Genomic DNA, 236342 nt, shown 5'->3' with positions numbered 1-236342 from the left:
CCTCTTTTTTATCATTGTCGTGATATGCCGCCTCTCCAACGCCCGTTGTATCCATTTTTGGCCTCGCACTTTCGGAAACTTACTACCTGTTATAAAATATTTTCTTTCGGCAATACTGATGATGTGTCAGTTATACTAGTCTCAGTTTTTAAATTTATTTTTTCATTTTCCGGGACGATGTTTGACACGTGCGCTGCAATTTATTGCCATTGTTACAAAGCGATAATAATAATTTACATAAAGTTATGTTGACGGGTTGCTCTTCATTTGTTCCTGTACCTAGCCGCACCGAATCCAATGTTTTTATTGTCTCTTGTAAGCCTGCAGTGAAAACTAGCTTCGAATTCAGCTCCACGTCTGAAACCATTTGGCCTATATTCTATCAGACCCCATGCTGAACGCTGTTGCGACTGTTATCTTAGTGTACATACCTAGTAACATATGCAGTGAACACCTTAAAAGTAATGCATTGTAATCTCATAACTCTCTAATACTCAAGCTTTAGATATAATTTATTATGCAATATTATTTTAGCATACCTGCATTCGTGAGCCATCCTTCGAAGATACATACACACATCAGACTATCCTCCCGCTATCATCCTTTTAATTTTATTTACATAACAATTTTTATTCCCAGGCCGACTTTTATACTTCCATAACCGCCCACGGTTATTGGGGTATTAGCATCGACACTATCAGCCTAACAACTTTCACTAAAGGACAAAGAAACCTTCCATATCAGTCCAATTTATCCTGTCATGTGTCAGTACCGGCCGTCTTATCGCTGCAAATTTTCCGATCTTGTCCCTTCACCTCATCCTCTGCCACACCCTGCTATGCTTGGGTTGCCACGGGTTTGGTGGACGTTCTTTGAAAATCGTGTGTGTGTGTGTGTGTGTGTGTGTGTGTGTGTGTGTGTGTGTGCGTGTGTGTGTGTGTGTGTGTGTGTGTGTGTGTGTGTGTGTGTGTGTGTGTGTGTGTGTGTGTGTGTGTGTGTGTGTGTGTGTGTGTGTGTGTGTGTGTGTGTGTGTGTGTGTGTGTGTGTGTGTGTGTGTGTGTGTGTGTGTGTGTGTGTGTGTGTGTGTGTGTGTGTGTGTGTGTGTGTGTGTGTGTGTGTGTGTGTGTGTGCGAGAGAGAGAGAGAGTTCGTGAGTGTGCTTGAGTTCACCATTCACACTTCTTTTTCTCTTTTCCTCTTTTTTAACCATCCTCTTCTACAATATCTTCTTTCACCCTGATCACCTCGAGTACCATGCCAAGTCAACAACGAGGCAGACCTGTCCTGTTTCATTAAAATACCTCTCCTACTCCTCTGCATGCACTGCGGCATTATATGCGGGCTATTTCTCCCATCCATAGATACTTATTCACTGCAGTTATATATATATATATATATATATATATATATATATATATATATATATATATATATATATATATATATATATATATATATATATATATATATATATATATATATATATATATATATATAGCTGTTAAAACATGAGGTACTTGACTGCTTAAAATAATATACATCGAAGTATACGCTTCATTTAAGGAAACATTTTTATTTGACTCGAGGTTTCGATCGGAGGACCGATCTTTTTCAAGAGTGACCATACAGTGCATGGGCGCGTGTTCTTATAGCATGGGACTTGACACACAGAAGGCTCAAAAAGAAAAGAAATAAAGAAAAGTAAAGGAAAGAAAAAAGGGGGAGGGAGCGGCCGGGAGAACGGAACACAACTGACACCGATGGCATATTAGGGAAGCAAAGGTGCCGCGTCGCGTACCCGTGAACTCACTGTGCACACACACTAGGGAGCCTACATGTCGCGCCCCCTCCCGGCTTAGGGTGGTGACTTCCTTTGACACAGCACATGCCGCCTCCCGCTAAGACCCATGTTGCCAGCGCGTGTGTTGTCATGGTTACGGGAAGACGCCGCGCCATCTTGTTCCCCGCCGTGCATAGGCGCGCATTAGCTGCTGCAGCAGTTGCGTCTTCATCGCCGTTCATCGTTGAGTGGGACAGTCATATGTTGTCGGTGGTTGCACTAAGTGCGCCAGGAAGCTTACGCAGCAGCAATGCCCGGGTGTTGCGTTCCGCAGTGCTCGAGCCACTGCAGGAAGGGCACACGGATGTTTCGTTTCCCGGCTGACTCCAACCGAAGAAAACGTTGGCTGGCACAAGTAAAGCGAGACTGCTGGGAACCCACTGCTGCTTCTCGCATATGTTCTGTGAGTACCGTACCTTTTTCTCTTTTGTTACCTGCTCGCTTGTTATGTTTGGTGTACTGTGCTTCACGTTTACGATAATTAAACCACGGCCGCCTCGAACGGCGTGCGCGGCGTGGGTTTGATAACAGGCTACGCATTGCGGGCGTGGGTGCAATCTTCTCGTTAGTTTTTAGATGCGCTGGCGGCGTGTCTCGAGCACCAAGGGCGAGAAGCAACGGTTCGCATTCGCCCTCGCTGACTGTAATTCTCACGCGAGTGCACTCACGATATATTGGCGCCCGCTTCCTTGTTTGCGCTGTAATACATGCCCCAAGACTCATGTCAGAGAACATGACTGAGGTAGTGAAAATAAATTTCTACATCTCTCTGACATTGTACGCGTTCGCTGTTTCGTGAGCGCTGTGGTCGGAGGAACTTATTTTCAGTCAGGTCTGGTTATCTAGGCACCGTTCTGCTGTACGACGCTATTCGGTAGAAAAAGATTATAAACCCAAGATCAGACTAAAAGAACACATTTTGTATATGCCCGGTTACTGGCATGCATATGAAGCCTTTAGGAAGCCCTTATCCAGTTTTTTTAGCTTGGCACTATAGCCTGGTAAAAGACAGCATGTGAAAACATTACAGCAGGTAGAAACAGCTCTGTAGTTGTAACGCTAGTCATGTTCCGGTTTGCAGCATTTGTCACAGTTATGTGCAGGTATGAATATACTTCTTGATGCTTATGAAGTACTTGCTGCCATTCATTTCAGGCACATTTTGAAGAAACAAGTTTCGAGCAAAACAGACAGGATGGCTTAAAGAAGCTAAGGCTAGATGCGGTTCCCACACTTTTTACTTATCGAGGTAAGCTTCTAATTTTGATCCATCTCTTAAATACAACTCTGCCTCATTCATATGAAATGTTTGCAAAGAAATTTGTCTACACGTATACGGTAGTGCTGTGGTTGCTTTGTGCAAGCTCAAAAATGTGCGCTCATCTGCTTTTAGAAGGCTGCAAAGAAAGGTTCATCACCATTAGCATTTCAAGGTCCATAGCAGGACGAAGCCTATCCTACTGACTTCCCTTTAACCGGTTCCTGTGCCATCTGTGGCCACATTATCCACACAAACTTCTTGGTCTATTGATATGGCTTTTATATCCAAGCATTCCTACAGCGCATGTTTGCATCAGCATCTAGATCCCTAGCTAGAAATTTGTTGGGATCCATGCAATTCATTTCTTGTAAAACTAAATCGCGGGCATAAAAAAATATGTATATTGCACGTTATTGTAGGATCATGCATTCGAACAGCACCTTCAAACATAAAATCACCTTAAGCCGTGTTTTAACGGCTTCTGCATTACCTCTGGCTCATTTTTCACTGTAGATTGAAAAAAAAATGAATGAATGACAATTGAAATCTTCCGTGTAAGCCATAAAGGTATAAAGTATGGCACTAAACAAAACTTTTGCCACCTAACTCTCTGCCTACCCCTACTATATTTGCTTTTCTTGAACACCCACTGCTTCCCTAAGGGACTACTGTTTATCTTTTCTACACATTGAATGCACTCATATATATGATACTAAGATCCAAAACGTAACACACAGATATAGCCTTGTATTCAAAGAGCACAAGGCCACCTATAGTGTGTTTATACTTTGTATAGCATCGTTTTTTCTTTATAATTCACCCGACGCCTACGAGAAAGGGGGCGTCTAGAATCAAACAAATATCCTAAAGCAGACTGCATACTGTGCTGTCTCATTTGTTCTATGTCACCTGGCACAGAAGCTAAAATGGCAAAATTCAGGACGATTAGTAATTCTAGTTGCATCAATGGTACCTCAGCTGCTAACACAACCTGCTGTTGAGCACAATTTTGCACGACTGAATCATTGCCAGATGTAGCATGCTTTCCGACGCTGTTAAATATGCACTGGCGGTAAGGAATCTAAAGCCCCCCAGTACAGCTTTGGGATCTTAAAACCCAACTGATATTACTACTCCTGAAGTTTATTTGGAAGTTTTATGCAGGTACTAGGTTACTCTTCTATGAATGCAGAATTTCTGCAGTTCTTGAGTGTAGTGCTACCCTATTGACTGAATGTTTTATTTCAGCCATCCCGAAACACCGGAAGCCTCCGAAGAAGCGGTCTTGCTTTCGTCCGGCCACGCCAACGCAAAGCCCAGTACTTGACCCCACCGGAAATGAACCATGTGGTAGTGCTGCTCTAGAGCCTGTCTTCGCATCAACAGCCGAACAAACACAAGACTCGGCTGTGAGTGACAGCATGAGTTCCCAGGACACTGTCAGTCCACTACAATGTGCTCAGGTACCAGGGTATGATCTACCTTTAACAACCACCTTGCTGCCGCCCAAAGCTGTCGACACTGTTATCTATGCAGACAGCGTTGCCCATTCCTTTCTGAGAACAGATAAAGCCAGTGGGGAAGATTCCACTGATGCAAGTCGACTTCCTCTGCCCGCAGCTTCACCCATGGAGGCCGAATCCTTAAGCGCTGAAAGGTCACAGCATAGTAATGAGCGATCAAGTAAAGAAATACCTCAAGCTGCATTCACACTTGGTTCAAGTACGGCTTCAACTGACTTGTCTCTTCAAAGACAGAATGCTGAGCTGAGAAAGAGAAATAAGGACTTGGCCCAAAAGTACAGAAACCTACAGAGGCTTCACGAGCAAACAAAGAGAAAACTGCGCAGTCTTGTAAAGAAGTCACAGTCGCCACAACAAAAAATGATAACCTTGGAACAATTACCGTTCCTCAAACACGACCAGAGAAGGGCTTTGACGGTGAAAACTACGAAGGGCCTTAAGTGGTCTGAGAAGACTATTCGAGAGGCCCTTCAAATAAAGCACGCATGTGGAACAGCAGGCTATGAATTATTAAGATCATTATCATATCCACTGCCATGCAATAGGACATTAATACGAAGGCTTCAAAATATTAAATTTTTGCCTGGAGTTCTTCATGAAGTTTTTAATGTCCTGAAATCCAAAGTCGCCACAATGCAAGACATAGAAAAAGACTGTGTGCTCTTCATGGATGAGATGGAAATCTCCCAAGGATTTGACCACGATCGCTCGCTTGATTGCTTTTTTGGGAGCACTACATTGCCGGAGTCCGCTACAGATGTTGCCAACCATGCTCTTGTGTTCATGGTTGGTGGCGTGAACACGAGATGGAAACAGGTTATCGCCTATCACTTCACTGGAAGGTCGATAGATGGCTCTATTTTGAAGGACATTGTGTTCCACTTGATTGAGCTTTGTTTTCAAATCTCGCTTAGAGTGCTTGTTGTCACAAGTGACATGGGAGCTGCCAACCGTGCAGTTTGGCGCCTGCTTGGCTTGTCCAACCACAGAAACTCACAGACTGTCTGCTGTATTCCGCACCCGCACCTCCGTGGCAGGCAACTATTCTTTATGGCTGACCCCGCCCACGTCTTGAAGAACATCCGTGCCCAACTACTCCGAGTGGGAGAATTCACTCTGGGTGAAGAAACTGTTAAGGAACAAAGTCTTCCTTCTGGCACTGTCAAGGTGGAGCATGTTGAAGCAGTGTTGAAGTACGACTGTCAAAGTGAGCTGAAGATTGCAAATAGGCTGTCGGAAATCCACATCAGCAGTGGACATTTCACTACCATGAAAGTGAACATTGCTGTGCAATTGTTCCGTGAGGCTCCTGCTGCTATCCGATATTTAATCCAACAAAAAATTTTGCCCCCCGAAGCAGAGGCTACAGCGTGGTTTTTTAACCTCGTGAGCAGGTGGTACACCCTTATGTCGGCCAGACATCCGGTTGTTGCTCTGAGCGATATAGATCCTTCAAAGCATAAAGAGGCCACTGCGCTTTTGGAACTGACGTGCAGCACTTTCCGTCAAATGAAAATGGGAGCAACGGCACATTGGAAGCCTTCACAAGCTGGCCTTCTGGCATCGACCACTGTTGCTCTCAGCCTGTCGCAAGACCTCTTGGACAACCAAAGCTACAAGTATGTGCTTCTTGGCCGGCTCGTACAAGATTGTCTCGAAAACATATTCTCTGTGTTGAGACTCAAGAAGCCGGTCCCTAGTGCATACGACGTTAAGTGTGCACTGAAGCTGATTTGTGTTGGACAGTTCATGCACACACCTACAAATTCTAGCTACGAGGTTGATGACAGCTTGCATCTAGCTGACCTCCTTGACCCAACTATCCAGAGACATGAAGGACAAAACCAAGAGCCTGAAGAGCTAGAAAACCTGTTTGTGTGTGCTCTCACAGAAGCAGAATGTGACATTCTTGCTTATCTAGGAGGATTCCTGGTCAAGTCTGTCATGAAGTCCATTGGTAACTGTAGTGACTGCAAAAATGCCCTTGTTGGAGATGCTACAAATCAGTATAGCAATCTTATTAAGCTTAAAGAGTACGTGAAAAATTCTGAGAACCTCATTTATCCAACGCAAGCAGTGATTAATGTCCTTATAGAATGTGAGGAGCAGTTTAAGACTTTTGCAGATATGAAGGAAATCATGGTGCTCAAAACCCCATTTGCTAGCATTCTGAATGCCCTGTGCAAGGCTGTCAAGTTGAACTTAGGTTGCTGTGAAACACATCATGCTCAGGCAGGGAAGGTCCTCCTGACAAAATATGTGAGGACAAGACTGAGGATCCATCTACGACAGCAGCATGCACAGAGGGTGGATGGAATGTCTAGCTAAACATGTGCCGCAACAAACCTGGTCTGAACTCTGAGAAGGATGGTAACATCATATGCTTAGATGCTTGCAGTTAGCTAGTTAATGATTTGGCCTTGCTTTCGTTGTTTTTCTATAGTTTGACACAACTCAAGAAAATAGGGGAGATGTCCTTAAAGAATTCTATCCAGCCAATGGCGCCAACCGATTTTCATGACACCATGTTTAATGCTGGGAAGTTGCATCGCTGGGAGTGGCAGATGAACGGCAGTTAACCGTGGCTTAATCGGATTGACCGCGTTGTCATGAAAATCGGTCACCGCTATTGGCTGGAGGGAAACGGTCGGGGGGCATCTGCCACTACTTCCTTGGGTTGTACCCGAATATAGCACTCTGACACTTTCACTGTGTATGTCGTGTGTACTTTGCTCGCCTGTAAATTGTTCATGTCTTTCAGCATATTTTTATGTCACCTCTCTGTAGCAAGCTGTTGCTTGCAGATTGTGTGCACTAACCAATGAAGCTGCTTTGCTTCAGTCAGCATTTGGAAATAGCAAACTGATTTACAGTGCGTGCCACTAGTGTGTTCATCAAAGGTGAAGTTTTTAGGAGCAAGTGTTGGAACTAGATGCAAATGTGTAAACCACTGTTTCAAGTCTTTTGTGAAGTGCGTAACAGTCTTATTTTTGTGGCTGGAGCATCACTACCATGCCTTGCATTATTTAGGGGCTGTAAAACATACGCTCCCACAGAGTTGCCGTGGTGTTTCTCATTATCATTTGAGTTGTTTGCATTACTAGTCCTGCTAATTTAGCCCATTTATTGTGTCCTCTGTACTGCACTCATGCAATTTGTTCATGGCTATCAGTATATTTTGTTTTATGTAGAAGTGTTCATTGAGCAACGAAGCTGCTTTACTTCGGTCAATGTTTAAAAATAATAAGCCTGTTTGCAATTACACCATCAGTGTGCGCACCAGATATGTTTTACAGGAGTGACTGATATGTGTACAAAAATTTCACTGGTTTCACAGATGCTGATAATGGAAGAATGTAATTTCATATGCACTTTAGCTGGCTGCGGATGCTTATATATTCTGTCAGTTTGCTTGAGAAAGAATATGAGCACCTCCCCTTTAATTGACAGTTGCCAGAAGTGTGTCGGCAATAAAAGAAGCTTCTTGAATGTTTACACGAAGGCGTCTGAAAATGTCATTTGGTTTCTTGATTTTAGGTTTTCTCACTTGTCCCATTGTTTGTATTGCTCCTCTTTCTCTGATTCCATTCCAGCAAGTTTCATGTTACACTCTGAACATTTGAGCCTCCTACTGAACACCCTGTGTAAGTTAGTTTCTCAGCACACGTGGAAAAATGGTAGGCAATGTGAAATGAAGCACTGCTTTAATGTTAACTCAATGGCAATCTGTACAAAACTAAGACGCTTACAACACTCGATCTTAATTTGTTAACATCAGCCTCAAGATTCCCTAAATTTTTTTAAGTATGTTTATACCTTTTGCTGAAGCTACAGTGTGCTAGTATGGGGTTGCATAGCTCATTGCGTAGAGCATGTGTAATTGCTCACAGAAGAGCAAAATGCACAAACTAATGGTACATTGCACACGCAAATGCCATTGTGATGTCGGTAATAGAACTACTGGGGCACTTAAGTCTCTTCCCGTGCTGTGAATGCATAAGCATTAGGTGCTACTGTTTTGCTTCTGTTGCGTGGTTTTATTTTGAACCTACATAGACCAGCGTTAGCTCGGTTTACCGTTACATTTTCGATTCTACTCATCGAGACCTTTCAACGATATATGACGATGCTATAGCATTAGGTTCAATTTTAAATCAAATAAATAATTAATGGTAATTAAGACCTGCGATTACTCCGGTGGAATTATACTCGACATAAGCTATCCAACGATATATAGCTTGATGATGGAGCATAACGATTGATTTTTAATCACGGTTATCTAATTAATGGTCGGTAAGACAAGATTAGTTCAGTGCAATTGTACTCAACATAAGCTATCCAGCGACTTAGTGATGTAGCGTAAATTTCAATTACATTACAATTAACTAATTACCGGTAATTAATTGAGACCTACAATTAGTCCGGTGCAATTATACTCGACATAAGCTATCCAACGATAGAACACTTGCGGCGATTATGCCCGACATAAGCTACACAGCCACTACGGCCACATTCTGTACAGGCCGCGCATGAACCAAGTAATTGATAAGCATTAAAAAGTGGGCCTGCGTAATCTTTTGATTACCGTCATAACATTAAATTCTGAACGCCCAACAACTAAGCTCGGTTAGTGCTCATCGTGAGGAGGAACCCTTTTTACGTAATTGATAAGCGCTGCCTTTTGGCGTGATGACGCGCGCAGAGGAAAGACCCGTTCGGAGTGTAATGCACCGTCGCTGAGAACTGCTCTATGTCGTCGGAACGGCGTCATCTGTTGGTACTAACTTCGAAAGAAACGCCGATAAACTAGAATATAAACTAATGTTGTAGATCGCCCCAGCGACCACGCCACTGAAAGCCGGGGATGCTCTCTTCAAGGGGAACAACATGGCTGCCCGTCATGTTTAGCGGCCGTTTTCGGCAACACTGGGAGAGATGTCACCACCCTAAGCCAGGCGGCAGGCGGCATGTATGTAGGCTCCCTAACACACACACACACGAAGCGAAAGACGGAGGCCGAGCTGGGTGCGCACGCGGCTACTGCGACAAGAAGAAAGAAAAAAAGGAAAAGAGAGAGAGAGGAGCAAAAGCAGAGACAAAGGGGAAAGCAAAGAAGAAACGTGGTGGGGCTTAAAAGAAGGGATGCGTCCGCCAATTGTGGGTTTCGGTATGCCTCTGTCCGCGTATGTGCGGCCCCGAGCGGCTCCGAAAGATGGCCCGGACGAGGCGGAAAAGGTTGAGACCGCCCAAAGTGGCTCCACATGGTGACACGCGAGCCGCTAAAACCAGATGAGCTTCACATAGGAGGACCAGATGGAAAGGCTTGTTGACAGGAATGCAAAAGAACAAGAGATATAGCACAGAGAAATTTCAAAAAATAAAAATATATAAAAATATATAATGACAAAAAAAGGAGAAAGAGAAGGGGACATATGGCCCTCGCGGGACCAAAGAATGAGTTGAACGGCAGATGGAAACAAGCCGAAACTGACGTGCAACGGGGGTATGACCTCAGACGACTCGGTCAGTGGTGGTACTTTGCCTATTAGGGTTGAAATTTTCTTTGGTGTCTGCCATCGAAAGAGACGATAGGGTGTCATGGTTTTCGTTGATGCCCTTTTGCACTGTGTTAAATTTGAAAATAAAGTATGATTCGCGTTGTTCGCCCTCCCGGGTGTTTTTAAAGCCGCTCTGCAATATCGTTACTTTAAGTTTGTCAAACTCGTGGCCTTTCTCGCGGAGGTGTCTCGATAGTGGGAGGCCAGGGAGAGATTGAGCATGTGAGCGGTGGTTATTAAATCTTAATCGGAAGGAATTGTCTGTTTGGCCAATGTACTGCATCTGACATTCGCCACACTCGTGCATGTAAACAACATTACTGGAATCGCAGTTTAAGTCCTCTCGGATAGCATGTTTGAAATCTGAATGGGTACCTTTAGTCAGTGCTGTGGTTTGCATGTGTTTGCAAACTTGGCATCTGCTCTTTCCGCAAGGTGTGCAACCCACCGGCCTCGGTTTATTAACCGTTGAGTGCACAAGGTGATTTTGTAAATTTTTTGGCCTTCTATATGTTACCCGGAGGACCAATGGAAAAATTTTTGAGAGCCGCTCACTTTGTTCTATGATATTGAAGTGTTTTTGAAAGATTTTGTTAATATTCGGTAGGTTGTCTGTGAATGTCAGTACTAGATTAGAGTGATGCGGCATTGGCGGGGATTCCGCAGGGATGTGATTACGGTTAGTAACTTTCGCCCTTTTAATTGCATCGTCGATGATTGAAGGCGGGTAGCGCTGTTTCTTTAGAATTTCGCCCATGTGTTTAGCATTTTTTTGAAAATCTTCTGCTCGAGAGCAAATGCGTTTGAATCGGATAGCCTGTGAGTACGGAATTGAAGTTTTGCAATGGCGTGGGTGGAAACTGTTGAAATGAAGATGCTGTTGTCTGTCTGTGGGTTTTTTATAAACGCTAGTGATTAATGAACCCCTGTCAACGCGAACAAGCACATCAAGGAAGTTAATGCTATTAGTTGAGTACGTGTGTGTGAAAGAGATATTTGGATGTATGTTGCTGAATGAGGTGATAAACTGAATTAATTTTTCCTCTGTCTCTGCCCAAATTATGAATATGTCATCAAGAAGAAGTGTGTAAAAAGCCGGTTGGGTCGGATATGAGGAAAGGAAGTCTGATTCAATTTTGTTCATAAATATGTTGGCGTAATTTGGTGCCATTTTTGTGCCCATAGCCGTACCACTCGTTTGAAGATAATATGAGTTATTGAATTCGAAAGTGTTAAGTTTAAGGACAAAATTTGCAAGCGTTTCGATGGCATTTGGACTGAAAGAGACTAGGATTCTGTGTTCTTTATAGGCTCCGACCATGGCCTGTATTCCGTCGTCATGGGGGATATTAGTGTAAAGTGACACCACGTCCATGGTAACTAGGAAAGCGCCATGAGGGAAGGTGACGTCGGATAATTCTCTCAGGAAGTGGCTAGTATCTCGTATGTAAGATGGATGTTTCGGAGGTATATGTTTGATGTGGGAATCGATGTAATCGGAGATCGGTTCTGTCAGTGTGCCGACACCGGAAACAATAGGTCGCCCCGGATGGTTCTCTTTGTTTATTTTCGGAAGCATATAAAAGCGCCCCGTGGAGGCATTTTTTGGCGTCAGCGCCTTACTTATTCGCAATGGTAATTCACCTTCATCAGTTAGTTTATTCACAGTTTTTGCTATGATCCTCTGGTGTTCAGAGGTGGGGTCTGATGACAGTTTCTTATAGAATTTTGAGTCGTTGAGTTGGCGGTTGGCCTCCTGAATATAATCATCTTTGTCCAAAATAACTACACCTCCACCCTTGTCGGCGGGCCTAATGACGATGTCGGTTCGTTTCCAGAGTGAGTCGAAAGCGTTACGTTGTTTTTTGTGAGGTTGGGTGGGCCAGATTATCGTGTCCCGAAGGCCTGCATTATGTCCTTCTGCACCGCTTTAATATATAGGTCTAGATATTTATCTCTGCCAATTTTGGTTGTGCACTGTTCCTGAGAGTTCGGGCACCAAGCATTATTTCGGCTTGGTTTGTCGAAAAAGTATTCCCGTAGTCTCAGTGTTCGGGAAAAGTCATCCAGATCCTTGAGTAATTGGTATTCATTATACTGCCCATTATTCGGACAGAATTTTAGGCCGCGTGATAAAAGGGACTTTTCATCGGGAGTGAGTTGTGAGGTTGACAGGTTCATTATATTTTCCGGAAGGTGTGGCTCTCCAGGTGTTCGTTCTAATGTAATTATATGTTCGTTTATCGTTTCGTTGTTATTGTCGGGTGGATATATGTGCGTTGCCAGTTGCAATACCACTCCGCGCTCCATACCTGCCTCAACAACAATGCCATCACGAGAGAAGTTAAGTTTCTTCGTCCAAATTTGCTTAATTTTGCTCAACTGAAAGACCTCGAGTTCATCTGTCTCGGATGCTGAGAGTATCATGCTGTGACGCGCCCGCCTCTCCTCGAGTATTATTGATGCTAACATCTGTCCAAAGTGCTCAGTTGTTATTTTCAGGAGGTTTAAAGAAGCCTTAAGTAGTTCTTTGCTCCATGCTTCTCGATGGAATTCTGAAAGGTTACTCATGGATGGCGATAGGGATACGAGAAGTCCCTTCGGTACAGTTTCTGATTTAAGATATATTTGAAAAGATTTTATGTGGAGCTCGTGCCTGATTAGCTGGTCAGTAATTTTTCTTAATTTTAAAGAATTCCTAGAGCGTGTGACATTAGCAGAAGTAGAAATGGTGGGCGCGTGAGCCTGGTCGGCCTGTCAGTTTTGCTTTAACTTCAGCCGTTGGGCTGAGCCACAGCGTCGTCTGAGGTCATACCTTTGAGGCTATCCGATTCAAACGCATTTGCTCTCGAGCAGAAGATTTTCAAAAAAATGCTAAACACATGGGCGAAATTCTAAAGAAACAGCGCTACCCGCCTTCAATCATCGACGATGCAATTAAAAGGGCGAAAGTTACTAACCGTAATCACATCCCTGCGGAATCCCCGCCAATGCCGCATCACTCTAATCTAGTACTGACATTCACAGACAACCTACCGAATATTAACAAAATCTTTCAAAAACACTTCAATATCATAGAACAAAGTGAGCGGCTCTCAAAAATTTTTCCATTGGTCCTCCGGGTAACATATAGAAGGCCAAAAAATTTACAAAATCACCTTGTGCACTCAACGGTTAATAAACCGAGGCCGGTGGGTTGCACACCTTGCGGAAAGAGCAGATGCCAAGTTTGCAAACACATGCAAACCACAGCACTGACTAAAGGTACCCATTCAGATTTCAAACATGTTATCCGAGAGGACTTAAACTGCGATTCCAGTAATGTTGTTTACATGCACGAGTGTGGCGAATGTCAGATGCAGTACATTGGCCAAACAGACAATTCCTTCCGATTAAGATTTAATAACCACCGCTCACATGCTCAATCTCTCCCTGGCCTCCCACTATCGAGACACCTCCGCGAGAAATGCCACGAGTTTGACAAACTTAAAGTAACGATATTGCAGAGCGGCTTTAAAAACACCCGGGAGGGCGAACAACGCGAATCATACTTTATTTTCAAATTTAACACAGTGCAAAAGGGCATCAACGAAAACCATGACACCCTATCGTCTCTTTCGATGGCAGACACCAAAGAAAATTTCAACCCTAATAGGCAAAGTACCACCACGGACCGAGTCGTCTGAGGTCATACCCCCGTTGCACGTCAGTTTCGGCTTGTTTCCATCTGCCGTTCAACTCATTCTTTGGTCCCGCGAGGGCCATATGTCCCCTTCTCTTTCTCCTTTTTTTGTCATTATATATTTTTTTTTGAAATTTCTCTGTGCTATATCTCTTGTTCTTTTGCATTCCTGTCAACAAGCCTTTCCATCTGGTCCTCCTATGTGAAGCTCATCTGGTTTTAGCGGCTCGCGTGTCACCATGTGGAGCCACTTTGGGCGGTCTCAACCTTTTCCGCCTCGTCCGGGCCATCATTCGGAGCCGCTCGGGGCCGCACATACGCGGACAGAGGCATACCGAAACCCACAATTGGCGGACGCATCCCTTCTTTTAAGCCCCACCACGTTTCTTCTTTGCTTTCCCCTTTGTCTCTGCTTTTGCTCCTCTCTCTCTCTTTTCCTTTTTTTCTTTCTTCTTGTCGCAGTAGCCGCGTGCGCACCCAGCTCGGCCTCCGTCTTTCGCTTCGTGTGTGTGTGTGTGCACAGTGAGTTCACGGGTACGCGACGCGGCACCTTTGCTTCCCTAATATGCCATCGGTGTCAGTTGTGTTCCATTCTCCCGGCCGCTCCCTCCCCCTTTTTTCTTTTCTTTACTTTTCTTTATTTCTTTTCTTTTTGAGCCTTCTGTGTGTCAAGTCCCATGCTATAAGAACACGCGCCCATGCACTGTATGGTCACTCTTGAAAAAGATCGGTCCTCCGATCGAAACCTCGAGTCAAATAAAAATGTTTCCTTAAATGAAATGTATACTTCGATATATATATATATATATATATATATATATATATATATATATATATATATATATATATATATATATATATATATATATATAGGTTGCGTTGGCTCCGCAGAATAAAGATTTAAGAGAAGTGGGCACTTCTACAAAGACACTTTTAGTTATCAACGTTTCGACCGCGGTGCGGTCTTCTTCAGGACTGTAGTGGTCACGCGTCAGATGGACGTTTTAAGTTTGTGAGCTCAAGAGGAGGGAGAAAGGAGTGTAACACGCAAATAGCAACAACGGTTCAAAAAAGTGAAAAAAAAATAATGATGGGGGTGCGGGGAGCAGACAGGGACAATATTGGGGGAGGAAGCAAAAAAATAGAAATAAAATAAAAAAGGGGGAAAACTAGTATAGTAAGGAAGGGTGGGCTACAAAAGGAGATGGCGAAACGAGAGAAAGGGAGAGGAAGACGGTGCGGGGGACATGGGCAGCACGGCGTACGAAAGCAAAACGTGCAAACAAAACACACAAACAAAATGCACAAACACAAAGGGCGCCGCTGCAGATGCGTGGCCAAAGAGGAGCCGCTGCGCAAATGACACTGGCAGTGACGAACAGGCCAAACCAGACGCCTTTTGGGGCGTCACACTAATTTCCGGTGAGCCGAGGGCTAGAACGTTAAGGAAGTAGTGGACTACGTTAACGAGCACATGTCTAAGAACTTACTCACGGGGTCTGGGTTTCACTGAACGGTGCACCCCTCTCCGTGGGTGGGTCGTTGAACCGACCTCGCCGGGAATACTTGTTTGTAGGGGAGGAGGGCTGGGCTAGCTGTGTGCAAAGATTTCAAATTGTCAGAAAATGTAAGGAAAGAACGTCAAAAGCTTATCAATACTGCACGAGGCAGGATAGTGTAAGTAAGGAGGGTTATGATTGCCTGGGATATACACTAGGAGTTATAAAAGGTATATCTGAGTTAGCCAAGTAACGAGAAATGTAGTATTATTTTGTTTTGAGGTCGTGAATAAAAGAAAGGGTACCAGGCTTTTCGTTAAGACCTTCTTGAATAGTATTAAACTTGTGGATAAAATAGGATTCACGCTGTTCACGTTCTCGCCTGTTTTTGAAGCCCACTTGAATAATTGTTACTTTTAGTAACGCGAGCCGTCCTATCTAGAGGGCTGACTTTTTGCCCCCGCACAGGCAAATTCAATGAATTCCAACTCCTGAAAGATCTTGACGACTTCGCCAGAAAACTTCGCCTGAGAGAATACTTCTTTGATAAGCCCGAAAACCCCCACCAAAACACGGACTTCCACCCAGCAAACCAAAACTGGACTCCCAACATCGGGCGGGAAAAACACTTGGATATCTATATTAAGGCAGTTCAAAATGACATTGTTGAAAATTTTAAGAACCGCAGGTTAGGACCAGACAATCTTCCTAAAAGAGAACGTACTGCTCTCGAGGCGCTCAGCAGCCGTACCGACATCGTCATAAAGCCATCTGATAAGGGCGGAGGCATTGTTATCTTGAACAGGGATGACTATATAGCAGAAGGCATCCGACAGCTTTCTGACAACCATTTTTATAAACAACTGCATGGCGACCCCACCGACGAGCACTCAAAAGCTATATCTGACATTCTCCTCGACCTCACAAAACGCAATGAAATCTCCCCGAAACTATGCAAGGCACTCACGGCTACCCATCCTTCTCCTGGGCGTTTCTACATGCTCCCTAAATTACATAAAGCCGGTATTCCTGGACGGCCAATAATTTCAGGAATCGGCACTCTCACAGAACCAATATCAAAGTACATTGACACACTAATTAGCCACATTCCAGCCACACATCCATCCTACATCAAAGATACAAACCACTTTCTCCGCCAGATAGACAATATAACATTACCAGAAGGAGCCTTTCTTGTGACCATGGATGTAACATCTTTATACACAAACATTCCCCATGCCCACGGCATTGCAGCCCTTTTAGAATCTTATGAACAGCAGAAACCTCATGAATCTCCAAGCCCAAACGTGTTAGGAACACTAGCCAAAATTGTGTTAGAATATAATAGCTTTGAATTTGATCTTCAATATTATCTGCAAGTAAGTGGCACTGCTATGGGGACAAGAATGGCCCCAAATTATGCCAATATCTTCATGCATCATATAGAGTCAAAATTTCTTTCTTCTTGTCCAATTCAGCCGTACTTTTACAAGCGCTATTTGGATGATATTTTTATAATATGGACCAACACACAACAACAACTTATCCATTTCATTGACAGTTTCAACTCCGTGCACCCAAACATAAAGTTTACGCACACCTACTCAGCCAGTCAAATCAATTTTCTTGATGTTGACATTCTGGTGGACAAGGGGTCAGTTAGTACAACCGTTTATAGAAAACCAACCGACTCACAAAAATATCTACATTTTCAAAGCGCCCATCCCCGTCACTGCAAAACCAGCATCCCTTATTCGCAGGCCCATCGTTTTCGAAGAATCTGCTCTAACGACCTAGACTTTCATGAAAACTCCGAACACATGCGCAACGTGCTCTTAGCACAGCGCTATCCACGTTCCCTTATTGATGACGCCATAAGCAGAGCTTCAAATCTTGACCGTAGTCAAATACTCCAGGGGCACCAAATAGATAACCGAAATGATTACACTACAAACCTTATCCTCACATTTAACAGTAACGCACCGAACATAAACAGAATTCTTAATAAGCACTTTAACATTCTCCAGCAAAGTCAACGACTATCGAAAATATTTACATGCGCACCCCGCGTGATTTACAGGCGCGCCAAAAACATTCAGAACTACCTAGTACACTCCAAGGAACACAAAACCCCAAAATATGGATGCCAGCCCTGTGGTAAGGGTCGCTGCAAAGTTTGCAGGCACATGCAGACTACGTGTTCCGCAACTAGTACGAGGTCAGTTTTCCAGCATTCAATCAACGGTAACTTTGACTGCGACTCATCAAACATTATTTACCTTCTTGAATGCACTTTGTGTAACCAGCAATACATAGGACAGACAAGCACTGCATTCCGCATTCGATTTAACAATCACCGGGCACACGCCAAGTCTCTTCCAAACCTTCCCCTATCCAAGCATGTAAACGCAGGACACCCATTTGACCAACTAAAAGTAACAATTATTCAAGGGGGCTTCAAAAACAGGCGAGAACGTGAACAGCGTGAATCCTATTTTATCCACAAGTTTAATACTATTCAAGAAGGTCTTAACGAAAAGTCTGGTACCCTTTCTTTTATTCACGACCTCAAAACAAAATAATACATTTCTCGTTACTTGGCTAACTCAGATATACCTTTTATAACTCCTAGTGTATATCCCAGGCAATCATAACCCTCCTTACTTACACTCTCCTGCCTCGTGCAGTATTGATAAGCTTTTGACGTTCTTTCCTTACATTTTCTGACAATTTGAAATCTTTGCACACAGCTAGCCCAGCCATCCTCCCCTACAAACAAGTATTCCCGGCGAGGTCGGTTCAACGACCCACCCACGGAGAGGGGTGCACCGTTCATTGAAACCCAGACCCCGTGAGTAAGTTCTTAGACATGTGCTCGTTAACGTAGTCCACTACTTCCTTAACGTTCTAGCCCTCGGCTCACCGGAAATTAGTGTGACGCCCCAAAAGGCGTCTGGTTTGGCCTGTTCGTCACTGCCAGTGTCATTTGCGCAGCGGCTCCTCTTTGGCCACGCATCTGCAGCGGCGCCCTTTGTGTTTGTGCATTTTGTTTGTGTGTTTTGTTTGCACGTTTTGCTTTCGTACGCCGTGCTGCCCATGTCCCCCGCACCGTCTTCCTCTCCCTTTCTCTCGTTTCGCCATCTCCTTTTGTAGCCCACCCTTCCTTACTATACTAGTTTTCCCCCCTTTTTTTCTTTTATTTCTATTTTTTTGCTTCCTCCCCCAATATTGTCCCTGTCTGCTCCCCGCACCCCCATCATTATTTTTTATTTTTTTTTTCAATTTTTTGAACGGTTGTTGCTATTTGCGTGTTACACTCCTTTCTCCCTCCTCTTGAGCTCACAAACTTAAAACGTCCATCTGACGCGTGACCACTACAGTCCTGAAGAAGACCGCACCGCGGTCGAAACGTTGATAACTAAAAGTGTCTTTGTAGAAGTGTCACTTCTCTTAAATCTATATATATATATATATATATATATATATATATATATATATATATATATATATATATATATATATATATATATATATATATATATATATATATATATATATAGTATAGAAAGATAAACGTATTTGGTTGCTAGAGGCAAAAATTCAAAGTTGAAAACGCTTCGTTTAGCCATAGATTTATTTTGAGTCGACGTTTCGGACAGAGCCTGTCCTTTCTCAAGTCTTGAGAAAGGACAGGCTCTGTCCGAAACGTCGACTCAAAATAAATCTATGGCTAAATGAAGCGTTTTCAACTTTATATATATAGTAAACCGCTGATTATTCTCAAATGGAAATGTCCTCTTTGTTTCTATGTGCATTTTGCTTCTCCAGGTCTCTAATTTTCTCTATTGTAACGGAGTCTGCATGATTAATGATTGTTAATTCATTTTACAGTTCCTTATACAGGTTTACCCTATCGAGAAATCTCATATGGATGCCTATGTGTCTCGTATGAATTTGTCTATCTAGTATGTGGTCATAAGAGATGATATGTGTCCAATATGTCTCGCATAAGGCAATGTGTGTCTGTTATGGGCTATGTGTCCCTCATATCCCTCGTATGGGCTGATATGTGTCCCTCGTATCCCTCATTTGGCTGACATGTGTCCTTCGTTCACAGACGGCGACATATTACTAGCGTTAATAAACACAAAGGACAGAGAGCAGAAACACACAGGACAGATGCTAGACTTCAACTGCCGTTTATTTCACACGCATGAGAAGATATACTATGCGCTTCTGCGCATGGTGGAGACACAAGACAAATCTGATTGACAAAAATGCTGGCTATCGCTGACATAGAGTACTAAAAAAGAGAGAGAGAAAAAAAAACAATGTAAATTCACAATAGATTGAATCGCGTGCTTTTTGCCATGTATGAAATTTCTTTACTCGTGAGGGCTATTGAAGGGGTGCTCACGCATTTATCTCCTGCCTTATCAATACAAAAGGCCTCAAATATTTCCCTATCAACCTGCTTGTTGAACCGCATCAGCACGCGAGTGCTGCGAAAAAGAGGGGTGCACTCTTCCTCCTCTATTTCGCCGTGTTTCTTTGTCTTGCACTTGCGGCAATGGGTCGCCAAATGGCCACCACAAGGGAACCCATAGCCTGTGGAACCAAGCACGCCACGCAGTTTGTTAACTGCATCATTGGGGTAGTCTGCATGATACCACTGTCTTGTGGCAAGTGCTACATAGGCCAGACGGGCCAGTGCCTCAACGAAAGATTGCGGAAGCATAGAACAACTGTCGCAGCGCTAATGGGAGGTGGCCATTTGGCGACCCATTGCCGCAAGTGCAAGACAATGAAACACGGCGAAATAGAGGAGGAAGAGTGCACCCCTCTTTTTCGCAGCACTCGCGTGCTGATGCGGTTCGACAAGCAGGTTGATAGGGAAATATTTGAGGTCTTTTGTATTGATAAGGCAGGAGATAAATGCGTGAGCACACCTTCAATAGCCCTCACGAGTAAAGAAATTGCATACCTGACAAAAAGCACGCGATTCAATCTATTGTGAATTTACATTGTTTTTTTCTCTCTCTCTTTTTTTAGTACTCTATGTCAGCGATAGCCAGCATTCTTGTCAATCAGATTTGTCTTGTATCTCGACCATGCGCAGAAGCGCATAGTATATCTTCTCATGCGTGTGTAATAAACGGTAGTTGAAGTCTAGCGTCTGTCCTGTGTGTTTCTGCTCTCTGTCCTTTGTGTTTATTAACGCTAGTAATATGTCGCCGTCTGTGAATCAAAAGCACCAACTAGCCCAACTTAATTCTTTAATAGTGTCCTTCGTATCCCTCGTATGCACAATACGTGTCTTTCATATCCCTCGTATAGGCTGATAAGAGTCTCTCGTATCAGTTGTTTGAGATTGAATATGGCTCTCGCATCACTAGAATGGGCCAATATGTGTCTTTTTTATCACTCATTAGTGCCAATATGCAGCTCTCGTATCACTCATATGGGTGAACTGCGTCTCTCAGTCAGCTCATATGTGTGCCTTTTATATGGCTCAAATGAAATTAAATGGATATGGATTACATTTCGACTTGTCTTTCACGCTGTGCGCTTGAGCTCATAATTAAAGAACACAGCTGGTCAAAATAGGTCCCTATAACGTGGAGGGATGTTAAATCCCAAGTAAAGTACCATTCCACGTTGTATCAGCTTAGCACATGTGTGAAGAAGCATATGTCATTCCAATGACATATGCTACATCTCAGCTGAAGCACACCCATTAGAAAAGTTTTCGAAAACTATCAGAAAATTAAGTATAATTAAGCCAAGGACACCATCTAAGACATAATAGATAATGAGGCCACAAAACATTGGTCCATGGGATAAATGGCTCAAGTAGCCTTCAATTAAGGAAGTGACAATACAGATGCAAAAATTTGCGAAACATATATCCTAAGCTTGAGAGGTGTGTTGAATAATTTGCCTCCTTGTCTAGAAAGTGCTAGCTACTGAAATTGATAGATATTAATGTAAAAATAAAGCTTCAGACGTCTTTTTTGAAAGATGTAATTCATTTTTATTATAGAGTCCCCCACTGACACTGATGGCCTTGCGTCATCGATGTACTTGCACGATTGCTTACATGGCCTACGAGAAGAATGATGGCCCCAACTGGGCACTAAAGGTCTTCAAAAGTTTCTTCAGCCACGAAATAGCCAGCAGTTACAAGGCACTAGGTCAGAACTATGGGTGGGTGAGGCAGAACATCCCGAAACTGCAGCTTATTCAACACGACAGTTTTGTCACCTAACCTGTCATGCCAATCGTTGTCACGTTAAATGATGGATTCTTTTAGGACAAACTTTAAGCGAAAGTGCGCGGTGCTTGAGCATCCTCAAGTTCAAACATGCCCTCAATAACCGTCTACTTAATGTGACAATCATCACAAATAAATTGATCCACATGTGCCACGAGCTCAGGTGTGAGATGTAGACAGTGGGCATCTACTGCGCTCCTCGTCTTTCAAACACAACACAGCAGGATCTTGCATGTGTACAGTTCACACCGACGTTCTGACAGGAAACAAAAAATACACATTGGCATAAATAGACTCATTCGACGGTGGATATTGATAACGAGAACACTTTCTGCCATAGAAAATTTGGTTTCAAAGAACTGTTCTAACTGTGCATTGATGTATACCAAAATTTTCCTTGTGACTACTTCAATATCTGTGGTGCGATGTGCCAAAAGAAAACATCATGAAAAGTGAGAACATCAAAGTTTCTTTTCATTGTAACGTCTTTCCCTTTCATGAGAAATAAATGTTTTACAGGCAAGGAGGTAAAAATATACTGAACAACCCTAGTACAAACAGAATCCACCAATACCATCTGTTATATGAAACAACCCTACATAATACACAGAAACACTACATAATATAGCATGGCACAAGAGTAAGAGTTTTGTACACAGACCACACCAAGAACAAAGCAGCAAGTTACATGCAGTAATAGTTACATTTCTCCATATTTACTATACTCGAATACAACTTAAGAATCAAGTGGCAAATGCCTCTCCGAGGACCAGGCGTTGAAATGAGCATGAAGGAGGACACAACCAGCAGTGTTCATGCGAGTTTTGATGATGACTATGAGATGTGAGCCCGTTAACGGGCCAGTGTGATCCATTAAACGTCTGCGTATACAAGCCGAGCACATCGAGCTCTGCCACAATGAGATTAGAAAAAATGAGAATGACAATGTCCCTGATGAGCTATTGCAGACGTCTTGGTGGAGGGCTCCAGATTAATTTCAACCGCATATGCGCTGACAACGCACAGCAATTAAAGAGCCGTGTTTTCTTCTTTACCTCTTTCGAAATGTGACGGCCGTCGAGTGGATTTTCCTCAGCATATTTGGGCATAGACCACAATGTAGTGAACAAATATACATACAAACAACAGGACGTGACAACTAAAGAACTGAATAGAGAGAGGTAATGACAGAAAAGTGGGCCAGATATGCCCTCTTCACTGTGGGAAAATCTCCACCTATCTGAAAACAAAACAAAAAGAAAACTAAAAAGACGTCAAATGTCAGCTGCTGAAGAAATAAACAGCCTAAACACTGGTACTCCTTCATTTAGAAAAATAGAGCTACCTCTCACAAGGCAATGGGTGTGGCAGACACGCAGTAACCCAATGATATAGTGTGCGCCATTCTGATTGGCTCAAGTTGTAGTACCTTCCATGCAAACAACTTGTGAGATGAATTATAGAGAAGCATTTGCCACTTCATTCTTGAGTTGCATTCGGCTATAGTTTACGCAACACACAAAAGAAAATACGTACTGTTGCTCAAAGGGACACTAAGAACGTGTCCATGCAATTTTTGTTCTCAGTAAAAATATGTAGTACGGCCCTTTCTAGCCTTCTTTTACTCTTCAGCAGCAAAGTATATATATTTATTGTTGAAAAAACTGGATCTAAAAATGAGCTATTTTTTCTCGCTACTTCATTCAAATCCGTATCTATACTGAGAAATACTCTGTCATCCATGCTAGAAAGTGAATGGTGGGAAACCAGCCTAGCCACCACCACAATTTCCTTGAGAAAAGGGCTGCTGGTGGTGATACCTGTACTCAATTCTTTACCTTTACCATCTTAAACGTTTTTCAATGAAAGTAGCCACTTCGTTATTGGAATGCAGAAATCTGTTGATACATAGCAACTGGACTTTGGTGTTCACACACTGACAAAAAACTAAGTCACTTATGAGCTGTCATGAACTGAACTGGTTGGTCAAGTAAAACACAGGTTGCAGAAACAATTTACACCAAAAATGCCTTGGTTAAGGGTAAGAACAGTTTTAAGATATCTTTTAATGAAACACATACATTTTATTTCAAGTTTGTGAGGGTTGTTTAATGCCATTTCAGTCAGCTGTGGGTTACAACAAATACATTGACCTGTGTAAAATTAAGGTTTCTATATTACAGTCCCATCAAAATGATATCAGTACAGCAAAATTATAGCCTGAACTGTGCAGCACAAAATGCGCAGAAGAGAGGAAGAGGCCTATGCACACATGTTACATATTGGCATGTTTTTTAACTTCATGCTAACATAATGATCATTGTTCAACATATATATCAGCTCAGTACCTTCAAGTGTCACAGGCATAAATCGTGATAACATGGAGAGCTAGATGAGTTGGTTGTTTCATTCTAAAAAGAAACAGCACGAAACAATAATGAACTTGCCTTTAAAGCCCAGTGCAATATTTCTGTTGAGGGCAAATTTGCAGCTTCTCACCTTTCATTTGTATTTTGCATGCCACCATTGTTGCACGGGTATCGAAACTGTAAATACAAAAAGCCAGTATCTGTCAGTGTCTCATGTATTGCGAAAAAGATCTTTCCTATCTATAAAAAGATTGCCTTGCAAACTGCGTTGGAAGCTTTCATAACAGGATTTTGGAGTATGTCAGCGACTACCTGTTTTTTTGTGGACAGAAACAATAGGAAACATGGGCTGCAACAAGTTCAACATGCTGTGGAGAGTATGCTGACAACTATCCTGGGGATTAGTAATCCGTACAGAGTGGGCCTCGACAAGCTCACCCTGACTGCCGGCATTGCAAATAACCACAAAAGGGTAGCCATAACTACCACAACTACTCAGTGCCACCAGAAGGCAGGGAACGACGAGCAGATGCCAATACAAATTCCCGCCATCTCCCGTCTCTCATTTATTTCTTTAGGTTTGCACAGTACCCCAGTAGTACCTCTCATTGAATGTTTCGGTTTGGTTTATGGGGGTTTAACGTGCCAAAGCGACTCAGGGTATGTGGGACGCCGTAGTGAAGGGCTCCGGAAATTTCGACCACCTGAGGTTCTTTAACGTGCACTGACATCGCACAGTACACAGGCCTGTAGAATTTCGTCTTCATCGAAATTCAACTGCCGCAGCCGGGATCGAACCCGCGTCTTTCGGGTCTGCAGTCGGGCGCCATAACTACTGAGCCACCGCGGCGGCTAATTGAAGGTTTCAGGGTGGCTATTTGCATCTGCTGGCCTGTTTCACATCGGAGTGGCTTATCCGCAACCAAGCTATCAACTACAAGTTCTAAGTAACTTGCTGTGATATGCAGTAAAAGTAGCTCTAAACTTGGCTTAGGGACACAATGCTACCAGCATGAGCGTTACTCTACAAGTGGAAGCATCAGATTTGTTTGGTCAATTAATCGCTGAAGAGAAGCACAAAAGCTGGACCTGCGACATGCACTGTGCTGGAATATGGATGCCCTGAGGAGCACGAAGCATCACATGCTGATCACAGAGCACCGGTGCTAAGTTAAGAATATCGTAGTTCTCAACCTTGCAGGCAGTTCGCAATGAAGAGAGGGCTCTATCCCTGGACACAATGGGAAGAGATTGCCCCTTTCGTCTGCCACTCCCTGCTTTGTCACATCAGCAGAGTCATGAGAATAATCCGACGCCACTGGCTGGAAGGGGTTCTCTGACATGGAAAAGCCGCCGTGTTCTTAAATTGTACCCGAGAATAGCAGTTGTTCATAAATGCGTGAATGTTTGCGGTCTGTCCCTCTGCATAAGGGTAAATATGCTGGCATGACAAAATCACTTCACCTTTGACCATACTTCGCGCTCCTGTTGATTTCCTGAATATGCACCAATAAGCCTAGCTACAAGTACTCCTTAGAAAACGCATTATGTTAGGTGCGCTTTTTGAAGGAGCAACAAAGCGGTGTTCAGCAGAAAATTCTTTGTCCGTGAGAAGGCAAAGCTGTTCAATGAGGTTCATTATCACAAAAAACAGCCTCTTCAAAATGCACACATCGGGTTGTGTTTTGCACACTTTGCAAGCTAGCGTCTAACTGTCTTTGCTGGCCTGAAGGGGAGACATGCACACTTCGAACTAAAAATAGCTTTGAATGAAGCTTGCACATTTCGGCGCTCACAGATTTCTGAAGAGGTAATCTGAGTGCGGCAGGCCCGACCGGTACCCGAACAATGCATCAAGCGCTGCCGAAATCAGCCCGTTAGCGACAACAAAGGCCATTATCAGAACAATTGCCTCAGCCAATGTCGTCGACGAGCTAGCCAGTGTTTTTGGCGTCATAAGTCCTTTACGCTTTGAGCAAGAAGCACTGCACCGTTAAACTATGGCACAACAACACTGTGCGGTCCACCGGCACCGTTATCTTGGTCGTCGTCCGGGTCACAGCACTCATCACTGTTGCTGCAGCAGTCACCTTCGCCTGTGGCATCTATTTGCGGCTCCACGTAGTCCGTGTGCGACAGAAACCATGGTGGGCCCCACTGGTGTCGTCTTCTCTGATGTCGTCCAAGTGACAGCATTCTTCACTGCTGCCAGCTTCGCCTGTGGCGTCCGCCGACGGCACAGCCCCAAAGTGGGATTAACTGCTAGGCTCAGCGGCACTTGAGCTACATGAAACGCGAGCGGAGCAGGAGACAAGTTGGGTTCCAGTTACCAGACGTCGAAGGCGGTGTTTCAGCACTTCCGCTCGACGCGAGTGACCGCTGCGCTGTTTTCGTTAGCCAAGTACACTTTGCGACGCTTTGGAATCGTAGGATGGCTGTTATTGCTCATGGCGACGTGATGCCAAGGGCTTTCAGACCACTGCTGACCTACTGTCTGTAGAAAACACGCCATACACGCTTTGCAAAGCTGGATTGTCTGGATGCATGACTGGATGAATGGATAAATAGATGCATGGATGAACAACGCTGAAGCCTTGAAATTGCACGGCACCTCACGCCACCTAGCCCGCGTCTACCGCAAGGCAGCGCTTTGAGATGAACCGCTAGCAGACGACACACAATGTTTTTGTGACTGCCATTGTAACAAAAAGTAGCCCTCGCTGAGAGTTTTTTTTTGTTTATTTCCTTGATTTGTTTCGCGAAAGCCTGTTATCAGTGACGGATCGAGTAGCATGCTTGTAACGATGCAGAAATGTACAGCTGCAACGTTGCAAATCTTTACTTCAAGTCCTAGCAACAAGAAACCGCGGTCGTTATTACATTCAGGTTATCCCTGTCGGCTAAAGCTATAGGGAAAGCGGTTTAAGGTTTTTGCCGCCAAAAGAACAACTATAAAAGCCTTGCATGCGTCCGCGAAGTTTGTCGTATCATGTTCAAAAACCGGAAGCACATTCAGAAGCCTCTGGACGCATATTGCTGCTGCACATGCGTGAATACCATTCCCGCTTACCTGTCCAGACCTGTGAATACAAGGATAGAGGCGATTGTAAATCACTCTAGCTGTTAATTTGCTAACTTTCTGAAAGCACTGTAAAGAATCCACGCCGAAAGAAATGAATGCAGACGTAAATTCAATATATACAAGAAACGCAGCTTTCCGTGAAAATTCGTAGAGCTGCAGTGAGAGACGATTTCCGCAGGCAGCATCGAATTTGCGCATGCCGTTTTTCTTCGAAACAGTACCCGTACGGGTCTGTTCCTTCTAGCCCAAGCATTATATTACCATGTCGCATGTAACTATCACCTCATGGTTGCTGCGCCCGTCCAACGATCGTACTTCGCAATTTCTCAATTACCTTAATTATTTGTCTGCTTAGATTAAAAGGAGACATTCATGAACCTCGTTCACTGTGTGTGTGTGTGTGTGTTTTCTTGAAGAATTGAAGGCTTTATTTGAGATATGTAAGTAAAAGAAGTCAGAAAAGTTCCTAGTTCAACGAAAGCTTTATATTAGGAAAAAATCAGTCCGACACACTGCGAACTGCCTTCAAAGATCTTTCCCGACGGAATGCTTCGTCGGATCGAACATCTCCCAGAACACCTTGGACGTTTTAAACTTGTATACCAGTAGACATCGGCTTTGCGATGAATATCAGATACACAATATGCGAGATACCCACTCCAGCGGGCCGATCACGTATCTATAGGGCCGCCTACCCGAGTTCAGGTGGGCTATACTCAGGAGCCCCGGAACAGGGGCGGGGGGCAAAGGGGACCATCGCCCCCCCCCCCCCAACATTTTTCCAAAGGGGGAAGCGCCCCCCCCACCCGAGTCTCCAATTGCTTCTACTTGGATCAGATTTCTGAAAATTGAAGCACATTAGTTCTAGGCCTCTTTTAATTCAAAGCACAGTTGGGCTGAGCTGCTTGGCTTAGTAGCCAGTTGTAAAGCATTTCGTTTATGAGTAACCTAAACCAGTCATATACCTACAGAATTCGATCGACTGTCCACCTGACCGTGTATATAATCATGATTAGGAGAATTTAAACAAACTATGCACAGACTTTTTTAATGGAATTGATCACTCCTCGTGCGTACAGCTTCCCACCTATAAAGCTCCTGATTTCAATTAATCTTATATTGCCACGAATCTTTGCTCCGTTTGTTCGTTCGCACTCACGACCGCCGGCACGCGGCTTTATCATTCTGTTGTCTAATGCGACATGCGACCAGACTTATATCCATTGATCGTGGCCACGTGCAAATGATTCCACATTTTTCCAGATTCTTGTTGCATTTGGCTCTTAATCTCGAAGGTTGATTGTCAGCTTTAAATTCAGCTCGACCAAGAACTGCATGACATTCAGTTCGATGAGCGCCGAGCACGCTTAATTGAGCCTATCGCCTCCGGCGAGTAATTCAGTTCTTAGTGGGAGTGAGTCAGCCCCTTAAACAGTTAATTTTGGAAGCCTTTTCTTTCTCTTCCTGACTGCTGGTGTGTCGTCACTGCAACGTGACACTTTGAATGATGTTCTGAACATTAAAAAATTAATAAATATAAAGGTTATTATGTACATGAGCAATAAATATATAAAATTTGTTATTTAAAGGTCGAAGTCCTGCCCTCCCACCAAAAAGAAAGGTTCCGGAGTCCCTGGCTGTACTAAATGTCTAGAGCATAGCCCAAACCTTCACCCGCTGCCATTATGACCCGGACACGGCAGCGGTGTGCCAGAGAACACTGCGAAACTATACTTATAGAACTCAACGAAGCACCTCGATCCAGTGCGCGGTTGTGCAGCCCAGTTCCGTGTTCTAGCGCACACTAGCAGTTTATTTTTGAGAGCCTCTTCCTCCTCGTACCTTGCACTCTTCTGTTTTCTTAACATATATTCTTTCAGTGCATCAGTTTACCTATTCAGCAATCTATATTTCCCGCTCTGCTGTTCCTAAGTTGCTGATTTTAGGTCAGTGGCAATATAGTACTTATGACACACCACGCACCATGCCAGAAAATACTTATTTTGCAGGAATTACACACTTTTCAAGCACTTGCTGCATTTAGGGGCGTTCTAAAAGAAGTGTTTATTTTATCGTAGATAACACAGAAGTTGCTGTTTACAGCGCAGAGAAAAGGGGAGGGCCCTGCGTTATGATCAAGAGCCGCGCAACATGAGCTTTAATATTTCGAAACACGATCTGAAAATATTTAGCGTCGTGTGACGGCTAGGCCCAGACTTTATAGGTGCGTCCTGTTTGTCGTAAGCCAAACAAAACTTTCTGCTTAAAGCACCAAGTAAAAAGCGCAATGCACAATAAGGCACCGTGCGCCAGTAGCTTCTAGCTATGGAACTGAAACCGAAGGTGATTTGTCATATAGCGACTACTTTGTGTAATGCAGTGGCAATCAAAAACCGCAGAACATTTCAGAGATCTAGGTTACAGCAGTAGTATAAAGCTCATACATGATAAAGCCCGTAGAGTTACACTAAGCCACCCTATTCACACTATATGGCTGTCACAGGTGCAAGAGTGACTTGCGGGCTAGTTGGTTCTGCAGTTGGTTCTGCTTGTGTTGGACGAACGCTCTGTGGCACGGCTTAGCACGGCGCCCATAACTATTTCTCCTGCAAAGTAGTATTTGTAACTTTTCAAATTTTATAAGTATTTCATGGTGCGTAGGGCTCCGCATTGTCTGCTTCTATATGCGGTCAGCCAGCAGTCAACTGGATGACCGGATGCGCCGCACGAGGAGGCTGCGACATGGAGCGGGACAGAGATCATGGTCGGAGACGAAAGTTCTGCCGCAGGAAATAAACAGACGAAACTGAACGAATAAAACTTTTATTATTCTGGTTTGCAACGAAGAGGCCGTCATTATAATCGTATGCAGCGCTTGTGCGGTCCGCGTCGCCATGACAACCAAAGTTTGTGGTTGTTTGCGTCCAACGTTGTGTCATCACTCAGCACTGTGTCGGTTTGTGTAGGGTTGTTACCATTATTACATTGTGTGTTTTGCAGCCACATGTGACACTTCCACTATGAGTTCGTCAGCTGCGCCGAGCTATGCGTACGTAAAATACTTCGAGCGACGGCGCAAAAGCTACCATAAACGTCTCTATGTCGTCCTTGTTTGGTTTGCGCTACACCTCTCCATGATGCCTCACCGACTGGCGTTAGCGACCTGGCGAAAAACAAGACGTCTACTGGCGCGGCGGAAAAGATGAAGGCATTCTATTCCGCCCAAGTAATGGGGCTTGGACATGAGTTTTGCAGTTACTTCGCTACGTGATCAGACTTCAGAAGTGTGCCAAACGTGTGATGCGTGTACAGTCTAGCCTAACGCTTTTAGCAAAGCTTGGTGGCGTTTGACATAAAGTCGACGCATGTGCTTTTTTTATTGTTGCGAGCGCTCGCAGAACGCTTACTATACCACTTCCTCTGTGCTTGCAATCCGTGCACACAGCAGCCCAGCGCACGCTTCCCAAAGAAGAGAAAAACTGCGTGGTCACGTTGTAGCAGGTCTCGACGTAAGCGTCATTCTGAGCGGGAGAATATTTCAAGATTTTTTCATGAATTCAAGTAATTACATAAGACAGGGAGAAACCGGCTGTTTACGGATCTAATTTTTCGCATCATATGATTTTTGGAAAGCAATGAACACGACACACTAACAGTCCCGTTTTCGTAGCTTGCCCTGTGTTTGCTGTCGCTTCCATTATTTTATCTTCCATTTCTTTGTTCCAGTAACAAAGGCGGAGCTTATCCAGATGTCAAAGAAAAAAATCACTGCAATGGGCTTTGAAAAGTCTGAGCCAGCAACAACAGCTCCACAGATACATTTATGTACTCAGCGAAGTTTTAATCGGGACGCTTCTGCTAGTGCCACTCACACGCTTACCAGTCGCAATATGTACATTACATACCATCATACTTCAGAGCCAGACCGGGGCCTTTCTCTGTGTGTGTCTAAAATAGTTATGGTAGCGGGAAACAGCCAGGCTCTCCTCATCAACACAGAGCCTTGTAGCGGATCTTTGAATTGTAGTTTAGAGATATTGCTTAAACGCTACCATTGTGAAAGATTGCGTAGGACACTAAAGGACCGCATCTGAAATGGAAGCATCCTGCTGTTTTTTGTTCTCTCATATATTGTGTGCTTGATGTCAGTTCAAAGTTTCATTTTCGTGTTGCCTCCTCACGCTGTTGTCTAAAATAATGTCACGGCTTGCTTGACGTACAGGCTAGCGGCGAGCGCAGCTGGTGATAGCCGGAACACAAGGACACACAAACCAGAACACAGGTCCGCCATCAGCAGCGTCGTCTTCGGCACGCGGCAATCGCACTTCAACTTTCTCTTCGTTACAATACCTCCCCCTATAAAGAAGCGTCGTCCCGATGCTAACCCGAGAGCAAAAATCACGTGGCGGAAAACCACACAGGGGCCCAGAAATTTGTCTGGCCGATGTAGGAGGCAGTGGAAAATGCCGGCGATTATCACGTGTAATACGGCTTAAGCCGGACAACGTGTACAATTTCTGGGCGGGAGGAACGTCGAGACGACGGTTGCAGTTCTTCGGGCAGCACCTCGTAGTTCCGCTCACCGATGCGGCGAAGAACCGTATACGGGCCGAAGTAGCGCTTCACGAGTTTCTCGGAGAGACCTCGACGCCGTACCGGCGTCCACACCCATACCTTGTCACCAGGGTAAAAATGGACATCACGTCGACGGAGATTGTACCAACGAGCGTCTGTATGCTGTTGGTGCTGGAGGCGGAGTCGAGCGAGATGCCGAGCTTCCTCCGCGCGCTCGCAGACAAGACGGGCATCATCGACTACGTCGACAGACGGCTCGTGTGGCAACATAGCGGCAAGCATTATGGTGACCTGTCTGCCATGCACCAGCTGGAAAGGAGACATACCTGTCGTCTCCTGGACTGCGGTATTATACGCGAAGGTAACGTAGGGTAGTACCTCGTCCCAACTGCGATGGGCGACGTCCACATACTAGGCGATCATGTCAGCCATCGTATTGTTCAGCCTCTCCGTCAGCCCATTGGTTTATGGGTGGTACGCCGTAGTGCGGCGGCGCCTGGTGCAGCTGAGACGGAAGTTCTCCTGTGTGAGCTGTGCCAGAAACGCGGCACCCCGGTCAGTGATCAAAACGGCAGGGGCACCATGAAGGAGCACAATGCACTCAATAAAAAACTGGGCGGTCTCAGCAGAAGGAAGTGCTCGGGACTCAGCGTATCAGTTTAGGTAGTCGGTGGCTATGATAATGTACTTGTTACCCGACTTCGACGTTGGAAATGGGCCGAGAAAATCCATTCCGATTGTGTGGAACAGGGCATGCGGTGGGTTGAGCGGCTGGAGAAGTCCAGCTGGTCGTGTAGAACATGTCTTCCGCCTTTGGCACTCTCGACAAGTTTTTACGTAGTGACGGACGTACTTAGGAAGTTGCGGCCAATAATACTTTTCTCGAATATGTGCAAGTGTTCGGCTGTAGCCAAGGTGACCAACAGTAGGATCATCGTGACAAGCTTCAGACACCTCGTCGCGCAAGTCTTCTGGCACAAGGAGCCATGACCTCGGGCTGCTGTCGAAGTTCTGCTTGTACAATACGCCGTGCAGAATCCGGAACGTCGGCAGGAAACGCAGGAAAACGCGGAGCACCACGTCTTCGTGGCCTTCCAGGTGTGCAATCAGATGACGAATCTGAGCATCATTGCCCTGCCGAGCAGCCATACCTGCCGTGTTCAATGCCCCAAGGAAGCCGTCCTCGTCGTCATTATCGCCCCCTGGCGTCGGATTCACGGGGGCTCGAGACAGTCAGCATCATGATGTTTGCGACCGGATTTGTAGATGATGGTGACGTCGTATTCCTGTAGCCGCAGGCTCCACCGAGCAAGGCGGCCTGCGGGATTCTTGAGATTGGCGAGCCAGCACAGGGAACGGTGGTCGGTAACTACGCGAAAAGGACGATCGTACAGGTAGGGCCGGAATTTGCTGATCGTCCAGATGACAGCGAGACACTCTTTTTCAGTTGTCGAGTAATTGCCCTCCGCCTTCGAAAGAGCTCGGCTGGCATAGGCAATAACCCGCTCGGCGCCGTCCTGGATTTGCACAAGCACTGCCCCTAGTCCTTTGTTTCTGGCGTCCGTGTGGAGTTCAGTGTCGCCATCTTGATCGAAGTGGCGTAGTATAGGAGGCGCTGCAAGGGCGTGCTTTAATTGGCGGAATGCTGATTGCTGCTCCTCGGTCCACTCAAAGGCGACGCTATCCTTTGTAAAACGGTAAAGTGGCGCTGCGATCTGGGCGAAGTTGCGAACGAAACGTCTTAAGTACGCGCAGAGGACGAGAAAGCTGCGGACAGTCTTCTTGTCGGATGGTGGCGGGAAGGATTCTACGGCAGCCGTTTTCTCTGGATCTGGCTTCACACCCATTTGGCTGAGGACATGGCCTAGGAACTTCAGCTCACTGTATGCGAAGCGGCACTTCGAAGGCTTGAGCGTGAGTCCGGCGGTTTGGAGAGCTTGAAGAACAGCTTCAAGGCGCACAACATGGTCAGCGAAAGTGCTGGAGAAGATGACAACGTCATCCATATACACGAGACACGTCTGCCACTTCAGTTCGGCGAGCACAGTATCCATGACTCGTTGAAACGTCGCGGGCGCTGTACACAAGCGAAACGGCATGACCTTGTACTCGTAGAGTCCATCCGGTGTAATAAATGCGGTCTTCTAGAGGTTGCGGTCATCCACTTCAATCTGCCAGTATCCACTCTTCAAGTCGATGGACGAAAAATAGCGGGCATGACGGAGACGGTCGAGAGTGTCGTCGATGCGAGGTAGTGGATACACGTCCTTCTTGGTCACCTTATTGAGCCGCCAGTAGTCGACGCAAATTCGAAGGGTCCCGTCTTTTTTCTTCACCAGTACTACAGGGGCGGCCCACGGACTGTTGGATGGCTGGATGACGTCGTCGTTAATCATTTCGCGCACTTGCTCTTGTATGGTTTCCCTGTCCTTCAAGGAAACGCGGCATGGCGTTTGGCGAATCGGGGGCGTCGCGGTATCGACAATAATTCTATACTTGGCGACGGGCGTCTGCCGACCTCCGGATGTCGTACCGAAACAGTTGTGGTATCAATGCAAAAGCGAGAGCAGTTCGCGTCTGTGGGAACGCTCAAGCATGGGATCGATGTCCAGAGGCAACGTTGGAATGTCACATGACCCGGGCGGGGCCTCCTCCTCAGGCAGCGCAGCAGCTTCGCAAACGTCGCTATGTTCGTCCAGTTGGGCTATAACTACCCCTTTCGTCAGGTGCTGCGGCTCGTTCCTGAATTTCGTCACTAAAATGTTGGCACGCCCACGTTGAACATTGGCGATCCCTCGCGCTACCCCAATGCCCCGCGAAAGTAGCATCTGGACACTTCCTTCGAGAACTCCTTCGCCACATGCGGTGGTATCGGCTCGGACCGGCAGGGAAATGGTCGACAACGGCGGCAAGTGAACATGGTCTGCATCAACTTTCATGGCAGCGCGGGTGGGGGGCTCGAGGAGGTATTGATGACGAAGAACGTGCGCGGAGGGTCAACTTGTTCCGCCCTACGTCGATTACAGCGCCATACTCACGGAGAAAGTTCATGCCAAGAATAACGTCTTTGGAGCGATTCTCCAGGATCATGAATGTGGCTGGGCACGTCTCACCTTGAATCTCAACGCGGGCAGTGCACTTGCCAACAGGGTTTACGAGGTGACCTCCCGCGGTACCTATGGGCGGGCCGTCCAACTGGGTGGTGACCTTGCGAAGACGGCGAGAGAAGTTGCCGCTGAAGACCGAGTAATCTGCACCCGTGTCGACAAGCGCCGTTACTTCAAGACCGTCGATTAAAACGTTTACATTGCTAGAGGCCACAGAACAGTCTTCGCTTCCAAGGGTGCCATTAGTCGAGCGGGGAAATTCCAACGTAGGCGGAGGTTCTTTACAGCGTGCAACTCCGGCAACGCCACCTCCAGGCGTCGCCGTACTTAGTTTTCCCGACGTGGCGAAAGGCTCTCAAGGCGAGATCCGCGAGAAGGCGATGATGATCGGCGAGGGGGCGGCGACCGGGAGGTGCGAGATGAAGCGATTGGGAGCGCCGAAGGTAGTCCTGTATACCGCGGGGATGTTCACCGTGGCGGGGGCGCGGACCAGCCCGGTTGAAACCTTGAAGGCCGAGTTCACGGTACGGGCAGTAGCGGTATAAGTGGTCAGGTTCACCACAGTGGAAACACAGCGGCCTCCGGTCTGCAGTCCTCCAGATGTCGGTTTTTCTGCGGCCCAGTGGTTCCAGGTCCCGGCGTGCGTCAGACGGGGGCACGAACTCGTGGCGTCGAGAGCCGGAATCGGCAGCGGCCTGGTACTGACGATGTTCAGGAGGTGGACGACGGACGGCGGCGGCGTAGCTCAGAGATGGTTGGTCGGCTGCAGCTACAATGGGTACGTCTTCGGAAGCCAGCGCGTGTCGCAGTTCGTCCCGAACAGCCGTCGCGATGGAGACAGATGCAGGCTGGTCAGGAGCTGGGAACAGCCTTTTCAGCTCCTCTCGGACGACGTCGCGGATAATTTCGCGAACATCGGCCAGATAACCACCGCTAAGGCCGGAAGAAGCAAGACTTGAGACAACGCGAAGGGCGCTTAGTCGCCGAAAGTGACTGGTTCTTGTCGTCAATGCGTGCTCGATGTTGGTAGCTTCAGCGACAAATTCGGATACTGTGGTAGGAGGATTGCGGACGAGGCCTCCAAAGATGTTATTCCGGATACCCCTAATCAAGGCCCGCACATTCTTCTCTTCAGTAGCCCGAAGGTCAGCGCGGGCACTCAGACGCAGTACGTCTTCGACGAAACTTCTCACGATCTTGGTGGGAGCCTGGACACGAGCGTGGAGCATTATCTTCAGCATGCTGTTGCCGGTGCTGGTTTGCAAAAGTGCTTACCAGTTCGCTCTTGCATATCTCCCATGACGTTAGCGACGCCTCGTGGTTCTCGAACCAATATTTCGCTGTGTTGTCTAAGGAGAAATACCGGTTCTGCAGATATTGGTGGGGTTTCCACCCATTATGTCGAGCTACCGGACCCTGTCTTCAACATCATCGAGTCTATCGCCACAAAACAGAGTGACTGATCTTGGGGGGTGACAGGCACGTAGACGATCCTCGGCGCAATCGCGGGGTCGGTTTGTTGTAACTGGGACGGCATGGTGGCGTTGGTCGTCCTAGATGTCCTCGATCCCGCGGGCAAGAGTCCGAATTCCGCCGCTTGGCCTTGCTGCCGTCGGCTAGCGCGAGTCGCTGTTTCTCCCGAGGGCTCCAGGAAAACCCGACGGCCGGGACTTAGTACCGGGCTCGAATTGCGAGGCGGGGTGTGTGGCATGAGATGCGTACCCAGCAGCTCCACCAAATGTCACGGCTTGCTTGACGTACAGGCTAGCGGCGAGCGCAGCTAGTGATAGCCGGAGCACAAGAACACACGAACCAGAACGCAGGTCTGCCAGCAGCAGCGTTGTCTTCGGCACGCGGCAATCGCTCTTAAACTTTCTCTTCGCTACAATATTTATGGTTTTGGGGAGCAGCCAGACTGCCTTCAGCAATAGAGAGCATTGTAGCGAGCCCATCAATAAGGCGTTATGGGATAGCACACTTGTCTCAATGCAGCGCGTTGTCTTAGCTTCGGCTTACAACTCGGTGGCCTGTTTTCTCAGTGCCACAATGCCGGTTTACCGCCCTTATCACTCCGTCGTCGCACTTTCAGCTTATCCTTATTTTATAAATTCTCCAATAGCCCCATGCGCACCGCTCCTTATATTCTCCCTCCCCCAGCACGCATTTCACTCCGCACCAGTCATCATTTGCATGCGGCCCGTCCACTCTCCCGCATTGACGCCTTCGCCAATTCCTTTTTTCCCCGCATAGCTGCAGACTAGAACGGCCTTCCAGGCGACATTGGCACCATCACCTGTTCATCCAAGCTCATTGAAAATGTAAAAAAATTATGTACAATTGTAAGAATGCTTTTTTATTATTAGTTCCCACCCTTTTTGTAATACCCCAGTCATGGGGCCTTTAAGAAAATGAAATGAAATGAAATGAAATTTATAAGCCCTGCTATTGTTCGATTATGCGGCTTACCAAAGCGAATCGGGCCACGTGATACGCGGATAGGGCCTCTGATAATTATTATTCACGAGGGGTCTTTAACGTGCACGCACATTGCACAGCCCTTAGGCATACTTGCATTTCATCATCCATTGAAATGCGGTACCCACGCGCCGATCCGCAACCTCAGTTTTGGTGACTGTGGCTTCGCTCTTTTATATTATCGGGGATTAAAGCGTATCCAGAAAATGCGACCAACGTGGCAGGCAATTACAACGCACTACAAATAGGGTCCTCTGAATGATCGCTTGAGTTTCCAAATACATTGTCGCACAGCCTGCTTAATGCTGGAATCAATGACATCTGTAAAACAAAACTTTCGTGATGAGTGATGAGTTGAACGTATTCTGATTTCTTTCAAGCTAATTACAACTGTTGTTGATGTTTATCAGTTCTTTAATACAATTCGATGTCGCGCGGTGCAGTCTGTGAACACTTTCGCGCGAGACTTATTATGAGAGAACTGTGGCTAAGAAGAATGAAAATGATTTCATCGGTCTGCACAGACTGCAAAGTATCTCATCCGCCTCGCACAGCACGCACATAAAATGAAGCTCTCCGCTATCCACGTCACTTGCATAGTGCGGTAAAGTGCTGAGGAGGCCTTGCCGCGCTGGATCAATGAAGACCGCCCGACTACAGTGTCGGGGCACCCGAAATCGATCTCAGCTACGGAGAGCCCGTTTGAGTGGAACTCAAACGCGAAGCAGCTGTTTAATGCGCGATGTCCGTGCAAGTTACCCCCTCCCTATAGTTGTCATCGCCCGGGGCCCTATTGGCGTCCTGAGAAGCCCGATTCGCTTTGGTAGGCTGCATGACCGAACAATAGCAGGCCATATAAATTTTCAGCAATACATATATTTAACTGGTATCGTGGCACTGAGAAAACAGGCCACTGAGTTGCAAGCCGATGCAAAGACAACGCGCTGCAATGAGAGAAGTGCGCTTTCCAGAAACACCATATCGGTGGGATTGGACGCTATCGGCACACACTCTTGTGCACTTCACTGCAATGCAAGCACAGTGCCTGTGCACTTCTGCACTGTAGCAGACGACACGAATCACCACCTCCGGGCCCCTGTGCGCCTGCGCCGCTTAATTTCGATGCGCGCCCGCGCCGGATGCGCTCCGCAGAGCGCGGCCACGCTGAGGCTTGTTCGCACATATTCTGAACGACCCTATACACTGCTTCGGGCTCATTCATCTCGCACTTACTGCGCTTTTACTGTTCCTCTCAGCGCAGTTGACAGAAAAACAAACACAGAAAAAACAAACACGCAGAAGACATGCACGCATGTGTAAGTTGGCTTTCCAAGAAATGCTGGAGGGTTCTCGGGTCACTGCCTCGGATATCCATTGAATTCAGACAGTAGGCAACAGGGCCTGTTATGGGTCGAGTAGCAGCATCGAACCGCTGCCACCACTTGTTACGATGCAGGGTAGCATGGTTTGACCGGAGAGGGGATGAGGAAAGATGTAAGCTTTGCATCTGGGAAAAACACAAACAATCGGGTTTACTGGCACTTTGAAGAAACTTATTTAAATAATTTAGAAAGGAGCAAACAGTCAAAAATTAAAGGTTCATAGCGCTGAGCCAACCGGCCGAGCCTTGTCGCCAGCGCCCAGAGCGTTCGTTGTCATTCAGTTCACTTGTTTAATACCCTATAGCTCTACCCCTTCACCAGGTGTGGGCCAATACAATACGTGGCACATTTCTTCACGATAAGAAAAGTTGCACATAACACTTAGCAAGCGGAGGCACTCGTGGGAATGGGTGAGGAGGATCCGCAGGTCCACTGCTCTATCGCACCGTGGGCAACCGTACTGCAACCAGCACGTATCTATCGAAAACACCGGTGCCGCGCTGTGGGCTACAACTGCGGTGGGCTCTCTCCGGTCGGGCCGGCTCTTGTCAGACACGATTAATTACTGGAAGGCACCGTTCCCCTCTTCCCTTCGTCTGTCCATCGTCAGTCGCTTCTTGCAGGGAGCGAGTCAAAGGGGGAAGTTCATTCGCATCGAGCCGAGTGTGGGAAGAATCCCACAGGCTCTTTCCCAGCCAGTCATCGTTTTTTTCTTTTTGTTGCAGTCGTCGGCCACCTGACGCTGTCGTTATTGCCTCTGCTGTTGCTTCGCCACCGTGGTCATCCCTGTTGATGGGATCTGCACTTTAATCCTCTTCTGCTGGTGCGCATTTCGTTCATAACAGGCCCAACGCGCACGCCACCGAAAGCTCCCCACTTGACGTTCAAACAAAAGGGGTACTGTCTACTCTTGTGAACGGAAGGGTAGCCACACAGAACAAGCAGGGATGGAGGACAAAGGCTAGTAGACCAAGCGGAAGGAAGAAAAACCTCTGAGAGGGAATGAGAGGGGAGGAGCATGGTGAAGTAGCTTGTTTGGCATATATGTAACCTCACTATAATGAGTCTTTCATTAAAGAATTGTTTGCGGTTGTGTGTACCGGGGACGGTGCCTCACAACCACCTTGATAGAGGACATTTTCAGCTAGAGGGTGGTCTGGGCCCTTTAAGTAGTGGCTGCCGGCTAGCATGTATGTGTGCTCTGCCAAATGTGTTGTTCAAAATTTCTATTCTCTACGGAGGTCATTTTCATTTGACAGCTGAAGATTAAGCTTAACCTTGTGTGTGCCGTTTCGGTCGTTGCCATAAAGCTTGGTGCTCGGGCCTTCTGCACAAGTGCTTAGAATACCTGAGAAATATCGTATGCATACTTCACCTTGCATTTCACTCATCATAAAGAAAAATTTCCCAGTGTGGATCATCATGCATGCAGCCACTGTGCGGCGCTGGCATGCAAGGCCAGATTGTAATGTCTTTCATTCGAGTGCTAGCTCTGCGGCAAAGCGATAGCATACAGACACGACGTGAAGCTAAATTTGTACAGTACACGCACTTCAGAAAAATTTTCAGCCAGCTGATATGTACGCTTGTCGAAATTATGCGTGCATTAATTGCTGCAGCAATATTAATAGCTGGAGAGCAGCAGACTATAGTTGAGCGGAACATATTATGATTGTTTTCTGCTTACAGCCCACAGGAATTAGTTCACAAACAGAAATTGCAACTACCACAGGAGAGTCAGTATAGGGAGGGTCGATCATTGGCGCCCATGTAATTAGTCTGCAGTTAACAAATATGCAATAATCTTAGACTACAGCACGTTGTTTGAGCAGTGCACGCGCAGTTTTTCCCTCCTCCTCCTCATCATCATCAGCCTCACTGCGCCCACTGCAGGGGATAAGCCTCTCTAATGTTTCTCCAATTAACCCTGTCCAATTAACCCTCCAATGTGGTGTCAAATGCAAGTCTTTAGAGTGCGACTGCCCATCACATATGCTTTGGAGGATATCTCGAAGCTTACACGCAGACTTCACGACAGCATAAAACGCACCGAAGGACATAAACTTGTGTTGTCGCCGCCGAGGTATGCGTCTCAGCGCAAGAGTCGGCGGCTGCCCTCAATAACTAACTTCCTCTCTTTTGCTCCCAAGGGTCCAATTTCTACCGTACGAATGCGAGCAATGGGACGCAATAGCACGCGAAGCAACAGAGGGCACTCGCCTTCCGTGATCCATGGACGGCCTTGCCGCCATGGTTGCCAGCGGGCTGGTTCTGGCGGCGACCAGTTCATGTGAGCAGGATGCATCTTCCTGCCAGGAGTGTATTTTCTGGCAGCGAACAGGCTCTCCGAACACGGAAGTTTGAAGAAACCCAATGATAATTTAAAGATGTATAGACACCTAATTTTGGCGGCATGTTTTCTTCTCTACAATGATGTTGAAGACAGTACTATGCATGAATTATCATGTGGTGTTTGCCTGCTAGCTATAAATAATTTATAATCGAATTTTTCTGCAATGCTGTCTCGGTTTCAACAGCCGAGCGAAGACTGTGCCATTAAAGAGGTTATATGTAGCGTGTAGTATGAAAAAATTGTGAAATAATTCCTTCTTGATCGTTTCAATTCAGTACAGTGTTGAAGCCAGTCTTCCTCAATAGTCGGAATGACAAATGTAGTAGAACCGATTATATTGGAGTTTTTCATGCCTTGCGTGACCTATAAGCTTACTTTGACGTCATAGTCCCCGTTCGGCTCTTGAAACTGAAACAGCGCGAGAAATTTGATTATAAATTATTTAGCAGCCATAGGAGAATCATCATCATCATCATCATCAGCCTGATTACACCCACTGCAGGGAGAAGGCCTCTCCCATGTCTCTCCAATTAACCTAGTCTTTTGCCAGCTGCGCCCACCTTATGCCTGCAAAAATCTTAATTTCGTACGCCCACCTAACCTTGTGCCGTCCCCTGCTATGATTTCCTTCTCTTAGAATCCCCTCCGTTAGCTTTAAGGACCAGCAGTTATCTTACCTTAGCATTACATGCCCTGGTCAAGCCAATTTCTACCTCTTGATTTTTTACTAGGATGTCATTAGCCCGCGTTTGTCCCCTAAATCACTCTTCCAGCTTCTGGTCTCTTAAAGGAGTATAGATACCTAATTTAGATGGCATGTTTTCTTTTCTTCAACGATGCGGAAGACTCTACTATGCATAAATCACCATGTGATGTTTGCCTATCACTGCTAAGTAATTTATAATTGTTTGTTTCCTGTCACGCTGTTTAAGTTTCGGTTTCAACCGCCGAACGATGGCTGTGACGTCAAAGAGGGATTTTCCTTCACGTGAGCCATAGAAAAATGTCCTTATAATCGCTGCTTCATTGTTCTAATTTACTGCAGTGCTGAAATGATCCTTCCTCAATTGTCGGAATAACAACGAGTGTGAAAGAAGCGATTATATTGCTGTGTTTTCATGTCTCAGGTGACTTGTAAGCACACGTGGACGTTACTGTCCTCGTTCGAGTGTTGAAGCTGAAACTGGGGAGAAAAACGCGATTATAAATTATTATGCTGCCGTAGCAGAATACTAGCTGGTACCCCATGTGTAATAATGCTTTACACATCATTACAAACAAGAAAACACCCACCCAAAAGGTAGGTGTTATACTCCTTTAAAGTTACGCCTATCCTTTTTTTTTCATGGCTCACGCGTTGTCCTCCACTTAAGCTAAACCGTTTTCCTTAGCCTCCACGTTTCTGCCCCATGGGTTCGTACTGGTAAGATACAGCTGTTGTACACTTTTCTCTTGAGGGATATTGGTAAACTGCCATATTCATGACCTGAGAGACCCTGCCATATGCGCTCCATGGCACTCTTATCCTTCTTGTTATTCCCTCGTGATCCTGATCAGTTGTCACTATAGATATCTGTCTTAAATAGACGAATTCTTTTACCACTTCCCTTACCTCGCCACCAATTGTGAACTGCTGTTCCCTAGCTAGATGTTTGAGAATAGGAGAATGCCACAAGGTAATCTATGTATAATAATGCCTTGTGCCTGAATAGAAAGCAAAAAACACACGCCCAAAACATGGGTGCCTATACTCCTTTGACACTAGTTGGTGCATTACAGAATGTGAGAGCCAGCAGTCACCAGTGTTACCAATAAACCCTTCAACATCATCATTTTATCCATTCATTCAAATCAAGATTTTTGTGTTCTAGTTAATGGTGCTTTATTATTTTTTTGCTCCTTATTTTAAAAAATTATTTCTTTGGACTCTGACCAGGCTCAAGAAGTGTAATGTGATAGTCAACTCAAAATGTTTGAAAATCCCCTGCAATTGCCTATTTTTAGCTTGTACATTAGTCTTTTGTAGCAAATGCGAACACTTTTCATACTTTGCAGTTTTCCACTAGCATAGCTCCTGCTGCACTACAGAACCCGGGTATCCTGCTGAGGTCAGCAGCCAGGTATGATGGTGTAGCATATTTAGAATGTAAAAAAGACAATTGGGCTTTGATGCCCCATCGGCCAGTGCTGAAGAAGTAGCAAGACACAAACGGAAGGCTGACAAAGTTCAGTTTGGCGCACATGAACGCTTGGCTAGCGGGGTGCGCCGCGCTAACAAAGACTGTGGCCGTCCACACTTCTTGTTTGATTTACGTCTTTACACTTGGTGGAGGGGCAGGGTGCGCCGTGCTAACAAGAAGTTCCGACGGCCACAATATTTGCTAGCAGAGCGCTCGTCAGTAGCCAGGCGTTCGTGAGCGCCAAACTGAACTTTGTCATCCTCGTTTCCGTCTGTGTTTTGCTCCTTCTTCAGCACTGGCCACTGGGGCATCAAATCTCAGTTGTCTGCCTTACAAGAATGATTTTGTAAGCTTGAAATGCTTTTAGCTCTCATCCTTGATAAATGGAGGCAAACAGTCTAGTAACTGGAAAAATGGAGATGAGCATGACTGCACACCTGTTGGAAATGGGAAGTTTTCCGTCCGATTGATATGAAGCAGAAAAACATCGCCTGCAGAGCAACCCCAGGCGCAATTTGCGCATATTATTCATAGAATTCATTTCGTTTACTACTCACCACTTGCCTTCCTAATACTTCCCTAGCTTCGCTTTGAAGTCTTTCATTGGAACAACGTACAGTATTCTGCATTTTTCGCCGCCTCGGTAGCTGCTTCCTAAACTATACAGGCATTTTGCTTAGCACTCTCATCAATTTCCAAAGTTTTTGTTAAGCTTACCTGCGGTGGATCCAACCTTTCGGCTAACACTTTACGAACGGCTGATGTACAAGCTACATATTTATCTAACAAATATTCTGCACCACGTTTTTCTTTTGTTTTGAAGGCCTTCGTTATAAGATTCATGAACATTCTCTAACACTCTTTATATGTCATCGCTAATTTAACCCTGCTGAGCCACGTGAACACTACACATCATTTATTGCATCGCCTAGGTGACTATATTGCAGCCAATGGAGACGAAGGGCCATGCATTTAAAAGATGTGTAGAGAAAAAGGCGCAGAGGCGGAGTCGCAGGCAACTCTATTAGCGTTAGTGACCCCATGTGGACAACGTATTCCTGTAATCCTTCAGACAAAAATTCAGGGAGCAATGCAGCTGCTTCACAGAAAACTTGATTCCTCTCCCAACTCGCTTAGGTCCGTCCTTGAATTCGTGGCCACGTGTTAGAGTAGTTTGGATAAATCCTATTGTCAGGAGCGCGTTTTTGGTCGCTACGTGAGCCTTTCTACTGTGATTAACTGTTAATCAGTATGCGGATTCTGGTCCATTTAGTTCACCTTGCTCAGGCAGCACCCCTCGTTCAGCTTCAACACAAGACATGCTCAATTATATTGCTGGCTGCAATGTGTTTAAAACTTTAAGGGGATCCGACCCCAATAACTCTCTCACACTCGGCAGACCCTATTATCACCTCTATTGTAACAACGTGTTTGTAGAGAACTCGCTCCAAGGTTGAGAGAAATGTGATTGAAAGGAGAAATGACATGTGGGAAAACTTGACAAATGTTTCTTCTTGGGTTTTTCTAAAGTATCTGCTGGGGTGAAGATAATCCGCTATTGTCCAAACCTTCCTGTGGGTATTGTTATCTGGCCGTCATCTGGCATTTATACGCAGTGGGGTGGCAGTCCGGCAGTCAGGTATAGAGGGAAAAAGATTGAAGGACGCTTAACCCTCGCTTTTAAGAGTGCAATGCGACAGCGGGTCGCAGCGCTTCCAGGGAATCCACGGAACACCATCGCCTTGCCCGTTGGACAAATCGCTAGGAATCTCTAGGAGGCCTCTGAAAACAACGCATACACTGCTCCACACTAGCACTCGTAGACGGCTGCGGATTCATCGCACCTGCAAGGCATAGAGGGTGTTTCACTGGGTACCACATTATGGCCCTACGGCAGGACGCCAAGCAGGGCGAAAATTTACCGGAAACGCATGGCACTCGCTTAATTTCGATACCTGTTTTGATATCCCAAAATAACTTACGTACGCCTCAGTACAAATCTCGAAGATATGTTTCTAAGAATCCCGTGCATTCACTACACGCGCCTTTATTCATGTTCAAACGCCGAGTTGCAGAAAATTCAAAAACTGTCCACGCGTACACAGAAATGGTCGGGAAAGGAGCTGTCTATATTCGCGCGCGCAAACATTTTTAGCGTATGCCTGGTTTCAAAAGCGTGCTATTTGTTGCAGGTCCTTTTGTGCTCTCGACTTAAGATTCAAAAGTTTCATCGTCTCTTTGCCGTTTCTGTTTGCCAGTTCTCATGGGAGAGGACAAAACGTGATAATTTATTTCAGCGTTTGAGAAAAGGAGGTCTTTGCCACACTTGCACCTGAGGCAGGTGGTGTCAAGATTTATGTTTCTTCGAGATGAACGCGGACTTTCCTGCGGACTTTTATTCACGTGAGGCTATCTTCGGCTTTGCCAAACTATGTCATTTCCAGTGTAGACGGGATGCGATAGAGTGCAAGTAGATTTTCGAAAGAAGTGGTCTTTGCTTTCCGGTTTCTAAGTGGTCGGTTCAGTTTGGAGCACCTTTCAAATGTCACGCGTAAGAAACTGCTAAAATATTTGCTTGACTGTGTCTTCCCTGAGCCAATATATCGATATATGTATAGTGGAAGCCAAGGAGGAAATGTTTGAAGAAGAGTAAGGAAAATGGTGGTGCCGGCGTATGTGAAGACGTTTTTCTTCAAGTTGCACATTTTTACGTTGCCGGTTAAGACATGGATGGATGAGAAGGGATTATTTTTATTGTGGTGTGCTGACTGCTTGTTATGCCACAAACCAGAGTCAATAGAACACGTCTTTATTGATTGCTGGAACCCGCTGCTCTTTTGGGACGTGCTCCAGCGTACAGTAAAGAAAGACTTACCCTTGACGGCGTACGGGATACGATTCCTGGGCGTTGAGCCGGATCTTTATATATACGATGTAATTTTCCTTCCTGGCCTGCACAGAATTTGGCGAAGCAGGATGGCTGCACGACACTGCGATGAAGATGCGCGATCTGTCCGAAATTAGTTCAAAGAAAACATATTTAAGCTGCGCGAAGTGTACAAGGAGCTATGTTTTGGAGAAGTAATCGAGTTGACGGGAGAGCTGTGTTCCTTGAAACAGTTGTGATTTTCCCACGTGAGTGAAACGCATGTCCGCTCTTGATGTCTGAGAATGTAGCGCAGAACATGTTTGTGATCTGTTGTAAACTGTAGAAACAGGCAATAAAGACAAAAAAAAGAGCCGCAAGTGGCGGTGTGGGAGCGTCCCTGTCTCGAACACCAAAAGCCCTGGTTCGTTTGCCGGTCTAGATACCGTTTTTTTTTTAATTGAATGTGCGCGCCTTCTCATTTTTACGCTGCTCCAGAATATTTCCGACGCGCGGTGGCGACAATAACTACTACTACCACTGCGACACCGACGGCTTTTCGACCGAACGACCTTTATACACGGTCGCGAGAAAGCTTCCCAAAACAGTCTTTTAATTGCGCTCAATCGTGCTCACTAAGAACAGAATGACTCGACAGTGGCGATAGCAACAAGCGTGCTCGGCGGTTGTCGGAGCAGAATCTCTGCCGCTCTCGGCCATGCTCAATTTAAAGCTGACAACGAACTTCGGAGATGTGGCGCACAAAGTAACCACAGCATTCTTCAACAACGTAATGAATGAATGAAAAACTTTATTGGTTCCTTTAGGAAGTAGTAGCGGTAGAGGACGAAGTCTTCGTCTTGAAGCTTGGGTCCTCCTTGGCCGTGGGTGGGCTCCACTGAGTCGGGACACCTCGCTTGAGTGTGCTGTGAGGGTCCTTGGACCCCTAGCTCGCAGCTGGTGAGCCGGCTCTGCCATTGCTCCGCACTTGGTGTTTTGTGTTTGTGGAATGCTTGATTTCTTCCGCACTCCCATGTGACATGATATAGTGTTGGTTTTGCTCCGCACCACGGACAGTTGGCGCTATACTGTGTGGGGAACATCTTGTTTAATATGTATAAGTTTGGGAAAGAGCCTGTTTGCAGTCTTCGCCATCCTGTGGCTTCCTCCTTGGATAGTGCTTTATGTGGTGGGGGGTATTGGAATCTTAGCCCCTTATATAGGTTTAATAATTCCGAACAGCTGCCCCCGCAATTATTCTGGGGCCCCTCCGGGGTTAATGACGTTCCTGCTCGGCTGGTCATTCCTCGAGCTAGGTTGTCTGCCCCTTCGTTGCCCCTGATCCTTTCGTGACTCGGTATCCAGATTATGTTGTGTATTGCTCGTCCCTCAGGGAGCAGAGCTCTACTGAGGATCTTGAGTGCCGTGCTGCTAATTCTGCCTCTAGTATAGTTCCGGCACGTCTCTTGTGAATCCGTTAAGATGTTAAGGGATCTCCCTGTCCTATATCCTTCATTCGCTGCCAGGGCGACAGCAATCTCCTCTGCCTCCGTTATGTTAGATACTTGGGCTGTGAGGCTTGTGATGTGTTCTCCGTGGTAATTTACAACTACTGCTACCGCGCTATTTTTGTGTGTTTGGGGGTATAGGGAGGCATCAGTGTAGACTGTGTTGTCCCGATGCCCCATGTTCCTCTCATAAAATTCTGTACTAACCTGTCTCCTGTTAGCATGGAGGTTTGGATCCATGTTTCGGGGGATAGGTTGTATGCATAGCTTCTTTCTTAGCGGGTCTGGTATTGCGGCCCTGCTATTTTGCGTCTTTTCTATTTCCAGACCTAGCTTTGTCAGGAGCGCCCTTCCAGTCGTTGTGTTGCTAAGTCTTCGTATTTGTGCCTTGAGCTGGCATTCTCTTAATTCCTCGAAGGTGTTGCTGATTCCCAGTTGTATGAGCTTGTCGTTGGATGTATTTCTTGGGAGATGAAGAGCTGTTTTCTATGCCTTCCGGAGTATTGTCTCCGCTTGCTCCTTCTCTGCTTTGATAGTCACATGGTACGGTAATTAATATGTTACCCGGCTGACCACTAGGCTGTTCACTAGCCTGAGTGTGTCCTCCTCCTTCATGCCATACCTCTTGTGCGCTACTCTGCTGATCATCCGGCCTACTTGTCCTGCCGCTTTGCTTAGCAGGCTGAGTGTATGACTGCACTTCCGGCTTCCTTGCAGCCACATGCCGAGGATTCTGATCATCTTTTGTTCCGGGATGTTCTGGCCCTCTAGTTTTATTTCGAGTGGAGCATCCGTAGGGTGCCTACCCACTCTGAGCAGCTCAGATTTTTCCGTGGAACATTCAAGTCCTCTTTGTTTTGTGTATTCTTCAATGCAGGTGGCAGCCTCTTGTAGCGCCTCCTGCTTCTCCCCCAGTGAGCCTTGGGTGGTCCAGATGGTGATATCGTCTGCGTACATTGCATGACTAATCCCCTGGACTTGGCTGAGTTTCTTGGCGAGGTTGACCATCGCTACGTTAAAGAGTATTGGCGAGATTACTGAGCCTTGCAAAGTGCCCTTGCATGGGGTTTGAAAGGCGTCACTCCGCAGGTCTCCTAGGCCTACCGTCGCTGTTCTGTCCGTGAGGAAGCTTCTAACGTAGTCATGGACATTCTTCCCGCTGTCGGTGGTGGTAAGTCCTTCCATAACGGCGGCATGGGATACGTTGTCAAAGGCCCCTTTAATATCGATGGCCATGACAACGTTCTCCCCGTTTTTGGCATTGTTTCGAGTATCTCTTCGTTTAGTTGCAGCAAGATGTCTTGGGTTGATAAATTTGCCCTGAATCCGAACATGGTGTTGGGGTACCATTCTCCGTCTTCTAGATGCGTTTGTATTCGTCGGGTAACTATTCTCTCGTACAGCTTGCCTAGGCATGATGTTAGCGAGATCGGTCTGAGGTTTTCAATTTGGAGTTTCTTTCCGGGCTTGGGGATCATGACGACTACGGCGTGTTTCCACTCCGCTGGGACCGTCCCTTCTTCCCATTGTTCGTTTAGGTATAGGGTGAGTTGGCTGATTGCTTCGTCGCTTAAATTTCGGATTAACGAGTTATGAATCTTGTCCGCCGCTGCTCCCGTATTTTTCGTTGTTGCCCTTATGGCCTCGACGACCTCTTCTCTTGTGATGGGTCTGTCCGTGGTTGGGTTTTCTTCGCCCTGGTAGTCGCCTTGGTAGCCGTCTACCTGGTCCTTCCCGTAGCATTCCTCTCGTACTGCCTGGAGCAGCTGTTCTTCTGTACCTTCGTACTGATAAATTAGGCTTTGGATAGATTTGGTGCTTTCCGCCTTGCTTTTGCTCGGATCCATGAGTGTTCTGAGGATCTACCACGTTCTAGCCGTGCTGAGGGTGCCATTCAGCGAGGTACTAAACTGCTGCCACCCTTGACTTGCCAGCTGCGTTGCATATTCCTCTGCTTGCCTGGTGATTTCGGCAATCTTCTTCTTTAGCTTTCTGTTTAGCTTTTGGCGCTTCCACCGCTTGGTCAGGCCTCGTCTTGCCTCCCAGAGCCTGAGGAGTCGCTTGTCCACTTCTGGTGCTTGTTCTGTTTGATCCACTTCTTTAGTGTAGAGATCCCTGATTTGTCTAAGCTGTTGGCTCCAATCGTCTGTCGAAGTTATGTCGTCCTTAAGTTGTTTGCAGTGGGTGCGGAAGGCATCCCAATCAGTTAGATGTGCCTTGCCGATCTTTCTTTTGATGCTTTCTGCCTCTGTGCTGACCCTAATGATGTAGTGATCAACAACGTAAAATCGCTTCCGCCTGATCGCGATCACTCGAGATAAATCTGGTCACGTCTTGCATCACAAAAATCTATAAAGCCGCGTTTAGGCAGCTTTGAGGAATTAACAATGAATCATTTCAACGCTTTGCGTCAATATAAAACTGCTGAGATGAATTTTGAGCTGCTTCTACATCCTATTGTAAGCACATACCGATGGTGCGTTTTCAGGCAGCTGAAAACCGGAGCCTACGTCTTGAAGGACTGAGCAAAGGGCTTGGAGATGAACTCATTGATAAACGGGTAAGCAGACACTAAGTTTTGCAACATGACCTTGAAATAAGGGTACTCTTCATTTTTCCGGGTACCACACACAGACCAGTGAGTAACCTTTTTGGATGAAATTCTTGATTCCTGCTGAAAAACAAATCGACCTCATATATCCAGAATTGTTCGCAGAGAATATTCTTCATCTTCATTGGCGGGCTCGACTGTGAAACTTGGCGGCTGCCAACATTTAATAGGAAGACTGGGGGCATTTATTTACAAAACAGTGTTGAGCTTGATGCGGAACCTTAAGTACGAGTGCTAGAAGTGAAGATGTCTTGTGGACAAAAGAAAAACGCAAGAGAGCTCGTCAGTCAGTCAGTCAGTCAGTCAGTCGGTCGGTCGGTCGGTCGGTCGGTCGGTCGGTCGGTCGGTCGGTCGGTCGGTCGGTCGGTCGGTCGGCCGGTCGGTCGGTCGGTCGGTCGGTCGGTCGGTCGGTCGGTCGGTCGGTCGGTCGGTCGGTCGGTCGGTCGGTCGGTCGGTCGGTCGGTCGGTCGGTCGGTCGGTCGGTCGGTCGGCCGGTCGGTCAGTCAGTCAGTCAGTCAGTCAGTTTTTATTTGCAGGAAAATCACATCTTCCTGCGGTTGGCAGAGACTAAAGGCATAGATGCCTGACCAGGTCTCTGCCCTTGTAACAAAAGGAGCAACCTACAGCAGTATAGCAGAGAGCTAGTACAAAAAAAGAGAAGCATCGTTACAGATAGTACACGCATACATCCTATACAACATAACTGTACTTAAGCACTATGGACAGTTTTTTTTTAAATTCACATTCAAGATTCGTTCAAATATCACGAAAACACGTAAAAAAAGTCAACAATTGAAAACAAAATTTACATTTATCATTGTTACTTAGCAATCTGCACGGAAAACAAAATTGCCCGCAGTCCACGTTTGAACCTTTTTCTGGCTAGCCAAAAGTCTAAAATAGAAGCACAGTTAATTAAGATATCTTTTACATGGTATTCCAGATTTTTTATTCCATAATTTGTTCTGACTTTTTTTATTTCTGAGTTTGGGGTTACGGATACCATATTGAGCCAAAACAGGTGTGTAAACACTGTGCAGTGTCTTTTTATATATTCGCTGTCCCAGTATCTATAGACTTTACTTACAGCTAAAACATCAAATCTGGGAAAAAGTGGTTGCGTCGACAACAATCTGATATAGCTGGTGTGGTTCACATAAATTCGGAGGACACGTTTTTGTAGCAGTTTTCGCCTATTATAGTTCCCACTCGTCGTTGTTCCCCAGACCAGAAAGCCATACAAAAGTTTAGAATAGAACAGGGAGCAATATAGTGATTGCTTTAGCCAAAGAGGTAGAAGAGAAGCTATTTTTCTAATACATCCAACAGACTTCGCGAGTTAGGAGAGCAGATGATTAACACGAGGGGTCCAAGACAAATCTTCACTAAACCATACCCCAAGGAACTTTTGCACACTTACTTGTTCTAAGATGTGTCCTCTGTACTGTAAGTTTATTTTTTTGTGCTTATCTATTGGCTTAAATATAATTTACTTCGTTTTTACTGCATTCAACTGAAGTTTGTTGTGTTGCAACCATGTGGATAAATCATTTAAATACAGATTGGCCGATTGTTCAATGTCATGTAGTGTTCTACCTGAAAAGAATAAACTAGTGTCATCTGCAAACATGCTTATTGTGGGTGTTCTTTGTAGCTCCGTAATGTCATTCACATACAAAAGGAAAAGTAACGGGCCTAATATCGAATCTTGCGGGACACCTAGTTAAATGTCAAGTTGTTTTGAAGAAGTACAGTCTATTTTACCAAACTGACGCTGAAACGATAAGTAGCTCTTGATAAGTTCCAGTTTGATGCCTTGAATCGTATAGCAATCTAATTTTATAGCTAATATTTCGTAGTCAACGGAAACAAAAGCTTTGCATAGATCAAGAAATATTCCTACGGTGAAGATCTGATATTTGCAATTTCTGTTATTTCCTGCTTGACGGCAAGAGAGTCCTGATTTGTCTTAATATTCTGAAAACCATACTGTGAGGGTGATATATGATACTTGGTTAGATATTTTGACAGCCGGATATTGACTGAGAATTCGTAAATCTTTGAAAACACCGGTAGCACTGAGATTGTTAGGTAATTCGTAGTATCGTCAGTTCTACCTCCTTTGTGTATTGGAATAACTTTGGCCAGTGCTAGTTTATCCGGGAAGACTCCAGTAGAAATCGTGATACTAATGAGATAGGCTAGGACAGGGCTCTTTATTAATGACACTCGCTTTACAGGTTCCACTTTAATTTCATCATACCCATTTGCGACATTATTTTTTAAGTGTATTATAAGACCATTGATTTCTCTTTCGGTAACGGCTTCCAAAACGAATGAATTCACTCGACGAGAAGGCCAGCAGTTCCCACTTTGTTGAACAGACGGCTGAGGTACGGCAGCATTAATGAAATACTCGTTAATTTCATCTGCTAGTGTCTTGTCTACTATGGAGTCATTGAATGCAATTTGGTCAGCCTTAACCGGTGATGGGTTTCTGCCAGTAAGGTAATTGACCTGCCTCCAGATCTTTGCCGGATGCGTTCTTATCCTGGCAAACATTGTTTCATAATATGCAAGTTTGGCTTTCTTGATATTAGCGTTTAATTTATTGTGATATTTTTAAAATTATTTGAATATGTCGACGTCTTTGCATTTTATAAATGTGTGGAACATACTATTTTCTTTTCTAGATACGTTTTAGTAAAGTGAGTGGAGTCAATCCAGGGCTTTTTGGTTTTCCGATTGCATTTTTTATACTCTCTCAGCGGAAATGCTTCTTTGTAGCAAATAAGAAAGACGCGAAGAAAAACCTCGTACGCAGAATTTTCATCCTGCTATAGGTACACATTTCAACAGTCAGCCCGCTCAATTAAAGAATGAAAATAGCTTAAGGAGCAGTCATTTACCACCCTATTTTCAAGCCTGCTGCGTTTATAGTTCGTGGTTAGAGTGTGTTGTGCGCCAAATAATATGGGCAGATGGTCACTGATGTCGCATGATAATGCCGCTTCTTTATAATCTGATGCATTCAGATTTGAAACACATATATCTATAGAAGTAGAACTTTGTGACGTAATTCGGGTTCACATAGTTATAACATTTTCGCACGCATAAGAGGATAAGAGATTCATCAATTCGCGCGCAGAAGAGTCGTTAGCCAACTTGTCGATGTTTACATCTCCCAAGAGAAAGAAGTGCTTATTAATATTGCTACATTAGATTATTACATTTTCGAAATGCTCTACGAAATGTCGCTTGTATCCAGTCGGTGGTCTGTAATGGTCAGCAACTAAAAACGTGCTGGTTTCCACCGTTAGGCTCTCTATATCCATAACTACTGTGCACTCATCAACAATATGATATGCGTACTTTCGTTGTAGATAATAATCAGGCCACGACTACTACAAGTTCTGTCTAATCGTATTGGCATGTAATCAGTAAAAATAGGGGAATGCTCATCTTTGCTTAACCATGTTTTTGTGAACATGAATGCATCAAAATTGACTTGCAGGGACTTTAGCCAAATGTCCACATCATCTTGTTTGTTCCTCACACTACGGACATTAAAGTGTAATAAGGAAAAGATGGGTGTAAATAACGAAGATTTGATATTAGTTTGGATAATTCAGTAATGAAAGAGGCTAAGTAGAGCATCATACTGATTAAATGAAAAGCCCGGGCAAACATAATGACATCTAAGATTATTTGATGCGGGCGATATCATCTTTGTTTGCAATTCGAATAGCATCGGTCTGTTTTTCTTTCCGTGCCAAAATTTTACCCCAGATGATTCTGCCGTATTTCCATCAAACCTTCTTTTCCGCCAGGGCAGCACCAAGAAGTTGCTTGTTCTGTCGTGTAAAGTGCTCATTCACGTAAATGGTAGTGGTGCCTGTGGCCTCAAATCCCACATCTTCTAATGAGAGGTTCTTTTTTTTTGACTTGGCAATGAACGTGTTGCGCTTGGTTCGCGATATGAACCGTACAATGATGTTCTTATCCTCTCCGCGGGCCGTGGGCACCCGATGGTATATGTCGATATCAGTATCAGTTACCAATTCATCCACAAGTTCAGCGATCTTTTTTATCACTGTGGTCGAGTCGAGCTCCTCTGGCACAACCCTAATTTCCAGTTTAATACTTCGCTAATATTGTTCGAGCTCGTCGACTTTCTTTTCAAGTCTCTCGTTTTCTGTTTTGAGATGTTGATTTTGAGCTGTTAACGCTTTTATTTCTTCACGTAACGTCTTGATGTCGCCAGCAATCGCCTTAACTTCAACACAGGTGTCGCTACAGAAGCGGAGACTATCTGTGATTTCCCTCATTTCAGCCCGCATTTTCTCGCGGTAGTCAGAAAACACACTTGCGATTTCCTTTTCCTCTTTCTTTGTCACCGTGTGCCCACGTAATAAAGTAGTAAAAAAACACAAAAAATATATACTTTTTCGCTTGTTCTCAATATTCGTAATAAAATATAACACTTTAAACAATTCTAATTTATTTTTTTTCACAGACTGGGGCCTTAAACGAGTCTACGGAAATTGAGAAACACTTAAATATTTGCGAGAACGGCACTAATATTAGGAGATTTCGGTTATTGTCGTGAACGATGGCACAGACGACGTATCTGCCTTCATCGCACTCAATTCGCGTTGTGCTCATGGAAAGAAGAAATTTTAATTTGCTCTGGCTGAACTGCCACTTTTAATATAAACCAGATTTGTTGCCTCAGGGCATCAATGGGCGAAGGAGTGGTTAGCTCACGTGAAGTGGCCATCGATGTGTTGCTCTGCGCACGTCAGTAACGGCCGAAGTTAGTGATTTGAGTTTGGGTTCCTTTAATCTACCAGAGTCAAACTTATATACAATAGAAACATATGACAAAAACGCTGTACAGCCAACTTTTATAAAAAAGGCGAGAAAAAAGCCCAGGTGTTGTTATTTTTTTTTTCATTTATTTCGGACAACAATACATGGTGTCCGCGGGGAGAGGCTAAAGGAGACCAGGATGTCTCCTGACGAGGCCTAACACCCGCATTACACGTCGGTGCAGATGGTGCGGAGTAACATATGAGAACAGTGGTACAAGAAACACGGCGAGACGGGAATTCAAAATAAGCAATTACACAAGCACTGGTCAGGTAGAAAATAATACTGAAGAGGTTATCAACAATGAGCAATAGTAAGTGGCGTAGAAAAGAAAAACACATACACACAGTATAGTAGGAATAACAATAAAATGCAGCAGGTATGCATAATAAAATTTCACACGGGGGTGTTCAAAAGATGCCCCATTTTCTTCTTGAATTAATGAATGTTGACACTCTCTTGGGCACAAGCAATTAATGTTGGATATGTGTTGCATAAAACTGTTATTTGGTGATCTGTAGTCCGGGGGCCGTAATTAGTACGAGGCCTAGAACCAATAAAAGAAAGTGTGCGCAAGTTATGTGTGATTGCTCTATTCAAATAAGAACGGGAAAAAGATTCAAAGTCATGTTTTATTTTTTGGTAGATTAGGAGTGCTAAGGAGTGTTTGTAGCATAGAAAAACCGGTAACACCTTACAAGAGGTAAACATATCATTAGTACTAACAGTATATCTACGCAAAGTGCGCAAGGCTCTTTTTTGTACAGAGAACAACCTATCCGAGTCAGTTTTATTACATATTACCCACACTAAGAGACTATACACAATATGAGAATGAATAAGAAAAAAATATAACTGTTTTTTTACATGGAATGGAAGAAGATAACGAAGTCGTTGAATTAACCCAATTGATCTCTATATTCGTATCCGCAGACTATTGACGTGATCGGTCCAGCCCAAGTCACTGCGAAAATGGACTCCTAGAAACTTATGAGAATTCACTTGCTCAATTTGCGTGTTATTAAAATATAGTCGGACATTAAGATCAAGGGGCTTATTTTTGGCGCGAAAAAGCACATATTTAGTTTTTTTTATGTTTAGTTCAAGAATATTGGCATCAAGCCATGTTCGCAGTTCAATGAGCCAGGTATTGGATCGATATTCAAGCAAGCTAAGGTTGGGACCGGAAAAGAAGCCATTGATGTCATCAGCGTAGAGGACTATATTTGAAGGGGAGAGTATATTTACTATATCATTAATATATAAAATGAAAAGTAGAGGGCCGAGGATAGAGCCTTGTGGTACACTGAATTTTATTAAACCTGTGTCGGATTTAAGCTCCTGTAGCCATATAGACTGCCTCCGTCCTGTAAGATAGTTTTCCAACAATTTGTTTGCAATACCGCGAATTCCATATTTTTCTAGCTTTAGTCGACTGCCCTCAAGGCATACAAGGCTCTCTTTGCCTACTTGAGAGCGACTGGATTGAGTAACAAATTGTGCCAGCGTTGTGCATGTGTGTGTTATGCCTTTTCTCCTTCTCTCTTCCTCCTTTTAGTCCCCTAATCCCTCTTCCCCAGTGCAGGGTAGCCAACCGGAACCCCTTTCAGGTTAACATCCCTGCCTTTCCCTCCTCCTCTTTATCTATCTATCCGTCCATCCATCCATCTATCCGTCCATCTATCCATCATCCATCCGTCCATCCATCCATCATCCATCCGTCCATCCATCCATCATCCATCCGTCCATCCATCCATCCATCCGTCCATCCATCCATCCATCCTTCCGTCCATCCATCCATCCATCCATCCGTCCGTCCGTCCATCCATCCATCCATCCATCCATCCATCCATCCATCCATCCATCCATCCATCCATCTATCTATCTATCCATCCATCCATCCATCTATCTATCTATCTATCTATCTATCTATCTATCTATCTATCTATCTATCTATCTATCTATCTATCTAACTATCTATCCATCCATCCATCCATCTATCTATCCATTTATCCATCCATCTATCCATATATATATCTATCTATCTATCTATCTATCTATCTATCTATCTATCTATCTATCTATCTATCTATCTATCTATCTATCTATCTATCTATCTATCTATCTATCTATCTATCTATCTATCTATCTATCTATCTATCTATCTATCTATCTATCTATCTATCTATCTATCTATCTATCTATCTATCTATCTATCTATCTATCTATCTATCTATCTATCTATCTATCTATCTATCTATCTATCTATCTATCTATCTATCTATCTATCTATCTATCTATCTATCTATCTATCTATCTATCTATCTATCTATCTATCTATCTATCTATCTATCTATCTATCTATCTATCTATCTATCTATCTATCTATCTATCTATCTATCTATCTATCTATCTATCTATCTATCTATCTATCTATCTATCTATCTATCTATCTATCTATCTATCTATCTATCTATCTATCTATCTATCTATCTATCTATCTATCTATCTATCTATCTATCTATCTATCTATCTATCTATCTATCTATCTATCTATCTATCTATCTATCTATCTATCTATCTATCTATCTATCTATCTATCTATCTATCTATCTATCTATCTATCTATCTATCTATCTATCTATCTATCTATCTATCTATCTATCTATCTATCTATCTATCTATCTATCTATCTATCTATCTATCTATCTATCTATCTATCTATCTATCTATCTATCTATCTATCTATCTATCTATCCATCCATCCATCCATCCATCCATCCATCCATCCATCCATCCATCCATCCATCAATCCATCCATCCATCCACCCACCCACCCACCCACCACGTCATCCACGTTTACGTTGCTTAGTTGCTTGGCAAGATAAGCCGAAAGAAGCACCTGCCAAGTGTGTGCTTCTGACAGAATCGCCCTGAAAGGGATCCCAACTTTGTGCGTTTTGGCACTGAAAAAATCAAGAACTCTGAAGAGCTAATCTCTTAGATAAAGAGTAACAACTGGAACATCTCTTATGGATTTTCACTCGACATTGAAGATATGTACTATTCCATCCCACATGATGAATTGATGAGTGTTCTACGAGACACTATAGAAAAGCAGGGAGCTGTGTCGTTTCAAAACGCCGCTGGAGTTTCAGTGGACTCCTTCCTGGAGCTGTTGGGAGCCTACCTTATGTCTACCATCGCTTCCCATGAAGACACCCTGTACATTCAGAAGAGTGGAGTGTGCATCGGGTCCAGAGTCGCTCCAGCCCTGAGTGATCTATACCTCGCGGCCTGCGACAAAAGAATTCAGGAAGCAACCAAGGACAGACGCATCGTGGGGATCGTCCGGTACGTCGACGACTACTTGGTGCTATGCGAGCAGAAAAAAGAGGACACGGACACCCTAAAAGACAACACACTGGCCACCTTTCAGAATAGCTGTCCAGGGCTCAAGTTCACATGGGAGCTTCCTGAGCACGGCGTCCTACGCTTCTTAGACATACGCCTTGAGTTCTCGCCGGGGCACCTATGTTGGACATACCAGCCTCGAGCAAAAAAGCAGTTTCTTCCTTTCAGCTCTAACCACTCTAAGACGGTCAAAAGAGGAATTGTGAGGGCAGCTTTGCAATCTGCTCTAAAGAAGTCGTGTCCACACCAGATGAGCCAGGGCCTTCAGAGGCAAGTTGCTAGGCTTCAGGAAGCCGGATATCCTTTGGCGTTGCTCTGCAGCATAGCAGAAGACCTCGTGCTGCCGAAGAAGCTTGGCAGGGAAAAGGAAAGTGCCCCTGAAGCATCGACTCAAAGAAAGAAGTTTTCCGTTATTCCCTACGTTCATGGGCTGACCCACAATCTCAAAAAGATCGGGAAGAAGCACAACATCAAGATCATTCCCACGGCGCCAAACAAGGCGAAAAGCATGTGCGCGCGAGTGAATGGGCAGAAAAACAATTCCGATTGCCAAATCGGACCCAGAACGAGGTATTCTCAGTGCTTTCAGGGCATCGTTTATCGTATCCCTCTATTCTGCGGGAAGCATTACATAGGCCAAACCGGGAGATGCGTCAACGACAGAGCAAGAGAGCACGCAACAGCCATAGCAGGCAAGTCTGGCACCAACCTTGCGATACACTGCAGAGATTGCGAAACTTGCAAAAAACAAACAAGCCCTGCTGACCTTCACCACGTGCAGGTAGTGAAAAATGAGCAAGGACAAGCTGACAAGACAAATCCTGGAAGCCTGGGCCATCCGTGAATCCGGAGAGCAATGCGTCAGCTCGCCATCGGTTGGTCTATCGAAAAAAGAAGTGAGATATCTGTGCCGGGATGCAAGCAGGAATTAATAAGATATCATTCGAAGCACTGGCTGGTCTCTAAATGTAAATATGCGGCCTTTCCAATAAACGTTCAGTTGTCAGTGCAGCATCGTCCTCGTCTGTGTGTTTCTTCGATGTCTTCGTTTACTTTCCGCTGCCATTTATTCGATCATGCACCAACTAGCTCAACAATCCACCTTATAAGTAAACTGATCATCAAGAAGGATGCAATATTTTTTCTTTGCAAAATCGAGCCATATTCTGTACAAAAGTATTGAATTTTAGCGCGTTCGTTTTCAATAGATAACAATTTGCGATTTAAGAGGGTATAAATAAATAAAAAAAATCATAAATTCCTTCAATTAACTTTATTACCTGACTAAAATTTAGCTACAGCTCAATGAATAGCGCTTTAGTGATTGCAATTGTTTATCCCTTTGGACAATGTAAAACTTGTGGCAGGGAAGAAAAGGGGCTCAGATAATATAGGGGCCCCTATTCGTACTAAGGGTAGATAGCTGGGCTAGTTGGTGGTTTGCTTTATTATGGAACATGGTACCAGCGCAAGAGACAAGGACAAAGAGAGAAGATAACACGAACGCCGGTATTTTTGGCTGTAAGAATGGTCCGTCAGTTTTCCAGCTCTCTTGAGCATCCTATCGTCGTATACTTCTTCGCTTCGTTATGAAGAAGGCACAAAAGAATGGAGCTTCTGTAGCACATATGACTCGCGCTGCCAACTGCAGCTTGCCTGCTTGCGATGCTGAGGCCATTGTTCGATTTTATGACTGCGGTGTTGAGAATCCGACATCAATGCTTTTCGCGAGCAACTCACCTTTTCTCTCACAGCTTCGCTTAGCACAGACACATTAAATAGGTTGGGATCTCAATGCAATAATAAAGCCCTGGGATCAATTCGCAGCGTTGCTTGCTGCGGCCATGTCTAGAAGTCTGCCACCATCGAAGTGTTAGGCTAAGCGGTGAGTCGTTCTTAAAATGTTCCACATCATACGAAAGCGAGTATTCCAACTTATGGAATATTTTGTGCGATGGATGCCAACGTGTAACGTCACTAAAGATCTAGCATGAGCTGTAAATTATGTAACAGCCACTGCAATCAATAAAAGATACGGAAATATTTAAGTGTTTAATTACCGCTCCTGGCGGTGTGGTGCAGTGGTTAAGCGATGCGCCACTGCCCGGCGATGACAGGTGTTGCCACTTGTGGGAGTTGTACCACCCAGGTTGCTCGGACGCGACGAATCGTTACCGGACACCTGCCACAGTGCGCAGTTTGCTCACAATCCGGTGCCCAGGTTGTGAGGACGCCAAAAGGTCAGGTAACCTAGGGGCCCCCATCTGCCTCCTATGTTGGTTCTCTGGGGATTTTTAGTGAAAACTTGTCTGAACACATCACGAAATTAGTGGCAGAGACATCCAAACACTTGGTCTAATTAAGCGTTACTCTCTTTCTCCCCCAGTTCCGTAAGAAAACTCGCCTACGAAGTGTACGTTAGACCAAAACATGAATATGCCAGCGCAATATGGAGTCCTCAACCGCAATATCTAATTGAACCACTTGAAAGCATCCAGAATCGGGCAGCTCTCTTCATCTGTTCCGAATATGATGGACGGGTTAGCGTTAGTGCCGCTAAATAATCCATTAACCTTGTATCATTAGCGCATCGAAGGCAGATTTCACGGCTGTGCCTATTTCAATGTATATCATAATCGCCCTGACCTTAGAACCTTCCTTTTAGTACTACCTGTACGAACATCACGTCGTCTTTTCAGTTCAATGAGCGTGAACGCATAACTGGTTCAACAACCGCATTTAATAAGTCTTCCTTACCCTTGGCCATTGAGGAATGGAACTCGATTCCTGAACCAATAGCTCATGAACGTGACAACTCGAAATTCAGGCAGCTAATATCAGCTCACTTTTCCAAATAATGTTCTTATCGGCAAACATTTCCAGGTTTACTGATATATCAAACGCGAATTTTGCTTTGTAGCTGTTCCCTACGCCCATGTATCTGTCATATTTTCTGCTTTGTCTTGAATGTTTCTTTTTCTGTGCTTGTAAAAATTGTGCATGTAAGCCTTTGTACTGATTTTTAAACATATGCGGAAATGAATAGCATGGGTGTTCTTTTAGTGTTTTTTTTTCGTTTTTCCCTTTAAATAACCATGGTTTCATAAGAATGTATAATGTTACTAGCCTCTCTGCTTTTTATTTCGCTTTATATTTATATGACTACGTGAATACTGTACTTCTTACCCCCCCTCCCTTATGTAATGCCCAACCCAGGGCCCTTAAGAGAAAATGAATGATGATGATGAACATGATGAATTTCCGCTCAATAGCCTGAGTTGACACTCCACTAGATTAGTATTCTCGGAAATCTCGGAAAAGATCTCTGCATACGTGTCAAGTAAACTCCGAATCTCCTGCGGTTGGTCGTCATCGAGCTTGGTGGAGAGCTGCACGGCTTCAATTCCTTTACCGTGGTCCGTGCTAATGGTAGGCAGTTGTTCTTGTGAGTCACATTCTTCGATTACGACGAAAGATGACGCCTGCACTGTCTCTTGGGCCGCACGCTCTTCGTAACTTTTCAGCATATTGATGTTGAATAGCTTCTTAGTGTGGCTCAAGTCGATCCAATAATTCACGTCGTTCTTTGTGTCAGAAACCACATATAGAACTTTTTACTGCATTAGCAGTTTATTGTGGCTGCTCGGCAAAATAATGAGGGCACGATCTCCGCTCTTTAAATGCCACTTCTTGCTGTTCTTTTTATGGTATTTATTTTGAGACCATTGGGCACGAGCAAATTTTGATGTGCCACTCTCCCAGTTTGCTCGAGACGTTATCTTAGTTCGCGAACGTAACCATAGGTCGTCTTCTTGTCTTCTCCTAGCTCTTCCATTGTCTAGAGCTCTGAAAACTCCGAGCGGTCCTTCCACGTGACCGCCAAATATCAAATCAAATGGAGAAAACCCCAGAATCCCCTGCGGTACCTCTCTGTATACGAACAGAAGCGGAGCGATATAACGATGTCATGTTTTGGGCTGCTCCTGACTGAGCTTCCGCAGCATCTGCTTGAGTATGCCGTTAAATTTCTCTACCATCCCATTGCACATTGGATGGTAAGGTGTCGTGCTTAGATGTTTCACCCCCAAGAGATCACTGAGCTCTCTCATGACTTGGAAGTGAAACAGGAGCTCTGGTCACAAAGGATCTCTCTCGGAAAACTAATTCGTGAAAACTTCTAAACGAAATCTTCCGCCGTGGTTGCTGAATCTATCTATGCCAGAATCACGGCGTCGGGATACCGCGTAGCAAAATCGACGAGTGTGGGAATATATCTATTCGCTTACACCGATGTGGGCGATAATGGACCGAAAAGATCGACAGCGACCCGATCAAATGGAGTGTCGATAAGAGGCATGCGTCCCAACAGAACCCTCTCTACTTTCACTTTTGGGCACGTCTTTTGGCAAGTGCCGCGCGACCTGACACCTGCACTCCCTGCCAGTAGATTTCTTCCAGAACTCGATCTGTAGTTTTTTAATGCCCTGATGTTCCGCCAACGGGCTATCGTGGGCAAGGCTTAACACCTGTGGTCTACAAGACTTTGGAAGTACTACCTGTTGAACCACTATGCCGGAAGCGAGGTGATAAAGGCGGTACAGCAAACCCTTTTCAACAGAATACGAGTACGAAATGCCGTGCTTGCCATGAAACACCTTTCCTACTTTCACCCAACACGCCTTCAATGACTCATCGTCTCTTTGCTCTGCTTCTATCATTTGCTTGGTGAACCTCATTGGACCAACGCTTAAAGCAGTACTTCCCCTCCTTCATCCAGAAATGTCCCTTCCAGCCAACGCCACTTTTGGGCCCTCGCCCTTACTATTTTCACTGTCGACCTTGTCATTGAATGTGTCAGGACATAATTTAGCAACGCTCTCCAATTTCTTTCAATTAATATCTGGATTTGACGGCTCACGGGCCTCTGGTATATTTCCAATTATGACATCGTACAATCGTGTCTCCATGCGCTTTATTATGGCCGTGCCACTGATATAAGAGGAAGCGATATAGTCTTCTGCCTCGGGAACTTGAAAATATCTGCCATTAACCAGGAACACTGTAGATATCGAACCGATGAGAGCTGAGTCAGAAACCTGGGCTCTCCGCCCCACCACTGTATTGCTCCCAGTGTCCGGCAAAACACGTACGGGTAGGCCTCGGAGCTCTACATCTAGTGCAGGCATGTGTTGGGCGTCGGCAGGCTTTTTCCGGAGAAGTCCGAACACCAACTTATCCTCAGATGGTTCAAGCCTATCTGCAGTTCTGGACGCAGTTTCAGGCGCAACACTCTCTGGCTGAACACAACAAGGCGACTGCTTCTGGTTTTTGTGCTTTCTTGAGCAGGAGCTTAAATCATGCCCTGTGTTTGACAATAAACGCAATAAAGCTGTTTTGGCTTAGAGCGACAGTCGGTAGCCTTATGTCCAGGTCTATTACAAATAAGACACCTTCCTGTCTACTTGATGGAACATCCTTCTCTCTCGGAATGCCCACCTCTAACGATTATTTGAACGAAGATAAGTTTCTTTGTCGCTAGGTGCTCTTGAAATTTGTGTGCTGCCTCAGCCATTTTGTCTAGCGTCCTGCACTCTCTTTCTCGAAGGAAAATCGCAAGACGACTATGACAGTTCCTAATGAACTCTTCAGCCAGCCCCAAGTCACGCAAATCATTGTGCGTTGTGGCCGTTCCCGGCATCTCGACTTGTCGACCGAAAAGACTGAACAAAGGCGCTGCGTATTGTTTGCATGCTTCTTTATCAAGCGGCTTACATTCACGAAACGTTTCGCGATAACCTTTTGCCGTAAACCGAAAATGTTGGAAAAGGGCTAGCTACGCCTTATGGTAATCCACTGAATCAGTTTGAGGCAGTCAACCGAACACACGGAGAGCTTCCCCAGTCAAAGATATACTGAGTGCTGTAGACCATTTTTCCTTGGGTCAGCTGTGCCCTTCAGCGATACGCTCAAAATATTTCAGGTATGCATCAACGTCGTCCCTGCGATCGTCGAAAGTAGGAATCAGCTTGTGTGTGCCTCCAACTTCAGTGTCAAAACCGCATGCCTGTCCTCGTGATGGTTGAAGTACACGGGATCAACAGACTTCAGCGGTGTGACCGCACGTCAGCGCCATCTGTGAGGACGGTGCCGTACAGCATGAGGCTCAATCAAGGGAAGATTTAGCACTGGATGTGCCATATGCTTCCACGCACAGCGTGGATATGAGGTTCTGACCAAGAGCGTGTGTTTCGGCAAAGCAAGGAGTTGCTGGTGTCTGTGCTGGTTTAGCACACTATGACAATGTGAAGACTTGGTGCTGGTTTACGATGCATCACCGTATGGAGTAGGCGCTGTGCTGGCTCACCGTGAGGACACGGGTGCTGGGCGTCCGATTCCTTTCGCCTCAAGAAGTCTTGCGCGAGCTGATGAGGGCTCCGGTGCGGGTTCTCGATTACCTCCGCCAGCTTCTGCGGACCTTACTTGGAGCTGGAATCTGCACTCTTCAGCTTCTGCTAGCGGAATTGCATGTTCCCGTACGGCTTGTACTTTGCGCTCCTCAGCATCTGCTAGCGCCTTTTCATGCTCGCTTTGAGCTTCGCGTTCGGCTGCATGTGCTGCGCGTTCTTTTTCTTGCTCAGCAGCCACCCGCGTGTGCACTTCGGCGTCTTTCAACCGCAACTCTTTCTCTAACTCAATTAACTCCTTTAGCGTGCGCACGGTTTCCTTATTCTTAAAAAAAATACCTCTCAGGATAACTTTAATGGCTTCGTCCTGTCGCGGGCGCCAATTGTCGCGATAATTGGTCGCGCGTCCCCGACTTTCCGAAGGGGAACGCTATCGCATGCAAGTTCGAACAAGAGAACAAAGGGATCAAACAAAACAAAACGAAGCGGTATTTATAATTTAAAAGAAAGGGGTCAATAAGAAACGCACATGCGAACAAGAAGAACACACAATCAAGAAGCGTACAACACTACAGAATAAACGGAAAGAGTTCACCAGGTACTGAGCGTCCCAGGTGAAGCGGGGATGCCTTGCAGACAGGGCGGACGCGGGTGGTTGTAGCGCGACGCTTCGCTGGCGGTGCATCCAAGAAAGTGGCGGAAGGGAACCAGATAGTGGTAGGAGTGGAGAGGAATACAGGGAGACGTCGGTGAACTTTCGTCAGCAGCCCGAAGAACTTGGCAGCAGCAGAAATAACAAGCGTATCCAGGCCCCGTCGACAGCGTCACAAAATGCCAGAGGCTTAAAGCAGGCTATCCAAGAGTGCCTTACGGCAGCACGGACCTTCAGTCCATCGGCTGCCACCTCCACGCTTGCAAGGAACTGCGGACGCTTCTGTAGATGATCCAAGGCAACGGATGCCACCCCCACGCTTGAATGACCTGATCTCCGCTGCGTTGTCTTCCTTCACACCTCGGTTTCTGACACATCAGCTCTCCGCCCCTCGTGTTCGCAACGCTCTCTGTCGCCGTCGCCTCGCACACACCCTTCGCATGCGCAACGCTGGGCTAGCACGCGCAGTGCTCCGCTATACAATGCACCACTGTCGACGCGCCGCGTTCACAAATCCTCCGAGGATCTTTTGTGCACCTCACAACGTATAACCAAACTGAGTGCAAGACGGATGAAAGGTGCAGAGGGAGCACTCAAGATAAGTATAAAATGTGGGCTTGTGACGTTTTGTCCCCGCGTGAATAAGAGAGAACGCAAGCGTGCAACCCACACGCCGACTCCGGAGACAACTCTGTTTATTTTAGTTCGCGCGCTCAGGAACTGCGCCGCTAGCTAAAAGATGGGGTGGTGTCGCCATCTGTAGATAACCTGCGAAAAACGGAAACACAGCGGCCATGCACGACACCCTCCCCACTTGCACAGGGAAGGCATGATTCACAGGACTCACGGCGAATACCGCACACAGGTTCGTCTAGCGATTGCACTTGTCTGCACTGGCAGTGTTTGCGGCTGAGAAATGGGGAGCTTGGAAGCATATGGCACATCCAGTGTTAAATCCTCCCTTGATTGAGCCTCATGCTGTACGGCACCGTCCTCACAGATGGCGCTGACGTGAGGTCGCACCGCTGAAGTCTGTTGATCCTGTGTACTTCAACCATCACGAGGACAGACATGCGGTTTTGACACTGAAGTTGGAGGCACTTCAGGTGCGGCGAAATTGGGGCGCTGGTGCTCCTTGTGCTCCTTGACACACATGGCATTGGCGCACCGTATTAGCGATGTCTTCATTTAGGGTCGAGCACTACAGATGGCTTTGAGCCACTGTTTTCATTTTGAAATTTCAAGGGTGGCCTTCGTGGAGTAGGTGCAGGACTTTTGGTTGCAAAGTACTAAAGATAACAACTCGTGAGCCCAGCGGGACGCAGTTTTTTTGCACGCTCAGTTGCGTAGTGCGATTGGGATATGGTTTCAACTTAGTGTCACGCAGCTCTGTTCCCGCCTACAGTGCCTGACTAGCCTTTCGTAGCACAGGATCTTTGGAGGTAGCTTCAGCCACTACAGACGGCACCATGACCTTGAGGTAAGCAGCTTCTAGCATGAATACCTCCGCTGGCTTCTCGACGGAGTGTGCTGAAACAGGCAGCGGCAGCCGGCTCAAAGAGTCAGCGTTTGCGATGCTAGCTCCGGGTCAGTACTTAAGCTTGTAGTTGTAGGCGCCCAGCATCAATGCACAGCGCAGCACTAGCGTAGAGCACGTCTCCGGCACTTGTTTGTCAGCGGCGAGCAGGCCCAGTAAACGCTTGTGGTCGGTCTTCGCCTCGAACTGTCGTCCCCATACGTACTGGCGAAACTTGGCCGCTCCAAACACGAGAGCCAGTCCTTCTTTGTTCAAATGACTGTAGCTGTGCTCAGATGGCGCAAGACTTCTTGAGGCAAAAGGAATCGGATGCCCAGCACCCGTGTCCTCACGGTGAGTCAGCACAGCGCCCAATTCATACGGTGATGTATCCCAAATCAGCACCAAGGCTTCACATGGTCATAGTGTGCTAAACCAGCGCAGACACCAGCAACGCCTTGCTCTGCCGAAACACACGCTCTTGGTCATAACCCTATATCCACGCTGTCTTGACTCCATGCAGCTGATTTAGCGGATAAAGTTCTGTGGACAGACTTAGCAGAAATCTCCAATTGAAATTTACGTATCCAAAACCACTTTTTACTGATTTCACAAAACTCAACTTCGGGGCCTTCAGCGCGGCCTCAGTCTTCTCTGAATTAGGATGGAAACGCGCCGACGTGAAAACCTGAACCAGTATTCCACCTTCGGTTCCATGAAGCTACATTTTTCAAGCTTGAGCTTCAGTCCGGCTTCCTTCAAGCGATGCAGTACTCGGGTAAAGTTCTCAAGGTGATCCTTAACATTGCGCCTGGCCACTAGGACGTCATCAAAGTACACGACCACGTGCCGTAGCCCTTGCATTATGTCGTCCATTTCCCTCTGGAAAATCGACGGTGCTGATGCAACGCCGAAAGGCAGGCGAGTGTATTAGTACGGCCCCCTTTGCGCATTGATGGTCAGTAGCATCGTGGTTGCTTCGTCCAGTTTCACTTTCAAGTAGGCATCTTTGAGGTGGAGCTTGGTGAACTTTTCACCTCCACTGAATCTGGCGAAGAGATCGTCTACACGCGATATCTGAAACTTTTCGGGCACAGTCGCAGGGTTTACTGTGATCTTCAAGTCACCGCAGACTCGAATCTGTCTGTTGCGCTTGAGAATAGGCACAATGAGTGCAGCCCACTGCGATCTTTTTACCGGTTGCAGCACTCCAAAACGTTCTATACACCGCAGTTCCCCGTTCACACTATCATCCCGAACGGCACAGGTCTAGATTTGAAAAACTTCGGCTTAGCCTTGTCTTGAATGGGGATTTTTTCAGCGACACCTTTGAAGGTTCCAAGTTTATCGGAAAAAGAAACACTGAAGTACTCAGCCAGTACATCCTGAAGCGAAGAAACTGCATTCAACTCACTTAAATCGCACAATTTCTTTCTAAGCCAAGGCCCTTCATCCTACCGCGCCCAATGAGGGACGGGCAACCACTAGAAACAACGTACAGCACCTTATCGCACTTACGGCTTCCAAGCTGCAAAGTCACAAGCAGACTTCCTAGCACAGGAGACAGCTTACCATAGTTGCTCTTTAGCATTAAAGCTAATGCCTTCAGACGCACCAAGGAAACTTCAGGTGAAATGTATCCTCAGACACGACGGATGCGCTTGCTCCCGTGTCAATCTCCAATAGCAGCGAAGTTCTATTCACAGCGACTTCCACTCGGTATGGCTGAGTCACTTCTGTACTTCCTTGCACAGTCCACATTTCGTATACTTGGGGCGCATCCAGCTGTTTTATAGTTTCGTCATACCCGGTATCGTTTACGGAATGCACAGAGTTTTTCGTCACAAACCGCGGGGCCGATCCTCTGGTGCTTGTCACTTTTTTTTCTTGCACACACGAGAAGATGGCCCTTCAAATTAGAGCTGTGGCACACACTATTTAGGTGTCGGCACTGTGTTGCCAGATGCTCGCCACCGCTGCGCAAAAACAAAATGGCCGTTTCTTCCCACCTGGGCTTCCTTGGTTCACGTGGCACAGCATTGGTGGCCTGACAAACGGCGCGGGCGCCATCGAAGGCGCTTGCGAATCTTTGCTAGCCGCCTCCATCGCGATTATGACGTTCTTCGCCATGTCTAGCGTGAAGTGTAGCTGCTTCAACTGTCGTCGGTGCACAGCCTCATCGTTAATGCCCACAACGATGCGATCACGCACCATTCGCTCGCCAAAAGCGGCAAACCCGCAGCCCTCAGCTAGTTTGTTCAGGGATGCAAAGAAGTCGGCCACAGCTTCACCTGCCTGACGTGTTCTAGAGGACAACTTGAATGTGGCAACAATTTCCGACGGTTTTGGCGAGGCGAGAAATGCTTCGCGAGAATATTAAAAATGATGGTCAAACTTGCCTCGCACGGCTTCACGGGCACCAGCAGGTTCCGAAGCAGAGTGTATGTGGCCGGGCCACAACACGTGAGCAGGGAAGATCGTTAAGAAGTGTCTACGGCTCTCTCGGTATTCTTCCCAGCTCGTTTGCGCGTCGGACAGCTCCAGCATGCCGACGCCTGGCATTTCAGAAGTGCAGCAGCGCAGACCAAGGCAGCAACGGCGTTAGAATTAGCGTTTAGCAGGGTGAGCAGATAAACGCGTCTACCTCGTCCCCACTGTGACGTTTTGTTCCCGCGTGGAACAAGGAGAACGCAAGCGAGCAATCAGCCACGCCGACTCCGGAGACAACTGTTTATTTCACCTCGCGCGCTCCGCAACTGAGCCGGTAGCCAAGGGACGGGGCAGTGTCGCCATCTATAGATAGCATGTGTAAAACACAGAAACAAGGTGTCCAACCACGACAGGGCTCATTTTTTAAATTTCAATATTTCAGTGAAAACATTGGCATAAATAAACTGACCATTTCAGTATTTCCGCCGCTTAATGGCATGCCACGTGATGGAATTGCACTTAATTAGCCAGCCCTTGGGGCAGGCTAATTCCGGATGTAACGTGTGTAAATGTAAGTATATTATTGACTGCTCTTTCAGTACTTTGCCGAGTATGAAGAATTTGTCCAAATGAGCACCTTAGAAATTAGCGGTGTCGTCAGTGAATTTCGGGATTTTTATATGAAGTGAAAAAAATAAGACGTCATGCTCTTCAAGGGCAAGCTTTGAATGTGCTCGTCGCTTGTCGTGACTTACATGTCCCTAACAAAACTATCCGTTGTGGCTCATACTCGAAGTGCGTGAAGTTTCAGAGCGGCAAGTGTGCGGCCGTATAAGAGATCTATCGCCGCAACACACCTCCCTCAAAGCACGCTCGTTCGAAGATCGAATCCTGCGCCATTGGCGCGTTAAGAAAAGATGCTGGGAAAGAAGCCGGTGCTCATAGATTCCTCGTTTACAAGCATTTGCTGCCAACTTTAACTTCGCCGCTCGAGCTCTAAGTGCGCTGTTATATGGGGCTATCGCAGCAGCTCTTTTTTGTGTGCGGACGTTGCGATGACAAAGGCGAGTACGAGAAGCAGAGCATATTAGGATATTCTCCTTTAGCTATTGTCCTTAAGAGTTCTCAATCCAATTATGGAACACAACTGCAATCGTCTCACCATGGCGTTGTTTCTTTTTCAGCCACTCCAAAGAACAGCATGGACATGCTGCTGGTGTCATTTGTGGTACTATTTGCTAGCGCAAGAGGCGGTAAGCCAGACTTCCTTCCAGAGATAGTTTCCAGAAATCGCACAATTTTTTAATTCAAAATTGCTTTGTGTAAGTCTGCAGGCATTGTGTCTAAGCTAGATTGAGCAAACACGTTTGTGCTGTAGATAGCAGGCATAAGTGTTAGCTTGATAATCTGCGCTCACATGATAGCGTGAAAGCGCTTTCTCACATCTGCTGTTTATTTACACAGAACAACGGTGAACAGGCCTGAAATGCTTCTTGATTGCCCCCTGCTCGTAAAGTCATGCATCACAATCGCACCTCGAGCGTGACAGTAACAATAGAGACTTGAACGACACAGAATAAAAAGCCTCCTGACAAGATATATATACACTGCTGTGGTCGCAACGTACGCGAGCTCTTTTCTGAGGAAATTGAAGGCTGGGGAGCAGCTTTTCAAGTACGCTGAGGTGCAAGTTGGTGCTTATCTGCTAGAATATGAAGTGCAGTAAATGGCACCATACAGGTGAGGCAAAAGGATTGGATATGCGCTACTTCCAGCTCTTTATTTGTATTAGACGAGGGTGGTCGTATGGCCATGACGATACGAGAACAAGTGCGTGGGCACGCGCATGAGGTTCGCGATGTTGAAAGGAAAGCACACATGAGCCTCTCTTCGCATAACGCGTGCGGGAAGGCTATATTGGCTGAATAGGTAGCTGTGTGAATGACCGCCTACAAGAACACCAACCATTACGGCTGAAAGAAACAAAAGAAAGAGCTGCGAAAGAAAGAAAAATAGAAACCCTCACCCTTAGGTTGTAAGTCCGACACGATAACGCCAGCCTACACAGGCACGTTCGTACGGCTTGGTTGAAGCGGTGCTGTATACATACGTCGTGCAAGCTAAGGAACCGCTGACGAGACCTATTAATGCTTTTGCGTCATACCCTTACAGCCGAGGCTCAAGTGTCTCCCGAATTTTTCAGTGAAGATTATCCCCAAGTGTTTCACTTCTCTTACGCATCACAGCAGATTCTGAGGGCTGAAAAATAAACTAAATGAACGCGCTCTTCCTGGTTATTCTGGCTGATGAGGTTTAGAGATATTTATTTTCGTACCTCAAGTGTCGCATGAGGAGGAAATGTGCTTCAATTTTAAGATCAGATTAGGTTAATGAATTTGTGAACGAATTGTCGTGTGCACAACGTAGTTGTCGGAAGACAGTCCTAATATATTATTTGAAGCACAGAAAAGGAAACCGTAGCAAATGTCCAAGGTTTTAGCTCTCAAGCACTCACACATTCACAAACAGCGATCATTAATCGTGTCCTAATGTTTCTTGTGCCGTTGCCTAGCTACACCGAAGCCTTGTTAACTTTTCAAAAAATCAAATAAATATTCGCGTCCGGTAGTCGAACCCACGGCGGCGCTTACAGATCAGCCTCGCATGCCGCCGCGCGAGAGCACCAGGCTATCGCCGCAGTTTTTTTCTTTATTGCATGGAAGCACACACCCTGACAGGCTTCAAGCCCGAACTAACCAGGTCGCTTCCCACAACCCGTCATAAACAGTCACACCAGTATCCTGCTCTCACTTTGCTCGACGTCAAAATTCCGAGACACTCACACGTGCGGCGAGTAAAGGCAGCCAGGCAGGCGGTTGATCCTGCGCAGCATATATCCCCCGCACCATAGCACACTGCTCTCTGAACAGACTTCGATAAACATGGCGGCTCGGCGTGGCGGTCTGTCATGGGACTCTTTCACCGGCTAAACAGTTCCATGAGCACTAAAAGATCGCATAGAACCTTAGGAGCTTCCATTGCAGGTAAAATTTGCGCAATATAGGACTTAATCTCAATTTTCCTTTTGAGGGTCCGTTCAAGAATGTCCCCAAAAAGCACGGAATCGCAACGGGGCACAAAACTATGATCACTAGTTTCTGGCTGTTCACAAGCGACAGGTCTTAGACAATGGCATAAAATCGCTTTTTTCATGTAAGGTTCACGCGTGAAGTTTAAAGAATGAAGTCTTTGCGCCGTTTGATCACTCTTTCGTTGCATTTGCTTTAATACTCTGTTGTATAGAAAGGGTAGCTGAGGCTGCCAATACTTCGGTAGAAGAAATAACGTCTCAATGATAACTTTTGTCATCTGCCTTCTGGATAGACACTAGAGGTATTCTAAGGGAAACTGGACAGTGAGGAAATTGAATGTGTCGGCGACTTATTTAAGAAAACCCCACATCGGCATTTAACTCCTATGGCCAGTCGGCACAAACTAAATAGGCAGATGGTCACTTAATCTTCGGTTAAACACAGTCAGGACCAAGGTATTGTTCGCTGTTTTAGAAATCGAAACTTTGAAACAAGCTGATGACCAAACAAATGCTGAAAACAACCTCCACCAACCTCCAGAGGGAGAAACAATTAGTGTCGATGCATAGGCTCCCATTGGGAGCGCCACACTAACGCGGTAAAAATCTTATTAATTTACTACGCTTTTCTTCTTTGCACAAACCAACACGGGCATGACATACAACACCTTCGAAACCAAGAAGATATGGCGAACTTGTGCTCGAGTAAATAAAGACAGCTTCCTACCCATCCAAGCCTGTGTTCGCCACCAAACCGACGATATTTTAGAATCCCAGTGAAGCCTGCTATTACGATGTTGCGGCAAGGGAACCCCCAGTTGCCACAGCCGAACATGCCTCGTGCTATAAAGCAACACACAAGTGGGCTGTGTGTTGCACGTCGTCGTCTTCGTCAACTTCCATCTGCGGCGCGATAAGATTGTATAGGCTTAACCGCGATCACAGCTTAACCTGCCAGACGTGCCCACGACCGATAAAAGGACAATCATGAGCCAACCAGGCTAAACACATGCTTTCGCATGTCTAATCGGTTTAAATACGTTAAAAGCATAGAAATTATTTTTGAGTTGCCATTTTTGCTTTGAAAGTATTGAGACCACTCCGACTAGTAAGCTTCGATCCATGAAACTACTTCCCATTCAGTTCCACGGGATTGCACTTCTCAGTTAACTTCCACAGCGGGACAGAATCAAGCGTTTTTGCAAAGTCAATAAAAACTGCATTTGCCTGCACACCCGTGTTAATGGCAGCACCGAAGTTATGCGGGATTTCAAGTAGCTTTGTAACTTTTGATAAACTCTTCCTAAAGCCGTGTTGCTTTATATAGGACCGTTTCTTCTTTTCTGAGTAGGTCATGACTGCTTTAAAAATAGCATGCTTAATTAATTTCCAGCACATGGTGTGTAATAATATGGGCCTATATTTGTTTATTAAAAAACTACGCTTACTTTTTTCTAGAACCGGCACCACTTTCGCACAAATCCTGTCGGCAGCAGTGACTTGTTGGCAAGCGAGGACACTGTTTTATTGGTTAGATGACAATTTTTGAAAGAGCAGAGACACTTGTTATGCATATCGCTTTTGAAAAACGCTTCAAGAACCGTCGGGCCCAGGCGATTTTGTTTTGTCAAGCTGAAAGAGCAAGTTAATAACGCCACACTTCTTTAAAACATCGTCAGGCATGCGGAAATAATGTTCCATTTGAGTGAATTCTGTGGCACAAGCACAGGTGAACACAAACTGCAACGATTAATTGGAGCTTTTTGCACACAGTTGCTTTGTCTCTAACAACTGCGTGTATTTCCATTTGGCCGATTGAGACCCCCGGATCTGCCAGGTAACGCTAGAGCCTGTTTCGCCGATATGTTATAAATCGGCCGTTACATTCAACATACGGCATAGTTCTTTGTGGGCAGCTTGTGCTGTACAGATACCGTTCTCTTTCATTGGTTCCTTTGTTGTGTGGACGGGCCTTTGCCTGAACGTGCGTTTTAAACAGCAAGCAAATCGACTCTCATACTCAGTGTTCGCTGACTTTTAAAACTTATTTATGAACTTATATGGGCATATAACTCGCTTAATTTTTTTATTGCGACACTGTGCCTGCTGGCATAAAGTATTATTTACAAAAGTAGGTGCACACTTGACTCTCGAAGAAAGTTCAGTAACATCCAGTGGAGCTGCCAAAAAATTCATTTTTCTACACTTGGTGGACGGCCTGGAGTTGGTCCACACCGGAGCAGGTGCTTCTGCTGAATAGCATACAATGAAGGGCAGGTCCAAAGCAAGTTTTCTGTGTCCGCCTCGCAGACAGGAGCGGGACTGAAGGGGCAGGAGTTACCGAAAGGGGCATAGTAATGTGCCGGGCACGACCAGGTTACCACTGGGCTAACGGCGAAACGGAAGCGTAACCTTCAAAGCAACGCCTCTTGCCAGTGTGCAAGACCGCCAGGGAGGTCGGTGCCACAAGGTGGGAGAAGTGCTAGCGTGTCGCGCCGGAAGTTTTCATTTTATTGAAGTAGTATTGTCACCAGAGAGGGGACTGATTGAAGTGGACGTCGAAGTGCTGCATCACGGTGGTGATATGGTGGTGACTTGCTCCATCCATCAAAGCTTGTGTGGGGTGGACATCTCGAAGTATCTATGCTACACATTATCTTAAGGGCGAATTTTTCATTTGTGTCTTGAGTTAGATGTGCCATTCAGCTGGTGTTCAGAATAAGCTGTAGATTACGCATGGGGTCTGAAGAGTCTATGAGGATGTCGAATTGGCTTCTAGATGGCAACAGTGGACAGAGGATACTTAATGCATTCCTAATGGCCAACAGGTCTGTCTGTGCCAAGCAGGGGAGCAAGCAGTCCAAGCAGGGGAGCAAGTGTATGAGAATGTTGCAATTTGCGGTAATAATGCAGGGAAGAGAATAGCTGGGAACACGTGATCTTCACTCATACTAACGTCGACATACGCAACGCGTCGCCGTAGTGAAGTTTCAATCATAGACGAGATGTCATCCATCTCCACACTAGACTCACTCAATGTGGCCAACAGATCGTGAGTGTATGCGAGTCATAGGACGATTGTCTGCAACTTGCTGGTAAAGCCACGCTGGTCATAACGGGCAGAAAAAAATGGGCAACACAGAGCCATCTTTCATATATTCGAGGTAGTGCCGCGGCTTAGGGATATTGCGGCATTTTGTGCACCGTGCCTGGCGACGCTTGTGGACCTGTTCGTCAAGCGTGTTTATCTGCGCCTCGGCCTGGAGGACGTGAATTGGGGTAATTTGTGGGAGGCCGGTATTAACACGCATTGCTGCTCGATTGACCGATTCCAAGCAATCCCACTCTGCGGGTGACATGTGCTGAAATTGGGCTTGGTAATTCAATGTTGGCTGTTACACAGAACGCATGAGGAGGCGGGTGATAGCGGACGTGACACCAACTGATTTCTGTGAAATACGGCGGATGAGGTGCAGCATTTGGGATCCCTTCTGGCGTGCTGTGTGAAGCCTCACTTTCTGGAGCTCCTATATTAGATGTTCTGAGCTACAACGGTGGCACGATATGTGCGACAAATTACCGAGAAATGGTGCCTCGAAACAAGTGGTAAGAACTGCATCTGAGAACTTTAAATGTATTTTACAAAAAAAATCTGCCGTACTTTGCCACAGTGGTCCAGTAGTCTATCTTATCTCAAGGCATTTTATTCTGTTTAATTTTTAAAGCTCTTAGTCATTTTTTCGTTGTTCTAGCTTTGGGAATGTCCCTCACGAAGTCTAGAGTCTGGAATCATCATGGCTGTGGAGACAGTTTTTGTACTAGAGATGTTTAATCCGTGAGGGTGTAAAAGAGGTGTGTATGAATGACAAAAGGGCTAATTAGTTAGTGCTTTTTAATAAGGCAGAAATGAAAAGCGCTCGCGTCTCCTAGTATTGCTTTACTAAGTATCTGTTTACGCTTCAAGCTAATAACATCATCATCCCATCTTGACAAATTCAACCTGCTCGTACACTGGAATGAAAAACGGCCGCAAAGATAACCCGACGTATTGTAATGCGTTTAGTGGTAACATGTGCTCAGAATTTATTTTAGGTATTAGGTTGTGTTCGGTTCCAGTCTTAAATACCGTTTTCTCACTTAGGTTATTCGGCGAAAGACCCTTTGCCTGCGAACAAAATTTTCATCTTACTGAACACAAAGATGAAGTCATACAGCAATGACTACCCTCTGGAAGACTGCGCATGGTCGATGCCTGTATCAACACTTGGGAGGCCAAACGTCAATGTTACAATGTCGGACGGCCACATTTTAAATCTTATTAGGCCGGGACTTAAACCAAGGTAAGATGGCTAACCGCTTTCACTTGGTATCGATTCTCAGAACACTCTGAATAACGAGAACTGTGATACCGGTCGCCACGCTATCTTCACTTCCTCCAATATAAAAGCGGAGTTAAAAGTTTGCTATTTGGGGAGAGCTTGCCGAACTGTATCGCCGTGACTGCCTTGAGAATGGACGCGCTCTGTCCATAATGTCGACTCAAAATAAATCTATGGCTTAATGAAGCGTTTCTCAACTTTGCTTTTATATATATATATATATATATATATATATATATATATATTGTTACAAGTGGACGAATCATGAACGAAGAAGTGGCGGTGCGCTGAACGACGACGACGTTGACAGTTGGTAGCTGGGCGCTCGGTTCTGAGCTGAGTGCTGGCCATCTCAGAGCAGCCGCCAATATAGACTTACCGCCGTAACATCCCCGTAACATCTTTTGGTGGAGGTCGCGGGTTCGAGCCGACATGCCGACGACCCAACGAGCCGACGAGACGACGGGCCGAACCGGCGAGATGACTACCGACCCGGCCCCTCCGTCTGCGCCTGCCACGCCAACTGTCGTCGTAGCCCACCCTCGTGACCCGGGCACATTCTGCGGTACAGATGGCGTGGACGTCGAGGACTGGCTCTCGCTTTATGAGCATGTTAGCCAGCACAACAGGTGGGACGCCACGCTGATGCTGGCCAATGTAATATTTTATCTCGCCGGCACCGCACGCGTCTGGTTCGAAACCCACGAAGAAGAGATTGCCACGTGCGATGCCTGCAAGCAAAAGCTCCGCGGCCTGTTTGGGAAACCAGTTGGCCGTCAGCTTGCTGCCAAAAAATAACTTGCCGCTCGCGCCCAAACGACCACTGAATCATATATTACATACATTCAAGACGTCGTGGCACTGTGCCGAAAGGTCGATCCCAACATGACCGAAGACGATAAGGTAGGCCACATTCTTAAAGGCATTGCCGACGATGCCTTCCACCTTCTTCTATGCCGGGACTACTCTACGGTTGACTCCGTTCTGCAGGTGTGTCGACGCTTCGAGCAGGCCAAGCACCGGCGCATTGCACACCGCTTCGACCGCCTGCCTAACACAGCTGCCAGTTCCACGTGCGAGGATCTGCCGACACTAAGGCAGCCTTCCAACCCCGACAACGTGACTCGCATCGTGCGCAGTGAACTGGAGGCGCTGGCTCCTGTTACGCCCAACGCGCCCTTGTCGGACAACATCCTGGCCACAATATCCCTTATTCAAGCTGTCATCCGCCAGGAGGTCGCCAACTTGGGCATGCCCTCCAGCCATCGTCCCGTCGAACCTCGGAGTGCGAGCCCCATCTCTCCCGTGGTCGCTACTGCTACGGCCCGCAACACCTTCGTCCCAAGTTACACAAGGTATCGCATTCCGGATGAGTGGCGTACCCCTGACGACCGGCCGATCTGCTTTACGTGCTCGCGCGTAGGCCACATCTCCCGCCACTGCCGCAGCCGTTGGTCCGCACCTCCCCGACCTTTGCCCTACGTCGACCGCCGTTATGACTATGGACCCTGTCGCTTCACGCCACGGAATGACCCACCCAGCGCCGAGTCCACACCGCCTCCTCGTAGAACCATCCGCTCTCCCTCCCCGACAGCCCACCGTTCCCGCTCACCTCTTCCGCACCGCAATTACTCACCGTCCTCTGCAGGCCGCTTCGCGGGAAACTAGCCAGTGCAGCTCCCGGAGGTGATGCTGCATTGGTGCCCCGACCTGAAAATCCTCTACTGACCCAGCCTTCGCCCTGTAATCTGCTCGACGTTTTTGTGGACGGTGTTCCTGTTTCTGCCCTCATTGACACTGGTGCCCAAGTCTCGGTTCTTAGCTCATCCTTTTGCCGTCGCCTCAAAAAAGTTCAGACCCCTGCCGCTTCGCCCACCGTTCGCGTTGCCGATGGCAGCTCTGCTGCCGTCACTGGCCTGTGCACTGCCCGCGTCACTCTTGCCGATCGTCACATCCCAGTTTTGTTCACCGTCCTCGAACACTGCCCTCACAATGTGATCCTTGGTCTAGACTTTCTAACCGCTCACTCTGCCCTTATCGACTGCTCCAGCGGCCTTCTACGATTGGACCTGCCTCTCAGCTCAGCCGACACACCCTCAAGCTCCACGCCCCGCCTTCGCTCCACCGAGTACGCTCGCCTGCCCCTCGACTCTGCCGTTTATCTGCCTATGTCCCCATTTCCTGCGGTTCCTGATGGGGATTATCTTGCCTGTCCACTCGCCGATGTCGTTCTCTCCCGCAATGTTGTTCTTCCGCACCTCATCGTGACCGTCACCAAGAATAGCACCTCCCTTCCTGTCCTCAACTTCAGCTTGTCACCACAAGTTCTTCCTGCAGGCATATCGCTTGCTACTTTGTCTTCTCTCACCGACTGTACCGTCACTGCTCTCTCACCTGGACCGCCTTCTACTGTCTCTCAAGCGGCCGACATCCCGTCCAACGTTCCGCAATCCATTTCTGCGATGATTGCTTCTGACCTGAGCCCCGAGCATGCACAGGATCTTCACAACCTTTTGGTGTCCTACTCCGACATTTTTGACTTCGCTTCTGCTCCTCTGGGTCAAACATCGGTAGTGACTCACCGCATTGACACCGGCGATGCCAGACATATACACCGGAGGCCTTATCGTGTGTCGCTACCAGAGCGCCAGATCATCCAGCGGGAGGTGGACAAGATGTTGGCCAACGATATCATCGAGCCTTCAAGCAGCCCTTGGGCATCTCCTGTCGTGCTCGTGAAAAAGAAAGACCAAACTTGGCGGTTTTGCGTCGACTATCGTCATCTCAACAAGGTCACGAAGAAAGACGTCTATCCCCTTCCGCGCATAGATGATGCCCTGGACTGTTTACATGGCGCCCGCTACTTTTCTTCCATCCACCTTCGTAGCGGGTATTGGCAAATCTCTGTTGACGCAAGAGACCGCGAGAAAACAGCTTTCGTCACCCCTGATGGCCTTTACCATTTTAAGGTCATGCCCTTCGGCCTTTGTAACGCCCCTGCCACATTTGAACGGATGATGGACTCGTTACTCCGGGGCTTCAAGTGGACGACCTGCCTTTGTTACTTAGATGATGTAATTGTTTTCTCGCCCTATTTTGAAACCCACCTGCTTCGCCTTTCGTCCATCTTGGCACCTTTCCGCCGCGCAGGTCTTCAACTCAACTCAAAAAAATGTACTTTCAGCCGCCGCGAACTCAAAGTCCTCGGCCATTTGGTGAATGCGAGTGGCATACAACCTGACCCTGATAAAGATCGTGAAGTCAGTGCTTTTCCCTGTCCCCGCTCGCCCAGTGATGTCCGCAGCTTCATCTGTCTCTGTTACTACTTTCGCCGGTTCGTCCCGAACTTCGCAGCCGTCGCTCGCCCTCTCACCAATCTGTTACAGAAAGGCGTTCCTTTTTCCTGGGGCCCAGAGCAGGCTACTGCATTCTCCAGCCTTATCGCCGTCCTCACCAACCCTCCTGTATTGGCCCATTTCAACCCGCCTGCCCCGACTGAACTTCGCACCGATGCCAGTGGTCACGGAATTGGCGCCATCCTTGCTCAGCGACAACGCGGCCAGCACTGCGTGATTGCGTACGCCAGCCGTCTTCTTTCTTCTGCCGAGAAGAATTACTCCATCACAGAACGCGAGTGCCTGGCTCATGTTTGGGCCATTGGAAAATTCCGCACATACTTGTTCGGCCGCCCATTCACTGTTATAACCGACCACCACGCCCTGTGTTGGCTCTCATCTCTCAAGGACCCTACTGGCCGTCTTGGCCGGTGGGCATTGCGATTGCAAGAATACACCTTTTCCGTGGTTTACAAGTCCGGTCGCCTCCATCAAGATGCAGACTGCCTGTCCCGCTATCCCGTCGATCCTCCTTCTACAGACTGTGAGTCGGATGCCTCTGTCCTCTCCATCTCCGACCTCTCCCACATTGCCGACGAACAGCGCTTGGATCCCACCCTCACCTCTCTCATCGACCACCTCAGCACCGACCGCCGTGACACTTCTAAGGCCCGGGTTTTGCTGGACGGGAACACGCTGTACCGCCGCAACATGCGACCTGATGGCGCTGAGCACTTGCTCGTTGTTCCCCGCCACCTACGGTCCACTATCCTCGAACAATTGCATGACGCACCTACGGCTGGTCATCTTGGTGCCTCCCGTACGTACGACCGCGTGCGCCGGCGTTTCTTCTGGCCTGGTCTGTACCGCTCCGTCCAACGCTACGTCGCCGCTTGCGACGTCTGTTAGCGCCGAAAGAAGCCCGCTGTCCTGCCGTCTGGACACCTGCAGCCGATCCCCATCCCGACCGACCCGTTTTCTCGTGTTGGGCTAGATTTACTTGGGCCCTTCCCGGAGTCCTCCACGGGGAACAAGTGGATTGCCGTCGCCACCGATCATGCCACGCGGTACGTGATCACTCGCGCCATTCCAACCAGCTGCGCCACTGACGTCGCTGACTTCCTTCTGCACGACGTCATATTACACCATGGCGCTCCCCGTCAACTCCTTACCGACCGTGGCCGCTGCTTCCTTTCCCGAGTTGTTGACGAAATCCTTCGTTCGTGCTCCGTTCGTCACAAGTTCACCACTACTTATCATCCTCAGACGAACGGCCTTATGGAGCGTCTCAACCGCACGCTGACAGACATGCTCGCCATGTACGTATCCAACGACCACCGGGACTGGGACATAAGCTTGCCTTTTGTCACCTTCGCCTACAACCCTTCGCGCCATGATACCGCTGGTTACTCGCCCTTCTATCTTCTCTTTGGACGAGACCCCTTACTGCCCTTCGACACTCTGCTGCCCACAGCTGACCCTGTCACTACATATGCACGTGACGCTATCGCCCGAGCTGACGCCGCCCGCCAGGTTGCTCGACACAAGCTCTCCGCCTCCCAAGAGGCTCAAAAGCACCGCTACGATGGCCTGCACCGTGATGTGCGATACCCTGCCGGATCTCTCGTCTTGCTGTGGCTCCCATCCCGTCGTTTGGGGTTATGTGAAAAACTTCTGCCGCGCTACACAGGTCCTTATCGTGTATTACGGGCAGTGACCGACGTAACGTATGAAATCACGCCGCTGCACCCTAAGTCGATGTCCGCACCACTGAAGTCCGAAGTCGTTCATGTAGCTCGCCTCGAGCCCTATCACCCACCATCGACATCGCACGCCTAACACGCACCGCGACGTTGCCTTCAGCCGAGGGGGATAGTGTTACAAGTGGACGAATCATGAACGAAGAAGTGGCGGTGCGCTGAACGACGACGACGTTGACAGTTGGTAGCTGGGCGCTCGGTTCTGAGCTGAGTGCTGGCCATCTCAGAGCAGCCGCCAATATAGACTTACCGCCGTAACATCCCCGTAACAATATATATATATATATATATATATATATATATATATATATATATATATATATATATATATATATATATATATATATATATATATATATATATGCGCGACTTGTGTTTCCCACACTTGACGAAGTCTTTCTCCGTTATTGCACTACTTTGTTGTTTGCTGTTTGACTAATTAGTATCGTTAAGTTGTGTGGTACCATGTAATGTTTCGGCACTGTTTTATTGATGTAATGCCCACCTGGGCCTTCAGTGTAATTGCATAAAATGCAATGATATGCACATCTTTCTCCTGACAGAATAGTGACCTTGAAGTGTTTCCGCAACGTCATTTTGGGCGTGGACTTTTTGAGTGAACATCTAGCGTTCATCGGCCTTCGATCAAAGCTCATCACGCTTTCGACGGACAAAATCTTGCCATCGCGACAACACTGGCGCACAACGTTGTTCTGAATGTCCTCGATGATGTGGTGTGCATCTCACCGCGATCAATAGTCATCATTCCTGTGGGTACCGGTGCTATCGCGGAAGGCGTGGTCGGGTTGACACCCAGTTGTTCCAGGACCGAGGACGCCATCGCAAGAGGCATCGCCGGGTTCCGGAATGGAGAAGATCAGGTGCTGGTGAAGAGACTTCAACGAACAATAATGACGTATCCACAAAAGCACGAAGACTGCTTTTCTGGATGAACCAGCAGATATTCGAGATATCATCGCTCTCCCTGACCAATCCGCAGAATACTCGCCTGTCAAAGATCATAAACTCACCTTTGCTGTTAACCGAGCAATACCCCGAAACAGACAGGACCAGATCCGCATTCATCTTCAAGCTGACAGCAACGGCGTAAAAACATCGTTAGGCGTTGGTACTGGCCGTTCATCATGGCGGAGGGCGCGCACAGATAATACTGCCGCTCTATTACATGCACCAAATGCAGCGGCGCAGTTGTCAGCGGGGGGGAGGGGGGGGGGGGGGGGCTTTGGGTGGAGTTTCAAGGTGTGTTTGTTTTTTTCTGCCAGAGTGCACCACAAAGTGCGAACGTTAGGTTCTCTGCTTCTACGTTGTGGTGGGCTGCTGGCATTTGCAAGGTTTGCTAGAACTAACCTTTTGCGTTGCGCAAGTTTATGTGGTCGCGCAGGCCCACCCCTTCCACAGTCGTCCCGGCCGATGTGCCTGGTGCCTGAGATGTGATTTCTTGCTGCAGTCCAGCTCAAAGTCCAGCCGTGTCAATGAGCCGACTCGATGCCATCATGTGTAAGAAGACCTACCTTTGTACCCGACTGCTGATTGGGCTGTGTAGACTTGTCCGGATCAACTGCCACTTTTTAAAGCTCTGTCGGAGATAGTTTTCCAAGAACTTTGGCGCCGGGTAACCAGCAGAGCAGATAAGACATTGCAACCGAGCACCGCGGTGTCGACCATCCGTTGTATATGCGGATGACTCGACTTTTTGTAGCACCTACACAAACACACTAGATGCGAGGTGCAATTGTCACGGACTAAATCTCATTTCGTTCGGTAATCTCGTTGCCTCCACCGGCTTGGATCTGCTGTTGATTTTAGTGTCACAAAAACAAGTTGTATAAAAGGCTGAAGATACACCTGCAACGTTAGTATATATATATATATATATATATATATATATATATATATATATATATATATATATATATATATATATATATATATATTGTCACGGAGTTCTCACGGAGAGACGCTTCAACAGCTGGAGTCGGCAAGAGGAGACGGTAATGGCGGCCGATCCACGATAGCACGATCGCAACCTCATCGTCTTCGCGGACAGCTTGCGCCACCTGGCAACACTAGGTGGCATTATTCCCCCCTCCGAAAAAGAAGGGCATCGCAGTGGGGCCGCCAGCAGCGTAGGCGCGCTAAGGTTCGAGGAAAACGGAGCACACACAGAGTCACAACGGAGGGCCGCTAAGCCGTTATCGGGCATAGTACGGCTTAAGCCGCACAACGTGCACAATGTCAGAGCTGTTGGGCTGTCGACGTCTCGGTTGCGCGGCACCGTCGGGAACCACTTCATAGGTAACATCACTGATACGCCGTAGCACTTTATAGGGGCCAAAGTACCGGCAGAGTAGTTTCTCGGACAAGCCCTGGCGGCGGACAGGTGTCCACACCCAAACTTGTTCACCGGGATTGTAGTCGACCTGTCGGTGTCGAAGGTTGTAACGGCGCGCATCAGTGCCCTGCTGCTGGCCGATGTGTACGCGGGCAAGCTGACGGGCTTCTTCAGCGCGTTGGGCAATTTCATGAACATCGGGTGCGAGTTGGTCGTCATCGAGGCATGGTAGCATCGCGTCAAGCATGCTCTGGACTTCACGTCCATATACAAGACGAAAGGGAGTAAAGCGTGTAGTCTCCTGGAGGGCCGTGTTGTACGCAAATGTGACGTACGGTAGCACCTCATCCCAAGTTTTGTGCTGAACGTCTACGTACATTGACAGCATGTCCGCAATGGTCTTGTTTAAGCGTTCGGTTAGCCCATTGCTCTGCGGATGATAAGCTGTGGTCTTGCGATGGCTAGTGCAGCTCAACGTAAATATATGGTCGATTAGCTGCGCTGTAAACGCTGTGCCTCTGTCGGTAATAACGCACGAAGGGGCTCCGTGCCGCAAGACGATGTCTTGCATGAAAAAGTCGGCGACCTCTGAAGCTGTGGCACAGGGTATCGCCTTGGTCTCGGCGTAGCGAGTCAAATAGTCAGTAGCGACTATGATCCACTTGTTTCCTGAGAGCGACAACGGAAAAGGACCGAGAAGGACCATGCCTATTTGATCGAACGGAGAGCGGGGTGTAGTAACGGGCTTGAGAAAACCCGCCGGTTTAAGCGGTGGCGTCTTCCGGCGCTGGCATTCACGGCAGCTTTTTACGTACCTTTGGACATCGTCCGAGAGTCCGGGCCAGTAGTACATGTTGCGTATCCTGGCGAGCGTCCGGGAAAAACCCAGATGGCCTGAAGTGGGCTCGTCGTGGCATGCCAATAAAATGTCGGCGCGAAGATCGGCCGGAAGTACCAGAAGGTAAGCTCTTTCTTGGCCTCTCGAGTTCTTCTTGTATAAGATACCTTCGCGCAAACAGAAAGAGCCGAGACGTCGAGCGAAGTGTCGTGGTAGAGGCATGGCGTGACCTTCAAGGTTGTCAATCAGCGGTCGGAGGTCCGTGTCAGCCCGCTGCCGGGCTATTATGTCCGATGCATTAAGTATACCGAGGAAACCGCTGTCGTCGTCGATTTCGGGACCGGAAGAGTCGAGTGGTGCACGCGACAGCGTGTCGGCGTCTTCGTGTTTACGGCCCGACTTATATACGATGGTAATGTCGAATTCTTGGAGCCGTAAACTCCAGCGGGCCAATCGTCCAGACGGGTCTCGCAAATTAGCCAGCCAGCATAGGCAGTGGTGGTCGGTTACGACTTTGAATGCGCGGCCGTAAAGGTAAGGGCGAAATTTCATGGTGGCCCATACGACAGCAAGGCATTCCTTCTCTGACGTAGAGTAATTGCGTTCGGCGCGGGAGAGAGTACGGCTAGCATAGGCTATAACTCTCTCAATGCCCTCTTGGTGTTGGACAAGGACAGCTCCAAGACCGATATTGCTGGCGTCGGTGTGGATCTCGGTGTCGGCCTCTTCGTCGAAGTGTGCAAGAACGGGAGATGTCTGAAGGCGTTGGCGGAGCGAAGAGAAAGCCGTCTCTTGGTCTATTGTCCAAACGAAGGAGGTGTTGCTCCTGGTGAGGCGCGTCAACGGCTCTGCAATCTTTGCGAAGTCCGCAATAAACCGTCGGTAATATGCACAGAGACCCAGAAAACGCTGGACAGCTTTCTTGTCAGTCGGAGTAGGAAAATTGGCGACGGCGGCTGTCTTGTCGGGGTCGGGTCGAACTCCGTCGGCGCTCACAACGTGACCGAGGAACCTGAGCTCTGTGTAACCGAAGTGGCACTTCTGGGGCTTCAGCGTAAGGTCAGCGGAATGGAGGGCTCTGAGGACAGTTCGCAGGCGCACGAGATGCTGTTCAAAAGTTTCTGAAAAAACGACAACGTCGTCCAGGTATACAAGACAACTTTGCCACTTGAGGCCGGTGAGGACAGTGTCCATCATCCGTTGAAACGTCGCTGGCGCAGAGCACAAGCCAAAAGGCAGCACTTTGAATTCATAGAGGCCATCTGGTGTAACGAAGGCAGTTTTTTCGCGGTCCCGTTCGTCCACTTCAATTTGCCAATAACCGCTCTTCAGGTCAATGGATGAAAAGTACTTAGCACGCCGTAATCTGTCCAGGGAGTCATCAATGCGGGGCAACGGGTAGACGTCCTTTTTAGTCACATTGTTTAATTTACGGTAGTCCACGCAGAATCGAAGTGTTCCATCCTTCTTTTTAACAAGGACAACAGGCGAAGACCACGGGCTTTGGGAAGGTTGAACTACACCGTCGTCAATCATCTCCTGAACTTGCTTTTGGATTACTTCCCGTTCTTTGGCGGAAACACGATAAGGCTGCTGGCGGATAGGGCGAGCGTCGTCATACGTAATGATCCGGTGTTGCGTTAGGGGCGTTTGACGAACTTTCGACGAAGAAGCGAAACACTGTTTATACTCCAATAGCAAGCGCTCTAAGGCCAGGCGCTTTCCTTCGGGGAGGTTGCAGTTGATGTCGACATTCGGAACAGATTGGTCGTCAGTAGCGCGCGATGATTGGTCGTCAGGGGCCGCTGCCGCGAACGCAAAGCAGACCGGAACATCCACAACCGCTTCAGCGGTAGCGATCGCAGTTCCAGAGAAAAGGTGCCGGTGCTCTGGAGAAAAATTTGTAACAAGGATCGCAGACCGGCCAGCGCGAATTGTTAGTAAGCTTCGAGCGGCGCAGATGCCTTGAGTCAGGAGGAGCGAATGATTAGCCTCGGCGACTGCTTCAGCGTCGTGCAACTCAGCACAGGCGACTTCAATCAAAACACTGCTACGGGGCGGAAGTGTGACGCTGTCGGCGAAAACGCGAAGTGCGGCACTGCGTTGGCAGGAGTTGTCGAGTTCGGCGGCTTGCTCTGTGGAAAACATGACGATTCGGTTGCGCAGATCGATAATTGCTCCATACTCCCGCAGAAAGTCGATGCCGAGGATTAGGTCCCGAGAACACTCGCCCAGGACGATGCAGCTGACGACGAACGTGGACTTGCTGATCTGAACGCGAGCAGTGCACATACCCTTGGGCGTAACCAGATGACCGCCGGCAGTTCGAAGGTGCGCGCCAGGCCAAGGGGTAATCACTTTTTTCAGAATGGTCGCCAGTTGTCCACTTAAGATCGAATAATCGGCCCCGGTATCAACTAATGCGCTTACTCTGCGACCATCGATAAGAACGGGTATTTCTAAAGAAACGCGGTTTTTTAACTCTGGTGATGGCGTCGGCGGGTTTTTGTCGGATTGTAGCGGCGACGACGGGAGGTCTTCAGCACAGCGCCCCCCAGCGACCTCGCCCCCGAAGGTCGCGGGTTTCAGTTTTCCCGACGAGGACTTGGCGATCGGCCCGGTGCCGCTCGCGAGAAGCCGGGAGGTGTCGGGGAAGAGCGCCTCGGTGAGGGTGAGCGCGACTGCCGCTGCACTCGGGATGGATTTCGCTGGTCCGCAAGGAATTCTTCAATTTCAGGGGGTCGTTCACCTTGACGGGGTCTCGGTGAGTCGGTGCGGAAGCCTTGGATGCCGATGCGTCGGTAATAACAATTTCGATAAAGATGACCTGGCTCTCCGCAGTGAAAACAGAGCGGTCGTCGGTTAGGTGTACGCCAAACGTCGGCCTTTCGGAGGGGTGCTCGACGATCCTCGAAGTACTGCACCGGTTGCACAGAGGGCCGCGGGGCTTGAGGCGTGGCGTGAATTGGTGGCGGCGAAGCGGGAGCCGGACGCCTTGCAACTTCGGCGTACGTCGGACGGTGGTAGTCCCCAGGCAGAGGTGGTACGTCGACCACAGGAACAGGGCCCCGGAACGCAGGAACAGGGCCCCGGAACGCCTGTTGCACCTCCTCTCGTACAAGAGCGGAGATGGAACCGAGCGCAGGCTGCGACGGGCTACAAAATTTGTGAAGCTCCTCACGCACGATTGTGCGAATAAGTTCCCGCAAATCATCAGGATGCTGTCCGATGGTGGCAAACGATGATGTGACTGCAGCAGCATGCAGGGGCCGGTCGTAACTGGCGCAACGCTGTTGCAGGACCTTCTCCATCGTTGTGGCTTCCGAAAGAAATGCAGCAACTGTAGATGGTGGGCTGCGCACGAGGCCTGCGAACAGCTGCTCTTTGACGCCTCTCATTAAGTGCCGAAGTTTCTTCTCTTCAGGCATGGCAGGATCAGCTCTCCTGAAGAGCCGCGTCATGTCCTCGACGTACATTTGTACGCTTTCGTTCGGTAGCTGGACGCGGGACTGGATTGCCCGCTCCGCTCTTTCGCGGCGATCCGCGCTGGTGTAGGCCTCCAGCAGGTGACGGCGAAACTCTCGCCAGGAAGTTAGAACTTCCTCACGGTTCTCAAACCACGTGCGGGCGCCATCCTCTAGGCTAAAGTAGACGTTTCTTAGTTTCGCGGCGTCGTCCCACTGGTTATAAGCAGCCACACGCTCGAAGTGAAGGAACCAGTCCTCCACGTCTTCGAAAAGGTCCCCGTGGAAGGCCTTGGGAACCCGCGGGGTCTGCAAGGTATAGTGGGCAGGTGTAGCACCGGCAGCTTGCGTGAGAATACCGGTGGCTGGCATCATGACTGTCGCGAGTGGTCCAAGCTCCGGTGAAAGTCCCTGCAGCCTCCGGCTGAAGCGGTGTACCGGGGTGTCAATCGGCGCAGGGCTGGCGGCACGGCTCCCTGGAGGGGTTTCTTGCATGGGATACTCGTACCCAGCAGGCTCCACCAAATTGTCACGGAGTTCTCACGGAGAGACGCTTCAACAGCTGGAGTCGGCAAGAGGAGACGGTAATGGCGGCCGATCCACGATAGCACGATCGCAACCTCATCGTCTTCGCGGACAGCTTGCGCCACCTGGCAACACTAGGTGGCAATATATTGTAAGGCTAAAGAAGAAGATGCGTCTGATGATTTGAAAAGACGAAGACGAGGTGACAGTGTTCTCGAGAGTTTTTGCCAGCGCTACTCTTGTGTGTCTTTTGCCGATCTGATCCCAGACTGCTGCTGTTGCCGTTCCCGTCGCCCCAGTACCTCGTAACAAACCCCCCGTTACATTTGGTGGAGGTGCTGGGTAAAAACATCGGCCCTGGAGCTCCGTAGTCGTGCTCTCCCGGCGCGCACGATGCCTGAGGACGTCCAACACCAGGCCGTACAAGTGGGCCAGGCTGTCATCTGTGCCGGCTCTCTTCGTCAACGGGACCCGACCATTTTCAGCGGGACTGACGAGAACGATGTGGAAGATTGGCTCACATCGTACGAGCGGGTGAGCGTATACAACAAATGGGACGATGTGACGAAGCTAAACAACGTCATCTTTTATCTCGCCGGTGTGGCTAACCTCTGGTATCGCAACCATGAGGCAGATATTCAAACCTGGTCCATTTTTAAGACTAAATTTGCAGACGTATTTGGTCGACCGGCTGTCAGGCAACTCCGAGCCGAACAGCGATTGCGTGAACGATCTCAGCAGGCTAGTGAAAGCTTCACTAGCTACATTGAAGATGTCGTCGACTTGTGCAAGCGGGTCAACGCTCGTATGTCGGAAGCCGACAAGATCCAACACATCTTGAAAGGCATCGATGACGACGCTTTTCAGATGCTTCTAGCGCGCGACTTGCGTACCGTTGCTGAAGTCGTCACGCTGTGTCAAAGCTTTGAGCAGTTGCGCAAGCAGCGGATTCTGACACGCCAGCGGCCACAGCAGGTTGAGTCGCTCGCTGGGCTCACGCCTGCTCCTGACCCCTCGCTGCTACAGCAGATTAAAGACTTCGTGCGGGAAGAAGTGGCACGTCAACTTTCCTTTCTGCCGAGCGCTCACGACCGACCATCATATCTGACTCCAGCGCTCCGACATACAATTCAAGAGCAAGTTGCTGAGGCTCTTCCACCGGCTCATCCGTCACCACCTGTCACGGTTCCGCTGACATACGCTGACGTTGTCGCCAGACCACAACCTGTGGCGGCTCCGCTCACATATGCCGAAGCCGTCGCGAGACCGCCTCCTGTCGCGGCTCCAGTGACATATGCCGATGTCGTAGCAAGACCGCAGCCGCCAATCTATAGTGCGCCTCCGGCGCATTTGCGAGGGCCAGTGGCTTACCGACGACCTACTCCAAGGGTCAGCGATTCCTGGCGCACAACGGACAATCGGCCGATTTGCTTCTTTTGTGGTCTCCCAGGTCATGTAGCTCGGCATTGCCGCCGTCGTCTCCCGGACGCGGAAATTCCTCCCCAAGCTCCTGGGTACTGGCCCCCACCGAGTCAGTACTCTGTACCAGCTGCGCCGCCGCAAAGTCGTCCTTCCTCGCCGGACCGTTCTACCCTCTCCAGCCGCCGGCCCTCTTCTCCACGACGCCGGTCTATTTCGCCTATGCGACGTCGCCCCTCCGCTAACCAGGAGGAAAACTAGGCGCCGCAGTTCCTGAGGCGAGAACTGCATCCACAACGAACTTCGAAAGGCCTCATCCGTCAGCCGCTAACCTCATTGAAATTTCCGTCGACGGCGTTTCTGTCATGGCGCTTGTCGACACTGGTGCTGCCGTTTCCGTCATGGACGCAAAGCTGTGTAGTTCTTTAAGAAAAGTAAGGACGCCAATTGCTGGACTCTCACTGCGCACCGCCAGCGCTCAGAACATCCAGCCGTCAGCAGCGTGTACTGCTCGCGTTGTAATCCAGGGGACCATTTATGCCGTCGAATTCGTCGTACTGCCCTGCTGTTCTCATGCTGTTATCCTGGGCTGGGATTTCCTATCGCGCCATGCTGCTATCATCGATTGTGCTCGAGCTGAAGTCGAGTTCTCTCACCTGCCCGAAGCTGTCTTGGACACTGCCCCTCCTGGTGCCTGTGTTAAGGCCCTAGTTGCCGAAGACATTGACCTGCCTCCCTGCTCTTCAGTCCTCGTACCCCTCTCTTGCGGCCCTCTTCGCGACGACACTGTCCTCTTCACTCCGTCCCCTATCTTTCTGCACCGCAAGTGTCTGCCTCTGCCATACGCTGTACTGACTATCTCCGCTGGCCTCTCCGTACTGTTCGTGTCTAACCCATTCTCGTTCCCCAACGCCTTGCGCCTAGGTGAATGTCTCGGCACGGTACAACCATTCGCGTCTCTGCTCACCCGCGAAGAGACGGACGACGCGCCGCACCTCTCCATAGCCGGACTCAGCCCACCTACTGCTGCGCCCGATCCCTCCTCAACCGAAGCATTCCTTCGCTCCATCGACGACAACCTTCCAGCGCCGCAAAGGGCACAGCTTCTCACTTTACTTAATCAGTTTCGCTCATCATTTGACTCACATCAAAGTTCCTTGGGCCAAACTTCCACTGTCACCCATGCCATCGACACAGGTGACCACGCACCGCTGCGACAACGTCCCTATCGTGTGTCTGTCGCCGAGCGCCAAGTTATTGAAGACCAAGTCGACAATATGCTCCAGAGCGGCGTCATTCAACCCTCAAGCAGCCCATGGGCGTCGCCTGTGGTGCTCGTCAAAAAGAAGGATGGCTCCATACGCTTCTGTGTAGATTACCGCCGCCTCAATAAGATTACGCGCAAAGATGTCTATCCCCTCCCGCGCATAGACGACGCTCCGGACTCTTTGCAAGGGGCCGAACTCTTTTCATCTCTTGATTTGCGTTCCGGGTACTGGCAAGTTCCTATGAAAGAAGCCGATCGCCCCAAAACCGCCTTTGTGACACCGGATGGCTTGTATGAATTTACGGTGATGCCCTTCGGGCTTTGTAACGCCCCCGCGACTTTTGAGAGGATGATGGACACCATTTTGCGCGGACTTAAGTGGAAGACATGCCTTTGCTACCTCGACGACATTGTGGTCTTTTCCCCGGACTTTGACACCCACCTCTCCCGTTTGAAGCACGTCTTGACCTGCCTCTCTGACGCCGGCCTGCAGCTGAACTTAAAAAATGCCGTTTTGCCGCTCGTCAATTAACCATCTTAGGTCATGTTGTCTCTAAGCAGGGCGTCAGTCCCGACCCAGCGAAACTTCGTGCTGTGGTTGACTTTCCCAAACCTACCTCCATCAAAGACCTGCGCAGCTTCCTGGGTTTGTGCTCATATTTCCGCCGGTTTATTCGCAACTTTGCGTCCATTGCTGCGCCTTTGACTCAACTGCTGTCTGGAAGTGCGGATTTATCACTGTGGTCTCCAGCGTGCGACGACGCATACACCACCTTGCGCCGTCTCCTCACGGCGCCGCCCATTCTGCGCCATTTCGACTCGGCCGCTCCTACCGAAGTTCACACGGACGCCAGCGGTGTTGGCCTCGGCGCTGTCCTCGCCCCACGAAAACCTGGCTTTGACGAATACGTCGTTGCTTATGCCAGCCGCACACTCACACCAGCAGAACGCAACTACTCCGTAACTGAAAAAGAGTGTTTGGAGATTGTATGGGCCCTCGCGAAGTTTCGACCGTACATTTATGGGCGCCCTTTTGACGTTGTGACCGACCACCATGCGCTCTGTTGGCTTTGCAACCTGAAAGACCCCTCCGGCCGCCTCGCTAGGGGGGCCCTTCGCTTGCAAGAATATGATATCCGCGTCGTGTATCGCACCGGCCGCAAGCATCAAGACGCCGATGCACTGTCACGCTGCCCCCTTTTAGCCGAGATCGCCAGCCTTTCCACCTCCGACGCTTCTCTGCCCTTGCTTCGCCTCAGCGACATGCCTTCAGCGCAACGCATGGATCCCTGGATCGCTTCCCTTCTCGACTTTCTCGCCAACCCGACGGCTGCTTCACCGTCACGTGCGCTCCGCCGCCAAGCTGCCCATTTTGCGATCCGTGACACCCTACTTTATCGCCGTAACTACAACTCCGAAGGTTGCAAGTGGCTGCTCGTTATTCCACGTCACTTACGCTCGGAGATATGCGCCTACTTCCATGCTGCCCCCCACAGCGGTCACGAGGGCGTTTTCAAGACCTACACCCGCATACGGCTGCGCTACTACTGGCGCGGAATGTACACATTTATCATGAAGTACGTGCGCGCATGCATTCCCTGCCAACGTCGCAAGACACCTCCCCATCGTTCTGCTGCTGAGCTGCAGCCGTTACCATGCCCTCCACGCCCGTTCGACCGCGTTGGCATTGATTTATACAGTCCGCTTCCATACACTGCAGACGGCAACCGTTGGGCTATAGTAGCGGTGGATCACCTTACACGATATGCCGAAACTGCTGCCCTTCCGGCTGCCACAGCGACGGACGTCGCCTCCTTCATTTTGCACCGATTCATCCTTCGCCACGGTGCACCTCGTGAACTGCTCAGTGACCGAGGCCGCGTGTTCTTATCTGAGGTGGTGAAGGCGCTTCTCAAAGCGTGCAACACGATTCACCGAACTACCACCGCCTATCATCCGCAGACCAATGGCCTCACTGAGCGATTTAACCGCACACTCGGAGACATGCTCTCCAAGTACGTCGCTTCTGACCACACGAATTGGGATCTCGTCCTTCCGTACGTTACTTATGCGTACAATACCGCTACGCAGTCTACCACCGGATTCTCTCCTTTCTTCCTACTTTACGGCCGCCAACCCTCTGCTACTATCGACACTATCCTCCCTTACCGCCCTGATGAATCCGAATATCGGCCTGTTTCCGACGCCGCGCAACACGCCGAAGCCTGCCGCCAAATTGCCCGGTCACTCACCACTGACACCCAGCATCGCCAGCGCTCCCGCCTCGACCAAGACCAAACCCCACCGAACTACACTTCTGGTGCACTTGTGTGGCTCTGGATCCCTTCAGGAACTCCCGGTCTCTCCTCAAAATTTCTTGCGAAGTACCATGGTCCCTACCGTGTGCTGGAGCGCACCTCTCCGGTTAATTATATCGTGGAACCCCTCACACCGTCTCCTGATCTCCGCCGCCGAGGACGGGAGACCGTTCATGTCCAGCGCCTCAAGCCCTACTACGACCCCGCCGTCTTGCCATCATCCTAAGTCGCCAGGATGGCTCCTCTTGTCCCCGGGGTGATTGTAAGGCTAAAGAAGAAGATGCGTCTGATGATTTGAAAAGACGAAGACGAGGTGACAGTGTTCTCGAGAGGGTATGTGCCATATTACTTGAGGAGAAGAAGAAGAAGAAGTTCTCGAGAGTTTTTGCCAGCGCTACGCTTGTGTGTCTTTTGCCGATCTGATCCCAGACTGCTGCCGTTGCCGTTCCCGTCGCCCCAGTACCTCGTAACAAACCCCCGTTACAATATATATATATATATATATATATATATATATATATATATATATATATATATATATATATATATATATATATATATATATATATATTGCACAACTTTCCAATTCTCGGTAGATAGTGTGCTGTTCAGCATCATCGGTGTTTGCGTAAACCATGTGCATGGCAGGAGGACCATCTGTGCCAATTTCGTAATCGTTATCGAGTTGCTTAGATAAACATGCACTCATTTGCCACTAAAACGCCAGATATACACTTTTGGCTCTTTCGTTCTCGGCGATCGCGCATGCCGTCGAGACTTTGTGCTACCGAGCAAGAGAGTGTGTCCAATTCACGGCTTCGGAATCAGTATTTGTGATTCAGGAGAAATGCGGGAACACCCTTGAGATTTCTGTGCACTTAAAAACCGAGACCACAGAAGTTAGCCACGTTCTCTACAAGGCAGGCTTCATGTCGTTACAACGTCTGCTCATTACACTGCATGCTCTGGCAAGGTAGCAATGTACGCATGGTGTCTTTGGCCTAAAATAGGAAGCGCACGCTTTGAGCCCCACCAAGGGACGGAATAACCATGCGCTCAGCAGTCGTGGCGGTGAACGGAAAACCTTGCGGTGAATGTATTTCGATAAAAACTCTGAAGAACCACCGGTCCCTGTCCTCGTTGCGATTCTGCCCGTTGAGCCTACATCGCATTGCGCCATCTGTCCGCGTTCAAAAGAAGCACTAGGAGTGGCGAACAAGCTTTGGTCGCTCCGTCGGGAGGAGCATGCACACCTACAAATATATTCTTACTTCGTGGTTACAGGTAGTGCCCACAAACGACAATCGCCAAGCACAGCATAGCAACTGACGAACACGCCCGACCTGTCCACCAAAGCGCCTACCGTGTGTCGCCCCGAGAACGCCAAACCATCCAGGATTAATGGGAATAAATGCTTCGCGACGACGTCATCCATCCATCGAAGAGCTCCTGGACGGCGCAAGTTCTTCTGGTGAGAAAGAAGGACGGTGCATTCCGTATTACCGCCGCTTGAACAGCATGAAAAAAAGAGCCTGCCCCTCTCTCGCATCGACGAAACACTCTTTACAACCCAGAGGTCTTCTCTTCGATGAACCTCAAGAGAGACAACTGGCAAATCGAAGTCGATGAAGGAGGCCTACGCAAGGCCGCATTTAAAACCCCAGATAGCCTGTTCGAGTTCAAGGCTATTACATTGGGACACTACCGTAACAGCGATGTTCGAACGGGTAATATGTACAGTAGTGGCTGGTTTGAAGCGGCTGAGTAGTCTAGTGTACTTCGAAAACGGCATTGTCTTCCCCTGCAACATTGAAGACCATTTGAAAAAGTTTCAAACAGTGATACAACAGTGCCACTTCGCTCATGAGGAGCTGCTGTTCTGTGGGCCACATCGTAAGCAAGAGTTGAATACGCCCAGAGCCCCAAAAAACAGCTGGTAACAGTTTCCCCCGCCGGACGACTACAAAAGCTGTGCGCAGATTCTACGGACAGTGTGCATACTAACGAAACTATGTGAAGAATTTTTCGCGCAGTGCCGTAACTCTGAAAACAGTAATAAAGACAGACGTGGCCTTTAAATGGGAAGCGTCACAAGCGAAAGCCTTCGAACTTCAGCGTCGTTTACATTTACCCCCGATCGTCGGGAATTTTGACGAAAACGCCGTGCAGTGGGCCCAGGCACCCTCCTCTTTCCGAAAAGCGACGAAATGGAGAAATCGATTGCGTAGGCTAGCTGTTCTCTGTTGAAGGCTTAGACTAACTATTCGACGACGGAGCAGATAGGAAAAGGGAATAGAGGGGCTCGTTGCGACATATATGACGGATGCGAACAGTGACAACACCAAAGAGCGCTGGGGATGTTTCCTGAAAAAAGCAGTGGATTAATAGGTTAACTATTTAAACATAAATGTTTAGAAATCACCAGAAAAACAACCACGTGCCACCAGTGGAATCCGAACCTACGACATCCGAAATTCAGGCCTGGTTCGGATCCCATAGGCGGCATGTGGTTGTTTTGCTCCTGCTCTTTAAACAATTTCCCCTATTAATCCACAATTTAAAAAAGAAACATCCCCTATGCTCTCAGGTATCGGTGACTGTTGGGTTCCGTCATTTATGTCATAACGGGCCTCTCTCGTCCCTTTCTTTTCTACTAATTGCTAAGGAGGGTTTCGATTCTGGAAGTCCTGATGCCTTAGGCGGTATAAGTGGGCTATCGCTCAGCTTCCGCTCTTACCATTCAACCACGTTCCACGTGGCACTCGCGGTAATACAGGGCGTACTCCGTCCGCCTGTATAGACGACAGTGGCGCTGGTGAACACTCTCAAGGTAAGGGTTCACTGTACATAAATACCCCCCAAAACAGACGATTTGACAGCTGTCGTCATAGCACACTTGGTAGAGCACCAGATACGAAATTCGGAGGTCGTGGATTTTCGGGCCCCACCGGCGGCATGAGGTTCTTTTCTCTTCTTTCTAATAATTATGGTTAACAACTACCCTAGTGTTACACAATTAAAAACAAACAAACATCCCCTATGCTCCTTGGTGTCGGCCACTGCTGGCTTCCGGCATGTATTCGACGGTCAAGGAGTGCCTCGCCATCAATGGGCTGCGTTAAAATTGCGCCCCTACCACTACAGAGGACAATTCAACGTGGTCAGCGATCATCATGCACTTTGCAGGCTTGCCATTGTGACGCACTCATTTTGTGTCTGGTGCCTCACTCGATTAAGTTTACGACTCCCGGAGGTTGACGTCACCGTCGTCTACAGATCTGGACTAGACCACACCGACGCGGACTGTCTATCTCGAGCCCCTGTTGACCAGCAGCCGGAAGAGGACGATGAGGAGGTCTTTTTTGGACCGATAAGCACCAGTTACTTCCCGCAACAGCAACGCTCCAACCTCTACCTACAGCGTTTCGTCCAGTATCTGGAAGGAAACGCTTCTATAGCCGCTGCACCGTTGAAGCAGTGTTTGTCCTCCTTTTTTTCTGCGAAATGGCATCCTCGTGTAGAAGATTTTCGTCGCAATACGACTGCTTACCTCTTCGCCGTTCCCAATAGCTTATGAGGAGAAATTCAGCATGTTTCGCAAGACGAAGACATAGGTTTTTCCCGCACCGTACTCCGCATTAAAGCTGAATACTGCTTACCACGATTGTCTACCGGCTTTGCATGGTACGTCAAAAAAAGCAGTTAGTATCAACGCCGAAAGGGCCATCGATCAGGCCCGCTGGTCTATCGAAGCCCATACCACCACCTAGCAAGCCGTTTTAAATGTTTCGAATGGTTCGGCTCGGCACCTTCCCAACGTCAACGTCGGACAAGAAAGCAGTGGATCATCATGGCGACCGATTACTTGACGCCCGGCGCCGTAGCAGAAGCCCTGCCGAGTGGTGCTGCGGCGGAATTCAAAAAATTTTTAAGCAGATTCTCTATCACCACCGCGCCCTAGAAGTTCTTATAACGGATATGGTAACAGCATTTACTGCCTAGCTTACCCAAGCCATTTGGAACTACCGCCGCACAATCCACGGCAGATCCACATGATACTGCAACGGATAGAAGAAGAGATAAATGAAGACTCTTGGAGGCGCGCGTGCTCTGGGATTCGGTGCTCTGTGCCTGGTGCTCTGTGCGGGCCGCCTTGTGCTCTTGACCTGTGTGCGGTGCCCGGGCGTTCTCGCGTCGTTCCCGCCTGGACCACGTAACATCTTTGGTGGAGGTGCTGGCGCACACTGATGGTGCGCACAGACGCCAGCGGCTATGGCATCGGCGCTATTCTCTCTCAGAGGCAATCCGAACAGCACCGTGTCATCGCCTACGCCAGCCGCCTCCTCTCCGCCCCGGAGCGCAATTACTCAATTACCGAACGTGAGTGCTTAGCCCTTGTCTGGGCGGTTGGGAAATTCCGCCCATATTTGTACGGCCGCCCTTTTACGGTTGTCACCGACCACCATGCGCTCTGCTGGCTCTCATCACTGAAAGATCCTACTGGTCGCCTAGGTCGCTGGGCTTTACACCTCCAAGACTACGACTATACCGTGGTCTATAAGTCCGGTAGGCTACACACTGATGCTGACTGCCTCTCCCGATATCCCGTTGACTCGTCTGATAATTCTGGCAGTGACACCGCCGCTGACCTCTTCTCGCTCTCTGCTCTTACTCACTTTGGCGATGAGCAGCGTCGAGATATCGAGCTCCGCTCTATTATTTCCCGCCTCAGAACCTCTCCATCTGACCCTGCCCTGCGCCGGTTTGTACTTCATCAAGACACACTCTACCGCAGAAGCCTGAACCCGGCCGGCCCAGACCTACTGCTCGTTGTCCCGAAGCATCTGCGCAACGACGTCCTCCACGAGCTCCATGACCTCCCCACTGCTGGACATCTGGGTGTCTCGCGTACTTACGCCCGCGTGCGTCGTCGCTTCTTTTGGCCCCGTCTCTACCAGTCCGTCCGCCGCTATGTTCGTGCCTGCGACCAGTGCCAGCGCCGGAAACGTCCCGCCACGCTCTCCGCGGGTTTGCTCCAGCCTGTTGATGTGCCCCCTGAACCATTCTATCGTGTTGGCTTGGATCGTTTGGGCCCGTTTCCGGAGTCCACCTCTGGAAACAAATGGATTGCCGTTGCGACAGATTATGCTACTCGCTATGCCATCACGCGGGCCCTCCCCACCAGTACTGCTACCGACGTGGCCGATTTTCTCCTCTACGACCTCATCCTCCGTCATGGTGCACCCCGCCAACTTCTCACCGACCGCGGCCGTTGCTTTCTCTCTAAAGTTGTCGACGACATTCTCCGTTCCTGCTCAACAAAACATAAGCTGACCACCGCCTATCATCCCCAAACCAACGGTCTTACAGAGCGCCTCAACCGCACTCTCACGGATATGCTCGCCATGTACGTTTCCCCGGACCATCGGGACTGGGACATTGCCCTTCCATACGTGACCTTCGCTTACAATTCTTCTCGCCATGACACTGCCGGTTACTCCCCGTTCTATCTGTTGTACGGTCGTGAACCCCAATTACCTTTGGACACGCTGCTTCCGACATCTCCTTCCCCGCCTTCTGAATATGCCCACGACGCTATTGCCCGCGCCGACCACGCCCGCCAGCTGGCTCGCTCCCGCCTACAAGCCTCGCAGGTTTCACAGCAGGACTACTACGACCGCCGCCACCGCATGGTAACTTTTTCCCCTGGAGCCCTCGTCTTGCTTTGGTCGCCCACACGCCGTGTCGGGCTTTGCGAAAAACTAATGTCCCGCTATGTTGGCCCATACCGTGTGCTCCGCCAGGTCACCGCCGTCACCTACGAGATTGCCCCGGCCTTTCCGGAGACCACCTCCGGTGCATCTCAGAGTGACGTTGTCCACGTCTCTCGCCTCAAGCCCTACGTGTCGCGATCCCTTGCCCCACCCTAATTTCCACCGAGACGGTGTTTTTTTTGCGACCGGGGGCCATGCAACGGATAGAAGAAGAGATAAATGAAGACTCTTGGAGGCGCGCGTGCTCTGGGATTCGGTGCTCTGTGCCTGGTGCTCTGTGCGGGCCGCCTTGTGCTCTTGACCTGTGTGCGGTGCCCGGGCGTTCTCGCGTCGTTCCCGCCTGGAACACTTAACAATACCATCTGCAGACCAAGTGACTTACCGCGCGTGTGAAAAAAACTAACACTGACATGTTCGCCGTTTGTGAGGACGCCCAACACTACACCGGGGTGTCTCCTTCTTACGTCGGCTATGCGTGCACCTAAGCGCGGGAGACCACCCGGATTACATCTTTCAGGGTCGTCCACGGCAGGGAGACAACCAGCACGCTCGGCACTATGCTCCAAAACGTCACCGATGAAGACAGCATAGACCTCGGCGCCTACCTTCTGCGAGCGTAAAAATGTGGACGACTTTCCCGGCTACGCATCAAGGGCCAACGGTGCACCGACGCCGAGTGTACAATCTACGCCGACGCCACACTGAACTCAATCCCCGTAAGCCTGTATGGTGTGGGCGACCCTGAGCCGCCGCGGACTCGGTGAAAAGCTTTTGCGCCGCTACATCGTTCCCTACAGAACCTTTCATCGATTCGGAGAACTTTGACTACAAGTTCGTCCCCAATGGAGTTGCATGATCTCAATGGTGCCAGTTACGCCAAAACTTTCGGCATGTTGTAGGCCTAAATCCTCATTATGAACGCTAATAGATACTTTGTGTTTCCATCCCCAGTGTTTTTCTCTTTTCGCAGTGTTCATACATGCAAACGTTTCCTTTTCTTGTCAAGCACACGGTCAATGCTTGTTTAAAAGGTGACAAATGCCGCGAAGGATTTTACTTTTGTTTGTTCATGCTGAAAGCCGCCGGCAGACAGCTTTATCACTTTGTGACGCAAGATGAAGACATATTTATCTCTAATTATTGCAGCCACACACAACAGCATGCACCTTGTTCTAGATCTTGTAGCTGCTTTCGGTGCCTTATCTCGTGGGAGCTTAGCCAGCATTTAATTCGACGCGGCCAAGAGCGGCGATTCTCTTCGACGGCCGCCTAGCAGATTTGTTGCTATCCCCGCCTGAGATTCAATCAGATCGTTGTGGCCGAAAGCCAGTCCAGTTTACAGTCTTTTTTGGAAATTTTTCGCTGTATTCGTGACTGTCGGACTCCGTCACCATTACTTGACAGGATAGCGTGCGCAGTTTAACGCTCTCGGTTATAGTATTATCTTTGTTAAAAGAAAGTATTGTAATGTAAGAACATATTGTCACCGACAAACGTAGGGCGACACAAAAGGGGGATTTTAATCCGAAGGCCAAGAAGACCAGCAGCGCGCGTCCGAGCGGAAACTTCGTCTTCTTCGCTTCCACACGAGCCCAGCCATGCCCTTCGGCTGCATGGCGGCGCTCGCAGAATCTGGGCAGTGTGGCATTGCCCCCCTCCTTTCAAGAGGAATCGCCTCGATGCCTCCGGAAAGGGGAAAAACAGAATTGAGGCACCGAAAGTACGAAGGTGCGCGTGGCGGCGGCACTGAATGGAACTCCGACAATGGCTAACGGGCGTAATACGGCTTCATGCGGGACACCTGGACGACTTCAGACTTGAGCGGTCGAGAAGAGCGGACGACTCCTTGCGGGAACACTTCATAGTTCACCTCGCTGAGTTCACGTAGCACCTCGTAGGAGCCGAAGTAGCGGCGCAGAAGCTTTTCAGAGCGCCCGCGCAAACGTATAGGGCTCCATACCCAGACGTGCTCGCCGGGTTGGTAAATCACCTCCCTGTGGCGGAACTTGTATCACCGGCCGTCAGTTTTCTGCTGGTGTCGAATCCGTTGTCTAGCAAGGTGGCGAGCGGCTTCTGCATCACGAATGAATTGGTCAGCGCCGGTGACAGACGAAGGGGCACAATCTGGGAGCAGCATGGCGTCCAGCGTTGTCAGGGCGTCCCGGACATTCACCAAACGGAAGCGAGTGAAGCGCGTCGTTTCTTGGAGGGCGGTGTTGTACGCAAACGTGACGTAAGGAAGTATTTCGTCCCAGTTGCGATGGTCAGCGTCGACATACATAGACATCATATCTGCAATGGTCTTGTTCAGCTTCTCACTCAGACCATTCGTTTGAGGATGGTAATCAGTCGTTTATCTATGACTGGTGTCAGGTGTAAGAGCCGAGGTAAACGCGGTTCCCCGGTCAGTTAATACAACCGCTAGGGCGCCGTGGCGAAGTACAATGTGACGAACAAAGAACTGTGCAATTTCAGACGCGGTGCCACGAGAAAGAGCCTTGGTTTCACTGTAGCGGCTGAGGTAGTCCGTGGCAAAAATATATCGGTTACCCATGGAGGACACTGGGAATGGGCCCAGTAAGTCCATGCCGACTTGCTGAAATGGAATTTGCGGTGGATCAATTGGCTTCAGAAGGCCGGTCGGTTTTGTCGGCGGTATATTCCGTCGTTGACACTTACGACAGGTTCTAACGTAGCGTTGGACGACCGCAGCAAGCCGAGGCCAGTAGTACCTGTGGCGGAGGCGTCCCAATGTTCTGGAAAAACCAAGGTGGCCAGAAGAAAGGTCGTCGTGGCATGCAGCGAGAACTCCATTGCGCGGTTGGGACAACGAGGAGATACGCAGTTTCGGTCGGGTCGTAGTTTTTCTTGCAGAGGACTATATCTATTAATCAAAATGATGAAAGTCCGCGAGAGAAGAGTCTGGGCGGAGACGGAGCGGTTCCTTCGAGGTACTCGATTAGAGGCAGCAGTTCGCAGTCGGCCCTCTGATGGCGGGCAAGGTCGGATGTGGTGACAGCGCCGAGGAAAGCAGAATCGGCGTCGGGCTCATCTGGTGGGCACGGAAAAGGAGCTCGGGAGAGACAGTCTGCATCGATATGTTGCCGACCGGACTTATACACGATAGTGACGTCGAACTCTTGCAACCGAAGGTTCCACCATGCAAGGCACCCCGATGAATCTTTGAGGCTCGCAAGCCAACACAAGGAGTGATTATCGCTGACGACTCGAAACGGGCGGCCGTACAGGTAGGGACGAAATTTGGTGATTGCCCACACAACAGCGAGACACTCGTTTTCCGTGGTGGAATAATTCATTTCGGCACGGGACAAAGTGCGACTCGCATACGCGAGCACGCGTTCCACACCGTCTTTCCACTGCACAAGCACCGCATCGAGGCCAACATTGCTGGCATCTGTGTACAGTTCCGTGGCGGCTTTCTCGTCGAAGTGGCCAAGGATAGGCGTAGATTGGAGGCGGGCCTTAGGTTCTGTGGAAGCTGTTTCCTGATCCTGGCCCCAGATGAAGGGTTCGGAGTCTTTTGTCAGGCGAGTCAGCGGCTCTGAGAGCTTGGAGGAGTTTTCAACGAACCTCCGATAATAGGCGCAAAGCCCCCCCCCCCCCCCCCCCCCAAAAAAAAAACGCCGGAAGCTTCATTTATCTGTTGGCTGGGGAAAGGCAGCAACGGCGGCCGTCTTTTCTGGGTCAGGGCTGACGCCCTGAGCGCTCACAATATTGCCAAGAAACTTGAGCTCCCTAAATGCGAAGTGGCACTTTTCAGGCTTCAGAGACAGACCTGCGGAACGAATGGCCCTGAAAACAGCACGCAAACGTTTCAGGTGCTCCTCGAACGTGTCTGAGAAAATCACGACGTCGACGAGATACACAAGGCAGGACTGCCACTTCAGGTCAGTTAGTATGGTGTCCATCATAGGTTGGAACGTTGCAGGGGCTGAACACAAGCCAAAAGGAAGCACCTTAAATTCGTACATTCCGTCAGGAGTAACGAAGGCGGTCTTTTCTAGGTCACGTTCATCGACCTCGATTTGCTAATAACCGCTACGCAGGTCGTGACGAAAATTAGGTAGCATGGCGGAGGCGATCTAATGAGTCATCAATGCGCGGCAGTGGATATACATCCTTTTTGGTAACGTTGTTGAGACGTCGGTAATCCACGCAGAACCGTAGGCAGCAATCTTTCTTTGCGACGAGAACAACAGGTGATGCCCAGGGACTCGTCGATGGTTGTATGACGTCGTCGCGGAGCATTTCAGCAACTTGGCGGCGGATGGCATCACGTTCCTTCGACGGAACACGATAAGGACGCTGACATAGTGGTCTCGGGTCACTATCGACAATAATGCGATGCTTTATTATTGGCGTCTGAAGAACCTTAGAGGTTGACGCAAAACAGTAGCGGAAAAAGTCAATAAGGCTTTCCACGCGGCGTTTCTGATCGGTCAGAAGGACAGGGTTTACGTCGATCGTAATGGCTGGTGCCGTGTCCTGTTCCGCTGTTACGGGGTCCGTTGTGGATAAGGCACATTGGACGGCATGCTCGCCAAGTTCTTCAAAATGGGCAATCATTATGTTTTTCGCCAAATGTTGGGGTTCGCTACTAAAGTTGGTCACTAAGAGCTCGGTACGAGCGTGAACAAGGTCGACAAGGCGCGAGCAACTCAAACTTGCCGAGACAGTAGCAGCGACATGTTCACTTCGGCAATGTCCCGAGTACCGAAGCTGGCATCACACTTGACTGTGACAAACTTGCTTGCTCTCGGCGGTATCGTTGTGTGGTCGTCAGGGATGCGTAGTGCTGCTCTGTGCGGCTCGGGGTCTGTAGCAACAGCTCGCTGTGTAGAAAACGATGCAATTGCTCATGCGGGTTGACGACCGCACCATACTCTTTAAGGAAGTCCACTCTCGTAGCACGGCGAAGGAGCCAATGAAAGTTGCACCTCGGATCTTTATACGGCAGGTGCAGACCCCAACCGGCGTCACCACATGGCAGCCAGCTGTGCGTATCTGCGGCCCATGCCAAGGTGTTAGAACCTTTCTGAGGGTCGTGGCTAGGTGGCTGCTCATGACCGAAAAGACGGCTCCGGTATCCACGAGTGCTGACACGTCAGAGCCATCGACGGCAATAAGAATGTCGGCGGTGGAAACAATTCTTTGACAACTCGTCGTGAGGTGTTTGGTACCGTCGTCGGTGGGGTCGTCGGTGAGGTCATCGGTGTGGTCGTCGACGCGGTCGTCGGTGGGGTCGGCGGTGCGGTCGGCGGTGGCATCGTCGTTGCGGTCGGCGGTGAGATCATCTTTGAGGTCGGTGGCTGGGGTCGTCGGCGTTCGGGTCGTCGCATACAACCGTCGGATGGAGGCTGTTCACTCTCTGCGGCACCGGCGGTCCTACCCCCGGAGGCCGCCGGCTTCAGTTTTCTCGGCGGGGGGACGTGCGTCTGAATTGGCCAGCGGATGATGCGTGACTGGGAACCCGTCTTGGAGATGGTGACCTAGACTGACGTCGTCGAGGCGGTGAGGGCAGCACATGATCGGCCAGGTACTGCTCAATGTCTCACGGTCTCTCACCATAGCGTGGCCGAGGTGCGCTCTGTGGAAATCCTCTTAATCCCATCCGCCGGTATGGGCAGTTGCGGACGACATGACTACGCTCCCCACAGTGGTAGCATAGTGACCGGTTGTTGGGTGTGCGCCACACGTCCGCTTTTCTAACCGGGCGCGGGTCGCACAGCTCAACGGGGGGAAGGTATTCCTGTGTTGGTTCGGCAGCAGGGCGGAATGCCTGTGGCACTGGCGCAGGTCTCCGCAGGGCTTCATTGTAGCTCGCGATGTACGGCTCCGGCTACGGTGTCAGTAGGGATTCGCTGTAGCTCATGATATACGGCTCCGGCTGCAGCGCCGGTGGTGGCTGGACCACTCGCCGAATTCCGTCACGGACGGCATCGGCTCCGGCTGCAACACTGGCAGGTGGATCATCTAAGCGGAGGTTGCGCAGTTCTTCTCGAACCACACTCGGCACAAGCTCTCGAAGCGCCTCGTCTCTGGCGACTGGCAGTGACGCACAATAGTTGATGGCCGCAACACTGACCAGACGACCGTACTGCGGACTGCGTTCCTGCAAGGAACGTTCCATGGCCGTGGCTTCTTTGGCAAAGTCAGCGACGGTTCTTGGAGGGTCGCGTATGAGGCCAGCGTATGAGGCCAGCACCTTCGTAGCCTGGGGCATGGTAGGGTCCGCCCGACTGAAAAGACGCGCCATATCTTCGATAAGCATGGTCACGCTTTCCTTCGACTGCTGTGACCTGGAGCGAAGAGCGATTTCGGCGTTTTCCTTGTGTGTGTTGGTGCTGAAGGTAGCGAACAACTCACGACGGAACGCTTCCCAGCTGGTAAAGGATGCCTCATGGATCTCGAGCCATGTCTTCGCCGAGTCTTGGAACGCGAAATACACGTTTCGTAGTTTTCGGTCGTCGTCCCACTGGTTAAAAGTGGCCACACGGTCAAAGCCGGACAACCAGTCCTCGACATCCTCACACCGATCGCCGTGGAAGGTTGGCGGCGAGCGAGGTGTGAGGACTACAACCGGTGGGACAGTGCCGGAAGGCTGACCTGTCTGACTGCCAGTAGTAGACGTCATGGTACGCACCGACCTCGTCAGTGGCTTACACTCAGGTTACAGGCCTCGCAGGCGGCGGCTTGCTTTGTGGACGGGTGTTGTGTCCAAGCGGCGCTGATGATCGTCACGATTGTCCTCTGGGTCAGCGTTCATGGGACGATACCCAGCGGCTCCACCAAAATGTCACCGACAAACGTAGGGCGACACAGAAGGGGGCTTTTAATTCGAAGGCCAAGAAGACCAGCAGCGCGCGTCCGAGCAGGCACGTCGTCTTCGCTTCTACACGAGCCCAGCCATGCCGTTCGGCCGCATGGCGGCGCTCGCAGAATGTCAGCAGTGCGGCAATATTATTGCCACTCTCATGCTTTGAAAAAAATTACGGGGATATTCCAGACGATTGCAGATGCAAGAGTTGCCTTATCTCGACAGTTTGCTTTTGTGTTTAAACTGCGCTGACCGGACAGATCAGTGGTTTTTGCCTTTGCTGACCATGGAGAACCCCTGCAACTGTTGTCGCTGCATGGATGAGTTTGTCCTGAGGGCGCAAGACCTCCCAAAGTAGCAGATATGTCTTTAAAGAAATCATGCAATCTCTTAGTGCCAATGTTGCCACCTCGACATGCTGGTAAGTCGAGTGATTGGTATTTTTTTAACTAGTAGTTCAAAGGGTGTTTATTGTAGCGACCCGGAGATGCACCCGGTCAACCTTTCGGCGGTTTCTTTTCCCCTTGTGTCCCTGAGTACTTAAAGCTGCCTACTTACACCTAAAGCAAACATATGCAGGATTACAGCAAATTAGAAACTTTCCACAAGAAAATGAAGTTCCTCGTCATTGATGTCTAGCGATTACTGTCAATTCTAGCGTTTACTTTCTTGGCATGCATGCAGCCAAAGTTATATATTCTTGGTGTGGTGCGCAAGTGCTCTCGAAATCTTCCACAAACACTAGCAAAAGAACGAATACATTATTCGCAAAATTTATGCTCAGCAGAGGTCCGGCAGTTATAGACACGTTTTAGTTGTACCGACACAAAGTTACAGGGCAGACAAGATGAGGTAAAGGTCGATGCTTAATTAACGTTCTTCAGTGCAAATTTTCAGCGCTTTGATGTAATCTGGAAAGATATTAAACATTTTACTACACTGTTGCCTAAGGCCGATTGTAGCTGAATGTTTACCAGATGAGGGACAAGCATTTCATTGCAAATCGCTCATACATGCATTTATGACATCGTGATTCTTTACCTTATTACCTCATTAGCAGTCCTTATCGACTGCTCTAGTCATTTCAAATCCTTATGTGATAGCAGTGTTTTCCAAGAGCGAGGAGTATTTGCCGGCAAAAGATATTGCATAGCCCATATTCCTCTTTCGCACTGATTTCGAAGAGCTCTACACTTCAAAGCGAAAGAAAACAGCATGTGGAACGAGGAGACGGGAAAAAAAGGTGCCTTGCTCCTAGCGCTGTTATCTTTTGGTGTGCAGTAGAAACCAGCGCGGCACCTTCTTATTGTAATCTGCACTTCAATAACAACATTAAAGAGAGCAACCCTGAATACGCAGATAGAACTTAGGTTAACGCATTGAATTACGCCTTCGGCATATTATGATCTGTCATTACACATCCGTGTAATTTATTTATGTCCACAAGAACATTTCGGAATGAGATGCAAACCACTCGCGCCATACTCATATTTAAACTCGGGTAAAGAGACAGTCATAAAACTGCCCCTCCATATTGATTCTCATTATATTTTCGAAAAGCTATTAAAAACTAATACACTCTATAAGTTCGTGTTTTTTCATGCAGCATGAATTCCTCTTTATTTTTAGCACCGAGTTAGAACTTTTCTCAGTGCTGGTTGGTAAATAGCTAAGTTACAGAAACTAACGCTTTCGCGCTGTGGTTTTTAGGCAGAAGAAAAGTGGTCACGGTGAATATACAGATATCTGTAAACGATTCAATCCCCATAGTCATAAATTTCTGCCCTTCAATTCGCAGAATTCAGACGTCCGTGGAACAGCCTTGGAGCTGCGTAATTCTATCTGCAAGGTGGAAAACCTTAAGTTAATATTGATGACACTAGATCTTCGAAATAAGCCGGCGTCGCCGCATCCTCAGACCACGCTTCTTCCTCAGCAATTTAAAAGATAACATATATAGGTACAAGGCGTGCAGATTATGTTGTACACTGACGCCTTATTTTTATAACCAAAGCAGTGATTGTGTAATTAAAGGAAAAAGCAAATTTAGCCCTCGGGTTTTTGCCTGCTGTCTTGAATGCCAAATGTTTAGGAAGAAATTGAAATAAATCACAGGAATTGTCTAATATCCAGACAGGATAGCGAAACTCGGGAGACATTGGCATGCATTTGGAAAAGGAGTGCCTCAAATAGCTGACTGTTTAAAGGTCCACGGTATAGTACTATAAAATTAGCTTAGAATGAATGTGCAGAGTAGTACAATTTTAAACTATTGTCAGCTGATGGCACATCATTTGTAATGACACGCGTATTATCGGTAAAACGGAAAATTTTACGTTATTATTCAGTGACGTTTGTGCTCCCCCAATCCAATTTTGTAAAATAGAGTACCACAAGCGTCAGAAATAAGTCCAAGCTGCATCTACTACAAAAGAAGACAATTTGATGTATAGCTAACGTAACTAACAGCCGTCCGACTAGTGTTTATTTTGTAGGTGTGATATTTTCGCACCGGTCTTTTTTCTGTAATCGTACAATACAGAGAAGTTTAGAAACCAACACGAGTGTCATATGCTTTAGTGGAAGACTGCAAAATAAAAAAAACTACCAGTTCGACTGGTACGACCGATAAGAAATTACATCGATGCACACCAGGCGCATTGCAGTACATTGCCTACTCGCTACAAAGCCTGTTCTTTATCAATCTACTGTATGTTACACTTTAGTTATATTGTTAAAACATTTTCCGTAAAATATTTTAACCTCTCTAAACAATCTAAGAAGTGTAATTATGAAATCTGCAGTGACAATTTATTACTGCACCTAATGCTGTAACTTGGTGCTGCTTTTCAGTGATACGCAGCATGTAAGTTTCTCCTCGCAAGAAAGTTAAACTGAAACTGATTTCAGTTGATGATGCCGTAGGTTTAAAGCATGATTAAAAATTGTAATGTTCATGATGAACTCAACTGTGCTGTGCACGAATAGCTTAATCAGGATAATGTGCAGGCTTCTAGTGCACACTGACACCGCTCATTATATCTGAAGTAATCACTTTCCCTGCCGCTCTCTTTCCACAGGGGCTGGTGCTCGGCGCCAGGATGGCTCGGTAATGAGCTGACAGTGGGCTGCTATTCGTTCTTCGAGAATGTGATTGTGGCGTTTGACATCCGTCTTGTGCAGGGACTTATACACGACCACACCGTGCAGATCTACGCTAAAGCACCTGAGATTGACGTCCTTATCGAGCTTGCTTCAGAGCTAGGTACCGTGCCTTCATGTTTGCTCCGCAGGCGATTACCTGGTATTCTTTTATTTGATTCAGATACGCATGCTCTGCATGTAGCAAGCGGAGATGACAACATGCTTTATGTGCTGCCTTACGAACATGCTCGCAAGACTCAGTGGAAACAGATAAACAAAGAGAAAAAAAAACTCAGAGCATGGCTTGGTTTTTATTGCAGCTGCTGGTGTCTTTCAGACAATTTCTTTTGTACATTTTCGTTGTGTTTCAGAAAAAGTGCACTGGCAGGCCAAAGAAATGCTGTAAGCGGTGGTCGATGCAAGAAAACATGCACATAGTATGCCGAATTCCCGATACTAAATTAAAATTGAGAAGCCAACCAAAGAAATTCGGTATAAATTCTCTCCATAGGGAGTCGGTGTACATTCCTTTAAAGTGCAAAAGTGGTTTCAACAGCCATAGTTAAAGAAGAATATTTCTTTCGAGTAGAGCTGCATCGACCAAAAGAGGAAAAGAAAAATGCGAGATTTATTATGCTCACAAACTTCGGGGCTATACAAGCCATTTTATGATATGCTTTACATGTTATAGAAATAACTTGGTCGATATTCGTATGTAAACTTTTCATCTGTTGCCCTTTAACGTGAAACAGCCCATTCGACCCAAAGGTTTCTCCAAAACACTTTGCTTTTAATTTTTAGAGCAGTATTTCTGGCTGTGTTTATGAGAGTACTGCTTAGAAAAGAGTGTTCTATAAATTCTGGAGAAAACGAAGGAAAAGTTTTATTGCGTGCAATCAGGACCCTGCTGTGCTTCACAAATACAAACAAATAAATTATAAAACTAGCGAGAAGTGTCAGAACGCCGTCCAACTTAAACCGAAAGAAATCTCTTTTCTGGAAGGCCGCTTGCAAACCGTTTCTCAGGCTTTAACGGCTGGTTTTCGCGTTTCTTCTCTGTAACCGTTTTCGGTCGTGGTTTTAATCATTTACCATGTTTTTAACTTTTGCCCATACACGTGCTTTTTGCTGCTACGCTCGTACCAATCTTGACTGATATGATTTTCGCATGTCTTATAATGTTTGATACGTTCACCATCGACTACTCTAGTTGATTGTTCTCTGTTGCGCCATCTAGGTAGCCACGTCCCGTCTTATTCCCTCACCGTTCGCCTTTGATTATGTTCTTTGTTAATTTATACATTGCCGTTTTCGTACCCGTGTTACTGCGTTGTTTTTTTTTTTTACATGAAGCGTTAAGTGGCGTGACCCCTTGTTTAAGCTGTTGATTCATCCGGCCTTCAGAAATGTTATCCGGTTGTGTTGTAAAGTTTCATGCCCTTATGTAATTCCTTGTTATGTTTTGCGAAAGCGGTGTGTGCATGACTATAAGTACATATGTGACGCCCAAAGGTGGTAGCGTGTGTGGATTCGCACGTTATATAGCCTGCCCTAGTGAAAAAGCTGTATGATGCAATAACCTAATGCAGGTTTTTTATGGAAATGTGGTAAAAATTCAGTAGGGTGAGACTGCGGACTAGTTGGTGCTCCATGATGTAAGCATACCAGGGCCGCACAGCAAAAGACACAATAACACTCAGCGCTTGCTTGTACTCTTGTGTGTCCTCTTCTCTTCATCGTGTCTTTTGCTGTGCTGCACTGGTACACGTATATCATGTGATACAAATACTCCGAAAATGTCGAACAAATGTTATGCATTCTTACAACATTAAACAACTGTCACGGAAGTGTAAAAAATATTGTTACGAAGATAAAGGTGCAATGTTATTGCCTCTTACAGCTTTTTTTCCACAGTGTGTGCTCTCGTTAGCATGACAAATAGCTGGCACTGCGCACGTATGTTGTATTCGCTTCTTTTCATAGTGGCCTCCTCTTAATCGCGCAGTCTTAACTTTCTCTATTGTAATCATATTATTCAAGATTCAGGCCATCCGTCGATCTCTTTATGTCCTTCTTAGTCGATGAGGAAGCAGCGCTGCATATAGAATAAACAAAAACACGCTTGAAACAGTCTGGGCTATGAGGCTCAAGCTGGCTAAGAAGGCTCTGAGGAGTGCAGTAAAGTCATTTTCATTCGTATGTCATCAAGAATTGGCCGATTTTTTATTTTAAGAAAGAGTTTGCGTGCTGTATTTTTTTACGAGTTAAAGTTTTCTTTTCATTCTCACATTTTTTTAATAAGATATATATGTAAGTGTGGTTGCCAATACAGCATAATTTCACTTAAATTTCTGAACTGGGCTCATTACGAAAGAAATATTCAAAAGTCTGCAGTCCACATAGTCCCTTATGAGCAGTGTAGTGGGTCACTCTAGCACCTTTAAGACGAAAGGATGTTGAATTATGAGGACTGGGGTAGATCGCACCTTTTTGAATATTAGTGTTTTACGGGTGATATAAATCTTCTACTCAACTGCAAGAAATCAAATCACGGAGCCTGAAGGCGCATATCGCCTAACCTATACACGGTGCCGTGTATAAAAGCTGCACGTTTCTTGTTGCTATCAAGACTAGCAAAATATTTTAAGCAGAAGCAAGAGAACCCCCATTCAGATTAAGTAGGAGGGCTTTTGTCCTAAAATATACGTCACTACGATGACGGTGACGATGCTCGTAAGCGCAGCGATGCGGCTAAATGCTACACATCTTTGTTAAGCGCAACTTTGAACTCAACAAAGCTTACAGTTGTTTATGGTACTTAATAACACAACTCCAATATCTTTTCGTCGTCGTCAATCGTATCCTACGCCTAACTACATCCTTTCTGGCTTTATGATACCCCATGCATCTTCTTATAAATATTTAGGAATCAACCTAACACAGTATTTCACCTAGGCCATCCACATAAAAAAAACATAACCAACGAAGATAGCCATGTTCTTTCTTATCTAAAACGTAACTTGCGTTTACCACCTGCTTCAATAAATTTTTCCGCCTATTTAGCTCCTTTCCATCCTAAAATTGAGTATTCACGCTGAATCTGATACCACCAAGAAATTAACCTTGACAATACCCTTGAGTCCGTTCGAAATAGTGCGATAAGATTCATAAATTCCGATCTTCATATCGTACAAGCTTAACTGCATTGAAAACAAAAGCGAACCTCCCCAGCCTTGAAACCCGTTGGAAAATAACCAAGCTGTCTTTTCCACACGTCTTATCATTCCCCTTTGAGTCATTCCGTTATCACCCCTGCACACCAGCTCTCACTTCGCATCAGCTAACCGAAAGCTCTTCATACACCTTGAACATCCACTTCTGCACATTTCAAATCATTCTTCGCCCATACCGGAAGAGACTGGAACAAGCTGCCCAATGAAGCTTTTATTCTTCCTGGCCTGGAATCCTTCCAAATCATTCATCACTGATCTATTTAAATGATATGTTAGCCCACCCCTCATTTCATGCCCCAAGTGAACCTTTGAGGTACTAATAAATAGATAAAATCCCCTCACCTCAGAGAACTGTGGAAATTTTCTTGATCAGGGTAGTGTAAACCCAAACAAAACACAGCGCTGGATGGCGTAGCACTTTCAGGGGTCTGCCTGATTTGAAGTGACATCTGTGTACTAAAAATGCCAGTGCTCGTTGACAGTCCTGTTAGTGTCGAAAATTCCGCCCCCCCCCCCCCCCCCCACCTGCACTGCTACTGCTTCATATTTGTCTCCTGATATCTCCTGCTTCTTTGAAAATTTGTTTTAGAGGAAAACAAATTGCACAGTAATTTCCTCACGTATCTCGTGGACACCTGAACCGCGCCTTAAGGGAAAGGAGGAAGGTGGGAGTTCAAGAATAAAGAAAGAGGTGCCGGATTAGAGGGCTCCGGAATAATTTCAATCACCTGGGAATCTTCAACGTGCACTGACATCGCACAGTACACGGGCGTCTTTTGCGTTTCGCCCGTTTGAAACGTAGCCGCCGCGGTCGGGCTCGAACCCGGGTACTCCGGCTCAGTAGCCGAGCGCCCTAACCGGTGAGTCACCGCTGCGGGTCCTTACTTGTTTCCTTCCCTCATTGCACCTTTCATGCGTCAAGTGGGAGGTTGACATTCCGCTCCCCCTCCCCTTTTTTGTTCATAGCCCAAATTTTCCCAATGTTTGGAATGCTGTCGATCAGGTCGCTGAGCTGCTTGGGGCGCCTTTGCCTACTTCCCTTCCTCGAGCTTCGAAAAGCGAAAAGCGACCCTCGTTGCTTGAAACGCCGCAGCCCTCGCACGCGTTTTGAATGCTTTGTGACACGTTCGACCGCTTTGATACCCTTCTCACCTTCCTGCAGGCGCACATCAAGCCTCAGTTGCTAGCATACAGAAGCTCTGCCTACGCCAGTAGTGTTAGCTACACAGAAAGCGCTTCCTTGCTATCGATTCACATGATCTCATTGCGTTGCTTGCCGTTCCATTGCTGCCAAGCCCGTCGAAGCGCGGACTGGATCTACCGAATATGTAGGGTTTATGCTGGCGAGCTCGATGGCGACTTGCCCCCTATCATCTATGCAGTGGAACGAACATACTCGACGTTAAGCATAAACTCTCAAATGAGAAAACTGCGCTGCAATGCTGGGCGGGGGAAGGTGAGGGCAAATGCAAGCTATCAAGAAGAGCGTAACTGAATGACAAAAACTTGCCCGAGATCAAAAAGCATGTACACTTTATGCAACAGAGCACGAAAAAAGCAATAAGGACACACCCGCACTGAGAAAACTTAACCCTTAATCAAAACCAGAAAGAGAAGAAACAACAACACACTACCTAATCACGACATAGTGAACACTGGAGAGGAAAGCCGCAGTAGTGCCTGCCGACATTTCGACGAGAGGACCTGTCTTCGTCTGGGCAAAGCGTTCATCATTGGCGGGCTTAAATAGGGCCTTCACTCTGAGTAGGAGGGTTCGTTGAGGGTCAGGAGGGTGTAAAGAGGGAAAGCTGTTAGGATGGGGAGGGTGAATCTTGTCCAGGCATGATTTCTGCCAAAGAAGATTAACCGGTTGACCTTCAAAACTAAAAAGAAAAAGGCAGCTCAATAGAAGGGGATCCGGAGGTGCGGAGCGTGGAGAGATAGCGAGCATGGGCTTGAAAGGCTGTGTGCCCAGCTGCGACAGGTTGCTTGGGATGACTGGCTGTGCTTACCTGAAAAACTGAGATGAAGGAATTAGGCAACATGGCCGAACAAAATGCAGGAAAAAAGGATGAAACGATAAAATTGCGGGTGAATTCACAGAATGCGTGAAAGGAACTTACATTTGCAAAAACCAGCACTTGATGGACACGGACAGAAAGGGAGACACACAGCCTGCGCTCAAAATGCAGGATTCTTTTCATGTGTTAACTTTTCTGGCGGCACACACAGGGAAAAGTTTGAAATTGTGTTCTTTCGACTTAAAAGGCTTGTTTTATTCTCTAATGCATCAGAGATTGCTTGTATGCCATTGATCAGTTTGGCAAAAATCCGTTTCGAAATGCTGCATGGATGTCTACGAGTTTCGGTGAATTGCTCACTGTTTATCTTACTTCCACGTGTGGCACTTGGAATGACCACGTTTACCGTCAGAAACAGGGAATATACATGAGTCATGCATTGTGCCAGTTTTAAGTGATATTCTTCTCGCCCACTGTGAGCGTTTGCTAGCTAACCGATTGCAGAACCACGACAAGGTAGAAAGAGTAAAGGTGTCTCCGATTCGTAGATTTTTCTTGTGCTTTTTAGCACTCATGAGGGCAGCTATGACTCTACAGTTCAAGAGGTACTTGCTGTTTTCAGTGATTACCTCACCCATTCATCATCACATATGAAATAATGATAGCGCCATTCGTTTCTTGGGCACAATGCTTCTGCTCTCTGAAGATTATGCACGCTGTATATATCAACCTCTAGGCAATAAAGGCCTCTTACCATTCACTTCGGCGCAATCTAAGCTGGTGAAGTGGGCGATTGTGAAATAGTGCTTTCGTTGGGCACTGGAAAGATCATGTCCGCATATTGGTCAAGAAAGTACTAGGCAGCAATTGGAAATTTTGAAAATTCGGAGTATATTCCCTTTCGATGCTTTGGTTACGGTGGTAAAATATACGCTTCAAGATGTTCATGACAGGCAAACAACCATCAGAGACTCAGCCAGAGGAAAGCAGAGGATGATGGTTATCCGACACATCCATAGATAATCCACAATTTTAAGAGAATTTCCCCTAGAGTAAAAACAAAGGCTATTTTTCAGCACATAAAAATTGTAAAAAATTTGTAAAATGACAACGCTTCGCTGGGAAGCTCCCAAAGGCTGCAAAAATAAATATCAGATCTGCATGGCACTTTGCGTCGAAGTTGTAGCGCACTGCATTCCGCTGACGTGCGGGAAAACTTATTTGGGTCAAACAGGCAGTTGTTTGAATCATCGGCTCATTGAGCACAAAAGGAACGTAAGAAATCAAAAGGATGGGAACTTCGTCAACCATTGCCTGGACTGTAAGTGTGAACCTTGTTATCAAAATACAGTGATAATTGATCGAAACCTAGACGAGACAACACGATAAATCATCGAGGACAAACAGCCTTTGAGTGTAAAGACACTTGCGTGAGCAGCACGTCCCTTTTTGGACGTGGACGTGGAAAGCGCATTTTTGGACGGGGAAGTTGAGAGTACAAAGCAACATGAGACAGGACTTATTGTCAGCGTTTTTATCTGCCCTGTATACATTTAGCATCGCTTCATGAATTAAATTATGCTGTTAGTAAAATCCGCGCAGTATGAGCGTGTCTCCATTTCTGTCCATGTCCTTCAAGAGGTGGTTTTTATAAATGCATAACCAACTAGCTCCACAAGCCACTTCATGAAAAGAAGGAGGGGAAGGATTGAGGAAACTGCGGGCTTTTTTAGAAATGCAAGCAAGAGATGCAGGGCATAAGCCAATGATAGCTTGAACGAAGAGAGAAGGAAAAAAAGTGGGCGAAAAAACGTCATTGATGGGGGAAAAACGTTCTGGACAGAAGGGTGTGGCGAAAGAAATGATGAAGCGACTTCATGAAGTGCAGGGAAATGCTCTCACCATGTGCGAGACCTGTTTAAAGAACTACGCTTGTGCCGGAATGTACCTGAGAGATGCTAAGTTTCCTCTGGATATGTTGATCCCTGTTAGTTGTAAGATTTTAAAGTTGTGTATTAGCAATGCCTCTCTGTATTTTTTGTCCCTTGAAGATTTGAAGCCTGACTTAAAAATGAACAGTCTAAGTTCATCGAAGATGTGCGCTGTTGATTAAAACCTTCCGACCCAGCATTTTGTACTTTGCTTGCTGTGTCAGCTCGGTGCCCGTTTAGTGTGGCGCTCATTGATTGCCAGGTTTCTGACAAGAGGAGCATTGAAGCATGTAGATAACAGACGACGCGTAATTTAAGCTAGTCATTATATAGAAGCTGAATTCACTTGCCAATATTCTAACAGGAGTGTCGTTTTGTAAATGCTTGCATTTCTTGCATGTAGGTCGAGAACATTGGCTAGCTTACTGTCGGTGGGTGTTTTTTTTCAAGCCTAGCGTGTTCTAGGATGAATTTCAGGTTTGTGTTGCTCCTGCATGTTTCCTTTGCTGCATCGGAGAAGAAAAAAAGTTTATTCAGACGATCGTTACCAATTAAAATAGGGTGGTATTTCAGCAGAATATCGTTTATATGCAGATGGGTGTTCGAGTATTTCGTTAAAAGTGCAGGAGGCCGCTTACTGTTAGTTTTTGTTCGTTTTTTAAGTACCTTACCTGCTTTTAGAGTGGTTGCTCGTTGCAAAGCATTACGAGCAACTACTAAAACGAGGCCAGGTACCTAAGAAACGACCAAAAGCTAACCATAAATGGCCTTCTGTACTTAAAACGAAATATTCGATCACCGTTCTGAACCTTAAAGATATTCAGTGGAAATATTACCCTATTTTACTTGACAACGATCATCCCAGGATAATATTTTCCCACCCTGTAAGCGTTAGATACAGCCGCAACACAAGCCTGAAAGACGTTCTAGTACAGGCTAGGCTGGAGAAGCAGCCCCGCCGATAGTAAACTCATTCTCTCGACCTACATGCAAGATATGCAAGCATTGACAAGCCGACACTGCAGTTAAAATCACGGGAAGCAAATTCAGCTTCGATATAAAGACTGTCTTAGAGTGCGCGTCGTCTTGTATCTACATACTTCAAAGCTTCTCTTGCCAGAAACGATATGTCGGAGAAACCAGGCAATGAATAAACGCCAAACTAAACGGTCATCGAGCTGACACAGCAAGGAACGTACAAAAGTTAGTGTCGGAACATTTTAATCCACGGGGCACAACATCGATGAACTTAAACTGTTCATTCTTCACTCAGGCTTCAAATCTACTGGGGACAGAAAGTACAGAGAGGCATTGCTAATACATAACTTTAAAAGCTTACAACCAGCAGGTACCAACATATACAGAGGAAATTTACCATATCTCATGAACATTCCAGCACAAGCCTGGATAGATAGATAAAGAGGAGGAGGGAAAGACCGGGATGTTAACTAGAAAGGGGTTCCGGTTGGCTACCCTGCACTGGGGAAGAGGGATTAGGGGGCTAAAAGGAGGAAGAGAGAAAGGGGAAAAAGGCACAACACACACACACGCACAACGCTTTCACAATTTGTCACTCAATCCAGTCGCTCTCAAGTAGGCAAAGAGTGCCTTGTATGCCTTGAGGGCAGTCGACTGCTGTGGCCACGCACCGAGGATCTTGTGCTCTGTTAATGGGCAAGGATCGAGGCGGTCCAGGGCACAACACAGTGCATGTCTTGCACTCTCAAATGCAGGGCACTCACAGAGAAGATGAGCGATGGTCTCCTCACAACCGCAGCTTTCACAGGCAGGACTGTCGGCCATGCCCATCCGGAAAGCATAGTGGTTGGTAAAAGCAACGCCGATCCATAAACGGCATAATAATGTTGCGTCGCGACGTGCTAAGTTACGTGGAAGACGATGGCGCAGTCCAGGGTCCAGTGCCTTGAGGCGGAGGTTGCAAAACTCTCCCGTGTTCCACGCTAAAAGTGTGAGCTCCGGTGCCAAAGGGCGAACCACAAGCCTAATTCTATGAGCAGGTCTTTCACACGGTGAGAGCATTTGGAAAAGACGGCAGCGGGAAAGAAAAAAGACAGAGAGAGAGAGTGCAACGTCGTTGTCGTCTCTTGTCTGTCCCTGTCTTTATTTTTGAGCTGCTGTTTTTGTAATTATGTACCGACACGCCCATTTAGCTGAATTAACCAAGAGCATTTCCTAGTACTTCACTACACCACTTTATCGTTTCTTTCACCCTACCCATGGACCCCGACCGGTCCTTGGCCCCCGAAATGACATTTTTTGCTTTATTTGTCCTCTCTTTCTATTTGTTCAATTTATCCTTAGCTTACGTCCTGTATCTCTTGCTATCATTTCTCAGGAACTCTTTGATACCACATTTGTTGCTCCCTTTCTTTCACTCTTTCACTGAATCCGCACTGATTATCTCTGTTTTTCTTCATTTTTTCCGGTATTTGGTTCTGCCATGCTGCCTACTTTCTTTACCTGAGTTCTTCAGGTCAACGCAGCTAGTCATACCAAGCCACCTGTCGCAGCTGGACACAAAGACTTTCAAGCCTACGCTAGCTATCTCTCCACGCTTACACACCCCGGGATTCCTTTCTGCTTAGTTGGCTTTTTTTTTTCTTTTCACTGTTTTGCACGTCAAGTGGTTAATCAACATGGAAACACGGCGCATGCAGACGAGGACATAGAGAGGACACACAACTCTTCTCTGTGTCTTCGTCTCGAAGCGCTGAAATTCCATGATGTCTGACTAGAACCAACTAGTCCAACAACATTTCCTGCGGTTAATCAACCTTAAGAGCCATCGTGCCTGGACAATATTCACCCTCCCAATCCCAGCACCCTTCCCGCTTCACACACTCTCTCTCCACTCTCACTGGGACCTTCCTCTCCGGAGTGATGAACGCTTTGCCCACACGAAGACAAGTCCTGTTGTCGAAACGGTAGCAAGCAAATTTGAGGTTTCCCCCTCCTTTGGTCACTTTGTGATTATCAAGAACAATATGCACAAACTCTCTCTACCATAGACTTCTTACCGACGTAATCTATGCGTGTTGAACGATCACCCTTTGTTCTTTATGTTTGCCGGGTATATGCACAGGACCTGCCATGCTGGCAGAGAGGCTTTTGTGCTCGTCGGCTGATCCCAAGATCGCAAGTTCGATCCGCGCCAGGGCTGCCCTATTTCAATAGAAGGGAAATATAAAAACGTCCGTGTTCTGTCCTAAGTCAGCGTGCGGTAAAAGATTCAGGTGACATAAAGTAATCTGGAGCCCCCTGCTTTAGACTTCCTCATAGCCCACGTGTCGTTTCGAGATTTTAAACCTTCCAAGCGACTCCAGGTTGCAAAAGTAACTGTTATATACAAAACTGACGCTAAAAACAATTTTTCAAATATATAGGCAATATCGGTGCTCCCCGGCTTTTTTAAAGGTATAGAAAAGATAATTAAATCAAGAATTACCTCATTTTGTGAAACAGTTCGTTATGACCGACGCACAGTATGGTTTTCGCCGTTGAAGATCAACAGCCCATGCATTGCTTCAGCAAAAGGAAATAATACTACATGGTTTCGAGGCTAAAATATTAACACTTGGGATCTACACCGACTTCTTCAAGGCGATCGATAGGATCAACCATGCGACATTGTTAACAAAACTAGAGCGATACGGTATCCGAGGAACCAACCTCAACCCAGTAAAAAGTTATCTTAAATACCGCCTCCAATCCGTAGCAATAAACAATGCAAAATCAACATTCTTTCCAATAAAGGCCGGTTCTCCGCAAGGCAGCATACTTTGGCCGCTACATATAACCTATACATCAACGACATTGCCTTGATAAACCAAGACACGAAATTTGTCAGATACGCCGATGACACTGCCGTCTTTGTCACTGCATTCACTGCTCACCAGCTGTCCGAAGATGGCCACTTCATATTAAAAAAGTTGCACGAATGGAGCATAAATAACTCATTATTGATAAATGCAGAGAAGAAAAAAAAAATTCTGTTTAGAACTAAAACTAAGGCTGTACAGTCTATACCAGAAATGTTTCTAGGTAACATAAACATACCCTACGTAAAAGATATCAAATTTCTCGAAGTAACCTTAAATGAATGCCTTTCCTGGGACACTCATATCCATAAACTAAAGGTCAAGCTCTCTAAAGCATGCGGAGTTCTAAACAAGTTAGACACGTCTTGCCTCAGAATATAAAACTAAGAATATAAAACTCAATTTTAACTAGTCATGTAACCTACGATCATTTGGCATGGGAAAAACAACAGATGCGGATGTCAATAAGATACAAATGCTGCAAAAGAAAGTCCTTCGAATTATAACTAACCTTTCATATGACTCGCATGCTACACATCTATTCGCTGAACTCAAAATTGTGCCAGCGAAACGGATGTATGATTACATGCTCGTGCTTCAGCACATAAAAGAAAGACACACACCACAATACTACAAGACATTGCAAACCTGAGATCTAATGCAAAAACAAGACTACTTCGAAACATCCCGCCATGGTACATTCCGCCCAGCCGTATACGAATTATGGACAGCAAAGGATCGAACATTACTTACCGTATATTCTGAACAAAATGCTCTCATTAAACATCCATTCCCATTCCCTTACAGCAAAACAATGAAAACTGGAACACCCCGCACAAATTCCACTTTTTAGTGTCAAATTTCTTTCATGCATTGGCTTGTGTGTTTTTTAACTCTTCTATTTTTTTTACCACAGTTTTTCTTGCAGTTTTTCCTTCTGATGTCAGTTCACATCAATTTTGCCCCGTTAGAAAGCGAGTGATTAAAGGTAATTATCTACATTCTTTGTATAGCTACATGATAAAAACTCCTTGTTCGATCATTCTGTGTCCTTACCTGTTTTTTTTTTCTCGCAGCAGTGGGTTTCTGTTCAGTGTAAAAAATTGCGGCACCGCTGCCGCCGCCATTTTCTGTAACGGGGGCGCGATTAATAATAATATTATTAATAATAATAATTAATTTTGGGGGAAAGGAAATGGCGCAGTATCTGTCTCATATATCGCTGGACACCTGAACCGCGCCATAAAGGAAGAGATAAAGGAGGAAGTGAAAGAAGAAAGGAAGAAAGAGGTGCCGTAGTGGAGGCCTCCGGAATAATTTCGGCCACCTGGGGATCTTTAATGTGCACTAACATCGCACAGCACACGGGCGCGTTAGCCTTTTTCCTCCATAAAAACACAGCCGCCGCGGTCGGCGTCGAACCCGGGAACTCCGGATCAGTAGCCGAGCGCCCTAACCACTGTCACCACGGCGGGTGGCGCAGTTCCCGTCAAGCCATTGATTTTTGTTGGCTTTTTGCCGCGCTCCTAGCACTATGATGTGGTGCTGAAAATAAATTGAATTGAATATAAGAATTTTGTAGCGAGAGCTACACTACGCCTGCTCTTCGAGCCTTCAGCGTGGCACCCGTTGAGCTCCATGGTGGGGCCGGTTTGCCACATAGTGCCGGTTGGTCATGTGGTGCGGAGTAGCTGCTGCTGCCAGCGGCGGTGGGCCGGCGAAACCAAGCTGCAACAGCGGTGCGCATGCGCTATGTTGAGTGCGGGGGGGGGGGGGGGGGAGCGGAGAGGGGGAGAGGTGTCACAGCTGTATAAGTAGGCGGCTCGGCGGAGAACACGAGCTGAGCTCGGCGGCTCTGAAAGAAGCCAGGGCTCGGCGTTGGAACGAAACCAAGAGGAGGCGGCGAGGCGATAAGCGGCGCATCGGACGCGGATGGTAAGGCGCGCCTAGCAGCCGATAGTGAGACGACGTCCATGGACGAAGATGAAGAAGGAACGACCAGCTATCGCGTCACTCCAGGTTTACCCAGAGCTATACCAAAGCCATTTTTTTATTCGCGAGAACACTTATAAGAAAGTGGGAATCTCTCCTTAATGCAATTTTCCAGCATATGCCAGGTGCATCCGCTACCTGATGACAGCAAGAATTGAATTCGAAGATACCGCAGTGTGGCGCAAATGATCATTTTGGTACCGTTGATTTTAAACAGCATGAAGTTCTCGACATCTCAAGATCTTATTCGCAAATCTAGTCTGGAGGCGACGGACTGTAACACACCTAACAACGCATACATCTCCTTTATCTTCTACAGGACTAGTTACAGCCCAGATACCTGAACTATATGCAGGCCGGGGTCACAACAACCTCAAGGCCAACTTGTCCAGAAATATTTACTTCACTTCTGCTAAACCTCGTAAGGGTAATGAACGATATTTTGTACTTCCTGTCTGCCTAAGGTCTGGAGCGCTCGTTCAGTTTTTTTGCGGTTAAAATGAGAGAGAACCGGGCAAGGAGGAGGAAAAAAATGATGGTCGATTTGAGTAGCTAGACAGATGCAAATTTGGTGCGCAATGAGATCGGTTTTCGCTTCGGTTACGGTGTTCCGATCCAGTTTTCACGGAGGCAGTTGTTTGTATAACGATAATAGGTAATGTCTGTACATGCCATTTCCTTCATTCGTAGATTCTAGGGTTCGTACAGGGTTGCAGCGGTCAAGCGATACGCTACTGCCCTTCTTTGGCAGGTTCCGCCATCGGTGGGACTTGGGTTCGTTTGCGATCCAGATTGCTCTTCCCGAGCAACCTCTCGCGAACAATTGAGCTGTCACCTGAAAAAGTGGGCAGGCTGTTCACCTGCCCACCTAGTAGTGGCCAGTTAGCTGCACGTCAAAAAACAGGATTCCGACAAGCAGACAGACAAGCACACAATGGCTAAATGTGGGGAATGGCCGCTAAAAGAACTAGCGCACTAAAACTGTACGGGAATTCAAGTCACGTTAATTGTGGAATGCGACAGCATTAGTTTTAACATTTACCGGAGGTTCTGTTGCAAATTCTACATGTGCTTGCTCCAGTTTCATTGCAATTGTCACTTCTTTAACCTCCATATTGGAACTGCTAGCTGCAGCAGGTATAAGCTATGGTGGTAGGGTGCCAATATTTGCACACACACACACGCACACACACACACACACACACACACACACACACACACACACACACACACACACACACACACACACACACACACACACACACACACACACACACACACACACACACACACACACACACACACACACACACACACACACACACACGCGCGCGCACGCACGCACACGCACACACGCACGCACGCGCACGCACGCACACACACACACACACACACACAAACACATACACACACACACACACATTTATATATATATGTGTACACACACACACACACACACACACACACACACACACACACACACACACACACACACACACACACACAAACAAACACATACACACACACACACACACATTTATATATATATGTGTGTGTGTGTGCGTGCGTGCGCGTGCGTGCGTGTGTGCGTGTGCGTGCGTGCGCGTGTGTGTGTGTGTGTGTGTGTGTGTGTGTGTGTGTGTGTGTGTGTGTGTGTGTGTGTGTGTGTGTGTGTGTGTGTGTGTGTGTGTGTGTGTGTGTGTGTGTGTGTGTGTGTGTGTGTGTGTGTGTGTGTGTGTGTGTGTGTGTGTGTGTGTGTGTGTGTGTGTGTGTGTGTGTGTGTGTGTGTGTGTGTGTGTGTGTGTGTGTGTGTGTGTGTGTGTGTGCAGTATTACTTCAAAAGCGACAGTTAGTTTTAGAGGTTTATTGTGCCGACAGATTCGGGAATGGTATTCCCTTCGTCAGGGCAGGCTTACAATGAAACAGTTGTGTCAATATAAGGACACAGAGCGAACGAAATATAATCTCTGCCCTCAAAGCAAACTTGAGAGTGAGGGCAAGAGGCCGTATAATGTACCGCGCAGCAGCTCTCACAGGGGCACCGGCTGAATAAAACACAAAAAAACGCAGAGAAAAATGGGGAGGTGGATATAGTAAAGGAGTAAAAAAGACAACAAATTTGAACAGCGATGGGAAAGAGAAGGAGTGTTAAACACGGCTCTCGGCGCACCGGGAGGCCGCACTCCCCCCTCCCCCCCCCCCCCCCTTTTCTACGTCACTCCCGCAAGACGCCGCCTGGTCCGCGCGGGCGTCCCCTATCAGGTATCCTCAGACGCTTACTGGGGACGCGCACCAGAGACACTGTTGCGCGCCGCAACGGCAACCTGTAACCGTGTCGTATGCTTATCTTTGCTTCTTTTCTTCGTTAGGCTCTTCTGTCGCACTTTTCTACCAGACATCCTAGTGCCCTTCTTCCTAAAAATATACTAGCCAGTTTCAACCCGTGTCCGGCAGTGCGCTTCCCGTGAAAAAGCGGCAACCGTGGGGAGAAAAAAAAAGGAAAATATTAAGCGATGTCCGAGCGCGTAATGAGAAGGCAGTTAGAAATTTAGGAGAGAAAACGAACCGGAGAAAGAGCAGAAAAAATTATTAGCACAGAGAACTTTGAAAGAGGAACATATTAACACACAAAAAAATATTGGAATGTGGCGCGAAACAAATACGAAATTTTTAATGAGAATGAATAAGGCGCGGAACACATAACACAGAATACAAAAAATTATCAAACAAAAAGTAAAAAGGAAAATAATAATAGACGTGTGCGGAAACAGCAAAAGGTCAGCGGCCCGCGGGCCTGCCGCGTGGTCCCAGTGGGCTAGGTGATAGAGTTAGAATATAGGTGTCTATTCCAGACAGAACAAGGATGCTGGCTGGAACAAAGGAGATTACTGAGAACATAAACAGCTAAATTACATGCCATTTCAGAGCGTGGTTGAGGTTGTCAAGAACAACATTCGGTGAATATTGATTTATAATGCTGTCCAAAGCCTATGACGGGTGAAATTTCCTACGTTGTCTCCTTCAAGCAGGAGAGCCTCCCAGGAGTAGCGTTCATGCCATGGGAGAACGTGCCAAACTTGTGAATGGGGTATGACTCCCTTTGTTCCCTGTAATAGGTGATAGGGAAACCGGACTGGAAAAGGATGACGCGGATTTTTTCAAAACTGTGGAGTGGCAAACGTAGGTGCTTGGAAAGGGGTATTCTGGGTAAGGATGACATGTGGGCTTTGTGGTTGTTAAAGCGGAAGCGAAATGATGTCGTGGCCTGACCAATATATTCTTGCCAACGCACCTCACAATAAAGTTTGTAAATAACATTGCTTGAGTCTCAGACGAGCTTTTCGCTTATGTGAAACACCGAGTTGTCGAACTTGGATTTTGCCTGTCTGTTGTCTAAATTGTGCGGGCCGACTTTGCACCGAGGTTTTCCCGCACGGGTGGCATCCACCCTGGGTAGAGTTCCTCTTTATTTTCGTATTGACAAGCAACTCTCTCAAGTTCTTGCCCCGGCGGTACACCACTTCGGGCGGTTCCTTGAATATTAGTGACAACCTATTACTCTGTCTGCTAATATTAAAATAACGGCTTAGTATGTTACTTACTCTGGGAGCCGTTGAGGAGAAGGTAAGGATTAAGTTTGTTTTGCTGTCGTCTTTCCCCTTGTGTTCTGCTAGGATGGATATGCGGTTTAGGTTGCCAGCGCGTTCAATGGCGTCATCGACTATTTATTTCCCCGGGGTATTTCTGTCGTGACAGAGAAGCTTTGGGAGTTCTTGTATGCTGGTCAAATTCCTCAATTGTAGAACATATTCTTCTGTATCTGTGCGCCTGAGAGTATGGGATGCTTGTTTTTGCAGTGTTTCGGTTGCTACTCTGGAAATGAAGATATTGCTGCCTATTCATGGGCTTTTTGTTGAGTGTAGTCGAAAAACAGTTACCGTCTACCGATATCTGAACGTCTAGAAAATTATTTTCGAGTCGTTGATACTGTGGCTGAATCTGATTGAGAGGTGCGGGGCATTAGCCTGAGCGATGAAATCCAACAGGCTTGCTTCATAATGTTCCCACACAAGAAATATGTCATCTAGGAAACGCTACTAGAAAAGCGGTTGTTTTTTGGCTGTTTATGACGGAAGGAAATTATTAGAGACGCCATAAAGATTCCGCCGCAGTTTTATGTCATTTTTGTGCCCATTGCAGTACCGCTTATCTGGAGGTAGTACTCACCATGAAACTCAAAATTGTTCGAATTCAGGACCAGTTCAAAAAGGATGGAAGTAGTTTTATTGTCCAAATCTACCGACGAATTTGAGCTTTCGAAGGCTGCCAGCGTTGCTGCTATCCCGTCGGCGTCCGGGATGTTTGTATACAGGGAGCAAACATCCATAGTCGCTAGAAGGCCTCCAGTGTTGATGATCAATTTGGTAATCTCCCGAAGGAAATGACTTGTGTCCTTGATGTAAGAAGGAAACCTGGGAGGGATGTCGTTGATGAAAAAGTTGATAAAAATAGATATGTTCTCCGTCATAGCCCCATTGCTGGACACGATTGGACGACCAGGATGGATGGCCTTATGTGTTTTAGGGAGGAGATAAAACCGGCCGGGAGCTAGAGTGCTAGGCAACATTGATTTGAACATTGCCGCACTTATGTTACCATCTTTTGCGGGTCCAGCAAGAGTGTACTCTACCTCTATCATTAGATGAGGTGTGGGGTCGTTCGGAAGTTTCCTGTAGAACTGAGTGTTGTTAATCTAGTGGTGGCCTTATTTTAAATATTCTGATTTGTCCAGGATTGCAATAGCTCCACCCATGTCAGCCGGTTTTATTATGATGTTTTCATCTTTACGCAACGTTTCAAAACCCTGTCGTTCCTCGTTCTAAAGATTGCTGCGAACCTGACGTTGTTTTCCTTAGGCCTTGATGATACCCTTCTGCATGATAAAATCAATGTTGCCGAGTAATCCAGCTCCCGGCCGGTTTTATCTCCTCCCTAAAATACATAAGGCCAACCATCCTGGCCGTCCAATCGTGTCCAGCAATGAGGCTGGGACGGAGAACATATCTAACTTTATCAAATTTGTCATCAAGGACATCCCTCCCAGTTTCCCTTTTTACATCAAGGATACAAGCCATTCCCTTCGGGAGATTTCCGACTTGACCATCCCCACAGGAGTCCTTCTAGCGAATATGGATGTTTGGCCCCGTGTACAAACATGCTGCACGCCGACGGCATAGCAGCAACGCTGGCAGCCTTCGAAAGCTCAAATTCTTCGACCGATTTGGACAACGAAACTATTTCTATCCTTCTTGAACTGGTTCTGAATTCGAACAATTTTGAGTTTCATGGTGAGCACTACTTCCATGTAAGCGGTACTATGATGGGCAAATAAAAATCGCTCCGAACTACGCCGGAATCTTCAAGGCGTCACTAGAAATTCTCTTCCTTGAGAAACAGCAAAAAAAAAAAACACTATTCAGCAAGCGTTTCCAGGGTGACATATTTATTGTATGGGAACATGACGAAGCAAGCCGGTTGGAATTCATAGCTCAGTTCAATGCCCTGCACCCCTCAATCAGGTTCACCCACAGTATCTCCCACTCGAGAAATTATTTTCTCGACGTGGAGATGTCGGTAGACGGTAACTGCCTTTCGACGACACTATACATAAAGCCCACGAATAGACAGCATTATCTTCATTTCTTAAGCAGCCATCCAAAACTCTGCAAAACAAGCATTCCATACTCTCAGGCGCACAGATACATACGAAGAATATGTTCTACAACAGAAGAATTTCACCAACATACAAGGACTCTCAAAGCCGCTCTGTCACGACAGAAATTCGGCTTCACGGTACGCCGGGAGTCGTGTTTAAGGCTCCTTTGCTATTTCTATCGCTGTTCAAATTCAGTCTTTTCTACTCCTTTACTTTTTCTACCTCCCTCTTTTGTGTCTGCGTTTTTCTGTTTTTGAAGAGAACCGTATTTAACGCTCCTTTCCTATTTCTATTGCTGTTCAAATTTGTTGTCTTATCTACTCTTTTACTATTTCCACCTCCCCGTTTTTCTCTGCGTTTTTCTGTGTTTTATTCAGCAGCTGCCCTGTGAGAGCTGCTGCGCGATTCATTATACGGCCCATTGCCATCACTCCCAAGTTTACTTTGAGGGCGGAGTTTATTCTTCCTCGCTCGATCTGTGTCCTTAATTTGACACAACTGTTTCATTGTAAGCCTGCCCTGACAAACGGAATACCATTCATAGTCGCGTTTGTCGTAATACTGCACTTACACTTCTAAACTGGCGCATTGGAGACCCCACTGAATATATATATATATATATATATATATATATATATATATATATATATATATATATATATATATATATATATACAACACAAATGGAATAGAAGTGACACACGGTGGAAAAAGCAGAGGTCTTTATTTTATTCTAACGTTTCGACCAAGGTCTTGCCTTTGTCAGAGTGGTCACCCAGACGAAGGCCAGACCCAGATCGTTACTTTTTGCACCGTGTTTCAACTCTATTTCGTTCATATATATATATATATATATATATATATATATATATATATATATATATATATATATATATATATATATATATATATATATATATATATATATATATATGCAGTCACCGACGCCAAGGTGCAAAGGGGAAAGTTTTATTTCTTTTTTTTTAATTTTTACTGCGGATCAATGGGAGAATAGTACTTGTGTTAATCTGTCGTTGAAAGAGAATTGCTTACGATGCAGCAAAAGAACAACCATGCCTCCGGTGGGATCCGAAACCACGACTTCCGAAGATCGCGTCCGGTGCTCTACAAACTGCTACTGCAACGGCTGTCCGATATGCTGCTCTCGTGGGTATTTACGTTTCGTGTGTAAGCGAACCTTTTGAGAGTTCACCAGAGTTCAGAGAGTTTTATTTTGGTTCTCTATCTGGGCTCACGGCCCGCTAAGAAGCGTTGTGGCGACACCACAGTCAGGTGATTCCTCCATAAGCGGATTTTGTCTCGGGTTTTTGTGTCACAACAACTGTAATGCTATCAAATTAAAACATATAAGTTATATTGTCACAGGCCAGACGGAGAACACTCGTAGACGTAGAGGGGGGACCGCAGAACGGCCGAGGTTTTTAATCGCCCAGAACAGAGCCAGCTCGAGCGCGCCTCACGCGAACGCGACCACTTCGTCCTCGTCACGGCTTAGCGCGCAGGTAGCTCGAGCCAGGTCCGTGGCATTAGTCCCCCGAAAAAGAAGAGCATCGTCCCGATGCGAGGGTATGTACAAAGCAGAAAACGAACAGGAAAAGCAGGAAGACAATGTTTAAAAAGAAACGAACAAAAAGAAACAAATTAAAACGCAGAACCCGAACACAGTTTAAAGTGGAGCGTCATCGCTCTCACGCGAGAAGTATGGCTTAAGTCGCATTACATGCACAATGTCAGTCCGTGGTTGCCAACGACCGGTAGCCACAGTTCCACGTGGAACAACCTCATAATCCACGTTTCCAACACGACGGAGCACCTCATAAGGTCCGAAATATCGGTGCAGCAGTTTTTCGGACAATCCCTTTTCGCGGACAGGGGTCCACACCCGCACACGGTCACCGATGTTGTAGGTAACCTCCCTGTGGCGCCGGTTGTATTGTCTGGAGTCCGTGTCTTGTTGAGCTGTGATGTGCAAACGAGCAAGCTGGCGAGCTTGCTCGGCTTGTTCGACAAAGGAGCCCGCATCTGGTGTCAAGTCATCATCCACGCACGGGAGCATGGCGTCCAGCATCATCCGCACTTCTCTGCCGTAGACTCGACGGAATGGTGTAAAGCGGGTTATTTCTTGAGTCGCAGTGTTGTACGCGAATAGGGGAGTATTTGGTCCCAGGTTCTGTGCTCCACATCGACGTACATGGAAATCATGTCGGCCAGTGTTTTATTCAGGCGTTCTGTGAGCCCATTTGTTTGGGGATGGTATGCTGTCGTTGTTCGATGGCTGGTGTGACTCAGCTCAAAGATGTCGTGGACAAGCTGAGCTGTAAATGCCTTCCCTCGGTCTGTGATGACGACGGACGGAGCGCCGTGTCGAAGCACTATTGCACGCATAAAGAAGTGCGCAACTTCGAACGCTGTGCCTTGAGGGAGAGCCTGCGTTTCGGCGTAACGCGTCAGGTAATCGGTTGCAACAGCTATCCATCTGTTTCCTCCCGACGACAAGGGAAATGGTCCGAGGAGGTCCATGCCGACTTGTTCAAAGGGTATGTTAGGAGGCATGATAGGTTGCAACATGCCAGGCGGTTTCAGAGGCAGCGTCTTCCTACGCTGGCACTCACGGCAGGTCCGAATATATCGCTTCACACATGAGGCAAGGGTGGGCCAATAGTAGTTCTTCCGCACTCTGGCAAGTGTGCGCGTGAATCCAAGGTGCCCAGAGGTCGGCTCGTCATGGCAGGCGACGAGGATCTCGTGGCGGAGGGCGGCTGGTATAACCAGAAGGTAACTCTTACCACTGGAGGCGGAGTTTTTCTTATACAACACTCCGCCTCGAAAACATAGGGATGGCAGCCTACGAGCCAGGTGGGAGGGTATCGAGGGATGGTGACCTTCTAGATGCTCCATGAGCAGCTTCAACTCGTCGTCCGCACGTTGTTGTGCGATGATGTCGGACGACGTGACTGCACCAAGGAATGCTTCGTCTTCTGCGTTACCTTCGTAAGATTGCACGGGTGAACGCGACAAGCTGTCAGCGTCGGTGTGCTTGCGACCAGACTTGTAGATGATCGTGAAGTCAAATTCCTGTAAGCGTAATGCCCAACGTGCTAGGCGGCCACATGGGTCCTTCAACTTTGTCAACCAGCACAATGAGCGGTGGTCAGTAATAACCTTGAACTGCCTGCCATACAGATAGGGGCGGAACTTTGTGATGGCCCATACTACGGCCAAACATTCCTTCTCAGTTGTAGAGTAGTTACACTCTGCACGGGAAAGTGCACGGCTAGCATAAGCGATTACTTTTTCGACACCGTTCGGACGCTGGACGAGAACCGCTCCAAGACCGACGTTGCTGGCGTCCGTGTGAATTTCAGTGGCGGCATTATCGTCAAAATGGGCTAGTACTGGTGGTGATTGTAGCCGACGTCGTAGATCGTCAAAAGCAGTTTGCTGCTCGGCACCCCACAAAAATGGCTCTTCATCTCGTGTCAAGCGCGTCAGAGGACTGGCCAGATAGCAAAGTTTTTTATGAAACGTCGGTAGTACGAACAAAGGCCTAGAAATCGTCGGACGGCTTTTTTATCAGTGGGAACCGGGAAGTCCGCGACGGCAGAAATTTTGTCAGGGTCTGGCCGGATGCCCTCGGAGCTGACGACATGCCCGAGAAACTTCAATTCAGTAAATCCAAAATGGCATTTTTGCGGCTTTAGAGTAAGATGAGCTGATCGGACGGCTTCTAACACCACTCTGAGTCGCTGCAAATGTTTCGAAAACGTTGTTGAAAAAATGATTACATCATCCAGGTATACTAGACATGTTTGCCATTTAAGGCCGGTGAGCACGGTATCCATCATTCGCTGGAACGTTGCTGGAGCACAGCAGATTCCGAAGGGGAGCACACGAAATTCATAGAGGCCGTCCGGGGTGACAAAGGCGGTTTTCTCCCGGTCCCTCTCATCAACTTCTATTTGCCAATATCCGCTGCGCAGATCTACCGAAGAAAAGTATTTTGCTTGGCGCAGTCTGTCGAGGGAATCATCTATACGAGGTAGCGGATAGACATCTTTTTTTGTTACGCTGTTAAGTTTTCTGCAATCCACACAGAAGCGCAGCGTGCCATCCTTCTTTTTTACGAGAACGACAGGAGACGACCACGGACTATTCGATGGCTGGATTATGTCATCATTGAGCATCTCCTTCACTTGCGTTTGGATGGCCTCCCGCTCTCGGGGAGATACGCGATAAGGCTGTTGATGTATTGGGCGCGCGCCATCGTGCGTGACTATCCGATGCTTAGTGATGGGCGTCTGACGTACCTTAGACGACGAGGTAAAGCAGTCCTTAAACTGCAGCAACAATTCTTGCAATTGCTGCCTTTCTGCGGGCGGGAGGCCCTCGTTTATGTGAACGGCGCGTACTGCATCTTCGTCAACTTCACCAGGTGTGTCTTCTAGGCATGCGAAACACTCAGCCATCCCTTGGGCGGGGTCGACGTGGGCGATGGCTGTGCCACCAAATAAATGGCGGTGTTCATTACTGAAATTGGTCACGAGGACTTCAGTGCGACCGTCAGATAGAAAGGCGAGCCCTCTTGCTACGCAAACACCTATGGTGAGCAAAAGAGAGACATTTGGCTCAACAACACGTTGTCCGCAATGTGGCGCGTCGCAAGTGACCCTAGCCAGAATACTCGCCCGTGGAGGCACCGTTACGGCATCGTCGGATATACGCAGTGCGGCTCTGCAATTCTCGGGGGCGGGTTTGGTGGCAGCGAGTTCAGTTGAAAATGTAACCAATCGATTTCGAAGGTCTATAGTCGCACCATTTTCTCGAAGAAAGTCGAGACCGAGAATGACGTCTCGTGAGCATTCAGGCAAAATGAGGAACGTTGCCACGAACGTGCATCCGCGCACCGTAATTCTTGCCGTACACATTCCGAGCGGCGTAACCACGTGGCCACCAGCCGTACGTATCTGTGACCCTGCCCACGGCATCATAATTTTCTTCAGCACCTTCGCCATCCTACCGCTCATTATCGAGTAGTCCGCACCCGTATCCACTAGTGCGCTAACCTCCTTAGAGTCAATCAGCACGGGTATGTCAAGGGAGACCTTGGTCTTACCAGACCCAGTCGTCGGCGCCGTCTTCGTCGTCGTCGTCGTCGTCATCGGTATCGTGGTCGTCGATTCGGGAAGGGTCAGTCGGCGCGTCGGTGGAAGCTTTTCGGCAATACGACGTTCGGCGGCCTCGCCTCCAAAGGTCGCCTGTACTAGTTTTCCCGGTGCGGGCTCGAGGACCCACGCTGTGCACCAGGTCCATAACCGGACTAATGAGGCGACGGATGGCGAGGTGAGGGCGATCGGGACGTTCGGCGCGGAGGAGGTGGTGAACCACGCCGGCGGGTGACGTATTCGTCAAACTCCTGAGGCTGTTCGGCATGCCGCGGACGGGGACTACCTGCAGACAAGCCTCGCAATTCCAGAGGCCGATATGGACACCGCCGGAAGATGTGACCGGCCTCGCCACAATGGTAACACAGGGGACGTCGGTCTGGCGCACGCCAAATATCGGTCTTCCTCGGCGCCTGTCCTCGAGCTTGCCAGTAGGGAACCGGCTGCTCGGCGTGTACTGCGACTACCGAAGGGGCATACGGTGGCGCGCAGGTAACCGGCGCAGGACGGCGCAGCACGTCCGCATACGTCGCTGGCGGCCAAGCAGCTGGCTGTGGTGGCGGCTCTACTGGAGCGACGGGCGATCTGAGCGCCTGCTGAACTTCCTCCCGAATGGCGCTAGTCAGAGAGTCCACAGGAAAAATCCCTTGAAGTTTCTGCAGCTCCTCACGGACCACAGAACGCACGATGTCCCGAAGGGAGCTTGTATTGGCCCCCGAAGCAGCATCCAGGGGGTGTAGAGCCGAGATAGGGTTTAGCTGCCGGTCGTAGAAATTGTACCGTTGCTGGAGCGCCCTCTCCATGAGCACAGCCTCGGAGAGGAACTCGGCGACTGTTCTGGGCGGGCTTCGCACAAGACCGCAGAACAATTGCTCTTTCACGCCTCTCATCAGGTGTCTGAGCTTTTTCTCTTCCGTCATGGTCGGGTCCGCTCGGTTGCAGAGGCGCGTCGCTTCCTCCACGTACATCGCTACGTTCTCGTTTGGTAGCTGAATGCGAGCGGTCAATTCACGCTCGGCCTGTTCACGGCGATCGCTGCTGGTGTAAGTCTCCAACAGCTGGCGACGAAAGTCCTGCCACGTCGTTAGACTCGTCTCGCGGTTTTCGTACCAGATCCGAGCGGCGTCTTCTAAGCTGAAGTAAACGTTCCGGATCTTAGCACTGTCGTCCCAGCCGTTGAAACGCGCAACGCGCTCGAACTGATCAAGCCAGTCTTGGGCGTCCTCCGAGTATCCGCCGTGAAAGGGCTTCGGGATCCGGGGATTTTGCAGGCTCACAAAAGAAGCAGGTATCGCTGTCTGACCTTGCTGCCGTGGTCGTAGCCATGGGTGCGCTCTCTTGAGGCTGGAGTCCGAATTCTGGAGACAAGCCGCGGAGCCTGCGGCTGACACGACGGACGGGGGTTCACACAAAAGGCACCGGGCTTGTGCTTCGGCTCTCCGAGGAAGGATGGAGCATCAGCCGAGAATACCCAAGCGACCTCCACCAGATGTCACAGGCCAGACGGAGAACAGTCGTAGACGTAGAGGGGGGACCGCAGAACGGCCGAGGTTTTTAATCGCCCAGAACAGAGCCAGCTCGAGCGCGCCTCACGCGAACGCGACCACTTCGTCCTCGTCACGGCTTAGCGCGCAGGTAGCTCGAGCCAGGTCCGTGGCAATATAAAAGGAATGCCCAGAAATTGGGCTCATGGTAAAATAAATGACTTTGCCCAGGCGGGGCCCGCAGTCCAGGGCTCTGTTGGCGGCTATGATCCGAAAGAAACGTTCTACCAGTCGTCGCTCGTCAGCCGGGTTAGTGCCGCAGAGGTAAGCTTCCCAAGAGGAGGAGAAGTAGGACATTCGTTCTGAAGTGCACCTTTGGAAAACCTATTCGGACCGGGTAGGTTGGTGTGGGCGCCGGGCGCCCGTGAGGGTCGGCTCGGATCCCTTCGCGGAGGGTTTGTGAGGGCTGTTGGTAGGTGCATGTGAGGGCAAGTGCTATGGCAGCCTGCTCCGCCCTGCCGCCTGAGCTCATGGGAACACGGAGCCCTATACAGCGGTTTAACCACTCACATTTATAACGGCTAGCTCCATGGCTGTGAATGCCTAAAGGGCGGAATGCTTCGTGGACAAAGAAGGCACGCCGGTAATTGCCGCAGTGACGCTGGATTGGCTGGGCTCATGCCCACTTGTCGTTCGTGCACCTCGGCGTACATACTTGTGGAGAGCGGCTGCACTTAGATTCTCACCCGAACTCTGGGGCTATAGTGGCGGGCTTCAGAGTGAGGGCGTTGTCTTGTTCGTGATAGTCGAGATAGTGGAGAAATGTGTGGCCCCTTCGAGCCCCTCGCCGGCTTGTGCGTATCGATCAGCTCCTCGACAGCGCTATGTGTCCAGCTGAAATGTTGGAGAGGTGGCTGCGTGAGAGGCGACACCCAGGCACAATTTGACGGCCGATCGGATGTGCCGATTGGGGCGGTTGAATTCGGTGTGACGCAGACGGCTCTAACGTGCGTGTAGGCGGCGCGACTAATCAGGAATGCTTGGAATGATATTCAGAAATTCGCATAAGATCAGTTCTTATAAATTCACATTAGGCCGATTTGGATAACAATTTACATAAGAGCGGAGCCCACAGGAGCAGCCCAGTGGACGGGCTTGGTTGAGACCGGAGAGAAAAATGGCATGGTCGAGGAAAGAGTGAGTGAAGGGAAAACGGGTGCAGGAGCGGCAACGTAGGCCGCTTTGATTCTGTCAGTACGCATGACATCTTAACAAAGTCTGACTTGAAAGTTGGTCAAATGTTTTAGAAGAATCCACCAAGGTGGAGATATCTGTTTAACTACGAGGTTTCTGAGAAAGGTCTATAGCTTTCCTTTGTAGCCGTAAGGCTGTGCATGAGTGGATGGCGATGAGTTATTACTCCTTTTTCTAACGTGAACGTCTTGTTCATACATTGGAGGAAGCGGAACGGTAAATTGAAGGCCTTTATTAGAGGTTGACGGACGGTGTCTCTCCTCACGAAAACATGGCGGCTGGAGTACTTATCCCGGTGGATAAATACGGGCCGTGGCTGCCGGTCCTCAGTCATGACAGGAGTAAGGATTTGAAATGTTCTGCGCAGACTCAGGATGTAAATGTAAGCGTGATGGACAGACAGCAGTGATGGGCCAAGAAGAATCCTCCAGGCAGGCGCAAAGTAGCGACGTTGAATAAATGTCAGTAGAGTAGAACAGGTCGACCTTATGTGCATAGCGGATTCCCGGAAGGACCACGCTAAGATTGCCGGGTGAGCGGTCCCGTGGCTGATATGTGGTGAGGAATTGTCGGTGGAGCCGTTCAATATGCCCGTCGCCGAAGGGCGGTAGACGATTTCATGGCTGTGTATGACGCGCAGGATATTGGCAAGAGCGGTGAACAGGGCCAAATGAAACTGGCGGCCGCGATCGATGGGGATAACGAAGGACCGGCCGAAATGAGACACGCAGCCCGTCATTAGGGCTGCAGCAAATATCTCTGCCGTAGTGCCAGCAATCGGCAACTCCTGGCGCCAATGTTTGAAGCGATCCACTCAAGTATGCAATCCTCGGCCCTCGGTCCCCAGTGGCTGCGGAGCAATTCGCCATGGCGGCGGTCAGACCTGTGACGCAGTGGAGGGTGCTAAGAATATCTGATCCCGGATAGGCAGCCAATGAAAACTGAACCTATCAACGTTTAGCGCTAGAAACTTACCTAGCGACGTTAGTCTCACAGGGCTGTTAGCGGAACTAGAGGGTATTAATTGGGATGTCATAGGGCTTCGTGAGGTTAGTAGGAAACATTAAGCATATAGTGTTACAGGGCTGGCACGTAAAGTGATATCGTAAATTAGCGGACAGACGAGAATTAGGTGTGGGATTCGTCACCAGTCATGATTTAGCTGGCAATATAGAGGAATTCTATATTATTATTCGAGAGGGTGGCAGTTACCGTAATTAGCCTTAATAAAAGGTACAAAGTGAGGGTGGTACAGGCCTACGCGCCTACATCTAGCTATGACGAAGAGATCGCAGAAAGCTTCAATGAGGATACACTGTAGTGGTTCGCGACTTCAATGCCAAGATTGGGAAGAATCAGGCTGCAGACAAGGTAGTAGGTGACTGCGGCACAGGCTCTAGGAAGAGCAAGGGGGAGTTCTTAGTAGAGATCACAGAATGAAATATGATAAATGATGTATGAATGAAGTATGAATGAATGAAGTATGATAAATGCCTTCTTCGAAAAACGACAAAACAGGAAATGGACTTTAAAGAGCCTCAATGCAGAGAAGAAAAAAAACAGACCTCTTACTGTGCGCTCAACCTGGCGTCGTGCAGAATGTGGAGGTCCTCGGAAAGGTGCGTTGTAGCGACCACAGGATGTAAAGGTCTGAAATTATTCTGAACTTGAAGAGGGAGTGGAAGAAAGTTGTGATGCGGAAGCCCAATAAAGAGTTAACGGATAGCAAGAAAGTAGAGGAATTCAGGATATCGTTGCAGACTAGATATTCTGCTTTAACTACGGACGACCAGCTTGATGTTCAAGCAGTGAACTATAATAACACAGCTATTTTTACAGAATACAAATTAGACATAGGTGGTAAGTTGGTTCGAGAGGATAGTGGCAAACTTTCACAGGACACGAAAGATCTGAATAAGAAACGCCAAAGCACGAAGGTGTCTAACCTCACCGAGAGAACGGAACTGGCAGAGCTATCAAAGTAAATCAATAACCGCAAGGCTGCCGACATCAGGAAGATTAATATAGAGCGAATCAAACATTGCCTAAATAACGAAGGGAGTTTAAAAGCATTGAAGGAACTAGGCATAGCTAGAAACCAGATGAATTCGTTAAGAGAAAAAAAAAGGGCTAAAATGGATAGCAATATGGATAAGATAGTTGGAGTAGCTGAACAGTGCTGCACAAGTCCGTGCTGTAGCCAATGTAATCAGTGCGGTAATGAGAGAGGCAATAGCGCACAGCGATGGGACATCCAGCCAGTAAAAGAAGAGGAAGTAAAAAAAGATTCAGGATGAGTGAAAACAGGGAGAGTACTGGCGAAGATCAGGTAACAGCCGATCTTTTGATAAAGAGAGGGGAGATTGTGATAGAAAAACTAGCCACCCTGTATGCGCAATGTCATATGGCCTAGAGCGTACCAGAAACTTGGAAGAACGCTTACACCCTTTTAAGCTATATAAACGCAGATGTCAAAGAGTTGAAAAATCACAGAACGATCAGCCTACGAATGGTTGCCTATGTGGTATCTATCAAGGGAATGAAAGCTGAGTGAGGACAGCATCAGAAGTCTATCAACCAAATTACCACGCAGGCTTTCCTAAAGTTTATCAAGACATCGCGGCCGTCTGTACAAATTCAGACGACTCAACTTGCGGGTGCCCCAAACAACCTGGACAGCATCACTGCCTCTCTCACAAAGCGATCCAAAACCACCTGCGAAATCACTAAAGTGTAGTCGACACACATCATATTGCCACGCTGCTGACTTTCTGCCGGCGCCACCTGGAGGTCGAACTGTGTTCCCGAGCGCGTGGCCGAACGTCTTCTTTGTCCAGAACGAGCGCAGTGGGGTTGGCAAACCTCGCCCGAGTGAACAGCTTTGTTCTCTGTATTTTCGCCGGTGACATTTTTTTGGTGGAGCCGTGCTGGGTATCATCCCATGTACGCTGACCGGGACGATAGCCCTGACGCTTCTCCCCGACGAGCAGACGCCACACCTGTCCACAAAGCGAGCAGTCGCCTGCGAGGCCTGCAACCCGAATTTGAGCCACTCACGATTCCTGCTCGGGCCATGACTTCCGCCACTGGCAGCCAGACAGGTCAGTCCTTCGGCAGTGCCCCGCCGTTCGTTTTTCTTGCACCTCGGTCGCCACCATCCTTCCAGGGCGACCGGTTCGAGGATGTAGAAGATTGGTTGGCCGGTTTTGACCGTGTGGCCGCGTTCAACCAATGGGACGACGAGCGAAAGCTGCTGAACGTGTACTTCGCACTGCAAGACTCGGCGAAAACGTAGTTCGAGAACCACGAGGCGTCCTTCTCTAACTGGGCAGCTTTTCGCCGCGAGGTGCTCGCCACGTTCAGTTCGAGCGAGCGAAAGGAGAATGCCGAACTTGCCCTTCGCTCCAGGTCACAGCAGTCCAACGAGAGCGTGGCCATGTTTATTGAGGACATGACCCGCCTCTTCAATCGGGCCGACCCAGCCATGCCCGAAGCTACAAAGGTGAGGCACCTTATGCGTGGGGTAAAGGACCTGGCCTCATGCGCGACCCTCCGAGAACTGTCGCCGCCTTTGCCAAGGAAGCGACGAACATAGAACGTTCCTTGCAGGAACGGAGTGCCCAATACGGCCGTCAGGCAAATGTAGCGGCCGCTCAGTACTGCACGTCCTTGCCAGGCCCCGGGGATGAGGCGCTGCGAGCGCTTGTGCGGAGCATTGTCCGCGAAGAACTGCGACACCTCCACTTGAGTGCTCCGTCAGAAAGCGTACCTTCGACAGGCGATGTTCTCCGTGACGAAATCCGGCGAGCGGTGCAGCCACCCCCAGCACCTCTTTCGGAGCCGCACGTAATGTCCTACAGCGATGCCCTGCGCCGACCTGCCTCGGCGCCGCAAGCGTTTCGCCCCGTTGCCGAACAACCACCACCCCATCGTTACGTGCGTCCCATCGAGCAGCAGCAGGACCCGTGCCCTCCATTCCGCAAAGCGTACGTGTGGCGAACGTCCAACGATCGTCCGCTCTCCTACCACTGCGGGGAGCCCGGCCATGTTCTGCGGAATTGCCCGTACCGGCGGATGGGTCTGAGAGGATTCCCACCGGACGCGCCTCGACCGCGCTATGGTGAAAGACCGCGGGACATAGAGGAGTACCTGAACTCTCAAGTGCCGCCCCCGACCTCACAGCGGCGACAGTCGCGATCGCCATCCCCGAGGCGCTTTGCTACGCCCAGTCGGCCCTCAACCTCCGGTCAGTTCGGAGGCACGTCCCCTCGGCGGGAAAACTGAAGACGGCGTCCTCCGGGGGTAGGGCCGCCGCCGCTGCACGAAGTCAACAGCCTCCACCCGACGATTGGACGCGACGGCCCGAGCGTCAACGACGCGATCCGAAGACCTCGCCGACGTGCTGCGAACGATTAGTTTCCGCTGAAATTTTAGTAACCGTCGACAGTTATGAACTGACCGCACTCGTCGATACCGGCGCTGATTTTTCTGTGATGAGCAGGGAGCTAGCCATGACACTCCGTAAGGTTCTGACGCCTTGGTGTGGACCCGTGATCCGCACTGCCGGTGGCCATGTCGTGACACCAATCGGCGTCTGCACTTGCCACATCCAAATCCGTGGTCTTACTTTCACCGGCTCCTTTGCCGTGTTAGCTGACTGTTCAAAGGACCTCATACTGGGCATGGATTTCCTTCACGGGTATGGTGCGATCATAAACCTTCAGGAACTCATGGTATCTTTTTCCGCCCAGCGAGCCGTTAACACAACCACCGAGCCCTGTAAAGTAATGTTGCGCATGTGTGACGACCACATAACAATCCCTCCGCGAGCCAGCAAGTTCGTCACAGTCGAGTGTACTGACAGCACCAGCGCTCTTGGCATTGCTGAAGCGAACATGTCCCTGCTACTCGCTCGGCAAGTTTGTGTCGCCCGAGGCCTAGTAGACCTTGCCAATGGTCGTACCGAAATCTTAGTCACGAACTTTACTCGTGAACCGCAACATTTGACGAAGTCAGAAGTCGTCGCTTATTTTGACTAGCTTGGAGAGTGTACGAGGCAGTGCTCTTTATCAACCACGTCAGACCTCGCCGACGCGACGGCTACAGCCATTCCGACTGACGTGAACCCGCACCTCTCGGCCAGTCAGAAAAACTGCGTGCAAAGCCTAATCTATTCCTTCCGCGACTGTTTTGCGGAAACTTCCAAGGTCCGACAGACGCCGCTTACCAAGCATCGAATTGTCGTTGCTGACGACCAAAGACCAATTTGCCAGCGCCCTTATCGCGTGTCTTCCAAAGAACGCGATGCCATCCGCCGCCAAGTTACACAGATGCTCCAGGACGACGTCATCCAACCTTCCACGAGCCCCTGGGCATCGCCTGTTGTTCTCGTCACGAAGAAAGATGGCACCCTCAGGTTCTGCGTCGATTACAGGCGCCTGAATACCGTCACGAAAAAAGATGTGTACCCTCTGCCCCGCATTGATGATTCCCTAGACCGCCTGCGCCATGCCACCTTCTTTTCATCCCTTGACCTCCGCAGTGGGCATTGGCAAATAGAGGTCGACGAACGTGACCGAGAGAAGACCGCCTTTATTACGCCTGACGGTTTATACGAGTTTAAGGTACTCCCTTTTGGCTTGTGCTCGGCCCCTGCCACGTTCCAACGAATGATGGACACCGTGCTGTCCGGTCTGAAGTGGCAGACATGCCTCGTATATCTTGACGATGTCGTGGTCTTCTCTGACACGTTTGATGAGCACCTGAAACGCTTGCGCGCTGTTTTCGAGGCCATACGTTCGCTGGTCTCTCTCTCAAGCCAGAGAAATGTCACTTTGCATTTCGAGAGCTGAAGTTTCTTGGTCACATTGTCAGCACACGAGGTGTTAGTCCAGATCCCGAAAAGACGGCCGCCGTAGCTGCCTTCCCTAAGCCAACAGACAAACGGAGCCTGCGTCGTTTCTTGGGCCTCTGCGCGTACTATCGCCGGTTTGTTCCCAATTTCTCCCGGCTAGCAGAGCCTTTGACCCGCCTGACGAAGGATTCTGAACCCTTCATCTGGGGCCAAGACCAGGACAGCGCCTTCACAGAACTCAAGTCCCGTCTGCAGTGTACGCCTGTGCTTGGCCACTTCGACGAAGAGGCCGACACTGAACTGCACACTGATGCTAGTAACGTTGGCCTCGGCGCGGTCCTTGTTCAGCGGCAGGATGGTCTAGAACGCGTGATTGCTTACGCCAGTCGCACTTTGTCCCGTTCAGAAGTCAATTATTCCACAACGGAAAAGGAATGTCTAGCTGTGCTGTGGGCCGTTACGAAATTTCGTCCGTACTTGTATGGCCGCCCGTTTCGGGTCGTGAGCGACCACCATTCACTCTGTTGGTTGGCGAACCTGAAGGATCCCTCGGGGCGGCATGCTCGATGGAGTCTTCGGTTACAAGAATTTGATGTCACCATCGTGCACAAGTCTGGCCAGAAACACAGCGATGCTGACTGTCTATCCCGCGCCCCAATCCTGTGCCCCACTGACGAGTCCGACGACGATTCCGCTTTTCTTGGTGCTCTCACCACGTCCACCCTTGCACAACAACAAAGGGCCGATTCTGACCTGCTGCCCTTCATAGAATACCTTGAAGGAATCGCCCCATCTCCACCTCGGCTCTTCAAGCGCGGACTGTCATTGTTTTGCTTGCGCGATGGGGTACTCTACAAAAAGAACTACGGCCCAACGGACACTGTCTATCTGCTTGCAGTGCCAGCTGCGCTTCGTGACGAAGTTCTGCGCGCGTGCCACGACGACCTTTCTTCGGGCCATCTCGGGTTTTCCCGCACGTTGGCGCGCATACGCACCAAGTACTACTGGCCCAAGCTTGCTGCGGTTGTCCGCCGTTACGTCCGAACCTGCCGAGAATGTCAGCGCCGGAAGACGCCACCGACTAAACCAGCCGGGCTCCTGCAGCCTATCGATCCCCCGCGCCTCCCATTTCAACAGGTCGGCATGGACTTACTCGGTCCATTTGCGGAGTCTTCCATGGGTAACCGTTATATTGTTGTTGCCACTGGCAATCTCAGCCGCTACTGTGAGACCAAGGCCCTTCCCCGTGGTACCGCCGCCGAAGTCGCAAGTTTTTTAATTCATAACATTGTGCTTCGTCACGGAGCTCCAACGGTCGTATTAACTGACAGGGGAACCCCGTTTACGTCGGCACTTAAGAACGAGGTACTTCGACTCAGTGGCCCCAGTCATCGAAAGACAACGGCTTACCATCCGCAAACCAACGGACTGACTGAGCGGCTTAACAAGACAATTGCCGATATGCTTTCTATGTATGTCGACGATGACCACGCGAACTGGGACCGGATACTTCCTTACATAACGTTCGCGTACAACACTGCGCTTCACGAAACGACGCGCTTCACTCCTTTCCATTTGGTGCACGGTCGCGAAGCCTTGACCATGCTGGACGCCATGCTTCTTCCGGATCCTACTCCCTCTTCTGTCGTGGATGCCGACCAATTTGTCCGTGACGCCGAAGTTGCTCGCCAAGTTGCTCGACAGCGAATCCGGTGCCAACAACAACGCGACGCCGAGCGTTACAACTTCCGCCGCAGGGAGGTGATTTACACACCCGGTGACCAAGTCTGGGTGTGGAGCCCAATTCGTTTGCGAGGGCGCTCCGAGAAGCTTCTTCGCCGTTACTTTGGTCCGTACCAGGTGTTACGCCGCCTCAGCGCGGTGACCTACGAGGTGCTCCCTCAAGGAACTGTCCGGTCCTCTCGACACCCGACGTCCGAGGTCGTCCACGTGGCGCGAATGAAGCCGTTTTATTCCCGTTAGCCCCGGACCCAACCCCGCCATTAACTTTTCGCCTTATTTTTTTTCTTCCCCTCGCGTGCGGCATCGAGTCGATGGCTCTTAGATGGGAGGGGCAATGCCACGCTGCTGACTTTCTGCCGGCGCCACCTGGAGGTCGAACTGTGTTCCCGAGCGCGTGGCCGAACGTCTTCTTTGTCCAGAACGAGCGCGGCGGGGTTGGCAAACCTCGCCCGAGTGAACAGCTTTGTTCTCTGTATTTTCGCCGGTGACAATATTCACACTATCAAAAACGTGGTACAGGGATCGCGCAGAGTATAACGAACCCATATATAGCCTTTATAGTCTACGACAAAGCGGGAAGACGAAGACGAAGTTGTTCTGTATCATAACGCTGCCTTCACGTCTGTGCAGTTTTTTGGTAATTTGTGCTATAATCAGGGAGGCGCCGCTTCCTTTTTGCCAGGGCGATGGACGTGGAGGCTACTGTGCCTCTATTGGAACCCGGTGGGTCGGCAGCAGCCGCCCAGAGGAAGCGCCTGCACCGCCATAGTGACTCGAGCAGCCAGGGCACTGTTGTGTACTTTGTGCCAAGTGAAGACTCCTCGTCCTCGGCTGACGACGGTTTCATACCGGTTATTGGCAAGAAGGCCATGCGCAGACTGCGTCGACAAGCCGAATCGTCCTCATCGAGCACGTCAACGGTGTCCTCATCAAGAACGCCAACGACCATCACCGCGCGAAGTTGCTCAGCGCATACAGCCTTGTTTGTGCCGTTGAACTCAATGGACAACTTGAACCTACTGAACAGGCAAGCCATCTCTATTTATCTGGAGAGCATTGTACCGGGAGGCATAAAAGATGTCAGAATCAACCCGTTCAAAAACGTCATTGCCATTGATTTGGTGGAGCGAAGTTCACTAGAGAATTTAACCGCAATCACAAAACTCGGCAACATCAGTGTACGCCCCTTTATTCTCCAGGACAGCTGCACTACGGCTGACGTAATCTACAACGTCGATATCGCCATCTGTGATGCAGATTTACCCATGTTGATCAAGCCGGCAACCGACGGCATTTCCATCATTCAAGTTCAGTGGTTAGGCAGATCTCCATGCATCAAGCTGACCTTCAAGGGTGACTGCATACCATCTTACGTGAAGGTTTGGCACTTTCGTCATCCAGTTCGACCTTTTGTGCCTAAGCCACTTCAATGCAGGAAGTGCATGAGGATCGGCCACGTGAGCGGCGTCTGCATCAACTCCATCGTGTGCCCGCGATGCTCCGAGTCACACAGCGGTGATGTTTGCCGCGCGACTACCTTGAAGTGCGCCAACTGCCACGGCCCTCATGACTCTTCCTCGAAAGACTGCCCCCGTCTAAAGACCGAGCGGGCGGTACTGAAGCAAATGGTGCGAGACCATTCTACGCACAAACAAGCCGCCGCAAAGGTGCGACGACGTCGTTCGCGCCGCCGAAGGTCGTCAAAGAAAGCAGTCACATTTGGCAATAATGCCCCAAACCCAACTGCAGCTTGTCTGCTTCCACCAAAAAGCGTACCAAATCAAGGGAGCCCGGCCCTTGGTGAGGCTGGACCTGCTGCCTCAGATGCAACTTGGCACAACTGCCAAAGCCTTCTACGCCAACTGCGTCAGGGATGTTGGCGCACTCAGGGCAGTGTGCAGCGCCTACGACTGACCCAGCCAACAGGCACGATCAAGGCCATGGCCCAGATATGCAAGTGATTGCAATGCTCACGACACTAATGAATGCCATACGTGCTCTGCTTTCCAGCCTACACGCGCCAGCAGCACATTGCGCACTTCAAGTGCTGGACGCGCTACATCCAGTTCTTGCGGCTCTACAGTAGACGGCATCATGGCTCCTTCGCACCTGTCTTTTCAAAAGAAAGTCAAGCAAGCTTTCATTTTCCGATGGAATGCTCGTGGGCTCCAGTCCCGGATTTCCGATTTACGGCACTACGTCTACGAGAATCACTTCCCCGTTCTTGTGATTTGTGAACCGAAGACCCCGGCAATTTTGCGAATATCCGGTTACGAGGCATTTTCATTACCCACGTGCAACAGATCCAGCAAAGTCATAGTCTACTTTCGACGTGAACTTATATATGTGCAACATTCAGTTCCTCCGAACGAAGACAATCAGTACGTTTGCCTGACAGTGAAGAGCCGTTACCTGACGTTTACGCTACTGGCGATGTACTTGGCGCCATCAAGTCGTTTCGATGCCAGAAGGTTGAGTGGTTTGATGGCAGCTACACCTGCTCCGTGGGTTATTATGGGTGACTTCAATGCTCATCGCACCATGTGGGGAGGCGTTAGGATGGACGTTAGGGGAAGACAGCTTATGTCCTTCGCCTCTGACCATGACCTCCAGTGCCTGAATGACGGAAGCCCGACCTATATTCGAGGGGTGACTTATAGCAGCTGCTTGGACTTGACTTTCGTTTCAAAGTGCCTTAACAACAGCGTCCGGTGGTTTTCGAATGTAGAAACCCATGGACGCGACCATATCCCAACCTATCTGATTATTACCGGCCATTCCACATTTTCCTCAGCTACGTGTAGGCAGCGCATTGACTGGACAGTTTTTAAATTACTTATGGAGGCTGCTTGCGTAGAGGGCTTCTCTGCCGGTCTTGAACAAAACATTAAGGAGGCCATGGAACACGCCACCTGCCCCTTTAACCCTGTCGCTAACTACACCGATTTTGACTTCGAATTGCAGCGATTGCGATCACAGCGGCGCAGGGCAGAGCGCAGATACCAACGCACAAAGTCGCGCCTAGACCTATGAGATGCTAGGCGCATACAGAAGAAGATTCAGCGCAGAATTCAGGCACTGCAAACACAACGGTGGAGGATATTTTGCCAAACACTTGATCCACGGAAGCCTTTGTCACGCGTTTGGAGTGTAATTCGGGGTCTTCGCACGTACCCTCAACAGCGCTACCCGTTCAAATCCGTAGCGCTCCACCAAGGGCGCAGTGTGGTTGAGATAGCTGAAGATTTGTGCGAAAGAATAACACGCCCTCCGAATCCAGGCGCAACGCTGAACTGCAACAATATTCTACCCTCACGGGATTCTCGGATGGATGCACTATTCTCCATGGAAGAACTTGATGCTGCGCTGGCTTGTTGTAGAAGGTCATCATCACCAGTGCCCGATGGTGTGGCGTACTCCGCACTTGCCAACCTTGGCAAAGAAGCTCGACGGGCTCTTTTGGACACTTATAACAAGTCATGGACTGCTGGCATAGTTCCTCATGATTGGAAGACCAGTCGTCTGGTTCCACTTCTTAAGCCGGGGAAATCAACGCTCGACCTTTCTTCATACCGTCCAACTGCACTCGCCAGCTGCGTCGGCAAACTCATGGAAAGAATGCTGCTCACACGCGTGGAATGGTACTTGGAGCGATATCAGATTTATCCAACCTTCATGTCTGGGTTCCGAAGGGGCTGCTCTTCTATCGACAACGTGGTTGACCTTGTAACGTCGGTGCACCACAGCAAAAGTTTCAAAAAATTGACCGTGGCATTGTTTTTGGATATCAAGTGCGCGTACGACAACGTAACGCATCAGGCCATTTTGGACGCAATGGAAGCTGCTGAGATCGGAAGCCGCACGTTCTGCTGGATACGCGCCTATTTATCAGAGAGGTAGTTTTTTGTCCTGACTGCGGACGGAACAACGTCCTTACATCGAAATTCGCGCGGAGTCCCTCAGGGTGGAGTGCTGAGTCCAGTTCTCTTCAACCTTGCTCTCATCGGCCTGGTCTACGTATTGCCACAATCTGCTCAGATCTCGGTATATGCAGACGACATCTGTATTTGGGCATCAGGGGCGACCCGTCCTCAAGTTCGTGCAAGACTTGAAAAGGCGGCATCGATATTGACATCTTATCTTCGCTTGCAGGGCCTGAACATTTTGACCGAAAAGTGTTCAGTTGTGGCGTTCACACGCAAAATAATGTCACGCTACACCATTCGCATTAATGGTGAAGCCATTTCCTATGAGAGAAGCCACAGATTCCTTGGTGTTGTCATCGACAGGAAGCTCTCGTCGAGTCCACGTGTCTACGACATAAAAAAGAGACTAATTGCGATTGTCCACGTCCTCTCCTTCCTCGGGGTAATGTCCTGGGGCGCATCAGTGCGCTTTATGCTGCAACTGTACCGTTCCCTATTTCTGGGCTACATGCGGTACAGTCTTCCGATATTCAGTTCTAATAGAAAGACAAATATCAAGACTCTTCAAAGTGTGCAAGCGCAAGCTCTCCGTATCTGCCTTGGACTGCCTAAATGTTCATCAACAGCAGCAACTGTTCTTGTTGCGCGGGAACATCCTGTTACTACATACATTGCTGTTGACACCGTGAGAACACATATTCTGCACCTCACACGGGTTCCCTGTCATCACCTCGCAACACTCCCAATAATTAGGTCGCGTACTGCATTCGCCAAAGTCATTGAAGCTCATCGCGCATATCTTCCATCGGAGTTCACCCCTGCGTCAAGACCGTGCTCACCCTTATGGAGTCTTCATGAACCTCGGGTTCACCTCTATATTCCTTGCATTTCGAAGAAAGCTGGTGTATCACTACCCGCTCTCAAACAACTGACATTGAATCACCTGCATTCTTACCACAGTCACCGCACACATGTTTACACAGATGGATCAGTTCACTCGACCAGCTCTGCGGGGTCGGTGGTGATACCGGACAGATCCATCTTTATGAAAGTGAAGACGACCTATCCAACATCTTCAACTGGTGCGGAACTCGCAGCCTTACGGGCTGCGGTAGAGTTCATCAATCAGGAACCTCCACATGACTGGAAGGTTTTCACCGACTCTAAAGCAGCCCTTCAAGCCCTGCAAGCTGCGCTACGCCGCGGGTCGCAGGAACAACTTTTTGCTGAGACCCGTCTACTGTACCACGGCACCGTCTCCAAAGGTCATGACATCATTTTTCAATGGCTGCCAGGACACTGTGGTATTAACGGTAATCACAAGGCCGATGCGGCTGCGCGTTCGGCTCACAACGACGGACTTCCAGTGAGGATCCCAATATCAAGACCTGACGCAGAGTGTGGGCTTCGCCCTTTGGCGCTGGAGCTCACACTTTTAGCGTGGAACATGGGAGAGTTTTCCAACCTCCGCCTCAAGGCACTGGACCCTGGACGGCGCCTTCGTCTTCTACGTAACTTAGCACGTCGCGACGCAACATTTTTATGCCGTTTATGGACCGGCGTTGCTTTTACCAACCACTATGCTTTCCGGATGGGGATGGCCGACAGTCCTGCCTGTGAAAGCTGCGGTTGTGAGGAGACCATCGCTCATCTTCTCTGTGAGTGCCCTGCATTTGCGAGTGCAAGACATACACTGTGTTGTGCCCTGGACCGCCTCGATCCTCGCCCATTAACAGAGCAAAAGATCCTCGGTCCGTGGCCACAGCAGTCGACTGCCCTCAAGGCATACAAGGCACTCTTTGCCTACTTGAGAGCGACTGGATTGAGTGACAAATTGTGACAGCGTTGTGCGTGTGTGTGTGTTATGCCTTTTTCCCCCTCTCTTCCTCCTTTTAGCCCCCTAATCCCTCTTCCCCAGTGCAGTGTAGCCAACCGGAACCCCTTTCTGGTTAACATCCCTGTCTTTCCCTCCTACTCTTTATCTATCTATCTATCTACGACAAAGCGTTCGACTCAGTCGAAACTTCAGCAGTCAACAGGCATTGTGGACTGAGGCCGTAGAGCAGTTTTGCGTAAACATACTCCAAGATATGTATAGCGGGTGGACAGCTACCAGAGCCCTCCATAAACTGAGAAATAAAGTCCGATAAGAAATGTCCGCATGGAAACACGAGCTCCCTATTGCTATTCACCGCCTTTTTACAGGAGGTATTCAGAGGTCTGGGTTGGGAACAGTTTGTGAGAAGAGTTAACGAAGAATGCCTCAGTAATCTGCGATTCTCTGATGACATTGCCTTGGTAAGTCACTCAGGAGATGAAATTCTATATAGGACCAATGACGTATTCAGAGCCATATTGTTCGTTTAAAAATTAATATGCAGAAAACCAAACTAATGTTCAGCAGTCTCAGAAGAAATCAGCAGTTTACAATTAGCAGCGAGATTCTTCAAGTGTAATGAAATACGTCCACTTAGGGCAGGCAGCCACCGCAGATCCGGATCATGAGAGTGAATTAACTAGTAGAAGAATGGGGTGGAGCGCACTTGGTATGTTCTCCGGGATCTTGAATGGCAGTTAACCAACATTCTTGAAGAGAAAAGTGCATGACAGCTGCATCTTACCGGCACTCACCTATGGGCGAGAAACAGGAAGGCTGACGAAAAGGGTTCAATTTAAGTTAACAATGCAGTAAGCTTAGGAATGGATTATGATTGGTGCAACGTTAAGAAAGAGGAACGGTAGAGTTGATAAGAGAAGCAACGCGGGCTAATCACATACTATACGAAATCAGTAGCAAGAAATGGACTTGGGCAGAGCATGTAATGCAAAGGCAAAATAACTGATGGAATTTAACGCTAAGGGACTGGATTCAAACAGAAGGTAAGTGTAGCGGGGGCTGTAGAAAGCTATGTGGGCGGACGGGGTGAAGAAGTTGGCGGGGACAGCGTGGCCGCAGCTGGCACGGGCCAGCGTTCATTGGCGTTCATTGGAGAGATTTAAGAGAGGCCTCTGCCTTGTAGTGGAATGACGTTGATTCGTAATTGAATTTTGGCTGTGCAGCAGTACTTACGGCGAAGACAAAAAATCTTAGACCCTTCTGTAAACATAAGACTCTGTAAGCAGTGGTTTTCGAAGCCTGATTTTTTGTGGTTCGCAGAAAACGCAGCGCAGATCACTCACTCTAGCGTGAACTGCACTGTTTGCCGTAAACACGTTCTGGAATAGGCAGAAATTTATTCTATCGACTTTCACTGTACTTCACCTAACGTGTGGGTTGAAGAGTTATTCTGAGCAGTCACTCTTCGCAATTTGCCTAAAGCATGCGGCACCTTGGCAGCGATGTCAAAATACCACTTGCGCAGGTCTAAGTAGTTGACGCCTCTCTCCGGCTTAATGGAAACCCGTTAACGAACAACTTAGCGCCGCGAAAAGGGGAAAAACGAAGGGGAAAGCAATTCTGCAGAGTTATACAATGGTATGGGCACAGTGACAATTTCTTTCATAAATTCCTGCCGTGTTGTAACGATCGGCGGTGGAGGATCCGATACATTGCGAACCTCCACAGATAGGGAAGGAAGTGACGCTGGCACTATCTATCCTGGCCAGTTCTGGTGCTAAGGTTTCTTCCGTCCTCCTATGTAATTGGTTCTACTCAGGACCAAAATGTATGGCACACCTGTGCAGCTATATTTCTGGTATTTGCCTTTGTCCTCGCAACGTCGGCACAAAAAACAGAGCCCCTGTGAGAGCCATTATAACCGCGCATTTAGAGGTCGTGCAGTAAAGTTAGTTCCAATAAGATGCTTATAAGCGACAAATCTATGACGAACGGCGTTTCTCGCCGCATCTTTTCTTAACGAGCCAACAGCGCCGAATTCGCTCTTCGAACGAGCAAGTTCGAGAAAGGGCCGTAGCTGGATAGATCGTTTATGCGGCCGCCCACTTGCCGCACTGCAACTTTGAGCACTTCGAGTATGACCCACATATGGATATATTACCAGCAGTTTCAGCGCAACGAAGACACACGCAAGAAAAAGGACAACAAAGACGCTTACTACAACTGTTTAATCAGGCGAAAGCAGTCGACATATATACCCCTCCCTGCTTAAGCGCACGCGCACAAACAGAAGTAAGCCAGCAGCAATCCAATCAGAGTTAGCGCGAAATACATTTCCCCTCCGCCTCATAAAGAAAACTGAAGTGTCACTGACCATGCTCGAACCCGGTTTTTTTTAGGTAAAAGGCTTCCAGGGTTTCACGAGCCGTCTGGTGCCTGCCTCTATCCAGAATCCTCAACTTGCGGAACTGTGGTGTGCAGATGGTGCAAACCTTACAGTGTTCGACAAGCCTCTTTCCCTCCTTCTTTTCAATATCTTTTGCATGCTTCCTAAGTCGGTCATTTACGCAACGTACCATCTGTCCAAAACAGCGTTCTCCGCAGGACAGTGGAATTTTATAGAAGATGTTAGTGGTGCGCTTTACGAAACGCTGCTTATGTATCTTTCGACAGCCGACCTTTTGGCTTTCGCAAGTTATGCGACGGCTTGGCTGGGCAAACATGCGGGGGACAGAGAAAACCAGCGGCACATTAAACCGGGGTCCCCCTTTATTCAGACCATGAGGGAGTTTTTTAATGTAAAGTGCCACTACTGGCCTCTCATTTCCCGCCGGTTCATTTATGTTCGCTCCAGCCTTCACCTTTTCCGCCTCAGGCACCAAGACCGACTCAGGGAAGCCGGCTTCAACTAGCGTGTCCAATTGATTATTAAAGCTATCTTGCATCTCGTGCACGCACGACTTCCGGAACGAGGACTCTAAGCAGAGGGTTGCGATGCCCCTTTTCACATCTTTTGAGTGGGCAGTTTTATACATCAAGAGACCCTTTCGCGCACGAGGGGAGTAAGCCCAACAGAAGTATCCGTCTAAAAACGTAAATATACATCTGAAAACTGGATAACGCCATTACCCGGTAGTTCATAATAAAAGTTAGCCCTTTTTGAAGTTGTGTAAAATCATCTAAAACATTGTTTACTGCGGTCTCAGTCGACTGAGTCTGTTGCTTGTTTAAAACAATTAAAAAGTCATCCATGTACTGAAACACTTCAAGGTTTTTATCGTTATTAAAATGAAATAAACGATCATGTAAAGAGCGATAGATGAGTGACAAAAATGTTGTAAAATATAGGGGCTATGCAAGAGCTAATGCAGAGGCCTTTCTTTTGGAAGTAAGGTTGCTCGTCAAAAGAGATACAAGTGCTGCGAAGATAAGATTTTAAAAGGACTAAAAATTTATCTACAGATACCAGCTGCGTTTTGGTAACAGACAGAGCTACTTTCATCAATGCATGTTTTAACAGAAGCAAATAGTTCACGATGCGGCACTGAATAAAACAGCACTGACGACAGCTGTTGACAAGCGGCGAGCGCATTCGAAACTTGCCTTTGAAGGGCATGACCTGCCTTTTTTTTCCTTTTTCTTTGTAGAAATCCTCGGAAATTCACCCATGACGCCCCAATTTCTAAGGCGCTCATTTGGTCAAAAGATTCATACCGCATAAAATACTGAAAGAGCAATGAATAATATGCGTTACGTACACACGTCGCATCCGCAATCAGCATCCTATTTAATTGAACGAGTGGCCCTGCATTAAGGGGAAGAAACACGGAAATTGTCAGTTTATCTTTGCCAGCGCTATTAGAGAAATCTTCTAAAAACTTAGCGGACACATTGTACTTATGATCATGAGTGCTCCTTCTGCACCGTTCATCCGTCTTGCACTCAGCTTGGTTCTACGTTAGTTCTTATATGCGGTATACCCTGAAGGAAAAATGAGCTGATGACTGCACTATACGTGAATGGCACTAAGAAAATGACTTAGTGATTTTAAAGATATACCTCCACATCACCCTGACAGCTACCAGATAATGGCCTCGGGTCAACATTTGTGAAGTCATACTGCAGGTAGATCTGTCTTAAAAAGCTGATTCCCACTACCTTGCTTGCGTAGCATGCCCCAGAAATCTATCGTGAGCGTTTGATCGCTATAGACGTAAAATTTTCGCGCGCAAAAAGTCCACCATGGTCGTCGGCGTTGTTGAGCATGAGTTACAAATCGACCAACAATTTCTTAAGAAGCATTTTAGGAGGTGATGCACCACACAGGTCCCGTAACCTTGTGGAGTCATCACAACCAGCCCACCGGATTGTGAGCAAGCTGCGCACCATGGCAGCTGTCAATTAATATAATGATTGGTCACAAGGGGTTGCTCGGGACGAGGAACCTGGGACGCACAAGCCCCAATGGTGGCAGCCCCCGCCATCGCGAGGCAGTGGCACATCGCTTAACCGTTGTACCACAGCGCCAGGAGTGGTACGAGAACTCCCAGTCATCTGTGAATGTTAAGGGCTTAATTATCAGTTATGCATATATGGCCATTAACACATTAGCGCTATCATGGAGTACTGTCAAGGGAGAGCTTAAGCGTCCCCTACAATTTTATCTGGATACCTGGCAGTAAGTGTATCGAATGTTTGGGAGTTTAACTACAGAATCTGAAAATGAAAGGCTGTAAAGTGATGTTCGATAGGACAAGGCCCACAAGCTATACAAGAAAGCCAAAAAACAGATTAGATTTTTGTGTGTTTCATGAAATATAATTTCAATGGATCCCATTCCTTCTATAAGTTGTTTTTTCTGCATTCGGTGTGTGACAGAGTTGTGGGTGTACAACAAGCTCTCACTGGATAACCGGAACCCTCATTTGTCGTTCTTACAATGCCCCATTTTCATGCTGTTCATAATACGATTAGATGAATGTACCATTCGGATAGCACAAACACCATCCTCCGTGTGCCCGTTTTTCTCCCTTCGCTGAAAAACTGTTTTTTTCACCATCATACCCAGGCGCACTTGCAGTTGCAACCTGCTAAACGCTGAATAATAAGCCACACAGGCTCAAGGGTGAGTCAACTGAGAAGACGCTCATAAATTCTTTTCAGATAATTTGCGCGCTGCCGTAACTAGGCACTCAAGTGTCAGTCTTCACATGATGGGGACAAGGGGGAGGAAAGCGCGAGACACTTCCGCCCCGGCTAATTGGAGAGACTTCTGGTGAAGCCGTAACTGCACCGCCGTCCACTACTAACGCAACTGAACGAGTAAATTGCCCTAGCGTCTGTAGTAAATAACGGGATTTAACCGCAAGAAGGTTCTGAAAGAAGCGATCTCTCTTTCTCGCTCTCTATACCTCTTTTAATAGCGTTCTCGCATTGAAATTAATCTGCAGAAAACAAAAATAATGTTCAGCCCTCTCGGAAGGAAACGGAATTTTGCAGCGGCTGCGTTTTTATGGAGGAAAAACGCTGAGGCGCCCGTGTGCTGTGCGATGTCAGTGCACGTTAAAGATCCCCAGGTGGTCGAAATTATTCCGGAGCCCTCCACTACGGCACCTCCTTCTTCCCTTCTTCTTTCACTCCCTCCTTTATCCCCTCCCTTACGGCGCGGTTCAGGTGTCCAACGATATATGAGGCAGATACTGCGCCATTTCCTTTCCCCAAAAACCAATTAAAAAAAAATGTTGGTATCAAGTTGCAGGAAATGGCAAGGGAATATTTTTACCTAGGACATGTAGTGATCGCAGATCTGGATCATGAGAATGAAATAATTAGAATAATAAGAATGAAGTAGAGCACATTTGGAGGTTCTTTCACATCATGAATAGCAATTGCCGATATGTGTCAAGTGAAAAATATATAACAGCAGTATCTTACCTCTGCTCTCCTACTGAGCAGAAACCTGAAAGATAATGAAAAGGGCTCAGCTTAAGTTGACGGCAATGCAGTGAGCTATGGAAAGGAAAATGATAGGTGCAACGCTGAGAGAAATAGGAGGGTAGAGTGGGTCAGAGATCAAACACGTGTTAATGACAACCTAGTCGAAATCAGGAAGAAGAAATGGGCTTCGGCAGGGCATATAATGAGAAGGCAAGACCGAATTCCAAGAGAATTAAGGGAAGCGTGGCAAGGGGCGCGCGGAAGAAAATTAGTTGGACGGATGAGATTAAGAACTCTGTGAGAAAAGGGTGGCTGCATCTGCCACAGCATGGGTTGATTGGAAAGATATGGCACATGCCTTTGTTCTGCTGTGGACGTAGTTAGGCTGATGTTGATGATTGCTGGAGGTAACAGCAAAGCAGGTGGAGATGGAAACTTCACACGTCCAGGGGCCGAAAAAAAAGACAGGCGTGGTGGTAGTGCTATAAAAATTGACGCACTGCAATTTAAGGCTGGTTCGAGCTCAAAACCGGACGTCGACGTTGATGTCTGGCCGAAAGAATCGAGCTTAAGCGATGGACTCTCCTCGTGTTTGTGTTATCGGTGGGTTCAGCGAGCTTGATGGGTGTGTATTTTGTTCATCATGACCACAGGTAAAGCACTACCTGTGGTCATTCCGCTTAACAAACGTCGCTTAAACAGCTTTCCATGAAAAATCCCGCGACGGTAAAGCAAAGGCATGAAGAGACGCAGTACACCAGAGGGTGTCTCGCATGCTAGATACTTCGAGGAAAACGGACGGGGCAATCGGCGAAGGATAGGGTCGTTGATAAAGAACCAAGACGATGCAGCTCAGCATCGTTGCGATTAGATGGACGCCAGGACACCGCACAGGAAGAGTTTATCCGTAGGAGTGTTTCACAGCCCTGCACGTGACGGACATCCACTGTAAACTCTGATGTATCTCATGGTTGGCGGATCTCATGTGCAGTGCATTCTATGATAACGCAGTGTGGCATGTGTAAAGGGCTTACGGTCTTCGTTGATGTGAGCCCCTCAAGGAATTTGTGAAAGTGCTTAATGGCGAGGTAGACCGCTAACATTTCTCAACCGAAGGTGGTGCTTCTAGTTTGAGGTGTTTCATTTTCAGTGAGAAGACACCTACAGGCTGCCACCCAGAGACGTGCTGTTCAAAAGCTGCACCTACTGCAGCGCTCGTTGGATCGGCGCGGACACGAATGGGGCATCAAGAATGGAATGTATCGGCATGGTGGCGTTTTTGAGCGCCTTCTTGACAGCAGACAATAGATATGCAGCGTCGTCAGTCCATTAAGTAGTGCTGCCGCACCTTTTTTCGGTGCCAAAAGGTCGGTAAGAGGCTGCAGGAAGAGAGAAGGTTTCGGGGGAAAGCAGAGATAAGAACGTCAACGGGCTGTGGGCCCTTTTTCAATGATGTATGTGCTAAAAATCTTTAATTGCCTCGGTTTTTCTGACGAGACGCTTGAAGCCTTGCTAGGCTACAAGGTGGCATATAAAATTGATTTCTAAGTTGTTGAAGAGGACTTTATTCGTGGTGGTAACGAGGCGCATTCATCAAGCAGTTGTAAGAGGGCGCACAGGCGAGCTTCGTACTGGGGTCCTGAAGAGGTTGCGACGATATCGTCGTAGTAGAGGAACACCAAGTCCAGACGTCCCCTGACCTCCTTGATAGTTCGCTTGAAAGTCTGTAGCGTTGCGAAAAATAAAAGTCATCTCACGTGCGAGGAGGAAATGTCACAAAGGAGAAAATATCAGGTAATAGCTGTCTTCGGAATGTCAGCAGCCTCCACAGGAATATGAGGGGAAGTTTTCAATGAGGCAATCTTACGGAAGGTTGTGCACCAAGCCACATTTGATGTGAATGAAGCCCTCTATATGAAGAAGCGGATGGCCGTCTGGTGAGTGTGCGCATTAAGGGCGCGGTAATATGCGCATGTTATCCAATCACCATGATCTTCCCTTAGCACCATCTGGAGTGTAGAGTGGCGCAATGGAGTTGGTTGAGGAAGGGTGCACGATGACCAGTTCAAGCATCTGCTCGAACTAGCAGAGAGCGATTCCCAGGCAGCCGACGATGGGCAGCAAAGAATGATGGTCCAGAGGTCATGATGTGGTGGGCTTTCGAGTTCTTAACGTTGACTCTGATGTGCAGACTCCTAAGGTTGGTAAAATCAGCCAGGATTTTCGCTGGCGTGAAACTGGGGCCAGAGCTCGAAGCCCCGTCCCTGAGGTGGTGGTGAGTACACTGTTGTTTGAGAGGTGTGTACTTACACCTGTGAGGTGATGAACGTAGATATGGAGCGTCAAGTGTTGGTAACTGTGGAAATTGGCGCGTAGAAGAGTTTGCGGGACGTCGGCAACAATAAACAATCAGGCAAAAATGCTTCGTAACCCAAGGTTAAGCGGGAAACTTCGCTGGCCGTACGTGCAAAAAGCTGAGGATGCTTTTCGCTTGAAATAGGGAGGTCTGTTAGTTGCAAAAGCGATAGCCAGAATAAACCGATATGAGGCGTATCGGTTTTTTATGTGGGTTTTTTCTGCATATCACTGTGTGCTCAATTGTTTGCAACGAAACAAGTGTCAGTGATTTTGTCAGGAATGTAGAAAAAGCGACATAACCGTCGATCAGTACCGCCGCCAATGGCTGGCTAGAGCATTTCCCGACTTGGGAGCAGAGCTGCTAAAGACATGGTGGAGGCAGCACACAGCCAAAGGCGAAGTGTCTTGTCGCACGTGGGTTGGTTGCAACTCCTGGGAGCATGAAGGTGCTGGAGAGTGACGTTGTGACCAAAACGTCGACGGAGGACGGCGAAACGAGGGCGTCGGGCTGTCTGGTAAAAGCGTTGAAAGCGCTCGCAATGCGAGAAAGCTAGCTAGGAGGCTGCGGTAATATCTCGGAGCGGAGCGGTAACTACGCTGAGGCTGGGGATGTGAGAATGCTCTGCAACTCGATAGGGAGTTCGGCGACCCGCCGAGTGGCACATCACCCGCGGCAGCCAAGGTCACCAAGTCCTGTGGGAGCTAGCGGATGCTGCAGGTTGTCATGCGGGCTGCGGTGGCTCGAAGCTGCTATCGCATGCGATAGAGGTGCTGTGAATGAAGGATGTCACCGAGCTCTGTAGCGTTGAGGATCTGCGGAGCGTACTCTGCTGACACCCCTACTTTCGAAAATTGATAGCCGCCTTCGACGTGTCCAAGAGATGGACCGGGTGCGGTGTGGTGATGACGTCCACGAATCCCTCAGCGACGTCAGGAGGCAGGAAGTACACGAGATGGAAGTGCATCTCTAACTGCAGGAGCCTGACGCCCGGGCTGTTTTGCCAAAATGACCCAGGCTGGCATGCTGGAACGCAGGCCCTGCGTCCTGGTGCGAATCACCATCGATAGGAAGAGTATAACGGCCGGCGGGATGAATTACGGAGGAGGTGCTAAATTTTCTCATTCCATTCCGGGTTGCCAAATCTGTCGGAGCTACTGTAAGAATAGAACCAGCACCGACAGCGTTGCGATTCGACCTGTTTCGAGGCGAAAGCCTTATATGGCCCGTTAGGAACGACACCAGGAGCCTTGTCGACGTCTAGAAAAAGTATTCCAGGAAATCGCCAATGACGCCATTTTCAAAGAAAAAGATTATTTGTTGAATTTAGCCTAGGACATTCTGATGGCAAGACGAGCTCGCAACCCATAGGCTACAAAACCACGTTGGTTTATAGCAAAAAAAGTGAACCTGGCGTATGCGTTACCTTACGAGTGTGCCAATGAGTAGGCCTGTCATTAGAAAAGAAACAAAAAAATGTAAATTAAAAATTAATGTTTTCCTCTTCAAAGCACATAAGCGCTTTGAAGTGGGGCTGGTGAGAAACAGGTTGCTCTTCCCGTGCAACCTTTTGCTACCAATCAATAACTGCCACCTGCCACGCTTGGCAATACCGAGGACGCCACAAGGTCACGTGATCAAGGTGGCAGGCGGCGCACCTGCTTTTCGTTGGCAACACCGAAGGCTCGCCGATGCCGGATTTTTCAGAACGGTAGCCTTTATGCTTTTTTGCATTAAAATGGAGAGCGCCTAATTTCCATAAGCAGCGACAATCCGGCAGCATAACGACCTCGTTTCGAGCCGCCAAGCACCACCACACATACCATAGAAGTGGAGAGGTGATTTTAAGGCGATAGCCTTTAATGCCTCATACTCGCGGTGACCGTCCGTCCATTACATCGCAACCTAGGCTAATTGGCCTTAAGATCACTTGGCATCACTATGTCACGTGACATCACAAGATCATGTGACCTTGTGACCATTTGAGCATGGCCAAGCAACAACTGCCGACGCGCTGCGCACCGCTTGCTGAATATCGTGCACTCAGTATTATTATATCACAATTAGTGCGAAATTGTGACCGCTTGCTTAGAAGGAAGCAACAAAGGCCAAAAGAGGCACAATTCTCATCAAGCAAAACGCAGTCACTGGAGTAAAAACCTCGGTTTTCAATACATTGACACATACAATCGGAAGGAAAACAGGAAACCTGATCAGCAGGTCAAAAAAATGAAAGCAAACAACAGGGAAACACCGGCATAGGGTGAAGCGGTATCTTCTTAGTGCAGCGACATTTGCTTCCGGCCGGTTTAGATAGATAAAGAGCAGGAGGGAAAGACAGGGATGTTAACCAGAAAGGGGTTCCGGTTGGCTACCCTGCACTGGGGAAGCGGGATTAGGGGGCTGAAAGGAGGAAGAGAGAAGGGGAAAAAGGCATAACACACACACACACGCACAACGCTGTCACAATCCAGTCGCTCTCAAGTAGGCAAAGAGTGCCTTGTATGCCTTGAGGGCAGTCGACTGCTGTGGCCACGGACCGAGGATCTTTTGCTCTGTTAATGGGCGAGGATCGAGGCGGTCCAGGGCACAACACAGTGCATGTCTTGCACTCTCAAATGCAGGGCACTCACAGAGAAGATGAGCGATGGTCTCCTCACAAGCGCAGCTTTCACAGGCAGGACTGTCGGCCATCCCCATCCGGAAAGCATAGCGGTTGGTAAAAGCAACACCGATCCATAAACGGCGTAGCAATGTTGCGTCGCGACGTGCTAAGTTACGTGGAAGACGAAGGCGCAGTTCAGGGTCCAGCGCCTTGAGGCTGAGGTTGCAAAACGCTCACGTGTTCCACGCTAAACGTGTGAGCTCCAGCGCCAATGGGCGAAGCCCACACGCTGCGTCAGGTCTTGATATTGGGATCCTCACTGGAAGTCCGTCGTTGTGAGCCGAACGCACAGCCGCATCGGCCTGGTGATTACCGTTAATACCACAGTGTCCTGGCAACCATTGAAAAATGATGCCATGACCTTTGGAAACGGTGCTGTTGTACAGTAGACGGATCTCAGCAACAAGTTGTTCCTGCGACCCGCGGCGTTGCGCAGCTAAACAGAGAACTGACCCGCACAGAGCTCTCTGTGCGGGTCAGTTCTGTGCAACTACTCAAAAACTCATTCACGCTTTTAAAACGCTGGAGGCGTTGGTGTCTTTGGAGGACCATGACAGATTGTTGTGGCCTAGTAATGCCTAATAATGGGGCTGCGTCTATTTTTTTGCCTATATTTATGGTTAAGCACAAGATTATATGCGTTTTAAGGCGACATCCTTTAATGGCTCATACGCGCGGTGACCGTCCGTCCGTCAGTTACATCGCCACTTAGGTCACCTGAAGCTAAGATCACGTGACAACACGGCGCAGCGCATCGCGATCTCATTTGACGTTCGGATGTCACATGATCTCACTGCCACGCTCGTGCCCGCTGCTCTTCTCATCTCCAGTGAAATGAACTAAAGCGCGGCAATTTCAAGTTAGTGCAATGGAGTCGTAAACGGCTTTTTGCCTTCCCGCAGTTAAGAGATATCTAAGTGTCTCCAGCAATTTTTCTTTCCAATTTTCTATCAGATAACCATGGCAGATCGCAACGGGCTCTTCCATGCACTTTCTCAGGTGATGGGGCTTTTACCGTGCCAGCCAGCTTCCAGTCTCTCTCCCTTTCCCTAAATTTACTTCGCCACCTGCCAACCGTGGCAGGTAGCAGCTGGCTTTTCTGTATGACCTTTGCAGAGACAGGGCTCCTCCCATCGTAGCCAGCTTCCTTTCTCTTCCTCCTCTCTCCTCGAGGAGAAGAGGGGATCTCTCTCTCTCCAATTTCCCTCTTGTCAACCACGGCAGTTCGCAGTTGGCTCTTCCATGTGTCAACCATTGCAGGTAGCTTGTGCAGACTGCCAAGGTACCGCTTGCCGCCTTGCAGGTGGCAGTGTGTGAATGTGAGAACAGGAGGGTCTTATACTGTCGCATAAAAATTCACAGACGCTGAATGCGATTAGAATCAAAATTTCCCCTGAATGGAGCGGCTGCTGCCGCGTTCTAACTGTGCGAATTGAAAGCACCCAGTCGATCACTCACGGCGCGAGACCGGGCCCCCCTTTAAGCTCTCATGTTCCAATCTAGCAATCATAGCTGACCCGCCATTCTCTCGCTCCACTTCCCCAGCCGTCAATTGTGATTGGCGACTGCCATTTCCCTCTCGCGAAACCCCGTTCCCCTGCCTCTCCCACATTCTCTCTCCTTCATCTTCCCTGAATGTGGAACAGGATTCACGCTCTCTATTGGGGCTTCATATGCCAACTCCGGACACATTTATGATTGTTAGCTCGTTCTACTTAGGTTTATCAAGGACACGTCTGTCTGCAATGAAGGTCAAATTGACCAAAACAGTTACCATGTGAACACATTATATCACAAAGCCACAGTGGGGGCGTAGCGTCTCAATTGATACGTATACCTTTGATGCGCTATATGTGCAAGTACGGCGGCCATCGAAGTGACACCACCGGGACCACCATGTGCATAAAATTTCGGCGCCATTCGTTTCACGCAAACTTGCTGAAGTGCTGTCAGCTGACTTTGGCATGTCACTGAGAATAAAATTGCTAACTGAAAGGAATTCCGAAACATGTATATGATTCGCGCTAGCGACCTTTCCGCTCTTAAACCATGCATTCCGAGGATCTTTAGACAGCCATTATTGCCAAACCGTTTGTCACAAGGTGTTACGGATGATGTCAAACGATTTGTCGTGCTGTGATGCACACGATTAGAAAACGTTTAACTGATATAAGAAGAAAATATAACCTATATAGTGAAAGTGGCTATAACTCTCAACAGTAGTGAAATATCCATGAGGCCAACCACGCTCGTTGTGTCTTAGGAAACATCCGCGGCTGTTCGAATTCAACCTTCTTCACGTTTACTGAGCACACCGATGTAAACACATTATGCTCCCATAACTAACGCTCTTATGTCGAACACTGAGGCGGAGAATTTTTTCTGCGATAATGGGCGTTCTAACGCTAATGCATTTGAAGTGATGGCGACATTCAATTCAAAGACAGTTCTAAAGCCAGCTGCTCCCAGAGGCACCGGCCACCTCCCCTTCCCAACCGTCCAGCCATGCTCCTCCCAGAGGCACCAGTCACCTCCCCTTCCCAATCGTCCAGCCATGCTGCTCCCAGAGGCACCAGCCACCTCCCCTTCCCACCAATCCAGCCATGCTGCTCCCAGAGGCACCAGCCACCTCCCCTTCCCACACGTCCAGCTATGCTGCTCCCAGAGGCATCACCCACCTCCTCTTCCCACCCGTCCAGCCATGTTGCTCCCAGAGGCACCAGCCACCTCCCATTCCCACCCGTCCAGCCATGCTGATATTCACCTACTCATCGCCACACTCGAACTCCTCCCTCAAGCCTGCACCTTCCAGAAGCGCAACCCGCCATCACACTCCAGAAAATATATGCCGCGTGTGTGCAGCAGCGTGTTCACAGTGTAGAAGTGTCAAAGTATTCACCGAGCGTAAATCCTGATGCTATCACAGCTTTCTAACATCAGGCTTCGTGATCGTCCTTTCAATGTTCTTCAAAATTATCGTGGATTGAAATTGGGTTCATTCTTTTAGTTCAGTTCTGGTTACACACTGAATCATCCAGAAAAAAAAACTTTTGTAATTCTTGTTTCCCCGGGCTTACTTTATTCAACGTAAATAATGCACCATTAGTACTGGGCTTGTCTGCCTGTCGCATCCACCGTAGCTGGGTCTTTCATTCACAGAGACCGGAAACTCACACAAGAGATGACTGCTTGTCTCTTCGCAGACGCAGTTTACACAAGAAGCGCTGTCGGCCATTTTGATCCGCAAAGCATATTGATTTGTGAAGGCAACGCTGAGCCATAGACGGCACAGTAATGTTGCTCCGCGACGCGCTATGTCACATGGAAGGTGGAGCGCAGTCCAGTGTCCAGTGCCCTGAGGCGACGGTTGCAGAAATATTCGGTGTTCCACGCTGAAAGTGTGAGCTTCAGCCTCAAAGAACGAAGCCCAGATGCTGCGTCAGCTCTCGTTACAGGGATATTGACAGGGGTCCCATCGCTCTGGGCAGAGCGGACAGCTTCGTCTGCTAGTTTTTCCTTTGTGAGCTAAGTGCCTTGGCAGCCACTGAAAAATTAGGTTTTGTCCTTTCAATGTGGCACGTGAACGAGTTTTTGTGAACGTGTTTTTGTGTCCCCTACTTCGTCCCTCGTCCGTTTTTTGCGCTTCCTATTAAACATAATGTGGCACCGTGGTAAGCTACAGCTTGCAGTTTTCTGCAACGAGTTGTTCGTGCGACCCCCGGCATTGCGCAGCTCGCAGGCCTTGAAGGGCTGCTTTAGAGTCGGTGAAAACTGTCCAGTCATGTGGAGATTCCTGAGTGATGAATTGAACTGCGGCCAGTAGGGCAGCTAGATCCGCACCAGTGGCAGAGGTGAGAAAGGAAGTCCTCATCTTCATTAAGATAGACTTAGCCGGTATCGCCACAGACCCAGCAGAACTTGTTGAGTTCACCGAGCCATTTGTGTATACATGTATGTGGTGACTATGGTTAAATGCAGATGATCCAATGTCAATTGTTTTCAGAGCAGGCAAGATAAAACAGAATACTTAGTAATTTCTGGTATAGGGAGGTGTACCCGACGTTCATGGAGACTCCATATGGCTGAGCATGGTCTTGAAGCAGGGGTGAACTGTGAAGGAAGATAGGCACGATGAGCTTCATAGGTTTTACTAGAATCCATTGGGTAGCATGAGTACCTCGACACCAAACTTTGTGCTCCAGGCTATTGTCTCATCAAAAAACGGCATACATTCGACACGTTTCAAATCCATTACGCATTGTTTTACAAGTGTGAGGGAATAGTGTTTTCATTAAGCGGCCACACAACGGGATATAGGATGGAAGCCAATGCCTTCTTTTTTTTTGCAGAACTTCTCTGATCAGCATCTTCAACTAGGCCGCTTTGATTTCCATCCATTAGGCGTAACTTTCGGGAGCCGCCACTAAACCGTCATGACACGTAGGTACGCGAAACCTATAAAAAACTGTCTCCAAGCCAAGGTACGAGAACGCCACACGATGCTCTTATCCATATGAGCATGAATTTGAGGATTTGATTCAAGCATGAGGTGGGCAATACGTTTTCATAGGTGAGAAGATCCTGTTCTCTACTTTTCAGCACGCCATAATGAATCTATGTCGCACTGTCGAGCGCTCCACAACGATTTGCCAGAAATCTCAGGCGAATATGATGACGATTATGAATTTTTATGGTGCAAGGGCATCTTGGGCCAAAGAGAATCTTGGCACAAGGTATTTTTATTTTACTCAAGGTAGGGTCAAAGACCCAGTTCACAAGCATTTCACCCTAAATAAGCCCAGCACCATACCAGGGGAAAGCTTGTACTCATTTTATCGCCAGTGGGTACCCGGCGGCACTGGGGATCGAACCCCGCACGTGCCACATGCGAGGTGCATGCTCAACGACTTGGCCTCAGCTGCGGTTCAGGTGAATATATGACAAGCAAAATCTCAATGGTCAAAGTGCACACGATACTTCGCTGCCAGAGACATGCAGCGCAACGTAATGAACGTCAGTTTAGTTTAGTTTATAGGGGTTTAACGTCCCAAAGCGACTCAGGCCATGAGAGACGCCGTAGTTAAGGGCTCCGGAAATTTCGGCCACCTGGGGTTCTTTAACGTGCATTGACAGCGCACAGCACACGGGCCTCTAGAATTTCGCCTCCATCTAAAGTCGACCGCCGCGGCCGGGATCGAACCCGCGTCTTTCGGGCCAGTAGCCGAGCGCCATAACCACTCAGCCACCACGGCGGCGTAATGAACATCAGCTTTTGTTGTAGCCGCCATGATATTTGTCAAAGTATCGGATTTAAACAGCTCTTGCCTTAAGGTTACGTGCCGTTGGTATCGTATTTAGCTCGCCTGAGCGGCAATCGTGTTTTTCTGTCCCGCGGTAGCCAGTAAAAAAAAAAAAACTGAGCGTAGTACCAAATAAGGTGTCATTACATACTGGATGACCGACCGCGCTCCAATTTTTCTTTCAGTGTATAATAGATTTCAAACTGTTGCGACATCTTAGCCGCCTTTGTCTCGCTCACAAATCAATCCGCGCACTTTTTTTGAGATTCCGTCAATGCACTGCAGAACGGAGCTGCAAAGATGGGCTCTGCGAACATAACCATGATATAGCCTGGGATAAGATTGTGAAGAAATTTTTATCATTTTATAAAAACTGCTTTCCGCAGAAAACATTTACTAGATCACAGGAAATCTGTAAGCCACTCGTAAAGTCTAAACTTCTTAACCTCATAAAAAAACGTGACCGGCTTTTCCAGACGTTTGCCAATAGCAAATGTCTGCAGGCGTTCAATGCTTTTAAGACCTATAGAAATAATGTCATCAAAGAACTTTGTGCTGCTAAAAGCTGTCACTATAATTTTTTAACTACTTCGAACTAGGAGTCTGGTGACGTCTGGCGTTGGTTAAACTAAATTTTTGGAAAATCTCCGACGCCTAAAGAACTAAGGAACTAAATAATAATGACGTAAAAATTTCGGGGGAGGACATAGCTAATACATTCAATGAACATTTTCTTTCTCTAACCTCACTGTCGTCCACTGGAGACTACTTTCCTTTCATGAAACGTTCTTTAAAACAAACTGCGTTTCTTGAACCGGTATCGAAATTTGAAATATTAACTACATTTGCCAGTTTGTAAAACAGCACGTCCACTTACACAATGGGTCTTCAAGTAAATCCTGTAAATTACGTTGTTGACCTAATTGCACATATTTCGTATATATTTAACATTTCCCTTTCTACTGGGGTGTTCCCTCGGAGCACGCAATGTGTAAAAGTCACGGTAGTATTTAAAGAAAGGCGACAGGAACAACCTGTCATATTATCGTCCGATTTCAATACTCCCCGTTTTTCTAAGAGACTCGAAAAAATTATTCTTAAACGATTAACCTCTTTTACTGATTGCGGCAACATTTTGGCTATCGCGCAGAAAGGTTTCAGAAAAAATTGACGCACTGAACTAGCGCTTCTTGCGCAGAAAGAACGCATCCTTGGAAATTTTGAAAACGAAAACATGGCCCTTGGTATTTATATTTGTGGCGACACGCTCTGCACATATTTCCGCGCAGCCTCCTTTTTTTTATCATCCTGCCCAGCCTAACAGAGCCACACGCTGGACTGCGTTCCCGATAAAACACAGCGCCACCACTGCGTCTCCCCGAGGCATGTGTCACCGACAGGGGCTACAAAAACAGGCTGCCCGGCTGGGAAAATTGCTAGTATACCTTCCGCTATATACCGAAACGAGCGTAGCGTCGGTATACTCGTCCGCTGCCATCGGCAATCGAATAAACCCGCGTTATGTTTTTTTTTTATGTTGGGATTCGTCCTTCCGTAATAACGACACCCACATCTGGTGACCCGTACGTGATTCCTTCGCTAAACTACGAGGAAACCAACCCTTCAGTGGACACCGGCTCTAACGCAACTTTTCGAAGAATGCAAAGCTGCTCTCTGCAACGCCGCACTTCTCTCCCATCCCGTGGCAGACGCTTCCTTTGGGCTCTTCACGGACGCCTCTAACATCGCCGTCGGCGCCGCCCTTACGCAAAGCGTAGACAACACCTGGCATCCCTTGGCATTCTTCTCCAAGAAACACTCAGCTTTGAAAACGACGGCCAGACCAACCAACGAAACCACGACCACAGCCTGTCGAGTTCGCCAGCCAACTACAGAGAACTTCTGCTGGCGATATACGAAGCAGTTCAACACTTTCGCCACATTCTCGAAGCACAGCACTGAACTATCTACACCGACCATAAACTTCTGACCTGCGCCTTCTTTCAACGCTGCGACAAACTCCCGCCGATCCAGCAGAACCAGCTTTCGTTCATTGCCCAGTTTACTACCGACATCCAACTTGTCAGCGAGAAGAACAACGTGGTCGCCGACGCGCTTTCACGTGTGACAGCTATCAGCGCTTCGCAGATAACAGCGGTCTTCCTCGCCGAAGCTCAGACTACGGATGTCGAACTGCAAGAACTTCTTAAGGGCGGGTCCTCACTACAGCTGCAACAAGTCCCCATACCTGGGTCGACAACGACTATCTACTGCGACATGTCAACAGCACGAAGCAGGCCTTACGTGCCCCTTTCCCATCGCAGTGGCCTCTTCAACCAGCTGAAATCTCAGCCATCCCGGCATACGCGCCTCTACACGCCTCATGGCCCACCGCCATGTATGGCCCATGCAGCGGTATTGCCGCACCTGCGCGCTTCTGCATTCAATGCCAGCGCGCTAAAGTGACTAGGCATGTCACTTCACCGCTCGGAGCATTCCCCCAGCCCTCTGGGCGGGTTTAACATGTCCACTTTTATATTATAGGGCCCTTTTCCCCAGCCGGACCCTATCGCTACTGCCTTACCGCCAGCGATCGGTATACTCGATGGCCTGAGGCATGGCCTCTCGAGGGAATCACCGCCGAAGACGTCGCCTAGGCCTTCTTCACCGGCTAGATTGCTCGCTTCGGGCCACCTCCCCGCGTCACCACCGACCAGGGACGGCAGTTCGAATCGCACTTTTTCAGGCTTCTCGGGCTGACCATCGGGTTCGAGCGCTCGAGGACCGCCATCTACCATCACTGCGCCAACGGGAGGATCGAGCGTTTCCACCGTTTGTTCAAAGCAGCTATCATGTGCCACCCGGACTCTACCTGGCTCGAAGCCATCCCAGCTCTCACCCTAGGTCTTCGCGCCACCTTGAAGCCGGACATTCAGGCTACACCCGCAGAGCTCGTCTACGGGGAACCACTCCTTCTCCCAGACGAATTTCTCGCTGCCCCTCCATCCACCACCACGACGTCAGATCCCAACGATTTTGTCGCCCGGCTCCGACGCACGATCACTGCCTCCGCCCGTCACCTGACGCTCACCACTGTAAGACGGCTTCCTTTCGTCTTCATGGATCTGGCAACGTGCACGCACACGTTTCTCCGCGACGACACCGTCCGCAGGCCTTTCCAGGCACCTTACAGCGGACTCTACCCAATTCTTCGTCACGACGACAAAACCTTCACCCTTTGCGTTAACGGGAACGGCGTGCGCGTCTCTATCGACAGGCTGAAGCCAGCCTACATCAACTGCGCCGAACCAGGAGATACCAGCGCACCCACAGGCGTCCATCCACTACCACCGACATCGCATCCTGCTTCTTTCACTATACGCTATGGACGTCGGGTACGCTGCACAGATTTTCACAATCCCTGAGGGCTCTTCACTCCGTTTGGGGGGGGGGGGGGGTGATGTGGCGACACGTGCAGTTCCGGATTGTTATCATCCTGCCCAGCCTAACACAGCCACACGCTGGACTTCATTATCGATAAAACACAGCGCCACCGATGCGTCACTCGAGGCATGCGTCACCGACAGTGGCTACAAAAACAGGCTGCCTGGCTGGGAAGATCGCTAGTCTACCTTCCGCTACCGAAACGAGCACAGCGTCGGTACGCTCGCCCGCTGCCACCGGCAATCGAATAAACCCTTGTTACGTTTTTATGTTTGGATTCATCCTTCGGTAGAAACGACATCCCACACATTGATTTTACAAAAATGTTCGATTATATTACCCACAGTATACATCTGCAAACGTTGGTGCATTATGGTATTCGCGGTATAGCCCATAAGTAAGTTTCGTCTTCGATCTAAATTCGTTGTGATAACTGGACACTTTTGTTTTTGTTGACTCCCGTCTCACTTTTCTCCTGTTTCCTACGCTGCTTAAGCATGGACCCATACAAACTGGCCTAGTTTTCCGTTCTCGCGACTCTTCTGCCGTCAAACCGGCTAAGCTAGTGTTTCCGCAAAAGACCATCCTTGATCCCTTTTTATTTGTTCTATATATAAACGACATATTTAACATTGACCTGAGTGCCAAGTACCTAATTTACGCATATTATACAAGTTTATTCTCTTCGGGTAATTTTGGACAGATTTTTCTTCTCATGCTAATGGAACACTTAACCTGGTTAGCGCCAGGGCAGCAAGAAATTAATTTAAGTTAAAATTTCAAAAACTAAGGCTGTTATACAATATCCAAGAAATACAGTTTATGTATAGCCGCTAATTGTTATCGTCCGTACAGAGATAGAGGTTGTTCAAATTTTTAATTCGCTCGCCATTATTTTTTCTGAAATTTTTTCTGCGGTACCTACATAAATGACCCCACCAAAATCTTTGGAAAATTGTAGGTCTCTTGCGCCGACATTTTTTCACGTTTGCTTGGAGAACCAGTACGAAAAGCAATATTCGTGTGCTTCATTTGCTACATAAACGTGCCGTCCGCATAATTTGCAAAACGCCCTATTTAAGCCTCATGCAGAAGATCTACAAGCAACTAATTTTTGTCGGCGTAGAATCAATGTATAACTATATACTTTCTAGGCAATACAAATTAGAAAGAACCAAAGGGAATAACACCTTGAAACTACTGGCAAATCTAGAAGAACACACTCATATGTACCTATCCGCCCCCCAGAAGAATAGGAAGTGAGCAAATGCTGTACGGGTTATGGAAGGCAGATGTTAAAATTTTGACCGCCAACATTGCTGTATGATTTCGCGAGGGATAGTAATACGGATATCGGGGCATATTTCATTGAAGAGCCTCCTGAATAAATCTGTATAGAACGAAAATGTGGCCATGGTTTAAATTTTAATACTGTTCTGCGCGTTTAATTTTTGCTATGTTGTTTATTGCTGATGTATTTGAACCATGCTGCATATATGGCTAAACTTGCATAGGCTTCACCATTTAAACTAATAATTTCATCACAATGCGGTTTACTTTAACATATGATTATGTTTGAGTTGTGTGTGTTCTTCTATCGCGCAGTTTTTTACCTGGCGCCTATTTTAATTTATTATTTATTTTTAACCACTTCAGCATGCAGCTGCACATTGTGCACAGAAAATGTCTATGCTGTAGTAGTAGTTTTTTTTCCCATGCGCTGCCTTTGCCCACCAAGTACAGGGGCAAGGGCCTTAATCAAGACTTCTGGCTTTTTGCCCGTGCCCCAAACTTCTCTGAGATGTTGATTAAACATTGTATTATATGATATTAACTCCCCTTAATTCGTTAATTCACTCTTTGCATCAGTTCTTGCGGGGTTTGCAACGAAGATCTACTGAAGTGCTGGTTTCTCATCGAGGTGCCTGGTAAATACACTTCACGCAGAAGCTGCAATCATAGGATTTTTTCTTCGCAGGTGGTAGACCGAGGCTGCGTACGTGGCTGGTGCGCCCCTTCAATATGACCACATGGGCCAGGCCCCCACTAAGCGTTGGTAGCCCTGAAGTTGACCTCATTAACGCTTCAAGCTACAAGTGCATGTACGATCAGTTATGGAAAGTGTTGCTGGGCAAATACAAAGAGGATTTAAGCACGGCCGTAGGCAGTCAAGATAGCTACATTCCGCCGCCCTGACAAGTCGGCGGTTGCTTTGTGCTTGAAGGAGGTTATATTCATTACCAATGTATAAACGAGAAACTTAAAAAAAACCACAACGAGCGTAATCTATTGAAAGTTTCTGAAAGTCGAGTGTTGCTCCCAGCATACGCAAAAATTCAACGCTACTGGTTATACTGGCTGATGAAAGACGAAATTCACACTCAACGCTTCATGTCTAGCAAATCGAATATGGCTGAGGATACTATGAATGTAAAAGGAAAATAAAGATCGATATTGTACCCTTTCAAAACTGAGTTGTTGTCAGGAGATCATTCTGCAGTTTACGGGGCTCTGCATATTGAGCAGGTGCACCATCGTTTCGAGCCAAGGCAGAGCAGGCCCACGCACGTGCGCATCATGCTGTGCTTTATTTTAACCAAGAGGGCGTGGAAACAGAGGGATGTGGAGGATTCGTGGAAGTTTTCTACTTTTCACGCATGTTTTTCGGTGAACATTTTTACTCCACTCCATCCTTTTGGATTTTCGTTCAACACCGTATGCCTGGTTCTGGACGACAGTAATTCTCTTTCTTCGAATGCGATATATTGCGACCTTAAAATTATGACAGCGCCCCGCAAGTCCAATATCTGAACATTTTGTTACTGGATTCGCCGCAGCACTGTGCCAACGGGACGTAGAAACGGCGAGATGGCGGTTGCGCTTACAAGTTTCTGCTCACGTCTATTTTTCTTCATCGTTTGAAACTGTCGAGCCACATTTTGCCGGGCTTAGCACAAATGCTTTCGTCCGCAGCAACAGCTTGTGCGACACACGGCGCATGGAGCTCCCCTTCTGTCCTTTTCGATTATGTTTCTTCCGTTTCCTTTGGTGCCATGCAACTGGGTGTAATTTCGGGACTGCGGTTTTAAGCTTGGAGCCCTGCCTCACGCGACGCGGAATCTGCGCTATCATTCATGACATTCCCGGGCAAAAGCAGCGACACATAGGCCCCATATGGGTTACATTCATTGGATTTGGCAACAGCGGCGGTTCGTGTGACACCCCGTGTCTAAAGCCTCCCTTCTCTATTTTACCAGGTTGGTCGTTTTTTTTTATCTGCAGCTTAGTACTGCCGTTGTTGGCAAACTTGTTTATGCATTTCTGCATTTTGCCGTTTCACCCTGCGGCATGTCGCGTTGCACTGCGTGTAGAGCAGTGCTAAATTTATCGATAGCGCTTAGAATAGATATGTTGCGTCTAAAATTTCTCCTCCCACGCGGGCGATTTCTCAAGGGTCACTGATGAGAGCTATAAAAGCAAGCGGGAAATGTTTATAAAAACTTGGAAGTATGGGTCATGCAGACACGGTACAGGCAAGGATGGTACCGCTACAGCTGCCGAGCAGACAAATTAATATTCCTGCAGTTTTGATGGATATAAGCAGAAAAAAACACCCTCCTTATTAATTGAAACAAAACCTTACAGTTCGAGTTGCCGAGCTGCAAAACAAATTCTGCTACAGCTGAAATGACCACAGTTAAGAGAAGTATTGGTAACCTGGAAGAGCGTAGTTAGCACTTGAACTTGGAATTTCGTGGCACCGTTCCAAGAGAACAAGAAGACTTCCTTGCAGAGATTAACGACGTGTTTACGAGGTGTCTCACGATGAACTGCCAAAGCGAGAAGATGTGATGTGCGTACGTAGGCTACCCGTAGAACATGCCGTAACTCCTTTCGTTCTTGTCTGCTTTTCTCGTCATGACTTGAACAACAAATGGTTCGGAGCAAGGAGCGCCTTGCACGATGCAGATATTTCTGTGCCTCTCAGTGAATACATAACTAAATATTCCATAAACCTCCTCGGGGTAGTGAATGAGCAGGCAAATCGGGGAATTCAAATTTCCTTGGCATATTAATGAAAAATACTTGCTAGAAAGAAGAAAGGGGACCCCGTCTTTGTCATTCGGTACGAGAATGACCTCGCTCTGTGATTCAGTAGCTTGTAAACTCCAGTATAACGAATTTTTGCACCACTTTCAAGTAAATCGCTGCCTTGATTTCAATAACTTTTCTGCCTTGTGTCTTAATGTCCGGTGTCTGCGCAGCAAATTTCACTTATCTCGTTTTATGGGTAATCTGCAATAACATTTTGATGCAGTTGTGCCAACAGAAACGCGAGGCGCAGGTGAAGCTGATTTTCTGTAACTGCCCAGATATTATCTTTGTTTTTTCAATCACTCTTCTCGCGGAGAATGCGTTGCCATCTATTTAAAAGGTGTCCTAAATAGACGTCTACTGGCATACTTCTCTATAGTTTCCTCTGGCTGTGAAATGCTTTGACTACAGATTGCTCGAAAAATTGTTTCCGTTATTTACAGCCGCGGTGGCTCAGTGGTTAGGGCGCTCGACTACTGATCCGGAGTTCCCGGGTTCGAACCCGACCGCGGCGGCTGCGTTTTTGTGGAGGAAAAACGCTAAGGCGCCCGTGTGCTGTGCGGTGTCAGTGCACGTTAAAGATCCCCAGGTGGTCGAAATTATGCCGGAGCCCTCCACTACGGCACCTATTCTTCCTTTCTTCTTTCACTCCCTCCTTTATCCCTTCCCTTACGGCGCGGTTCAGGTGTCCAAAGATATATGAGACAGATACTGCGCCATTTCCTTTCCCCCCAAAAAACAATTATTATTATTTACAGGTCGCCTTCAGGTGATCCAGATAAATTCCTCACATTTCTTGTTAAATTTCTTCGTTTACGTTTGCAAGATGGTTTTCTATCATTATTTGTTGTAACCTCAACATCAATATACTCGAACCTTCTAATATCAATCCTCAGTTGAGGTACACAATCACACCCAAAGTTTTCACTGACCTTATTGCCATACAATGATAACACCAACTTCCTGCCTTATCACTGTCCGTTTGGCAGCAGGTATTGTCTCAGCCGGTATTTCTCCTGGTACTATTACCTGTGACTTGAGAGACTGCTGTACCATTTTTGTATCCGTACCAGATTTATGTACTGCTGAGAGTTAATCACAAACGAGTGATTTTGCTGACCAATATATAACTGATATTACACTTGCCCGATTGACTGTCTATAGTTTCTCGACTGCAGCCGCATTCTTACCTGTTCTTCAGTTGATGACTCTCATGAGTTATTTTCTGCATATTAAAATATATTAACAATAACTTTTTCTTCAAAGACAAAGCTATCAAACGCTAACTTCGTAAGACTTGGGTGACTCCGGTGCACATTAAAATGTTGAATCAGAAATCCAGGCTCCCCGAACACTTTACGTCCACTCGGAATCCTCAGCACCTAACCGCTTAACAAAAGTATTGCAACAAAAATATGGCAACAAGCTAAAAAGGAACCTGCAAAGGTTCAATTCTGCTTCCGGTCACTTTAACTCGATACTAATACTGTTCCGAAATATTTTGGGAAAAGTTTAAATAAATTGTTTCCTATGTAGTACAGAAATACGCATTTGAGTGAGTTTGTGGTCGATAGCTTGTCGTCTTCTCGTTCCTCTTTGGCAGATAAAATCAATAATTTGTTTAGAAGCTTTAGACCAAGTTGTTGTCCGGATGACGCTTTTGATTTTCTTCCGAATAGAAGGTTGGAGGCTTTCGTTTTTAGTTTATTCAAATTTAAATGTGACAATCAACCTGAAATCAAAAACCTGTATTGATTTTCATGGCTTACAAATAAGGATAAGTAGGTTGCGGTTGTATTAACGCGATACCTAAGCCATGTGTTTAATCTGTCTCCTCATATCGGGCATTTCCTCTGAACAAATTAAATGTGCAAAATTGTCTGTTATTTTCAGATAGAAAGTGACAAGCGCAAATTGACAAATTATAGGCCAATTTCTATTGTTTCTGTATTTTCGGAGGCTCTCCGAAGCGTAATGCTTAAGAGTAACGATGGCTTTTTCTCCTAACATTCCTTACTAGCTGACATTCAGTTTGAATTTCGAAAATGCACAGGAGGGAGTCAGCATTTCTCTTCGAAAAGGGACTAATTTTAGGCAATATTGAAACTGAGAACTTGAGGTTAGGTGTTTTTGTCAATTTTACGAGAGCATTCAACCTTTTTATTTATGAAATATTAAGCATGCAAATGAAGGAGAAAGAGGTGCTCGTTGTGGCATGCACGACGGAAGTCAACAGACACCGAAACCAAGGATCATACGGGAACTCGTTTTTTTTTAATTTGTAGTTTTCATCAACGGGAGAATAATAAAAGCAAGAGAAAGAACAACCACATGCCCCTGGTGCGATCCGAACACAGGAGCTCCAGATTTCGCTCCCAGTGCTCTGCCAACTGAGCTACGGTGACTGCTTTCGCATCTGCTTCTTAAGGGGCATTTATGTGTAGTGTAAGCGAACCTTGAGTGGGTTCGCCACGGTCGTCCATAGCAACGGACGTAGTACAGAGTCGATCACACTTGTCTAGAGCGCTCGAGCGGTGCCACCCAGTGGAAATAAAGCGAAATTGTGAAGTAGGTACTTTGATAATAATAGCGTTGGAGAGCAGCCTAACAGACATTTGAACCGCGCAGGCACCAGTGCCTTATCCTCAGCAAAGCAGCTGCGATAAGATTTAATTCAATTTGCTCCACAGCACACCCCTCAAGCGCTCTAGACAACTGTGATCAACTGTGTACGTCCTGTAATAAAGCGCGTGCCACGCAGGAACTTGGTGGAACGGTGAGGGCAGAAGCGGTGCGAGAACCATATCATGCTACCTATGACATCAAGGCTTCCAGATTAGAGGCCCTCGTTAAACTTTTGAGCATACAAGTGAAGAGAACAGAGGTGCTCGTTATGACATGCACGAAATAGTACTACGTAAACTCGACAGATACGGCGTCAGTGATCTTTCCCTTCAACTTTTTCGATCTTAAACATGCGCCCGCAGGTCGATACGGCCGATGAATACAAGCCTGGTTCCCATTTGACTAAATATAGTATTCCCCTTTAATGTTGGCTAGCCCACGACGCCCCATGGCCGGCGCAACATGAAGCGCGGGCCTAGCGCACGTCATCCAGCGTCTTTCGAGTGCGGACGGCTGCATCCGAGTGAAACACTTCCGCGAATGTCCGGCACATTCTTAGCCGCCAGTGCGGTGGGCCTGCCTGCGATCTGGCCAGCGGCTAGATAAAGGCAGATCAAGTAGCACACGGGGAGAACAGCGCTGCCGGCGAGCTTCATGCTTCCGGCGGCGCGGGCCGGCCGCTGGCGAGACGTTCACGATTTGCGTTCGGCGGGAGCGGCGCCCTTCCGGCTCCTTCCCCGCGAGCCACCGGCAGGGTGAAAGCAGTACCTTGTGTAAGTAGCTGCCTCACCAGCGGCGGGGTCATTTGTTGAGCCCTGAGGCGCGAGTGTCGACGCGTATTTTGTTGGATGGGACAGCGTGTTGTTATTTTATCTGAGCGTACCTTCGAGGCGCCAGAACGCTACTCCTGATCGGCTAGTGCGAGCAATTCTATTCGCTTGGACCTCGGTGCAAGTGTATCTGTCCTCCTGTGTGTTTTTATGTTTTTCAGTTATCCCGCAATAAACGGTGTTCTCTCTGCCTGTGGCGCGTGACTCCACGGGCCACACGCGAACCCCCTTGAAAGGGGAAGTTGACTCAATGTCTATACAAATGACATTGCAAGCATAACTAATAATGCACTTGTAATTATTACATTGATGAGAACTCTTTTAATTAGCGGCCCCCCTGACGAACTAATAAAAGCAGGAAATCTGATCCTTCGTGCTCTCGACAAATGGCCCAGAGTGTATGGTTTGGTAGTTAACTCTGGCAATACTAAGGCTGTCTTTTTACTGCTCGTTAGCCTGGATATTACTTTAAGTAATGACCCAACGCTAGAAAATTAGGTTATTGAAATCGTGGATAGGCTTAACTCGCTAGGCGTCGTTTTTGCTTCTCGATTAAGGTGGTGTCACCATGTAATGCATATTGACTGAAAGCTTTTGAATCCGTGGGCTTCCTCTCTAGATGTCCCGAAGTTTTCTCCCAAGCATTAACTTACAATTTACCGGGCAATATTTCAATCGTACATAAATTACTTTCGCCATGTTTGGGGCACAGCATCTAAAAAAACCTATACATCATATTTGCTCTCCAAAAGAAGGCGATTAGACATCGCTGGAGTGTGTTACACTGCTAATGCGGGAAGTTTATTTAGGGAATACGTTATGTTTTGACCTGCATACCCCGTTTGAATATCGTTTACTGCATAGCCTTAGCTAATCACGGCATTGCACATGAAACTTTCTGAAGACTCTTGCTGGACGAAAGCGTAAAGAAAAACGCTTATTCACCAGAAGTAAACAAGAACGGGACATTCCTTGAACTAGGTCATTATACGCTAACCAGTCTCTTTGGTTCACTTTACCATACACGCTATATCGTCATTGTATAAATAACCCAATCATTTTTACAGCCAACATATTGACCTTAAATTGAATTTCTTTAATGCAGCTCGCTTTTACTTTGGCTTGCTTCGGTAATTGCATTACCTTGAGCGCTTAAATCGTTTAATTCACGCAGCCTTCCATACTCTTAGACGGTCTTTGGTGGCCTACAATTTTCCTCGTGTTTTGATTTCCTTGTTTCATGAATGCAAATTTGGCCATTCGGTACTATGTCACATCGTGCTCAGTGTGCACGTTTGCCTATGAGTGTGCACATGATCTCCTGCTTTGCCCTTATACCTTAACTTGCCCTACTAATCCTCAGGCACCTCTCAAGCTACCCTCGTGGCTTTTCGCTCGGTGCCCGTTTCCTGCACTTTACGGGATGAAACATTCAATTCAATTTTTTTACTTTTTCCTGTCGGCGATGCGGTTTTGGGCGGTGGAATCACATGCGTGTCAAGACGCTTTTTACGCGACAGCGTATACACCTCGTTTTGTCAAAAAGCCGTCGGTGTAGTCGGCACCGCATGTCTGGAATAATCGGGGGCTGCGTATAGAAAATCGCATCATGTCAGCGCTTGCCGAAGATTGCTCCGGAAGGGGTCATACGATTCAGCGTTTCGTGCAGCATAAACTTAGAAGTCTAGCTAGGGCCTAGTTTGCTCAAGGGATTTGAACCGGCGAACTATAATCGGTGGCTGCGTAGGGAAAAAGCATATCATGCTAATGGTTTTAGTGATTGATGGTTGATTTGTGTGTCCTAGGCGATGACGAGTTACAGAAAGCATTGTAATTCATTATTAGATTAATTAAAATGAACAATAATCCGCCAGCAATGCCTAAGTGTTCGACTTAATAGCGTTAGCTACAGGAGCTTACCCTGTTTACAGCCAGTTCACGTGCCAAAAAAACGCAGTAACACCGAAGAGTTCACTTCGAAGCGAAAGGCTCAGCTTCAGAGCACGCCGCCAAGTTGGCTGTCCTTGAGCATCTGCTGCGTAAGCTGCGTTTGACGTCACCGTCCGGTTGCTTTCATATTTTTCGCTGCATCCGAACCACCGCATCTGCTTCCGGTGTTTTGACCAGTCAATTGTGGCCACTGCGGCAGAATATGACGCCTTTTGTTATGACACAACCTCGGAATACGGACCCTGATTGTTTAGTCTTGCAGACGCAGCATCGCTTGCGCAGTTCATGAAAGTGGGATCCGCATAGAACGCAGGTGCACTTTGATCCGTTCAACTGAACGCTGGTTATGTGTGGTGCAACGCCCAACGTGGATTGTTCCTGCAGATGCGCGCTCCGTCACTCTCAGCGTGTTGCGGAGAGGAGAGGAGGAAAGGAGGCATCCCATGTATGCTGCCCGATGACGAATAAAACTTTATTTCCACCGATGAAGGAGGCTCCCTACTCCCCGCCCCTGGCACGCAGGCATATGGGACGGGGGCCGGGACTTGAACGACTAAAAACTGGCGAAGATACATTGGTTCTTCGTGGCTTCAGCCACCAGGCGGACAGTTCGTAGCTGATCGAGGGAGGCTTGCTACTCAGCAGAAAAACAAAAACAAAATTGGTTGTTGGGGAATAGAAATGGCGCATTATCTGCCTCACATCTCGGCGGACACCTGAACCGCGCTGCAAGTGAAGGGATAAAGGAGGGACTCAGAGAAGAAAGGAAGAGGTGCCACAGTGGAGGGCTCCGGTATAATTTCGACCACTTGGTTCTCTTAACGTGCACAGAAATTGCACAGCACACGGGCGCCTTTGCGTTTCGCGTCGATCGAAACGCGGCCGCCGCACTCGGGATCGAACCCGGGTACTCCGAATCATTAGCCCAGTGACATAACCACTGAGCCACCGTGGCGGGTCCGCAGAAGAGTCTCCCAGGTTTTTCTTCTTTTAATATTGCCCCCAGCGCCCGGGGATCCGGGGCATTCTGAAATTATGCAATCGAGGGCTGCCCTTGCTCCGCAGGTCTTACATTTATCGCCTTTCCTATCGTATACGTGGGTGCGAAACAACCTGACGGGGTTTGTAAAATTTATGGCCGGAAATTGTCGCAGGCGACGTCCTGTGTGTTGTTGAACCAGGCGGCGGCCTATTTATTATTTAAAATTGGATCCGGTGGTGGCAAGAGATGTCTTCCTAACGTGTAGTTCTCGATGATTTCAGCGTATGTTTGCAAAAGTTCATCAATTCGCCAACCAGTCGGGCGCCTGTACGTTTACCCGGAAGTAGAGGTATCGGGCTAACGCGTCTGCCAGCTCGTCACTGGGGGCGGGTGTGTGGGCTGGGACCGACATTAAGGTGATTGTGCGATCGATTTTGGCTGCGGACAGGATGCGAGCCGCATCCGGAGAGACCTTGCTGTTCTGCTGTCGGTAAGAATCAAACTCTCCTTGGTTCCGGTGCAAGCAAGCGCTATTGCTACCTCCTCGGCTGCATCTACGTTTGTAGTAGTAATGGAGGCGGTGCCGACTGGTGCACCTCGGTCGCTGACTACCGAAGCGACCTTAGCCCCCGATTTGCCACTCGCTGCGTCCACGTAGGCTACCTCTCCTGCCCTAAAATTCCAAGTCCCTTTAGCCAGCCCCTCCGCCCCCTTTTTCAGCTTTTCCCTATGGTGTTCTGAGTGAAAGCTGTGGGAGAAGGGAGAAACTATATATTCTCGCGACAATGTGGCGGTATGGCGACCTTGTCGCATGTGTTCCTGTCGATTTTTCGGTCGACCCACTGCAAGATGGTCTGGCCCGTTCTCGTTCTACTCAGTCTTTCGAGCAGGACCATTCGCACCGCCTCGGTGAGTTCAGTCCAACTATTATGCACCTCCATTTCCAACAGCAGGTCTGCAGAGGTGGAGATGGGTAGACCCAGCGCCCTCTTGACGCAGCGCCTATTAATCGTGTCGATCCTTCTTTCTAGTTCGCCATAATATTGAGGATCAGCGTGGCGTAGCATATGCTGCCAATAATGTACTCCTGCGTCAATTTAAGGTAGATACAGTTTTTGAGGCTCTGCCCTTGAGTGCGACCCTCCTGATAATCTCTGTCGATTGCGCAGCGTAGTTGCTGAGGTTCTTGATAGTTCCTTCGTTATACCCGTCCCCATGGATAAACAGTCTGAGTATTTCAATTTGATTAAAATTCGGCACATTCTTACCCTCAACCTTAATTTCGTAATTCCAGTCGTGCTTGCACTGGACCGCTTTCGGATTTTTCGAATTTTTGTGGGGAACACAGAGGGCCCCTTTCGCCCCTGCAGGACACTACACCATCCGCCGCCGCCTGCATGCGCTCTGCTGTGCAAATGTCGCTACTACTGTCCTTATAGATGTTAACGTAATCCGCGTACATGCAAAATTTTAGGCCATCTATCTCCGGAGGAGGAAGGAGGAAACCCCTCATCGCGACATTAAAAAGGAAGGGGGAGCACCGAGCCCTGCGGTGTACTCTTATTTCCAGGGGCACCGTGAGGTATTCTAGGTCCTGAAAATATAGTTATCACGTCCTGTTTGACAGGACATCCTTCATGTAACTATACGTACCCTCGGCGACTCCTATCTCCTGTAGCACCGCAAAGATAACTGCATGCTTAACATTGTCATGGGTTTTGGTTAAATATAAACCTACAATTAACTTAGCGTCTTTGGATCTCGAATTTGTAGTGTCGTGTTGCAAGCGAAGCATCACGTCCAGAGTTCTCAAGCCGAGCCGGTACTCGACCATCTCGTGCGGCCACAGGTCATTCTGCTCCATGAAGCGCGCTAGTCTGGTCGGAATCACGCGTTCCATAAGCTTTCCTGTGCACGATGCTAGCGAAATGGCTCGGAGATTTTTCAGTTTGAGGGGTTTACCCGGTTTCTGTACTAGCACCACGTTTATGTTTTCCACCACTGAGGGAGACGGCCGCTACTCCACACATCCTGGATGTATTTGGTGAGCGCCGTTAAAGACCTGTCGTCCAGATTCCTTAATATTTTATTCATAACCCCGTCGCGACTGGGGCCGATCACGTTTTAAAAATCAAAATTTTGGCCCTGACCTCTGCCTGTGTGATGGGCGCGTCGAGAGTCTCGTTCGAAGAGCCCCCGAAAAATTAGGTGCGGTTTAACTGCTGCAGAACGTGATTAGGGAGCGAAAGCTGTAGTGTGTCGGGCAAGTAGACGCGGCTTGGCGTCTGTAAAGTTCAGTGCACCTCGCACACTACATAGGCAGCTCGCCCACCCTGCCACCCTGGCAGGCGGCAGCTAATGGTTCATCGCGTGATGTTGCTCACCCAATGAATCTGCGGCCTATTCTATCGCCTTCTACCGGCGAATCTAAAGGTCGAAGGTCAAGTGGTGCGGCGACGCCATTGTGGACCACATATGGTAAGGCCTATAGCAAGATTTTTCCTATGGCTTCCTTGAAGGTCAACAGGGAACATACGGCGAAATCGGCTTTGCATAGAGCGTATTGAAGATTTCGCTTCACAACGCAGTCTGGCACGAGATTGGCGAAGGCCAGATACGCTGCCTACTCCCTCCGTGACGTCACACGTCTGCGTCCCGGCATCGCATGCGCATGGCATGAAAGTGGGTTCTGCTTTCTGCTTTCGCTCAGTCCTTCCTTTATCCCTTCCCTTACGGCGCGATTCAGGTGTCCGCCGAAATGTGAGACAGATACTGCCCCATTTCCTTTCCCCAAAAAGCAATTTTAAATTTTTTTCAGAAATTGAATTTAGTCTTTGGAGAAAGGAGATGACGCAATATGTGTGTCACATCCCCGCGGACACCTGAACCGCGCTGTAAGAGAAGGGCTAAAAGAGGGAGTGAAAGAAGAAAGGAAGAAAGCGGCGTTGTAGTGGAGTGCTCACAAGGCCGGTGCACTTCGATGCGTTCAGCGGAACGCTGGTTAAGTTGGTGCGGCGCCCGGTCGCACAGAGCCGAAGCTCCCTCCCGGACAAGGAGTGAAGTGGCATGTCACGTGGCTGCCATACATCCACCGCTTCTCCACCTGAAGGCGAAATTGCGGCGCCTATGACCCTGGCTTTACATATGCTCGTAAAGCTTTCGCTGTAAAGAACGCAGCCGCCCAGATCAAGACTGCGTTGACGATGTGCGCAGTAGACCACGGCGGAAGTTCGCAAAAAGTATGCGCCGTAGTATGCTCGTAGATTCGCCATGCCGACTGAAGTGAGTATTCTTCCTTCCGTTTGTAAAGCGGAAAGCGTCGTGATATCCGAACTGAACGCGCAGTACCACACCGCTAGTAGTGGTGTAGGCAGCGGTTGTGCTGCGACAACGATGGATGTTGCCGTGACTGGTGACGAAGATAGAAGCACTTCGACGGACAGGCTGGCGCCGTTTGTCGAGCACGTGGCCACGTATACTGTTGGAAGAAAGAGCGTAGGAAGAAGGGGCGTCTGCCGACCAGCTTTCATGATTAATGCGCTAGGTCGGTACGCTCAGCTCTACAGTAAATTAAGGCGAAAGCCTTACTAGCCCCATTATGAAAAAAGCCGACGACGTGTGCTAGTGTGTACTCGCTGATGCTAAAGAAAATGTCCGTGATGGCAACAAAAATTACAGAATTGCACTTTGGTCGTAAGAACGAAAATGCGAAAGTCATTCCCTTTTCTCTCTCTCTCCCCCCAGAGTGTCATTTTTATTTTGTTTTATTTTCTCATATTTGTTTTTCTTTTTTATTTATTCTTAGTTATTTTTTTCTCTTTATTCGTTCTGTTATCTTCATTCACTTTTTAGTTTTAACTTTTTTATTATTTCTTCTTTCATAGTTATAATCATCCTCCTCATAATGATCGCTATCACGAACTATCACTGTCATCCTTACTACCATTATCATCGTTATCAGCAACTGTATCGCTATCATCAACACTATCATTATGTATCTCTACCACTATCTCTATCGGCAGCTGTCATTATCACTTATACTGCCGCCACTACCATCAACTCTTGAATAATAAACTTTTACATTTTATTTTAATTATCATACAACTTATGACTGACGTTCGTGCGGACAACTTCCGTCTACAGCTTCGGTCTACAACTTCCGTCTATGCCACTCATGAGCCAAGAAAATTACAAGATTGCACTTAGTCTGCCGAAGAGTGGAAACGCGAAAGCCTTGGTCCTCACCATCCCGCCACACCTGAACCGACCTCACTGCTCACCTCATCGCCGTCCTCCGCCCAGAGCACAAGACAGGAAGAAATGAAGAAGCTGCCGCGAACTAACCCTATGACCCGACCGACACGAGACACTGCCCACACGCGAGGGCACCGCCTCCCTGCCCATGCCGTTGGTTGCTTCGAACAGCCTCAGCCGTCGGCTCCTGGCAACCTGCGGCCTGGAGGCTTCGTGGAGCGGGACTGATTCTATTATCTCTCTCATCGTGGCGGCCAGCCTTTCATCACCTTGCCTTTTCTGTTGTGCCGTTGCTGAGGCTCGTCACCATCTCACGCGTCCCTTCGTCGATATCTTCTATTAACGATCGGGACTGTCTGTTTGAAAAAAAAAATATTACACGTATATGACAGAGAGGAAGTTCGAGGTGGCCTAGAAAGGGCCACCTCTCACAATCACTAGGTGGGCTCCTCATTACAGGAGCCCATTGGCGACCGCCGCGGCTCGTGCTTGTTCGACCAGGGCGTTCTGCCTCACGAAGACGAAGCAGCCGAGCAAGGCTGCCTCCCTGTCATCCAGGGGGGGGGGGATTTTGGGGTGAGGTTTGGGGTTGATTGGCATGCCCACGCCATGTAGAAGATCTCCGAAGATTCATCCGTTCAGTGCGAGCACTTTCGTGTACACTCAGGACCAAAGTGCTTGCTTATCCAGGCACTTGAATTACATCGCGAATAAAGCAGCATCTATTCTCGGATTTATAAGGCACAATGTCAAACAGTTTCCAGTGACCTAAAAAGGAAGCTGTAGTTTACGTATGTGCGATCAGTCTTTGAATACGCCAGTGTTTGCTGGGACCCATATAGAAAGAAACATATCAGTGTGTTGGAAAAACTTCAAAACGAAGCAGCTTGGTTTGTAACTGGTAATTAAGACAGGTGCCTAAGTATGACTAAAATAAAACGATTGCTCGGGCTGCCTGATTTAGCGGATCGCCGAACACATCTTCGTCTCAAGTTTTCTCATAGCATTTCTCATTGCCAAACGGGTATAGAACGAGATGAGCATTTCAAACCGTTCACTTTTATATCAAACAGAAAAGACCACACCTTCAAAGTTAGTACTGGTGCTTTTCGGCACTCATATTTTGCGCGGACAATACGCCAGTACAATGAGCTGTCGCATGAAATTGTTACACTCTCATAAAACGAAGCATTTTACCACTCTGAGTGCTCGATTTAGCTATGTCTGTGTCTATGTTTTTTTGTATCATGTTTATTGTACCTACAAGCGTTGGACTGTTTACCCCTCTGCTGTAATGTCCTGAAGGCGATGCAGGTTTTCGATAAATAGAATAAATTAAAACTGCCACGCAGAGCAGTGTTTTAGAGTAAAGACGTAGGAGTGTGCGTTCCTCCACCTTCGTAAGGCCTTTACAGGGGCTTTGATAAATTGCGTTCCTAATAGGCAGACAACACATTTCATACACCAAAATAAAACACCTAACACAACCAAGAGGAGTACGTGGAGCAATTAAACAGGTAGTACTCAACAGTGAATGTCTCATCCGCTGCATGCACATGAGGTGACAATTACTTGAAACAAACGCTCAAGTGGTTGTGCAGAACAAGCATAGAGTGTAAACACGCCCACACCCTATCTAAGAAATACATGACTAACCTGTTACACGCATCTTGCTTTGAAGTACTGTACTAGAAGTACTTGCTTTGAAGTAAGAAATCGAAGGCAGTTACAATGCAAGGAGTAGAAGAGTTACTTTGGAAGGAGGAAGATATGGCAAGGGACAGTACTTGGTCACCAGAGGGTCGCTGCCACGGGAACCATGCAAAGAGTGGTTACCATGGAAGGAAAAGGGAAGCTATGGCGAGAGCGGAGGATTATACCTCGGTCCGTCGGCGATGGCTGCTGTGAATGGGGGTGGCACCGCGTGCCTGGAACAGTGGATTCGTGAGGATGACTTCTCAAAAAAAAGTAAAAATAATAATGCTAAAACAGCGCTCTTCACCTATACATACATTCACCTGTGATACTTTAGTGTACCGGCTAAGTTGCTCTTCTTAGACCCAACACTACTGACTACCAACCGACATATATGCATACAGTTCTCAAATTCTTTACCTCAATATATTGTGAAATCGAAACACACCCAACCGCTGCCGCTGAATTTCGTGTTACATAATAGTAACTGTCCTGCGAGTTTTTTTATACTCATCGTTTTACTTTGCCAATCAAGGTCCTTGATCAAGCTTTGCAATTATCTCTTCGGTATTTAGGAAGGTTATATTACCGGTAAATTGTGTATTACTGAGGTATTCTTCATTAGCTTTTATCCTCAACTAAATATCTCCAATAAACGCCCCGTGAACAGTACAGGAGGTATCGTGCTTTTCTACCTGCTCCATGCCTGATTGGTATTTCAGCTTGACCGGTATTAGGCTACCTCCGTTCTTTAGAGCCTGCTGGTTAGCCTAAGGCTTATGGACTACCTTTGTACATTTTGCCACTTCTTTCTGATGTATGGAGTTCGTGGGTTTATTAATTCGGTGTTTCTTAAGTCTTTCACATCGTGGCAGAGCGTGCCACTATGCCTACCTAACCCCGCTTCTACCATGCACTCTGCAATGATATTTGTGAGATTACCACTTATTTCCTGAACACTAGCTGTGGTCGCTGTCTCAAGCTAAAGTACAATATATGTTTTGCAGCAATAACCTGTGTTAATATATTTTTTCGAACTGCTAACTCGTGTATGTGATTCTTTCTGAATATTTTTTTCTGTTCTCTATTTATACGTAGGCTAATTTCAGACCTCTCCACCCAATGGTTGCTGCATCAAACATTGCCGAGCAACTCTACATCCTGTACTTTTCCGGATTGCATGTGCAATATGACGTCTATATCATTTTTAGTCGTGCTGTTTGGGCACTTCCAAGTTACGTTTGCAGAAGTAGGTGTACATGCTTCATAATCCATTTTGTTCTGATATCTCTACTCATAACTCACGCCTGCTATTCTTATGGTAGGATGAAACTTAACAGCAGCTGTGTTGTTGCGGTGCTTTCTAAATTATGGCACATGGACAATTAAGGCCATCTTGTGCAAAACACACGGTTGAATATGTCGATTTGTGGCAAGGAGCTGAAAGGTATTAAAATGCTATAACTGATTTATAGTATACAGCCAGCTCCCTTTCGCTTCTTGTTAACCTGAGCGGACGTCATTATTATTCCTTTGGGCCACCCGGCCGTAGGCGATACGCGGTATCAGAAGTAAGGTAGGTGGTCACAAACCTGTTCAAGCAATAGAAAGCGTTTGCCTGCCTGATAGACTACAGCTTACCACTAATGTCGCCCACAACTGGAAGCGGTTTCAGCAGCGCCTCGAGCTTTATCTACAAGCCATAGGGACTGAGAAGCCACTCTCTAAGGAACAAAAGGCACCCGTCTTGCTTCATGTTGCCAGCCCCGAAGCAATAGCAGTTTTCAATACCTTCCAGTGAGACCCAGCGGACAAATAGGATTACGACAGGCTCACAGAGAAGTTCGACAAATACCGTACTTCAAGAGCAAAAGGAGACATACGAAGTGTACATCTTCCGCATAGGGACACAAAAGTAATGTGATCCGTTTGAAAATTTTAAACAAAAAGCATTCCTTGTCTCACGAGTGGCATGTACAGGACCTGCCAGTAGCGAGTGTCGACAGAGCGTTCCATCAGATCATGTCATCAGAGCATGTCCGCACGAAAATGACCGTCCGAAAAAAAATTCGCTGCCATTGCGGTTCGAAACCCAGCGCTCTGTGTGCCAGGCGGGCAGGCAGCATATACGCCACGAAGGGTCTATTTTTTGCATATTACGATAAAGAGAAGTGTAGCATGGCCCTACGCCAAGAAGGGTCGTTCGTTCAAGCGTGTTAGAGGGGCACTGTGGTGTGCACGACAGTAAAGTGTATTGGGGATGTGTACTGAAGTTAGACAACGATGGCGTACAAAAAAGTTGCTGAAATCTTAAAAGGGTAACGTGACAAAGTGTCACGTGACAACGATGACTTTCAAAAAAAAAGTTGCTAACGTTCAAACGCGAATGCCTTCGCATTTCTCCAGAGTAGCAGACTGCAGTGGTGTACAATCTTTGTTTTTATGTGACCTGCAGCTCAAATCTTAAACTTGCAAGCTTAGCAGCCTTGCGGACTCGATGGTCGAGGACCAAAGTTTCTTTAGAATCTCCAAAAAAAGCTACGAGAACGGCTGCTACATGAAGACGACTGAATGTTAGAAAAGGCGGTCCAATTCTGCAAGACAGCTAAGATAGCACACGAGCAACAGAAGGCGTGGGAGACGCCTGAAAAGTTGGTTGAACTGATTTGCAGGCAGCAACAAGTAAGCGCGGCAGACACAAGAGGCAGCACGAGCCAGGGAAATGTCCGGTGTACGGACAAGAATGCGCGCGATGGAAGCAAAAAAAAAATCAATTAATCATGTGCTGTCGTTCGCAACCTGCATTGGATGGAGTTTCACCTGAGAATAGTTTTGACCTAGAGGTGCACGCGAACACTGATTCACGAGAACGGATCGTCGAGACGTGCGTCGGCGGTAAAGAAATTGCATTGAAGGTTGACACGGGCTCCCTGAGGATTTCGCTACTTTCAATCTTCCAGAAGCCAAGACTACCAAATAGTACGTACAAAAGTTATGTCATCCTGTGCAGCTATAGCGAAAATGCTATAGGCCACATAGGCATAGCAAAACCCCAGTGAAGGTCCGAGGAATGGAAGAATATTTTATCGTGAAGAAAGCTCGTCGTGCATTGCCTAGTCTCTGTGCAAGTGAATTTTTCGCCCTCGTGCGTTGAGCGGGAACTGTAGTAAAACTCAAGGATCTAAAGACTGAAATAATGAAGGAATTTCCGGAACTACTCCAAGGCCTAGGCTGTATTAAGAATAGGTTAGGTACTGAGTCGATCACACTTGTCTAGAGCGCTTGGGCGGTATGCTATGGAGCGAATGAAGTGAAATCTTTTCGCAGCTGCATTGCTAGCGGTAAGAGGCTGGTGCTTGTACGGTTCACGAGTCTATTCTGCTGCTCTCCAGCGCAACCATTATCAGTGAAAGTCGATACTTGCTTTAGAATCCCACTTTATTTTCCCCGGATGGCACCCCTCGAGCACACTCAAAGAAGACTCCCAGCCAGACACCACAGCAGCGCGTTGTGTACGACGAATGCTACGAGAGGGTGATCATTACAGGGTGGTCAGTTAAAGAAAGAGGGAAGCCATAGAATGTTCGTATTTTCTGACTACGGTGCCAGTCACTCACCATGAAGTCCATTGAGGGGACGGGACAGGAACTTGCAAGCAAGCCCTGCCCACGTCATCTGTACACCTCAACTATAACACAATAACGTGTAACACGGGGTAGTTAGCTGCACAAGGTTAACTTTCGCTGCAAGGAAAAAAATTCAGAGGGTGGGGGGGGGGGGGGCACTTTGTCGACCTAAAATACAATGAGGCGAAATCCTTTAGCCCGGTTTTGCTGCCTGTGTCACTGACCTGTGGCCAAGGTGCTAATTGAGTACACAATTGTTTGTGAATCTTAAAAGCTGCAGACACTGGAGGGCGTTCGGGAGGCATCCGTGTGATTCGACGCCTTTCTTCAAACACTCTCAAGCATGCAAGACAAGAAGAATTACGTATGCGTTGGCAGGAAGTAGCGTAGTCGTTAGCACGCTCAGTGCCACATGGAAGGTTGCTGGTTCGAGTCCCATCGTGCACTAAGAGTTTTTTTTTTATCGAGTTGAGTGTCACGGACTGATGGACGGACGCGAGCATGAGCCATTAAAGGCTTTCGCCTTAAAAGGAAAAGCCAAGAAAAAAGGAGGAGACAGGAGAGTTATCAGGAAGAAGAAACGCGGAGGAGGAATGGGAGTTTGGCTTGGAGAGGATACACAGCCAGGCAGGAGAGTGAAAAACCCCGCGAGAGATAATGGGAGGAGGGGAACACTGCAAACTGGGTTGGTTGCGGTTGCTGTAACCGCGCTATTAATTAGTCTTTTCAAATTTCAAAAAAATGTTTGCGACCGCGTGTTCCGGAGGCGACGCCTCACAGTCAGCAGGGTAGAAAATATGTTTAGCCGCCGCGGTGGATAAGTGGTAATGGCGCTCGGTTGTTGACCTGAAAGACGCAGCTTTGATCCCAGCCGCGGCGGTCGAATTTGGATGAGGGCGAAATACTAGGCGCCCGTGTACTGTGCGATGTCAGTGCACAATAAAGAACCCTAGTTGGTCGAAATGTTCAGAACCCTTCACTACGGCGTCCCTCCTAGCCTGGGTTGCTTTGGGATCTTAAACCTGCCTAAACAAACCTAAACCAAACAAAGAAAATGTTTTCAACCGGCGAGTGGTCAGTTACTCTTTAAAAGTCCATTAGGGCTGTCACCATTTTTCGCTACGATGGCACTATACTTTTTTAGCATGAGATGATATGCCCTTGGAAAAGGTGGTCAGAGTCGGGGCCAAGTTTCTGCGATGTTATATAATATTGGCAATAATTAAAATGGGCCAGCAGTTTCTGCTTCCCTAAAGCGAGGCTCCTCTCTGTAAAATATTGACTATTGTAGTTTGATGCATTACGGTTGGCCTCCTCCATTTCTAGTCGTCATAATGTGTTAATAGCACACATTACACTAGTTTTTGCAGCTGATTAGTGCTTAATCGCTTGTCATTTTTTCTGCCACATTTTTGTTGTTGTGAGTGATGAACAAGCATATGTTAGACTTTAGCTGTGCAAACAAACCACTGAACATGAAAGAATAGTAGGGATAGGTCCCCTAATTAAAACAATAAACAGCAGACTTACCTGCATCGTGCCGCCGCCCTTTGAAAGATCTATCAAGCTGGCACACATTTCCGTTGGCACACAGCACTGTCTGGCACATGGTGTTACTTGTGCCCAGAGAGTGAGTGAGTGAAAACATTTATTGATTTCCAAAGGGATTCGCGGATCGAAGGCTCCGTCGTCTTCGTGCTTGCGCCGGCGACTAGAGTCTTCTTTCAGCAAGGGTGGGCCCCTATTCTAAGGCTCCACTGAGTCGTGCTGCACCGGTCGCGTGCTCTATAAAGGCCCTCTGGGCCGTGAGCTCGCTGCTGGTGAGACGGCTCTCCCATTGCTCCGCACTCGGGTGTTTGTGTTTGTGAAATGCCTCGTTACGTTCGCATTCCCATGTGATGTGGTAGAGTGTGGATATGGCTCGCACCACGGACAGGTGTCCGTGGTCTAAAAATATGGCGTGCTGTACCATCGATGAAGGCCCAGCAGTTATGTATAGGAGCACCTTTTGCATGCACGGCCTGTGTGCTAGAAAGTGTGCCTCGTTTCTTTAATTTATTTGTATATATTTTTTGCATAAAAAATATGAATCATCATCCACATCCCATCATCACCACCCCCATCGTGACCCTCTTTTTCTTTTTCTCCTCTTCCTGTTCCCTAGTGTAGAGTAGCTGGCCAGATATTTATTTTTCAGGCCAACCTCTCTGCCTTTTCCGTCAATAAACCCCCCTCTCTCTCTCTCTTTTGAGGCTTTCACCTGCACTGGCAATTTCATAGGTGGGTCTCTGTTATCCAGATGAGCTGGTTGTGAGGTGGGGTCCCACATATGTCGAGTAATTACATAAGTGATATTAACCCGTTCCACGACATTTCGCGTTCGCACAGGTGCACCTTCCCAGAGAATAGACGCAGCTGCAGAGGAGGTGTAGACATACCCTCGTACAGGGGCGCTTGTGCGGACACGAGTAGCATGCTTCAAAGTAATGGCCGATGCAGCGCAATACACAACGGAAGGCACCGGCTGCATGCTCTGTGCTCGCAAGGAAAGTGCGACCGCTCGCACGCTTTTTCCGACCGCAAAAAAATTCATTCGAAAATGTCCGCCCAGACGTGTCGCGTTAGTTGACCTTGCTTTGTAGATTTTTTATCAGAAATAACTGATTCCATTCATTTCATTACGGCGTGTCAAAGTCCAAATTTTGCTCATGCGTTGCCATATTTCCGCCAACTTGCAGTAGTTACCTTAGAGAAGAGCTCAAGTGCTTGCAGATTAAGCCACTTCTGGATGGTCAGGTCGGCAAGAAGGTGCACAAAGTTGTACTCTATGTGCGCCAAATGTTTTGGACACAATGCTCGATATTACTGGGCTGGGCTGGTTGAATATCTGCTCCATGTCGCACAGCCGGTTAGGGCAGGTGAGCCGGCGCAAGGTCATGCACAGTGCTTCTGACTCAGAGACCCTCGCCCGATGCGTACTGTAGGCCTCGCTTGGAATCAGAAGAGCTGATTCCAGCTCGCGAAAGTCCTCTTTCTCCACTGTAAGTTTATGAAAAAAACTGACGTCCGTGGAATCCATATTAAGAAAGCCGCGCTCACACAGGTTCCTCCGAGCATGGCGCTTCATTTGAAACCGAACATTGTTTCAATTTCTATCTATGCCAGCGAGCTTAAAATAAGTAGCTGATCACGAAGAACGCTGGAGGGCATGATGAACGCCTTCGCGCAGTGCGTTTCACACAAACAAACACATAAAGAAAACAAGCAGAAGCATGAAAGCGAGCACCAGTTATCGCAATAGCGGTCTCAGAATAGTATGAACCGAAAGAAGTGGCCTAGATGCAACCGTGGCTTGGATTGATTAGGCTTGTCGGATGGCACTGGCATCGTGGAAACAAATCACTTTCATTCTTTATCGGCAATAAAATTAACGCGTTAACATGTTCACTTTAGAAACGCTGAGGTGATATTTATGTCTTTTTTCTAAAGCTAACAATAATTTGTTGTTGTTTTGTTACGACCACAGCCGTCATCATCACCCCGACCTACGTATGCGTCTCACGTAGCTGTATACGTGCAGCTAAAACACGTTTGTAGCGGTAATCGCGCATCCGCCGAAATACGTCTTGCGGTAGAGCGGTGTACGTCTCCGCTTATACGTCTTCGGTGTGCTAAAAACGTGTGTTATCTACTTGCGGGGGCTATGGCGGGATTGGCTCGCCGGGTTAATTTCTCAGAGCGCCAAGACGCTGTGTGCCCTTGACGGGTGCGCCGGTGGCGGTGGCACCACAGCGCTGCAAAACACACTTTAAAGTGAAATTCTATAGAGCAAGCAGGACGAGTAGACTCCCAAGTAATAGACCGATTTCAAAAGCAGTTGCATTAGGCCGCCGTCGCCGCGATGCATCCTGGGAGTTGTGGTATTCCGGGCGGCGGTCGTTCCGGCGCGCCGCGTGGCTGACTGTGCTTTTTCCGTCGCCACACAGTCCTCCTTTGTCCAATTTCAAATTTTATAGCACAGGTGGCAACATTTGAACGCCGTCATATGCTGTGACAAAACCACCGAGCAGGCGGCCGCAAGTGTCGCTACTGGAAAATAAAAATGGTCCACAAAAGAAGCGGGTAGAAGTTGACGACTGGGGCAGTTGGCGAGGCTAAGCTCAGCGCGTTAAGCTTCTTACCCCTGTAAATTAATGTACGTTGGCATAGCGCGAAATTTTGAGGTCTTAAGCGTGGCACTACATGCAGAAGGGCCTTTTAATTAGGCGCAGACAAGTTCTGCTGAAGGCGAGCAACGTTCTTGGTCAGTTTCACCTTCCCTCGAAATCGTGAGCCGTGTTTGCAGCATACTCCTTGTTTAAGGATACGCAGGAAGTAGTCAGTAAAACATTAGTCCTATCTTCAGGCTTCTACGAGACTTGATCACTCGCAGCGTGTATTCGCTGCTCGTTGTTCACTGCCACACTCAAGAAAATGATCTTATTTTTTAGAAGAGCAGCAAAGTGACAGCGGTGCGTTAATGTGAATCCATTCCTTGTATTTACTTGCACAAATACTTTGACTGTGTGTAAATATACTGGCATCTTTAGAGCGTGCATTTATGTAAAAATATTTAGAGAATCTTGCTAAATATTCTCCTCTATAAAGAAAAAAACGCTTGCTTAGACTTCACGGGTGCAGCGCCGTCAATCATTCTCAGGCATGCACTGATGTAGTACCGTGCTGCGGGGTGCTGTAACAAAGGCTAAATTAAAATTTTACTAGAGTTAGAAAAAAAAGGTATTCGCAACGGGCAGCTGCGAAGTGAACTTAGAAGCCAGATAACTAATCGCCTAATCGAATCGAAAGCGCTCGGTAGCTTTCCGTTACGTCAACGAAGGCGGAGTTTGTATAACGTCATCCACCTTATGTTTGCTCACGCCACCTACACTCACCACATGGAAAATTCCGCCGTCACTGCTGCTGCCAATTTTTCTATAACCTCCTTATCACTGTAAATACAATACAATACAATGTTTATTCAACAACTCAGGGATGTTTGGGGCACGGGCAAGAAGCCAGAAGGCTTGACTAAGGCCCGTACCCCAATACATGGCAAGCAGTGTGCAGCTACATGCTGCAGGGGTTAAAAATAAAGATAAAAAACTGGGTGCGATAGGAGAATACAAACACAAGTCAAACGAATATACATGAAAATAAAGCGCATTGTAATGAAATTATTAGTTTAGATGGAGATGCGTATTTATGTTTACCCATGCATACAACATGATGCAAAGACATCAGCAATAAAAAACACAGCAAAAAAAGGAAAAAGAGAGAAAACTAAATACGCGAACAGTTTCAACATTTATGACGTGGTGACATTTCAGTCCTACACATATTTATTTCGCAGGCTCTTCAATGAAATAGGGTCAAAATCTGTATTTCTGCCCCTCGCGAAATCATTCAGCATTGTTGGTAGTCTAAATTTTAACATTTGCCTTCCATATCCTGTACGGCATTTGCTCAATTTCCATTCATCTGGGTTGAGCTTGGGTATATAGGGGTGTGTTTTTCAAGATTTGCCAGTAACTTCAAGGTGTCACTCCCTTTAGTTCTTTCTAATTTGTATTGCTTAGAAAGTCTGTAGTCATACATACATTCTACGCTGACAATATTTAGCTGCTTGTACATCTCCTGCCTGTGACTTAAATAGGGTGATTTGCATATTATGCGGATGGCACGTTAAAAATCACCATGTGACCACCCGTACCATAACTTTCTATCACCTTCATATAACGCGATATTGCATTTCACTCGCGCAGAGGCTTTGTTCAACTATATCCATGAAGGAACACAACACTCTTGGCGGCTATGAGGTTCAAAGTCGAAAGTCGAAGCGTTCTATATTTTCGAACGTAAAAGGCAGTGCATAAAAAAATATTCGGACCGTTAGCCGTGTGGCTAACCCAATAAAATAAAATATACCAGTCAGCCGTAATCAGCAAAAGAGATTTTAAAAATAAAAGTAAGAAAGAAAAAGCAGTAATAGAAATGACACGGAACGAAATACGCACTTGAATCAACACTTCAAAGCCTATCAAATAAACAAAGCGAGAAAAACCACTACGCAGTGATAAGGAACAGGAAAGAAAAGTTCACGAAGTCAACAAACCGTTAAACAAGGTGAGAGCCAAGGGACTTCCTGGTTGCTAATAAAGAAAAACTTGCAGCAGAGCTAAAGTTATTTGCAAGCTTCACATTAATAGGCACTGTGTTCCAGACTTTTGCCCCGGAAAATAGAACTAGGCGTTACCCGTATACGTTAAGACTGGCAGGCAATGTATACGCCACCCGTGAGAAATTCATGTTGTTGTTTGAATCGGACCAAAGTAAGATTTTTTCTCCATTTCTTTCTGTTTGTGCGACGCAAAAGAGCCACTCACAAATCGCTGAAATCGCTCACCGCGGCCGGTAATGCTAACGGATTAAATTAAAGCACAAAGGTTGTGCAAGCTCATTTTGAGTTACGAAGAAGAGCCACAGCCATTATGCAAAATTTTCCCCCTTGTCCTGCTTTAATGTGAACTCAATCTTTTCGTTGTGGTCAATAATTAATGAAACACGAATTGAAGAATCTGCCCTATTGAATAGATTTAGGTCGGTTTCTGTCAGGAAGAGCAGAGAACGAAGCGTGACTTCTTGTTTTTTCTTTCTTTTATATCTTTAAAAGAGCAGAAATGAAGAAATATAGAAAATTTTGTCGCAAGGTCGACTACTTGGTTTGGCACTGAGAAAATTGCCACAAAACTAAAGTGGCCAGCTATGCAAACATCGTTGGAATACGTGAAAACGCGGATACCGGCATGCATAGAAGTACTTTTCTCGCAAATCATGAAAAAATGAGGCGCAAGTGCGTTTTGATCACCACACTAAACAGTCGGAGCCCAAAGCTTCGTGCGACAAGTAAAGCTCATAAAGTGACAAGTGCTTAGTCACCGCCGCTGCTGCCACCTGCCCGCGTAGCAGCAAATGCTTCCCCTCACTTAGTGTGGTCCCATCCTCCGTAGTCGCGTAGTGAATGCGATAAATGCTAAAGAAGTGCGAAGAACGCCGCGAAGGAAACCCGCTGCGAGCACTAGTGCCACTCAAAGCGCAAAGAAAGTGGACTGTCGCACTGGCGGGGCCGCTAAGAGCTACAGCTAAATGGCGGCTTAACTGCTTCCTGTATGCGCGCGCATGCGCAGTGCGCTTTGTAAAATCGGTCTGTTCGGTGAACTCGAATTTGGAGGCGAAAACGCCTAGCCCCTCCACACTACAGCTAACACTTAAAGGACGACCTAACACTCAGAACCCTCCTATGAGGTTTTTTTTAATTGCTTGGTAGCACTTGAAATTAAAAAAAAACACGTTTCTATGCGCAGAAACACATCGTCACAAGCGGGAACACAATAACTGAGAACGGAATAATATGTGCAGTGACACTGATCACAGCCTTCGCTTCGAGCTTACGTTTCTCGTTGGCGACTATCGGTTTTTCCGACGCACCTTTCTCAGTGACAGGTAGTGTCTTGTGGTAGCCCGACGAAGTAAGCAGTGTTTGCTCAGTTCTTCCAGTGTGCAGGCTTGCTGCAGTCGAAACTTCAGTACTCGTGGCAAGACTGCTGTAGACGCTGAGGTGCCCATGATTCTCCGTTTCTTTGAATGTGTTATTTTGATGTGAAGTCGACGCCTGAATGAACAATTTCTTCGTTGTATTCGAGTTATCAAGTGAAGTTGTTAGCGTCGCGATGCTCAGGGTGGAAGAAGCTGTTGCAGGTTCAGACCTTCGCGTTGATGTTTCGCTAGGGTGCTCATCTTCACTACTTGCGGAATTTTGCACCGTTGCTTCCCCTTTGTCCTCTGCTGTGATGTGCACCGGATGTGGTTCACGGTGGGTAACCCCCGTTTCAGCTGCCTCTTCTCCAGTTGCAGAGATATTCAGCGCAGCGCTGACGTTACTCAGCTCAATGATGCCTTCACTCTTCAGGGTGCTCTGTCCTTCGATGTCCAGGACAAAAGGCGCCCTGGTGAAGGACAAGCTCCTTTCTGGACTAGTTACAGGAAACTGTGCGCGCCGCGAAGTGCTTAGTTCCTCTAATCTGTTTTGCTTTTCTTCGGTTCGGCTCTTCCCTACGGCATTATCCATCGCAACTTGGAACGGATCTTCAGTTGTTGCATCGGTGTTTGCAAGCGTTGCTGTGGTATGTGCAGCAGTTCTAGGAGCGACCGTAGTGTCCATGTACTTTGACTTGTGGGGTGACCAGGCACCGTCCAAAGTTGTTACATCTTTTTCCTTACCAGTAGTGTCACTCGGCGTGGATGTATATGGAGGAGATTTCACCCGGATTACTGGCTCTGTAAGGTGAGAAGGCTTACTTGTTCCCCGGTCAACATGCTTGACACCCTGATCTTCATCTTCTGTTTTCGAAGAATTTTCTACGTGAAAACGTTTTCTTACTCTTACTTTGAGATAATCCGTACTGCCCGCAGCTTCTGTAACACTGCTGTCAAAATGTGTTGACTTTCTCGTACTTCTGGATGATGCAGAAGAGTCTGTGCCTGACATGGAGCTTGTGGAGGTTTTCTCAGGGTTCTTTGTCGCCGTCGTACTGCGCATGAAAAGCAATATTTCTGATGTGGTTCCCACAGTTGCATCTTGTGTCGCGTTCCCACACTCGCTTCGACCTCTGTTGCCTGTGGAGCAAGGAACATTCCGTGAACTGGTCGGAGTTGATAAATCACCCTGCCTGGGAGATTGATCGAGTGACGTGGCCTCGCAGTTCATGTGGCTGAAAAACACATCTAGAAGTCTCCACAATGCTTCCGTGGCATTCCGATCTTTTCGTTTAAGCCACAGAGCTTCTGTTCCTTGTTGGTAGCTTTCTTGCACGCATTCCAGCATTTTTTCCTCGTAAGCCCTGCAAAAAAAAAATGGCTTGCTCTTACCCAGCAATTCTGGACACAAGTTTTCTTAGCGCGAAACCATGGATGAACGCAATTTTTTCATATAATGCAAGACTTCACTTTCACAATCAATATATCAAGAGGCCACCCAACGACAGTATTGAATTTTTTTTCCAATTAATGTTTTTTCCTATAGTCAAAAGCGTTCCCCACTGGTTTTCTATGACAGTTTTAACTGTTCGATGCAATCGATGGAAACAATTCAAAATAATATTTTGCTACATATCAGAACAATGGACCATTGCCTTCAATATTAAGGAGAAAGCATTTATAGGCTCAAGACTCGCCAGCGGGGATGTTCGCAGAAAAGTGTCACACTACAGCTGTCAATGAAACTGACGACGTCATAAGTGGTGTAGTATGTCTTAGCTATACATATAGTGCACTGACTGTACTTAGTAATCAGTACTTAGCTAAATATTATTTAGTAATTAATTTAATGCGAATTACTAAATTTAAGATCAGTAATTGATTAATTTGTGATTTTTTATAGTTAATTAGTAATAGTAGTGGTGTATGCAGTATTGTGTAAATGGGAACTAAGTATTCGATATTGCACTGCAAATGCGAAAGGCGCCAGCAGACAATGCTCCTGCGCTTCAATGCACTACGAAAGCGAGCGACGTCATTGAGTGGCGCCTTTAATCAACATCTTCACCACTCATCAGCCACGCAAGCAGCAACACCGCGCTAAATGTTTTCGCTTCAGCGCACTTTTGGTCAACAAAGTGCCCCCCTGAATTTTTCCATAACTGTATCTCGCAATTTTACAATTTTTTGCACCAAAATGCTGAACATGAATATTACGTAGAGGCGCTTGCCAACACGCAGCGTAGCGTTCCGTGCGGCGCGTGCGGGAAAACCTAATTCATTAAGCCTGCAGATCTCAGATGTAATGAAAAAAAGCGCGTTGATAGGAAATGCAAGGCTGGCAGAACAAAGCGTGTACAACTTAGAGGACGGTTTTCCGCAGACTGAAAAAATTAACTTGCTACGATACCGACGTAATTCGCAAAACAAGCGAAAAACTAGCCACGATAGGAAATTCTGGAAGCGAAAGTTGATATGACATGAGGCCAGCTAAGCAGCAGGGCCAAAGTCGGACTGCGTGTAGAGGAATCGTTCCTCCAAAACACGCCGGTTGAAGACAGAGTTTCTAAGAGGGTAACGGTGCCAGTGCGTAGACACAAGCGTTGCGGTGGCGGTCACGTAGGAGGGCGAATGAGAAGCGACACGTGTTTTAGGAAGGACAGACTGGCGAGTTAATACACAAGAAAATACTAAATGAGAGCGACAAAGCTTTTTTAATTTCTTCTTATGTCGCACGATCCATGAAAAAGCCTGTAACAAATCAATGAAAACAGAAAAAAAAGGTTACGGAATAAGACTGACATTCGGGGCAATTCGGGGCAGAAAGCGGCCAGACCTATATGGCCAGACACAGCTTAAGTCAGAAGTGAAACTCCGCCGACAGTCATGGGCACCACACACAGTTGTTTCGCGACAACACAATAGCCCTTTGTTGAAGCTTTCCTTTTTAATTTAGAAAATGCTAATCGCAAGTTAAAATTGTAAGCTCAAGAATTTTGATGCCTCGAATTTCTTCTATAGATAGAAGCAATAAAATGCAAATATTGTCACGTAGTGGTGACGGCAGTCAAAGGAGCGATTAAGACGAACAAAAGGTCTTCTGAAAGAAAACTGTTAATTGGGCTGACTTGCGCCCACAATGGACTGAATCACTCGGCGGCGGCGAAGCGACAAGCTTGGTCGGCGGTCGTCAAGCAGAATGCCCGTCGCTGTCGGCCGTGCTCAATTTAAAGCTGATGGCGAACATCCGATAGAAAGCGTGCAAAGTTACTAGAACATTCCGGAACAACGTAGAATCAGCTCTACCTGGCTGCGATCAATCGAGATAAATCTTGTCGCGTCTTGCGTCGCAAACAAGGCGATAAAGCGGCGTGGCGGCAGATTTGAAGAAGGAACAAACGGTGCAAAGATTGGCGGCAATATTATTTATTTCTGTTGATTCTCTGGGTACTAAAGCAACCTGGGGGTATCCGTTTGGGTGCGTGGCCCTCTCATTTGTATCGTGGGGACACAATGAGCACCTTAGCCGCTGCGACTGTGTTCTTCCCTCGACGTCATCCAGAAAACCTAGTGCGCATGCCTTTTCTAATTTTCTAGGTGTCATTTGCTTGCTAGACCGCGCTGTCATGGCGACCTCATTCGCAGCAGCATTGTTCCCTGCCGGTTGCCCCAATAAGCGTTCAACGCTTGTAATAGAAGAATCCATCAGGCTAGCATTGATAAATATTCAACGAGTGATACGTTCTACTACCTTTATCTAGCACTCAAGCTGAGCACATATAATTTCTACGTTACCTCTGCAGCTCACCATCGTACGCTGCTGTTGCCACATGTTCATTTTTTTTTTCACTTCCTTTCACATTAGTTTATTTTTCTCAGGGATTCCTGTTCAGAGGTGTTGCCTTGCAATTGTAGCCCAACATAGCCATCTAATTCTGTTTTACACCACATTGATGGAAGCAATGGCCACACAGAAGCCCTTTTCCTTGTTCATCGCAAACGCCTGCAGGATCAGCGTATTCAAGCAATGAATATAGCTCCAGCGAATAGCCAGAGTATGGTGCCAGTTTGCTTCCAGTTAGGTTCGAATAATAATCTTTTTCGCATGCTCGACAGGTCGGTTGTTCCCAAACCCACTGCATTCCTCAATATGTGATCTTCCACAGCTTAAGTTGACATAGTAAGGTAGATTGAAGAGGTTATCGGTAAAATGGCTGCGATGTTCTTCGCTCTAAAGGCCAATTGGTGGTTCATCTGATTTTTCATTTTTGCGCAAAGCATAGAGACACTTTCGGATGGGCAAGTCCACAAGTGTCCAATGAAAGTAAACATCTGTATACCTTCTAGAGGTTTGCCTCCCGATGAAAAATGTGTTTTTTCGTGCCCTTCCATATTTCGAAATCATAAAATCGATAATGGCGATAACAATTTCATTAGTGATTATCTCGTTCATATACATGGAGGCTTCGTATCACCCGCCCACCAACTCGGCACATAATCTCACACCCGCAGCGACTCTGAAAATCTTCCAATCATTCTTATATTTCTCTAGCCCTTTTGAAACCATCCTAGAGACAATGTAGAGGCATCATCGGGTTCGTTTGCTTCGCAGCTTCTCCATGCAGTGTGATTACAGGGATTGCATGTTCAGGTTACTGTTCGAAGCGTTCTTGTAGAAGAAAGATCGCTCTCATGTTATTATTTGTTCCATCAGTACGTCGAAAAGCGAATCTTAATGTTTAATACCGTAGGTGCTGAGGCTTCAGCGAATGTAACTCTCTCTCTTTAGCAATATTTTGGCTTTCTGTGATTTTTTCTCATATAACTTGCACCTTGTCTTCTTCAGTCTGTGTATTTTTTTCTTCTCCTTTCCACAGCTTTTCTCTAGAAGCACCAACCCTCTTGCCACCCTTTTCACTCTTCTCCTAGCCCGCCATCTTTTCACCTTTTTTCCTGCTTTGGGTCTTCTTGGCCAAAGAGATTAAAAACGCATTTTGCTGCTTTTGCTCAATCCTGCCATAACTTCTTTCCTGCTAAGTAGCAATATTCCTTCCTCTAGCCAGCCTACGAGGCTGCCAGCGCGATACGAACACTTTGATTTGTCTCTTTTGATTAAGGTGTGTAGCTAATGTCGGTCCTCTGACCCCATTTCAGAGTGTATTGTTATTTTTTGCCTGGAGTCTCTTGAAGAAATGTTACCATCCACCCTGTCGAGCATCCCTTCGATTTTTTGGACGAGTCGTCAATAGTCACAGGTTTGTTGGCCAAGTTTGATTTTCACATTCGTTTCCCTAACCCAATCTCATACTATTCTCAATAAAAACAGCTGCTCTTTACCAGCCGCGGTGGCTCAGATGTTACAGCATTTGGCAGCTGGCAACGAGGAGGCGGCTAGAATCGCAAATGTGGCGATACCGTTTCGATGGAGGAGAAACGGACAAGACGTCCGCATGCTGTACTGTATGAGCGCATGTTAAAGAACAACTGCAACACAATTTTATTCGGCTAGAATGCCTCTTAAATATGCTGGGTACGTCAAGAAACTAACCGCTACAATGTTCTACGCTTATTAGAGAACCAGTTGTGCTGTCATAAGTGTTTAAAACGCTATAGAGCGGACGATGCGTGCACCTGGCGGCACATCACGCAGTTAGGCAATTTACCGGACATGACGTACTTATTGACCACCGAGAGCATTCTCAAGCCGAGAATTAACGGATTACGGACGGCATGGCTTGGCTGATCTACTGCGATACTGTGGAAAAGTGTCTCGAAATTTTAGGTGAGGTTATAATGCCCAAGCGCTGTGTAGCCATCGGGGGCATGAACGCGAATGCATGCAACACATGAACCAACTCATCGCATGCATTTCGGAAGCAAGGCAAACAGAGCTATGTGCCATATACGGCGACCTTCCTTTAATGTTGTTTTCTTGTGGGCCCTTGTCAGGTTTGGTAAGAATTCATCGAAACATACCATCGGTTGTGCATATTAAAAAAAAAACTGTTTCGCAAAATCTCTAAAACGAGCGATATCTTTTGTCTGTGAACGAAGGACAAGTGCAGACTCCGAGAAAGGAAGTGCTTTCGTTTGGCGGGCGTTCCTTCGCAGTACTGTAAATCTGTGCAATCTACGTTTGCGTCACTTAGAATGCAGAATAGTATCGTGCCCCCGTCTCGTTGTGGATTTTACGGACAGAAGCGAGCCAGCACAACGCCACAACCAGAGCGCTCGAGTGGCTCGGAGTGTGCCCGTGTCAACGTCCTTTCCGCCTTCGGGAGGTGGATATTAGTCCTGAGCCTTGCACTAAACCGGAACATTCTCTCTTTTTTCGCCACCTCTTCCCTCACGGCACAGCTGAGATGTCCACCGAGAAGTGAGACGTCTAGTCATCATCATCATTTCACTATTTATTGAACCCTAAGAACCCTTCAGAGGGTATTACATAAGCAGGAGAGGGGGGGGGGGGGGCGGACAACAGCAGTACATGAGCAGGCTATAAAGAAACAATGCGTCTTTACTTGTCCTTAGTCTGCGGAGCATCCACTACGTGCGTCCGAGGCCTACGTGCCGTGGCCGGGGATTTGGGGTCTCCTCGTCGGTGGACCATTGAAGTTTTCATTCATTGATTCAATCTAATGCTACTCACCTGCCAACCCAGAAGTTATCTAGGTGTCTCTGAATTTTTATTATTGCCCTCCTCATTTCTGAATATATTCATTTAATTGTTGGTGGAGCAATGATTTCAATGAAACCAACAGTTGGGCGAAAACTCGTCTCGTTTTTGTCTATCATAAAACGTGACATTGCAGACGCCAGTCATCAATGTCACGTATTGTGATTCACCCCTACCAGAGGAGTTTTCGTCCAACTCTTGATTTTATTAGCCTTCGCCGGGCGTGCGGCCAACCCATCGACAGCGAGCGAGGCTCCCGTAAGAGAGCAGAAACGTATTTTGAGTATTCTTTTCTATGTTGTGGTCCGCGTCTGCAATGTCACATTTTAACAATCATATCAGAGGTCAAGGGCTAATGTCATGCTTCTTGTCATGTTTTATTATCTTTTTTCTATCAAGCCACATAAACTGAACTCATGCTTATGGAAATTTGAGCTGGAATGAAATCCGTGTCTCTGTTGAAGACTTTGGTTGTGTTGGGCTTGCTTCGCGCTATCTACTTTTCTGTCTCCAAGTCGATTCTCATGATCGAGGAGGGTGCGATTCATGGCCGCCTATCGCACTTATACTACCGTTTTTGAGGAAACTATATGAGGAGTTACAGGCAAGGCCGCCACGAAATTTTAAAATAAAATTTTCGAGGTATGAAGATGTCTTGCTTTGGTGGTCATGAGTTAACACACGAATGGTGATAACTGGTGAGATGGTTAACTAATCATGTCCAACATTCGTGGATGAAAATTTTCATTTTTGGAATATTCTGAGGTATTGTTCTTAATGGTTCATTTTTCGGATGTGTAGCAAAGTCTTTCTTTTAAATGCTTCCGTGCCTCGCATCAAACAGTTAAGACTGCCAAAACAAAAACCAATGGGGAACAGTTTTGACGACCGCAGAACTGTAAATCGCAAAAAAATCCAAGCCTTCCGACAGGAGATCAACCGGTATATTGATTCGTGTAATGAAATCTTACAATATATGAAAGTGTTACGTCATTTAACTGGCTCCCGTTAAAAAATGCTTCTGTCCAGAATTGTTGGGTAAGTTCTGATAATTACCTTTTTAACTATTCCGTTTAGGAGATTGCAATTGGCGATATGCAGCTGGCCGTTAGTAATAGAATTCCGATGCACGATTACCATCAGCGTTGTGACTCAACAATATCGGCAACCTCGGGAAAGAGACGCGCGTTTCGTATCTTTTGCTGTCGTCTACGTGATATACTCCCCAGCGTCTGTGAACCAACTGACGAAGGCGGCGATCAGACGTGTTACAACGCGGAGGGTGCTTTACTCTTCATCCAGACAGGCAGACATTGAAAACTGAACCTGGCAACGTTTAACGCTAGAATCCTATGCAGTGAGGCCAATCTAGAAGTGCTGTTTGAGCGACTAGCGGGTATTAAGGGGGATGTCGTAGCGCTTAGGGAAGATAGGAATGACACGTAAACAGTGCTAAGGGGTGGGAACGTACTATGCTATCGTGGATTAGCGGAGGGTCAGGAAGTAGGTGTATGATTCCTTATCAATCGGCATAAGGGTGGAAACATTCAGGAATTCTACAGTATTAAAACGAGGGAGGTAGTTATTGCCAACAGGCTTAATAAGCTGTAGAAACTGAAGGTGGTAGAGGCTTACGAGCCGACATCCAGCCATGATGATTAGATCGCCCAAAGCTTCCATGAAGAGGTAAAATCGGCAATGAGTTATGTAAAATCACAGTAGACTGTAATGAATAGCGACTTGAATTCCAAGGTAGACAAGAAGCAGGCTCTCGATCGGACAGGGGGTGACTATGATATACATTTCAGTAATAGCAGTGGGGAGTTAATAGTGCACTTCGCAGTGGAAAAATTTGGAGGACGCTTAAGCTTCGTCTTTAAGAGCGAGACGTAACAGCGTGTCGCAGCGTTGCCGAGGGGTGCATGGAACGCCATCGCCCGTTTGGCGCGACTGGTGGCCCGTATGACAATTTAAGGAAAGACGCCGGTCTCATATATCTCGGTGGACACCCGAACTGGGCCGTAACGGTTCATAATAATTTGTCTTTAAAGCGAAAGCTTTACTGGTCGCGAACTTGCGATTTCGCCGTGGCAATAATCTGAGGAGGCAGATGACGTCACAACGCGCACCTCGCCGTGGATATTAAAGCGAAGGCTTTACTGGCCGCTAACTTGCGATTTCGCCGTGGCGGTGGTCCGAGGAGGCACATGACGTCACGACGCGCACCTCGCCGCGGATATTTCTCTCTCTCACTTTCTACTCACTATTGCGTATGCGCGACTATTAGCACCGAGCCACAGGTGTGCCGCCGCTGCGCAGCGCCGCGCCTTTCCTCAAAATCCATCTCTCAAATTTCAGTTTTCTCTTCCTTCCCTCCCTCTTTATCCCTTCCTTTAGGGCGCGGTTCGGGTGTACACCTAGATGTGAGATGGTTCGGCGGTCGCCGAACCAACTGGCATGATATCACACCGCGCGGCTCGCCGCCGCCGCCGTTTGGTATGACGTCACACCGCATTCCTCATCGTTGCGTCAAGCGTAGTTTGAGTATAGAAAGTCTCACTTTGGCCGACGTGACGTCGCCGTGCAGCGCGCGTGCGCGCGTTACGCCGGAGTATAAACGCGCCTTAACAGAGCCTGTGCTTGACCTCTAACGAACGTGTTCGGTGGCTGCATCTATGGGAGCTACTGAAACCCCCCGCACTCTTCCGATGCAGATGTCGCCGCGCTTTCGCTATGTATATCCTGGCCTAACAGAGCTAGGCCATCAGCAATTTTTTTTTGGGGGGGGGGGGAGGGTAGCGGGGAAGGAAATGGCGCAGTGTTTGTCTCGTATCGTTGGACACCTGGACCGCGCCGCAAGGGAAGGGATAAAGGAAGGAGTGACAGAATAAAGATGAAAGAGGTGCAGTAGTGGAGAGGTCCGGAATAATTTCGACCATCTGGGGATCTTTAACGTGCACTGACATCGCACAGCACACGGACGCCTTAGCGTTTTGGCCCCATAATAACGCAGCCGCCGCGGTTGGATTCGTACCAGGGACCCTAATGGAAGGAAAATGAAAGGAGAATTGGTTTTGTGGAAAGGAAATGAAGTCTGTCTCACAATTCTCGCCGGACACCCGTACCGCGCCATAAGGGAAGGAAAATCCCTTCCCTTATGACGCGGTTCAGGTGCCCACCGAGACACGCTCGCGGCCAACGCCGCCGACCACACTGGCTTTTCTGCCGCACGAGCTCCTTAACACTGTCACGTTAAAATTCTGAGGGTACTGAAGTCCGCGTACGTGGAGGACTGCGAAAGGAAGTTTTCTGAATAAAGGAAAGAACGCAGGAGCTCTCAGATCTCGACATCTCAGTGCACACCTCAAACGCGCCTCAAAGCATTAAACTGATGGTGCATATGTCATTGTTTCGAACCCCTGTCGCAAGCTAGCCTCCAACGTGACTAAAAGACTAAAACATACAGGCTATATGCGATCAGAAAAGCTCTGACACAAACCAGAATGTCGTACGACGAACGGCTGCTCAGAACTTTCGTGAATGTTGTAAGGCCGCGCTTCGTCAACGCGCATATTTTTCTTATTCCTTTAGCTTGCGGTCACAGCGGGCCTTTGGTCTACGCTCCCCCTGCCCGCGTGACCTCCTCTCTCCTCCCCCCTACCCCCTCAAGCAGTGGCAAAGGCGCAGGAGGCACTAGCTGCTTGACAGCACCGCTGCGACGGCCGAAGACACCTGGCTGTGTTAAGCGCGCCAAGAAAGCATGCGAGGCGCGCACAACGAGCACGTGGTGCCGCTTGGTCTTAGGCAGCATTCCCACGGCGGCAGACCCCGATACTGCGCGTTTGCGGAAATATGCGAACCACCTCGCATTCCGCGATGGGCCCCCTTTTTTGGCATGCTCGGTGGCACCGAAGCGTCGCGGGTCTCCGCCGTCTCACATTCCTGCTGCGAGCCAGTGGATTAGTGGTCCCGCCAATTAGCTAAAAAAAACGCTTCATCCTTCGAGAGCCTACGCGCGGTTCTGTAGGGGAAGGGGAAAGCATCAAGCACTAAGGGCGAGAACTACCCCGGGGAGAAGGTTTTGAAAATGTTTTCTGTCTGTGTTTCTTTTTTTTTGGCCAAGCCCCGGGCTCGAATTTGGTCCCAACCTTCAGGGGCTGTGGCTACCGCCATTGGTTATCAAAGCTTAGGGCGGGCCTCGAAGTATGACCGCCCTGACTTCTTTGTTTGCAAAAGCTTTAAAATTGCATGTAAAATCATTGGAAAGCAGTCCTGTCTAGTTGAGCTAGAGACTCCGTGCAGTGGCATGTAATTCTGCAACCCTAGACTCTAACCTCGCGTCGATGTGTTAGGGCTTGTAGAGAGTGTTTCTCTGTGTGAGAATTGTCTTTGTCAGTTACAGCTTGACTGTCTGTGTGACTAACTGGACCCCCGACGTAGACCCTACCGATGTGGATCAGAACACCTGTCATCTTTTAACGCTGAAAGATATATCCACTCATTACCGGAACTTGGACCGTCAGTACCCAGCTCCGCTGAAGGGGCTAGAGAAAGCGGGCGAATGCATAATTCTTGGACCCTTTACTGACACTCAGCTGTGCCCTGCAGTACACAAGTATTTCCATCCTTCCATCTCTCGCCTCTACTCTTTCTGTGGGGAGGTTGCTGACGCCTTCCACATGGTCTGGGCATGCCACCAAAATTATATTCATCCGCCCCTAACACATTCCCCTACCCGAAAGTATTGGGAGGCGGCCATGCTCGGCTGCCTGGACGTGACGGCCATACAAGCCCTGGTTCAACGAGCTAGAGTGGCGGTGACCAATGGGGTAATAATAATAATAATTGGTTTTTGGGGAAAGGAAATGGCGCAGTATCTGTCTCATATATCGTTGGACACCTGAACCGCGCCGTAAGGGAAGGGATAAAGGAGGGAGTGAAAGAAGAAAGGAAGAAGAGGTGCCGTAGTGGAGGGCTCCGGAATAATTTCGACCACCTGGGGATCTTTAACGTGCACTGACATCGCACAGCACACGGGCGCCTTAGCGTTTTTCCTCCATAAAAACGCAGCCGCCGCGGTTGGGTTCGAACCCGGGAACTCCGCATCAGTAGTCGAGCGCCCTAACCACTGAGCCACCGCGGCGGGTAAACCAATGGGGTCCCTAAATAATGGCCTCCACCTACTATTGCAGAGTGAGCGGTCCACTTATTTCTGCTTTCTTTTCAAATTCTCTGTAAATAGTATTAAATTCTTGACACCACCACCACCCGGCTTTGCATCGCGCGTCTGTTTTCGTCATTAATTATTGGTGACGTCCTTCGCTAAGTTTTGGTGGGCGGCGAAGGCAGTGGCTGAGCGGCGTCATTGCCATCACGTAGTTTCTAACCGGTTCAAGGTCAGACAACTCGTGCACATGGCGAAGAAGCTACGGATTGGAGTAGTAAAAGTTTTCGCTTTTAAACAAAAGTCAAAGGTCAACTGTTGCGACGCCATAGTGGACCACATATGGTAAGGCCTATAGCGATACTTGACCTCTGGCTACTCGAAGGTAAACCGGCAACATACGGCGAAATTGGCTTTATCTAGAGTGAATAAGCCTTCGCTTCAATGGTTTACGGATTATGTATACCTTCTTCCGGCAACAAGAGAACAGGAAGTGGACGTGGAATAGCCCTATTGGTGAGGTAGAAAATGAAAGAGACTTCGTACTATGCGCTTCCCCGCGTATCACTAAGGATGTGGAGGTCCTCGGAAAGGTGCGCTTTAGCGACCACAGAATAGAAAGGCCTCGAACTAGCTTAGCGTTCAAGAGGGAACGGAAGAAACTAGCGAAATGGAAGCGCTAAGTAGAGGAACAAATTAGCGGTCGGTAAGTAAAGGAATTCAGGATACCGCTGCTGAACAGATAATCGGCTTTAACTGCGGAAGACGATCACAATGTTTGAACAATGAACGAAAATCTCACAGCTATTACTACAGAGTGCGCAGTAGAAGTAAGCGCTAGGACGGTTCGACAGGATACCGGCAAGCTATCTCAGGAGACGATAGACCTCATTAAGAAACGCCAAAACATGTCAGCGTCTAACCCCACAAACATAATATTACTGGCAGAGCTATCAAAATTAATATGTAAGCGCATTGTAGCCGACCTAAGGAAGTTAAATATGGAGAGAATCAAGCATGCTCTAAAGAACAGAGTTAGCATAAAAGGATTGAAGTGGAAAATAGGCATCGTTTTAAAAACAAGATGTATGCCTTAAGAGACAAAGAGAACAATCCCATTATATTGTTGAAGTAGCCGAAGAGTTATACACATCTAAATACAGCAGCCAATGTAATCAGATCGTTAATGAGAGAGGAAGTAGCAGACCGTAATGGGACATCCCGCCAGTAACGTAAGAGGAAGTAAACAAAGCCTTAGGAGCAATGCAGAGGGCGAAAGCAGCTGGTGAGGATCAGGTAGCAGCAGATCTGTTGAAGGACGGAGCGGAGATAGTGCTAGAAAAGCTGCCCAATCTGTATACGCATTGCCTTATGTCCTCGAGCGTACCAAAAGCTTGGAGGAACAATTATATCATTTTTTTCTATAAAAATGAAGACATCAAGGACTTGAAAATTAGAGACTGATGAGCTTGCTGTCCGTTGCGTTCAAGGTGTATAATAAGGTAACCGCTAATAGAATCAGAACCTTCGACCGCAATCAACCAAATCACCAGGCAGGCTTTCTTAAAAGATACTCGACAATAGACCATATTCACACTATCAATCAGGTGATAGAGAAATGCGCAGAACATAACCAACCAGTATACACAGCCTGCACTGAATACTAGAAAGCATTTGACTCAGTGGAAACTTCAGCTTTCATACAGGCACTGCAGAATCACTGTGTAGAAGAGTTTTATGTGACAAAACATGATATCTGTAGCGACCGCACAGCTACCACAATCCTACGTAAGCTCTGCCATAAAATTCCACTAAGGAGACATGATGCTGCCAATGCTATCACCACTGGTTTAAAGGTGTTAATAATAATAATAATAATTGGTTTGGGGGGAAAGAAAATGGCGCAATATCGGTCGCATATACCGTTGGACTCTTGAACCGCGCCGTAAGGCAAGGGATAAAGGAGGGAGTGAAAGAAGAAAGGGAGAGGGGCCATAGTGCAGGGCTCCGGAATATTTTAGATTACCTGGGGATCTTTAACGTGCACTGACATCGCACAGCACACGGGCGCCTTAGCCTTTTGCCTCCATAGAAACGCAGCCGTCGCGGTCGGGTTCTAACCCGGGAACTCCGGATCAGTAGCCGAGCGCCCTAATCACTGAGCCACCGCGGCGGGTAAGGACGCGTTGCGCGGCCTAGACTTGGAACAATTTGGGGGTAAGGTTGAATGAAGAATATCTAAGTAATTTGCGATTCGCTGTTGACATTGCCTTGGTAAGTCAATCAGGAGATACACTGCAAATCATGATGAGTGAGTTAAGCAGGTAGAGCGGAACGGTGGGTCTAAAAATTAACGTGCAGAAAACCAAAGTGATGTTCAACAGTCTCGCAAGGAAACAGCAGTTCATAATTAGCAGCGAGGTGCTGGAAGTGGCAAGGGAATACGTCTGTTTAGGGCAGGGAGTTACCGCTGATTCGTATCATAAGATGGAAATAACTAGAAGAATAAGAATGGTGTGGAGCGTAAATGGCAGCTTGTCTCAAACCATGCATGGCAGTTTGGCAATTTCCCCCAAAGAAAAGCGTACGACAGCTGTATCATTCCGGTACTCACTTATGGTGCAGAAACGTGTAGGTTAACGTAAAGGGTTCAGCTTAAGTTAAGGACGACGCAGCGAGCTATGGGATGAAAAATGATGTGTGTAACGTTGAGAGGCACACTGGGTGAAGGGAAAAATGGTGCTTAATGACATCCTAGTCGAAGTCAATAGAAAGAAATGGGCTTGGGTAGAGGGCATGTAATGCGAAGGCAGTATACCAGCGGTGCTTAAGAGTAACGGCGTAGATTCCAAGAGAAGGCAAGCGTAGTGGGGGCCGGCAGAAGGATATGTGGGCGGATATGATTAAAATATTTTCTGAGACACGGTGGCCGCAGCTGGCAAAGGACAGGATTAATTGGAGAGACATGGGAGAGGCCTTTGCCCTGCAGTGGGCGTAGTAAGGCTGATGATGATTATGACATGATATGTGCTAGCTTAAGTGTTTGGGACCCTTAAACAATTTATATTGGGCACTGAATTTGTGTGTTCGTATTTCATTGTTTTGCTAAATAAAAAAACTTTCAAGCAAAAAAACAAAAAAGCAACGCCCCCAGTGCATGTCGCTCAATCACACAATTGCAAAGTGCCGCCTGCGGTGAGCCGCTAGCCGCTGCCCGCTGGCCCTAACCAGAGGGAAGTGCGAAGGTCACATGACACATGCTCCACGAAGCAGCATAGGCTACGGAATGTAGCTCCAAGCTCATGTTTTCGAAACCATGTGTCTTCGGCGCGAGATGGCCGTAATTTCGTGAGCCGCAGCGCCTATGTTATCGCTCTTTTATTTACCTCTCTGCTGAGCTCTGGAATAAAAGGCTATAGATTTCAATGTGACTGCTTCGAAAGAAAACTTCCCAGTAAAAATATAAGTGCGCCGACATTTCTCGCTAATTTAATGATTTGTTTCTGTTTTCATCGTTAAGCTTGTTGTAATTCAGTTTTCAATAATAAAGAAAGTGACCTATTTAGAGGGTGGATGGGATAGAAAGTGTCACTTACCTGCAGTCTTCTAGTGGTCGTGCAACAGAGAACAGCTCTCCCACTCTGCTTGGGCCCACCTCTTTGCTGCAGTTCTTAAAATTTTCTATATCCGAGGATTGAAAGTTTGCGTACAAATCTGAAGAACAGAAAGCATAAGAAACCTTCCTGATGAGAGCTGTAGTTACAATAAATTTCTTTAGTTATACAATATCGATATAACGCTGCACTGCTCACTCCTTTTGAAACCACGTAGAGAACAGCGAGGACCTGACCTGTCATCTTTTTTATTTCGAGCGCTAGAGATGCATTCCAAAACATTGGGAATTTTGCATAACATAAAACAACTGTTAATAGGACTGTGCAAATCCTAATGCGACTTAGAGCAGCTAACAAACTGTGATAGGTGTGAACTGCAGAGCTGTCATACATAAAGCTGCTTCTATTTTAAATTGTGCCTGAGCTAGCATTTTGGAACCATTTAAAAAAATCTCAGTGCAAACGTAAGAACTCACTGCTCGTCATGTTCTCTATGCCTTTGTTCTTTATAAGCAATGACACAAACGTTACTAACGGAACAGATTCGCCGTGTCAAAATAATTTTTATCACCGGCATGCACATGGATTCTGATCAAGTTATCGGGACAAGAGGTCGTTTTCATCAGAATTTTTGCTCCGTGGAATATTTCTGACATAAGAAACGACCTTCCTGGCAAGGACAGCTTGTTTTAACCTGAAACGCTGCAAGAGCGGTGACAATTTTTATTGTTAATTTTACTCTTAGCTTCATTTGTTTCGTTAGTGCCTTTTTTTTCTTCAAACGCAAATGTGTAAGCAGCGCGTAAAGGTGGGTATGTGTTTCTACTGAAGAGAAAATATTGACAGCTATCTAAATTTAGTTTAAAAAAATATACGATGATTAGTGGATATTATGACGTACTGTGTGAAACCATTTTCGTTGCTTGAACTTTCTAGAGGCACTAAAGATGAAAAATCATGTAGAAGCACAAGCAACAGCCGCTTGCGCTAGGTTACGTTGTCAGGAATAGAGTGGAGTCGGGGCAATACTTTTGCAATGAGATAGGAAGAAAACAATAGAACAGAGTACAAAAAGGATTCACTGTGCTACCACGTAGCCATTTCTTTAAGAACTGTTTACCATTTAAGGCTGAAAACTGGACAAGTTGGTGTTTAAATAGAGAAGACATAGCACTAGCGTTAACCACAGCTAGCGTTTCTCTTTTCAGCTCTCCCTTCGTACCTGTGGTTTTAACTCTAATGCCATGTGCTCTCTGTGTACTATTATGGGCACTGTCAGTTCTTTTGCGCAAATCCTATTTCTGCTCCCAGGGTCGGAAGAGAACGCATTGTCCACGGTGATTATATCTCCAACAATTTATGCTTTTTTAAATGCGTACAATGTAGTACATGTACTTAAAAATTTAAGCCACAACACGTTTTTGCGCATGTAAATCGAGAATGCCGCAGCAGAGAGCATAAATCAAACTCTTGCATGAAGGATTGTTGAATTTACGGCTTCAAACTTTTGTTTTGCCCATTTACAGGGACACGCTTGCTTTGGTCAGACCGGGACATAAACAATAGTTTACATTTCTAATTTTGGATCCTTTTTGAGCCTGTTAAAATCATCAGTCACGTCTATGTTTGAGGCGAAATTAACCGTCTTCATATCGCAACTATGGCGCTGTTATTTTTGCTTTCAAAAGCGGTATATATTTCTAAAAAAAAGGAAGCTCGGCCCTTCTTCCGGCAGTGTCTGAAGGCGTTAAGAAGCTTTACCCGTAAAGATCAGCCACCATTTACAATATTACTGCGCTGGGCACCACACTAGCCCACCAAATGTCAAATTTAATATCCTCCTCATAGATATCCAACTAACTCAGACCTTTACTATAGACACTTAATGTGAGCCAGGAACCAGGCCAGCAGATGCCGCGAGTATTCGCGCTTTTCATCTGCAGTTGTCATTGCAAACTACTTCCGAATGAACCGCTTTCTCTTCTGTCATCGCCGATGCATCTGAAAAAAACTCTTCGTATATGCTGACGTACAAGGCAGCCTTTATCGGTTTTTCTTCAACCACTCTTGCCAAATATAATTCGCTTATTAAGACCAAAGTGAAAATTCATTCTAATTAAGATAGCTTCCTCTCTTCCTCAACTCCTTGTTTTATCAAACTAATTTTTTTCTGTAACCAGTGCAAATGCCGCCTAGGGTCATCCTGATGAGATTTTGAATGCCAGTCGAACATACGCTCTAGGTGTGAAAGAACGGGGTCAAATTGAGACTACTGTGACACGGCGGCAGAAGCATCAGTGATAGCAAAAGTGGAACTTACGCCTACTGTAATGTTTGCGACGTCGTCACTGATTTCGTGAGGAGGAAACTGACAGACAGATGAAGGAAGACTGTGGGCACTGCTTTTTGTTTGAACGGGGGCATGAAATGACACCACCGTTATTGCACATAAAAAAAGAAGCAAAACAGCCTAAGAAAATTTATACAAATATGCAGATAAAGTTTAACTCATGGTACCAGGTCTGCACACAGCACACCGTTTGACATAGTGAAGAAGGCCAAAAAAGCTTTTTACCTGTTCTGTAAACATTTTCAATGGATGCCAAATGCAAAAGGCCTCCTTGTGATGCGCGATGTCAGTGCGTTTTAAATATCTCCAGTTGGTGTAAATTGAATTATTCTGGACACCTCTTCAATGGTACCTCTTTCACTCTTTTTTTCTTCCACTCCCAGGTCCCTCTTTTCCTTCAAGGCCCTGTCTAGGTTTCCACCAAGACATGACACAGTTACGGCGGCTTTCCTTTCCAGATAACCAATGTTTCTTTTTTACAGGCTGACTCCACAAAATAATTTCTTCCCAGTGCACCCCAGGAAGAGCCCCTCGCACTCGCTTTGTATACTGCAGAAATTTCCATGCTTCCAGCATTCCTAGAAACGCTTCACCAATGAGTGCAGGTCATTTCAATATTAATGTCTGCCCAGACAGTTATTCTCGGCAAGTCTCTAAGCTTATTACTGCACCCTGGCTGGGTGTTCCTTACCACTTTATACACATAGGACAGATAACAAAGCGCATGGAGTGGGTACTTGTACAGTGCAGACGTGTTGAGGAGAGTTAAAAATTACCCACATGACAGTCATCTTCGAAAACATTTCGTCCATCCGCTCTACCACTGGAAAAGCTAGTGAGTAAATGTCAATTAAACAGAATTGAACGAGCAATGCTTGTCTTACCTTTCAGCAGGGACATGTCGTTTTCACAAAGCTTCGTCAGTGCAGCGGTGTTGGCGTCCCGGAAGCGGTCGAGGCTTGCCTGTTTTTGTGCAGGGCAACCATAACTTTTGTTGTCTTTCCAGCACTCGCTGGCTTTACGTCTGGTGGAGAGGAAACTGAGCATCATAACTTTGAAGAATGAATGAGGCACAAACTATCGAAATTAAGTGACAGAAAGAGGATACCGATGATGAATTCGTAAAGTGCAACGGTAACCTAAGGAATCATATATATATATATATATATATATATATATATATATATATATATATATATAATATATATATATATATATATATATATATATATATATATATATATATATATATATATATACATAAATATATATTAAGGAAGCCAAAAGTCGCCGAAACCAAGGGGCATAGGGGAATGTTTTTAATCTTTTTTTTTGTAGTGCCAACCAATCGGTTTAAAGAAAATTACTTATAAAGCAGCAGAAAAAACAACCATGCCGCCGGTGGTATCCGAACCCACGACCTCTGAATATCGCGTCCGGTGCTCTTACCAACTGAGCTACGGCGACGGCTGTCCAATCTGCTGCTTTCGTCGGTATTTATGTTTACTGCGTGTAAGCGAACCTTGCGAGTGTTCACCAGCGCCACCCTCGACCATAGCGGTGGGCGTAGCACGACCTGTAATACCGCGAGTGTGACGTAGAGCGTCATCTAACGACGAGGGCGGAAACTGTGCGAGAGCCCTCTTATGCTACCTATGGCAACAACACTGCCAGAACCGAGACCCCCGTTAAGCTATTTTTCAAACATATTAAGGAAGCCAACAGTCACCGAAACCAAGGGGCATAGGGGAATGTTTTTAATCTTTTTTTTGTAGTGCCAATCAATCGGTTTAAAGAAAATTACTTATAAAGCAGCAGAAAAAACAACCATGCCGCCGGTGGGATCCGAGCCCACGACCTCCGAATATCGCGTCCGGTGCTCTTACCAACTGAGCTACGGCGACGGCTGTCCAATCTGCTGCTTTCGTGGGTATTCATGTTTACTGCGTGTAAGCGAACCTTGAGAGTGTTCACCAGCGCCACCCTCGACCATAGCGGTGGGCGTAGCACGACCTGTAATACCGCGAGTGTGACGTAGAACGTCATCTAACGACGAGGGCGGAAACTGTGCGAGAGCCCTCTTATGCTACCTATGGCAACAACACTGCCAGAACCGAGACCCCCGCTAAGCTATTAGCAGAAAAGGTAAAGGAAATGAGGGGCTCGTTTTGACAAACATATTAAGGAAGCCAACAGTCACCGAAACCAAGGGGCATAGGGGAATGTTTTTAATTTCCTTTTTGTAGTGACAATCAATCGGTTTAAAGAAAATTACTTATAAAGCAGCAGAAAAAACAACCATGCCGCCGGTGGGATCCTAACCCACGACCTCCGAATATCGCGTCCGGTGCTCTTACCAACTGAGCTACGGCGACGGCTGTCCAATCTGCTGCTTTCGTGGGTATTCATGTTTACTGCGTGTAAGCGAACCTTGAGAGTGTTCACCAGCGCCACCCTCGACCATAGCGGTGGGCGTAGCACGACCTGTAATACCGCGAGTGTGACGTAGAGCGTCTTCTAACAACGAGGGCGGAAACTGTGCGAGAGCCCTCTTATGCTACCTATGGCAACAACACTGCCAGAACCGAGACCCCCGTTAAGCTATTAGCAGAAAAGGTAAAGGAAATGAGGGGCTCGTTTTGACAAACATATTAAGGAAGCCAGCAGTCACCGAAACCAAGGGGCATAGGGGAATGTTTTTAATCTTTTTTCTTGTAGTGCCAATCAATCGGTTTAAAGAAAATTACTTATAAAGCAGCAGAAAAAACAACCATGCCGCCGGTGGGATCCGAACCCACGACCTCCGAATATCGCGTCCGGGGCTCTTACCAACTGAGCTACGGCGACGGCTGTCCAATCTGCTGCTTTCGTGGGTATTCATGTCTACTGCGTGTAAGCGAACCTTGAGAGTGTTCACCAGCGCCACCCTCGACCATAGCGGTGGGCGTAGCATGACCTGTAATACCGCGAGTGTGACGTAGAGCGTCATCTAACAACGAGGGCGGAAACTGTGCGAGAGCCCTCTTATGCTACCTATGGCAACAACACTGCCAGAACCGAGACCCCCGTTAAGCTATTAGCAGAAAAGGTAAAGGAAATGAGGGGCTCGTTTTGAAAAACATATTAAGGAAGCAGTCACCGAAACCAAGGGGCATAGGGGAATGTTTTCAATCTTTTTTTTGTAGTGCCAATCAATCGGTTTAAAGAAAATTACTTATAAAGCAGCAGAAAAAACAACCATGCCGCCGGTGGGATCCGAACCCACGACCTCTGAATATCGCGTCCGGTGCTCTTACCAACTGAGCTACGGCGACGGCTGTCCAATCTGCTGCTTTCGTCGGTATTTATGTTTACTGCGTGTAAGCGAACCTTGCGAGTGTTCACCAGCGCCACCCTCGACCATAGCGGTGGGCGTAGCACGACCTGTAATACCGCGAGTGTGACGTAGAGCGTCATCTAACGACGAGGGCGGAAACTGTGCGAGAGCCCTCTTATGCTACCTATGGCAACAACACTGCCAGAACCGAGACCCCCGTTAAGCTATTTTTCAAACATATTAAGGAAGCCAACAGTCACCGAAACCAAGGGGCATAGGGGAATGTTTTTAATCTTTTTTTTGTAGTGCCAATCAATCGGTTTAAAGAAAATTACTTATAAAGCAGCAGAAAAAACAACCATGCCGCCGGTGGGATCCGAGCCCACGACCTCCGAATATCGCGTCCGGTGCTCTTACCAACTGAGCTACGGCGACGGCTGTCCAATCTGCTGCTTTCGTGGGTATTCATGTTTACTGCGTGTAAGCGAACCTTGAGAGTGTTCACCAGCGCCACCCTCGACCATAGCGGTGGGCGTAGCACGACCTGTAATACCGCGAGTGTGACGTAGAACGTCATCTAACGACGAGGGCGGAAACTGTGCGAGAGCCCTCTTATGCTACCTATGGCAACAACACTGCCAGAACCGAGACCCCCGCTAAGCTATTAGCAGAAAAGGTAAAGGAAATGAGGGGCTCGTTTTGACAAACATATTAAGGAAGCCAACAGTCACCGAAACCAAGGGGCATAGGGGAATGTTTTTAATTTCCTTTTTGTAGTGACAATCAATCGGTTTAAAGAAAATTACTTATAAAGCAGCAGAAAAAACAACCATGCCGCCGGTGGGATCCTAACCCACGACCTCCGAATATCGCGTCCGGTGCTCTTACCAACTGAGCTACGGCGACGGCTGTCCAATCTGCTGCTTTCGTGGGTATTCATGTTTACTGCGTGTAAGCGAACCTTGAGAGTGTTCACCAGCGCCACCCTCGACCATAGCGGTGGGCGTAGCACGACCTGTAATACCGCGAGTGTGACGTAGAGCGTCTTCTAACAACGAGGGCGGAAACTGTGCGAGAGCCCTCTTATGCTACCTATGGCAACAACACTGCCAGAACCGAGACCCCCGTTAAGCTATTAGCAGAAAAGGTAAAGGAAATGAGGGGCTCGTTTTGACAAACATATTAAGGAAGCCAGCAGTCACCGAAACCAAGGGGCATAGGGGAATGTTTTTAATCTTTTTTCTTGTAGTGCCAATCAATCGGTTTAAAGAAAATTACTTATAAAGCAGCAGAAAAAACAACCATGCCGCCGGTGGGATCCGAACCCACGACCTCCGAATATCGCGTCCGGGGCTCTTACCAACTGAGCTACGGCGACGGCTGTCCAATCTGCTGCTTTCGTGGGTATTCATGTCTACTGCGTGTAAGCGAACCTTGAGAGTGTTCACCAGCGCCACCCTCGACCATAGCGGTGGGCGTAGCATGACCTGTAATACCGCGAGTGTGACGTAGAGCGTCATCTAACAACGAGGGCGGAAACTGTGCGAGAGCCCTCTTATGCTACCTATGGCAACAACACTGCCAGAACCGAGACCCCCGTTAAGCTATTAGCAGAAAAGGTAAAGGAAATGAGGGGCTCGTTTTGAAAAACATATTAAGGAAGCAGTCACCGAAACCAAGGGGCATAGGGGAATGTTTTCAATCTTTTTTTGTAGTGCCAATCAATCGGTTTAAAGAAAATTACTTATAAAGCAGCAGAAAAAACAACCATGCCGCCGGTGGGATCCGAACCCACGACCTCCGAATATCGCTCTCGCACAGTTTCCGCCCTCGTCTTTTTCACCTGGTTCCTTCAGCTGCCTGCTGACTTGAACCTTCAGCGTCATGTCGGCGTTGACCAGCTGTCACTCTTGAAATCTTCTCCTCTGGACGTGCCACGCTATAGCTCGTCCACGACGTTCTACGTCACACTCGCGGTATTACAGGTCGTGCTACGCCCACCGCTATGGACGAGGGTGGCGCTGGTGAACACTCTCAAGGTTCGCTTACACGCAGTAAACATAAATACCCACGAAAGCAGCAGATTGGACAGCCGTCGCTGTAGCTCAGTTGGTAAGAGCACCGGATGCGATATTCGGAGGTCGTGGGTTCGTATCCCACCGGCGGCATGGTTGTTTTTTCTGCTCCTTTATAAGTAATTTTCTTTAAACCGATTGATTGGCACTACAAAAAAAAAGATTAAAAACATTCCCCTATGCCCCTTGGTTTCGGTGACTTGGCTTCCTTAATATGTTTGTCAAAACGAGCCCCTCATTTCCTTTACCTTTTCTGCTAATAGCTTAACGGGGGTCTCGGTTCTGGCAGTGTTGTTGCCATAGGTAGCATAAGAGGGCTCTCGCACAGTTTCCGCCCTCGTCGTTAGATGACGTTCTACGTCACACTCGCGGTATTACAGGTCGTGCTACGCCCACCACTATGGTCGAGGGTGGCGCTGCTGAACACTCTCAAGGTTCGCTTACACGCAGTAAACATAAATACCCACGAAAGCAGCAGATTGGACAGCCGTCGCTGTAGCTCAGTTGGTAAGAGCACCGGACGCGATATTCGGAGGTCGTGGGTTCGTATCCCACCGGCGGCATGGTTGTTTTTTCTGCTGCTTTATAAGTAATTTTCTTTAAACCGATTGATTGGCACTACAAAAAAAGATTAAAAACATTCCCCTATGCCCCTTGGTTTCGGTGACTGTTGGCTTCCTTAATATGTTTGTCAAAACGAGCCCCTCATTTCCTTTACCTTTTCTGCTAATAGCTTAACGGGGGTCTCGGTTCTGGCAATGTTGTTGCCATAGGTAGCATAAGAGGGCTCTCGCATAGTTTCCGCCCTCATCGTTAGATGACGTCCTACGTCACACTCGCGGTATTACAGGTCGTGCTACGCCCACTGCTATGGTCGAGGGTGGCGCTGGTGAACACTCTCAAGGTTCGCTTACACGCAGTAAACATAAATACCCACGAAAGCAGCAGATTGGACAGCCGTCGCCGTAGCTCAGTTGGTAAGAGCACCTGTGGGATGCGCCACCAGCGCCCTCAGCTCTAGCGGCGGCCTGACGCTCGCTCAGGCGGGAGAAGGAAGGTGAAGAAAAGGAAGTGAGACGCGGGGCGCGGCGCGAACTGCACGAGGAGACGAGCTCGAGCAACGGAGCAGGCGAGGTCACGGCTGAACGGCTTCTTGAACCCGGGTGACCAGGCCTGGGGAAGCCGTCCTCGCTCAGTTCTGCTCAACCAGGAGCCTGCTGTCTCGTGTCTCCTGCCTGTCGCTCGCTGCCTCGGAGTGCGGGCGCCGTGCCGGGAACAGGCAGGTGCTGCCTGCCCGGAGATCCTGCCGGCCTTGCTGTGGGATCGTGCCTGCCGTCCCGTGGCTGGGACCCCCTGCCGTGAAAGGGTGCCTTCCTGGCCGTGCCCGGGTGCCCAGACCTGGGCGGCCGTCACCTTTCTGGTGCGTCGTCAGCGCCACCGGTGCTGGTGCTCCGCGCCCGGCTTCCGGCCGCAGGAAGAACAACCCTGCGGAGGTACCTGGCCCCGGCGCCTCTCCGGCGACGGGCCGCGGAACCTCACACCGGAGCCACTCCTCGACCCTCAGCCGCACAGCTCCATACTCATCAGTGACTGCTCTCTTATATTAAGTAAACCATTTTTGTTACATCTACGGACGTGCACGGTCTGGGACGACTTTTCTGGATCCTCCGGGGCCCCACCTCGGAGGACGCTCGAACCTGCTGGGGGCCATTTCCCCTCACAACCTGACGCGATATTCGGAGGTCGTGGGTTCGGATCCCACCGGCGGCATGGTTGTTTTTTCTTCTGCTTTATAAGTAATTTTCTTTAAACCGATTGATCGGCACTACAAAAAAAGATTAAAAACATCCCCCTATGCCCCTTGGTTTCGGTGACTGTTGGCTTCCTTAATATGATTGTTAAAACGAGCCCCTCATTTCCTTTACGTTTTCTGCTAATAGCTTAACGGGGGTCTCGGTTCTGGCAGTGTTGTTGCCATAGGTAGCATAAGAGGGCTCTCGCACAGTTTCCGCCCTCGTCGTTAGATGACGTTCTACGTCACACTCGCGGTATTACAGGTCGTGCTACGCCAACCGCTATGGTCGAGGGTGGCGCTGGTGAACACTCTCAAGGTTCGCTTACACGCAGTAAACATAAATACCCACGAAAGCAGCAGATTGGACAGCCGTCTCCGTAGCTCAGTTGGTAAGAGCACCGGACGCGATATTCGGAGGTCGTGGGTTCGGATCCCACCGGCGGCATGGTTGTTTTTTCTGCTGCTTTATAAGTATTTTCTTTAAACCGATTGATTGGCACTACAAAAAAAATATTAAAAACATTCCCCTATGCCCCTTGGTTTCGGCGACTGTTGGTTTCGTTAATATGTTTGTCAAAACGAGCCCCTCATTTCCTTTACCTTTTCTGGTAATATACATAAATATATATATATATTATTCAGGCACCTGCGCTGCAAAAATGGGCATGGGTAATGCGTCGGTCTTGTCTATGGTGTAAGATATATAGGTGGGGAGAATACGCACGCGCACTGAACACCAGTGTGCAGAAAAAGAATTAAGGTATAGCTACAAACAGAGCCTGTAATCTCAGCGCCTTCTTTCGTCTGAACGGTTCGACTTCGCCGGGAAAAACAAAATCACTCATAAATAATCGCATTGCATTTGAAACCGGATGCTATTGAGCGTCACTTGTTGATTCGCGTTTGGTCGCTCTCCACAATTCAACGCAATCACCCCATACAATGCAGGGTGAGTTTTTTGTTTTTGTTTATGCTTGTTTAGAAGGTGGGCGCTAGATAGCGTCAAGTGACGTACTCAAGGTGTGGCTGCTGAAGGACCAGCCCACGATCGAATGAATCAAAAAAGACTTGTTGTCATTTAAAAATAACGATGGCTCAAATTCGCATCACGCAGCTTGTCCTCGCAGCCGCTTCACTGCCCCGCCGCAAGTCAACCGTTGAAGCGGTCGCGGCAGCCTTGTTATTTTTTAAGAAACGTGGTACGTTCGTAAACGGAGGGCTTCCTGGCAGGGCTGCATAGTTAAACAGGCCTCTGACATTCTCCTCTAGCCTGGCCTGGTCAACCGATCGTGTGGCCAGAAGGGCGGTCACCGAGGTGGTTGAGTTGGAAGAAAGAATGTATAGAACACCGAGTTGATATGGGCATTCCTAGATGTAGTGATATACGCGAGGGGGGGGGGTGTACTAGCTCATCAAATTGTACAGTGCGGAGGGAAGGGGGCTGGGGGAACAGGTGAGCAAACTGAGCGGATGGGGAATGAGCTTGATTGAAGTTGTTTCTAGTGTGTGCTTTCTAGGTGGTCTAGTGTGGAATGAAGAGGAAGGCACATGTTGCTGCTTTCGTGTAGAGCTGTATTAATGGGCGGTATTCGAGGAGCTCGTTTTTGGTGTAAGCGCACGGCTGTGGGCTGGGGAGGATGCCAACTGGCGCTCGGACGCTACGTTCGCGGGAAAACGCACAAGCATGTTCATTTCCAAAGATGCAGTCCTGTTGCTATGGGGCTGGCAGCGTAGATACTATTTGGGCTGAAGATGAAGGAATGATGTTTTTACGAAAATATGTGTGCTGCTTGAGAGTCTACACAGATGGTAGCGTGGTGTGTGCGCAGGCTGCGGATGTGAGCTGTAGACACATGTATACAACAAGCCGTTCTGCCTCTGTCGTGTTCGTGGTTCTGAGGATTGCTGCACTTCGGGTTGTGCCGGTGTCCAGGGAGGCGGCTGTGTTTGTGCCTGAAATTTGGGGGTGTGGTGTTGCTTCGGTATGTAGGATGCCTCGTCTTGTGTTGTATAATTCTGGAGGTCGGCAAGAAGGAGAACATAGGACATAAGGTAAAAAACGCAGACTTGGCAGCAGCGTACGTACTCAGGTTTTTCCCTACGTTCTCTTATTTTCTCGAGCATGAATATTTATTATTTTTGTGCTTGCGAGGTAGCATACGCGAAATGGCCTCTCTGTATTGCTCGCAGCGGCATTCTAGTTCCACTTCCAACATCACGCAGTGCACTGCAACTTTAATTTGTCCACTGAACCGGCAGATGCAAATGAAATGTGAGGTATCAGTTGCCTGTAGTTAGGTCACTTCGTCTGTAAACTCAAATTCTATATGGCAGTTCCGAAAGGGGAACAAAATTTCCCATAGAGATACCTGCATATTTTTCTGAAGAACGCGTTGTCGCCGTGGATGGAACTCGTGCTTGGTTGCCACTCAGTAAATATCTTGGGTATCCAACGCACCTGCTTTTCGAGACACTTCACAATCTTGTCGAAATCGCATTTGGCCATGCCATCCTCGCCTGTGGCCGTACGTGGGGCAGCAGCACCTAAAACACAAACTCAATTGATATTCCAACCGATGCGACGGAGTTCCGATGTTAGTTATTGTGAAAAATTAAAAATATATGTCTGCTAATAAGTTGTCACTCTACTAATACTGACGTCAGACAGCGCAAGAATTATTTGTAAGATCGGTCAGGAAAGAATGCACAGGGAACAAACGACACTGCTGTCTGATAAGCCCTCCTTCTGTGCATACTATACAGCAGGGTGCCCCATATAGGATATCACATAAGCGCTTCGCGCCAGCAAAGATATCGCTGCAACATGTGGCTATTTTAGATCAGACATGTCGTTAGGCTGGCGCTGAAGAGGGTCACGTGGAGCAGAAGGTTGCTGCTGTCACGAAGAGTTAATGCACGGTTTTCACCTCTTGCGATCTGAATGTTTTTAATGCCGTTTGTGCCGCAAGTACTTTTTCCTTCCGTCTTGATGTTACTCTGTGCCAAATTGTGATTAAGTTTAACCACTTGGGAATACACTCCTACAATTCAGGAGGCTACGTCGCTAATCGAGTGCTGCAAAATGGTAATGATAAACTTACTTCGAGAAATAAAGAAGAGCAGTAAAAAATTAAGACTGTGAGCTGAACTGCCTAGATGCGAGTTTAGTGGACTTACGGGCTGAAGGAGAAACTGAAATTTTATTGCAAAGAGCCTGCTCTTCACCCATTTGCTATATATATATATATATATATATATATATATATATATATATATATATATATATATATATATATATATATATATATATATATATATATATATATATATATATATATATATATATAAGGGTAGCAGTTTCGTAGTGCTCCAGTGACGAATTTATTTTACTTTATTTATAGCGGAAGTAATGCACCCTCGCAGGCGTATGGGCTTTCTGACAAATTCATGTTGCCTGAATAATGTTATAAACTCATGAGACAGTGTTTCCTCTTGGCGTAAGATGCGACGGCACACCGCCTATCACCGCCGCAGTGATGTACTAGGAGGAACCGAAGCAGCATGATTGCAGAATCCCACGTTTTTATTGCCGATTCGGCGTTTATCGCCTCGCGCTGCCAGACAACAGGATACCGTGCCATATTTTAGCAGACAGACGCCACTAAAGCACGCTTATCATCTGCGAGGTTTGCGCCTGCTGTTCGCACTGACAAGCCGGCTGTAGTGGCGTTTGTCTGCTGACATCTCACCTGATAAAGGCAGTTAAGAGAATTCCAAAACTATGCATGTAGGAAGGGCCGCAGTTTGCTTCTCTTTGAGAGTAAAGAACTTGAACTTATTCTAGCAACGCTATGATTTATTTAGTTGGGTGCCGTTTTAAAGACCAGCTGCACCACTTTTTGAGAATTCGGTGATATTCACGGACTCAAATCACTTAGGCTCTAATTAAAACGAGGCAAGCTTTGTTGTGCTGCCACTTAAAATTGTGAAGTAATAATCAGCGATCAAATTTCAGGTTGTCCTCAAAGCACCGCAGGGAGTGGAGTGGAGGGAGGGGTGCACGGAGAAGCTGAGTGGTATGTTAAACACAGAAAGATTTCAAATTTCCGCTGTCGTAATATTACGTGTTTCCTCCGTCGTTGGATGCTGCCAAACAACGCTCGCCTGTGGCCTTGCCTTCAGTGGCGTTGGTTTTGCTCATGGAGGAAGGAAAACAAGGAGAGGCCCTCGCCCTCCGAGCTGCATGCCGGAATTGTGCCGGAAGTCACGCGCTTTCGCAATGACTACTGGGAGTCTTTGGCCGCCGGCGCAGCGAATACCAACGCTGGCCGTAGCGACGTCGTCTGCTGCAATGCCTGCTGCGCATGCGCAAGTGCGGTGAGACGGCGGCCAAGTAAGGGGAAACGCAGCTGGTTGCCAGCTTCAAAAAATGTGACGTAACCGCCTCTCTTTTTTTTCCTTTCTCTATGATTTTGCTCAATCAAAGGAAGCGCTTATGCGTAGGAAATGGAGTTATACTCCGAACGACGTCATCATACTCTGCTTCTCCCTTTGCGCCCCCCCCCCCCAATCGCGCACTCTGCTGCGGAGAAACTAGAAAGCCACCGTGCCATGATCTTAATCAACGATTACGTTACCATTTAAAATCGTAGCCAAAAAAGGACTTTGTGTTGTTTACCTGCATGTTTTACACATTCGATCCTTTCAATCTCTTCCAATTCTAAAACCTTTGCAGTTGCCCTATAACTTGTAATGTTGAGTCTAACAAAACGGAGGGTGTTAGCCTGCAGACAGATACGTGGCATGTACGTCTACCCTGCATATGCAGAAACCGAAGCAAGAAAGGAATAATTAGGCTTTCGGCATATGCTGCACTTGCGCTGGCTGACTTGACCTATACTCCGCGACAACTTTTTCTTGCAATGTAGTGCAAGATACGCAAACGAAACACGCCCCTTATCCTTCGTATCTGATTAAAATCACCAGATGCTGTTATCAGTTTCCCCTAAAACGCAGTATATTTTCAATGTTGGTTATTTAAAGCATATTTATAACACTGCAGGCAACTTCCAATGATGAAATTCGAAGAAAAAAACACTATTGCTACATGATTACAGCAAATTTGCTGGATACAACTAATTACAAGAAGCTTTCGTATGTGGCGCCAGCTACCCGAACTACGGATTGGAGACACCAAATAGAGAGCAGCCCGTCAGGCGGCCAGATATACCAGTGGGTTCGAAATATTTGGCAGAATTAAATACCAACGGAGGCTGCTCTCCCGTTCCATTTCCTTCTTTTCCAAGGAAAGATGTCGCTGAGTACAGCCATATTTATTACCGGTAGCTCTTCGGCTGTTGTCTGCTAAAACCTTACGCGATATAAATAGGCAAATGATCCCGAAACTATACACATAGTACGCGCTTCAGTGTACAGCTCTTGAAATGAACTGGCGGCCGTCTCATGTACTTAGTTTCATTCCTTTTTAACTGCTTGTGTTGCGTTTCATAAAAGGATGGTGTTAGGCTTTAAATGCATAGTAGGTGCTATTGGCGTCTCTGCAGCGATTTCAGGAAAAAGAAAGAAATAATTACACATCTTCCATGAACGGCAACTTAGCTAATTTGACCTAGTTAGTGCCGTTGCCGGTAGCTCATCACGGTCACGATCGAAAACTGGAAAATATCTGCCTAGGCGGAGAATACCACGATTTATGAGATAGCCTGCTCCGACGCAGAAAATACGCACGAGATACGAATGTGTGGCAGCTTCCTTTATACTGGCGATCAGCGTGAAAAAAAAAGAATATTTCGTAATAAACAAAATTAGGCTATTCTGAATTTAGGCAACTTAGCGTAAACAAAAGAGCAGAGCGAGGTTTGCTCACCTTTGAACTGGAGTTACCTAATTTCAAAATGCACAACATTGCTTAGTTTCAATAAATACACTGTCATTACATACTAATCTCGACATACTAATTTCGTCATGACATACTAATTGCTGCTTCGCAGCATACAGTAGCGCCCTGAAGCTGCAGGCTGAAGACCAGTAAATCCTTCAGGCTGTGCATTGCACAACCTGGCATTTGCGTTCGCGGAAGTCCGTCGACTCTACAGCTCTTTCTGTGGGAGAGAGCGGTGGAGAAAACTGCCGGATGACTTTCCACTCCGACAAAGACGCCCGCCGGATTCTGCTCCCACTGTGTTGTGAGGCTATTGATCGAGTGCGGACATAACATCGCCAGGCTCTTTAGGTCGCTATCAGAGTAAACAGGAGCCGGCGTGTCTCTCTTATCCAGGTTGAGTAAAGGAAGTTTGGATGAAAGCGCCACTTCTCTTGAAAATCTGAGAGGTCTCCATCTTTAGGCGTGGATCTCGGCGGTCATGTACGGAGCACGTGCGCATTACCACTAGAGGACAAGACCTGTTTCCTTATTTCGTGGCAGACTAATTTTATGGCCACTTCATTAGCCCTATCTCGATTGAAGCGACCGCTGAGAGTTATGAGATGTTCAAAACAGTTACAACTGTCCGGGCTTCATGCTACCCATCACGATTAATTTTACGTTTTTTGGCGGTCCTCTAGTGTGAAGCGGTGCCAAATAAAGTCTACAATAAATACAATCAGCTGCGGCTATTCATTCCTGAGCGGGTATTAAATTCCTAAATCAGTCTCGCATTGTGTACATAATAAGAAAGCAACAGAAATTACTCGCACGTTTGCAGCGCTACCAGTGCCCAAAATAAACACTGTTGCATCCGCACCATCGCAGTTGGACGAGCTTTCACTTGTGACGACTCGTTTCTTCTGATGCCTCTCATGGTTGTTGTAGCTGGAGATAAAGGTCCGAAAAGAAATCCTCTGAAGAGGTCTCCTCCACGTAACTCACGATAACGGCTCGCGGCGCCCAGAAAGATAAACGCGTGCATTTCCCGGCTTGCAGCAATACCGGCAAAGGGCATACGAATATCGCAGCGTTTTGCCAATTAACTATCGTAGTTCCTCAGTGAACAACACGCGCGAAATAATCAGCACTTATTAATTTTTCAGATTTCACGGCTGCTGCTGGGTACTCGGCTTTTCTTCAGATGTTCTCCGCATTTGTGTGGAGTTCCGACTGCCGGGGCCTCGATTTGATTCGCGACGTTTGGCTCAGCAGAGGGATGCCTGAGCCACTAAATGAAAAGGTGCCGGTCTGGCTTTGCAACACATAGTCGCCGTAAGACATTGTATCTGTAAAACCAGGATGTAACGCCAGTGCGACATTTCCTACAATGCCATGTGACCGTAAAGTACGAAAATATTGCAGCGAATAGGAGGCGTTCAACCCAGTCGAAAGAATTCCAGAGTAAGCAATAAGAAGCATCAAGAACCGGACACAATATCGGATAAAGGACACCCATGTACGTGAGACCATTTGGCGCCTTTTCGGTCTCTTTGCCTTCTTCGCGCTAAATCTCTTCCCGTGTAATTAACATGCCAGACTGACCGAGTGGGACTAGAATTGGGAAACCAGATGCCGTTGTATCTGGTTCCCTAGCGACGTATAGGGCCATAAATGCGGCCTTAATGTGACTTGCTCATGCAGCAACGCCAAGACGCACCTCCTTCATCATGAGCTCGTCACCGCTATGCAGTGCACAACTTAAAGAAAGCTGATATGAAATGACGGCGTGCTTGAGGTGAAGCTGATATGCATATCAGGCAGAGAGAGAGGGAGAACAGAAAATAATGGGACAGACAGATCTCGCATGCAAAGTACGTGGGCATAAGTGAGTTGTAGAGTGTGTCGCTTTGTATGATAAGCTACGTAATCTATTTCTTCGATGTCTGCAACACAGGCAGGGGATTCCCCAGGAACTGAAGCTACCCGGGCTGTCCAATGTTCTGTGCGGTGTGTTGATGGTAAAGGGGACGAAGTAGATATTGGATTTTCTTTTTTTGGTGTCGCCAATGCTTTGTGTTGTACCAGCAACGTTTATGACGCAAACCACAGAGCACGGTTGCAGTTGCCACACATGTTAAGCCGCACATTCAAAAGCTTTCCCAATGCGGGGTGAAGGAGGAGGGGAGAGGGAAGATGCGTCAAATAAAATGGGCAATTTGGAGAAATTTGCCATTTCTCAATTTTTCTCCTAACGCTATGCTGTTCATCTGTCTTGTCAGGAAGAATTGCAGCGAAACATGCTGTACATATTTAGCAAATCACGTGTTTCTTCCGAGTGGTCGTCGAAAATTCACAGTGAATCGTGCATCTCATGTTTCCTGCGATCGCGAATCCAGCGGTTGTCCGAGGACGGAATACCGCCATCTTAGTACGCGTCTCTAATAAGTGGATAAATGAGAAGATCAGAACTCGCGTTGGTTGCAATGCCGCATTTTTTTAAACACAGGAAATAGCACACGAGGTGATAAACGAGAACAATGAGATAATAAATTTATGATTTTTTAAGTTTTCACCTTTACTACAATTTTTATTACTCATCCCTTCGGAATTTTCTAACTAATGACAATAAAGTGATTCTACTTATTCAGCATGAATCCTGAGACATTGAGGAGATTAGTAAAGCTCTCTTTGTTTCTATGTACGCGTGCAATATTTTAAAAATGAAATTTTTCATCACAATGTGCATGCTGGAGTTTACCTTATATTTACATGACTACTGTTCATCTGAAAGAAGAACTAGGAGCTTCCTTGCAAAGAGCAAGCCTGTGTAAGAATTATGACATGAAAATCTTTCGTCATAGTTATTTAACGTCCGGAGTTTTGCTTACGAGGGTGTTAACTATCATGGCTCAAGAACTACACCAGCAAGTTAAAATAAAATGAAGTCTGAAATCAGCATACTAAGTTACATATCTGTGGTAAATATAGTTAGATTTTATTCATAAATAACAAAAAACATATTTAATTGCCACGTCGCCCTTAAGGCGTGTATGCTGGGGTTTGAAGAGGACATAATTAAAACTTTCGCCTTTTTTACAATCATTCCCGAATATGGGATACCGAAAGTCCCACTGCGATAGGTGGCGTGGTATGACTGGCTGCTTTGACATGAAAAACTCAGATACGAAATTAGTCAGCATGGCAAAACGAAATATTCAGAAAAATTAAAAGTGAAGGAAAAATAAAAACATTAGGGCAAGGTTAGAAAGGCAGGAAAGGAACGAGGGGGAAGTAATGCGGAAGCCAAAGGCTCCTGAGAAATAATGGCAAGAGATTGAGGACATGAAGTAAGGAAAACTTGAACAAAGAGAGACAGAAGAAAGCGCGCTAAAAAGGTCATTTAGGGCGGAAAGGATCGGTCGGGGTGCATGGGTAGGGTGAAAGAAATTAGAGACGGCTTTATGATGCACTGGGAAATGCTCTGACCGCGTGCAACAACTGTTTAAAGAATTATCATCATCATCAGCCTTACTACACCCACTGCAAGTCAAAGGCCTCTCCCATGTCTCTCCAATTAACCCTGTCCTTTGCCAGCTGCATCCACCCTTTTCCTGCAAACTTCTTAATCTCATCCGCCCACCTAGCCTCTGGCCGCACCCTGCTACGCTCACTTTCTCTTGGAATCTACTCCGTTACCCTTAAGGACCAGCGGTTATCTTGCCTTCGCATTAAATGCCCTGCCCAAGCCCATTTCTTTCTCTTCATTTCGACTCGAATGTCATTAACCCGCGTTTCTTCCCTCACCCACTGTGCCCGCTTCCGGTCTCTTAACGTTACACCTATCATTTTTCTTTCCATGGCTCGCTGCGTTGTTCGTACGTTAAGCTGAACTCTTTCCGTTAGCCTCCACGTTTCTGCCCCGTAGGTGAGAACCAGTAAGATACAGCTGTTATACACTTTTGTCTTGATGGAAATTGGTAAACTGCCACTCATCATCTGAGAGAACCTGCTATATGTGCTCCGCCTCATTCTTATCCTTCTGGTTATTTCCCTCTAATGATCCGGATCAGCTGTCACTATCTGCCCTAAGTAGACGTACTGCTTAACAACTTCCAGGCTCTCGCTGCCAATTGTGAATTGCTGTTCCCTTGCTAGGCTGTTGAACATTACCTTGGATTTCTGCATGTTAATATTTAGGCCCAGCGTTCTGCTCTGCCTGTTTAATTCATTGATCATGATTTGCAGTCCACCTCCTGAGTGACTCGCCAAGGCAATGTCATCAGCGAATCGCGGATTATTTAGGTGTTCTCCATTTACTCTTATTCCCAACTGTTCCCAATTCGGGCCTCGGAATACTTCCTGTAAACAGGCGGTGAATAGCATTGGCGAGATCGTGTCTCCTTGCCTGACGCCCTTCCTTATTGGAATTTTATTGCTGACATTATGGAGGACTATAGTAGCTGTGCAGTTGCTATATATATCTTCCAGTATTTTGACATAAGGCTCTTCTACCCCCTGATTACGCAATGCCTGTATGACTGATGAGGATTGCACTGAGTCGAATATTTTGTCGTAATCAATTAAGGCTGTATATAGAGGTTGGTTATATTCTGCGCATTTCTCTAACAGCTGATTGATAGTGGGAATATGATATATGGTGGAATATCCTTTACGAAAGCCTGCCTGATCATTTTGTTGCTTAAAGTCTAAGGTGGCCCTGACTCTATTAGCGATTACCTTAGTATATACTTTGTAGGCAACCGTTCGCAAGCTGATCGGTCGGTAATTTTTCAAGTCCTTAGCGTCTCCCTTCTTATGAATTAAGATAATATTTGCATTCATCCAAGCTTCTGGTACGGTCAAGGTCATAAGGCATTGCGTATACAAGGTGGGCAATTTTTCCCAAGCTGCTTTTCCCCTTCCACTGATACTAAGGCTTTCTTTACTTCTCCTTTGTTTACTGGCGGAATGACGCATTGCTGTGCACTACTGTATTTCTCATTAACGCTCTGATTACATCGGCTACTGTACAGGTTTATATAAACCTCTTCGGCTACGTTAACTATCTAATCCATATTGCTAATGACATTACCCTGCTTGTTTCTTAACGCATACATCTGGTTCTCACCTATGCGTAGTTGCCTCTTCACCACTTTTAGGCTACCTCCGCTCTTTAGAGCATGGTCGATTCTCTCCATATTATACTTCCTTAAGTCGGCCACCTTGCGCTTATTTATCAATTTCGATAGCTCTGTCAGATCTATTCTGTCGGTAGGGTTAGACTCCCTCATGCTTTGGGGTTTCTTATTCAGATCTTTCGTTACCTGAGATGGCTATCCTGTATCCTGTCTAACTTTCCTACCGCCTACTTCTACTGCGCACTCCTTAATGATGGATTCATTGTATGAACATCAAGATCATCTTCCTCAGTTAAAGTCAAATATCTGTTTTGCACCGCTATCCTAAATTTCTGTACTTTCCCTCGTACAGCTAACTCGTTAATGAACGTCCTCTTCACTAGATTCTTCCGTTCCCTGTTCAAGTCTAAGCTAATTCGAACTTTAACATTCTGTGGTCGCTACAACGCACCTTTCCGAGGACGGCCTCATCCTGAAGGATGCAAGGTTGAGCGCATAGTATGAACTCGACTTCATTTTTAGTCTCACCAATGGGCTCTTCCAGGCCCACTTACAGTTTTCTCGTTTGCGGAAGAAGGTATTCATGATCCGTAAATTATTTCTATCTGCGAATTCGACTAATAATTTTCCCCTGCTATTTCTAGAACCTATCCCATAGTCGCCTGCCGGGTAGGTCGTCAGCCTGCTTCTTGCCCACCTTCGCATTGAAGTTGCCCATCAGTACAGTGTACTGTGATTTTACTCTATTCATTGCCGGTTCTACGTCCTCATAGAAACTTTCAATGGTCTGATCATCATGGCTGGATGTAGGCGCGTGGGCCTGCACCACTTTCAATTTGAACCTCCTATTCAGCCTAATTGCAATAGCTGCTACCTTCTCGTTAATACTATAGAGCTCCCCTACGTTGCTAGCTATATCCTGATCAATGAGGAATCCCACACCTAGTTCTCGTCTATCCTTTAATCCGCGATAGCACATTACGTGTCCGTCCTATAGTGCTGTATAGGCCTCACCTGCCCTCCTAGCTTCGGTAAGACCTATCATATCCCATTTAATTTCCGCTAGTTCCTCGAACAGCACTGCTAGGCTAGCCTCACTAGATAAAGTTCTAGCGTTAAACGTTCGCAGGTTCACATTACAATGGCGGCCTGTCCGGAGCCAGAAATTCCTAGCACCCTCCGCTGCGTCACAGGTCTGACCGCCGCCGTGGTCGGTTGCTCCGCAGCCTCTGGGGACCTAAGGCGGAGGGTTAATTGGTTTGTTAATAGAAGGCTCTGGTCAAGTACAACACCAGTAGTGTACTATTGGTGTACCTAGGTTGCCAAGTCCAGGATGGCCAAGTCCTGTTCTGGTGAGTGAGTGCGTTGTCGGTTCTGGTCAAAGAGATCAGGCCGCACCCCAGGCCTCGTCATGCAATTCCAAAGAGAAGCGCGCTAATTTTTATCCCGGTGGAGAATTGCGTGGCACCAGGATTTGAACCCCGGTCCTCTTGCACGCGGGGTGGACGCTTTAGCTCTACGCCATCCCTGCCTATTTTTATGCCACTGCCTGAATGTACCTATAAGATTCTACATTTCTTCTGGATGTGTTGATCCCTGCTGGATGTAAGGTTTTAAATTTGTGGATTATGAGTGCCCTCTGTACTTTCTTTTCCTTGCAGATTTCAAGTTTGATTGAAGAATGAACAGTTTAAGTTCATCGAAGTTGTGCCCCGTTGATTAAAATGTTATGACCAGGTCTGGAATCGCGAATTGCAATCTAGGTCTGGATGCCCGGACATGAGCGACAGAGGCCCAATCCTGTAAACTCGGGGACTAGCAGATATGGTAGACGTCTGTCACCAACCACGTTCTTTCTGTTCTCCCTGGCATCTTCGTTCTTTCTGTTCTCCCTGGCAATTCTCATCTTCGTTCGCTACCGCGTGCGTCTTCTCAATGGATGGATGGAAAACTTTATTAGGAAGAGAGTGTGGACCCTTTAAGGTCTCAGGGCCAGCGCACAGCCCTAACATTGCGCTCATGTGTCTAGGCCACGTATAGCCAAAGCATTGGCAAACCTGTTCACACAGCGAAGTTTCGTGTTCGTTTCCTGCGACGCAAGGGGGCCCTCCCGTTCCTCCCATGTTCCGATGGCGGGCGGTGCAGGCAGGGGTTTAGTATTTTTCAATCTTTTTAGGTTGCCCCCACCAAATATATGTCCCTACGGTGGAGGATCGGCAGGTCAGCCGAAGAGGATGTGGTAAAGGGTGGCGTGCGATTCTCCGCAGAGCGTGCGCTCTGGGGAAACAGCGCGCTAGCAGGATAGGAGCCGAGGGGTGGGAAGAGTTCGGGTCTGGAGTCGCCTCCAGAAGATTCGTTGGGAATAAGATAGGCGGGGGTGGGGAGGGAGTAGAGTCGGCGGGCGAGGCGTGTTTGTTGTGAGTTCTGAAAACGTGTGTGCACGCTCCATCGAGAAATGCCGGCAGGGGGCTGGAGCCGCAGTGTGGTGCGGGCTCCTTACAACCTGCCCTAGAATGGCAGTGGCGCATCGCTTAACCTCTGTGCCACTGCGTCAGGTGTGGTATCAGGACTCGCAGTGATCTGTGAATGCAAAGTCGAGGATTATCAATTCTGAATATCGCGAATTATTTGAAAGCCATCTTTTATCTAGAGTTGTGGTTCCGAATGGCGCCAGGGCTTCGTAACGTAACGTCATTGCCGTCGCAGGTTCGGTGATAACATTTGTTGGTAAAATTCTCGCGCTATATAAGCCCGTCTGTTCGCGCAGTTGAGCGTGGCTGCTTTTCACATGCTCGACTGCCCGAGCAGACGAGCTTATAAGACGGGATTTTTACCAACAAAACATAATACCGACCCTGCGATGACACTGATGTTCTGGTACGAATCCCTGGCTCCATTCGAAATCAAAACGGTTGATAAAGGATAGATTCAAATAATTAGCTGCTGGGCTAGCGGGGCTAGTTGGTATTTAGACTGAGAGGACATAGTTGTAGCGCTAAAAAAGACTTCTCCTTCCTGTCATCCATGCTTTTTTAGAATTATT

The 236342-nt window shown here is 47.6% G+C and overlaps 2 protein-coding genes across 2 annotated transcripts; one reads left to right on the top strand and one right to left on the bottom strand.

The window, feature by feature from the left end:
- Nucleotides 1-60584: 60584 nt before the first annotated feature.
- On the top strand, nucleotides 60585-172101 carry LOC144123099 (uncharacterized). Its single transcript, XM_077656004.1, has 5 exons — nucleotides 60585-60670; nucleotides 70617-70685; nucleotides 76665-76863; nucleotides 109874-110058; nucleotides 171631-172101. The coding sequence occupies exons 2-5, from the start codon at nucleotides 70634-70636 to the stop codon at nucleotides 171846-171848; spliced, it is 654 nt and encodes a 217-aa protein (XP_077512130.1). The 5' UTR covers nucleotides 60585-60670; nucleotides 70617-70633; the 3' UTR covers nucleotides 171849-172101.
- A 22606-nt stretch (nucleotides 172102-194707) lies between these two features.
- On the bottom strand, nucleotides 194708-229111 carry LOC144124685 (uncharacterized). The gene is made up of 5 exons (XM_077657520.1): nucleotides 228990-229111; nucleotides 224644-224818; nucleotides 215973-216112; nucleotides 212721-212838; nucleotides 194708-198648 (listed from the first exon to the last, which is right to left on the bottom strand). Exons 1-5 carry the CDS (start codon nucleotides 229093-229095, stop codon nucleotides 197103-197105), a joined length of 2085 nt encoding a protein of 694 aa, XP_077513646.1. The 5' UTR covers nucleotides 229096-229111; the 3' UTR covers nucleotides 194708-197102.
- Nucleotides 229112-236342: the final 7231 nt, after the last annotated feature.

Source organism: Amblyomma americanum, chromosome 3, assembly GCF_052857255.1.
Source record: "Amblyomma americanum isolate KBUSLIRL-KWMA chromosome 3, ASM5285725v1, whole genome shotgun sequence".
Classification (NCBI taxonomy): Eukaryota; Metazoa; Arthropoda; class Arachnida; order Ixodida; family Ixodidae; genus Amblyomma; species Amblyomma americanum.
This window is presented reverse-complemented; position numbering and strand designations above follow the sequence as displayed.

Coding starts and splice junctions, on each gene's coding strand:
- LOC144123099 (XM_077656004.1), top strand. CDS start 70,634: ATGGACATGCTGCTGGTGTCATTTGTGGTACTATTTGCTAGCGCAAGA. Junction 70,686..76,664: donor ATTTGCTAGCGCAAGAGGCG/GTAAGCCAGACT, acceptor TTTCTCACTTAG/GTTATTCGGCGAAAGACCCT. Junction 76,864..109,873: donor AGGCCGGGACTTAAACCAAG/GTAAGATGGCTA, acceptor CTCTTTCCACAG/GGGCTGGTGCTCGGCGCCAG.
- LOC144124685 (XM_077657520.1), bottom strand. CDS start 229,095: ATGAGAGGCATCAGAAGAAACGAGTCGTCACAAGTGAAAGCTCGTCCA. Junction 224,819..228,989: donor ACTGGTAGCGCTGCAAACGT/GCGAGTAATTTC, acceptor TTTGTGTTTTAG/GTGCTGCTGCCCCACGTACG. Junction 212,839..215,972: donor CGACATGTCCCTGCTGAAAG/GTAAGACAAGCA, acceptor TCTGTTCTTCAG/ATTTGTACGCAAACTTTCAA.